General features: G+C 39.7%; 3 protein-coding genes across 8 annotated transcripts; 2 read left to right on the forward strand and 1 right to left on the reverse strand.

Moving 5' to 3' along the window:
• Positions 1-670: 670 nt before the first annotated feature.
• Positions 671-142,135, reverse strand: EPS8 (EGFR pathway substrate 8, signaling adaptor). Of its 6 annotated transcripts, XM_074826291.1 has the most exons (23): positions 140,269-140,496; positions 105,950-106,094; positions 63,098-63,337; positions 56,270-56,360; positions 55,124-55,197; positions 45,026-45,093; positions 42,895-43,056; positions 42,543-42,692; positions 40,232-40,314; positions 38,075-38,211; positions 36,184-36,257; positions 35,020-35,146; positions 34,572-34,660; positions 30,940-31,014; positions 30,197-30,345; positions 27,694-27,877; positions 23,765-23,898; positions 19,869-19,980; positions 18,846-18,989; positions 11,043-11,280; positions 7,336-7,516; positions 6,777-6,906; positions 671-2,101 (listed from the first exon to the last, which is right to left on the reverse strand). In XM_074826291.1, the coding sequence occupies exons 4-23, from the start codon at positions 56,329-56,331 to the stop codon at positions 1,988-1,990; spliced, it is 2,487 nt and encodes an 828-aa protein (XP_074682392.1). In that variant the 5' UTR covers positions 56,332-56,360; positions 63,098-63,337; positions 105,950-106,094; positions 140,269-140,496; the 3' UTR covers positions 671-1,987. The 6 variants fall into 6 exon arrangements, with proteins under 6 accessions (XP_074682392.1, XP_074682390.1, XP_074682391.1 ...); XM_074826289.1 differs by lacking the exons at positions 63,098-63,337; positions 140,269-140,496 and adding an exon at positions 141,387-142,135; XM_074826290.1 differs by lacking the exons at positions 63,098-63,337; positions 140,269-140,496 and adding an exon at positions 140,849-141,144.
• A 36,730-nt stretch (positions 142,136-178,865) lies between these two features.
• STRAP (serine/threonine kinase receptor associated protein) lies at positions 178,866-188,387 on the forward strand. Its single transcript, XM_074826294.1, has 10 exons — positions 178,866-179,127; positions 180,254-180,389; positions 181,123-181,204; positions 181,467-181,539; positions 183,181-183,277; positions 184,707-184,844; positions 185,414-185,550; positions 186,334-186,483; positions 187,050-187,115; positions 187,453-188,387. The coding sequence occupies exons 1-10, from the start codon at positions 179,016-179,018 to the stop codon at positions 187,512-187,514; spliced, it is 1,053 nt and encodes a 350-aa protein (XP_074682395.1). The 5' UTR covers positions 178,866-179,015; the 3' UTR covers positions 187,515-188,387.
• A 968-nt stretch (positions 188,388-189,355) lies between these two features.
• On the forward strand, positions 189,356-245,879 carry DERA (deoxyribose-phosphate aldolase). Its single transcript, XM_074826295.1, has 9 exons — positions 189,356-189,395; positions 198,634-198,731; positions 202,248-202,395; positions 204,159-204,254; positions 205,559-205,693; positions 213,490-213,618; positions 237,849-237,961; positions 241,666-241,815; positions 243,552-245,879. The coding sequence occupies exons 1-9, from the start codon at positions 189,365-189,367 to the stop codon at positions 243,606-243,608; spliced, it is 957 nt and encodes a 318-aa protein (XP_074682396.1). The 5' UTR covers positions 189,356-189,364; the 3' UTR covers positions 243,609-245,879.
• Positions 245,880-288,358: the final 42,479 nt, after the last annotated feature.

A 288,358-nucleotide genomic window follows, 5' to 3' on the forward strand; every position in this document is an offset into this window, starting at 1 on the left:
TGCCTTTTATGGAACCAGACATACTTTCCATGAGAGAAGACAGCAGTATTTTTAAATATGAGTTTCAAAGACCTTTTAAAAAGTTTCCTGCTACTGTACTTACAAGTAACAAAGCATCTTTGTAAGAGTAGCTTCAGATCTTCCTTTATTTTCTTAGTCATTCACCACCCAGTGTAGGAGACTGCTATACAGTGAATACTCTTCAGGCTAGATATGGATGCTTACTAGAGAGTGTGGGGAAGAGGAAATTTTAAATGTGAATCAGAGAATACATCAAGCCTTTGGAGGTTTGGGCTTGACCTTTAATGATAGGCAGGCAGTGAGACAGACAATTTTGCCCCCTAAAGCTATGTCTATAGGTTGAATGGATACAGTTATGATGCAGGTGTGCTGGTTCGAATGTTTCCTATAGGGAGAAAGCATTCGAGAATCATTGTTTCTTTCACTGGGTAAGACAAGAATCCATTTCTTAGTAATTGCTATGGCAGTTGGAGTCTTCAGCTGGGATTTGTCACTTCTTGACCCATTTCTGGATATGACTACATTTAAATGACAGGTGTAGAACCTACATACTTTTCACAAGCATAAAGAATATATATTAAATGTAAAAATATACATAGACACATAACCAACACACAGAAGAAGTATTTGTAAGGACATTTACAATAAATGGCACTAAAACACCTTTATTAAGATTTTTAATTTTTCTTTTATGAAAAATGAATAGGATTCTTTGTTCCCTTGTATGCAGAGGAAGAGCAAACTAATGGCAAAAATCAAGAACACTTTCTTATTTCAATACCATCTCTGTAGCCGCAAAGATACAACTATTTAACAGACAAGAAATACTATTTATTGCAGACTTTAAGCTGATTCATGTGAAAAAGGCACTATGATACTTAATCAAACTAGATGATTAAATTTGTCTAAATTAAGTGATATTATATATTATATATAATACATATATTATATATAAAATCACATGACCATGTGAAATAACAGAACGTTTTGTGACAAAAATCATTGCATCTTCAAAAATAGTATTTGCTGGAAAGGATATTTCCTTTTCCCTCCCTTTTGCCTCCAGGAATCCACTTTTCCAAAAGATTACTTTTATAAAGGTACAATAGCTTTTTACATAAGGAAAAACTGACATCTGGGATCAACACACAGAGAAGTCTAGATTATACACTGTTCTTCTGATGAGTTAAGTTACAGACAAAAAAATGCAAGTATATTAAAAAAAAAAAATGTACTGCGAATTGTTTCATGGCTACCTACAGCATATCTGATCACCTCTTTGAGCTGAGTTGTGTTACTATTTTCTAGTTATTCCTTCTTGTGCAATACTATAGTTCAGCACGAGTGAAGTATTGGTAAAATCAATTTACAGAGTATTATTTTGCTATAAACAGCATCATTAGTAATAAAACACTTTGGGAGTGATGCAAGAAAGATTCAGTCTAAGTTGGGCTGCTGTTCATTCTCTAAACATTTCCTCTCCAATTGCTGGCATCAATGACTTAAGTATACATCCTGCAGCCAAATGCATGACAAGAAAGACTTGAGCCAAAAAGACATAATTGCACACTACAGCAAGAGATGGGATTCAGAATCTTATTATTACTGAAGAGGGGTTCAAATGCTTTTTTATTGCTGGCTCAGCTTCCCTTGGATGAATCACAAACACAGACATGTTCCAGTTTATGTCATGTTAATTCCATAAAGCCAAGTCTCATCTTTGGGTGTAAATAAGTCATGTGCCAATATTTTCATCTGTCAGGAACTTCCACTGAATTTCTCATCTGTTCATTTTTAATGATGAGAAGCCAGCAGCAGGTACTTCTGCGGAGGCTACTGTAAATTTTCTTTATGGTGGCTAGTTATGTTTACAATATAGTAAGACATTCCCCTTCACTGCTTTCTAAAGCAAAGCTGGATGGTATAATGCTATGGACCATGGAATTAAAGAAAAGAGGAAACACATTTAGTGGCTGCTTCCTTCATCAAAGGACTCCACACCTGAATCTGTGGCAGCTGCACTGATTTTTTCTTGTCGTCTTCTCATAATTTCTTGCAGTTCTGAACTACCACTGTTAGCCTATAAACAAATAAAAAAGAAAGAGTTTACTAGTGGTTTTGACATGTGATGAAGTTCCTCTGCCAGCATTTTATTAAGATAGATGTTTGAACAAATTAAACTTACCTTGCAGCTCCAGAACTAAAAATATGCTAAGAATCTGGTTAAATAATGTTTGAAGTAGGAAAGTATTTATGTTATCTTTAGATATGGACCAGAAAAGAACCTGCAGACTATTAAAAGTGTCAGCCTGACTTTCAGCACTGCTGAGCATCTTTAATTCTCACACAAGCCCCTGGAAGTGTTGGATATTTATGGGGTGAAATACGACTTCAGTGAAAGCAGGGTTAAAGCTCAGCAATTTTGTTAGGATTCCACCCTTTAGTACTTAAAAATCAGGGCGATTCTATTTAGAACTTAAAGCACATAAACCCTTGGTGGGTTTAGATCTATGTAAACACAAAATTCATGTAAGCATGTGGGTTTGCAGAGCCAAGGCCTAAGTAAGGATTCAATCTTAGTATCTCACTTTCACAATACACCAAATGCACTTGCTGTTCAGAGACACAGGTTTCAAGCTTAGAGCACAGTAATAAGAATTGAATCATATTACTATATTAGCAACAGCAAAGTATTGTGCGGACAAGGCTTTATTTCACCTTTTAGGGTGAAAAACAGGGCTGCTCAGCTAGCTGCAAACAGATTGTTTTGACAACATAAATGAAGTTATTAGCAAGGCCAGGACATATATCCACTAGAGCAGAACTTTCCAAAGTATGCATGACTTTGAATAAAACTAGAGGATTATAAAGCAAGAGCCATATCCACTACTGTGTTATTTGTCTATGACATGACCTTCCAAGCTTCAAAACTAGCTTTCAAAATAGCTTCTGGATAAGAAAGCAGAAACTGTTTCTGAAATTTTTAAAACAAATTTAAGGACTGTTAAGAGGAAAATCCTTCAACTGATTCTGAACTTTGAAATTTTATCCCATTACATAAAATTTAATTTAGATTTATCCTATTATATCCATTACAATGCATTATCTGATGCCATTACCTGGCAGACAGGTTAGATGTCCACAGGGAGGGAGACTAGGATGCTTCTCCTAGGTAAATTATCATTGCTCTCTTCTCCCAGAGTGGAAGGGCAAAGCAGGGGGCTTATAATTGACTCTCTGAAGGTGAGGGAGCAGTTTTATTTGTCTTAATTCGTCTTGTCCTTGCCCACTCGGTTTCAGATACAGAGCAAGTGCAACAGTCAACCGTTACTGAAGTCATGCATAAAAAACGTCAGCAGATACCCAACGATGTGCTTTATCAGAGGTCATGTAGAAATATTTTTCTGAAATTGACTAAGCAGTCCAGGCTGAAACAGTTTACTTTCCTGATAACATCAACAACAAAATGACTGATGAGCTTGAAATGCTGCTCAACTAAACCAGCTGCAACACATCATGTGGCACAGCACAACAGGCCCATCCTACTCAGAGGTGGGGTACAGCGTAGCTAAGTAGCCTAGGGCTGTTCTTAGAAATACAGTTTTTGAAACAGACTGCTAGACCTTGACCTTAGTCATTTACCCAGCTTAGTCTCTAACCAGATCATGAGGTATCAGTAAACTCCACCCTTTGATCCCACTTCTGTGGCTGAGTCGTTCCTTTCACTGAGGTGTCAAAGAGAATAAGCTATTCTTCCAGGCAATTTGATACATAAACTAGACAGAAACCATTTTCAGATTTAAAGCGATGTGTACCCATGCTTCCCATTGATGGAGAAGGAAGAAAATGAGAATGTGGACCTGAAGTGTTCCCTTCTGGAGATGACAAAGGTTCTGTTCAGAATATTGTGTCTCTACACTTATCTTCTGTAGCACTTTTCAACACCAGAGCTTGAAATGCTCAACAAAAGTGAAGGAAACAGACACATAAAAACTGATAATCATGGAGACTATTCATATTTTCACTTTCCAATGAAAAAGTAAATCCATATATATGACCAGCCAAACTGCTGTAATGCACTGCACTTGGCATACACGGTGAACTTCAACTCTCTGGAGCAGGCCCAGAAAACAGCTCCAGAGAGGGATACTCTGATCAGTACAAAGGCTGTGGTGCATTCTGCCTCCTCCTGAGACACCGCTGCTTGCCACCACCATTTCCTCTGGCAGAAAGGAGGTGTTTGACCCTGGCTGTGGCCAGCTCTCTGCTGTCTTGACACACTGGTCTTGCACAGAGTTATCCTCCTGCTTTTGCCTGGCCAGGCACAGAAAACTGTTCAACCCCAAACACCTTCCCCGCACTTTCAGTCTTACTTGGTATTCTTTATACAGGGGCCACAAAACTCTATTGGGAGTCTTGCTTCCTTGGATGTTTTAAACTCTGGTATTACTCAGGGCTGAATGGAGTTACCATGACAATAAAGTGTGGTACCTATTCATTTTTTCCTTGTAAGGGCAAAATTACTAAATTCCAACAACAATTGGAATTCCAATTACAAAATACTGGATTCCTCTGCCTGAGGTGAAAGAACACTAAAAAGAAAATTGCAGCTGCATAAAGGTGAAGATCTGGTTGTCTGTATTTGGGAATTCAGCCACAAATCTGAGAGGTAGGCCTTTCACTGGCTTGCAAAAATGGTATGAATCCAGAAACACTTGTGGAAGATCCCAAGTAGAATTAACAAATAAACACGAGGCATGGAGTTCTGTTAATCTAGAGAGCGCATGGGCTTGCTCCATCTCTGGCTATTATTGCTATTTGTACTTAACACACAGGTCATTTACTGCAATATGACACCACAAGTACTACCTAAAGGATGCCAGAGAACTTCATGAAAATTTGTCACTGTTTAATCATGTAGGACAATTATGGTAGTCAAGCCCATAACCCAGTAACTGCTTATAAAAATCATTCAATTGTAAAACAGGTACAAGTACGTGTGTGCTTAAATGCTTCTGTTATTAAAAGCTTTTCTAGTTTAAGCAGTAAGAACACAGTCCTGTTTGGAACAGGCAAGCTCATCTTTGCTAGGTCACATGTAGACATTGTGGCTGTGATACTCATTCCTACAGCTTCTCTTAAACAAGGACAGACTTCCTGAACACTGCAACTTGAAGTATTATAGGGACAGAAAGGAAGATGTGTCTTAATGTTTTGGGTAATTCAGAAAACAACATGCTAAAGCAATCAGGAATTGCATAAATTCTGAAATTCATCAGTTAAACCTCAAATAACTGAGGCAGAAATAAATACTTCAATTACCTTTACACTAACAAAATCCAATGACCTTGTTAAACTCTCAGCACCTCTTTATGAACACTTGTAGAGCATTTATTAGACAAGTTCTGATTGCTCATTTTCCTGCAGAGCAAGACCTAGCTGAGGCAAGGAGAATAACAGCATGGACAAAAAAAGGACAGACTTCTATAATCCAGTGCATCTCTGCTTTTCAAACCAACTTTCACCACAAAGGCACTTCCATCTCAGTACACAGAAGGCTTATGAAACTGAAATAAGATTGTTGACATTCCAGAAAAGTTGAATACACATATATTTTCACTAGGAAATGATGGGATTGCTCTGGACTGTAGTGACATGTATTCCTAAAAGCAAAATATTTCTCCCTTCCTCTCACAGGGAAAAACAGGGCTTGAAGAAGGGAATAAAGCAATTTTAACAGAAGTGAATAAAGCAAAGCTCTCTGATCCACACTGACAGGTAAATTGTAAAATGTGTATCATCATAAACTTTTCTTTAAGAACATGACTGTTAGTTAAAGCTTAAAATCATTTAAGCATGACAGTCCCAGCTTCATGAGGGGATAGAAACTCACTTTAAACTTCTTCAAGATTTTCTTTTAAACAGGATGTGAAGAATATACCTTCTTGTTAGGGTTAGTCTCACCTCTAGACGGTATTGAGTCCATTTCTCCACTTGCCACAGCAAGTTTTAAAAAAGGAAGTAGTTGCATCTGCAATTCTCCTGGTTTAAAATTGGTAAGCATTCTCCCTAGCACAACTCCATATATAAGCTTTTAAGGTGTTTAAGGAACAATACTGCTGTAATTAAAGGAAACTGGCAAAGACCAATGAATACAGAGATACAATACTGTTATACTTAGCTCAGTAATTCTGCTAGCATAGTGTCAAATGTGTCTTCCCCCAGTTAGGAACCCACCAATACAGATGCCCCAGCATTTGATCTGAAAGGCCTCCGGATTCAACAGTGAGCTCACTCCACCACTTTATCATGCCTAATAAACAAATCCCCTCTACAAAGATAAAGCAAAACTAACTCATCACCACCAAAAGTATCAGGAGCACCTGTTTGTCCAAGTACCAGGCAGAGCAAGAGGCAAGAAAATGGGCATTTTATCCTCTCCTATTGTTTTGCCTAAAGCCCTTTTTGGCTCATTTTGTTTTCTTGCAGCCTGATTACATCACACATTGTCTTAAACTTGAGTACTACCATGCACTTTTTCTAACGCTTTGTGGACCCTTTTAGAAGTGGGGAGAGATCCCACCTGAAGTTTTGATGGATGCTGTTTCAATGGATTAATACCAAATAACTCAGGTACAAATAATGCCTATCAGCATGATAGGAACTGAGAAAAAAAACAGCTGCCTTGCAGGAAGAGCTATTTACTTCTATAGGTTCAAAGGTGGCATTAGGTTAGTAAGAAGGATTATACATACCTCCAAGGCAGACTTCTGTACCGTAATTTGGCTGTAGACTCTAGACCCTTCTGGGCAAACAGTCCTCAGTTCCTCTTTATTGAGGGAGAAAAGCTGAGCACCCGTCAGCACGCCAAGGCTATTGACAGTCCTGGGGTCACACCAAGAGAACAAACAAGAAATAAAAAAAATACAGTAGCCAAGGGAGAGAAGCAGATTGGCTTCATTCCACATTGTCTCAGATAGGACTACTAAATCAAGACAACTGGATGCAACATGACTCTTGAAGTCAATTTGGTATCTGTTACAACACATACCTTTTGGTGGAGGCTAACATATATACATTTTTTTTCCTAAATACATTTATATTTCTATAGATCTATAACCATACTGATATATATGGATATATATTATATATACACACACATATATGTAACAACAAATTATTTTTTCCAAAAGTGCAACTGATGTGTCTTGATTTTCAGAAGGCTGCTGATTTTAAAAAGTGGGCAGACCACATCCTAATTACTGACAGGAAGATAATTTTAAGAGGTTTTCTTACATTTGCCCTCAAACTTACACAGGATTGAATCCTTTGGACTGCAACCACGCTTTCACATCCTCAGGTGAAGAGTCATAAGTGATGTTCACTACCGGGATGTTTGGTCGTGGCACGTGGAACTTCCTCTGGGCAGCGCTCCGGCCGATGGTGAGGCGATGAACAAGTTCATCCTGCACCTCCTCCATCTGCGATTTCCTGCCTAGGGAGAGAGATACCCCACAGGAGTTATTCTCAAGGGTGCTTTATCAAAGCCAGATAATTTCTTATACTCCACTTTAAACTTTTTTTTTCCCTTTAAAGATACATTCACTAGATCTGACTGAATTATTATTATTCTCCCCTTTCCCTTGGGAAGATTTCAATATTCCCACTCCTCTCTTTGCAAAACAAAACAAAAACCCAAAAATTCAGCTGAGATCCTAGAATGAGGAGATGAGTTTGATGCTGCAGAGGCACAGATCAGTCTGACAGCACCCAAGCTGTAGAAGAAAATGGTTATTCAGTTGTCATAGTCTGCATATCTTCAAATAGAATTACGATGTTTTAAAAACAAAAACAAAAAAGATGAGGAAGAATATAAAATTGCTTACACTGTGGGAAGGCAGCACTTTTCACAAATATTTTTAAATTGAAAGCTCAATTTTTTAGTGCAAATCAATGTAGGCAAAAAAATTTCCCTGCTGCTGACACATATCACCTTACATCTAATAAGCTATTATAGTAATAACTATTTTTAAGGGGTTTTAAGATATTTGAATTCACTCCAAGCCTGGAGTGACTGGTTAGCTGAAACAATGTCACACTTTTCATTAAAAAAAGAAGAAAAGAAAAAAGTAGTTGCTCTCAGAGACACAGGAATTGGGCAAGGGGTTTTTTTGGTTGTTTTTGTGTTTGTTTTTTTCCTTAAACAAAACTGTACAAATTCGCTATCCCACAGAACCCATTTGTCTGAAGCATTTACTTCAGTGGCTGGTCATCAGCCGGCAACAAACTTAAATGCTTTTCATGCATTTCAACAAAATCAATTATAATGGCACTGAAAATTGTTTAAAATGCATATAAGAACTTTTACAGATAATTTCACAAATATACATATAAATCCAAAAGGGTGTAAATATCTTTTTGGGCACTGAGAAGAATCTGATTTAGCACAGTTAAACTCTCCATGCAGTAAGTCTGGAATAACTTTAAAAATCCCTTGTCACACAACTTTAAATGATCTCAAAAACTCTCAGGGTTTCCTATTTTTAGTTATCTTTATTCAATCTTCTCACTTTGATACACAAACAGTAACCACAGCACCTTCTCTGATGCACTCAGATGGCAAAAGCTATTAATTTTCTCACATTATACTGATAGCAACAGAAGAAAAGACAGAACTTCAATATGAAAAAGCTGTAAGCTAGGAAAAATGTTTCTTTTTCTACTTTCCTTTTATATTGTCCCAAAACCTCTCCAAGGATCAACATCTCTAGCCAGTTAGACAAATAAAAACAAGCTTTACATAAGCTTTTAGGATTATTTTTTTTTTAATTACCACAACAAAAAAATAAAAGTCCTTGGTTCAGCCATTTTCTTTTTTCTTTTACAAAATAGCCCCAGGTTGAAAGTAGACAAAATATCTCTAGTAAAATATTTGAGGTATTCAGGCCCTTTTGTGTTGGGTTCCCCCCCCCAGAATGTGAATCAGAAGCCAAAATGACATGTGCTCAGCGATATGTGAAGGTCTGAGATGGGATATACGAGTAAAGACTTTAGGCAATGTTACTGCTGCATGCACCAGTTATTTTCCCAAACAGGAAGAGAGCAAGAAAATTGCTATCTTCCTTCTATTTACACAGATTTCAAAAGGCTTACATTTTATCTTAACCAAGATTATATCAAAAGATAAATATTTAGCTGTTAGGTAACAGATTCTTACTGTTGTTAGACACATTATCGTAACTAAACAAGATACTCTTGGTGTAAAGGCAGGTACTACACCACGTGCTCTCTGCAGGGTTCAGGTGGGTACCTGGGCAGCAGGTGTACAGGCAGGGTTGCCCACTACCTTTGCAGAGGTAGCTAATTTTGTGAGGACTGTGAGGTACCTGAAGCCCATTAACTGGGCTTGAGCAACAGCTCCCAGGAGCTCTTGTGAGTGGCCCAGGGCCTCAGCGGAGGCTGAGAGGATAAGAGATGTCTTGTAATGACTTAATCTACAGCAACCCTTCACACCTTGCACCATGTACGTGAAGGCAGCATGGTCTTCACATTTTCCATCTGTAATGGATAGAGAAGGCCATCATGGATTCAAGGAAACACGCTTGCTACAGCATGCAGAGTCCTCCTTGTACAGAAATAAAATGATCGTTTTTATGCATGTGTTTGTGTGTGAAATTCACACTTGCTTTCCACATCTTTTATAACTGCTCAGGTTTCTGTTTTTATTTAAGTAATAAAAACTGCACAAAATAAGACAAAGGCAGAAGCTGGCCCTACTGTTTGTTTGGGAAATGGCAATGAAGCCTGTTCCTCCTGCCAGGCTGTTCTCCATTTATGATTTCACATAACAGACTGGTTGGCTGGAAAATATTAAAAAGGTCCCAGAGCCTTCCTGAGTTCAGAGCTTAGGCAAGAGCTTGTCTACCATCAGACTACTTCAAAGCAGGCTCCATCAACTGAGTATGGTTATCCAAGCAGGCATGCTTCCCATCCACTGGGGACAGGTGGAAAAGCAGCCCTTCTGCAGAAAGGATTACATTCGGTGCCAGTTTCTACCTCAGGTGGAAGTGGGATTTTCTGATAAGGCAGGTAGGGAAAGGATGGGAAAAGCTGTCAACTCTTGAACTGCAGAAAGGTCATTATTTTAACAGGTTTTACGTTAAAAGTTATAGCAAATGCTTGCCTACAAGTTTCAGTTATTTTCAAGCCAAGCAATCATGCTGCTGAAAGTGCATTTAGGACAGAAATTAGTGACTAAAGTTCTCCTAACAACTTGCTTTTCAGTCGATACAGAGTAGAAGCCTCAGCATCAGTCAGGCTTTATATTTACAAGGTGGTCTTAACTTTTGATGACTGCCACACGCTGCTGGATGCAGGTTACCATGTTTTTCCAGCTAAAGGGCTATGGAGTACATTCTCTTGTCCTCCTAAGACAAGGACACGAAGGCTTACTCAGTGGCCTGCAGTTGCTGTTGCTTTGACCAAACTAAGGGGACCTGATTATAAGACGAGTCTCCTACAATGCTATTAAACATGGTTCCAATGCATCAGTAAGTCCTGTAAATCTCCTTGCAAGCCTTGGACACATGTTTTAGAATGGTGCAAAACCCCTAGAAATATGGATGACCATGGATAGAAGTGTAAAAACAGCCTAACTTATTTTAAAAGCAATTTAGATTTTTAAATGCGGCAGTAAGTTCAGATGGAAAACGTATATTAGCCAGAATACCAGCATGGGCATTTACAGTGTTGAAAACCACTGACTGAAGATCCCAGACAGTCATAAAAGGAGAGGACTTAAGACTGGGACAAGTGCACAAGTATTTTGTTCCTACTTACCATCATGATTAGTGAGATTCATAACACACATACATAGAAAATGTGTATTTTAAACATAGCGTTAAAGCTAAATATTTCATAAACATTTATCTGAAACACAAGGTTTTAAGGAATTTAAGGATTAAGCAAAACAAACAGAAATGGGAGAAATACTTTTCTTTTTGCTTCTCAGACAAACTTACGATCCACAGGAACTTGCTTCTGCCTCTGGGTGTCTCGTGCAACACTACCACCACTGTCGCTAGAGGTGCTGCTTTGGCGGCTGATGGTTGCTGGTGCTTTCGGCACAGGAACCGGTATAGGTGCTGGTGCACTAGGCGGGAGGGGGACAGCCACGGGGACAGGAGCAGGTGCTGGAGGTGGCGAAGGAGTAGCAGGAACTGTATCCGTTTGTTTTGCAACATAGTCCGTCCTTTGTTTCTGAAAAGATGCAGAGACACTCAGTTCGACAACAAAACTTGGACAAGACATCAGACAAACTCAGTTTTCTGCAGAAAATGCTGGGATGCTTTGCAGCAACTGATTGCATTTATTACACACAGACATCTTATTTGCCAGATATAGTTCCAAAATTTGCCAAAACTTGATTTGGCATCCATTTTCTTCTCTGTCAGACACAAAATTCACAGCAATGGCATAATCTGAAACCTGTTTCTTTCTTTCAAACAAATGGATTCTATAAATGAAACTGTTTTTAAATGCCAGACTTCTATTAGCTGGCATTTTTTAACAGCTTCCAAAATTTTTGAATTGTTAGACTTCATCAGTGTAAAAATGTGTATTTTAGAGATGTGATGTAAAAAATAGTGAAAAATGAATGTATCCAGCCACACCTAAGTTTGACTAATGGTTTAACTTACAGATGTCACAGAGGTTGGGATAATACATTGTTTCTTGAACTGCAGACACCATTTAAGAGGTTCCTGCTCCTCCTACCCAATCAGTTGTGCCTTTTCAGCTATTTGTGTGGTCACTAAGTGCCACCTCAATGCAATAATCCAATTAAAAAAAACCAAACTCCAAACTCCACAATTCTTGGAAGAGTGCTGTTGCTTCTTTTCCTCCACTTTATGCAGTGTTCTAACAACATGCTAATTATCTTGCTGCTAATAACTAACTAGCAGGTTTCTCAAGAATAATTTTAGGGAATAATTTCTTTTCTCCTTCTTTGCCTTTAGAATGGCACTAGTTACAGGAAGACGCATGCATTTTCCCAAAGCAATCCCAAAGACAGATAAGCCCAGAAGCTCATAAGCAACCTATACTACCCTTTTCTTTCAAACAGTTCAAACTCCACATCTCCCTGTTCTAACAGTGTTTCCTCTCTGCAGTTTTGGACTAACACAGTTTGAACGTTTAATATTAAAGTCTGTTTGCTTAATAGGGATGCCTCATTTCTTGGTTATGAAAAGTCTGCTTCCTTTGATATGAAAATAGATGAATACATTCTCCAGATTCATTGCTCCTTCCTGAAATACCTTTCCCTATTTCCTTGGAGGCAGAGGGTTTATGGCAGATCAAGTAGGGAAATATTTGTAGGAGCCATATGTTAGAGTCTGAGCAGCAGATCACTGCCCTGACAACAATCAAACTTTCATTAAATTCAGTTCAGCAACTGCCGTTATACAGGAATCCCCAACTCAGTAAGTCTAACTGATGGACAAGGTATTTTGTAGTGAATGCAAACTGGAACCATTACAGCTAAGTTATGCTGAGTTACACCAGCAGATTCAATTAAGCCTAGAAAAAAAAGTCGTTTGTTTCCCTTGGATAATTTTTCATTTAAATTGTAGTAGTCAGCTACTGAAGCAAACATACAGTCTCACAATATATTCCCCATTAAACCTTTTTGGGTTTTTTTTCCTTAGCATTTAGTTGTTCAAGCGCATTCATCTCAATTATTTTGTGTTCACCTTGTGCAGTGCATTGTGGGGAGGTTAAAAAAAACTATCAGATGATGGACTTTTCTGTATTCTACTATTTCAGTGTTAAGACAATAAATGCTTTTTAAAATGTCAAATGCCTAGAAAAGTGAAATGCATATTATAAAATAGAACAAGCAGAATAATGTGTATTTAAGAAGCCTGTCCTTTGGTGGAAAGGGTGCCCTACTAGGTGTATAGTAAATATATCATAATTTATGATATATAGGTGTACTATGGTATATCCAAAATCTTGTTAATGAATTTTAAAATTTCAGATATTAAAATGTTCTAATGATATTCAGATGGTTTTTTTTAATCTTTTTCACAGATTCCAGTTGTTAGACTGTTTACTCCCACAATGTACCCTCATGCATGCCCCAACCTTCTTAAACAACATGCAAGGAAAAAGCAGGGCTTTTTTTATGGGAGAGAGGATTCATTATAAACCAAGGCATCAACTGCACATCACCACAATCATAATCCAGAAAAAGTGATAGCTAAACACTACATGTAGCTCTCAATGGATGCTACTGATATAGTTTCAAAAACATGTACTGCAATCACAAGCCTCACCAAAATGACTTGCTGGACTGAAAATAAAAATTAAACTGGAAGCATCACTCAAATTCTAAATTTACATATGAAACCACATTGAAATACATTTTGTTCACATTTTGTTGAACAGTGCCCAAAAGCCAATTATACATTTCAATCACATTTAACTTTTTTTTTTTCCCCCCCACTTCTTTTTTTAACTACAGATCTTTTGAGGACATCCACACATTCATCCCATCACTGTTCATTGCTACAAACAAAACAAGCATGCAGTATGGAATCTGGTGACTACATAGTCCAAAAGAGCAATTTTTGAGGTTCAGTATCAGAAGAGTAATTTTGTTACCTCTGAAAGCTCTCCCAGCAATTGCTGTGAGGAAAATGGAGTAAATCACATAAAATAGTATTGTTAGAAAGGTAAAAAGTAACTGCCTCACACATCACTCCTTAAATTTCATACACATTAGCATTTTAAAACAAAGAAACATCAGTGCTAATAATTACCTCTTCTTATTCACTAAGCAACTCACATGATGAGTTATTCTCATCTTCTTTTTTTGAATAATGAACAGAGTGTTGGCTACAAAACACACATATGCGAAACCATATAAACAATGAGCTCTTTTCAAAGCACCTACCCAGACAGAAACTTAGAAAGAGGTTTAATAAAAAACAAAACCCAAACAAAAATCTGACAATGGATTGAAGATCATAGGGTGAATGTAGAGAACACTTGCAACTGTAGAACAATAAGAATTAAATCATGGCACGTATTAAAAAAGGAACTTATTTATTTTAGCTTAAGAAATGTTGACTAGCTTAGAAAATGAGGTTAAGGTCACTGCTGACAGACATGTACTCATTACTTTGCTGACAGTCATAAGAACAACAAATAATTCTGGGTTTTGTTTTTCCTCTTTCCTCATATTTTTTTTAAGAACAAACTTGCAATTCTGAACTCATGTAAACTGGAACAAATCCTTTAAGTTACTTGGAACAGTGAGGACACACACTCACTAAAAATCTGGATATATCATAAAACCTTGCTGGGACTAGATTTTTTTTTTCTTATTTTTTGCCAGAAAATATTTTGTTTTTACAGGAAAAAAATATAGGTCCTAAAGCTCTTTTTCAATACACTACAGGCTGCATCTTGTCAAAAATCAAGATACAGTATGATTTGATCTATTTTTAATGTAAGCAGAATAGTAAGTTTGAGTAAAAGTGCTAACAGTATCAACCCTAATTCTTGATCAGTGTAAAAAAAATGGGAGCAGCATACATTTTGGCATCAAAAAAAGGGAATATTTGTATTCAAACTATGGCAAATACAGACTTAGCATTAAAGGGGCACTGGATACAACCATAACTAGCATTAGTGTTAGGAAATGCTCTCATTAAGTTAACACAGACATGGAGATTCCCGTTTACTCTCTTTCCAAACGTTTTAGTGCCACATTCCTGTTTGCACAGTGACAGGAGTTCAAGAGGGCTGCAGGCATTCAGCCTCAGTTCTGTAACAGCACTGTGGTTTGGATGTTTTCTTGAGATGCATTTTAAGAGAGAAGAGAGAACCAACTACTTCTCTTCACCCAAAAGGGACAATGAGGTACCCAAGACTGGAAGAGCAAATTTCAAGCGAGGTCTTTTGCCAGTTTCCTTTGGTGGGCTCAGCTGTTACGCAGAATCAAACAGCTGCCTATTAAAATCCCATTACTGTCTAACCCATCTAACTAGCTCTTTGCGGGGTGTAAAGAATTTATGTTTTCATTGGATTTACAAACCCACCTTGCTAGAATCTTGCCAGAAAGCAAGAAGTACATTAGGATGGAACAGGAAGAAATTTAGACAGAACTTTCATATTCCAATTGGTTTTAACTGGGATTAGTCCCATTTTTTAAAAATAAAAAAATAAATTATAGGCAAACTGAGGACTTTTAATTCCTATCATTAATTCTTTCAACAACTATCCAGTACATTTTTGTATAATAAGTGGCATCCCATAATTTGGGATTGGATGAATGTTGAATTGGACAGGAAATAACTTTTTTTAAAGCCGTCAAAAGGTCTTGGTCTGATGGCAGCTTTAAAGAGCATTTGGTATGAAATGAGGTAAAAGAGATACTGCTCTTCGTCAAAAATTATGATATCTCTTTGGCCACTGCAAAACAAACACCTGGCAACTGCATCTCTTCATTATCAAACACTTCATGATCTGCAGGAAAGATACCAGTTGGCAAAAGATGAGTATGATGCTATGACACTAACTTGGAGCACAAATGCTGTGCTTGAGGGGAAACAACTTCCCACAGAGATATTTTAAGTGAGCTGCTAAACAAAGAGAATTGAAAGAAAGGTTTTGATGGTAGATCACCAAGAAACGCAAACAACACTTGTTCCAAGTGAGGTGGAGACTTTTATCTTGGTGTTTACATACCATAAACATGCCTCTTACATATACTGTCACACTTCTGTGGACAGCCGTGTTTTTTTAAAAATAAGCCTACAGGACTGCATTTGGTTTAACATTTACTCTCTGTGCCTCGCGATTTCATACAGATCACTGATAATATAACTGTCTCACCTCACAAAGGGTGTCATGAGATTAATTAACCTGCCCACCAAGATACACACCTCTACCCCAATTGTGTTCCTCAAATTTCTTCTTCAAGAGCATTAAAAAAAGTTAATAAAATGCACAGTAAATAGGAAATATAATGATTAATTATTTTCTGGGTTCACCAGCAATATTTGTACAAAAGAAGAAATCAGAGTGCTTGGGAAACTGTTCATACATATGTTCATACATAATAGGATGGTGAAGTACCACTTTTGGTTCACAATAAAAAGGCAGAATAAACAATCAACACCACAGTAAACTGATAAACAGTAATCAGCATTAGTGGAAAACATAAACAATCAGCAAAATGCTCTCCTAAATGTACAAAGGTACCAAACAGGCAAAAATATAATTTTCCTGGAACTAATTCAACTGACCAGAAGACAGACAATGTTACAGTCCCTAACTCACAGAGATGATGAAATAAGTAGGATATTGCTTGCAATGTATCATCTTAGACAATTCAGTACTTTCAAGTAACTCTCTGGGACTTGGATGCTGAAGGGAACTGAGAGGAAAATCAGGATCTAATCTAGTGTGTGGACTCAGATGTCACTAGGAGAGGGAACAGAGCAAGAGTAAAATAAACTTTGCAGCTCTGAGAATCATTGTGATAATGAGGCATCCATCTCTTGGAGAACAGGTGTCCATCTGTAGAACAACTGAATGAAAAAATTATCTCTTTCAGTGGAATCCTTAATCCTTCCCAATAACCTCGAAACACCCTTTGGTCAGTTATGCTTCGAAAGCCATTAGTCTGTAAAGAAATACGCTAACCTTGTACATAACACCTATCTGTGGCTCACTGCAGCAGACAGACTACTTTGAAAGCAGTCCTTCAAAAACCAAAGATGACTTGGGAGACCGGCAAAAGCTGCACAGCACCAGGTGCTGAGCCTGTTCATGTTAAGGGTCTGGCAAAGGCACTGATAGGAACTGCTTCAATTTCCGGCTCTAACCACAAGTTCTCCTGTTTGACCTTGGGCAAGGCAGTCATCCCTTCAATGCCTCATTTCTCTCTGAAATAGCAGCAATGTCTCATAGCGCTGTTATGAAAATAAATAGGGTTATGCAAACAGATCCCAAATGAACCATGTATCTATCACAGGGGAAGAGACAAATGAGTACACTCAGGAGTGCTAGAATTATAATAATCACCATAAAGTTAAGAACAACATTACTGACATGTCTTGGTAAAGACTCCATTTATCCTCTGTAATTCGTTATATTCCTAAATAATTTCACAGTATTTCAGGCTCACATTTGAATATGATAAAGCTGTAGGGAACAACCTGCCAGAGGGCAAAGAAACAAAACTATCTTATATGTTGTTCTCTGACGCTAATACGCATAGGTCCATAGAGAATGCTTTGTGAAAATTATTATTTTATTATTTCCCATGTCATGTCATTATTTCAAACAGAAAACTTGAAAACCTGCAGTGCATTACAAAGAACAGTGTAAGAACTTCTACTCAAAACTGTGCTCAAGTCTACTCAGGATTTCTTTGCAAATCCAAACACACAGAACGACATGCACCCGAAGGAAAAAAAAAAGTCAGATCTTTTAATCAGGATTTGGAAAGCACTCTAGATGCATGCTTCATTTCACAGACAGGCAAAAACCATAATCAATTTAGAATGAGCTTATATGTTATAGGCAAACAATTAGGGATAGGAAAAACTCAGAAATGGTCTGATTCAAGCCCACCAAGCTCAAGATAGATCTACCATATTATTGTGCCAGAAACAGCATAGGACCTGTTTCTCAAGAGATTTTTGATATTCATGGCAAAACTGGAAAGCTGCAAAAGCTGCAGCTTCCATGATAGCTGCGCACACAGAATCCATCACAGTGACACCATCAACTGGGACTTCTAGATGAGTCTGTAGCAGAGACAGTAAATAGTTACATTACGGCATTTCTCGTTTTTCAGTCATCATCTGGAGTGTGTAGGCACAAGGAATGAATATTATATCAAATTAAATTTAACTTCAAGTTTCAAGAGAAGTTTGGTTTACATTTGGACTGAAAACCTCTGATTCAGAGGCAGGCCTGGAATTTCTGCTTAATCCAAATTTGTTTGCCTAACCTTTCAAAATCATTAGAAATAAAAGGGAAGAAATGGGTCTTAGAAAACACAACCTCTTATTTTATGAGCCTTCAGCCCACTTAAATGTTGTCTAAAAATACACATTACAACTTTATCCTGTATATCCTTACTCAGGTGGACAATTGCACTAAGATTTTTTTTTTTTAATTTTACACTCTAATTCTGTTCAACATATAAAAGAAACAACAACAATGAAAAAAAACCCCAAAACTAGGTCAAGAGAATAGAGTGCTATCGATACACAGGCATAGTAATTGAAAAATACGTGCTTTGTGAATTCAAAAGCAAAGATGCTTATTTTTTTATGACTCCAAAATTACAATAATTAAATAAATTCAAGACTAAGATAGAGACACACAAAGACAGAAAATAAAAAGAAAAGCTGGTGTTCACTCTCCTTGGAGAAACAAAGATGACCCTACCTTAAATAATTCAAACTCCTTCTTTGGCATCAACAGCTATCAATCCACAAAGGATATTTGCAATTAAAATAAATGCATACACATCCATTAGGATCGAAATTACCACCACCAAGCAAATAAGCAGAAAAAAACCCTAAAAGAATAACATTTTGCTGGATCTCTATCAACTTCATTCTCACGTTAGACTCTATGCAATACAGAAATCAGCCTCAGCCTGTACAAAAAATACAAATCTTTTGACTATCGGTGGGACATACAGATATTTTAGCCTTGCTGTGAATCTCCTCGTCCTCCACACACACACATGCACACTTCAAAGGAAAGTTTTGCTCCCAAGGAGCGGGCAATACCTGGATGGTGCGGGTATATGCAGGCTCTGACCATCCTAGACCACCTTCTTGATTCCTCAGAGGGTCCAAAATGTTGTTTGGCACAAAGCCTGTGCTGCCACTTTTATTCTGAACCTTCCACCACTGCTTTCTGTCATCCAGAATCTGAAATAATTTGGTAAATTAATTACATATTTTCTTCTGACCTTCCTCCTGCCAGTACGCAGACTGTGCTTCATTTCAAATCAAAACCATTGCCAGGTTCTGCAATTGCCAACAAATCTTACACAGATGTCCCTAAGGAAACCCTTGAAGGCTTCCTTGATTATCACCATCATTAATTCTACATGGTCGTACTGCACTTTTCAAAATGTGGCCCTCAAGAAAGGATATGGAAGAAAAGTGTGTAATGAACCTCTGTAAACTCAGACATGCTGGACAAGACAGCAGAATGAAAATCAAATACTCGTGCAGAGAGGCTGGCATCTCTACAACCCATATGCTGTTGACAAAAGGAGTAAGTAACTACTAATAACCCAAGGAAAAGTGCATCATTCTAGGAGAGCACAAATTTGGAGAGAAAGCACTTCTGAGTAAACAGGGAACTGGTGCAGGATGGCGAGAAGAAGTCTGAAATCTGACTATCTGCCATGCAATCTCATACACAACATTTTCCCTCTTTATTGCTCCCTCCCTTCCAAATGTGTCTAGCTTTCAGGGTACCAACTCTTCCAGTGTTTGCCAGAGCCAGTTATTTAAATACTACTAAATAAGGCTTTTAAAAGCAACACCAGAGAGGACAAAACACACACAGAAATATATTTCTAGCATGGATCTCTACAGCTCAATTCATAAGTCAGTGCAGAATCTCTATTTATCTTGTCTACGACGCAAAACAAATTAATTGAACTTTCCATATTAAGGGAGATAAGTCACACACATTGAAGTAATCATTAAGGACAGTCACATTATCCACAGGAAAGGTACCCTCAGCTTTAAGTAGTACCAGAAATTTGTGTTTTTTCTTTGGAAAAAAAAAATTACCTCTACAATCTCTTCTTTCATGACAGAAAGCTCACTGTTGTTTCTTGCCATAAAGTCATACTTGCATTTGGCATATTTCTTGGTCTGTGCTTTACTGTGTGCTTCATAGTTTCTGCAAAGCAAAGATCAGACTATTGTTCAGTGGGACGTTCAAGCAAATAAAAACCACAAATGCCCTCTTCCAACAACCTGAAAAACATTTAAGCACAAAAACCCACCCCACCATAACATGATGCTGCTGTAGAACTACCTATTTATAACACATTGATTTAAGTGCCAAAAAAAAAAAAAAAAAAACCAACCAAAAACCAAACATAGAAACAAAAGAATGAGGTAGTTGAGCTACATAGACCTCAAGTACTGGAGTACTGGTAATCTTTATCAGCTCACTGCTTGCAAGATATATGATAACAACTTAGATTAGTAGGTGCTATTGTTCTAAAATAAACATGTGCACTATATTTAGTCTATTTTCCTACAGTACGTTAATCAGTCATTTGCCATATAAACAAATGACTATACTTAGTATATAATTGATATATTGTGCTTTGTACAAAACCGTATTTCTAGTGTTCATCATACATTGTTTCAAATACACAACAGAAGAATAAATTTTTGTCATCAACACCAATGGAATTAAACTCTAAAAAATGCTCATCTACTGTAGATCAGTTTTCTTAATTAACCATAGGATACCATCAATTCTAACAACCTCAAGTTATTGTATCAATTAAAAATGAAAAATAATTTCTTGGCAGTTACAAACAGGGTTTATTGTAGAACAAAGCATACCACAGTTTAACACTTTCTGCTTCCGTGAGGAAAGACCTGTTCAGAATGCCTTTGGGTGAGAATCTACTAGTTTCTTTGATGCAGTATCCTTCCAAGTTGAGAAGCCCCCCATCCCCCTCAAAACAGGTCCAGAAGAAACAGTAACATTATTCACTTATTGCAAATTACACCCAACAACCTAAGTCCATACCAGGTAGTAAAGTTAAAAAAAAAAATCCAAACAGATAATGAAAACATGAAGCAATCAATGGCTTGAAATGTTGCATGCAACATCACGGCACAGGGATATGAATGCAGATGGTTGCTGATGTTGGTGCTATGCAACCATGGGTCCCAGGTGTGCCTGAGCAATCCAGTAGTTACCTAGCTATTGCATGGCTGTGGAGAACTGTCTCACTTGATTTGAAGAGCAGAACAAAGGAAGAGTCACATTTAGATTGAAAGATCATTTTGAAACACACAACATTGAAATTGTTTAAGGAGAGAGTGAAAAACATGGGATGAACCCCAGCCTGCAGAATAGCTGTTACGAGGCTGAAAGATGTGTGAGTAATCCTAATTTTTTCTGTCACCCACCCAAATTCATATAATTTTTGAACTCCTTTCTTACTATCTCAGGGATATGACTAATGTACCTCTGAAGGTACTTTTACATTTAGGCTGCCTTTCCAAACTCATTTCACTAACTGTGTCTTCCTACCTTGTCCACACCTAACTATTCTGATCCCTTCAAAAAACGTAACTCAGGAAGATTTTTTAAAAATACTTGTGTTTCAGTTTTACTCCATTCTGTTGCAATCAACAGCCACATCCCCAGAACATGGGCCAGGCAATGGCTGTATGCTTCTGAAGAGACCATAATTCTTTAAGCCCAGCTTGATGAGCCAAGCAGTTTACTCAGGGCACAAATATACTCAACACTTCCCTCCATCCATCTGCCACTGTGTTTTATTACTGCCTATCAGATATACTGTAACTGCAGCCCTCTGCTCTCCAGTGTACGCTGCTCAAGAACCTAGTGGATTGCACAGACTTTCAGGGTGCTTTTCTTCAAATGGCAGCATAAAAATCAAGCTACACAGCATACTACTTTGAAACACCACACAACTTGCTGAAAAGCTATTCAGTACTCTTTCAGCATCAGAGAGAGTCCCCAATATACCTAATATCACACTGAAAGTTTAAGATTCTGACACTTAGGAAAGCACACCTTACTGGAGGTCCTGGCATGTTGGAATAAGGCTCACTGAAGTTCCCTGTGATTAAAATTTCCCTGGACAAGGTGTAACCTACCTGTCCCTCAGAAGACAGTGGGGTGGCTTGGTCACTGCCTTCAGACCACTCATTAAGAATGCCAGATTTGAACAAGGACTACGCAAACGATGACTGAAAGGGTCAGCTTGAATTTCTCACTCCCTCCCCCAAACCCACTCCTCCATCTGCTTCTTCACAGATGCTTTAAAATTTACCTTTAAATGGAAGTTACTTGAGGTAATACATATTAACAACTTTCGCCCAATAATGAGTTCCTACCAGGCACGTATTATGTGTCTCAAGAGCCAATTAACAAATGGAAGTTTGTGTCGTGTTGAACAGACTGGAAGATAGGGGCACACTGCGGATGTTCACATCAGTACCAGCCATCTAGACTCCCTCCTACAGTCAGTGGTGAGAAACGGGCACCACTACAGCATGTCACATTTCATACCTTTCAAAAGACGAATTTCACCTTACATGAACTGCTTCTTAAAAACACCCATTTCTCTTTACCCACCACAAAGGAGGCTTGGATGACTCAGTTGCAGCCAGATACACTGATATCATCAATAGTTCAATGCAGTAAGACTCATTCTCTAAACCTGAAATGCCGGCAACAACATTTGCATGGAATACTCTTACTCTGCGTGGACAAAACAGGTCTTATCACATTACAGATAACAGAGAAAGGAATTCAGAGTACAGATCATCTAGATTTCAAGCTGACTGGTCCTGAGACAAGAACTCAAGAAGTAACCAAGTTTGAGAAAATTATTAAGAGATGACTGCTACTACTATTGTTGTTGTTATGAAGAATAAACCCAAGGTTGGGGAAAAGAATCAAGTTTTCAACCTGCACACCACATGGGAATTTGTTTGCATGCAGATTAATAAAAGGATCTTTTAGCACATAGCTCCAAACTAGGGATTATGCAAAGGTTTTCATCAAAAGAATTATATCAGTGCTGATACAATTTAATAATTATAATATTTAATAATATTAACCAGCAGTCTGATCCCAAAAATTTAGCTTAACCATCTTCCATGGCTCATAAGCCAAAATACCATTCATATGGTGTATATGGAATATGGTTTGGCATGGCGGAGCAATTCCAACACTTCTTTACCAATTTACTTCCACAGCTTGTGTTGGTATAAATGCTCCCTGGAGACAAGGCTGAGACTCCAAGGATCACTGCATTTGATCTTGTCAAGGTATTTGGATTTAGGCTAAAATGAAGGGGATGAAAGAGGATGTGCAAAAAGACACTGGCTGCTATGCAAATATTTCAGAGCATTTTCTGTAACATTTGAAAGAGAATGGAAGAAACAAGGAGTTACTATTCTTAAAATGGATATTTATGCACCAGCCCAGAAAAGAAAAAGCAGGAGACTACAGAGCACTAAGCGAGCAGCTAAACAAAACAAACGATCGTTCAAAACAAGAAAAGGTGAATCTCAGAGCAGACTTGTCATTCTTTGTAGTTCTGAAAAGAGCAAAGAGTATATTTAAAAACATGAAACAAAGCAGAAATAAAATTTGAACCCAAATAGGAGGACTCTGTGTTCTCAGTTGGGTTGGAATTCCACTATATCATTTTTAACAAAAGCATTGATTTAACAGCATATATAAACAGTGTAGCTTCATAGAAATTATACTAAAAGAGTTCTAATGAAGTTTTAGAGAAGCAAAAGCAGAATACCCACTGCTAACCAGAATTGCTTCCTCATAGAAATAACGATCTGCTCCAGACACAACCAGAGGTAATTACAGGCACCACCACCCCAATAGCAATAAGTCGGGACAGTTATCCACAGCACCACATACGCCGTTGATTCAGTGTTACCTATCTACATGACGGCTAACAGTTTGCTTAAAGGCAGCAACAGCTGCCCCCTGGTCCAGCAGAGGCCCTCTTTTGTAAACCGTGTTACTGAATGCATACCCATCGGAAGGAGGGTAGTCGGGAACACTGGGAGGCTGGAAGACAAAATAGAAACAAAGCCACAAAGTGGATTAGTGTTATCAGCAGCACTGCCTGGTTCACTTAATCCACCACCCCTAGGGTCCCTGTCAGCATTCACACATCCTCAGGTGCTCATGTTTCTGCTATGAAAAGTTAATAACTTCTGCATTTCAAATACATAAACAGAGAGATCAAAAGAATAAGAATAAAAGAATTTCTATCCTAAGTCATCCCAATGCATTAATATTGCAGTGGGTATTCTTTAGAAAAACAGTTCTCTGGGGCAAGGTCCATGCCATCTCTCAGATATCACTACAGCAACACAACTTATAAACAATGGCTGAATAGCTTTAAAATAAACTGCACTGAGAAACTGCTTTGAGCTTTTGTTCTAGATGTACACTTAAAGCCAGAAACCTCTAGCTAGCTAATAGTAAGCCTGTATAAGAAATAAAACCTCCCAAGTAAAATTATTATGCTATTGCAGGATCATAGTATGAAGAGCCTCATTTATGTCACCCCCTCTCACTGAACATGACTAGTCAAAGAATAAATGCAAAAAGGAATGTGATAGTTGGTATAATTAAGGATTTTAACTAAGGAAAATAATCACAATTTATCACAAGCACATATATAACAATATTCAAGGCTTTAGGAAGTTCTTTTTAAACAGCAGTCCTCTAAAGAAAATCCCACCTTAAATCCAGCAATGACACTCTGCTTCTAAGTAAGAATTATTTTAACCATCATTCCCCAAAACAAAAACAAGCTAAGCAGTTCATTTCTGGAGATTAAGATATTGAAATTGCTCATTCTAGATCTTTTCCAGTTGCACAAGTTAGAACAGCTAAGATTCATCAGAAATTGCCAAATCTCTAAGCCTGGTTTGTTGGCTTTTTTGATGTTTGGTTTTTTGTTGGTGGTTTTTTTCTCTGTCTGTGTGGCTACAGAAAAGCCACTCACCTAATCTCTACCTCCAAGTATGTGACCTGGCAGCCAGAGACACTTGCCTAGGGGGCTGAGGGTTTATGAAAAGAAATTAAAACCACACAAAACCCCCCATACATGTAGAATGTTCTTTAAAACTGTATTATTAAAACCTCTTTGAAAAAAAAAAAAATCTCAGGTGTCACCTGGCTTATACTTTACATTACAAGACATCCAGGAAGCAAGAATTTATTTTACTTCACACACAAATTATTTGCATCACCTTAGCCTCACTGGACTCTCTACCACCAGTTCCCCGTTGTTTCACTGCCAAGTCCTCATTGCTGAACTGACTCCACTGTGAAACCCCTCCAGTGAGAGCTGCATGTGTGGCTACATCCATTCAGGAATGGAAACTTAAAAAATTAAAAAGCGTTCTCATGAGCGGGAACCTCCAATGCACTTTGTCAGATGCCAGAGCAGTCCCGCAGGGAGGGCAGCTGCACACACCCCTTCTCCACTCCCAGGGCAGCACAGCTTTCAACATGCAGCCTTGGTCCTTGGGAGAGCAATCCATGCATGAGGCCAATTAGCAGCAAGAGATGAACACTTCAATTCTCATCTTATTTTTCCAGCACTCTTTGTTAAAGGAGCTGTTACACAGACTTATGAAAGAATAATTATTCTGGTATCACCCACTCCAGGGTGGTCCTTTTGCTGCAGACAAATAGAATTTTGCATTCATGCAGCTTTTTCCAGCTGAGCACCTGCAACGTTTCACAGCTATTAAGCAGCTCAACCCTCTTCCCCCTAGGGATGTTCTGAGGAGGCACCAGTGCAGGCAGACAAGGTACCAAGACTGCCCAAGACTGCACAGGACTCAGCAAGTCATGAAACTAAGGCCTGACATCCCAGGTGCCAGGCACACAAACACCTTCAGTGAAATGGGATATATATTTATTTTTGTCTTTTGAAGATTAAAAGGCTAAATTGGCACAAACAATTACCAATCCAACCAACATTACCACCATGAAAAAGAATAAATCAACTCCCTGAAACACGAGCAACCAAAATACCTCAAATGTATTCTCCCCCTCCAAATTTGTTTTAACTTATTATATATCTAAATCATAAATTTCTTTCAATCATCAGAAGATAAAAATTAATGCTCCTCTTTTTTCCATACTATTTTGTCTCTGGTTGGTTGGCTGTTTTTTGGGGTTTTTATTATTATTTGGAGGAGCACAATGTAAACAAAAAAACCTGTACAGAAACATAGAGCAGCAGTGAAACACTGAGACAATGTTTGATGAGACATTTTGGGGAGATGACTAGTGAAGGGGGTGACAGCAACGGCAACAGCTACATTTCACATTATTGTGCCCATTAACTTTACTAAATGCTTTTTTTCTCACAATGAATCGCTGGCAATAACTTAGGTTTTGGCACATTTATTCTTGTATATCTTGTTAGGCATAAAGCCAAACAGTGTTTTAAGTAATCAAATATGTACTATGTTATCCTCCTTTGCTTGGCAGACTTTTTACCCAATTTGTTTGTCTCTGTAGTTGAGTAGACTTTTTTTTTGTTTTACTAATGGAAATTTTCATTAAAACAAGGTTTTATTGTGACAAGCTTTCCATGGGCAGTTTTGATAAACTTTTGCTGGGGAGGCTTTGTAGTCTCCAATAAAAGAATTGCTCTGCAAGGGAACACCATCCCATAACAGACAATAATTCTTCCCTTGAATCTTGTTCCATATGTGCATTTTTTTCACTAAGATAAAAATGTTATATATATATATATACACACATATTATAAAATATTATAAAATTAAGATAAAATCTGACATCATTGTGTTAAGATGCACTCCAAATATAGTACCGGTGTAGATTGCTCAAGGAAGACAGGAAAGACTATGGACTGAACCTAGGAAATTCTTAGGTGCACTTCCATATCACAGCTGCTAACAGGGGACATAACTAACTAGCTAGCTAACACTTGATTTAAACTAAAACTGGAATAGAAAAATAAGTTAAAATTTTAAATTAAAGTTTATGTCCTCCCAACAACAAAAAGCTTCCATAATGAAAACTTTCGTATGTTTATAAAAGGTAATAATTTTTTTGTGAATAAAAAGCAACAAAATCCACATATATTCTTAACATTTTCACAAAAATCAAAGTACATTTTCTGACCAACTCTACTGAAAAAGTAGGGGGTAGAATCTTTGTAGAGAAACAAAGGATTTCTTAGGAGAAAAGAATGGGGAATTGTTCCCATACAGTAATTTGTCTAATTGGCAGCTGTTTTTCAGATGTAGGCCTAAATTACCTGACATGGCATTACTCTGATAGCACCTCTGAGTGCTTTCTTGCAATACAGTGAGAGTATCAAGAAATTAATGAAAAGGATATTAAATTCCACATTTGTGAAGAAGCAGCTTAAATCCCAAATTCCCTAAAAAGTGGCGGTTTTTTATTTTTGCCCAGGTACCTGTGCAAGGATGCACATTTGAGAACACTTTGGTTCAAATTCTGCCTGAAGTATATGTGATCAAAATCAACGGGATCTGAAAGCACAAGGTGAAGAATCAAACTGAACCTTAGGGGCTTGGACTGTCCTCTAAATGGAGGTGGGAAAGTGCACCAACTTCAAGGAGAGCAGTAGGCAAAAACCTTGCATTTTTCCTAATCGTATTTTTGGTAGCTGAACAGGTATTTGGTTTCACATAACTTTAATATAAGTATACTGAACTTGCACTGATGTAGCAGATGTCAGAGCATAGTTACTCCAACAGTGCCACAGAATATTGTCTTTATGAAGGAAGCAGTTGGTGCTGCCTTCAGTTAATTTATGAAACGCTGTCACAGATAACCTACCTCAGTTGACAGTCTTTTCATTTCCTGCTTCCGCTGTTGCTCTGCAACGTTTGCCACTGACTCGGCCAAATGATTGAGTTCTTGCTCCTTTGGAGCTCCCATGAAGTTCAGCAAAGGAGGCTCCCAACCGTTTCGGAAACGGGGGACATACGGTGGAATAAAATGGTCTTTGGGCCAGTCCGCTCTGCATGAAAAGTAAATTAGAGATCTGTGTCAAGGGCCATACAAATATTGGTTTAATAGGTTTCCTAAAAATTGAAATGCTTTAATTACTGTAGAGGAGAGGATGGGATTACAGTACAGGGAGAATTGTGCTAGAACACAGAAAATTGGCAGAACACATTTATTGACCACAACTGTGCTCCCTGCTCTGCTATGCAGAAAGAAACCGCTCCTGCTGTAAGGACATGTCTGTGGTAAAACACAACAAATTTCTGTTTTGTAGCAAAGGATGAGTAATAGAAGAATCAATCACAAACAAATCTAGGATTTGTTTTAACTGTTAGATGGGGAAAAATATTGCAATGCTCTATTTGCATAAAAGCACCAGACAAAAGACTTCAAAGAAACAGCCTGTTTTATAAGAAAGTCTGAAAGTGGGTATGAAGCATGGAAGCTTGGGGGGCCTAGCTACATCTAAACCAAAAAGCTAAACCATCACTTTTACTAACAAAAACCCCCAATTCTACATGCTCCAAGACACAAGAATTATCATCACATTTGCTGGTTTGTAGTCCAGATTGATCTTTTTAAAATACTCTATTACTTTTCAGAGCTCCATTAGCATTCCCTACTGTAATACAAAACTAAATTAACGCTTTCCTGCTCTGCCTTTGCACTATACATAACACACTATCCCACAATATAAATCTTCACAGTGGAAGTAGAAATGGGTATGTACATTACAGTCTTGTTGTTGACACTGCTGAAAATTAAGGGACAAATGCTTTGAGTCATACAAGTTGCAAGACCAGTCAGTAATTATTAGCCCATTAGCAGGCCTGAGCTAGGTCAAGTAACCCTTGAGTTTTATCATTCACCTCTCCTGCTACACCACACCACAGTGTACCTCTGGATACTGAGATCAATTAGACCATCATTTCTAATCTGCACAGGTCAGCCAACTATATTCTAAGTGTTTCATTCTTCACTGCGCATCATGAGCTACTTCTCTTTCCATTATAACTCTTTTCAGGATGGACTAAACGAATGATGATTGTAGTTCCCAAGACAAGGAGCCCACTATTTTACCCAGTGATCCATTTTCCTTGCACAGGGCTCCAATGCTATGAGGCAATTTCCACTGCCAGTCCCACTGCAAGCTGCTATGAAGCCAGCAGAGCCTGAAGCAAGTAAAGGCAAGCGAATGGTGCTTTGCTGGGGTAAGCTCTCTGGCAGTCACAAGCAGCTGCAACTCCTGTTTCCAGCTCATTTTGTAGTAGCAGACTGAACATGGGCCCAAAGGATGAATTTGGACATTCTTGGTCCTGCAGCAGAGTGAGACCAAGGAAGGGTAATACCTGTACATCACTCTCCCTACTTTGAGAATGTTTGTCCCTTTTTTTTTTTTAATCTTGTCTGTTTGTCACTCTAGGACTTTCTATGCAGCCTCCCTTACCAGCAAAACATTCAAATACTTTTTAATCAATCAATTAATTAATCAAAGAAAATCACTTGGTAGATGTTTATGTTCCAGTCTGAAATCTAAGAGCAAGGATGAATAAACACAAAATACATTATGCATTTCCAGCCCAAGTGATTGCTTACTTAATCATCATCAAATGTACTTATCTACCACAGATTACAGAGTTAAAATGCACTGTTAATTTAATCTTCTTCTTTTGCATGTTCTATTTACCTAAGTAATTTCAAAGCATATACTTACCTCAAAAAAACAAATGTGTAAACCAGTGAATTTTTAGCTAAGCCTAACCATAGTAATGAATCCATTAAATGCGATATGTAGGGTATGCAATTATAAAATTATAAAATTATAAGCATTTTCTTTATAGCATTATGATGCTTTTGAATAAGTAAAGACATTGTAACTCTTTAGTTTTGATCATTATTGGAAATTGATAATAGAAATCTGTATTCTGTTCTTCGATATTTTGTCACTTTTTATTGCAGCTTCTTCAAATTGATTTTTAATGAAGTCCAGATAGATGGTTTGGAAAAATAATGGTGAAAAACAACTGGAAACATGCAAGGGACAGTTCATAAAAAATTACTGCAAGAGGTTATGTCAAGAAGTTCTCGATACTATGGACAAAACAAAAATTTCTGCATTTTCTCCCTCTTTGAGATCCCTAAAATCAAACCACTCCCAAATCCCACTGAAGCTAAAGAGTTCCTTTCCAAAAACTTCACAGTTCTGAAGAGTCCAAAGCCTAACAAATTAATACTGAGTTTTTACTGGGGGGTGGATAACCTGCTTAAAAGATTGTGTCAATGAACTTGAGTTTAGACATCATCTTTAAAGTATGCAAACACTTTTTCTCACCTGGCTTTAGTCCATGTATCACCCAAAGACATCCATAACTGTCCTTCCTCACTGGTGACAGTATATCGTAGGAAGTCTATAGTATCTTTTGTTAAGAGGGGACTTAGTACTGTACCAGCAAGTTCTGGACCTCCTGTTGTCTGTACCACCTAAATGCAAGTATTAAAATAATACAAAGAACAGACACGTTGTCAGTAAGGAAGTTACTGTGAATGTTAGTTACCTACAGTGCTGATAGGAAACATTTATTGCTCACAAAAAACCACACCCTACCCCGAAAACTCTGAGAAGCTAATAATGTGTCTTAATGTCCTACAGATTAACTAAACAATTTAGTGCAGAACTCCTGTTCTAGTGACCAACCATCTTATACTTAGACCCACTTTTGGCAATACTATTTTTGCTCTACTGAACAAAACTACACATACTTCCATTAAATAGACATATGGTATGCTTTCAACCCTCCTGCATTATGTAAAGTATCTCAATTTTTTACTGCTAATTAAAAATTATAATGGCAAACTGTAACACACAAAGCTAAAGATATATTTAATAGATGGGACTATACTCAGAAAAGGATATAAATTATTTTCTAAAGAGAACCTCGTTCTGAGATACACACATTTCTCCTTAGTTATTGTCCAGAGACAAAACATTTCAATATTGCTAACCTTGAAAAGGTTACAGAGAATATAAATACAAGAGTTCTGAAGAAAAACACCGAAAAAATTATAAAACCTTACCATATGTAGTGGGGTAAAGAGAAAATGAACCAGTTCGGCTGCACTAGGATTCTGGATATGGAACTTTAATTTGGCCTGAAGGAATGGGAAAGTGATACATTTTAAGAAACATTTAACTTTTATGACAATAAATACTTCACATAGGAATGGCCATCCCTGGTCAGGCCACAGGTCCACCTAAGTCCAGTGTTTTGTCTGCAACATCTGCTAAGTGCACGTGCTCATTCATCCAATTGCTTTTGAATCCATGTATATCTTTATCACCTATCATGCAAAACAAGAAGTTCTGCAACTGAATTATATGCTTTGTAAAGAAACATCTCCTTTGGAAAATTGCCATCTCTTAGTTTCATTAGTATTCTGTAGTTCTTCTCCAAATGCAAACTGAGCAATCCTCTACTTGTTTTTTCCAGTGATGCTCATAACCATTTACAGATTTATTACATTCTTCCTCTGTTTGGTCTTTTCCAAGCTAAAGTAATTCCTTCAAGCATTCTTGTCCTCCCTTGTACCTTCTTCAATTTTGCTACACTGCGAACAAAATAAGGCCAGGAAACATAACAGCATATTGATCCTCTTTATTTGTTAATTTTCTTTTTTCTGCCCTAATGGTTCTTAACATTTACTTGGTTGATCACCATTGAACATGGATGATATTCTCACAGGAATCTGTACTACATCAACATTTTGTTCTGATTTGTTTTACATATGAGATGTTTCCCCCACCTATCCATGACACTATCATATCTATCAATATTGAATTTCATCTGTCACTTTATCTGCTATCATGAGATACTTCTACATTTGTAGACTCTACACTCCCCACTTGCCAGAACACCTGTAAATATGTTGGGACAGCAAAGGCCTCTGCAGAGGCATGTATGGGACTTCCCTGCTGAATTTACTGCACTTTGAGAACCAGCATTTTAGTCCTATATTTTGTTATCTATTTCACCAAACAAGAATTTAAGAAACTAAATTCAACCTCACAGTAACTCAAGTTTCTTTAAGAACTTCAGGTTGTGCAACCTTGCGGGATGTGTTTTGGAAATCCAAAGCAACAAAATCAAAGAATTGATGGATTTGTAGACATTGTTTTGTTCTGCAAGATACATGTTTGCTTCTTCCTCAATTTAATATACCTGCTTACAAGCTGCATCCCATGTGTGGGTACCTCAGGGGTACCTGGTTGTCTCAGATCCTTGGAATGACTTTAAAGATTATCATAATTACCTTAACCACTTCTCTCCCCCTGGAAGAAAGGCAGTTTGAGAGAGGTTACACACCATACTGTGTGGTTTGCTGACTTAGTTTTTGGAATAGATGGATGAACAGTGCCCATTCAAACAGGGCTTCTATTCATCTGCCTGTAACTTGCCATTTTGATTTGCTGTTCTTTAACCCATTACCAGTTCTCCAATTTGAAACAGATAATATCTTGCGCTCCCCATAAAAAAAATGTTCCTCATTAACTCATTGTCCACTATCAAGTTTTTCCAAGTATATGCATTTAAAAAAACCATATACTTTCTCTTGTACAGCTTCTTGGAGAATTTCTTTTATTTACTGATCACCCATTGGCCCTGCAAGCTCTAGAAGAAGCATGCCAGAACGTATTTTTAAAAGTTATAGTAGTTTTTATTGCATCTTGCTGTCTGTTCCTCAAACGGTTTCTGGCTATCAGTATTCTACTTTTACATCTAGCCTTCCAGAGTATGCCTCCAAATGAAGAAAGGAAGAGGATGTGTTTTTACTTCTAGTAACTTCCTATACATTGTTATTCAGTCATAACAACTTACTTCTGGTCTTTCTAAAGTTTTTTTGACAGATGGTAGGCATTTTCTAGAAGCTTCCAGCATGGTGTTTTAAAACAGTTTCCATTCTACTGGCAAAGATTTTATTCTCCTAGCTACTCCTTTTATTTTTAAACTAGATTCTTCATTTTATACAGTTCTCCATGTCTGGCATAAAGCACCAGGAAGTGATATTTCAGGCTTTTGTAGCTCCTGCCATGATGCTGAACTAAAGCACTGTTACAGCACAACTCTTCAAGAGCAACAATAGAAACCAGGTCCTAGATGCTGCTGAGGACCAAAACAAGAACTGCTTCTTCTCCTGCACAGAAGATAAAGACTCAAAGATGGACACATTATCCTTGGGTGAAAAAATAATTTAAATGCGTAACGTGGTAAGAAGTAAGAATGGAAAAAAAAAATCGACATTACAAGCACTATTACTGAGAAGATCAGCATGTTCTAAGACAACTGTCCCCCACAAAACAGCAGTCCTTTAGTATCAGAATCACAGCATTTAATATAGGGTTTAAAAAAAATTAGACATTAACATTTCTAAATATCTCCCACAGCCCTGCAATCAGAATTCATTCCCAAGAGGAAGAAAAAAGCTGATTTGACTCAGTGAATGTAAGAACAATTTTCTCTGTTGGCATAGCTTCCCCAGCAATTGGAAGGGACAGTCAGTATCTGAAAGTAAATGCTTTGAAAGTGTCCCACTTGCTGCCTTCTTTTAATAGCACTTGCAGAAGAGGAGATGCCAGGAGAAGTCTCTTGAATTAGCATCTCTGCTTGTTGAGAACCTATAAAGCGACAGCAATTTGTCGATGGAGTGTTCTGAGGCCAGAAAGGTCCTACATAATGATGGCAACAAGCACAGAGACTCTGATGGGCATAGCTGAATAAAACTAAATTAAGGCCACAGCTGGTGATGCTGGCAAGCATGCAACAGAGCTGTCATCCCCACAGACATTCCTAGAAATTCTTTTATGACTTGAACTCAAATTTCCCAAGTAAAAGGCTTTGAAGAACCAGGAAAAGAAGAAATAACAATGCTGAAAAAGAAATATGCTCATCTAGTCACTGTGTAGAGAACTTGAGGAGCAGCATCCCAAAGCTCAAGGGCCAACCCTTGGGCAGAGGTGGCCAGCCCTGCTCTTGCCTCAGTTCAACCTTGGATGGAGAATGAAAAGGTGAAAGTCCAAGACCAGTCAAGTATCAGCTGAGCTATCTTCTTGTGTGTCAGCCAAGGACCAAACAAGATTACATTTTCAGGTATTTCAGCATTCTTGAAGAGGATACTTGTGGCTTTGCTCCTTCTGAAAGAGCAGTGGAGACCCAGACAACACAGACTTAGGCTCACAATTCCCTGGATGGTGTTACCACCTCTGCACAGCTGGCAGCAGTAGGGCATTTAAGACCCGCAAGGTTTCTCTACATGGACAAGGCACCAGGAAAGTTAAGCAGAAGGCAGAAAACTTCATTAATGCATTCCCGAAGACAAGATGACCTTCTGCAGCTCCCTCAGGGTGTCAACAATAAAGCATCCACACCTCCCAGAATAGCCAGAACCTCCAGAAAAACCCAAGTTAAAAATAACTACGAAGCAAATATATCATGTTACTGATTCCTCCTTCTCCTCTTCATCTTCCACCATAATTTTAGTTCTTCATTTCATACTAGTCGAATAAGACATAGAAAAACCAATGCAGGAAAACTGACACCCAAATTAATGTAGTGGTATGGAAAACAAAGATTTCTTATACTTAACATCAGTTATCCCAGGAAAAAACTGTTATCACATGCCTCACACCACCAGATCCATTAGCAGTCACTTACCAGAAGATTGAAGCCATGCTTGAATTTTTGGAAGCAGTCAACAAATTCATCTGGAGGTGGTGGTTTTGCACGGAGAGTAAGAACCCCCTCTGGTGAACAAAATGAGATTTTTATATATCCCTTTATATGGTATATAACTTCTATAAATACTACAGAAATAGTAAACACATAAATACATAATAAATTTACCAACTTACAGAAACTTGTAAATATAGAACCATGACAGTGAGCATAATCTGCGGTCAACATCTCTAATCAGTCACTCCCCACTGACTTCAAGCAAATAATTTTCATAGCTTTCCCTCTAAGAATATACTGCATAGGATTTTTTGTGTTCAAAGTGAAAGAAAATTACTACATTCATGAAAAAACAACACAAAAAGACACTCTTGCTAGCTACTTCAGTGATCCTTAGAGAAACAGAATTGTATGCAGTAAGAACTCCTACCTCCAGGTCCTTTCTTTTTACTTTTCTTAGTTTTCTTCCTCTTTGAAAGTTCAGCAAAAGCTTCAGCAGCTTTTTGAAGTTTGGTAACAAAATACTCAATGTCATCCAAAATATGGTTCAGAATTTGCTATGGGAGAAAAGTAATAGTTTCTCTACAGAATCTATAGCAGAAATACTATGGAAATCAAAATGACCACACTCTCAGACATCAACAGCTTCCTTGGAACAAAGTTCATGCTAGAACATTCCATATTTAGATTCATTATGTTCTTTACACACCTGCAAATTATTTTAAATCCTAGGTTTAAAAAAATTTGGGTCCCTGGAAGTTTTTAAAATATGATCACCAAGATTATTAAATTCAGATTACAATTACACAATTTGTTCAGACATTACATTTTCTCTCACAGCACATGAAAAAAATTATTTCAATGGACAGCATTTTCCTAAAGAGAATAACTTCATAATCTCCTTTAGTACAAAGCATTAAGCTATTTGTTGAATGTCAGAATGTAGTTTTGTAGAGAAGTGCTCTTTGAAGAATTGTTTTTAAAGAGCAAGTGGAGGAGAATGTATGAGCTTCTGGGGAAAAAAACATATACACCAATGCAGCAAGCCCCAACATGCTTTCCTCAAGACCCTCTGATGTTGCTGAGGGCAACAGGAGAGTAATAAATCAGAAAGTTAAAACTGACAAATGGGGCAATACTTGATATCACACACATTATAGAACCTGCCCAAAGTTGTTGCTTATAGGCAAGAAAAGTTTACATTGTACATATACATGGTCCACCTGTCTTCAGAAACGACCCTATGTTTATTTTCCAGATACTGCACATATCTAAGTCCCACTAAATCAATAGAATTTTTTATCCTTACATAGTTTGCTGAATTTGGTCTACCACACAAAATAATGATTTATATTTCTAGCTCTTCACAGCAGAAAACTTTACATCAACATTCAGCCCCCTTTTTTTTAAAAAAAAAAAAAAAATAAGAAAAAGAACTACCACCTATTCACTTTTAGGTCTACCACACAAACATAATCTGCCTGGAAAGTTTTCCTCCAAAAATTAATTTCCCATGTGGAAAAAGTCTTCCCACAAAGAAGAGCTGCAAAATTTCACAGACTTTAAGCAATACTGCTTCTAGTTTCTCACTTACAACATCTCTGTCAATCCTGGCTGCCATTATCTCTGCTGTTTCTTCATGATCGTGGTATTGTCTATGTTTTTCAACTGCAGGAAAGGGAAGAAGAGAATAAGACATCCATATATGCAGAATTAGTAACCAACACTCCCTATACAGCTTATGCTTTAAACCATACTCCTGTAAGAAAAAGATGGATAAAACTGTTTGTACCGTTTGCTTTGCAAGGACTCCACACAACCTGAAAATCTTACGCCCTAATGTCTGATCCTGCCAAGTGTCACCAGAAACCTGAGGTGTATGCTTTCAGTCAACTTAACTGCATAAATGAAGTTAACCACAGAAGGGTGGTATCAGGGTCTAAATCAAAAAATTACAGCAGAAAGTGGCAGATTATAAAATACAACATAATGAGAAACCATCCCATTTTGCAAAATATGCTGAAAGCTACTCCAGCAAAATAAGCAAGAAAGAGTGTAGCCATGACTTTTAAGACAATTTTGATGTAAAAGGTAATTAGCAAAAAGGGATGCCAAGTCTGGCAACATAGAAATGGGAGGTAATGATGTGACAGAACTGGTATTTCCAAATAACAATAGACAGAGTCGGTGACTTTTATTTGAGAACAACAAGGGTTAATATTTTGTGAAAGTAGAAGTTTTGCATTTTTAAGTCACACTAAGTACTACACTATACATTAATTACACTGTACATTAACTCCATTAACAGGTGGGATTTTAGTAAATACATTTTAGAAAAGATCCACGAGTGGCATAAAAGGAACCGCAAGAACTCAGATCCACAAGTGGTCTGGCAAGGCACTTGACCAGCTAATGAAAATTTTCTGAAGTGAGAAATCAAGCAGAAGAACAAACTAGGCTTTACTCAAGACAGATGTAATACTGTAGATTAGTAGGTGAAACATTCTTAACATTAGAGATTTCTCTGAACATTTTTAGTTGCTTTCTTTGCATAATTGTGTACTTTGTTGAGTGATATAGTTTAATAAACCAAAAATAATAAAGACTCCATGGTTAATGACTTCTAATTCTAAAATTTTAGTATCTATTATTAAAAAAACAAACCAAAAAAGGCCTCACCTTAACCTTAATACAGTCTGTTTTACAGAAGGAGCTTTATTGTCTAAAGAACATTTTTTTTCAAAGAAATCTGATCAAAATAAAAATTTTTCCATTAGAGATTTACAAAAAAAAAAAAAAAACCAACCCAACAGACACCAAAGAAAAAAATCCAAATCCATTAGAAAAGCTACAGCATTCCTTGGTTAAGGCTTTTAGAAAACAAACACACACACAGACCAAAAAAACCCCCCAGAACTAGTTTAGCCATACAAGCCATTATAAAGATAAAAATAAATAAATCATGCTGATCTCTAGTCACCTTTTAATCCACGATTATATTTTTTAATTGTCCGATGGCCTATGCTCTCCCTATTACTGGAGAGCATCATTAAATTACTAGAGTTATGACAGTACTGGTTACTGTAAATGTTACCGTGTTCACAAAAAAGCCCAGGTTAAAATTGGTAGCCCACACCCCCACCCAGCTAAACACAAGTAAAAGCAGCTCTGAACAGAAAGTCAGAAAACGGGTACGTGCAAGTAAATGACAAGTCAGATTATGACAGTCAGGTCTTATTCCCCAGATCAGGCAACAGTGGCTTGGGGCATTTCAAACTACACTGGTAGAATAATCCCGTCTGCTCTCAGTGAGGACATAGGGGTGACCTTGTAAAGCCATTCCTGTATCTGGATTCAATTACTGTAATCTTTATGAAAGTGCTCTTTCCAATTATTTTTGTTATACCGAGCATCATAAAAACCTACTGCCCTGAACAACTGTTTGCCACCATGCTGTGTGGCAGCGAGCTCCCAGAAATACTCACACTCCCCCTGCTCAGCAGCCCACGCGGACCACGCCGCCACACGGCTTCTCACATCCACCTGGGTGATAGTCCCCGGTGGCACAGGGGCAGGTGCCCTTGGCGGTGGCGGGATAGCGCTGTCAGCTTTGGATATCATTCTAGAGGAAGAGAAAAAAGTCCAGAAGTGACACTTGAAGGAAAAACGTTCTATTTTCTAGTGCTTAATCAGAGAAGACAAGGAGGCTTCACAAAGACTCTCCTACTGTTGAACATACTATAGCCTTGCCAAGGAAGCAGTACTCAAAGACCATGATGTGTAAATATGTTAAACACAGTAGGAAACCCTACGCTCCATGATGGGGTTAGCAAATCCTTGTCACCTGGCCACACAGGAAATCCCCAAGCAGTACCACAGACCTGCCAGTTTACACAGGTAAACTCAGTGGCTTCAGTTTAGTAGGTGGCATTTTTACTGCCACATGCAGTTCAATGGCTGGACTTCCATTTTGTGTGAAAGTCTTCATTAGAAGTTACCTTTCAGTCACCACAATTGAGTATCTATTCCCTAAATTTGACAGGTTGTCAACCACTTGTTTCTTAAAACCCTACCAACAAAACCAATTAAATTTACAGGCTGGTTTTCCCTTTTATATCAGTGGTCAGTTCATCCCGTTTTGATACAAACACATCAGTGTTCCCACCTGCAATTTTTTTCTGTTTTCCAGTTCTTAATCTAGTTTTAAATACCATAAGGAAAGAGGTCTTTGAAGTCATTCTGCAACTTGATACCAACTGATAAGAAATCCCAACAACTTCTGTCATAGACTCATCCCACCCTTTCCCCACACCCCTATTTAAAAGCAAGATCTTCACCTTGAATTAATCTCTTTATAATCCCATCTCGTTCATGGCATTCAACAACACCACAAAATGTTAAGTGTTATTTGGCTTTGAACAAAAACCCATTTCCTTCACCCTTCCTTCCTCCAGTCTCCTGGGCACTCTTTTCCAGATGTCCCACACTTCTACTTGTCAATAACCTTGCAGCAGCTTGATAATGCAATGTGAGGCAGCAGGGTCTCTCCCCATGACCCAATGCCAGCATGTACATGATATGACTGAGTAACCAGCACTAAGATGTCACACTCATGATCTCTTGGCCTCATAGCCCTTAGAGACTGATATCTTGGATTATTTTTCCCACTAGATGTACTGACCTACATCCTTTTCCCAATCAAATCTCATTAGTTTCCCAGCACATCCAATATGTTTGAGTCCTTCTAGACTGCTTCTTTGTGCTTACAGCTGTTAGTTACAGTCCCACAAACTGTAGTCTACTTATTTAATTTTAAACCTGCAGATAAAGTTAGACACAGTTCAGTTTTTTTTTTATAGGAGTGTCCATTACTCTAGGAAAACTTCATAAATTGCACATCAGAATTTAACAGGTAGCTAAGACTGTTATAAACTCATTCATATAATGTCAACGTTTTTACTTAGATCTTTGTCCAGCAGAGACTTCTCTATCTGATCCACAAAACTAAATGTTATTGAGAGATACTATGAAAACGCAGTTACATACTAACTTTTCAACAAACTACCACCATTACCATACAGTATCTAATATTTTTGTGCTCTAGTTTCTGCACCTCTGTTGGCTACCTCTCATTTCTTTATTAATCTTCTCTGAACCAAACAGACTGTTTTCCACCACATTTTCCAACTGACAGAGAAGCTTTCGCTACCAGGGAAACAAGGAGTCTTCAGCATCATTAAACAGGCAGGCAGGATACTATTCAATCAAACTTAACATCTTTAGATCCCAAAACTTTTTATCATAATCTTATTTACTTAGAGTTATGGGGCATTTCTGTTTTTAATTTAAATTCTGAACTACTTGAACCACATGCAGAACTCACGACATGCAATGCTATTCTCTGGCAAGTCACCATGATGTCAGCCGTTCCTGTCACTAAGGTGGAATCAGGAAAGTTAAAAGTGATGCTATAAATTGAGACAACATGAGATAATTATTAAAGCAAGGCTTCTACATGTGGTCTTGGATGTATATTATCAACTAGCAAAAAAGAACAAAGGCAGCAGGCAGACTTGGAGAGCTTCTGAATGCTGTAACACTATTTGATGATCTTATATACTGCCAAGAAGTTAGATTTTTACCTCAGTGTTTCAAGCCTCTTCTTTTGTTTCCCACTTTTGCTGTCACTGATTGCACTTTCAATATCTTCATGAATAAAGCTAGCCTAAAGAGACAGAAGCAGAAACCATCAGTCATCAGCTAGACTATCCAGATATATGAAATAAATACCTCCTCATGCACATTTTTAGGGCATCTTTAGGTTCCAGAATACCTTATCAAATCCCATTTATTTAAAAGTTCTAGCATAAATTATTTTACACATAAACAGACAAAGAAACACACAATGCTGTTGTCTGGGAGTTGATATTTTTGTCACTGTTCCAATCTGAAGCATTATCATTGAGTATGCCATCTAGATACCAAATTTGTCCGAACAGCTGTAATTATCTCAAGTCAACCATTATTGCATAGGCTATTTTTTCCCTCTGCGTACATCATTTTGTTTTTCTCAAGTATGTTAGGGGAAAAACATAGTAGCAGCATAAAGGATCACAAAAGTAACCTGTAGTGATACAGTTTCCTTTAAGAAATAACAATAGCCTCCAATTTCTCTTGGATGTAACAGAAGATTAATTTTTCAGAACATTTCCTAATCTGTAGGTTCCTGCCTCTCTGTAAGCGTGGTCTGCCTCCACCAGTGTCCCACAAGTGAAATTTTGATGCACGTCTAAGGCGTTATTTTAATAGATCTTGTGTTAAATAGGTCACAGCTTCTCATAAGATTTAGAATGCTCTGACAAATTAATTTCCTACACAGGTTGTCAAAGCCCAAATCGGTCAGTGTCTGGCTCACTCTAAAAGGTCCACATCTGTCTTAGCACCCTCATCATGGAGAAGTATGTAACCTTTTGTGAGGAATATGTAACTTCTGCTCGACCACAAGTCTTTGTTGAATTTAGGACCCAAGGTGATAAAGGGACTTCTCAAGCTATAATGAATTGCACAACAGAATATGGATGAGGGATAAATTAGTGTTAAAGAATTAATAGAAAAAACTTAAGGAGATATGGGGAACTTAAACCCAGAAGATTTCCATTAATCATACTCTTGATATTTATTATTTAACAATTTTCTGTTTAAAAAATATTGAATGTCCCAAACATTATTGATTTTGACTAATTTTTTATTGCAGAGGGTCCTGAGGTTCATGGTAACTTCTAATCAAAAGCATGAAAAAGACAAGGGAGAAAGACCTAACCTTTCAAAAACAGCCAAGTCTCATGGGTAAAGAACAAAACCTCGGGTATGGTCACAAAAATACCTCAGAAGAAAAGTGGCATCCTGAATTCAAGTCATGCTCATGTGCTCTGCATTTTTATTTGTACACAGAGGAAAGTCTGAAGAAAAGAGACCATCTCTATACTTTGGGAAGCTGGGTCCAACCAGACCTCAAAAAGGATCCCTGAATTATTTAACATAATGCCATCTGAACTCCTCACAGGATCCCAATTTCCACCGAAACAGCAAATTCTGTTCAATGAATCACAGAATTAGACAGTCATCTTCACATCACTCTCATTATACCAATTTTCAAACAGTTGCACACTGTGATTAGCAGTCTTATTTTAAGACAGTTATATGAACTACTACAAAGGAATTAAAAAATCCCCATGAAATTATCAATTGGAATTTAAAGAAATACCAATTATATAGAGTAACTGACAGAAATTAAAATATATAACCATGGAAATAAGAAGTATTGCAAAATACATTAAAAAAAATCTATGCTTGAAGGAAATATTCAAATCGGAGACAAACAATTTCTTTCCTTGTTTTGCCCCTCCTGCAAGTAATATTTTGGTTTTTGTTATCTCTCCAGCACAGCAGAGATGCAGAGAGGTGAGAATGTACAGAAGGTTTAATTGTTTGGTAACAAAAAGAGCAGGAGAAGGGGAAAGACTAGGTAAGACTCAGGGCTCGGATGACTTCTTTGCAGATTATAAGATAAATTTGAAATAAACTATTTTACAACACTTCAGAAGCGTGAATGCAAACTCTATACATATTCCAGTGCTTTACTCATTTGCAAACCTAAATGAACAGCTACAGAGGCCAAGAATCAATATTTACAGTAACAACATATTTGAACATACACTAAGGATTCAGGTTACATACTGGACTACTCTCTTGCAAGACATACTACACTACATTTTACTAACATACTGTAAGTAGTGTCCATATCATAAGGGCATAAAAGTTAAAGCATACTTATAAGTAAGAACAGAATTATTTTCTGTGAATCAGATCATTTGATTTTATCCACTGTACTTGCAAATTCATAACATTTCCCCTATTCAAATAAGTCACAGCAGATCTCCATTACTATCTTACCTTAATCTCATCACATTGGAAAAGATGCAAATCAGGCTTGTTTTGGGTTGGTTCTTTACATACTAATGCAAGAATTGAATTGTAATTGCATGCATTCATCACAGCTTGGCAATGTTGAATTGTGCATAAAGGAAAATTCTCCAGTTCATTCTGCCGGAAGAGAAAAGAAAAACAAACACAAAACACCACCTTAGTATACAGTGTCCTGATCTCAGAAAAGCTGCATGAGTTAAAAAGCGTAAGTGATAATAAGCTAATTAAAACACTGAATCTCACATACATCATTTTTCTGCCCGTTCCCCTTTTTTCTCTCTCTCTCTCTGAAAATTAGACTGCCACTCACAGATCTTACCTTTGATTCCAAGTCCACCAAACTGACAGCTTTGTCATCCACTTGAAGAATCATATCTTGAGTCCACACTTTGCCTTTGGCATCCAGCAATTTTAGCTTCCTTATTCCATCATCTACTGTAATCATTGCCTCTTTTCGGTCCAGAACAAAGGTGGTCAAGTGCTAGTAAGTGGGACGTACATTTAAAAAAAAAAAAAAAAAAATAAATAAATAAAAAAAAAAATTGTATTTTTCCCTATTGCTCAGCAGTGTCAGTATTCAAATTGCCAGGAAACAGCAATACAAATTATTCACGAATAAGTGTACCTTTGCCTATGACAGCTCCCACCAATAAGCCATAAGAGACGTTGTTTAGTCCATAATGTCATTTTAAGTCAACCGATTTTTGTAAGTCACTGTTTTTCACCCTGTGTCATTTCCTCACTACAGTAAGTGGTTAGACTTGAAGGAATATTCTGACATCTTCCAGGTATCAAAGCTAGAATTAAACCCTGAGTATTTAATTAGCTTTCTTGAGGAGTGAAAACCTGTCTCTCTTGGCAAGCTGAATCCAGGAAGCATCAGCAGAAGCTTCCCAGAAACACCCTGCCAATGTACCACCACCACCACCCTGACCTGGAGTGTCCTCACCTCTTCTAGAGCTGGCAGCTAGTATGCTGATGGCAACGGGCTTAAATCTGACTGGGATACCTTATGGACAGGCCAGTCACTTCTTTTATGCAGATCACGGTACAAATGTAGTATACTAACTATTTTTGCTTACCATCAACTTAGAATGTTCTCCAGAATCACAGACATTACCTCAACTAGCTTCCCTGTGATTATGGTTTTGAGAATTTCTCCTTCAACATGCCAACCATGCAAGAAAACCCATAAAATTATTTCATTTTATCCAGGCATAAATTCAGCTTCACATTCTTATTGAAGACCTGGTTACATTCATTCAAGCTGAACCAATTTTAATATACTCCTGCACATCTATCTTCTAAATAACTTTAAAAAAACCCCCCAAAACCAAAAAACCAATTAAGTGTGCTTTCTTCTATTACAGGGTAACAGCACTGTAATAGTAATGATAGACAAGAGAGTAGATATAAGTTGCACATAATCAAAGTATTTAAAAGAAGTGAAACAAACCCTCTACCAGCTGCTCGCACGGGAATGCTTAGACTCCAAATACAAGTACTAATTTTTAAGTCAGTACAGTATCAAAACCATTATGAAGAATCCAAAGAGAGATAGACAGACAACTAGAAGCAACACAAGTATTCATTTGCAAGCTGATCATATGATAAAAGCACTTGAAATTAAGACTTTTCTACATACAATCTCACAATTTACAGCTAATTTAAAACCCAGCAAAAAGGAGCTGAGAATCTATGGTATTTGGAAGACTTGGCTTAACCCATGACAGTGGTCTGATGTCAGTGGGAGAAAGTTTGTGCCAAAGTAAGAGAACAGAATGAGGCATTGCATCCAAAAGTGCTTAACAGGCTACATATGGGCACCCAGGCTTACTTTGCTGAATAATTTAAATATATCTAGCCCAGGATAAAATATGACAGCACATGCAGTAATTCTGCAAAGCGGCTTAAGACAGGAAATAACATACTTTGCATTTCACACTGGGGAAGAATCTGTGCAGCCAGAATATATTTGTTTAACTACTACATAGTAGACTAACTGGGGCTTTTAGGGGTTAATGCTCAGCTCTTTCTGAATATTCTGTCACCTCTGCTGATTATAACTGATCAAAGTATTCATTTTAAATATCATCCAGTGTGCCTCACTAACAGCACAAGGTTTTTTAGCTCTGTCTCATCCTTGCAACAAGCCAGGTTCAGAGACAGGGCAGCATAACACGTTGAATTGATATCCCACTGGGAAATCCTGTCCATTTGCCAAACTACACACAACTTTGCTTACATTCTTCTACATCAAAATTTCAGCTAGTTATGGCAAAGCTATAGAATTTGAGACATTTCAGTGTAATCTATTCTGAAGTGACCTTGGGCTGGCAGGATGTTTTGGAAGATGTATATGCCTTCAAGTGTATGTATCCTCAGAAATCCTGTAGGCAAAAATAACTGCATGTAACTGAAAGCCGTAATTGGTTTATCACTCATCTCACCTCTACGTGATACTGTGAAGTTTCGGATATGCTGCTGGCACTGTCTCGTGCATAATTCTTTCTTTGTTCTAGAGTTGGGAGGAAAAGAAAGAATAATTATTCATTCAACTTCTTATCCTGCTGTTTTGAATGCTTCTCAGAGATACTTGAGACTAGTTGTATATATGAAAACAGAAGATGAGCTTTTGTTAACTTCTGTACTTCAACAGAAAAAACCTTCACCCCCAGGCAGCCCAGCACAAGGATCATACTTACCTCAACGATGTTAACAAAGAGCCAGTGGGTGCAAACAAAAGACAGCTATCTAGTCACAGTGAGTCGAGACACCAAGGGGGAGCAGTGTTCTGACTGAAAATGCTTCACGGGGAATCCCGATTATTAAAAATCACTGGCTTGCCACTTTGGTAGCAACATGATAACTAGCATCAGGCTTACTGTATTTGTGTGAATGCACTTGGAAGCAAAAGTATTTTCTGATATACATTTAATTCTCACGTTAAATCCGCCAAACAAGAAAGCCACACACAAAACAGACCTGATTCATCCTTTATTTCTTCCTAAAGAATTCAATCTGATGAATTACTAATGTGGAAATATGCATGGAAAGGAGTTTAAAAAAGAGAGAAATACACACCAAATATCTCTAAACAGAAATATTTTTCAGCTAACAAAACACAATGCAGCAAAATCAGAAACATCATGCCTTTTACTCTATACAATAGATTAATATTAAACCAGGAGAGGGAAGGGTAAAAGCAAGATGAAGACACAACACACACCCCCACCACAAAATAATGAATTTAGATCAAAGAAAATGTTTCAACTTCAGTGGAAAAAAAATGGAAGCATCATTTGGAAGGGTCTTCTCTTTTTTTACTATAACTACTGAAGTGCCTAATGTGGAACACCAGGAGCTTTGTCTAAGGAAGAAAGTCACTAGGTGACGTGGCTGACAGGTGCAAGTAGACAATTCTTTTCTGTCCATTTCATTAAATAACTTGATTTCTGATCTTCAAGTAAAATAGGTGGCTTGATTTTGTTCGGAAGGAAGGTACCTGATGTATATACAAAATACATCAATTTCATCATACTTGGAGGTAAAATAGAAGTGTGTGATTCTGTTGATGGGAAAGTTAAGTTACTTTTTGAAAAATAAAAAATTGCTAACTACTACCAAGCACATGATCTGTGACATAGAGAGATCTGAAGTGAAGACAACATAAAAGCCACACCGTAAAAATCTCTTCTGTGCCCAGGGTTCCTTCATACAGGAATTTCAGGTGCTGACAAAGACAGCAGTGCCCTCATTTTCAGGTGTCACTTTTAAAAGTATTTGTTACCTTTTATAACTACACCATTATCTCCCCAGTTCTCAGTGACTTTAATGAAGGACAATACAGTTTCTGAAATCCCTCACTGGCATGAAGCCCCCCTCCCATGATGACAAACATCACTCATGCAACAGAGCCATGCTGCTCCTGTACAGCAGCTACTCAGCTTGCTTTAGCAAGAGAAGTGTGCAGTGCAATCAGCCAAATTAAAAATTCTGATAATCCATGGTGTTTTTGAACTAGGTGCATGAATATTGCAAAATAGATGTCTTTCATTATCAAGCATTCTGAAATCCCTGGGTAGAGGATCTGCATTGATCCCAACTCTAACTACTATTTCTGCTTTTGCAGCATGTTAAAGTATTTTTTTGGTTGATTTTCTTTTTAACCACAATAGACACACATACGTGCACACTCCAACAAAACAGTCAGTAAAGCAGTACTGTCTGATTTGCTACCTTTCTTTTTTTGTTTGGATGATGATCTGAAGAAGTAAAGTCCATCTGTTCCTAACAAAACAAGGGAATTAAAAAGCAGTATCTAGTTTAACCCCACAGAATTATTTGCACCTCCAAGGGGATCAGCTAATAGTCTTCTGTTATGGACTGTAAATGATAGTTAAATGCTGTCCAGTAAGAAAGAATATATGCTTTAAAAAAAAAAAAAAGTCACTTGTTTCAATTAACAATGCATCAAACATTCAGTTTTGATTGTTATTATCTTCTTTTAGGTGAACAAAAATATTACTTTTAATGATATCAAATTAAAGAAGGATAAGAAATTTTACATCCACTGTAAGATTTACAAATCCTGCAAGCAATAACAGTTGGAGGTTTTTTTAAATAAACAAAGAAATCCTGCCATGTGTAGAGGCTCCAAAGGAATTAAAAAGCAGAGAGTAAGTTTTGCAAGAGATTTGTTGCTCTGTTTCACAGAGTTTTTGTCCTGTGTTAAGACAGGGTATCTAAAACCATCCATAGCACTGATTGACGCATCCTCTTCCACAGAGCAGCACAACACTCACAATAGACATGACGGAAGGTTTTCAACACACTGTCATGCTGAGAACAACAGTGTTTATAAAAGAGAGAGCGCTTTCTGAATGCTAATAAAAATCTTTGCTTGCCTATGCTTGAGAGCCAAGCAGAGCCCCTCCAGTTCTGTATTTTTAATTACAAAGAATAGTAACAAGAACTTCAATAAAATTTCCAGTTAGCAAGTGTCAATCCATGTTTGTGTTAATAAACAAAAAGTATGGTCACCACAACAACTGACAGTCCATACTGAGTTCAGCAACAATTCCTAATTAACTATTTCTTACTGCAGCTAGAATGATTATTAGAACCTGCTAGAGATCCAAGTTATCATTTAGAATAGAATATTTCAGTAGGAAGGTACATACAACTATCATCTAGTCCAACTGCTTGACCACTTACTTCAGTGTTGACCAAAAGTTAAAGCATGTTATTAAGGACATTGTCCAAATGCCTCTTAAACACTGACAGGCTTGGGGCACTGACCACTGTTTCTTGTTATCTTATAGGCCATTCTACCAAAAAACACCGTGTAATGTACGTCACTTATGCAGACTTGAAGACTCCTTTTACTGGGAGTCCAAGAAAGCAATGCAATCCAAACTCTGCAGTGAAGCATGCCAACTAAAACTGGGGAAACTTCCCAAATCTTTCTGCAATTACAGACCAAACCAAAAAAAGGAAGAGAGCATACCTCACAGGCTCTTAATTACTGCTCAGTGCTGCAACTTTTATGGGTTTTGGATGAGCAAAGTAGCAGCCTATAGCAGTTGTCAACACTGCTGTAAAGGAGCTGGAAGTAGATACTATGGCTCCATCCTGAAATTATTCACCCTTCAAAATACATCTTCTAATAAGTACCCTAGCATCAGGCAAAATTCTTCCATTGCTTCTGGAAGGATTTTTCCTCAAGCTTTGTTTTTCAACCTTTTTACAATTCAATAGTTAGAAAGTGGTTCTCCTTTCCCATACAGGGTCAACCCAGCTGCTAATCACCCAGGCTCCCTGAGAGATGGTTTTCTTGGCTGCCTGGCATAAACTGCACTGAAGGAAGAATGAATAAAGTCCCCCCATGATAACATGAACATAACACACACAGGGGAAAAAAAAAAAAAAAAGCAACATAGAATGCATCCACTTTCCCATTTTTGCCAGTAGCTCAAAACTATATTTCAGCCTTTACTTTCTCCTTGTGCCTGGTTCATGTCCCACATTCTACCTACAAACCTCCACAAGTTCTCACCTTGCCCTTAGAAAGGACACAAACCCTTTTACATGCCCTTCTGCTGAGGTGCTCGACTGCCTTGAACTTCTAGCAAAATTGATGTAAGCCTGTTCTGTATCCTTCTCTACCCAGATGACACAAAAGTCTGCTGCCTCTTCCTACAACACTTCCAGGTTTCCATTTCCAAGTCAGAAATATCTGAGCATATGACTCTCATGGTCTTTTTCATCTATATACAGCTCCTTATTTTTCTTCTTTTTCTAGAGCTGCCCATTGCCATTCTTCCGGAAATGCAGCTTTCATCTCCTGAACTCTTTCACGTATCAAAGTGACTGATTATTATTCATCAATATTAATCTAACTGCATTTACAAAAACCCTGAAAATTCCATTTGATTGCTTATATGATCTCTAAATGCAAATAACTCACACCCTACTATTGAAAACAAGCAACAGAATTTGCTGGATTACTGAATGTACTGGGTCTGGCTGGGATGGAGTTAATTTTCTTCACATCAGCCTGTAATGTGCTGTGTTTTGGATTTGTGACCAAAACAGTGTTGATAACATAGGAATGTTTTAGCAGTTGCTGAACAGTGCCAAGGCCTTCTCTATTTCTCACTCTGCTGCCCCAGCGAGTAGGCTGGGGTGCACAAGAGGTTGGGAGGAGACACAGTGGTGACAGACAGCTGACTCCAGCTGACCAAAGGGATATTCCATACTGTATAATGTCATGCTCAGCAATACAACTGGCAGGTAGTCTTTCCAAAGTAGCCCTTGCTCAGACACTGTCTGGGCATTGGTCTGCTGTGGGAGATGGTGAGTGATTGCCTTTGCATTACTCAGGTTTTTTTCCTCCCTACTCTTTCCTTCTCTTATTAAGCTGTCTCTATCTTGATCCATCATTTTCTTCTTTCTTTTGCTCTTTGAATTCTCTCCCCTATCCCACTGCAGGGAGGAGACAGGGGGAATGAGCATGCAACTGGGGAGGTCCTTAGTTCCTGGTTGGGGTTAACTCCCAACACTTTAAAAAAAAAAAAAAAAAAAAAAAAAAAAAGAGAGTGTTTTGTATGCTCTATTTCACTGTCCTAATCCTCCCAATCAATCTTAACCTCTCACGGGTCCCGTCATGCATGAAGAGAGTTATTGAAGCTAAAGTGAAATTCTGCAACAGAGACTTCCAGATAGGATGTATAAAACTATCAAAGGATGAATAAAACTATCAAAACTATTGAGTTTTTTCTATTTACTCTAATTACTGCACCTCTTACATCCCACATGTAAAACACACTTCAGTCTTAATGCCGCAATTAGCTCAAACCTTGCTGATATTCTCTACACAATTTACCTGAATTATTTTCCCTCTGATAAAGGAAAAAAATAAAAATAAAAAAGGATCATGGCAGAAGACACTAAACTTAAATACTTAATCACAATCTACAGCAAACGCAACCCAGAGGCAGAAACATTGATCCACAGAAACTAATACTCTTCCCGTTGTCTGATGTGGACAGATGCTACTGCTATTCACGTCTTTGTGAACATACTGAATTCACCAATCATCAGGAATGGATCGTGTTTCTGGTTTCAAAATGTGTTAAAAGGTATTGATTTCGTACCAGTTTTGGAAGCATCCAAAACACCAGAAAACAGAAAACCACCTCTTGACAAGAGAGTTTTAGTCAAGTCAAAAATACTACTAGACAGTACATGACACAGACAAACAGGACTCAAGATTGCCATTGCTCATTCTTTTCATTGCCCTCACTGCACTAAGAACTCTGTGCTCTCCCAATTACTTCTCTGAAAGACTTTGGAAAGGTAACTATTCCACAGTTTCAGAGACCAAGATCCACTGAGGCAGAGCTACAAACAGAACCTGACATAGTCAGGTCTCACCCATTTTCCAACTGGAAGAGGGCGCAGCAATACCGCGAATTGGAAAGCTGCTTAATAAACTCTACCATAGCCTGGCTCTGTGCCACTGTCCAGAATACCACACAGAGAAATGTATCACAGCAAGAGAAATCTAATTCTTTATCTAGGTAGGGAAGATTCTTACCAGAAGCACAAGATCTCGGGCTGGGTCTTAACAGATGACCTGAAGCACAGAAGGTGCTGGTTAGGGCTATGATTCCTTTAGACACAACAAATTTTCAGTTCCTAAAAGCCTAAAACAGGGATGAAGAATCCTAATGCCTAGACTTCCAGCAATGTCTTACAAATAATTGCCCAGAACAGGTGTAATAAATTGTATCAATGCTATGGTCATGATAACACAAAGAAGGGTAATGGTGGATCCCATCTTCCTCTTCCATAGCCAAACTGGAAAATGTCTGTACAGTGTACAAAGAGACAAAGCTCTGAAATCTGATGGCAATCCATGTGGACATGGATTAAGAGTCTCCCTGACAAGTTGTCCCAAGAATCCTGGAGTGACAGTATAAATTATTACTACACATCATCAAGCAGAAAAGCCCAATACTTCATTTACTACCATGCATTTATGGTTTGCATTGGACTGACTGCTGACACCCCTTTAAGAATGTATTGCAGCAGCTGGAAAAACTCAACTTGAGACTGAGAGCAAAGTGCAGGAGACATGACCTATGCATCCGAGGAGAAAGGTCAAAACAAATACCATTTTCAGAGAAGCAAACACTATCACTTCCGAGATTTATTCCACAAGCTTCCCCTGATGGCTATGCGGAACTAGCTATCAAAGAAAGTGTACTGTTTAGGAGTCAATTGACAATTTAATTCATTTGAGTATCAAATAATATAAGCATGTTACATGGATGGTTTCTCTTAATGGACTCGTTTACCTAGTTTATGATCTGCTTGTGATTTCCTTGAATTTATTACACTACAGTTGTTGCTCTGAATGAGGTATTTGAGCAGTGCAAAAACACATATGCAATTTCACTGCTAGCACCTAATCACAGCCATGAAAAGTATAAACACAAGGTATAAAACACTTAGTCTTTTCTAGTGTCGTATGTGAAGGCGTGAAGTATGTGCGGTGTGAAGACAATTTTAGTAACATCTTTCAATTCTGTGTCATATAATAATCTACCAATTTGGAGCAAACCACTAGTCACTCTTCCTGGGAAATGGGGCTGCTCCACACTGTGTCAATTGCTGGCAAACACCCAGCACAGCCCTGGCTATTGGCGCTGACTGACACTGTACGTCTCCCCGCGAGCAGAGCTGCAGAAGCCAGATGGAGAAGCTAATGCTAGAACAACAGATGATGGTGTGAGCCAAAACCCATTTCAGATGGAATGATCAAGAAGTAAATGATGAAATAAACCCCATAAGAATGCACAGAGGGCATCTTCCCTCCCAGCTCAGTGAGAGATTTATCATGCAAATAGAAAACAGTTAATTTCAGGAAGAAAAGGAGTGAAAACAAAGTGATTATTTGACACAGAAAAAAAAAGGTAGTTGCAAGGAAGTTTTTGCTATCACCACATCAGAGATAGTGATGGCTCCAGTCTAGTTTTTAACTGAACTGTCTGTAACACCAATAAAGTTCCAGTCTCCTTTCCCACTGCCGCTGTGGCCAACCTTCTGCCTGATGACCGAAGGACTGAAAGATTATGAATCACCTCAGCACTGGGACTCAAGAGATAAACTTCATGCCATGACATATACATGCGTGTGTGTAGACACACACACACACACTCACATATATACACATTATTATTAAAAATAATTTTTCAGTCTTTGCTAAACTTGGAAGAAATTGAGTACCTTCTTCACTTGTTGATACCCATGGATAGGTGCTTTAGTCCAAATGGCATTTAAAAGTCTTCCAAGAAAAGGAAGTTTGTCATGGACAAAGTTTGCTGCTAACATTATGTGGTCACATTTTATCAAAACAAAAAAACATGGTCCATTTTACTTTTACAGTAAAATTTTATGTATATTATAAATGAATCTATTAAATACATGAGCTATATGTATTTACATAAATAAAATATGTACACTTAATATACATGTACATAATATCAAATATAAAAAGAAAGCTAAGACACCTCCAATCTGCTTTGTAGGCTTTCACTCTCACGGATCTCAAATAAAATACTTTAGTTATTAATTACAAATCAATTATAAAAAATATTTTATAATAAGTATATTTAACAGATTTTAACAATTCCAGTAGTATCAATTGCTTTAACAATTCCAGCAGTATGAACTGCTTCCCACCCCTACTAGGGCATCATGCACAAAAATCCCTAACATCACAAAGGAAGAAGAGACACACGTGGGACGCAACAGCATGGTAAGATGGTTGCTAAAATAAAAAAAAACATAATTACCCTGAATTTGAGAAAGGTTTTAGGTGTCTTCCTTGTTTTCTCCAGTTCATACATTTGGTGATACTGACAGCCTAGTACCTCATGCATACAAAACAGAGAAGAAGCAGTAAAATGTGCAAACTCCTCTCTAAAAGCTGAGCCAATAGATCTTCACTCGGAGCTCCAGGATAATTGAGTCTTCTAATTCATTCAGTTCCTGGCAACTGCAGCTACAGTTTTGTGATATATCTACCAGCAATGGAAGCAAACCAAGATCAACAATTCATTTTACAGGAGTCACCACACAGCAGTTATGGTAAGCATTTTCTATTAGTACCTGAATTCAATTAAGTATTTTTTAAGTAAAAGGCTGTTTACTATTACATTACTTCAAATTTACTCACTTGTCTCCATCTTCTACTGACATATGACTATCCCATCACATGTTTGATATGAAAAAGCTCAGAGAGGTATTATTTTAAAAGACCACAAAGTTTAAAGGACATGGTTAAGACACTGATACTGCCACTCTGTTCAAACCATGTACTCTTGAACTATTATGATGATGATGATATAAAATGAAAGAGAAAAGCGCAATGCTCTCATAATGTCTCATAAAAAAAGAATCTGCTATTTTTTTTGAAATGTCTCTTCCTGGTTTTTGTTACCACCTACATACAATCAGTTTGTTGAGTTAACCCATACAGGACGCAGAAATCACTGTTTAAAATGATCACTTCTGAATTTTCCTCAGTTGCAGTTCCTGCCTTTAATACTATGTCAAATGACTGACTTTTGTAGAATACCACCAAAAAAGATAAATTTAAACTTAGAATGATTCACATCCAATAGGATTTTTAAATGACAAACGTTTCAACTGGTTTCTACTTCTGTCTTTGCTGATTTTTCTAGAAGCAGACCTTCACACTAATATAGTACAGTGCCTTCAGCCACCAAACCATGTCAGCTTTTTCACACCACTTCTCTTTTTAGAGGATACAAAGCTAGGAGACCTCCAATCTCCTTTGTGGGCTTTCAGCCTCATGAATTTCAAAGCAGTTTGAAAGTCAACACGGCGACCAATAGAACAAAGTTCTTATGTGCTCACGGGTGAGTACCCAAACTCAAGGACAGTAACCTTCAAGGGCAACGCTAATGCCACTCGAATGCCACAAAGCATCCTGTCATTGCTCCCCTAACCTCCAAGGCCACTCCCAGCCATCACCCCACAGAAAATAGTAGGGAGAAAAGATTAGTTACTACTAGGGATGTTGCAGTTATTGGCCACTGCTCTTTGATCTTTCCAGTTTGTTAACCTGCAACAAGGAAGAGCAGGCTGAGGTGTGAGGAGTCTGGCACAGGACTGGCTTCTTGCTGCAAACCTCGTTCTTCCAGTTTCATCAATTGTACTGACTTTCCAAAGAGCATTTAACAACAGACACAGATTTACACAGCAGAACGTCTCTCAGTCTCATTGCTGCCTGTATTTCAATTATCAGCACAGCTATCAGCAGGATGTATTCACAGTGGAGGTGGACGACCAGGAAACAGTGCAGTTTGGCTGGCAAGGAACATGACTACATTCTGCTTTCACAATGATTTGGCCATGGGCTACAGTGTAGCCTTTACAGCCAAGACAAATACTAGAATTTGTAGTTAGCAAGTGCAACAACGTTTAGATATTTGTAAGTAACAGCACATTCGACAGTCACAAAGCCTGTTGAAAATAGCAGACCAAATAGGACTCCAAATCCGTTACATCAAATCTAATTTCCATGAAATCCTTGTGTCAAGCAAGAATCATACTGCAAATTCCTTTTCTGCTAGCAGGGAATAAAATTGGGGAGGCAGGGGGAGACACAGGTCATGAATCAAACCCATAGCTCAGCTAGACCCCTGAATGCCTTCTTCCTGGTGCATACCTTAGCTATAGGATCACTCTTAGTTTTGTGATAAATGCTTTATACATTGCTGCCTTAAAAATTAGCAGGTGGGAGTTCTCTGCTTAGTAAACCATAAAAACATTTTCTAGATAACCTAGTTCATTTTAGTAGGAATAAAATCACTTTGTTAGTTAATTTTGTTGACATACACACCCATGTATATGTATATACACTTTCAGATTTATATGCATAAAATAGTTTCACCATGACATCACTATCGATATTTAAACAACATAAAACTTTAGAGACTGTTCCGTCTTACCATAAAGAGCTTTTGCACTTGTTCTTGAATTCTGCTCCTTCTCTGCTTGAGCAAATGTTGGGGAACCATAGCCACTAGAAGAAAACATTTCTGCTTAGCTTCTGTATAGATGTATTTGACACACAGAAATGGGCATTGGAAAAAACCCTCCCCTTATGTAGGACTACACTACCTACATTACTAACAGAGGTAATGATACTGGGTATTTGTTCCGCACCATGAATATAATGAAGCATGTTTCACTTAGGCTGGAAGCCCTTCTGAGCTCTTTTTTCTTGTGTTAATACAACACCATGCACAATGGAGTTGTGGTATACACATAGAATTTACCATAATGTAAGTAATCAAAATCACTTAATAATAATCATCACCATCATCTTAATTACTATGCCAAAGACTTGGTAGGATTTGGGTTTTTTTCCTGCATACACAAGTGTTAATTCTTATTAACAATTTTAACTGCTTTTCATAAAAGAATTAAAAGGACTATCATTGCCTACAACAAATGAAGAGGCAAGCCAACTTCCTTCTAGTGTAACAAAACAAGAATGAGCCATATACAAACTCACTTTAAAGGGACAACAATATGAGAAGCAGATGACAGCACAGATGCCCTGCTCCATACAGGTTCTTTGGCATCGGATTAGGTCAATTCTCATTAGTGCTGCGAATGAACCTAGTGCCATGCTCCTGATACAGGGAGCATCCTCTTATCTCAGGCAAAGTAACACTTTCAGGTAACAGTTGCTCAGCTCTGTTTATTGGGAAACAGTATTTTCTCACAGATGGAAAGGGCAGCCTCATCATTTATGCATAAAAATACATTCACTCAGAACTAACTTTAAACATCTCAGACATATGAAGACCTCTCTGAGTAATATAATGTATGTTATGGCTACAGCAATTTATTTTTCTGTTACAGTTGATTCCATTCAGTAATACAGCTTTAACCTTACATTAACACAAAAATCAGTCCGATTATATCTGTCAGTTTGGTTACATGGTTTTGAAACTGCATATTCTTTTACAGAAACTGCCTTTGTATTATTCCAGTGAGATCTAATAATCATTGCTCTATCTGAAACAAAAGCGTAAAGAAGAAAATACAACACTATTTTTTGTCCATAAAAGGAAAATTAACCTTACTTCATTTGAGGAAAATAACTTCCATATCCACCAGGAGTGGTGTTTGATATATGTCCATTCATTCTTATCGTCACTTACTGAGGGAAATGATCTGGGAAAAGAAACAACAGCATATGAATTGAAGTCTCTTAAAAGATGAATTTAATACAGATGTAATACAAACCTTATGAGAAAATTACAGTTGAAATGGGAAAGAAATTGCATCAACAAGCTGAATTGTTGTTATTTGCATCGCGGTGATGCCTTAAACACCTGTTATGGAACTTTTCCCAATTGCAATCTGATGGTTATTGCTTCAAATAATTTATAATTTAGTGAATAAAGCTATTATTATTGATACAATGGTCTTTAGGAATAGCTTTAGAAATAAAAGGCTGACTAAACAAAGAACAACATATACTACAGAAGTGAACAAGATGTTCTAAGTGGCAACTTCAATAGTCAAACATGCTTTATTTTAATCCTCAGTTTATTTCTCTCAAATAGAAATTTTGAAACGACCTTTTGATACATATTCTATGAAACATCAGCTGAATTGTTAGAAAGATTCATTATCAAAACAAAACACAATTGTTAGCACAAAAGAAAACCTGGTTAGCTATTCTGGGACTAAAAAAAGCTTCTTTTTTTTTAAAGCCCGATTTAACATCCCAAAAGTTTGGCATGCCAAATGAAACCCCTCCTATAACAGCGATACTAAAAAAGCTATGATGAAACAGTTAAAAGAATGCCTTTTCCCTTTAATAACATGCCTATTGAAGTTAAAATTGACTCTGGAAAGTGACTTTCATAAGCCTGTAAACAATTAACAAACCTCTATTCAAATTTACCACGGGCAAATATTCTTTCATTAATACATACAGGAATAATATAGTATTTGAATATTTCTCTACATCTCAGTCATTAAATAGAAATAAGATTTCTTTTAACTCTGCAAAATAGTCAAAAGTATGTCAAATAAAATTTGTACCTAACCAAAGCTCCAAAGTAAGCACAACTTGTTTTGTTGTACTAGAGCCACCTTATAATCAGCTTATCTTCTGGATCACTAAGTCAACTTACAGCCTCACTTTAACTGTTCTCTTCCTGTTTTACAAAGAAGCAGCAGCCGATTGACCTACAGTACATACTGTATTTTGTATCCACGTATGTTCTGCTACTTTCCCCTTTCATGAAAAACACAATCAAAATCAAATTCTGTTCTCAGCTCTAAAGACTTCTGTCAATTCAAGAGATGTGTGAGCTGCTTTTGATCTTCTGTACTGAGAACAGTCATTGTTACACCTTTCTGAGGAATGCCTGCCATCTACCTGAGATGCAGTTAGCAAAGCTAACTAGAACCAAGCTGTATTGATTATGTGTCAAATGTAATCGTGTGGAAGTGTATTGCCTTTAGTGAGCACATACTTGGTAATTTTGCTGAGCATCTCTTTTTAAAAAAATTTCTTTTAAACCTTTGATTGTTCCTTGCAAAACGTCTTTACTGACATACCCACATTTTACTTCCATTTCTCCTGCACATCCCCACAAATACATCATGTATCCAACTTGGTAGTGTGTTTGGCTGCTCTAAGCCACTTTTTATGGAGTGCAGTACTTAGCAGCTCTCTCCAATAAATTACTATCTGTGCTGAGTGCTGCTCAATTCATTAGCAATTACAACCCTTGGGAAGCATCCTGAAATTGTCCCATGACTTGAAAGAAAAAAAAAATATTCATTTTCTCAGCAGAATTTGCCAGGTCACTGTGCACTCCTCCTTCCGTTTCACTGACTGCGTGCGTGGACCAGAGCTACTCAGAGTGCAGAGCTCACACTGCCGTTAAGCTCTTCAACACTTCCTATAAGCTATTAATTCTTATTGTCTGCAACCATTGCTCAATTATGCTACCCTGCTTAACAGTTTATCCTGTGATTAGCTTTCTAAGAGTGACCAGATCCAAAAAACTCACACAAATTATGTCCACTGCTTTTCAGTATCCTCCCACTTCCTTTACTTTCCATAAACACTTTTGTAAAGATAACACTTTTTAAATAATTCTATTTGGCATGCCCTTTTATCATTTGTGATTTTTTTTCATAGCCCTAGTTATGACAAATTCCACAACTATCTGCTTTAAAGTGAGATCTGGAAAAAAACTTGGGTTTAGACTCCCTCAAAATTATTTTACTCCTCTGACATCTTAATCTGACAATACTTGTTATTTGTACTCCACTTTTATGAAAGTGGTGAAACAGATATTTTAAGTAGAAGGAAGGTTATATATTAGAACTTAAAGCTTCAGTCTTTGAAGTTAACATAACACAGTAAGTATTAAAGTAGCAATGAAGCTGAACAACAGATCTTCACTTTAGGGGAAGAAAACATGTCTCATAACTAAATACTTGCCCACAGTAAGGCATAACACCACTTCGAGTAAATATAAAAAGCTTTAAAATTATATTTTGAATCAAGTGATAATGAAAATCTGAAGTCAGAAATTTTGTCTGTTTTTCAAAGAAAACCAAGAACCACCCAGCTTGTTCTGCTAAGTAAGCACAAAAGTTTTAGTGAGTTTTAGGTGATATGCAAACAGACCACTTGCTATTTGATAGTTGAGTAAAGCTAAATATATTTCCTGCTCCTTATGCAATTTTCCACTGTTAAAAAAAATTTAAAAATCAAATGTTTTTGAAATGCCAAGACAACTACTTTGACATGATAATTTCAAGAAGCTGTGCAATGTTTCTATTCCTTGGTTCAAGAAAGCTCCTGAATATAAATACAAACAAACCTTTTACAGTCATTATTTATAATTAGGCCAAATATTTATAACAGCATCAAAAAGCTACTCCTAATTCCCCAAAATTATCAGGCAATTTAATCTCTTTCAACTTAAATGTTTCTGAAAAAAAAAATTTAGGAAAACACTTTAAAATTTTAATTAACTGCATGACAGAGAGAAGGAAATAAACATAAAAGGATAACAGAATGTCTAGTGCTTCGTTTATTATTCACTTATATAGCTTTCTCTGCTGTATTTCTTGTCTCAGGTGCTCTTTCATCTCTTACAACCAGTCCCATAGCAAAAGTCAACATGTGCACACTGTGAAGCCATTGTCATCTAGGAGTCTATTAATAAACTCCACTTCCTCTTTAATCTTCCCTTTCACCTCAGCCCAGCAGTTCACAGCAACATACGCTGATGTCCTAGACTTTAAGATAAACATCCTTCAAAATTAACTGCATTATCCCTCTTTAATAGGTCCTGCAGTATCAACAATTTACTTGTGAATATACCCAAGAATGGTCATGTCTTTCTGAGAATCTTGAAAAGACATCATGCCTACTCTGAACAAGAAATATGTAAAACCAGGAAAACAGTAAGAATTTAAGAAGAAAATAATAAGAAAGTAGCTAAAATAATAAGAAATAATAAGATAAATATTAAGATATTTATCTTTAAATATATTAATATATTATTAAAAACAGCAAGAAAATAGTTATAAACAGGAAATACCTGAAAAACAAATAAATACTACATTGTCTTCCCACAGTATGAGACTGAACAAAAAGAAATCCAGCTAGGACTTCACTGCTGCCATCAGCTTTGTTTTTGAAGGGACTCTAATATATTGATAATAAGCAGCAATATAAATGACAAGGGTCCAGCCTTTAATAACAGACAAATCATTTCTGAGACAGATATACTTTGGTTCTTTAGTAGTCAACAGTTGCAGGTTGTCTAATCCAAAACATGGGGAATATTATACCAGTATACAACATAATTACATCAGTCATAAATACTGATTATAGAAAATGCACAAATGCTACAATACTCTTTACCTTCCCCACCTTGTAGCATGGCAGCCTAATGAAAGCAATACAATCTGTGTGCAACAACAAGCTGACACACTGGCAGCTTACATGCCCTGCCATTTAATTTCCTAGTAGGAGTTTGAAGATAACAAAATCCCTTGATTTATTTAAAAAAAAAAATCCTTTTTCCAGAAGGGCAGAGCTATCTTGTGAAAGAAAATGAGATACTCCAGAGACTGATGCTCTTTTCCACTCATCCTGAATCAATCGTTCCCACTCTGCAACAGATCACAATATCAGATAGAAAAAAAGAAGAACATCTTAATGCCATGAGTATTTTAGAAATTATGCCGGCGCACGGAGGAGGAAGGGTTAAGGAGAGGAAGATGTAGGGGAAGGAAAAAGAAAGCCAAGAATGGCTGGAACAATAATTATCTACTGATTAAGTAAATGTTATTAGTAACAAGCCATTGTTTTATCCCATGCCCCAAAAACCCCCAGGAATTCTTCCTCAGATAGATAGCAGGCACAAGCTGTAACTCCAGCCTAAACAAAAACAAGTGGACTATTACATGGTAACACCTATCTGTAGCGGATCTGACAGTGTAGCAATGTCAGAAAAAGACACACTTTCTCCACCCTTTTCCTTTTTAAAATATTACGAAACAACAAAACCAACAAAATCACATGTATCCATGTTACACTGTAACTCACTACGCATTCAATAAAAACGCCTCTTATTGCTATTCCACAGCATTTAGTACTGCTGTTCTACAGAATGTAGAAAAACTATTTAACTTGCTGCGTGACTTACTACTTTTCATTTGTTTCTTCTTGAACCTCACTGTGTTCACCCTCACACACTTTCTTTCCTTATGCTAAATTTCTGCATAGTTATTACTTTTAACCCCCTTGTTTCTCCATGCCAAGGTAATTTCTTTAGTTATTCCTCATGTTCTTGTATTGTGGTGTCTTCTCCTCTTGTGTCTACCTTGTTGTTTCTGACCCAACACTCTCCAACTTGTGTCTTCACTCCAGCCACAGATTTTACAAATGGGAATCTCCAGATAGAAATACGTCCCATGGAGTCAGACGAAATGTTGCTGCTGCCCTCTGCTTTGGGACTTGCTTCAGACAACAACCAAGAGCAAACACGATTTCTGCTGGCTGTTCAACATCTTGCCTCAAGATAAACACCAAGATGCACATGCATGCATAAGTAAGTATTACTTCGGAAATGATCACTGGGGATTTTCCATCCTTGGTACATTGATAACAGAATTTCTCTGAGACAAACTACTACCGGTTGGGCTGGCAGCAGCTTTGTACTGTAATGTTTTCCATCTTCTATTAAGGGGATTGGAGCATCCAAAGGCTGATCAAAAAGACGACAGCAAAAATCACACAAAAAATTAAAAGCCAGACCCTACAAGTGATGCAGTTTCAAGACAAAACATTTGGACTTCATTCACCATTGCTCTGGCTGTTGTCCCCTTTGCCTCTTTCAAGTCATTCTTTGTTAATGATGGGGGGGGGCCAAAGCTTTCTGAGAAAGGAATGGGTACTCCAGTATACACTCCTGTGTCCAAGCATCAGGACTTCAAGCAAATGTGTTAATACAATAGCCACAATAAAATAATTTTGAAAATGCTGTTAATTTCAGTTCTTCTCTGAATTCAGAGCAGTTTTCCAGCATGGTCATTAGCGCTAATTACACTGCATCTTGGTTTATACAAATCTGCACTGACTTGCATCCTGTGTTTATATTTTAGTGCACCCCAAACAACCCTTCTGCTGGATACAGCATTAGCTAAGTGGGGTTCCTGCTAAAGAAACCTGGGGATGGGGAGGAAAGGACTGGATGCAGCCCCTCTCCCCCCTGAACTTCACTCCTTCTAGAATGCTGAACTCAAACTCAGAATATTATTTACTTGTCTGTCTAAGGGTGCAGAGGGGTAGGAGCATTTCAACAAACTCATGGCTGTGACAGACAAACGAATACAGCTCTGGCCAGGAAAAGGGATTTGTAAGTGTATTCACCTCCATTTCCACAGAGCAGTGCAGCAGATGAGCTCAATCAACACTGCTTTTTTGGGTTTCAAATGTGTTTTGATTTTTCATTGACACTTTCTGAAATCCAATATTTTTCCTCAGTCTTCAGTAGTAGTAGTATGCTAAATTCATTAGCAGTATTCCTTTCAGCAGGAGGGATAGGATAAATTTATTAAGAAAAATTGGTAACATAATTATCAGAGTAGGAGACTCGATATATTAAGACTGGTCTCCAGAGCAAGAATTGTTAGCTAAAAGAGAAGCATTCTGTTGGGAAAACTAACACAGTAAAAAATGCCCTTTAAATCTTTTTCCTACTATGGTATTTTCCAGTGGTTCACTGTTAAGGCAATATTCTAACATTACCATTAAGATAGGTATCTTTTATTTTGAGAAAGGGGAGAAATACAAAGACCAACAGGAAGAACTGAATGAATAAACTTCAGATAGATCCTGTTCATAGATTTAGGTCTTATTATTGCCACACCAAAAAAAAACCCTATTTGAAAACAGGTTCTTATTCTGGCATGGCAACCTATTTCCATTCATTTCACTCAGGTCTGGACCATGATTTATAATTAACCATATTGAAAGAAAATAAAACAGCTTTACAGATACAAAAGCTTCAAAGACTTAAAATCCCTATTGCAACAGAAGAATGTTAATAAATATGCCAAGCACTAAAGCCACCACTCACTGCTATTTTTACTTAGAGAATTAACCACCTCACCTAAAGCAAGATGAGTATTAATTACCATGATCAGGGTAATTACGCAGACCTTGCAGAAACTATCACCACAGCTCGGAGACCAGTATCTTGTATAAAAGAAAGAAAAAAAAAAAGAAAGAAAAAAAACCAACCAGAAAAACCCAAACAAAAACCCCTCCACACATACAGAAGAACAGTCTAACAAGGAAGGTGTCTATGGCACAGAAAGGAATTTGTAGAAGGAGCTAGAAAAAGGGAATTAAAACATACCATAAAAATTGGTGTCTCTGGCAAGTCTACTTCAAGTATTTGAAGTGGATCAAAGAAGAAACTCTTCCAATGGATTTAGAGAGCCATGGCACCAGAGTTGACTTTGGCACCTCATCTGCAGCACCCAGGAATCCCTGTGCACCCACGCGGGACTTGCACAAAGGACACTGGGAGAACATTTCCCATGGAACAAGCCCCAGCACCATCACTAACTTCTCCCTTCCAGTGTTCAAGGAACAGCTATAAGTTACAAGAGAGAAAGCTAAGAATTAAAATTCTATTTGAGTTTAATATTTACTGAAAATCAGAGCGGTGGTTCTCAGTTTGTATTTGATTTTGAAGGCTACTGCTTTTATTTCAGCCTCAAGGAAGGGCCCAGGTGCCTGGAAAGTGTCTATTCCACCACCCCCACCACCCCCCCCCCCCCAAGTACAGTAGTGAGCTAGCAAAGGATACAATTTTTACTCTCAAATCCTAATCCCAACATGGCTGCAACAGTGCACTCAATATCTCCACCTGAAGAGAGATGTACAATAATTTGTTCTGGTTTGGGTTTTTGGTGGTTTTGTTGTTCACTTTTTTAAAAGAACAAAAACAAAACAAAAACTGACTTGGAACCACTGACTAGCAAATACAGATGACCTAGCACTGATACCACAGTTTTATTTCTCTTCTTCACACTCTCTGATTTCATTACTTCCTTTTATTTCTTGTTACATCATACTTCAAACGAGATCATTAGATTTCAAAAGAGGGCACTCCAGACACTGATTTGAAAGTCAGCTTGCAGTGTACAACCAACAAGCCATCAATATGACTTCAGAAATAACAACTTATAAATGATATTATAATACTAGCATGCATTTTTAAATGGGCCAGCAGAAAACTCAGCAAGAAGTAGTGTGCAAAGGGTGCTTCTTTACAGATGCCATGAGTATGCTTCCCATCACCCTGAAGACACCACACGTCAAAAAGGTCATGAAATTTGGACATACTTTTCACGCTGAAAAACGGCTGTGAGCACAGCTGATGAAATATTTCTGAGCAGTTTCCTGCACTGAAGTGCTTGTGAAAATGTTAAGAAATGATGAGACTTACTGTAGTGGTATATAAGTTATAATTAAGTATATAAAAATGAACAAGACAATGTCTTCAGGTGTTGTCTGGTGTTGTAGATAAAGTTTTCCTCTCAGTTTGGCCAAAAAAAATGAGTGAACTCTCAACATAGTTAAAATACTGCTTGCTGCTGCAAGTTGACCAAATGAAACCAGCTTAACCATCTATCCACATCTACTCGCAAGCTTAATGGCTGAGTCATGACACACTGACATTATTAAGATTGGCATGGTAGAGTCCATAACAAAAGCTGAACTGAAACTATATAATGACATACTTCAATCGGACCACTAAAATTAACATGGAGGAGGAAGAGGAAAAAGGACAGGAAGACTCATCAATGCCTCTCTAATTTAGTTTAATAGAACTGAGACAAGATCTAATTCTTGTTTTCACACATATACCTTCTTCAATTTGGTGAAGCTGCTGTATTAGCTTTTATCCTGCAGACCTTGTAGCCAGACACCAACACTGCAGTTATCATGTTCTCAGACATGGCGATAGACAACTCCCATTATAAGGCTTTCTTATTGCTCCCTATTTAAATTTCACTCTAGGCCTATTAAAAAAAAAAAAAAAGCCAAACACAAAAACCCCACACAGCTGTTATCTATTCGTATTTGTTCTTACACAGCAGCACACAGAATAAATCAGGACAAAGGCCCATTTCCATTAAAATCCATCAGCTCGTTACTTAGAAGAACCAATTTCTAGGTGAGTAGTTGGTTACAATCTTGAATTAAACAAGACAAAAAAAGTTGAGTAGGAGCAACATCCACTGGTTTTCTGATTATCTTCAACACCCAAGCTCCAACTATTGGGGACCACACTCTGATGGTATCCTTTGATAGTACGGACCCAGCATCATTTATGAAATCTTAATCTCCTTCACCAATAAAGTGCTCCAAATGCCAATCCACAAAAGTCTGAAAAGCCTCAAACCTTACCATGCGAAAGGTTCATACTGTATATCTGTTCATACTGTATGTGTAAGATTTACATTTTCTATAAGGTGCAAAGAAAAAAAAGGCAGTTTCCACACAGTTCAGTGAAAACAGAGAAGGCTATGTTTAATGAAGGTGAGCAAATATGTAAGATTTAAAAGTGATTGATCAGACCACAGCAGATTTGCAATGCTGAGCTGAAAGGTAAGCTCACAGTGGAGCTCAATAGCAAAACTAAAAATTTTCTTTTAAAGCTTAAAAGACCATATGCTATTCTAATAATGCTGATTAACTCTTCAAACTTCCCTGTTAAGAAAGGCCTAAATCAAATAATGTGCAAACAAGGCAGCAAATGAAACTTCAAAAGGCTGACACGTAAAAGCTCATTACTTTAGATATGATTTAAAACAAACACCACCATCACTAGAAAAGTTAGTAGAGTTTCTCAGAAACAACTTAAAATATTCCCAAAATATTTTTCAATGCACTTGTAACATCATATATACATGGAATATTAAATTAGCACGTGATACCTGGAAAGTATTTTAATTAATTCCAAATCTAATCAGCACGTCTCCTGAAAGGGACCAGGTTTTCACTTGTCATGCACACATAAAAAACATAAGAAGCAGAATTTGTCCTCAAAACTATGTAGTTACGAAGCCACAGTGTATAGCAGCAACATTGCCAATATGTGCAAGTTAAAACTCTGTGCCCTACCTTGGCACGGAGATTTGACTCTGAAGCTGGTTTATAGACACTAACAACAGAAAACTGTGTTTATCTTTAAAACTTACCCTGTGTTACAGGAATCCTATTTCTTTCAAACTCAGGGCCTAAGCAAATTACTTTGTCTTTAACCTATGAGGGAAAATGCTGCTCCTGAAAGTTGGTATCTAAGTTGCCATCCAGTCACTCAACTGATCACTACCTCTTGTATTTTCATTAACAGTAGGAGACATCGCAAGAAGGGGCCTAGACACACAGTGTCCATATAGGAAGGTAAGAACAAAAACAAAACCACAGGGACTCTGAGTATAAGGCAGAAGAGAGAAAAAGCAGAAGAAAACAAAATTAATTTTTAAAGAGAATTGGAGAATAAGTTGCACTATGAAGTATTTTAAGACCTACCACCAGCAGTCACTGACTTTTACAAACACTGTTCAGTTTTCCTACCTATGAAAGAAAGAACCCTTATTACCATCACTCATGGGTGCTAAGTGAACCAATTGAGATATTCAATTTAATACTGTCAAAAAGACAATGATTTTGCTGTCACTGGGAAATATGCACTAGAAAAAAGTATTTTTTTCAAGGGACCACTACTTTTTCTTTTTTTCCTTCTACTTGAAATACCTGCTTGACAGCAATCAGGTAATCTAAAATCATTCCCCACCCCACAGCAGACTGGAGTAATGTAGAGCTATGACAAGAGCCGTGTGACTTGTTTGCTTGTACAGCACTGTTAAGTCAAACGGCCAGTCCCTCTATACCACACAGCATTTCCCTGATGTTTTTCCTTCCGAATCATGAATTTGAAACAATAAATTTCAAGAACAACTTCTCACCTAGGGTTAAAAACAGGCATATGACTCTGCAGTAAGATGCATGACCTTGAACACAGCCTACGCAGTTCTCAGCACTTTCAGACCCACAATAACTCACCCGCATCCAAACATCAGCTGGAGATGTTTGTTTGGGTCACCAAAAATCTTAATCTTCAGTTTTTGTTCACATTAATGCACACAAAACCCAAAGAGACTATACTGCAATTCAGCAAGTAAAGAAAAGGCACTATCTTAAACATCTAAGTGTAACTGATCAGCCCACACTGGGGCTACAATTATTCAGCACAAAGCGATTCAAGTGTAAAAGAACTTATGGAACTGAGGTCACAGATGAATGCACACCCCACCATGGTATTAACAGTGCACTTCTGTAACTCAGCATTTGTTTCATGGAAGAAAACGGACTGAACAATAACAGATTCCACAATTTGTGGGAAGAAAATTAATTTAAACTTTTTATGGTTTATGTCTATGATTTTCTACTTTCAACTGTTTATGTTTCTCTGTACAGATACAATTTTCTCCTCCATTGATCTGGGCCAAGCTCTTCCTCTACATGCATTACAATAATGAAACCATATATTCAACTAATGTCAAATTTTTGAGGTTTGTTTTGTTTTAAATTACCTGATCAAATGCAGAAACTTGAATTTTTCCCAAATCAATTAACAAATTCACATTTCCAAAAGCAGTCTCTGATGTAAATGCCCAGGCTTAGCAAGTTACAGGCTTGACTTCTAGAAGTAAAAGTATATACTTTTTTAAATGTCAATGCCCTTATAATGACTTACTAGGTTTCCAGCAAACATCCAGTGATTAAAGATGACAAAATTAAATACCTTTATAAAAGAAAAATTATAATCAGTGCAAAATGGTTTTGGCTCCAATTTCCTCTAATTGTGGAGTTTGAATTTTCACATATCACATGAAAATTTTGTCCAGAAATTTGTCATTGCTGGTTACCATGTCAAATTTAACATGCTGTCACTAAAAAGGGATTCTGAAATACTGTAACCAGGTATTTTATTGCCATTTGCTCATTCATTGAATTGAAAACATTTTACTGAGGTACTTCCAATGTCAATTTTTTTTTAAACTGATGTCAGATAGGTTCCCAATGGAAACCTCAGTCTGGGAGAGGAGTCCAACATACCCTGATCTCAGGAAACCTCAGAGGAGCTCTATTTTTCAGAAAGCTCCCACAGATTTTGAAGGAAGATAATTTTTAAATATCTTCCAGAATATGGATTTACTGTTCTCCACTCAGTTCTTTTATTAGAAATAAGCGTGTGTGAAATAAGCGTGGGTGGGAAGGTGGAAGGGAGAAAGGGAAGGAGCTAAAAAAGCCATATGCAGTATCACTTTTTGATCTTTTTCTGCTTGGAGGGGTGACAGATGAGGTTGCAGAAATCTGAGTGCACTCAGTTGGGAAAATCATTCATTCCCATGCACTTCAAGAATTGTTCTAGACCTAAATCTAGTAATCTTAACATGATGTAAGAAATTAAAATATTTTTTCAAAAGATATGGTTACCATCCTACAAAGCTAAGACAGAATTAAATAATATCTTTACCGTCCCAGATGAGTCACTACTTTATGGGGATCTTGCACAAATGATAGTCATTGGGGATACTATAGGTTGGTTGGAGTTTTCTTTATCATCTTTCTTTGTTCCCCCCACTCCCCGAAAAGCATATTGGACTACTCTGTATCTCTTTGGTACTTCTAATACATGATACTGAACAGAACTGTCAGACTTCACAGGCTGCTTGACTTTCAATACCAACGATACTACCACAAAATGAGTTATACCTTCAGTTGGAATAAGAAGGCTGGAGACGGTCCTTAAAGCAATGAATGTTATCTTATCCATAAGGCCCTTATCCTCCTGATTACACCCACGTGGCTAGAAAACACATAGAGCCCTGCAAAAGATGCTAAAGCGAAGACATTCACAGAAAATTTTTGAAGGATGAAGGTGTATATAAATAGGGCTTTCTTCCACATAGGAGGCAACTAAGAAGCCCTGTTTATTATAAAGCTTCACTAGCTTCTCACCAATGATTAAATTTTGTTTATAGAGATTCAAGTTGCTTATACTGTTACACATTTTCTATTTGATGACATTGAGAAGGATATTTCTTCCTATTTCGAAGGTACACTGGATAAACTTTAAACTCGTACTCACTTTCAAAGGAAAAATATTTGTCCTACACAAAGCCTCCATTCAGAGTCGCTGTTTTTACTACAGTAAGAAAAATAGCTGTGCCCTGGATAACTTGTTCATGTATGCCAATAAAAGCACATTGGATTAAAGCCAGCACTCCTAGCAATCCTATGGAAAGCAGAACTCTTTTTTTCTCTGCTTATCCTTTTTTTATTCATCATTCCCAGTACTTACTATTTGTTTTCATTATATATCTTTATATTACTGTAAGATGCAACTAGAAGAGGAAAATAAGACTAAAGAATAAAAGCAAAACTTTTAAAGTAGCTCTTTTATGAAAAAAAGCTTTCAGATATCTTTAGAGTACGTTTAAAATGTTAAGCATGTACCCTTTTGAACTCCACTCTAATTAAAACTCACAGGAAAGACTAAAGTATATTCATGTTTTAGAAGTATAAAGAATTAAGAAACAGAATCACAGAATCATCTAGGTTGGAAAAGACCCTGAAGATCATCTAGTCCAACAATCAACCTAACACTAACCCTTCTCAACTACACCATATCCCTCAGCGCTATGTCAACTCGACTCTTAAACACCTCCAGGGATGGGGACTCCACCACTGCCCTGGGCAGCCCATTCCAATGCCTAACAACCCATTCTGGAAAGAAATACTTCCTAATGTCTAGTTTAAACCTTCCCTGGCAAACCTTGAGGCCATTACCTCTTGTCCTATCACTTGTTACTTGGTTAAAGAGACTCATCCCCAGCTCTGTGCCACCTCCTTTCAGGTAGCTGTAGAGGGCGATGAGGTCTCCCCTCAGCCTCCTCCTCTCCAGACTAAACAACCCCAGTTCCCTCAGCCGCTCCTCGTACGACATGTGCTCCAGACCCTTCACCAGCTTCGTTGCCCTTCTCTGGACACGCTCGAGTCATTCAATGTCCTTTTTGTAGTGAGGGGCCCAAAACTGAACCCAGTAGTTGAGGTGTGGCCTCACCAGTGCCGAGTACAGGGGCAAGATCACTTCCCTCTCCCTGCTGGCCACGCTATTTCTGATACAAGCCAGGATACCATTGTCCTTCTCGGCCACCTGGGCACACTGCTGGCTCATGTTCAGCCGGCTGTCAATCAACACCCCCAGGTCCCTCTCTGACTGGCAGCTCTCCAGCCACTCCTCCCCAAGCCTGTAGCACTGCTGGGGGTTGTTGTGGCCCAAGTGCAGCACCCGGCATTTGGCCTTATTGAAACTCCTACAGTTGGCCTTAGCCCATCTCTCCAGCCTGTCCAGATCTCTCTGCAGAGCCTCCCTACCCTCGAGCCGATCAACACTCCCACCCAACTTGGTGTTGTCTGCAAACTTACTGAGGGTGCACTCGATCCCCTCGTCTAGATCATCAATAAAGATGTTAAACAGGACTGGCCCCAAAACCGAGCCCTGGGGGACACCACTCATGACCGGTTGCCAACCAGATTTAACTCATCCAATAAGCAGGTCGCCCTGTCATAGAAGATCAGGTTTGTCAAGCAGGACCTGCCTTTCATAAACCCGTGCTGACTGGGCCTGATCATCTGGTTGTCCCACATGTGTTGTGTGATGGTACTCAGGATGAGCTGCTCCATCAGCTTCCCGGGCACCAAAGTCAAGCTGACAGGCCTGGAATTTCCCGGATCATCCTTCTGACCCTTCCTATAGATGGGCGTCACACTGGCCAATTTCCAATCTGTCAGGACCTCCCCGGTCAGCCAGGACTGCTGGTAAATGATGGAAAGCAGCTTGGTGAGCACCCCAGCCAGCTCCTTCAGCACCCTTGGGTGTATCCCATCAGGTCCCATAGACTTGTGTGTGTCTATGTGATGCAGTAGGTCACTGACTGTCTCCTCCTGGATTGTGGGGGGGTTGTTCTCCCAGTCTCTGTCTTCTGGCTGAGGAGGCTGGATTCCCTCAATACAGCTAGTCTTGTTATTAAAGACTGAGGCAAAGAAGGCATTAAGCACCTCAGACTTTTCCTCGTCACTCATTGCCATGTTTCTTCCTGTGTCTAAGCAGGGGATGGAGGCTCTCCCTGGTCTTTCTTTTGCTGTTGATGTACTTATAGAAACATTTCTTGTTATCCTTGACTGCTGAAGCCAGATTAATTTCTAGCTGGGCTTTAGACCTCCTGATTTCCGCCCTGCATAGCCTCACAGCATCTTTGTAATCACTGTGAGTCGCTAGCCCCTTCTTCCAAAGGCTGTAAACTTTCCTTTTCTCCCTGAGTTCCAGCCAAAGCTCCCTGTTTAGGCAGGGTGGTCTTCTCTGCTGCCAGCTTCTCTTACAGCACCTGGGGACAGCCTGCTCCTGTGCCATTAAGACTTCCTTCTTAAAGAGTGTCCAGCCTTCCTGGATCCCTATACCCTTCAGGATCATCTCCCAAGGTATCCTTTCAAGCAGTTGCCTAAACAAGACAAAGTCAGCCCTTTGGAAGTCCAGGATGTCAGTTCTGCTGTGCCCTCTCCTGGCTTCTCTAAGAATAGAGAACTCTATTATTTCATGATCTCTGTGCCCTAGTCAGCCTACAACCACCACATCATCCACCAGTCCTTCTCTGTTCACAAAGAGGAGATCCAGCAGGGCACCTTCTGTAGTCAGTTCACTCACCAGCTGTGTCATGAAGTTACCTTCCACACATTCCAGGAATCTCCAGGACCGGCCCCGCTCTGCTGTGTTGTATTTCCAGCAGATGTCTGGGAAGTTGAAGTCTCCCACAAGAACAAGGGCAAACGATTATGAGATTTCTCCTAAGTGCCTATAGAATATTTCATCCACCTCTCCGTCCTGGGTGGGTGGCCTATAATAGACTCCCACTATGACATCTGCCCTGTTGGCCTTCCCCCTGATTCTAACACAAAGACACTCCACCCTGTCTTCACTACACTTGTACTCAAAGCAATCATAACAGTCCCTAACATACAGCGCCACCCCACCACCTCTCCTTCCTTGCCTGTCCCTCCTAAAGAGCTTGTAGCCATCAACTGGTGCACTCCAGTCATGGGAGACATCCCACCATGTTTCTGTAATAGCCACGACATCATAATTTTCCTGTTTCATCATGGTTTCAAGCTCCTCCTGTTTGTTACCCATGCTGTGTGCATTGGTATACATGCACTTCAGATGGGCTGATGTCCCCAGCACCTTTTTGCATTTAGAGGTCCTAATTCCAGCCTGACCTTTCACAGGTGTTACCATACTGATGTAGTTACTCAGGTACCTGTGCTTTCATGCAGGACTCTAATCAAGATGCTTGCTGCTTTAACCTAGGGCAGGTCTGTGGCAGAGCCAGGGTATAAGAGAACCTGGAGACAATTCTTAGGAAGTTATTCATATCATAGTGGGATTTACCATGCATATATGCTTCCCCAAAACCCCAATGTCTTTCTAAACATTTTCCCAAACAATCACAGAAAATGAGGCTGAAAAGGAAAGAAGTCATCTCCCATTCTTAAAGCAGGAGGAACTGTGCCAAGGTACTTCTCAAAAGGTAGCCCTTCCCAACCTCTTCCTTGGGCCACTACTCAGATAAGCTGAAAACCAAGCCTGGGGAAACCCAGGGGTTCATTAGCTTACTGTGAAAAAGTTTTCTCAATGAATAATCTAAATCCTTGTTACAACTTAAATTCACTTGATACTGTTTCTATCCACAGCATACCCAAGAAATACATTAGGTTCTTAATTTTAGAAGAAAAAAAAAAAAAAAAAGGTAACAACAACATGCATCCAATCAATGTTAAAATGGGCTTATAAAAATATCCCGTTCCTCAGTCTTGTTTGATAAAGATAGTTGGCTGATAGTTGGCTCTCTCTTTTATAACTTAGTACTCATATCAGCACTGCAATAGGCCTACAAAGGTGTCATCTCATGCGTATCGTCTTGTATGTTTTTCCAGCTAAGCAATCCAAAGTAAGCAGATGTCAACTTCTATTTTCCCACAGGAGTGCACAAGGCAAGTTTCAGGGGAAATAATATTACAATTACTTCATCTATATATTATCTTTCATTATCTCAGTGTTTTTCTAAACCATATCCCCTTGCTTCTTCAACTTTGTATAACCTCTTCTCTTTCCTCATAATGTTTAATTCAGCCTTATGCTTTTCTTCATTTTTTCCTTTTGTCATGCACATCTACACCAGACTTTCTGAAACAAAGTAATTCAAGAAAAAATAATCCAACTGCAGCCTCAAAAATAGTTCCTGATGTTGTCCAAAGACTTTAAGACAGGGACTCTGCTTGCCATCTGCATTGTGACTGTCCTTCATCTCCTGAGGTGGATTACCACTGAGATAATTTAACACTGACAGTTGTAAATATTGTCTTTTCCAACTGAGGTATCAAAAGCATTAGAGGTAGGTTTTTTTGTGAATGGATGTGGTAATTTATGTTTCCCAGCCATTGCATTAAGCTTTCTGAAAACTCAGAGTCATTCACAGATAGATTTAGGTGAAATGGCAGAAGCAATTACTGCTCTAATTGCCTATGCCTTCTTTTTGCCTTTACAAGAATGCAAAAACGTGACATAAAAATCTCAAGTTCCTTCTGGGAGACAGGGTTTGAAATCCAGTGCACAAGATCAAGCTGCATCTTGCAGGGGTTGAGGTTACGGCCTGAATAAGATTTAGCACAGGGATAAGGCAGTTTACTGGGACAGCAGGAAGGCCTGTCAGATGCCCCATCTTTTTTCATCCAGAAACAGCTTAGATAGTCCCCAGGCTACCCACATTTGGGTCACATTCTAAAAATTTCCACCACAAACCAAGGAGGTAGCTCTTAAGAGACTCCCTACCCCGAATTGGTACTTTGCAAAAAGCCTGCTGAACAGGGGCCTCCTCTCATGTTCCTCAGCCACGTTCTTACACTCAATGAAACAGACCTAAATGGATTTTTAAATTTGTTCTCTCCAGGCTTGTCTTTACCCCAACACCAGCTATCCTTACATTACTTCACCAATATGGTAACCCAGTTTTATTGCAAAAAAGAGGCCACAACATGATAGGAAACCTCCAGAGTGCAGTCAGCAGGGCAGACCAGTGGGGATTTTGCATCAGACACACCACATCTCCTGCTGCTGTGGTCTGCAGCTGGACACTGTCTGCCAGGTGGCAACACAGCAACAGTGCCTGGTGTTACTGAATCTCCTCTGGCCTGGTCTGAAATGCCATGTTTTGTTCCCAGTTTCTACAAGCAAGTCAAGAGAGATGCTGCCTACTGCTCCAGTAAGGTGAGCCTTGCTGGTGCATGTGCCACCCCAGAGAAAAATGGCCCCAGGGCTTCAGCTGCTCAGGACAGCAAGGAGTTGGGCGAAGGCAGACTCTCAGTCACACCTCAAGCCGGTATTTCAGCAGCAACCTGCCCTGTATTGCACTCAGCACTGTTCAGCCCTACAAAGATGTTTTTGTAAATACCCAAGTAACACCTGGTGATGGTCTGTGAAAACCTCTCCCAGGGTAGAGCTGCCCCACCACTCAGCACTATGCTGCTTTTCCCCTGACCTCCCTTGGCAGCCACCCTGGCATGGGCCTGGCTCCGCATCCTACTGAGTCACCTCCTCCAGAAATGACCTGCGGGCCACCCACCTCACCCACTCCAGGGATATGGTAGCTGTTTCCCTCAACTGCACAGGAGGGCCAGTGGGAGCAAAGCCATTAATTGGGATGTTGCGTTGCATGGCGGGAACTGAGAGGTCACCAAATCATTCACCGCCCATGCATAACAAGGTCAATACTCCTAGCCAAAGGCATTGGCACAATTAATACCTAGCCAAGCTGTCAAACCCAACTACCTTCATGCCCTTTGGCAAAGGGAATACAGCATGGCTCAACTCCAGAGCACTGAAGGTGACATTTAGGCAAAATACCTATCAAAAAAAATTTGCTTCCTTTGCCATTATTCAGCTTTGTGACTCAGTTCTTCCAAGCATACGTAAATCTCAGCCAGTGCAAGCCTCTCAGGTGATATTAACAGGAGATATACACACCCATTTTCTCTAAATGAAGTTAGAAAAATGTAATGAGATTGCTGCTCTAATCAGATTGGGGAGGTCAAGGATTACAGAAATTAGAAAGTGAGAAGGCCACTGGATTCAGCCCTCTTTCTGCTACAAGAGCACTCTCCTGGGCACAAGCTTTCCAGCTGTACTGTTGCAGCAGCACCTCTTGAAAATCTTACACCCAAAGGAAAAAAAAAGCAGATGAGACAAGAGAGTCCTTCTGCCAGCAGAAGCGTAGTACTGAGAGCACAACTGTGCTGCCCTTCCCCTCCTGCCCATGCACCCCTGCCACGCTTGCACAGTGCTCCTTTCACCCAGGAGTTTCTCTTGTATGTTAGGCCCTCAGTTTGGATTCTTACACCTGGCTAAAGAAAAGGCACACTGGGTTTCAGCTGGCAGCCTTGAGACTTGCTAAAAACCACACTCATTTGGAGAAAATACTGAGAACTCATCCAGGGATAGGGAAAATGCTCACACTCTTCTAGGCTCAAATAAGGGCACTTGGGGCCAATAGTCTCAAAACCCCTTATGGCTTCTGAAAGATTAAGCCCTGTTGTCCCCATCTTCCTCATTACCTCTTTTCCCAGCGAAAAGCATGTATAGCTCAGTTTAGAAAAAGTCTCCAGAATATTTGTATGCTTCTGCAAGCAACATATTAGAAAATTGCAGATTTGGGGGGTGGGAGGGGTTCTATTATTCTACAAACAGGGAAATCCCAACAGATGCCCTGACATCTTTTCCTGCTGCCCAGATCAATTGATGAGCACCACAGGCTTCTGCATAGTTCACTCCTGCCAAGTTTTAGTATTGCTTAGCAGATGGCTACTTCTCACCATGCACAGGGCTTTCCCCTCCCCAGCACTGAACGGTTTCACATCAGCTAGAAGCTGAAGCACCAGTTTTCCAGGCTTTGCAACCAGCTCCCTTTACACCTGCACCATCAACAGCGTGGCCCTACTCTCTTGCTCAGGTGATCTGGAAGCTCAAGAGATGCTAAACATCCACCTTCCTTTTAATCATGAGCAGAAGTGGCAGCGCAGGCCTTACGCAGATGGCTCTGGCATGTGATGAGAAGGACAAAGTGCTCTGGTAACACAAAATCAGCAGCAGCGATGGCTCTCCTTCAAAATTTTGGGCATACGTTGCACAGCATCTTCATTCCTGGTAATGAAGTGTAACACACTGAACTACAGAAGATGACACTTGCTTTGAATGGTTAACAAACAAGTCTTGAACCACTGTAAATTGTCCTTAGTACAGAAGACAGTAAGGCAGCTCTAATGAGGGAGGAGATGATACTCTCTCAGGCTTGCTCTTGAAATGGAAATATGTAAAATGTGATGTCATGTAACTTGCAATTCCCTGATAATAAGCTGTTATCTAATGTTCCTCTCCTTCTCAGGTTTTAGTGCACTCCAAGGGGATATTATCCAAGAGGATAATACACATGATGCAGAAAACTAGCCACATGCAATATAAAAACTAATGCCAAACTGACCACAAATGCTTTTCCAGAGTTGACGTCCAAAACTGTCCAAGCGGAGGCAAGGAACGGAAGAAATCTCTCATTTCTGACTCACGCTGTTGGCCTGAACATGAGATGGTCCATTACTCAGAAATGGCATTTGGACACCCCCTCTTCCCAGGAGTGGAGTGCTGCAGAGGGGGGGAGGAAGCATCCACATCTCCATATTTGTGGAAGAGAGAGGATTGCACAAAACTTGAGGAATCTTGGATACATTTCAAGCCACAAAAGTAACAACGGAAATTATAAGCAGCATAATGATTTTTTTTGAATTATCTAAAGAGAACTGTATCTCCGCAATATATTTTGCCTACTGTCCCCATCCCACAGAGCTCAAGCCGAGTCAGCTTTGTTGCTCTCTCCCAAGCCTACAAATAGGGCCAGGGGGAAAACCTTGATTCCACTTTATTTTTCATTCATTTTTTTTAACTCCTGTTAAACTTTAATCCCCGTCTTGTTGCACACAGAAAACAGATACTTGAAAGGCAACTGCTAATATAAGAAATATTTGGCTCAACAGTTCAATACTTACAATCAAATTACAAAAGCAGAAAAAAGAAGTCTATGGGGTTTGCAAGAATAACAGAACCCTGTTAGAAGACGGAGATGACATTTAAAAACTATTAAGAATCAGGATGCAAGGGATAAAAGCACAACAGTGTACTGAGTACAAGACTGCCTGGACACTGAAATAGTTATTCAGCACAGATAGTCATCACAAGTCAACTATGAGATAGGCTGATAGTATGAAATAGAAGTGAAAGAAAACTCTAAAAGAAACAGAGCATCATGAGATGCAAACCAGTCTCTCTCCAAATGAAAGCTACAGTTTTCCTTTCTTTTTTTTCCCTTCCAGAGACTTTTAGGAGAAGGGAGTGAAGGAACCATAGAGCAGTCAATTGCCCAGCTTCCATTAGTCTCCTCTTAATACCAATTTTGAAAAATATTCCAATTTCATAAGAATCAAGGCACTTGCATGCACCAAGATGATTCTCAGAATTAAAAACATGGCATGAGTAATATTTGTGTGCGTGGTAGTGCAGTCAGTTGGACATTTTTGTCATCTTTAACACTCACTTTAAATGCCTCAGGAAATAATTTATTTCATCACAATATGCTCCCAGGATTAAAAACACACACTGTGTAAATTGAGCATTGCTGTTCACGGATCAGTCTTCTCAGAACGCCCAAAATATAATTAGCCTTGCCCAACTGAAAACCTAAACCAGGATAGACAATTGGCATTCTTTGAATCCCCCAAACTTAAAAAGACCCAAACACACAACTTCGAAAGGATATTTAAACTTTACAATTCTCCACTTCATCAGCTATTCTTGAAAAATTGTACCCTCCCATGTTTCCTCCACACCCCCTTTTCTTTGGATATGAAGGAAAAAAAATCTCTCAATTGCCAATATCAGGTTGGTCAAGAACAACACTCAATATGCCCAAACTTTAGTTTTGATAGATTTCAGAATAAAACAGAGAATCAATGAGCTTCAGTCTTCTCCTATTTTAAACTGCTAGGCCAAGTTAGAACTAATGCATGGCTGTTCTGCAGTTATATCAGCTTTTGTTTTGTTTGACTGTGCACAGCACTTACTGTATTGTGTACATACAAAAAGGTGTGTGCATAGCGTTTAATTTTTACTTGTTTGTTTTGACCACCTCACATAACCACAATCTCCAGGAAGGGAATTAGTTAGATGTTAACTGTTATAAGAATACAGAAACAGTCTGGTTTGCATGAGGGTTCCACAAAGGTAAAGCTTAATTATTTACAGTTAAGTTCGTGAGAGACTAGGTCCCAAGGTCATTTATTACCAAGAATGAATATAAATCACTGGTTTCTATTTTTGTAGTGCAATCATCTGCACTCAGTAAGAGCTATAAGGTGAGTAGGAGGAAATATCCACCCTTAAATAACATCATGGGACAGACTTTTATGAGCGAGAAAAATGACAGAGCATAAATGTATCTGCTTCAAAAGGGGAGACACGTTCCAAAACAAGAACTGACATAAGTTGTCAGTCTCTTTACTGAATCTTCAAATGAGAGAAGTTATTCAGAATGTGCCAGCAGTTTTGCAAGCAAACCACGAAAGCTCTCTGGAGCAGCAGGACCTGACGCTCCAGCCTGTGCTGGGGAAGTTGGAGCCCCTCTGCTTAACCCCTGCGCCCACAGAACACGCCGCACACTGGCATCGGGAAGCCTGCCAACCCTGCCTGGATCGCATCATCACACGGATGACTCTGGCTGTGAACCCATGTAGTCAACCCCACCTATGCAGCTGTCCTCCACTGCAGGATCCTCTCCTGAAGCACCAGCACGGATGCCTTTTGCTGGCATAAGTGCCGGGGAGACACGGGTCAGCTACAGAGGCAGGAGCAGCACAAGCACCAGGCATGGGCTCCCTCCTCTGTGCAGGCGCACACTGGGGAGAAACAGGAAAAGCACACACCCCGTGAGCCAAGTAAATACAAAGGTTTCAAAAACAATACACCTGAGAGCAGGCACAGCAGAATTGGCTGGTGTCAGCTTGTAAAAAAAACAGAACAATCCCCAGGAATGGCAGGGTTCTTGGCTGCAGCCAGAGGGTGTGCCCAGTAGTGCCAAAGGCTATGTACCACAAACCCAGAGTGACGAGGGAATCTGAAACTGATGGTTATACTTCTATGGCTTGGACTAGAGGTCATCCCAGCTACCTCTGTATTTGTATCTTTATTGCAGCAACCATCATGGCCCTAAAGGTATCTCCCACTGCAGACAGGATTATTTCCCCCCACTTTGCTGTGATCAGCATGAAGAAAAAAAAAAAAAAAAGAAAAGAAAAAAGAAAGGAAAGAGGATTGTCCTAAGAACAATGATGAACATAGTACAAATTAAGGCATAGTTCAGGGCAATATCTGGACTTTCCATGGCATGTCTTACATGAACAGCCCACATCACTTGGGCCAGCACTCGCACAAGCTCCCCACAGTGATTGTGGCTTAGATAACTTGCAAAGAGGATCCAGAAAAAAATCCAGGTGACAGAGGGGAGGGTGCAACTTTGTAACAGTGGTATTAATCATACAAGCCAAAAGAGCATAATTTTCAGTACCTGCCTTCTGTAAATAAAGACAGTTTTAGGTAACTAAGATCAAATATCACAAGGTATAAAACATGCAATAAGCCTATATTGATTTGACTTCTAAGCAGGTATTTGTACCATTTCTGATTTGTATTTATTGTTCAAGTTCCAAAAGTATATGATTCTTCTTCAAGGAAAAAAATGTTATGTTATACACTAGTAGTTAATGTACACTGAACCACAAATCACCATTTGTAGAAGAAACATATTAGGAGTGCACAGATCATTATAGCCAAGCAATGGTGTTTATATTTTGTGATGATAGAAATAGCAAAACAAACACTTGGTTATACAAGGAATGAAAGTTCAATGATTCAATAACATAACAAGTCAACTGCAAAATGAATATACACAAATGTATCACTAAGACAATATATTATTGTAGAAAGTTTTATTCTGGTGAGTAAGTGTTGTTGCTGAGTTGCTTTTAAATGGGCATAAAGGAATAGAAGTGTGTTAATGCCCTATCAGAGGTGACAAAAAGCTACAAGTTAATGCTCTTTTTATATACCGATTCCCCTGACACACATATAATCTGTGCAGCCTCAGTAGTAAACATTTTGAGGCTAGCTCTCTTTTAAGGAGAACTAACAATAAGAATTTTAAACAAAATTCATAAATATATACACAGACCTTTATTTCTGAGCTATCAATTAGTTAGTGGCTTATCAAGACCCTTTGAATACAAAAAAATATGCAAATATATTGAGTTGCAAGAGAGAGATACACTCTAAGCTCCCCTCTATCTTTCAGCCTGTGAATCACCGATTGTATCCCAATTCTGTGCCATACTCACCAGTACTTTTGCTTGTAGCATTTACTCCTTAACTGTACTATGCTAAAGTCATGCTATAAATTGCAGAATAAATCAGGTTGGGAGTGATCTCTGGAGGTCATCTAGTCCCAACCTGCTGATAAAAACTAGGCTAACTTTGAAGTTAGACAAAGATATGATCTGTATCTTGTGTACAATAAACACAATGACTCCTCAAGCCACCAGAAATTCAGCACGTGACTGCCAAATAGCTCCCGACCACCAGTAAAATAAACTCTCCCATTTAGGTCCCATGCTTACAGCCTGTTACATCTGAATGGGATCAAGAACAGAAGTAATGGTCTTGACAAGACCACAGCTACCGACCTGTGATTCAAATACAGTTCAACAGCATATTAGGAAACGTGGTGTCGGGATAACTAGGCTGGAGGAGAAGGCAGCATAGCAAGGACAGACTGCTGCAGGAACTCAGAGGAGGAAGGTGGACAGCGTGGTGGGGGAGGACTATGTGTGAAAGTCAACAGAGCATTTCTCTGGAGGACAGCAGCACAGCTCAGCTGGTTAACATGTGGAAAGGTTCCTGCAAACCCATTTAGTACGGCTTGCATGATCCCTGGTGCCCCAGAGATTCCACTCCATGAAGACATCTGTATTTGCAACAGCCTTGCTGCAGCTGTTTATATATTTCCCTTAACTGAGGCCTCACTCTGGGGCCACGGGGAGGAGAGTGATTGAATTACAAGTTCTGTCCTCTAGTGTAGAGCAGAGAATGAACATTTACTATCTAGCACAGACAATTTGTCAGGCTGTAAATTGATATCATTTGGGATTAACATCATTCATATACATATACACACACATATATAAGAACTGTAGCACCTCAATATGCCTTGACATGCTTTGCCTCTTTGGACTTGGCATATACATTGAAGCTACAATAAGGAGCTATGCCAAGTGCAACAGGCTGTACATTATTTAATGGTTCAATCATCCTACACTACAGTTTGCCATGATTCCCACATGCAGAGACAAACCCTCTTAAACTAACAAGCTTGAAAATGGTCACTCAGGATAGTGTTGAAAGCAGTCTGCGTTAGAAGGTGTGTCCAAAAGATAGGAACAAATTTTGTTGTTCACACTTGGACCATACCAGAAAATTGAATAACGCTTCTCCACCAGCAACAACAAGAATGTTCTGAGCAAATTCCAGGTACTTTAACAAATCACAGTGCTTAAAACAACCCACTGCTCAGAGTCCCCAGTGGTTGTAGCAGTTCCTGGCAAACTGAAAACATTCTTCCTTCCACACTTCCTCTCTGCAGTACAGCTGAATGACCTTGCTGGTGGGAGAAGGTCAGTGTAGATGAGAAAATAGTCTTTAAAACTATTTGATTTCCACCACTTGATTTTAAGAAGTAAATTTGCATTTTGGAGACAAAGCCAACTTCATTAAAAACATTTAAGTCTTGCAACTTAAAAAAAGAGGCAAGAGTTCCAAGAACAAGTATTTGAGCACCCCGCAACAATCCCTTCCTGCAAGTCAAGGGAGCAATAGCATGAACAATCTCAAAAACAAACTGCTAAAAGAAAAACAAATGAAAAAAAGCAGCAAAAAACCCAACCAACAGACAAAACGAAGGGGGGGTGGGGCATCTCATTTCTAACCTCACAAATCTCTCACTTTGCCTCGTACATTGCAAACTGACACAAGTCACTTCACTCGTTTTGCAGGTCAGTTTTCAGGTTTGGTTTATTTGTATTTTTGCCCTTTCCCAGCCCCTTATGGTCTCCTGTCCTCCATGAATAAACAAAAACGATAGTTCAGAAGTGAGTTCAGACAGCTTCTCAGTATCCTACAGTAGTGACTTCCAAACTTTTGGATAGTCAGGTCTAAGCTTTTTCTTTTTTTTTTTAACAGACAGGCATCTTTACCTTTATATTGATTGCTCTACCCTTAAAAGAAATAAATTAACTTAAGCAAAAATTTACTGCATGTCACATGTGCCGTCTAGACCCAGGGTATGTCTCAAAATCAAGATAAGAAGCTGGGCCAGGAGCCACAGAGTATATGTTAAATAACATAAAGGAACAGTTGCCCTAGAGACTGCAATCCCAGTACCCAGCATGGCTGCAGCAGCCTCCCAGGAATCTCTGCACCAATCCATGCCCAGCTCAGCTCACCTAATTACTCTTGAACTTATTTCACTCTCTCTCTCTGCCCCCACACCTATCCTCATGTTAAAAAAATGATATATTTAGAAACCAGTAACAATTATTCTTTTCGACAATTAACATCAAATCCCAAACCTCTTATAGTACCCAGACAAAATATTACTCTAATACAGTTAATTCCCTGTATTCCCTCTTTCCCTCATAACTCATTGCTCATTTACAGCTAAGCTGCATCTTCTTATGTCCTTGCAAACAGTACCAGCATTCTTGTAGTTCTGGCCACAGACAAAATGATAAAAATAAAGTCAATAAAATTTGCATGTACAAACGATAAATAGCAAAGCTAGGAATAAATGAAGTATCTGAAAACCCTGTGCCGGTCTTGTGCTACACTCTAGCTTGCTTCACTTCTATGCAGGCTGACAGGTATTTTATCAACAGCTCTAGGGTGGCATACAGATGACTTAGAAAGTTTCTTTGAATCTATGTGATAAATATTTAAGTAATGGAGAAAATAAATGAAGTAACTTCTAAAAGCACGTTTGAAGCACTTTTTCTGAGTACTGTTTCTCCTCAAATGGGTTTATACTTTTCTTCTGCAAGAGTACTAATCTCCAAAATAAATAAAATAAATGCTTTGAGAGTAAAAGCAGCCATTCTGGTCTGATAAATAACAACACAAAATTAGCCCATTTGCACTCAGCAGATCTGCCTCCGGTGTGCAGTCAGGAGTGATTGCTGCTGACTAGTGAGATAAGTACTACTTTCATGCTTGTTTGAAACACGGTATCAATGCTATTGTGCAGCAAAGTGAATAGTACTGTCTTCTATATAAAGTTAATTCTTCATTAATTTTCAATTACACATCTGGACAGTTCTTGCTGCATCACTCAATAACAGGTAACAGGATATAGAGACAGTGTCAGAGCATGCTTCGGTCTGCACAAACTTTATGATGTGAAAATGCTCAGGAAAGGAGATCCGTCTACCACATTGGGAAATGTTTAATCCAGAGCCAAATAGAAACTCCAGCCTCGTAAAGCTACTTTTAAACAAGCACTTTCCAGATTCAAGGGCACTGCAGTTTTTCTTCGTAAAATGCTACAGATGCAAGCAGTTCTAAAGGGGGAAAACTAGAGCAACAAATCAGTAAGCAAGTGCATTGGTATAAAAGATTTAACAAGCGGTTTCCTCTGCCACAGTTCAATGTCGCGTGTGTAGGCTGCAGGTATAGTACATAGAATAAAATACAACATACACATATTACACATAAATACCAGCTCATCATTTCAATCAAGAATATAGATCAGAAAAACTATTTTTATTTATGATACTACCAGAATATGACTAAATTTTATTCCACAGGTTAGTAAATGACTGAAGTTCTCAACATCCAAACTTGCAAGCTACCACTTTTTAGAAACCATTACGAAACACTGGGAGAGGAAACATCTGCTTGAAAGTGAGGTTTTTAAGTATTTTGGAGTATATTTTGACTACTTAGAGTAAGTAACTAGTAACAGTGCCTGTTTTTTGGAACTTTGAAGTCAAAGAGGTAAGGAAGCCTCTGAAAGAAGAAACAAAAATAACCCAAGACCTGCTTCCAGAGCTTCCAATGACTCACAACAAAATAATGGTGATGTATTTTGTCTGCCATTATCTGACTTGAAGCTCCTGAGAGCTAACCATTTTTCTTAAATCAAATATAGCACATACTGTTTTTCCATCTGGAAGTACCTGCATCTTAATATCTCAGTCAAAAATCAGTGTTGCTATTGTGTCACACTGCCATTCAGAAACCCAGCCAAAAATAATTTTATCAAGCCTGAAATTTCTTATAAAGAAGCCAAATAGTATTTTACTCTTTTAGCTAAGAAGTTCTGCCACATTGGTTTTATCTTCCATATTTTTTTCTTTAAAAAAAAAAAAAAAAGCCTCAATGAAGTAGTAAAGACTTCAATAAACTGCTCACCTTAATGAACAGACACAGAGACTGAATTAGTAGGCATTATCTCTTCTAAAAAAGCATTGCTAAACCACTTAATTTGTGCTGGTAACAATGTACGTGCTTGTAATATGTCATTTCATGTCACAAAGAACAAGTCAAAAACTTAGGGCAAAGAACAGAAACAGATCCACTAAAAGATCCATGTCATTACTGATAGATCTTTCCATTCCTTCCATATTTCGGATTTAAGAGGATGGTTGACATCAACAAAATATTTTCCTTACATTGAAAGAGTCTTAAGATGGTGCCAAAGAAGATTAGAGGAACTTGCTCTCTTTTCTTTTGCATCTTTAAATAGAGTTTTTGGCACACAATAAAATAAACTAAATCAACTTCTCTCAAATTCATGGCTTTTTATGACTCAAGCTTCCAAGCCTTTTAGTTATGCCAAGCTTCTGTAAGAATTAAATGCTGTTCAACTTAACCTGGCATAAAAGGCTGGGTCCTTATCAGATGAACATCAGCACAGCTATCATGAGTTCAGTAGCTCCACAGCCATTGCACCCTGGGGCTCAGAAAAGCTCTCTCTGGTCCAGGACCGAAACCTGACAGTGCTCACTGGCAAGCTGAGGTAGCTCTGGGGAGAAGAGGGAAGGCTTCTCCCACTGGTTCACCTTCCTGCACTTATTTATTACTATTGCTACATCCTTCTTCACCCTGATAATAAAGGCAGATGTTGGAGCTGCTCAGAGATGTGCAATGTGAGGATGTATCTCAGGAAAGGTACTAAGAGGCAGGTGGTATGACTGCAGGCTTGCAGTCATCTTGATGCAATCACAGGCCTAGGACACATCATTTTGGTACAGGAGAAATTCTGTTTTTTAACACTTCTCTGTTAATACATAGGGGTACCACCTGTGCAACATACGCTCACATACGCATATGCTCCAAACATTTGCACCTCAGAAACATTTATAGCAACTTATTTTCATTATATTCATATGATGACATTTGGTTTAAAATAAACGGATACTTTAGTGAGAAACTGCCATGGCAGCAAAATGTATCGCCATTTCACTGTTTCAAAGTGCAAGAAAACCACTTCTACTATCCCTGCCAGGACAGGTTTGGGATTATCCCTGGTCATCTGAGGCCTCACACCAACTGCAGCTTCATTAGCCTGGGCTGCCATATTCCACCTCTCTGAAACATTTTACAACTGGCTTCTTTTACACCTCCTGAATCACGGAGTGCAGAACATCTTCTATCACAGGACATAGACGATTTCTCTCCATGCTTTACTTTCTCTCACAAGACTTTGCAAGCACGTGCTCTCAGTCAGCAGGCAAGTGTCAGGCTGGTATTGGAAAAATGTCCTTTTACAACCCTGACAATCTAGTAGTAGCATATGGTGCTCTCTTGTTTCACAAGGAATCAGCAAGAAGTATTTTTTTTTACCAGTTCTTACGACTCAAGTGGAAGACTGAAGTAAACTTTCAGAGTCTATCAGCAGATGTTCCCTTAAATTCATTACTCGTTTCCTTGTTTGGGCTTGGTAAGTATAACCTGGCAAGCGCTGACATTTCTCTACCTGCTAAACCAACCTACTGTACAATTGGGTTTTGTGTTTGTGCATGGCCTCAGCTTGGATCACATGCATACGGTACAATGAAAAAAAAACATTAAACACCTCTCACATGAGTCCATCCATCCACAAGCAGCACACTGACATTTTTTGGTCCAACCCTAAAAGTAGCAATGCCTGGGCATCACTGTACCAACACTGCTATGTTGTTGCTGCTTGTGCTGGCTAGGCATCTTAACCTGTAGCTACACATGCTGTTTCGGGAAATGCAACAGTAAATGCAGCTGGTAAACGCAGCTTTTCCTGAAGTTCCACTAACCCATTCTCGGGAATCACATTAGGGACCAGTCTCTCAAATGCCTCCTCCCGAGCAGGCACAGCATCCCTGCAAGGGGCAGGGAGAAGACGACACACAGACTGTATGGCTGACGTGCAAACTGCAAGAGCTGCTGCTAGCAGGCATCAAAGCTAAAGCTTCCTCTGTACCCCCTGGAGAAAAAAAAAACCAAAAACCCAACAAAAAAACCACAACATGCTCTTGGCTGTTTAAAGGTTTCATGTAAGCATTTTCAGTCTTGAAACAGGAAAACTTCAGCAAATGTAATTCTTTCATGCCAAAGTGACTGGTTTGGAGAAGTGATTGCTGAATGTTTACAGGCCCCCTCACCCCACATCACTGGGAACAGACTCTCAAAAGAGCTTCAGCTCTGGATGGGCAGTTTCTCCATTTAACAAATCCACTGATCTGCTACCATGTTCTCATTTTGTATTTCTGTTTAAAAAGTTAAAAAACTATGTGTCCTAATTCATAAGCAGTGTGATAGTTCTGGATTTTTCAAGCAGTTGTTAGTACAAACAGAATTAAAATACATTTAAGCTCAGCTGCAAACAGAGATTTTAGTAGATGTTAACAACTCAGGCAAAATAAATAACAATATTTTTCCTAGGCTAACCCTGATGTTTGGACAGGTGTCTGGGATTTATATGACATGATTGTTACTAAAGTATTCACATCTGTGCATTAAAGCTGTCACCAATTTATAATACTTTTTCCTCCCTCCTGATTTGGATAAAAACAGAAACAAAACTCTGAGAATTGCGAGTGGGTGTTATCTCCCTGACTGATTACAGAAGTGAATAACCGGACTGATTTTTTTTTTTCTTCTAATTCAAAATGCATAAGTGATTAACAGCCCCCTACACTTCGATACTGTGCTGAAAGGAGGTCTCTCCTTCTGAAGACAGATCTTCTGTTTCTTTTTACAAGCAAAGAGAAGAAAAAAAAAAAAAAAAAAAAGAGATAAAAAAGAGGAAGCTCTCTGAGGAGAAAGGGTGCTTTTAGTTTTGTTTCTCCATGCCTCTTTCATCGCAACTAAAATTTGCATACCCTGTTTTTCCTGAGAAGAGAATGGGTGACTGGAAAACCAGTACACTGATATATATTTTAAAAAGCATTTAAAACAAGAAACCCATTAAGGTTGAAAACTTATTCATAAGACACTCAATCCTACTCCTGGAGAGGCTGCTGCAAGTCAGATTTCCTCAGTGCTCTTCATTTTGCCTGTAGTCCTGCACTTTCATTGACAGTTTCCACTAGCCTTGCTCTCCTTAAATTGTGAATAGAACTGACAAACTGAAGGACACCAAAGGGGAGATCTATGAGCACTGAAGAGTCCAACCTGGCCCCAGCTGGGAGCGTTAGCTCACAGGGAAGAGGCAAAGCCCCGTTTCATTGCTTCGCATCCCTCATTCATCCCTCCTCTATTTCAGTACAAACCAACTCTGCTAAGCCAGAACATAATCAGGGCCCATCATGAAAGATTTGTCTCTAAGCTCAAATAATTAGCCAGTGTAATCACCAAATGTCTCCCTTACCATTGGTTTTCTCTTTTTATATCAACTTGTAGCTTAAGACTCCAGCCAATGCTATGTACTCTCGATATTTTGTGTTGTGAGTTACTAACTACATGGATTTAGATACAGGCAAGCCACCTGAAAAAACTCAGGCAGGTAGAAATTGATTATGGCAGAGCTGAAACTGCTCATACCTTTGACAGAGCAGATTTTTTAAGGACTAAGCGGGAGCAGATGGATGGCAGCATCAGCTTAAAATGTACTATAATCACTCAGTTTTAGAGGGCTGTTAAACCAATGAATCTGTACAAAAATCCATGCAGGATACTGTAAAATAATCTCTGTAAATACTGTGTAAATTTATAAAGTATTATATTTAAATAAAATCAGAAACTATAGTACAGTGAGATACTTTGGAATAAAAGTAAACGAATGTCAATTACAGCCCTTTTATTAAAACAAGCACTTAACTAGTAGTGACAGAAGATAGGTAACTATAAAGATGCACTAAAATGCTAAAATGGTACCTGATTTGTTCTTGGTGAGTATCTAAACACTGACACTTATTCTGGTGCATCCTAGTGCCTTGTACATTTTGATAGTAGGAGTGCTTTTGTAATCCTTATAAACAAAATGGTTTGAAACAAAAATGCTTGTAAGGAGGAAGCAAAATAGGGACTAGCATCCCTATTGTATACCCACTCCAAAGCATCTTCAGGAGCATATTAAACTCTCACAGACTCATAACTGCTATTATCCAATAACTTCCTTCCTCTGTGTTTTGTGATTGAAAAACATAAAAATAGATCAAATTGTTAAATCCTACCTTTTTCGGCTTCACTCTAATTACTTATTGAAAGGAATTAAAACTTCATGAGTTTGAAGCAAGCATTCTTCAAATGCCATATACCAATGTAAATCCCAGAACACAAAGCATAGTAACAAGAAGGAAAAAAGTCATTTTTCAGAAAGAGGGGAAAAAAAAAAAAAAAAAAGAGTGTCACTTTTCCACATGTTCAGTTCCCCAATTATGATTTAGCTACTTGAAAGCATCCCCTTAGCTCATGTTCACAGCTTGTCTTTGGAAGCTCAGTAAGAGCTTTAGCGGTGAACAGTAAATAAATACACACACTAAAATAAACCAAAGTTCTCTTTCTAAAGCAAAGTAATTAAAAACACTGCTGTAAAAAGTAACTTTGTTTTAGTTAAGTCTGATGAACTCTAGCATGCCTCCTTTGCACTAAAGGAAAATATATAGTATTTTAAAAATAGAGAGCTGACATTGACTTTTTCAGGAAAGGAGGAGGGAGAGGTTGCATGCTGTGGAGAAGGGAATTGAGGGATAGAATAAATCCAGAAATAGGAGAGCCATCAGTGTTGCATCTGAAGCAGTCACCACCGCTCACCAAGCTGCTGTAGTCTATGCATAACTAGTACTCTGAATTCATGTCGAAAGGCACTCAGACACAGGGGGGCTGCAACTGGGAATCCTTTAATGTGATTCAATATGCACAGCACATAGCTGTTACACATTCAAGGCATTTTAAATATACATTGACAATTTCTAAAAACCCTCTCAAGAATATCAAGTAGGGTTGTTTACAATTTAATAGATTTCCTGATATGTTAAAATATTAATACTCTTTTAAACTATGAACACAAATATTGTAAGATAAAATATTAAAGCATCAATATTAACATACTGAACTGTGCAAGATAAACCAAAAGTACCAACATCAGGGTAAGATGACTAAGCAGTTTTTTCCCCCCAATTCTGGAGGACATTCAGGCCAATTTACAAATTTTAAGAAAAAAATAAGGTTATAATAAACTACAGTAGGATTCAACCTAAAGTGCAAAACACAATTTGTATCTTTAAAACATTTCCTATTAATATAAACTTCACTACTTCTATTAAAACCTCAAACTTCAGTATCACTGGGTTTTTAATTCAGATTTCAAACTTTAATAATGTTCTCCAAATACCAATACAGGATCTACTGAGACACATCATTCTACAACAGTATCTTCTGAAATGTCACATCAACTATTAAAAAATAATGCATCATGAAAAGCAGACTGTGAAACAAAGGGGGGAGGTTTTCAAGTCTCTCCTGTGTAGTTTGAACAAGTTTTTGAGTATAAGGAGTTTGAGCAAAAAGCCACTTACGCTGAATCACAGTGTTCATTCCTGGGGCTGGCTGAACATGAGAGAGGAAAAAAGTTGCATCTGCTTCTGCAAGCGCTAGGACTTCAAGCAGTCTGTACTTAGCATCATTAGTATTCACAAAGTTATTTCTTACCAATTTGGTCAAACACAGACTACGTGGTGAACCCACCCATTAATTAGATTACTAACTCTGAAGGTCAAACACTAATATCCACCAACACACTGACACCCAAAGGATGAAATGACTGCTTCTAGAAAATGAACTGAGACGCCAAACTGGTCGAAATGCAGGATTTTGTGCTTTGGGGAAAAAAACTAAGAAAAAAAAATAAAGTGCAATTAAAAGGGCTAATACCAAAACAGTGGAGTAATACTGCAGTTCAGTTCGGTGTGGCTCCACTGATTTTTCACGGGTTGATTCCAGATGGTGAGCGGTTTCTGCCCTATTTGCCACCTCCCCTCCTAGGAAAAGGGGAGCGGGTACTTGGGAGCATCCCTCTCTGTCTCACTGCCCTACAGTCCTCCTTTCCGAGCAAACAGCCTAGCACTGGGACTCAACTTCCTCCTCTCTTCATCCCCAGCAGGACCAAAGATGGTGACAACATAGGTGTGGTCCAACATTTACATTGGTGAGTCACTGTCCTGTGATGCCAACCACAGAGCACAAAGGGACTCTGCAAAACTCAACCTCTGAACTGCCCAGTCATACAGCTACCAAACTGAACCTAACCTACCACTGCTCAAAACTCCAGTATGATTTTTCTCCCATCCTGTGGCACCCTTTTTTCCCGTCCTCTCTGGCAAATCAGTTGTGTGAGAAAAAAGCAATAGTTGGTAGCTTTATCAAATTAACACCCATGTTTCCTCCACTGCAAACAGTAAAGGATACACTACACGAAACAGTCCTAAAAAGTTCAGGTCAGCAAGAGAATATAAAAAAAAAAAAATCAAAACCAAACCCACCATGATTTTCAGCTTTCTCGCTATGAAAATGACGGAGCCAAAGATACCATAATTATAGATAGGCGGACCAGCCATAACCCTGTCTCTGCAGTTCACAAGATCAGAGTACAGTGTTTCATACATTCTGGAAAAAGTTTTTATTGTTGGAATACAGCAAGATATAGGTTGAACAAGGTGTCATAAGTTATCTTGGACTTAGGCCTTTCATATTGCTCAAGAATGTATTGATAAGTACCTTAATTCAACCATTTCCAGTTAGGAAATAAGAAAAGAGGCAAAGCTTACAACATAAACAATAAAGAGAAAATTAAGAGCAAATGTACCTGGATCCACTGAAATGTATTTCTTGCTCTAGGACCACAAGCCCCTCCTTGTCTCTATGGGATGCGTAGCTGCTCTCTTCCTAGTTTTAAGTTCTTGTTCTTCTTCCCAAATGATATCATTAAGAGCCAGGAACAGGCAATAGGCAGAAACAACCAGCTGAGCCCTGGGCATTGGCGGGCCACCCCGAATCACCACCCTCGTGCCCACCCAGTTGCCTGTGGGAGATTTAGGAAGCCTGGGTAGGTGCAAAACTCTCTGCATCACCAGTGTTATACATAATAGCGTGAGAGAAATAGTTGGGTTTTTATCTCAGCTCAAATTAAAAATGTAGATAGCAGCTGGCAAAAGGTTTTTTCCAAGTACTGCCATAGGGATGGGTGAAAGGCAGTCATGGGTAGAAGTCAACAGGACCTTTAATTAAGCTGCCAAGAAATTCCTGATCTCAAAGTCATCTTTATCATTTCCATGGACACAGCAAAATGAAAACCAATACAGAGCTCCCTAGGCATTATCCGCATGGGTCACAGCTGTTTACCAATATCCACTGAAACAGAAGGGAAGAGTGAAAACTACTTGGGGTTTTGGGTTGAGAGACCAGACCCCATATCGGACATGTGACGCCTGTGCCCCCACACACCTCTCCTGCTCCCCCTGTTCTGGGGAGAGGGGCTGCATTTGGAGTATATTGCTCCTTTTCCTTTTTCTACAGGAAAAAGTTCTACCACACTATCTCCCAACTCCTTATGTAGGATTTGCATTCTGCCATGAGTGCAGTAACACCCACAGACAGTAACGAGAGGGAACCAACGACTGCATACAGAAAGCCACTGTAGGGACTTGCAGGCACTGCACAAGGGACAGGGTCTGATCCGGTCCCACAGTCATCCAAACTGACATTATGCTCCTTTCCAAATGGCGTGTTGTCTTACCTCCATCCTTCCCCAGTCCCAGTAGGGCCATGGAACATAGCTCCATATAACCTCTTAAAAAGAGCTCCTCTTCCCTCCTCCCAAATTCACAACTATCTTCAGTATTTACTGACAGACTAAAGTTCTACTTAAAGGTTACAGCTGAAACCAGTGACTGCACTAAGTCAATGGGAAAACATTTGAATAATCTGTTAGGCTAACAGAAAAGCCCTCAGAGAAAAGGCGCTGCACGTTCCTCCTTCCTGCTTGGTACCGCTGATACTTGATTTGCTCTAAACTGAAAGAGAAGCTGCTCCTGCAACAGCAGCAAGCATCATACATGCTGTGGGCACAGCTCAACAAATTGCAGGCATCACTTCAGGACTTCTCCTAGACCAGAGCCAACACTACAACTCCTTGCCACCTTGGAGGTCTGCCAGTCCCACTTGCACGCATCATCCCTAAAACACGTTATCTTCTGTAAAGAAAATAATGTCTCAAGAAAGATACGTCTCATTCTTGCCTTTAGCTGGATTCACTGTGGACCCTCACTAATGACTCCTTTTCCCAACCTCTAAAACCAGGAATGTTCTTGCCTCTCACCACAGGCTGGCATTGGAGCTCCTCTCAATGGTTATGACAATTCAGGGTGAAATTTAGTTTGGAAACATTATTTTATTTTAGTACAGCACTCAAACCAAATGATTCTTCACTATTCAAAAAAAATTTCAGTTTGATTACAAATAATATATCCATCAGTAAAACAAACAAACAAAAAAATCCAGATCAGATTTAAGCCAAGTTCTTTCCTTCAATACAAAACTCAAAAATGTAAGTCTTCTACCGCAGCATCTGCTTGCAAGTCCACACATTGCCTCTAAGCCTTAACTATATGCTGAAAGTTGTTAGAAGCAACATGCTTCATAACTTTTGGGACAAAATCCTAACCCTTAGAAAGGAAATTCTTAGGATTAGGACTGTGTACATACAGCTAAAAATCAACCTGGACACTACTTTATCAACAAAATAAAACAAAAGTGTGCAAACCTTGTAGTTTGCTGTTGGGAAAATAACTTCAGATGAAGACTAAGATTGCTGTGATAATCATACTTTTATCATCTCAGAGGAATCAGATTCTGAAGGTCTAACAAAGTATAGGTGATATTAATGCTTTAAATTCTCACAAAAATCTTCTTTTACAAGACACTTCACTGCTGATAAGCTATAAATGCTCAAAGTGTCAACAGTCTAAGATTTCTCAATGTTGTACAGCACACACTAACTTTGTTATATATTTTAACAAATGACAATCGAAATTATTAAAATCCTCAAATAGCAAATAACACATTCTTTCATAGTTAATAATACATTCTTTCAAAGCTCCACCTCAAAAAAAATATTTTGAGCCACAGTCAGGCAGTACTGACACTCAAGGTGCCTCTTTACTTCTTCCCTAAATGATAGATAACTTTGCATATAGACAAAGATACGTCATCTTCTTTATGAGTTAAGTTTTGAATGAAGTTCCTCATTGAGTTTTCCAAGGGCGTTAACCAAGAATTCTTTTCTTTATTAAGTAAATAGTGAGCATGTTTCTGTGCAACATCTATCCATTGCATTACAATTTTACAACGGTGAATATCATTGTAAAAGGGAAGAAAAAGATGAAAGTATGGCTACTCATAGTAGTTCAACCAAAGGAATCATGAATTTACTACCAACAAAACACTAGATCGCTGCATATCAGTGCAAAGAAGGCAGCTTTACAAGGTAAACATCTAGACAATTATTACAAACCTTTTCAGAGCCCCTAGGACCAAGGTCAATTTTATTATGTTGTGATATCACAAACAATAAGGACTCTTAAGAGGTACACTTGCTTACTTACTGCCATATTTTAAGCATTCAACTTCAAAGAATAAAGAAAAAAAATAATCAAAGTTTACAAAGCAGAACAGAGAGCAGCGAGAATTCCTACTGACATTAATGCTACTTGCAGGATTACGTTTTCCAGCCTACTCTGAAAAATCTCAATGCATATATTTTGGAACACCATTAATAATGAAAATCAAGCACATAAAATCACTAATGTATTATGCCAGAACCTCATAACATTTCAACTGCGTCTATTCAATCCCTATCAAACTTGTCAAAGGGGTTTTCTACAGAGATTTTTGTGAGCATTAGGAGCAGTATATAATTCAATACCATTCTTACAGGTTCCTGTGTACACCCCAAAGTTCATCTCACATCTTCTATTGATGGCACACTGTCATGCTCTTAGTCCAACAACATAACACCTGACCACAGAACAATTCAGAACAAGCAACAGGCATATATCCTTGATGCAACAGAAAGTCAGACAGGACACACACACCCCCAAAGCTTTGTTTCGCCAGGCCACCCAGGTCTCAGGTACTAAGTCAGGAGACTAAAGGGCTGGTTAAAAACACCTGGGAAGTGAGCTCAACTGCGTAATTTTGAGGAAAAGCCCAGAGCAGTCAGCAGCTGTTCAAACCAAAACTGGAGCATCAGAATAGCAACAGATTTCAGCAACTCCTCCCATTTACAATCACCTATGGGAGCAAACCTAATCTCTAAAATAAGTTATAAACAGCACCTGAAAAATTTTTCTGGTTCAATAACGGGAGTTTCTTTGCCAGCAAAGAATGGAAGTAAGCCCAGTGAAGAGAGAGCAGAGAAAGTGATCCCTCACACACATGCAGATGGAGCACTGAGAAATACAGAAAGGTGGAACTAACGGGGGGAAGGGAGTAGGGAAAGGGCACTGTAGCTTACAGCTGCTTGACTGACCATATTTTCCATATAGATAATGAATTTAAAAAGCATGTTTGTTTAAGTGATGGGAAAAAAAAAATACATCCTTGTGAATGACAATGAGCAGTATCACACTAACCACCTTCAGTGACAGCACAGAGGAAGATTTTTCAATTTTTTTTTTTTCCAAATAATACAATCCATTAAGCAATGAACTAGTTTAAAATGAGACACTGCTTTTCTGAATGGTCTCATGGAGGGAAGCCTTTTTTCCCCACTTTATTGTGTTTTTAAGACAACAAGTAACAATAATAAATAAAGAGTTCTGGTCTGAATTTCTTTGGACCTTCTCTTCTCCAAACAAGAAGCATGAGAAACAAACAGCTGTAGAAGAAATTTATTTTTTTTTTAAGCATACAGAAAAGATTTGTAAGAACGATAAGAAAAATTAATTTACACAAGAAGGAAAAATCAACACCTTTATTTAAATGAGAAAAGCAATGGGACAAGAAGTAAGAAAAAGCGAGCCCATCTTTGCAATATAGAACCATAATGACTTATGTGTTTGATCCATTTCCTTTAATATTTCATATCTGTTAGAAGCCAATGCCCCATGGTTGACCACAACATAAAGCAGGTGATCTTTGTGACCTTCACTAAGATTTTTAGACAGACAAAGTTCCTTCCTCACTCCGCAGAGGAATCGGCATGAAAACTGAAGAATGATACCTTTCCTCTTTAAAAACTGAAACCTTCAACTGCTGCTTGCAGTTCAATGCTATAAAACTGTACAGGTGTATCAACGTCTTGCCAGTCTGCTGAACTTTACGCTTCCTTTTGACAGAAGGAATTTGCATTTCCTTATTTGCTATACAGAGCATATTTTTCTGCACTTCACCTCTATCATAGGAATTATTAGTTGCAACTAATTGCACCTTCCTCCAAACAGGCAGGTGCCAAAGTTCACAGGTTCCTGAAGCTCCCAGGGGAGCACATAACCCTACTCAACCCATTTTGATAGGAACATAATACTGTGTAAGCTGTCAGCTGAATCAGATCCCTATTTATCAGCAATCAAGTCTACCAAGAAAGTAGCACAGCAGTCTCCTCTTTGCCTGAAATGCTATTTAGCCACAGAAGACAACATAGATTGCAGCCCTGTATGTTACACAAGGCATGTGTTGCCTGACCTTCGTCAGAGCTATGGTATGCTAGCAAGGGCTCTTGATTAAGCTGCAGAAAGGACACTGACAGATATGAAAGCAGATGGATATTAGGAGCTTGATAATAAGTACGATGCCTTACCACATACCCAGCTTCAAACAAGCAGCCTGTGCCACAAAAGCCAGCATGGCAGTTCTGCCTTGACCTAACTGTAGAGCAATTGAGGAGTGAAATGTAAATTATGCCAGCAGGAAAGCGGCTATTCCTTGAAATTGCAGAGTAGGATTCAGCCACCCATGCCCTCTCTTATTGACTAGTACATGCATTTGAGTGAGCAACTGCAAAGAGGAAACCAACAGCAAGCAGCACAACACTATGACAAGCGTGCGTTCCTCTCCTTAAAAGAAAACAACAGATAATTCCTAAGGCAGCAACCTAGTTACTCAACACGTACTGCCCACAAATACAAGAAAACAGATGGTAGGTATAGAGGACATAGACACAGTTCTGGGTCTCTTTAATAATCACATACACATTATCAGAAGCACGAACAGCTACAGCTAGATATTTAGGTGGCTGTTGAGAATTTCAGTGAAGTGGCAATCTGCAGTGGCTATTCTGCACACCCAAAGCAGGCATGCCACCAAAACAGTAAATGTCACATGGCCCAGTGAAATTTCACACAGTACAACTTTATCACAGTAACGTTTGGCTATGAAGGAGATGAAAGCAAATTGGCTCCAGTTAAATAAATTTGGTAATTAAGTACATTTTGGATACTTACATTTGGAATCAAATGTAGCCTTTAGCTCATTGCTACTACATGACTGATCTATTTGGTTACATAGCCTACTACTACATAGTTCTTTTAGGGAATACTGTCTATGAGTAAATAGCACAGAGCAGCCTTTTACCTTTCCCTCTAAACAAATCTTCCCAGAAGCAGTAGGAGACAGTAAGAAATTCTGCATGGCTTACAGCAGGCTGTATTCCACCTCACTCACTGAAAGGAATTTCAAAAAAAGTAAACTCTCCTGTTTATAACCTAGGCTGCATTAAGAAGAAGTCTTGTAGGTAAAAGTGTTCACAACAATATATTATAGTAAACATTTTCATAGTTTTACATTTTCTATACATGAACAGATGTATCATGTAGAATTTCTAAATAAGTAAATAAAATGGAAGAAATTTCCATCTCCAAATGATAGCAAAGAGTATTTCAGCTTCTGCTATAATAGCTACAATATAAACTGAGGAACTGCAATAATGCCAACATGGGATTACCTACTAAAATACACTACGTGACAACTGGGCTGCTAGCAATTTCAAAATGTTTTGCTATCACATACTTATTGGCTCAATCATTACAGTTTCAAACCCTCATCAAGAATTGCAGTGAATAACAGAGATTACAAAACTCTTCAGTCAGCGCTGTCTGTTCCTTACCCTGTTCTGCATTTCCAGGAACAAGATATCTGTGCACACCTCATAAAAATTAAACCAGATACTAGAATGTTACTCACAACTACTCATGAAAATACAAATCAGAAAAAATTTAAAATTTTACACAGCACTAATCATACTGCTCATGCTACGAATTTATCTCGGTGATATAAACATTAAACCTGTATTCAGTCACAGATATTCACAAAATACATTATTCATTTAGTTTCAAGTCAGAAACTAAAGATACAAAGTACCCAAACACCAATCAGCTTTTCTACTTAAAGCACACCATAGTGACAAAAAGCTGATTTTTAAAAACAGTTGTAAAAGCCAAAGAACCTAGTTTTAAAAATTAATCATTTCATCCTTAATGATCAGTACAGTCTAGACAAGGTATTGAGAATTTAATTCATAATCCTCTTAGATATTGATGTTGCCTCTTCAAAAACCCATGCAGCAGTGGGCTTGGCATACACCCTGTCTGTTCACACTGATCTTGGAGAAGGATGTGGGAGCTGAGCGGGCTGATGCCGTGCACAGACACCCCCCGAGCTTCTTCACAGAGATGTCGCACCACACGGCTCCTCCTGAGGTGGGAAGCTTGTCCCTTTCAGTGTGCTTTCCACGTTGGCCTCCATTTCTCTATGCAGGAAGGGAAAGAAGAGTTTTTCTTTTACCTCTCCTGCCAAATCCCTCCGTTCAGGCCCAACTTGTGAAATTTGCAAACTTGAAATCAGAATCCAGCAGTTTTCAGAGGTCTGAGCGCTCCCAGCAAGGAGGGACACATTTGTCTATGGGTTTGCAGAACAAGGCGTTTCACATGCTCACTGGTACGCAGCTTTTACTGCTTGTTAGGTTAATCGGTGAAGGACCAAATACTTTGTGTCTGCAGCTAATTTACAGATACTGCATGTTTATAATCCAAAGTCCCAAGTGGGCATTCAAATGAGTGCCAGATCTTAATAACTGTATTTTAACGCTATTAAGTATTTTAAAGGAAGATAAAAAGATACTGTCAGCTATTAAGCAATGGCATTCCCCTGCTAAGTCCCCTGATTAAACACGTGCAGGAAAAACAATGCACTCTAGGGAAAAAAAGAGTGCGTATTGATTCCTTCTGTCAGCCATATTTTCTTAACGCAAGCCAACATCAATCAATCTCTTCACTAGATGTGCAATTCTCACCATCTCCATGCGGAAAACATTAATGAGTGTCCATTAAAAATACAGGTACACAGCAATAACAGGCTCTGGTATACACAGTGCTGCTTTCTATATGTTAAAGAAAAGCTAAGAGGTTCTTCTTTTACTATATGACAACGGATGCTTCATTTCAAAGACACTGTACTAGCTTCAACTGACACATAAGACAAGCTCAGAAAGCCAGTCTGTGTGTTCTGTTTTGTTGGGGGTTTTTCCCCTTCTCTATGCTTCTGCCAGCACTGAATTTAGAGTCAATTAAAGTTCTGGCTTGGCACTGCACTAGGAATGCAGCAGCAATGCAGCTGCACTGTTGAGCAGTGATACTTGCAGATTGCAACAGCAAAAGTGAGTGGAACACAGACGGATTTCACCCACTGTGTGAGGTCTTCTGCTGTCTCAGGCTGCCAAAACATTTATCTGACCACAGACAAAGGGTAGTCTCTGCAGTTGGAGACCATGATGGAGCCTAGAAATAAAATATGGCCCTCCTACTACAAAAATAAGAGTTTTGCAGTGGCAAAGGAGGCTGTACCATTGCTCTGTTTCTCCAAGGAATGTTTTCTTTCCTAAAGTGAAATGATATAATGAAAATTGCATACTTAGGTAAACATGCAGTACTCTAGTGAATAAGATTCTGCTGGTAAGAAATGCTTTTCCATAGAGCTATACACACATTCCAGCACAAGCTCAGTCCTCCCCACAAAAGTCTTGGTGAGGAACAAACTGGGGAGAAGGAAAACATGAGAAGTTACCTGTGGATAAGACCAATGGACTGCAGGCCATGAATCAGCTGGTTTCCACATCCAGCATGTAATTTACAGAGCACATTACAGAATGAAGCTTTCAGATAAAATTATGCGAACAATTAACACAGTCAGCAAATGACCATTTGTTGTTCTCAAATGTTGTCTTAAATGCAGTTTGCAAAACAGCCTCAGCAGACACATTTCATCCTCCTCTAGTTACAAATGAAAATAAGAAATTATGCATGTGTACTGAGGAAAAAAAAGCAGTGTTGTCTTCTTTTGCTGATTTGAATAAGCCACATCTTTTCCTCTTCAGCTCATCCTCTGAAGAACATTAATTTGCTCCAATGCTACAACCAAAAAATGTAAAAGAGCTGGTGATGAGATTCATCCAAGGGTCAGATTAAAAAAACAAGCAGTAAGCACTGCATATGGTTTCTACAAAACCTACTGCAGGTCACCTCCTAATTTCAGCCTATATCTGAATGCCTATGTGCATGTCAGTGCAAAAGTACTGCTTGTAGCCACTTTGCTTTCCTCTCAGCAGGCTAAATCACAGCTCTACAGATGAAACTGCAAGGGTATCCCAGAGCCCATCCAAGCACACTTCATTTTTATTTTTTCTTTTCTTTTTGGCAAACAGCACCCAGACACTGTTCTGGTGTCATCAGGTCTCCTGACAACGTGAAACTCACACTTTAAAGAGCCCACTGACAGATGGATTAAATTTAAAGCATGACTATGAACAGCTGCTGGTGATCACTGGCTTGTAAAGTGAACTCATTCATCACAAAATATTTCAAAAGACTGAACTGAAACAGAACAAATGAATTTGAAGAAGTATAGGAGGTGCGGTGTTAACCTTGGAGAAAAAGTGTCAGATGTGAAAAGCACAGCTACGGTACTGCTATTAATTTATTCCTGCAAATGCTGGCTCCACTCTATTAGCAGCATTCTCTAGATTCTCAAAAATCCAGGGGGGAAGCCTGAATAAGGTATTAGAAGACATAATTAAATACTCCTTACTGAAAGTGATTTTAACTAAGTGAGCCACTGAAAGGAGCTGACAGAATGTTTAAATTGTGCTGGGGAAAACTTCAAGATGACAAGCCTCAAAAACTGCTGGAGGGAGAGGAGGTTATTTCCCCAACTGCTCTGACTCTGCAAGAAATCCCATCGATCGTACAAGGGGGCCATGCACTCTGCCTTTGCCACCTTCACTTTAAATACTGCGAGCGGCCTTACTGCTTTTAAAATGTTTTCATCTTCCTCTTTGATCCTTCAGTATGGCTGCAGTCAAGAACAAGACAACCTTCAAAGTACATAGCCTCACAAATGAAACCACCAATTATGATGGTCTCTGCAGAGATGGGGAGCTGACACAGAACTGAGTAATTCACACCTTTTTTTTTTTCCAGGAATTATGCAGCAAAAGTCGACATTTTAAACTTCACTGTATTTGTCACGGCCACTGGATTATCTCCAAGTGACTTAGTTTTTCCCAGAGTACTTCCTACAAGTTACATATGGGGCAGCTTCACAAACATTAGGAACAAGGGTAATATGCAGGGAAGAATATTTTCCCTGAGCTGCCTCAGGTGGCAATTCATTCTTGTCAACCCCTGCTAGGGTTTTCTATAGCAGGGGAGAAACAAATAAAGTTCCCAAGACTTTCTTGAAGGCAATTCTTTACCTAGAAGTGATATAACTTCTTCAGACAACTGTACCATCGAACTATACTTGTACCAGTACTACTTCACAAGGAAAGCACGTAAGCCTCACGTGGAATATTCATACACATATTCTAATTTTCACAGATTTTTGTATCAATATGCAGTTGTTATATCAGATTTTTGTATGTTAGTATGAAAAACATACTCATCTATTTCAAGCTGCAGTAAATTTAATAATAATTTGTTCTAATATTTATTGATAAATGTAGAGTAAAAAGAAACAATACTAACCCACAGACAGGTCCCCAGGTTTTTTCCTCAGTACAGAAAATGCAATCTTTGCAATGGTAAGGAAAAAAAAAAAAAAAGAAAGCCCTCTCAGATAATAGCATTTCCCTCTTTCTTCTACAGACTACCTTTGTCAGTCTATTTCTCTACCTACTATCCTTCCTTAAGCCCAGGTAACAAGACAAAGCTCAGGTGTCATAAGCTTGTGCAAATAAGGCGTATCAGCTACCCTGCAACTCCCCTTCCATGCAATGGAAAAAAGCTACTGCTTTGCCATCACGCAGTCTCCAGCTACCTGGTATGAAAGCAATGTGAGGAAGTGATCAGTAGATTAATACCACCTCAATAACTAGCTCTAAGACAACAGTTTTGTTATTTAACTCATTTTCTCATTTTGGGGAGCAGCCAAACATTGCCAGGATATGCTCTGATGTGGGGGTGAAAAGCCATGAGCTCAGCAGCATTGTTTTATATGCAGGACCAAGGCACATGCGCACTCTTGCTCACACACCCTCCGCAAAGATTATTCATCACCACAGCAACCTCTCAAAACAAAGGTGGAAGCCAATTCAAACAGCCCTGTTCCTCTGATGACAGAGGATGAAGGGTGCTCTCTGCCTGCACCCTACAGAGGGCTTGTTTGATCGGGTTTGTTTTTATGTCATTGGATCCCATTTACTAATTTAATTTTCAGCAGCCCTGCATGCATGCCCAGAGAAGAGAATGGCCATACTTACGCATTAAACAAAAAAAATTCTATAGCCCCAGTTAAAAGGACAGAGAAGAACTCATTGATGTACAATTCCTTCCTGCCACATGGCTGAGCAAATGCTATACTCTCTTACACAAACCCACCATCACCCCACCTTTCCCGCACCCTTCCCTACGTACCAGGAATAGCTGCGCTAAAATAAACACCCTACCTAAAACCAAGAAAAACCCCAGCCTGTTTAACTACCACTTCTTCCTTCCTCTCCCCTCACTGCTCCTTTTTCTTCACACCCTCTTTCACTCTGTGGGAGCTTAACGATTTTGGATATGTTAAGAAAAATCCAACCGAGACAGTAAAATAATTGTAAACTCAGCACAAACGAAAAGCAGTGTCTCTTCACTCCCTGAATATGGAAAGAACAAACCCCAATGCTTCCTCAAGTCACCTGAGAAAAGAGATTATGATCATTTCAAAACCTTTGCAACTACAAGCCAGGAGGAAAAAACACTGTCTGTAATGACAAGCTGTCAACACTCAGCAAGCAACGCGGCTCTTATTCATGACACTGATCCTTCGCCTGCAGAGCGGGGCACGTGGGCATCAGCAGCCACACCACATGCAATGGCAGTACTCAAAATGCACAGATTTCTCTATTTTTTTTAAAAGAAAATCTCCCATCTGAGCAGCCAGGTCTTGATATGAGAATGCCCTACATATCTTCAGGATTTAAAAGACAGGGTAACCACGCATTCTGAAGTGCAGGATTGAAAGAACCCAATGGTTCCAAGGAATTTTATTTTTTAAATGGAAAACACAGGTGACTGGAGCAGATAACACAAAGTCTCAAAGGTTAAGACCCATTTACTCTCATCAAGAAGTAAATTAAACTAAATTTTGCTGCGGTGAAACCACCAGAAACACCCATTTAGCTTCAGTGATTCCATGGATCTAAGCAAAACATATGCTAACAAAGTAGTGGTTTGTTTATATCAACTGTTTAAGCTAACATTTTTCTTAAGTTTCAAAATAATCATTGATAGCTGACCATTAATCATTTGAAGGCTTATGATGGTTTGCAACTTCTGTGTTTCAGCATCCCAGCAATGTAAACATCTGGGGCAGGAGGTTCATTTACCTGATTCTACAATAGTTGTATTAGCCAGTCACTTTGGTGAAATACTGATCTGACACCAAAAGATGCCTATAATTAAGAAGAGCTAGAAATGCAAAAAAAGAAAAGGATCGATTAAAAAAAAGTGTGATAAAATTCAGGTTACAGATAAAGATTCAAACTGCAGTTTCAGAAGAGCACACTGCATTTGCAGGTAGCAAAAAGCAATAGAGCAGGATTGAAAGCAAAGTACCAAACGTCATCTAACCATAAGAGTAGGACACTCCACATATCCTGTGCTTGAAGCTCTATGTTCTATTACTACAGCACTCTCAGAAATAGATAAAAACCCTATATTTGAGCTCACACATGTTTCTTAAGTGCAGCCATAGGCAAACCCATCAAATTGGATGTATAGCACAAGGTGATTTACGTCATGGTGTAATCACTACTTGACATGATAAGCAGGTGTTGGCTGACTCAATCTTTATTTGTGCAGTGAATTTTCAATGTACTTTCCTGATGATCTTGGGTTTCAAAAGAAGTCTCTCCACATGGAGATGCTTTCCCACCCATGCTACAGGGGAGCAAAGGTTTTTGCCTTCTTCCCCACGCTGGCATTCAAGCTTGTGAGCCAGACTGGGACCAAAGATATGACAGACAGCAACTAGTCTTAAATTTGGGACCATCCTGACCAAGGTACAGACATGCTGCCACTGCAAGAGAGTAATTTTATCTACACAAGATTATTAGGCTTCTAGAAAATCTGTGGTCTCTAACTTCTAATAGTTGAAAATGCTAACTGGTGAAAAAAAGTGCAGCTACCAAAGCAATAACGATTTTAAATAAAAAAACACCACTTCAATTACTACCTTGCTTTCTGTTTCTAAGCACCTAGAAAATCAATTGCAACAATTTTAAAACCTTTCTCCTCCGAAGCTGCTGGAGTTAGCACTAAAGTTGTTCTATTATTTAAGCGCTGGGGTTCAGAGTTCTTGAGCAGGATAAAGAAACTGGGTCTATCTTCAGCAGTTCTCAAGACAACAGCTGTTACACTTGAACTGAAGTGGGAAGAGCAGCAGTAATGTGAATGAGGAGAACTTAAGGACAGGTATCTTCCAACTTGCAAAAAAACAATGGATACTTCATAATAGCACCAAATTTGTTTTCCCAAAATTTCCCTTAATTAAAACCTACTTAGTTTAGCCTGGTTTAAGAGACTACTGGACCTTCAAATAATGTACTGTTCTGCCTTTGCCTCCTCCAGCATAGAGCCAGAATTATCCTCGTAATTTTTCAGGCCAGAGTAATTTTACAACTCCATTGCTAATCAAGTTAGCACGTACAGCTCAGTATGGCACTGACCTCCAGGTTTTTGTCCAAATATTACAACAAGCACTCTTAACAACATGGTAAAGACCTGGAAGAGTCAGACAAGAGCCCGGGATATTCAGTATCTGACGCTGAGCTGTACCATACCAATGTTTTAATGGGACTATGTCCATGTACAGAGAGGCTACTTTCCCCAAATTTCACAGAGATGTTTGAATGACTAGCAATAGCTAAGGGCACATGTGTTGTTTTTAATAGTGAACGTGTGCTTTGCAGACCAGGCTGCATCTCATCAATAATTCCTTGGTGCAACACTCCTGGGAAGACAGCAATCAGCCCAGCATGACAGAGCCTTAAATAAAACAGGGTGTTACAAGGTGCAAGGCAGCACTCCACACATTTGCTGTCAAAGAATCACAGCATTTCAGCTGTTGGAAGAAGCAGATTGCCATTGTTTTATCAAGGAAAATCACAGATGGGAGAAACTGACTGGAAACTACCTTCCCCTCAAAAAAAAAAAAAATTGCTAGCTATTATCTTTTGCAGAGAGGGTGTCTAGTATTGAACTGAAGACAGGATCACACTTCGGAGGTCAAAACAAGCACGCTCTTTTCTTTACAAAGTATTTTCAAAAGGAAGCTGTGGATGAAGTTTTTCTGCACACAGCCACACAGAGACTTAAACAGGAAAAAAACCCAAACCCATGCACTTACATAAAAGGCTTCAGGGAGTTTCATTTTCTATTCAGCTGGAAAGGGAGTGAACAAGCACACGCACACACAGGCATATGCATTTTTAATCATCCTCATGCTGACAGCAGTCAGTCACTACTTCTGTTATCAGAGCCCCACAGATTGTATTCCCAGGCTATGAAGCGCTAAGGCAGAGGGTATGAAACCTCCTCTGATAAGAAAGGCATGCTGATGCCTCTAGTACAACACACCAACTGCTACAGATTTGAAGTTTGGCCTCACCAGGATGTTACTCATTCAGAGGGAACGAAAAAAATAATCCATAAACATACAAACAAATAGTAAGGATTTCTAAGATTAGCTGGTAACCTGGATCACTCATTTTCTCTAAACTCATCAGTCACCCCCTGGGAAAAACATGTAAGACAGGTGAGTCTTTGCACCAAGAAACTTACAGTTTGCAAAAAGGTGCCAGCTGTTAAAGAGAGAGAGAGAAAGAGAGAGAGAGAGGAGCTGCATTTACATAAAACTCACCAGTGACCACTTCTGCTAATGCCACGTGCCTAGGATTAAAACTTCAGACCTGGTAGCTGCTGTCCCTGCCACTGCTTGATTCAGCTCAAGTGGCTGGCATGTCTCCAGGGTCACTCAGAAGCCAGTTGCCCAACAGGACAAATCACTGAAAAATAGAAGAGAAACAGGTTCAGCTTTGCAATTCCACTGTGCATTACACAATCAGTTAGACTTGCTAAGTACTGACTTCCTAAAATGTGATTCCCTTTATTGCATGAGAAAGAAAAGTACATTTCTGACTGAAGTTCATCCCCTACTGTCAAATGTGAACTTTCTAGATACCAGTAATATCAAAAAGAACTCCTCTGTACAGCTAATGAGAACCTCATAGTCAGGATACCTAGGCAACCTCCATCCTAAACCCTGCTTTCAAGTACAGTTTGGGGCTGGATCCCTCTTCAAGGGTGGATGAGGAGTTTACAGAGCCATGGACCTGACAGTCTCAGCAGAGCTGAGAAGGCTGCAAACCCAAAGGGAACAAGCGTGCAACATGTTCGTAAACACACTTTGTAAAAGCCTGGTCAAGCGTAAGAATGGAGGTATTGGTGAGAGCAGAGCCCCTTCCTCACCTCGCACCCCTGCCCCTGTCAGGAAGCAACTTTGCCCATGCAGCCCCTGCACTCCCAGCACTTGGCCATGGCCAAGAGGCAAGCAGCCCAGGGTTGAGCTCACAAGGCAGCCACGTGGCCCAAATGGGAAAGAGATGGGAAAAAACGTGTTTGTATTGAGAGAAACTGGGGACAGCTCAAAAAACTCCCCACAAACTAGTGGGGGCTGGAGCCCATGGGGTGCTTGGGGAAGGAGGATGCAGGAAAGGAAGAATAAGGTGAAAACTAAGACAAGAGGCAGAAGAAAGAGACAATTATGGTGTTCTCCCATTTTCTCCTCAAATTTTTGCCACCCCTCAATTTTGTATCCGAAATTCAAGAGTTTGGACAAGCTTAGTTCTTTTCTATTTAATTTCTTCAGTCACATTCAACACTTTGTTCTAACCTGGTTGCACATATAAGTCGCTTCCAGCTTCATAGCTGCACCATCCCAGGCACTGACCAGTCCTTCAAATTTTGCCAAACCTGCCCTGTTTACAGTTGAATTTTCTGAGGAGCTACTCTCTTTGGGACATCATTTTGACATTATCCCAATTCTGTGACTTCTACGAGAGGTTCCATTCCCCCTCCCTTACAGGTCAGCCCTGCAGTGATCTTTTCCATTTTATGATAAATCCAATTAAAAATAATTAAAAAATGCAGATCAACTTGAACAAAATTAGAATTAGGAAGAAGCAGTAACAAGTCAATCCAGTAACAGGGCAAGTAGCAATAGCTCAATTTGGTCAATCTGAATTGATCCAGTAGTTGCATATTAATATAGGAAGTAGTATATTGAGCTAGTTTATATACTGAGCTGTATCAAGTTGCTTACTATATGACCGGATTATAGTGGTGGTTTATCTGTTAATCTAATTCTGTCAAAAACTTAACATTCTAATATTTTATGGGGAGATAGGCAATTAATAATTTGCTGACCAGGAAACCCGCATTAAAGAAAGGATAACACATGGACACAGCACATTAATGCAGCACAGCCTGCCTTCCATCCATACCTCATTTCCCAGCTATGAGTCTCAGCCTTTCCCAGCTCACTTGCCTTAGGCAAGACCCTCTACCCCTCCATGCCCATTTTCTCCCTTCCAAAACAGGATAAAGGTGACAGTCTTCTTGATAAAATACAAGTGCGGGTGATGAGGAGCACTCTAAAAGCCAGGTATGGTTAGTAGCACATCCAATGCTTGCCAATACTCTGGGTCACTGTGAGAGGGATGCCACTGATTTCACAGAGGAACCAAGGTTAAACGTTGAAAAAGCAACAGACCAAAAAGCCTTCAGGAGCAACCACAGCAAGACCTTTGTGTGTAAGTCTTTCTCTCTCAAAAGGGCAGGGAGGCCAACACAGCCACGTGAAGAAAGAGGAAAAAAGGACATGCTCAAAAGTTACCTCTAAATAAAACAGGGTCATCTATAAAGACAGGGGAATAGGCTTGACTGCATGTGTACATATATGCACACATATATATGTATATGTATGTATGTAAAAAAAGAGGGCAGACTACACCTCTTTTCTTTTCCAATAGTAACTTGTGATCTCAGTAGCTTCTTACACAGAATTTAGTTTTTCTCAGTAGTATGGAAGAACTAAAGAATTCTGACACGAGAAAAAAGTACCAAACACTAGCACATTCATTGTTTCCAAGCTCCTCATCTCCAAAATTTGTGACAGGTTTGGGGATTCTTATCGGAAAGCCAGTGTAAAACTGAAAAGGAAAAAACAGGTTCCACTGATGAGTCTCTGAGCTCCTCCTTGCTAATGTGATTTTACTGTTTGCAGCCCTGGACATGAATACAGTTAATGAAAAATGACTGTGCAAACAAAATATCAGATAATGATGGGAGGGGGAGGGAAGGGTGAAATAATTGTGTGGGTGGCTTCGATTGGATTTGGCATCAATTAGACAAATTGATGCCCTCTTAATTATAGGAAAAGGTCTTTGGTAGAAAGATAAGAGACATGACAATCAAAACACCTTAGTCTTTGGATTTAAATGGATTGAAATGCAAAGTTCACAAGGTTGGGGTTTTTTGTGTGTTTTTATAATAAAAAAAAAACTTAGCTCTTTCTCAAAAATTGCATCTGAATATGTGTGTAAACCTTTAGCTCACTTCAAAGCTGTTACAGCAGAGATTTGTTCTGCTTTTAACACTCCCTGGGAATACTGCTTACTACAAGTAGGACTGCCTCCTACAAGGTACAAGATTTCTTTCATCTCCCTTCTAGTAAGAGCCCAAATCAGTAGGAGTTACAGCCACTTGAAGAATCAGTCCAATAACCTATCAACATTACTTAAGATCCTCCCCTAATTGGTTCCACTGAATATATTATCTAAAGAGGGCACTAGAGATTGCTCCCTGTTTGATTAAGGTTGCACAGCACACATTTGTTTCCCTGCTCTTATTTGCTATTCCAGCAGCTCATGCCAGATTCTCACATTAGGAGAAATGCCTAATATAAGCACATGAAATGCACTGTCCTCACTATTCTTTTAGAGTAGCTTAATAATATCCTTAAAAAAAAAAAAAAAAAAAAGCGCAAAAGGGAAAAGAACATCTCTCTATAAAACTCACAGACAATTCCTCAACTATCAATAAAAAGAGTCCCTCACAGTTCTGGATGTTTTACTACTACTCCGTACTTCTACAGCCTTTTTTAAGTAACACCACAATCATACAACCCATATTTACACCATCATTTCTACAATGAGATATAACCACTTCTGAATAAATGCTACTTGATAAACAGCATCTACTATCCTACAATTTATAATCACCATTTCTATTACTATTTATCATCAACAGATCTCAAATAGAGTTTAAAAGATTTAATTATACTGCCCAACTACCTCTGCAGATGTGACTTACAAAGTGAAAGCACAATTCAAGGCAGAATTTATTCAGGAAATAGGAACTGCGATACTTAATCTTGCAAAATAACAGAGGGATAATTTAAAGTAAGGTATCTACAAAGAATAGCGTCTGTGCCAAGAGATTGTTTGTATTGGTTTTGCAAAGAAGGGACAGAATGTTCTCATCCAAAAAGCCACAAAATAAACTTCCTGAACCAATGTGAGTTTTATTTTTGCTTCTATTTAATCCAAGTAAGTGCGGCCCAGCGAGACTTACTTAGTAAGAAAAAAATACCAAAACCTTCAATTAATTTGGCATAGCCTTGTCTTGAAAAAGCACAGTCACACCTTTCAAAGTGAGTGGAACTGGCCACCTGAACAGATCTAGAACCACTGCTGCTCTGTGAAATTAGTAATAATAGACTGGAAGGTGGTTCTTTGGACCATGTTTTTACAATCATTTTTTTTTCCCCACAGAATTCTAAGCAGCTGTAATCAACTCTTTTTTTTTTTTTTTTTTTTTTTAATGCTAGTCTCTTGATGCATACCAGCAGGGTTTGAGAATGTGGAGATAAGAGATGCAGGACCTTGAGGTCGTCAAGAAGCACAGAGAAAAGAACCTGAAGTCATCAAATACCAGTTTATCAAACATAATATTTTGTTCCTAAATCAGTCATATACGTCTTCTAGGAAAAAAACAAACTAAACACAACCCACTATCACAAAAAAAAAAAACCAAAAACCCACAAACCAACAAACACCCAAACAACTTCAGCTTGGCTTTTATTTCCTTTTGCATTTCAGGAGTTGATGGTTAATTCCATAGGGAAAAGCTTCTTTGCAAGGCAAAGAGAAAAGCATTAGTGGCGAGGTCAAAAGAGACAACATATCGTTTAGTGTGATGTTTTTATAAACCCTGTTTAGAAATAGTAATGGATTTAAAATAAATACAATTATATACACCCTCTACCCTACGTGAGGACACTGAGCCCCAAAAAAACCCCATTTATGTCTAACTATGACAGTCCAGTTTACACGTACATTTGTGAAAGTTTCTTGACTAACAGAAATCCTCATTTAACAAAACATACAATGCAAAACTACTTCCAGAACCACTAGAAGCACAGTTTTTCCTATCAATGTTCCATAGGCATATTTGTCCTATTTGCCACACAAATGCCCATCTCTTTTCACAGTCTCATGGGCGAGATGCCGCCTCACTTTGCCTGAAATGGGCAGAATGCCGAGACAGAAACGTCCACACAAATCATATACAAGTCAGACACTTCTTAAAAGATTGTATTTAACAATATAATTTCAATATGCTGCACTACAAACTCACTGTAGAAGAGTCATTCTAAACAGACTGATAAAATACCCTCCAGAACTGGGAAGGATATCAAAAAAGACAGAAACCTACTGGAAAGACAATAAAACTGCAAAATATATTTCATGTTACTTATACTGATACAAAGTTTCCTAAATCTGAGTCAGATGTTGAAAAGTTGTCCATCCTCATTGTCACAGAAGTTCAAAACTGCTATCAGGTTTTTTTTTCCTATTATTACTGCCCTTTGAATGTTTATACCTTCCTTGGTTCTGTACATTAATGTCCGACTTGGTTTTTTAACAGCTGTTAGATCAGTGGCTATTTACTTGTCACTGTTTCCTTGTTTACATTTGCCTTTTTCCTGGCTTCAACTTCTTGCAGGGTGAACAATGAAATCTGTTTTAGATTCCTCCTGCCACGATGTTTAGGTTTCAAGCTCTGCAAGGATCAGGTTTATTCATTTGAAAACCTATCGGTACCATTTTAATTTTGTTTTATTTTGAAATAGGAAACAAATTATATTAGTCTCAGTTTTTATAAAAGTTGTTTTCATATATTCAACTTGGATTCACTTCTAAACTTGAGCGCATAAAAGTTATACTGGCAAATATATTCATATATAAACCCTTAGACTCCCTGTCAGAGGCATACCTTGGTAGCATTCCTAGAAGTATTCTTTTTTAAATTGAAGTAAAGAGAGATTATTAAAAAAGACTCACATGGTTAAGTTTCTGCCTTTCTGAAGTCAAAAGATGGTTGGTCTTACATTTCAACAGACTTGGGATTTCTTGTTAGGGCTACAGAGGACAGATCCCTCTCTTCAGATACATGCATGTGGTAAGCAAACAAAACCGAGAGCAGCATATTATTCAGGAAGATTAGATTACTGTATTCAAATACTGTTATAGACTTTACAAGGATGTGCATAGAGGGTATCGCTGTGGGGAACAGACACATGGATGTTAGTGGCTCAACCATAAATTCCCCGTCTGCTCCCACGAAAGGAGATTGTGAGATCGTGAGCACTCTTGAAAACTACATTGACTCTCAGACCTTTGACAAGGACTGATGTAGCTTTAAAGATGTGTGGGAAGCATGACATATGGTATCGGAAAAAGCAGTAAGAAAAACAATTTGTTTTTTGGAAAGAAGCAGGGGGCATGAGAAGGGGAAGGTGTCTTTCCAGTCGCTCTGAAGGGAGTTCTATGTGACTTGAAGAGCATTTTAAATTCCAGATACTACCTTGTGGTAAAAACAGCCATCGTATCCCTGTTCACCATGCAGATAGTTTGCATTCCCTCTGCACCACCCAAAGACATTTCATTTATTTCATTTTCTTTCATCCTACTGCTGGCTTAGAAGGGGATGTTGTTTGCCACAGATGCTCAGAGCAGCAGAAACTAGACTGTGAGAAGTAACTGTGCTAGTTCTTCTAGCTGACCATTTTTGCTCAATTTTCCTGTTCAGCAAAGGGAAAAAAAAAAAAAACAGATGACATTCCACTCAAACAGGAAAACAAAGAGGATATGCACGGACTGTGGTAAAACAACATCCATCCTTTGCATACCTCAGTACTAGAACCTACCAAAACGTCCACTGTCCTCAGTAGTGAAGAAAATGAACTTTTCCAGCTGCTTGCTATCAACTCCTTCCTTCTCTAGCCCTCTTGTAAAATGAGAGCTGTAATAATCCAAGCAACTGTCCCACTGTAGCCTGAAAAGTCAGGTTCCTCTTATTTTTTCAGAAAGGCAAACTGCACTATACAAAATGTCCAATTTTAATACTGAAATTTAACAAATAAAGAAACTTGTTTAGAAAATTTGCTAATCTTGCCTTCTGTAAAATTATTATAGCCCATATGTCTTATGAGACTTCTAGTGATGTGGAGGAAGGAAGCTGGAAAAAAGGGAACCCCTTCACAAGGACAAGGATGGGGAAGCAGCACAAAGGAGCAGTAATTAGATAGTTAAGAAGACGACTCATGGCCAAAAAGTGAATGACTGAACATTTCTCTCAGACCAGTATAAATTTAAAACTGAGCAGTTATTAGCCCTTCCTGAACCTGACTCTTCCTAATTCTGCTACAACACTGCAAAACTCTGTCATCAGAAAGATCGTGATTCTTTTCTGTTTATCAAGGAAAGCACAAAAATCAGGCAGCCTTTTGAAATCACTTCTACAAAGAAGAGCACAGAGGTTTCAACATCAATACACCTACAGAATTTCACCACACTATGGCCACTACGGTAATAAAAGTTATTTTAAGCACAGCCTATAGTAATAAATCAGTTTTAGTGCCAATAACTTTCTGTTTGTAGCTGAGGAGCATGGGGAGATTCCCCATCATGACGTAACCAGAAGTTACTTCCAACCTATATCAAAACTTGGATTCATGAAATTTTTATCTCAAAAGAAGACAGAGCACACCACAGACATGGCCTCTGAAACACCTAAAACTTGTATCAAGCTCATATAATTTTTTCCACACTCAAGCACATCAAGTCACATAGTTCATACTCAATAATAGACCCAGATACTCTTCATCAGTACATACTATCCTTTCCCCGGGAATCACAAATAGGTGCAGTATCGAGACAAGTGGATACCACAATTTTCAGTTCATCTCCTCATTTTCCTCAAACACCATTTCTTACCCATGCCTTTAAATTTATCCTAATTAGAATCACTCATGTTAAGAGTTCATCTAGTTCACTGGGTTCAAAGCATTGCACTGTAAGTGATGTTTTCCAGTCTCTTGAACTTGCCCATCACGGTAATAAAGCTTCTGCTCACCTCAGCACCTAATAACCTTTTTTCTTCTACTCCATCATTGGTACTGACCACAGTCTTTGAACTTATTGTTATTTTCTGTATGACCTCTACTTCATGAATTTATCAGAATTTAATGTGCTTCATTGTATCACGTTCCAAGTTAAATCATCCTAAAAATCAATGCAATTATGAAAAGCAAGGTTTGTAATAGCTTTCATTAGTCTACTAACGCAGCTGGGGGAAAAAAAAGAAGCAAACCTGTTTTCAGGCCAACTATCAAGTCTGACGAAAAAAGCAGTATGTTATTTTGTCAAAAAAAAAAATCAGGAACCTAATAGTCTGCCTACTCTGTAACAATGACAACATGGCAATTTGCATGGGGTCACTCTATTCCTTCAAAAGAATCTGCAATGCTCCAAATAGAGCATAACTACTAATTCCTATAAAAACCAGATTCAAACAACAAAACATATTTTTATACTACTTATCACTACCACTTTACTACTTCTATTGCTAGTTCCTACTGCACTAACACACATTACGAGGAGCAATCCAGTCTGGAGCAGGACTCTGGCCAGGACAGAGGCTCATGACACTCTGAAAGGCAAGGATTTCTAGAGACCTTGAGCTAAATATCCTCCTCAGATCCTACATAAGAATAACAAACATTACAGTTCCTTTGCTGTAGGACAATGTCCCCTAGCTCCATTTCCTGTAGGTGCTGATGACTGGTACCAATGATGACCAAGCATGCACAGGGAGCCCTAAAATGGACAACTATAAATTAATATTCCTTTAATCAATTTCTACCCAGCTACTCCCAAGCCTGAGCTAGGAATCAGCTTTCTAAAAGGTCACACTTCTTAAAAAGAACAACAAATCCCACCACTTACCTCTATGAAGGCTTTCTTGATAATGTTTCTTTTATTGAAGCCTATTAAAAGTGAATGTTTTCAGTAACATCTTGAAGTAATGCCCTTCTACAAGTTAAGGGTATACAAAAAGGAAATCCTCATGTTTAAAAACCTTCCAACTTCTCTTAGCACTCTCCTCCTCTGTTTTATAATTTTGGAATAAGAGTGTTAGTCCTTGATCTGATCCCAGTTTCTTTTTGACTTTCTTAAATCATGTCATCTGTGTTTTTATTTGTCTTGCTGGTAAGGAGCTGCTTCTGCAGTGTGGCACATAAGTAAAAAAGTCAAATTAACATTCATTTTAGACCAAGAGTAAGATTTACACCACAAACAAAAAAAGCCTAATACTGTGCTAACTGATCATACATAAAAACAAACAGGCAAAAAGCTCAACCTTCCTGCAAACTGAAAAAAGCAGCCCAAAACACCATGGTTACATGGACACTTTTCCCTGGCTCTATATTAACCTGTCTGCGTACCCCTTGTATTTTTGCCTGGCAGTTATGACCAAAACACAAAAACCTAAAGCAACACGGCTAGTCAAATTTGAAGCCACACAGCCAGAATAAGGACATTAAAGATCAAATGACCAAAAGGGACTTTTGTGCATCCCATCCAGAAGCAAAAAACATGAAAGCTAGAGGAAAGCCAGCCCATTAATGCCTAACATTTTGCCTTGCCAATATCAACAAAGTTTTTTAATTGTGTTTGGTTTTGTTCGCTGCAAAGTCATGTATTATCATTACCAATGCTTAACACACTCAGACATAAAATCCTGCTGAACAAACAATTCCTAATCCAATGTTTCATCATTTTAATCTTACCCCCAGAATTCTACTGGGTAAAATAGATAAATAAAAGCAGAAATCTGCTCTTATAATTTAAAATAATGTTCATCACCTTGTTATTTTATGCATTCAAAGCTACTTTTAGACTTGCAATTGTGGCCATAAAATATCACATTTATGGTGCTGAACCAAAAAAACAAAACAAAACCCCAAATTGGTAAACAAATTCAAGAAAAATGTGTCTAAAATACTGTTTACTGTAGGCTGAAAGAGGTTATGCCACATCTTTGCATGCAGCAATAAACTCAGGGCCAAAATAGAAAAGATAGGATGTTGTAATGGAAAAGTTGACAACGCAGGTACCACAAAACACATTTTACACGTGTATTACCAAGCTTGGAACAAAAGGAAACAGCTTTTGCTGTGTTCAAAGAAGGTTTAGTGCAAATCCATGAAGCTCCTAAACACACTTTTCATTTCTTCTCTTCCTTGGCATCTCTCTCCTTCCACAGAGCAGAAACCTGGCAACATATCCCATGGAGTAGGACAATTCTGCAGCCTCAAGATCTGCAGAGGACAACAAACATATCCCAAACTGAAGCTTCCTGTTTGGCAGTAAGGAAACCAGATTCTTCTGCTAGTAGAAGCAAGAACACAGCCCAGTTGAAGTGGGTGAAACTGTGACCAAGCCAGCAAGGGCCCAGTCTCAAACTCTCACTAAATACAAAGGTTTGCCTGCAAATACAGAATGGCTGTGTATGTTGGGATTTTAATTAAATGTTAATATCTGTATCATTGCAATTTATTAGATAATCTAATAAACCACAGCATAAGTTATTCACAGAATTGTACTCAGTGACCTGCTCAGAAGTCTACCAAAAGCAAGGAGAGCAGCTGGGTACTCAGCAAACCTCTCAACCTCTATCACAGCAAAACACATTAAAGCAAAGAGGAAAATTTTATTAAATTTCCCAGGAAGTGTCATTTCTTTGGAACATTACAAAAACCAGAGAAGAGAGACACCCCTTTTTAAGCCTAATGGAGAAAGTAACAGTTACCAGCCTAACTGGCAGCTGACCTTTACCAATTGTTTGCAGGAGATGATGAGGTGAGAAACTCGAGAAGCCTCTCCAGTATGTCAGGTAACCCACTGCATTATTTACATAGCCCAAGCAGTGTTGTTTGTCTTTAACTTCAAAACAATTTGTGCACCCTTATTAGAGTTTAATAATAAATCCACGGTTTCCCTCTGTTTGCCAGGATGAAACAAACACTGCTAAAATAAAGAAAGGATGCACATGGGAGATGCACAGGGAAAAGAAGACAGAGAAACCTTTTGAAGCATCAAGATCATACTCCACAGGAAACAGTTTCATCTCCCAGGAGGCTCAAACACTGCTGTCAATGTCATGCCATGCCAAAAAAAAAAACCCCAAACATAAACCACATACTTCAGGTTCCCCACTTAGGACACAAACCTATGAAATACATAAATTATGTCAGTGGTTTACACCAAGAACACCCTGTGTGCAAAAACTTCCTGCAAACTTGTAGGAATTGTTTTAAAACTAGATGAAGAAACGGGCCAAGGAGAAGTAAGTGACAGCTTTTCACTAGGGTGTTTGTAGAAGAAAGACCAAAGCTAACAGTGTCTTTCACAGCTCTGGAGCACTGAAATCTAATGTAATGAAAAAAAAAAAAAAAAACAACCAAAACACTCAACAAACAACAAACCAAACCAAAAAACCTCTGGTGATGTCTATTTGAGCACAAATTTTCTTACAAGACATAAAAAGAAGAGATATGAAAGAACACTAAATATGCCCTTCAGAACCTAAAGTGGAGGGATGCCTTGTTGTTTTGAAAGAGGGCAATATTGGCCTGATGAAGACAAGTATTTTTAAAAAGTTTCTATTGGATTTAAATCAAAAGAGCAATTTTCCTCAGAAACAATCAATAGACCTGGAGATGCAAAACTGATGTATTTTTTGTTAAAATGCAGACATCCTCAGGACATTCAGTAATTCTGAATGGTCTCACACGTTTAATGATTCCTAGCCCAGGATTTAAATGGAATATTAAGAATACATACAAAAACCACACATATAAGTGACTACCATCTTTACCACTTTTAGTTTTGCCCCCTTCTAGCGTATGGAAACATTCACTATAGGAATTTTGTTTCTAAATATTAATACTACTATTACATTTTCAAATTTGATCAAAACAATATACAGGCTTAGCATGACAAGACAGGCTTGTCAAATGAGCTTTCAACCTACTGGTCTGAAAAATACTCTTCCCATGAAGACAAAAGGACAGTAGTCAGCATATTAATGAAAGTCTAACTTGAGTCTGAAAATGATTAAGTTCAACTGTATTTATAGAAATGTGAGTTTAAAATGTATTTACATTTTAACCAGAAAAACCAATGGTCTACTTGTCTAATGATCCTTTCAAGCTTTAAACTCTACAATATTACAATTTTCTTTTTTTTTTTTTTTGCCACTCCTATTACATGCTTAAATTTTATTAAGATTAATTTGATTTACTGGCCCTCTAGGAATTGAACAAACATAACTAATATATTAAGCTGAGAATTCAATCTTTGATTAACAGGCTTCAGGCAACCCTATGGGGACCCTCAAGTCCTTAAAAGAGCTAATCCTCATGTAAGTGTTCTAGCTTCAAACTCTGGGCTCTTCAGTGAGAACATGCTAAACTCTTTCCTCACCTAAAGGAAAACAAAGATATGGCAATTCTCCACAAAGAATTAACAGAATAATAGCTGGATGTACAGTGAAAAGGTTCTTTGTCTTGAAAGGCATAAATGCATCTTTCTGTATAAGAGATGACTGTGTTAACTGGAGCACTGCTTATTCTGTTACACTAAACGTTGCCTCAGGACCTCAACCAACCATGAGATGGCAAGGCTACATGCCTATTTATTAATTTACTTCAGAAGAATGATGCTCAGGCCAGGATTTTGAAGTTCTAAATACTTTCTTATAGGAAATTAAAGTAGATGCATGATGACTTCAAGTACAGCAGCAGAACAAAGATAAAGTACTTTGTGTGCATTATCTTCTTCTATGGGAGACTCAGGTAGCTGTTGCACTGAGACATGACATGTTCCACCTACAGTGTAAAAACACCTAAGCACTTGTCTGTAATAGCTTTATCGTGTATAATATTCATAAATTAACCAGGCAAATATTTGCTTAGTAGAGATGCTGGGCCAGTGACTTCACAAGATCCCACAATTTATCCTTGTGAAAGTAGTGAGATTAATATACTCCACAGTCTGTAGAGCAAACAACATCAGAACAAATTCTCTTGGGAAAACGAGGCAGGAAGATGCTATATTTATAGAAATGGGAGTTTAAGTCACTTGGTTCATTTTTTAAAGACTCATTATTTATACCAATACTGGCAATGGTGGAATGGCCGCTGAGGAGACCAAGAAAGAAAAGTTTTGACCACAGTGTTGTCAACACACAGATGGGAATTAAAATACCTCCTCTCTGGTCTTGCAGTGAGTAGCAATAGTACGGCGAGGCTTTGTCCCCAAAATGCTACTGATTTACATGAAACTGCCAGAAGTGAAGACTGCTTCCAGCGGGCAAAACCAAACACAGTGGGTACAGATAGATTAAAAAAAAAAAGTAAATGCTTATTACTGAGCTGCAAAAATACTGCAGCAACAGGAAAATGAGAATATTATGTTTAATCACCTGCCTTCCTGAGGGAATTAAAAATGTTTTGCATACAAGACTTACTCAAAGACATAACAATTTACAGAATTAAAAACATGACATTTTTCAGTCTAATTCTTTTCTAGGTACTTGAAGCGCATTTTTGTTTGCGCTACAACCACACAATGCTGATACAACAAAGAGCCTGTCAGCCCTGTAATCATATTTTTAAGTTCCAGTGAGACATGATTATGTGTTCTTCCAGTTACATGTGGATTCTTCTTGACAGTGTGAAAGCTGGCAGTCCTCTAGCCAGACACAAAAGTAGTAATTTCCCCATGTATCAATCCTTAGACAGTTCCTAAAAATCTAACTTTAGCTTGGTATATTGTTTTTAAGAAATCTGCAAATCCTTTGTGATTTGACTGTTTCCAGTATTATTTTTCACTGTGAATTTCCTTGCAAAACCAGGACTGGGGAAAAAAAAAAAAAAAAAAAAATCAAAAAAATCACATTCCTCTGTCACAGCCCAACAGAGAACTTCACATCCGAGCCATGAAGCCCAGCTGAGCACTTCCCAGCATAAGCACTAGGAGACAGCAGCAGATGCAGGAGCTCTCTGCTTAGCTTGTACCCAGCAAGGAAGAAAAGATTAATATTAAAGAGCCTGTACTACTTATTCTTCCCCTTTGTAAGCTGTTACAAACCCCACGTTTCAGTCCTTTATGTTCCAGGTTAAGCAAGACTGCTGAACAAGGAGGGGGCTGGGCAAATGCTTCCCTCTAAATTTGCATGATGAAGGGGAAATATCTATGCCTTATACAGTTATTCTCAATCAGTGTCCTGGGGGTATAAATTGTACCTGTTCTACCCAGCTGAATTGTCTTTTGCGTTCAAGTCAGGACTGAGATGCAAAGCATCAACAACAGACTTCTAATTACAACTACGTAAAATATCACCCCATTCCCAACTATCAAAGATCATAAAAGAGAAGAAAAAAGAACTGCGGACATGCACAATAACACCCTCTCCTCTGCCCCCAGTAAAGGCAGAAAGCTGACTGTGAGCTTCGTTTTTTGGAATACTTTCCATTTGCCTCCTCTTCAGGGACACTTACAGAGAAAACAAATTACCTATGGCTTCCAAGTTAGTAAAAGAGCTGCTCTGAAAACATGTCTCAGCATAAGGCCCAGGTCACCACCCTAAACTTCTTTGTATCTCTAGCCTTGAGCAAGTTCAACTTGTTCAGTAAAACTGGCTCAAAAGAAAAAACAACCCACAATAAAACAAAACAAAAATAACCTCCAAAATTTGTAGAGGAATATGCTCCAAGGGCAAAGAGGAATTGGCAGTATTAGTTGAGAACTAGATTACTGCCTGTGCTTCTGGGAGGAAAAAAAAAGAAAAAGGGGGGGAAAAAGAGAAAAGGGGGGGAAAAAGAGAAAAGGGGGGGAAAAAGAGAAAAGGGGGGGAAAAAGAGAAAAGGGGGGGAAAAAGAGAAAAGGGGGGGAAAAAGAGAAAAGGGGGGGAAAAAGAGAAAAGGGGGGGAAAAAGAGAAAAGGGGGGGAAAAAGAGAAAAGGGGGGGAAAAAGAGAAAAGGGGGGGAAAAAGAGAAAAGGGGGGGAAAAAGAGAAAAGGGGGGGAAAAAGAGAAAAGGGGGGGAAAAAGAGAAAAGGGGGGGAAAAAGAGAAAAGGGGGGGAAAAAGAGAAAAGGGGGGGAAAAAGAGAAAAGGGGGGGAAAAAGAGAAAAGGGGGGGAAAAGAGAAAAGGGGGGGAAAAAGAGAAAAGGGGGGGAAAAAGAGAAAAGGGGGGGAAAAAGAGAAAAGGGGGGGAAAAAGAGAAAAGGGGGGGAAAAAGAGAAAAGGGGGGGAAAAAGAGAAAAGGGGGGGAAAAAGAGAAAAGGGGGGGAAAAAGAGAAAAGGGGGGGAAAAAGAGAAAAGGGGGGGAAAAAGAGAAAAGGGGGGGAAAAAGAGAAAAGGGGGGGAAAAAGAGAAAAGGGGGGGAAAAAGAGAAAAGGGGGGGAAAAAGAGAAAAGGGGGGGAAAAGAGAAAAGGGGGGGAAAAAGAGAAAAGGGGGGGAAAAAGAGAAAAGGGGGGGAAAAAAGGAAAAAAAGAAAAAAAGGAAAAAAGAAAAAAAGGAAAAAAAGAAAAAAAAAAAGAAAAAAAAAAGAATCACCTCACAATATCCTGGCAAATGGAAGCTGTGGAGTTTTCCACCTCCTGAATTAGGAAAATGGCCTCTTATCGTCACATCACAAAGTCACGTGAAACCCCACCACAAGCAAGGCCCAAAGGCAGTTTGGGCTCAAGAAAGATCCATCTGTTCTTTATTTTTTACCCCATAGGCGCCACAGCCATCATTCAATGCTGCAAATAAACTGATGATGAGAAGCAGACAAAAGGAAGCTATCAGCTGGAACTGAATAAATATTTACAGATGTCCCAACATACCTAACAAAAAGCCTACAAAAGTTGAATGTAGCAAGCTAGCAGGATCTGACCATGGTGAGAAAGACTCTTACAAAGAATTTTTGGCATTATCAATTAGTCTGGGCACATCTTGACCAAATGTGCGTGCGAAGTACACCTACAACCAGCAATGGGGTTGCTATACCTCCTAGCCTCTCTTCTCTCTCACCCAAATGTACTCTAGAACGTGAGACCCACTGCTGTCTACACACAGCTCACAGATGGTGCTAAACCCCACAGCTAGACTGTAAAGAAGCCCAAACCCAACACCACAACTCAATCCAGCTGCAAGCTCAGAGAGGCACCCAGCCCATCATCTGTGATCCAGCCTGTGCTCTGCTCTGTTGAGTGCTTGGGGGCACCCACATGGTTGGCCCACAGCCCTACCACAGAATGAGTGGTAAAACATCACTCAGAATAAGAGAGAACATCTTACACTGAAGAAGAAAGGGAGCAGCTCTCACATTCTTGTATGTGGGAGATGCCTGCATCTTAAAAAGCAAGCCTCTTTTGATTAGAGCTTGGAAAAAAGGCATAAAAATCAAAGAGGAGGGAATTATTCTTACTAGATAATGTAAAAACATTTACACAGTGGTTCCTAACAATTCATCCCCATCAAGATTTCCTCCTCTCCTTTTAGTGCATATGCAGCCCCTTTTACTTCTGTTATCGTCTTAGGAAAGGGGTGATGAAAAGGAACTGCTTGAACCACCCTGGAAGGTCCAGCCTCCAGGGCACTAACTCGGAAGGCGAGCTCTTACCTGTGCAGTGCTTCAGAAAGAAGCAACACCTTGTCAGGATACAGGACACCAGCTGCCAGTCACCAGAGTTTATGTCTGCCTGTTTTTAAAGCACAGGGAAGTGAAAGTGATTTTCAGGAGCAGAAACCCAGCAGTGCAGATAGTGCCCATCCAGCCCCTGCACCTGATCAGCTGAGTGTCTATGGGTCGTGCTCAGCTCCTGCGGTGTCCCCTTCCCACAGCCACTGTGCTGATGGAGAGCGAGCCATACTACCCGAGACCACCAGCTTGGGGAGCCCCTCCATCGCTGCCCATCAGCACCTGGGAAGCTCCAGAGCAGTATCTCCAGTTGCTTACCCAACAAAGAGTGAGAAAGAAGGCACAGACAAACAGGATGGGGCAAAGGGAGGCAGAGACAGAGTGAGGGATTACTTCTTCTTAGTACACCAGAGATGATGTTTTATTGGAGTTCACTGACTTAACACATTTCAAGAGGCCTACTAGAAAGTGAAATGAAGCGTGCACACCTAATTCTGGTCCCAAATGGGATATACAACACAGTTACCATAGCAACTTTCCTTTCAAGGTCCAGGACAAACCAGATTTCTGATACTCTATACTAATGCAATTGCAAGAACAAAATGGACAAGATAACTATTGATATATTGTTATTTTAAGTGCCTGAAAAAACAAAGCAAAATAAATAAAAACATTTCACTTAAGATCATAACACCACCTTTTTTTTTTTTTCCAGGAGGTCAAGAAAAAACCCTATGCACAACAGATATTCAAAAGCAAGAGCTCAGTGAGTTGGGGGGGGCGAATAATAAAAATTGAGGAGAACAGGATGGTCCCCATAAGCTGAAAATTTGACATATAGCACACCTCCATTAGATGAAAGCAAATCCTTTTAAAACGTTATTTAGCATAAGAGTTGTAAAAGTGTGCAATGCCTAGTGCAATATCTCAAAGGCTGATCAGGTTAAGACCTTTCTTTAAGATCAGGTCATTACTTCATACAGGAAACAAGACTTCACTTGAATGAAAGATCTCTTCCACTAATTAGCATTAGTGCTTTAGTAAAGCAGTACTTCAATTTTAATCTGAGACAAAATTTCACCACTCTGTTAGAGAAATTAATTTTGTTACTTGAAGCAGCATTCTCTTCCAAATCAGTGAGCTACAGACTACTTGCTACAATGGAAATGGCTTTCCTTTATCACCATTTCTGCAAATGTCCAGCTTGGTTATTTATACTATGTCTTTTAGAAATTCCTCATGCATTTTTTTCAACTGATTCATCATTTCCTTTTATTCAATGTTCAAACCTGATGTGAAGGGATTCTATTAATTGTTCAGAAGCATCCTCATTTTACCGATGGATGAAATTTTATATATTTCCTTATAATATGATCGCAATGCTGAAGTGTAGCACCAGCAAAAAACCTGGCAAAGTTTGCCTTCCTTTGCGATAAATGGGAAAAAAAACTATATCTTGTTATCATCACAGAGAAAAAAAGCTGGTGTTCCTGTAAAATATGACTCATTGAATTTTTTGGGTTTGTTTTTCATTTATTTTTAAAGGAATCTTAACAGCCTTTTTTTTCTTCAGGAAGTTTAAGGGTTGCAAAACTTCCTTTTCCTCTCGATATTATTATCTGTCAAGAGAAGGAAGAGCCTCCAAGCTGCTGCATCAAGAGGTTGGCAGAACTGTAAGCTTACCTTAGAAAGGCCAGTATTTAAAACAACAAGTCACAACTCTTAGTTTGTTACAGAGAAATAAATGGGTTATTGAGAGGTAGTATGGAAGTCTGTCCTAACCATTCCCATCACTTTCAAAGTCACCTTTGCACTCTATCAGCCATCAGCTTCAGACAAGATCATTGCATTACTGTTGCACTTGGAACTCTATTTAGGGAAGAAGAAAAAGGTTAAAACAAGATTCCTTTATAACTGTATCACTTAAGTTCTGTTTACCAACTGACTAGGTAAGCATTTCAGAGTGTATGTTCTCTGTAAGTTGCAGAAATGTTAACCAGTGACATAACTGCATGACAGCATCAGAATTAAGACACATCTACAACTTGCTGAGAGAAAGGAAGAGAGGGGGAAGAAAAAAAGAAAAAATTGAAAAAAAAAAATCACACTTTTTCAGGTCAGTTTTACGGTTTCTGAATGCCAGTTGTTCATTTTAGCACATCACTAGTCTCAAATGGTGAAGATACTGTCAATCAAAATACTCCCATTACAAGCAAGCTTCAGGCTTGTATTTAGGCACAGGAGTGAGAGAAAAGGATATATTTAGATATAATAAAGTGGAAGAATAATGAAGAAATTAAAATATACAGGTTCAGACACTACAGCCTTTTAAGAAGAGCAGTGGCAGTGTTATGTTAAGGGCCAGTTCAGCTCAAGTCACCCAGGGACTCCTTTTGCCTCTTTCTGCTCTTTTGGTTGTCAGCCCTTTTAGACGAGAAAGGTGACCATGTGCCAGCAGTGCTCATGTGTCCTGAGTGCTTCAGGTCCTTTAAAAGATAGGTGGAGAGTCGTGGCCTTCATTCTCTGGGTCTGTATTTTTAAGAATCATTTTGCATACCTTCAGTGTATGTGTGGGCTCTCAAGAGCCATTACACAGGCTTCGCTTTCAGTCAGAGCTTTGCATCTGCCCTTGTGTTAAGTCTAATTTCTCCAATGCTCATCCCCTTTCCCCAAAATGAGTAATCCCAACTTAGGTTCCTCTTGAGAGCAAATTTTAGTGTCTTTCATGGTATAATCTTCAGCTAAAGCACTTCTACTAAACTTTTATCTTAAAACACAGTATTTTCTTGAATTGTCCAAAAATGCCACAGCCTGCTTTTATTGATGTATAGGCAAAGCACCCAATACCTCTTTGAGCTACAATGCAGCTCTCACCCCTAATTGTCCAAGCTCTCATGACTACAGCCATCTCTTCCTTTACTCTTGGGAACAACATTTGAATTTGAATGCTGGTGCCTCATGTTTCATCCCTCTTAGATGAACCAGCATATCCATTTCCAGCACTAATAAGTTTAAATGAGTAATGACAGTTTCCAGTCATGCAGAAACATAGGCAGACTCAGATGTCATTCTCAAAATGGTAAATGATTCGAGAGAGAGCATCACAGCCAAATTGACAAAATAGGTATCTGTTTTTAAATGACTCATTAAAATCCAGGGCAGATCAAAGGACCTGATAGTAAAAGGATTATTAGAAAAAAAACAAACAAACATATTTAATGTGTTAGCTAACATGTTAGAATCCCCAAGAAGATAAAACAATTTTAGTTTCAAACAAAAGTACTTGTCTTTATGAGAAAAGACAACTTACTATTAATTCAAGATAAAATCATGGTAGTGGAGGTGAGCCCATTTATTGTTTTCACAAGACACAGCAGACTGAACTTAACGGAAGCATCCCAGGGCTTTGCAAAAGAGGGATAAAAGCTACAAGTTCTAGTTCCCCGAGTGGCAGCACTGACATTCCCCACTACAGACCTCTGCTGCTGCTGCTGTCACAGACCCACCTGATATGGCTGGGGATTTAATTTTCTAGGGTCATTGGGGCAGTCATTTTGGCTTTCACTGTTTAGTTGTTAGCAACACAGGTCTGCAGCCAGTGCAAAAGATCTGGAGACTTCTTTTGCTCCATCCATGCAGCAGATGCTATGGAAAACACAAAGTTGATAAGCAAGAAAATTAGTGATGTACATCCCATTTAACTGTTAGCCTTTACAGGGGTAAGTCTAGATAAAGAAAGAACTGAGTGAAAACAAATTTAATCGCCTCATCGCAGGGGACACTGGAGGCTCTCCTGACTCTCAACAGTCACATACTGAAGTTTTTAATGGAGGGGAAATGAGTCCCCACACATTACCATTCCACTCATTCCCCAGTCAACAGCCCCCACTTCCTCATCTTCACATCACTTACCACTGCCCGTACACCCACCTCTACAATGCCAATGCTGAAATATGACAGCTGATTCTTCAGCCTAGCAAGCAACTGGAAATTGTGATGGATTTCAATAGAGAAGAGCTTAGACAAGTTTACAGTAAAACTTGCTTAGCTTTGTTTGAGGCAATACTGAGTAGTAAAATTGAGGATGAGCTGCCATATTTCATTCATTAGCTTCAGAAATCCTAAATAGCCAACCTTGTACGCAAGAGATCTCAGCTACTTATAAAATGAACCACCCCAAACCAAAAATGTTAATCCTCATGTTTACTTCACAAGGGGGCAGGAAGCACCCAAAAGATATTATCTGTCATTAAGCACTCACATCAATCTCTGAATTTCCACCTCTCATCTGAAACCTACAGCTGAACAGAGTAAAATCAGAATCAACTTACATGAAACAATGTATTGCCCTTTCAGCCTCTCTTCACTATATAGTCTAAAGACCATAGCATTTTAAGATTTCTTTGTAGTTCATAACCCAGTGGCATACCAATGAGATATAGTTTTGCAGTCCTCAGGAATTACTCTAAGGAACATTAAAGAGAGATAAGGGAGACCATTAGGTAGTTTTAGATCCTCTCTCTTTTTCTTTAAAAACGTCCTCTCATCTCAGATAAACAGAGGGTTTTTCTTGGTTTATTTGCTTTTATGTCTGGAGTTAGACATTGCCCAGCAGAGTTTTCATGAAAACATAACACTCATTTAAAATACACACTTCAGACAGAAATGTGTCTCACAGTAAGATGAGGACACAAAAAAATAACAATAGCGACAAATTCTTTTAAACTGTTTCCAAATAATCTAAGTTTCTATTAATAAAACAAGCATCTGAATTTTCTCAGGGTTTGTTTTTGGTTTTTTTGTTGTTTTTTTTTTTAATTTGAGATTTTGGGCCTCAATCTCACAAGTGTTTAAGTTAAACAACAGGCAGACAGACAAGTTGTCCCATTAATATCAATTACATTAATATCAATAACAATTAAGTATTTACAGATCAAAATTTTGATCCTGAATCAACCCTCTTCTCCAGAGACAAGGGCAACTCCTTCACGAACACTACTACCAATCTTTATCAGTGAACATTTCCAACAGGGCTGAAGAATACCTTCAAACTTGTCTGGGTAGGTCTTAGGCAGTTCTTGGCAAGTTTTGAAACAGAAAATTTCAGTTCACCACCTCCAAGAAAAGGGGAGAAGACTTTTTGCTAAACCACAAACATTTGAGTACTACTGTGCACCAGAGTCTATGCTCCATCAGATTCACAGTACATGAACTGTGTCTTTGTCTGAAACGTATCAACTGCTGAAGACAGCAGTATGTACATTACATACAATATGTACATTACCAGATGTGGTTTTCCTAGGAAAGACACTAAATCTAGATAAAAACAAAATGCATAGCTGTAGTAAAACTGGAAAGAAACTAAAAAACTATCTGTGTAGAATACACACACATACTGTCTTAAAAACACAAATGAGGAAAAAGAAAGAGGGCAAAAGCCCTGCCTTTTTTTTCTGCCAGAGCAATGACTCAGTGCATTTCTAGAAGTTCTAGGGGGAATGCTAATCACATATAGTTTCTAATCAGTGAGTGCAACATCACCATTCCAATGCCTACGAAAAAAAATTTCTGTACAACAAAAATGACCCCAAGCTCCAGATCTGCATCATTTTTAAGGTCAGTTGATCCCTGAAGGCACACGTCTATCACAGGGTAAAAACACGGGAATAACTGGAAGTCTCTATTATTTTATGTCATCATGGCAACAACACTGCCTTGGAACATTTCCTCGTTACTGAAAGCAAAAGTCTCATGCAGGGGAGGCATGCAGGGAGCACATAAAGAGCAAGGTCATCTGTAAAATTACCATGCACTTTTCTTTACATCCTAAAGAAGTCACTGCACAAAATCTTTGTGAGGGAGGTTTTATGACCAAGGAGGACTTGCATCACTTGTGACATTCCCACACAGTCTTTATAGATTCAATCTACTAAACTGCCTGAAATGACATCTGTGAATCTTGTTCAGTAGCTAGCAGCCATAAGGGAGACATGACCATGAAGAAAAAGTGTTATGGCTGGCACTATTGGGAGTACTAGCACAGCATGCATCTGGACATCCCAGTCACTACAAAACACTATCTCCGTGGTCTAGCAGGTAGGAAGGCCCTGAGGCTCTCAAATGTCAAGGTGAACCCATACAAGAACCTTCCCAACACTTCGATGGACTTATCCCAGAGGGTAATATAGCCTTTAACTCTTAGAAACTGTTTTGCAACCAAGTGTCTCAGTTTCCCATGTGAGCAAAAAATGATTATGCAAAGAAGTATATACTGGTTCAGAAAGTGATCTGAGTTTATACAACTTGTACAGTGAAGCATGAAAGAAAGACGTACAGAATCCAGGATCATCTGCCTTTGGCCTATAAGGTTTTGGGGGAAAAGATCTATAGGTAGAGGAGGAAATTTGAATTGCATCTGCTATGTGCCAAAAAAAACCGTACATAATAAATACAAACAGCATCTAGAGGGTAGCACCGCGTACTGGCGTTCACACAACTCAGACACAGATCCACTAAAAATTCACTAATGTACTTAGTGAAAAATGCCAATGTTTGCCAGAGGCAGGTAGTTTAAATTATTGTGTCCATCATCCTTAGAGAGGAAGGACAAGACATCTTGTTTTATGTATTTCTACCAGAAATAGAAGGGCAGAAACTCTCCTCCTTCGTACACTTTGGAGGTCAAACTAGATGACGTAATGATGCCTCGTGGCTTTAAACAGGTTTTTATAGATCATCTGACTTAAAAATAGACACAATGTTTAAATAATAAAATTATCTTGAAATTGAGAGCCTAGTACAACAAGCCTCCAGTCGCTGGCTAAGATCTGGAGGAGCTATGACCATACTAATATTTGTAATAAACCAAAGGGAAAATCTTAGGTAGATATTCTGAAACTGAAATTTTCTCCCACTGAGTCTATCTGCCTGAAAAGCAAACGATATGTACTATCTTCTATATAGTCTGCTTTAGCTATGTGCAGATCTCCAGAAAAGCATGCGGACAGAGGATGTGTCTACAGTGCAGACACCATACCTAGGCTTGGGTACTGGTCCCAGCCTAGCCATGGCAGCAAGGACCTCTGTCCTCAGGCAAGAGGCATGGAGTCCACTGTGTCCCACGCAGCTGAAGTCTGCTTCTGGTATTGGGAGAGTACAATTAAAATTGGCTTGGATACGCCTGCACAGTCCTGACATCTCTGCTGTAGGCTCCTCTGAATAACTTAATTCAAAGCCTGTTACTATACAATAATCGCCAGAGGTCATGTCGTCATGGTTCAGATGAGGACCTGAATTCCTTAAGTGAACCAAGACATACGTTGCCTTTTTATTCCCTTTTCAAGTACAAGGCCAAAGGAGGAAGTACAGGAGACATGTGTTGTCATCTCATCAATTGAGTTGCTTCTTGTCAGCTACACCATTGTTTAACTTGTCACAAGCACAAGCAAAACAATACAACACAGCAAACCTCACCAACTTGTATGAACAGCCTGGAAGTCCAGTGGAAATCACTTAACTTTGCAAGCCAGTGAGCACACGAACAATAGGAATCAGATTACTTTGCTCATATGTTTTGACAACAGCAATCTCATTTCATTTATTATTATAATTCATAAAGCACCATCAAATACAGCATAGAATCTCTTATAAAAATAATTACAGTCTAGTAATACAAGATCTCACTGAAGCACACCATTAATTCCTTGACAGTTAGGGAATGAGCCAGATACTTTGTGCAAATCAAGGATTAGCAAAGTTTCAACACACACATTTCCTTGCACTTAAAATGTGCAAGGAGCAGACCCTATTAAAACAGCATTTCACATTATACTTTAAAATGATGGCCACTTAGGCAGATTTCTGTACTTCAAAAGACAGCTATCTATTACAGTCTAGGATAACTGAAAAAGAAATTCCTATCAAATTGCTGTACTGCTGTATGCAGGGAGCATAAAATAGTTGCTCTTTCTTATAGCCCTCAAGAAAACCCACACTTTTATTCAAAATGAGGTGTCACCAGTCTCGCACAATAAAAACAGCTTTACTACAACACTGAATTGTCTTCCACTTTGCTACTGAAAATATTTTGCACAGCTAAAGCAACATTTTCTGAACCTACCACCTAGCATTTGGGACATCTCCATATGGGCCTCAGGGTTATATTACCTACCTCTGTGTGTTTAAACTGCTTCTGTTTCTACGCAGGACGACTTTGTGGCTGGTTTTAAAATAGGATTTCCCTAAAACTAAAAAAAAAATAAAAAAGGCTGGTGCCTTTTCTTCTTGCTGTTTAATGATGTTCAAAGTTGTCTGAAACTTTACTTACACATAACCATAAAGGACTGAATCAGTTTCCTGCTTTGCATCATTCCTGGTTTAGAAGTCCTTGCACTGCAGCCACCATGAAATCATGCTGCCCATGATCCAGATTTGTGCAATCTCTCTAATGTGTTAACTGAGTAGGTCTTCATAACATCCCTAGCAATTTAAATAAGCATTATACTAGATACTAAGATACAATTAGAACAGATCCCTTGTTATAGGCAGTTTGACAGTCCAACTTAGTAAACTAGAACCTCCTAAAAATCACCAGAAATACTTAATAACAATATTCACATCAAGCTTTCATAACGAGCAATTAAGACTGCTGAAAGAACTCACAGAAGGTGTTGCATTTTTCCAAACTTTTCCATCTTATCTCAGATGTTTACAGTAAAAAGAACAGAGAAGTTTTCTTCAAAGCACAATTATTATCAGTCCTCTCCAACATTGCAACAGCATAATATTCTTCTTATAATGCAATGAGTAACCCCCTCAGATCCTCAGGAGATCTTAGCAAAATAATTGTTCCCCCTCACTGTTCCTTTGTTATTTATTTTTTTTTCTTACCCTTATTACTTCAGGCAGAAATGACTTGGAGATACTATCATCAATTTACCAAAACAGAATTCCCCTACATTTATTTTCTCTTAGGTTAAAGTTTTACAATAAATTGTACATTAGACCTAAATCAAATGATTTTCTACCTTGCTAAAACTGACTGGCCCACTACGTCTTCAGTTTAATTTTCCCCCCAATCTCATTTTACTACCTAGAAGAGAAATTAATCTACCTTCAAGCCTGTTGGAATCAATCTTCTTTTCTCTTTCTCACAATTTATAAGTCAGAGGCTTAAAAAGTATTCACATCCTCTTTTAACAAGCTGGTTATGTGAGATAAGCACAAGAACATAATAAAAATAGCTCAGCATTAAGGTCATGGATGTTTTACAAAAGTAGACCCAAAAAAAAAATCCTAAAGGCTAATTGTGATTTATACCACATCTCTTTTCCTATACTACCAATTATTAATCATCTCTAAAAGATCCCTTCTTTTACATGTCAGTGTCACAAATGCAACTGCTGTCCACTCACTCCTCATCCACTGCACAGCACAGACCACCTCTCAGCTAGCCCTGCAACTTGTAAATGCTAGCATACTGCAGAAAAGGTTTTATTCTTTTCCAGTTATGGACTTTCACTTTTTTTTAAAAAACTTTTTTTTTCTTTAAAAAGAAGTCCTTCACAAAGACTTCATAGTTGAAAGCACAGCTTCTCTCATCTCAGCTCTCCCACACACTGTACCTTGGTATGGTCTGCACCACCAACCTCACCATCTCCAGCATTCATGAAACCTTTATCTAGAACAACAATAATACAACCACCAGTACTGAAGCTTTTATTACTGCAATTACAACAAAGCAGCTGGTGGCAATAATAATACTACTTAGCATTTATATGGTGCTTTATATCTTCAAAAGGCTGTATAAACACTTGCTAATTAAGCCTCACAGAATTCCTGAGAGACAGATATATTTTTTGTTTATAAATAGGAAAACTGAGGCAAAGAGACAAAACAGCTGTCTCCAAAATCAAAATCTTTAGGTGATTTTAAAAACGGGAATGGAGATCTCTCTGGACAGTAAGAACTTTCAGAGTTATAAAAGTACAGCTTAAAATACTCAAAGAATCCAATGGGACATAAACTCTCATGCTCTGCGCATCCTCCCCCTCCAAAAAAGTCAGCAAACACCTTCCCCAGGAAGACACGGTTCACTGGTGCCAGCTGCTCTAAGCTACTCTCTGCTGTGGAGCACAGAACACTGGACTGTACAGGCCAGCAGGACCATCTCATCTGCCAAACCCCCAACCTGGAAGTCCGAGCCACTCTGAAGAAGTCAAACTGTTGATAAGCTGCACAAAACTGTGACTTCAATCGGTCACAACCAAGACTGGGCCTCAGCAGCAACTTGTCTCTCCTCCAGGGCTGTATTCTGCTCTGTCACTATTTAAGAAGCATATGAACAGTTCTTCTTCTTGCATGTCAACATTTACCTTTAATATAAAAAGTGAGAAAAACTGTAAATTCTAAGTAGAAAAGAACAAATGTCACCACGTATTGAAGGCACTTCTGAGAATATCTTACATTCATATTCAGTAAGACATTGACTCAACAGACTTTTTTTATGTGCTCGAGACACCTCATTCACATAGGGAAAACAAATGCCTACATGATCTAACACCTTTTATTCAGGTCCTGAGCTCTAGAAGTGCTTGAAGTGAGCTTAAAATTATTGCCTAGGCAAAATATATAGCGTTAAACCTTTAGAGAAGGCATTACTTTTAAAACCCTACCCCACAAGGACTTCACTACCAATGTAATTTCACATACAATATGTCCCACTGAGATCAAGAGATCTGAAATGCATTTCAGAAGACACTGGAATAAAGACTAATGACACAAAAGGGCAAAAAGAGTTGGTTTGTGAGCAAGAAAAAGCTTTACTGCAAGAAGTGTGTAAAGTGCATTCTGTGAAACTGGACATGGAGCACTGTCTGCAACCAAAGAGTGAAGTAAAACAAAAAGGGTAGGGAAAACTTAGCAGATAAATAAAGAAACAGAAAGAAAAAAAACCAGGAGACTAAACTTATATCAAGGCTCAAGAGCAGGACAGACCAGAATACAGAAGATGGTGGAGAAACATGGCTCAGGCAAGTGGAGAAGGAAGGAAGACACTAAGAGCTCACCCAGAGGCCAGGTTGAGCAGGGAGAAGAACAGACACCAAGGCTGAAGGTAAGGCTCAAAGTACAGCAGTGCTTTTAGTACAGAAGCAGCCATGAGAAGGGAAACAGTGACTGAGATGGAGAAGCTATGTTTGTTTCTTGGCAGTGGTAGGACATTTGTCACACAGGGGTGATTTACCTCATGGACACTAAGGTACAAAGTCCAGATTCCTCACTCTGTCCTGCCCTCTGTACATGAGATAGTACTAACAGGCTAATTACCAGTATGCGTGGATTTGTTAGCCATAACAAAGTTTGCAGCTAAATAGGAACAGACTCCACCCTCTTACCTTCCAGACCTCTGCCCTCACCCCTGAACAATTCTTTATCCTTAAATACAGGAAGAAAAGGAAACAGAAGAGATGAAACATTACACCAAGGTTGTGAGAGCACAGGAAGAATTGCAAAGCAATAAATAATGCTAAAAGTAGAGAAGAGAATAAGTAATTCCACTTTGGGAAAAGTGAGGCCGAGACAACACCAAAGTGAAAGAAGAAGAAAAATGTGTATTTAAATACACAGCTTGACACCCAATTCTGAATGTGAAACATAGATGTACATCTTCAACTGAAGGCAGTATAATGCACTCACTGGCTTCTCAAGACACGTGCAAAACCGAAAATTACTTTAAAGGCACATCTATAAATGTCTGACTTTTCCATGCCATTTTTAAAATGGCATGGAAGGTCATCAAGCTGAATTTTATTACAACTTGATATCACAAACTCCTCATGATGTAACTCAATTTCATTGCATAGTCCTTGCTGTATCGTCATATGCACTCAGTTAAAGAACTCAACATGCGAGATGAATGTCTCCCTCTTTGTACAAAGGTCTCACAGTCACATGCTCTAAGACCTGCACATTCAAAATATTTTTGTGATGTACACTGGGATTCTCACAGGCACCGAGCTCTTAAGGAATCCCTGCATCAACCAGATACCTAACTTCCTGAAACACCGAGTGTTACATCCCTTATGGATTAGAAAAAGAAAGCTTTCTCAAGGCTAATTACTCCAAATCATATTTTACACTGGAAACAAAGAGACCTTTGACTCAGGAAATAGAGAAGACAACACCTCAGACACACTGTGGAAGCAAGCAAAAAGAGAAATGGCATCTATACTGGGTCTGGCTGAGCCGGAATTGGTTTTCCCCTGTAGCAGCCCCCATGGTGCTGTGTTTTATGTTGGGAGCTGGCAGGGTGTCGATAGCACACTGGTGTTGTGGCTACTGCTGAGTCGTGCTTACACAGCACCAAGGCTCTTTCCCACATTTTCCCCCCCACAGTGGGACGGGGTGGGCAAGATCTTGGGAGGGGACACAACCAGGACAGCTGACCCAAACTGACCAAAGGGATATTCCATACCATATGACGTCTGCTCAGTGTAAAGCTGGGAGAAAGGAGGAAGGGGGTGGGGTCACCCTTGGTCCTCCGAGGCAACCACTACACGTATTGGAGCCCTGCTTCCTGAGAAGGCCTGACATCGCCTGTTCATGGGAAGTAGAGAATAAATCTGTTTTCTTTTTTTTTTGCTTCCGCGCGTGGACCTTTGCTTCGCTTTGCTTATATTAAAACTGCTTTTGTTTTACCCACAAGGGCTGGCTATCTTATATTCGTTCCCCTCTTTGCCCTGTTGAGAAAAAAAGGGGAAGGGGGGGGAAGTGATAGAGCGACTTGGTGGGTACCAAGAGCAGAGTCCTCAGTCTTCATGAAAGGAGCATTCAGAGGGCTGACTTAACATTAAGCCCTCTCAACAACCCCAGAATGAAAGTGCTCATTAACCAAAGTTCATGCTTCAGGTGAAAGACAAATCACTAGGAGCATTAAGCAAACAAATCTCAGCAATGTCAAATTCTACCTAAAGTTAAAACATTGATAAAATTGTGACAATCTTGTATCTCACCAGGCAACTGCAAGTACTGAAGAGCAAATGGATTTCTCTGATCTCATGTATTTCAGATCAAGTTTTATACAGCTGATTTGGAGGGTATGTTAAATATCGCTTCGCTTTCCTAATGGGTCTGGACCTATAGTAATGAACAGCAAAAGGGTACTACTAACATCTCACTTTCAGCTTCTCTTTGCACATGAGCCAATTTCTGGAAGGCGAGGGCGAAGAGAGGGGAGTACTGATGGGAGAAGCAGCAAGCCCAGTGTCTGCTTTTCTACTTGGTCAAACTTTAAAAATGCTTTTACATGCAGGAGCAGAAATCAAAGTAATACACACAAATCCCCATGAGTCATCCCTTTATTTTCCAGTTACAAACATTCCTGATCTACAGATATTAAGGCTAAGAGTGATACTCTTGCAGTAGGTTAAGTCTGAAGCATCCAGCAGCTACAGCAAATTCCAGCTCCCTGCCCCAAGAACCAGCTATGGCAGCTTCACAATTAAGTCAGCTGAATACAGCTCCTCTAGGCTCATGGAAAGCTTGAAAGCAGTCAAGCTTTCCCTTAGCTGCAGTAGTAATCTATAAAATCCATTGGATTATTAAAAGATAAATCCTTTATCTCATGTAAAACCAATGCATTCTTGAAAAGTAAAAAAAATTAAAAACCAAGTTCTCTGCACAAAACCTACTTTCAGTTACTGAACGTCCGTAACACCTACCCTCACTCAACATATACCATTCTTAAAATGTTGAGTTTTTTCTAAATATTCTGTTGAAATACTCAAAGGTTTCACAGTATTACAGAACAAGGGGTCCATCATTTCACAACCCAGATTTTTATACAGGTTTGGTTTGTGGAATTTTTTTCTCTATATTTTTATAGGGAGCATAGCAATTTCCATGGCTGGTCAAAATGCCAACTTGAGTGAAGCTTTAAGAACAAATGCAAATAGAATCCCCTGTCACACCATCAGTAATGAAGATGGCTGTTACGCTTCAGAAAACTACACAACAGAAAACCGCACAGAAATGTATAATTTAAGGAGAGATGTGCAAATTCCACGGAAAATACTAACCCTGCACCTGTGAAGCTAGAGACATCTGCTAACTTTGTCTATCCAGAATGCATAAGGCTGCTGAAGTCTATTCAGAAAAAGACAAAGGTAATAAAGACAAAGAAAGTAATTTGTAATTTGCTATTTCCACTTTAGCTCTTAACCCTGTGGAGATTCACAGCATGAGTAACTTTAATTACTGAGACAGTGGCATAGAGAGGGAAGGGAAGAAAGAACTGGAAGCATTCAACTAGTAGCATTCAAGGACCCAAGTTGGCTAATATTTAAAAATTTTATTAAAACTGACAGTACAGAATAAAATCAAAGGCACGTGTTAGTGATTGTGGGCTCAGGGTCACAGCTCAAAATGAAAACAGTCCTCAAAAGCTAATGCTAACAATGTTTCCATTTGTAACTGATTCATTTTTTATCCCCCCAGTGTCCATGACACACCATTAAAAACAAAAAACAAACAAAAAAATCCCTCCCCACAAAACAGATGCGAAGGTTGCTTCTTCCCACATCATCATAGTCTTTCCAAGAAGGCTGTGACTAACCTCACCAGGCAACAAGCAGAATTATTAGGATCTCTGAGTATCAAATGCTGTAAAAGACACTTTGTCTTACCTTTCCATTTCAGCAAATGAAGAGATCTGTTTTGTAAACAGTTATGCAAATGTTTTTCTACACACACACCCCAAACAGTCTCACTGACTTAGATGAAACTTTAAATGACTTTATACCCAAGTTCATCTATGGGCACAACAGAGAGAAACCCAGCAGTCACTCAGGACTGCAGTAACAGCTGAAGTTCCCGGCAAAATGTGAAATTCAGATGACAGCAATCATCTATCTTGAGATCTAGGATGAGAAACTGAAATTCCTAGGTATCAGGGTTAAATCAAGATTTGTACGAAACTATGAGAAATTTAGTGTGTTGGATGAATCAGAGTCTAACTCAGGAGTTGAGATAAAATGGCAGCAGTTACAGCCCTCCCTGAAAGCAGGGATTCTAGTTCTGGTAATGCAAATCGTTTAATATTGGAAAAACTAGAGAACTAACACTCAAAAGAAGAAATTCGCTTCTTAGTACTTTTTTTTTTTTCGTTCGATGTGAAAATTCAATATATAACTGCACTGTTAGTTTAGTTACCACTGGTATTTTTAGTGAGTTACAGTTTTAGTGGGTATTGTGTAAATATGGTCCTACTATGAGGAAAAAGGGTATTTCAGGCATCATGCTGCACTCTGTACCACAAAACGAATACTGAGGCTTCAAAAATCAGTTAAAAGCCATCCAATCACAAGCAGTTGATTAGCCTCCTTGGGAACCCAGCTCAGGACTAGAATGATAAAAACTCTGAATCCATAGGGACAAAGGGGACACAGGGACACAGAACCAGATGCTGTTAAGTGAGAAAACAAGAATAAATCCTGTTTGCAAAGGAAATGTGAGAAACAGACCTATCCACATGCAGAACATACACACCTTTCCAATTCTCTTTGAATGAAGATATTAGGATCAGGCCACGGGTGCTGTACTGTAAGTGACACAGCTCTGAGGTGTTAAATGTCTTTTCTTTCTGGCCACCAGCCCCGCAGCAGAGAGAGGAGTCTGGAGGGGTTACAAACCACAGGACTCCATTTTTCTGTCTGGCACAGCTGAAAGCTGTGTCTTCAAGAAAATCTCGTACCTTTGACCAGTCATTCACCTTTCAGGAAGACAGAGTGATGCAGGAATTGTAATTAGAAGAGCAACAAGTGCTAGACACTGAAATCAAAGTTAGCAAGCACTTTATTAGTGCAGTCTTCATTGTGTGGACTTGAAGTCTTCTGTTATCTCACTGTAGTAGCTGAAAAGTTCTTATATATTCAATCTACTTTGACCCTCAGGGCAATTATTCAACTTCAGATGTTTAGATTTTAATAAGCTTTCACCCACAGGGGAAAAAAATGCAGCAGTTAACATGACTGACTTGCCATTTATAGCTAGACTATGGACAGAAAAAAATCAATTGTATTTCACAAATTTAGTTATCACCAAGTGCAAAGCTTCTGTATTTTTTCCGTCTGTGCAGTCACAGCAGAAGGAAGTATCTTTAGATCAATCTTGCCCTCTCTATCATCACTATATATAACCCAGCACCTAATCACCATTGGGTGTTGTGGGAAGTTACCGCCTTCCAATTAAATCTAATGGGATGCTTTGGCTGCTTTCAAAATTACACGCAATCAGAAACATTCATTTGGAGCTATGAGAAGGCATAACTCAATACTGCAGCCATTTTGGGTATGTGACAATACAAGCCAGTTGTACTATTAAAGTCCAAATCCACTGCTACTTCCACAGCCTCCCCCAGTAAATGCAAGCAGCAGCCCCAACCTGCTTCCTTGGAGCCTTGACGATACCTGTATGCTAATAATGCTACACTCACAGTGAACTGTGAATCAAGATGAGATCTGCTGTGTCTCCCTTACACCCTGGAAACCCTGTAAGCTCTTTGCAGTCCCCACTGCTCACTGAGAGGAAACAACCAACCCATTTCAAGCCCGGCCTTGGAGAGGACCACTTCTCCAAGGGCAAGGGTTGCAGCATTGCCATGGGTACTCCATGGAGAGGTCACACAATGCTGACTCAGTATTTCCAGTTACTAACAACAAAACCAGTCATTTTTATGTTCTCCCACGTAAGCAACTTTTGTAGCTGACATATAGATGTTGCACCATCACAAACAAGACGACAGACAGTCAGTTGGAAGGGAGGAGGACCACATTTTTGATCATGAAGGAGAAGCCCGATTAAAACATGATCTACACTGCAAAGGCACACGAGATCTATCATTTGGTTAATATTTCAACAGACACAGCACAGAGCAGTAATACTTTTATCTTCAGTACTTCACTGAAGTAAACAAAGCTGACTCCACCAAAGGTCATACTGCTGCATGTCTATAACTCTGAGGCGTACAAGACCCACGAGCCAAGGCAAAGCACAGTTTCTGAGTGGGAGGATTGGTTCACAAACAACATCCTTCAGAAAAACTTGTACCACCCTTCTCTTGCCTGCTACTAGCTGGCTTGAAACTAAGGTTTAGTAGAAGCTGCAGTGCTTTTCACAGACACAGCGCAGACCTACCGAGGTAACGGGGGGGTTGGAGCACCCTAGACCATGCCACAAAATGCCATAAAGCTGTTTTCCACTGTGTGCCCAGATCATCCTTCGTGTGCTTGGCACGATGTGTAAGGGAGCACATGTCACGGCGATGAGAGGGGCAGAAAGGGGAAGAACGCCAAGAAAAGTTAGCAGATAGAGGGAAAGGGCTGAACAGTGGAGAAGGAAGACAGCAGGGCAGAGCACCGAAGAGACAAGGGCATGCAACAGGATTATCCCACCTGAAAGCTGCCCTTCGCCATCTACCAGCAATACATGCCAGTTTTGGAAAAGCCAGCTTAACCGCCGGAGAAAAAATACCAGAATAAGGACAGAAAGCCAAGTCACCTCGTAGAAGGTGAGGCAGGAGGAGGAAGAAGGGGAGGAAGAGGAGGGCACAGGCGCGGACGTTGCCGTTCCTGGGCAGCGCCGGGGCTCCTCACCCCGCCGCCCGCCGGCGGGAGCCCGGAGGGCAAGATGCGAGCAGGTGCGGCGGCGGCTCGCGTTACCGCGAGGGGGGAGAAAGATACACGCACGTACACCGATACACACACACACACACCGGCAGAGCCCGTGTGCGAAGCCTCGGGGGCAGGGAAAGGCTGCAGCAGGGAGCGCCGTCCCCGGCCGCCGCCGCAGAGCCGGGCTCAGCCCGGGGGCCCGGCAGGGAGTTTCTCCAGGTCCCCTGCCCGAGCGGAGGGCGGCGGCGGCGCCCGCCCAGCCTGCGCCAGCGGGACCCAGGGGGAGCCTGGGGTAATGCCCCGCAGTTCGCCATGTTACGAAGCCGGGCGGTTGCCCGGGCGGCTTTTAGGGTCGCGGAACAAAAGCGGCGCTCAGCGCCCGGGGGAGATCCCGCCCCGCCAGCCCCTTACCTTCCCGGGCGTCCTCCTCCTCCTCCTCCTGCGGGTGCGCCGCTCAGCTTCCGCGCCGGGGGGGCGGAGGCGGCCGCCGGGCTCCGCGCCGGGCGGCCGGGGCTCCCCCCCCACCCCACTGCACCGCTGGGCTCCGGGCAGGGGTGGGCGCGGGGTCTCCGCTCCCTCCGCGCCGCCAACAAAGTGCCGGAGCGGCGCGGGGTGGGCGCCGGTCACCGGGATCAGCGGCGGAGCGGAGCTCCCTCTGCCGGCCCGCCGCCCCGGCCCGGCCCCGCCGCCCCGGCCCCAGCCCCAGCCCCAGCCCGCGGCCGGGGAGGGCCCGCGGCGGGGCAGCACGGAGCCCCGCGGAGCCCCCCGCGGCGGCGGTGCTGCCGCCCAGCACCATGCGGGCTCGGGGCGCTGCTCGGGGTGCGGGGCCGCCGCTCCGCTCCTCCCGCTCCCTGCTGCGGGTTACAGGGCGCTCACGAAATGCAGAGGTACCGACGGAGAGCTGCTCCCCGGAGCTGGACTGACAGGCGGGAGTTGGTTAAAGTGATCGTAAGCGTTCACCAAAAGAAAAAAAGCCACACACACAACCTACCACGGCTCCAAAGCAAAATCCTTCCCCAAAGAAGTAGGTGTATGTAAACCACCTTTGGAACGAGTGGGCTGCGAGAACAAAAGTCTCCCATCCTCACTCGAAATCCCGGATGAAATCTCCCAGCTGTTTATGTTGTTTCCATCTGGCACCACATTCCTCCTGATCCTGACAACTTACACGTGGCTTTCACTCAGCACAGGGGAATAGTCCCATGCACAGATACTATTGGCATGCTTACAGGTAGCCAAAGTCCTCACACTATGCTGTTGCCACGGTCGTGATTTCTATAATGAGCCACTTCCACTCCTAAAATCGGGCTGTTGCCTGAGAATCTGTTTTCACTGATTTCACTTTCAAATAAGTTTTTGTCTTTTGTGACTCCAGAGAAAAGCTAGAAAACATAAATCTTTCAACAGCATCGGAAAGATGAAAATAACCCCCCTTCAGGTAGTATATATAGGAGAGCTAATCTGATTTTTGAGGTTCCGTTCCTGATTTTTGATAGGATTGAATTGCCAATCCTGAAAGATTTACAAACCTGCTCAAGTATGTTCCCGAGTTTCCTTCCAGGCTTCACTGAGATTCCTCACGAAGATCAAAATCAGATCTAGACCAAACACAAAGACGTTTCCAGGACTGAGCCACAGTTATCCACACATAGCAACAGGTCCTCTATGCTACAAAGTTTCTGTGATTCCAGGCCCCCTTCAAGAAACCCGAGGAGGAAAAGTATAAACTAATGAAAGAGCAGCTGCTTGCTGAAATTTCCACTCAGCTCCAAGAAATGAGACTTGGCAGGTCCTTGCTTTTCATAACACTCCGTGACTCATTTGCAGAGGCAGGTGAAGTCAGAGCCATCACTGCCAGAGTCGTGCCCCTGACAGCTTCTCCAGGAAGGACATGAATTTTCCCAAACACTTTTTAAAAATGAAGAAAGGAAGATATTGCTCAGCTACTGTTTGCAGCGGTTCGGTTGCTGAATCTTCTCAAGTGGTGCTAGTCGATCCTTGACCTGGTGTTTTCCAGCAAATCTTTCTAAGAATAAGGTCTGAGGTCTGCAAATTGGGTTATTTTTCCAGGCTCCCTGGCAGGTTCAGAGCTGAAGGCAGTGGGCAGCAGGCAGGCATGAGGCTCGCTGCCGGCTCCCAGGAACCAGACAGGAGAGAGTAACCCGACCTTGCAGATCAAGCTGGGAGAGGTGGGGCCTCACTCCACAATCCCTTAGGAGTTCACCTTAACCCTGCTTCAAAAAAAAAAAAAAACAAACACCTGAGAGAAAAAGAAAAGCAGTTCAGCCAACTTCCCCTTCCTGGCTCTGAGCTGGCAAAGCCCCTTGTCACACTGCATCTTCTAATGGTTCTGTCTCTGCTACTTTTTCTGTTCCAGAGAGTCCTCCATGAAACAGGAAAGCGCAAAAAAATCTTGTGAAATAATGGGGGGGACGGGAGTGTTGAGTCCACTTTTATGTACCTAAACGAGCAAAGAAATGCGCAGATAACGTACACTTTCTTGTTAACAGGAAGTTTGTTTCCAACAAACCTTCAAACCTTAAAGAATCAGATTATGGAGAGGTCACCTAGGTCATTCATGTGAATGAACGCTTGCAGAAACACTGACATCTAAACTGACATTTCCAAACTTCGTGCCAGTCACCATACACATGCCCCCTAGGTAAATAATAACAGTAATTTATACATCAAAGTGCTTACCCCATGAGAGGTGAAAAGGAATATGATAGATGCTGTTAAAGAAAAGCTTGGGGACTGCTTCAGTCCTTGGCAGGGATAAACAGTGCCTCTATTCCCTCTTCTTTCCAGGACAGCAGCCCAAGACTACCCCCTGCTCCAATTCCCTCTAACAAAGGACAGAAGACAAATGCAGAAGACCACTACGGGCTGATATTTCTGTTTGTTTTTATTGGGGAAGAAAATATTTAAAAGGAACAGAGATGATAAAGAGGAACAATGGAAAGAAAGTGGGACGTGAGGATGAGAAAAAGGAAACCAGAAGAATAAATGGGAGAGAGAAAGATTTGGGGAAGAATAAATTCTGTTTCTGTGCTTTACCAAATTTTCTTCAGGATGTGTACAGTAGGTATGGACATCTATAAAATTATTTTATATGATTACGGAGCTAATATCGCTGCAGATAGGAAAACGTTGTAACAGAGGTGATGAAGAAGACATTTCATCAATGTTTTTCTGTTTGGGGAAAAGACAAAATATGCCAAAGAATTTTCATCTGTTGTAGAATAGCCTAAATATACTTTCCGTGCTGGGAACCTGCAGAATGACTTACACACAACGAACGATTTACACATACAGCCGTCTGGCAGACCCAGCAGTCTGTTTGCTGACAGCCACCCCCTTCCTGTGTGGAAATCGGCCAAACGCCGCGCGCGGCCCCAGCCAGTTGTAATCTCCTTTGCAGGTGTACACGCGATGGAAGGCACGGTGCAGGGAGCAAACTTGCAGATTCATGGGGAGCGCCATTGTTCAGGCTGTATTTAAAATAGATGGGCAAGTGTTCAATTTGTACAGTATTGGCTGCAGCAAGCCTGGGGATTTAAGATTAACTGCTTGATACTGGAATTTCCACTCTCATTGAAAACAGACACTACCGTATCCATAGAGTTTTCAGGAGAAAAATACACAAAGCAAGCCTGATTCTCCTCTCGATTTTAAGGCACATGCAACTACAGTGAGAAACTGCAGAATTGTTCCTGATTTAAGATCATAAAAATGTGAGGTTAATCCAAAGGAATCCACAGCAAATGAGAGAAAAAAAGAGACTGGCTATCAGTCCAGGTTCCTCCATTCTTTACACTATGAAAAAGAAAAAAGAAATCCCAAATATGGATAGTATTTATTTGCTGCTTAGGTGAAATTATAGAAAGCTTTTTGCATAAAGTCCTATCTAGAAAAGATGTAGGTCAGAGGATGTGAGGAATAAGCATAGCGATTCTTCTAGTCCCAAAGTAATTTGTAGTCTGATTGGGAGTTTCTTTGGGGTGTGACTGTTTTTAAAATATTCTACTTAAATGTGTCAATCTTCACACTATAAATATATATATATTTTAGATCATTTTCGGTAAAAACTAAGTGAATGTAATTGTTCTAAACTCAGATTTATTATTTGAGTAGTAAATTGAGTACTCATTTAACCTACATGCATCTAATTAATGGAGAAAGCAACATCAACAAAAAGGGGATCTCAGATTACGAGAGAAGAAGGGGAAAAAAAAGCACATGCCCAGGAATACCAGTGCACATCAATTTCACTCACTCCCACTGAAACTAACAAGAGCTCCAGGGAGGAGAGTAACAGGATCAGTGGATTGTATATCCCACTAAATTACACATCTTTGTCTCCTTTCCCATTCAACAACATTCCCACCACGCTGTACCCCCTCTAAGATGTTTTACTATTTGAGTAGTAAATCTATGAATAACATAATGGCCTCAGAACTGGTGAGAAAGATTTGGTCTAAACATGTTGAGGACATTCTATAAAGTTCTAAATTAATTAGGAACTGAGGGTCTGCTATCCAAAAATTAGCTTTGGGCAAACCCTCTAATGTTTTTGGTTTTCTTTTTTGTTCCCCCCTCCCCAAAAATGTAACATATAAAAAAAATATTAAAAGACCTTCTCTGTCCCAATAGGCTTTGGAACATTAAGAAGTAGTTAGTCAATTCCTTTACTGAAGATCTTGTGCTTAGTTGATTAATACGAAATTACAGAAGCTACTTGGATTTTCTTTAATAACCTTTCTAGGGAAGGTTGATTCAGGCAAACAAAGTAAAGCAGACAAGAGAGCTACCCCTGATCTAATAGTGAAAAGGAAGGAGGAACCCAGAGTGTCCGTAACACTCTTCTTGCAGAAACTGAACTCCAGCCTCACTTCTGAACCAGAGGGAAAATGTCTGGACTGCTCCTGGTTGACTCACACCCTTTATCCCAGGTATGGAGCCAAAGCAGTGCAAATGATTCCCAAAAGCCTCATTTCCACCCAAGAAGTGATTCTTCTGAAGAGCTTGAGGATACGGCAGAGAAATACATAAGGCAAGAAGGAGGTGTCTGTCAGAGTGCAGTCACGGCACTGAACTCCATTGAGACTCCAGCAACTGTGATAGATAAGATTGCTTCAAAAAGCCATTGTGAATCACTTCGCCCAAGTTATATGAGGGACCACTCTGTGTACTGTAGAAAAGCTTGGCATCTTAAAAAACAGAAAAGGCACAATCATTTGCTCATGGTCCTTGTGGTGCCTGCATCCCCAAATCAGAGAACATGGAGTTACACCTCCTGGATTTTTTGGTCTCTGTTTTGCTTAATTTGGAGCTTGCATCAGTGTAGGAGTCGACTTGTAACTCCCCAGAACAAAGACTGAGAGAAGCAGCCTGAGGGAAGCATAAACAATGGTGAGAGGTGAAACTTGGTAAAGATAAGGGATGGGGGGCTGGAGGTTCTCCAAGGCTTTCCAAGGAATGTCTCAAACACTTGCAAGTACCGTAAAACAAGACTATAGTCATGGGGTGGATAATGTGGAGTCTGGATAATGCAAGTTATGTGCTCAATGAGCTGATAAGGCTGCCTGGATAGCACAGGATGCAGGTGGAGGGGGGAGCCCTGTGAAGACAGGACTGTCTGTTCTCGTGCATCTTGTAAAGTTGCAGGGCCATCTGTCCAGTGAATGACCTTTGCTTCATTATCTGCAAAATGCATATTAAAATTGACAGTCCTGCATATGCTAATGAATATTAACAATATCATGCTAGTTGCAACATCCCATGAAGCACCTTAGTCCTCCCCATACCTATGATACATCGATATGTGATATGTACGTCAACCTAGGGGTGGGACTCAAGGAAAGTGTGTATAATTGAGGAGGGGCAAGGATAACAGTAGTGAAGAAGACAGATGCATCCTTGAACCCTCATTAGCAGGACCAACACAGGAACCCAGACCAGTGACCACTATCCCCATTTCTAGCTCTATCCCTTTTCTCTTTTCCCCCCTTTCCTTGCTAGTATTAAGTAATGCAAGGCATATCATATCGCTTGCCATAATTAGTTACATGCCTTGTCAGTTATTGCGTATCCAATGAATACACTGTGGGAAATTAATAAATGTTTATGTATGGACTTTGAGACTTGTCTCACCATTGTCCACTCCGTTAGGGATTTACGAATCTAAGTCACTTGTTTCCCTCTTCTGAGTGGGATGTGACAATCAGTAACTATACACCTTCCCTGTTTGTCCCTTAGTCTAGCTGCCAGGGGTTATTAGATTTTTATTCCTTGTTCCTAATTATTGTTACATCCATGAGGGAGGTTGAGTGAGCTGACTAGGATAAATGAACCACCTGTTTATCCTGAGCCCAAAACTCTTCAGCCTGAAGCTGCCACCACTTACAAACTTCCCATCCAACCATTCCAGTTACTAATTCATCAATTACAAGCCATGTACATTTATGGCTAGGAATAAAGTTGAATGCGTGATGATAAAAAGCCTTCCAGAACCTGGCGGTTCTTTCTGCACAATCTTATGTGGATCGCAATCAACTAGTGAAGTAATGATGCAGGGGACCTTTCTCCCACTGAAGCTATAGGGAGTGTTGCCATTTATTTCGGAAGGAATAGAATCAGACCCAAATCCTTAATTTGTGTGTTACTCAATCTCTGCACTGAGAGCTGGTTGGCCTACACTTGGATTTGGAAGTCAAGGACCCTGTCCTGAAATCTGAGGCATAAGAAAAGCCATATAGGAACCACTGACACCATGTGAGCAAAGCTCAGCATGTTTGTGATTACTAGATTTTGATCTGTCCCCTCTCAAGAGCTACATTGTGTTTGATGGATGAGGCTCTAACTGAATTTAAGCAAATAAATTGCAGGTTACAAAGCAAACTCAAACGTTGCTATGCATTTTGATGCCTCCATATTCCTATCTTATGAAGACAAAAATGAAATAAGACACAGACAATCAATCTTTTTATATCTACACTCTGCTCTTTATAGGGAAGTATGACAGATGTTTTTTATTACAATTGTATGTTTATTGGGAGAGAGGTAGAGCATTAAACCTCAGATATTTCACTTTCCTTATATCTCATATTCATGAGAAAAGAAAGAGGGCAGGCAGAAAGAAAAATATATAACTGCAAAAAAAAATTTTTCATCTGTTTTGCCAGAATTTATAGAAGTTTCTGGTTTTTCTTTTTTCTTCTAGGGTTTTGAACTATACTTCTCTGGTGGAGGAGGGGGAACAATCTTAACCATATGGCTTCTCCCAAGCCTTCAGAATTCTTGAGTCAAGCATCTAAAATCAAGACATTTCTTTAATAATCATAAAGTGTTGATAAAAAAGATGCTGACATTTTTATTTGGGTTTAGGGTCTGTAGATTTCATGTTTCCTAGCAGAAATGTCCGAGGGAGAGGCTTTTTTCTTCTAACTAATGACGGATTTGGTGCATTCAAAAGACTATAGCCAATTAAGCTTTTAAGGAATATATCAAATATCATTACCACAATACTAAAATTACTAGATTGACCAGAATTATTTTATAAACTGTATTTTTATTGTTAATTCTGATGAATTTTAATTTTAAAAATATTAGTCCCAGTTCCTGTTTTTAAGGACAGAAGGGCCCGGTTCAGCTGTCTGACCTGTTTAGAGAGTGTGTAGGTCATCTGAAATTCTGCATTTGTGTATCTGGGAAAAAATCCCCATCATTTCAGCACATACTTGCTTAGATCTGATTGCATAATTATTTCATTAGCTGAGGGAAGTAATTAATAATGCTGATGACAATTTTTGGTTACACAGATCTTGCCACAGACCTCAAGATTTTCTACCAGCATTAATGAACCTGGAGAGACAAGCTTCACTGTACAGAAGGAGCAGCCAAAGCTCAGCTGATACTGAAAAACCTCACAGTTATATCCTGAAACTTGGATAAGTTGTGTTTCTATTAAAACCTAAAATCATAGAATTTAAAAGATGGTACCATCTGACCCTGGGAGATCAGAAATGAAAATAACAATAGATGCTTATAAAATAACTATGTGTGTGTGTGTAAATATATAGTTTTAAACACATTTTACATGAATCTCATGAGTTTTGGGTGGAAGAACATGACTCACTATTTCTGCTCACACCATACTGGCAAAGCTGAAGAGGCCTAGTCACATTGGGAAGTTGAACCCAGTGCCCATGGAAGTAGGGCTACAGTGGGACCCAGGAATCCAAGTTCCCAGCGTGGTGCTCTGACCATTACAGTGCCTTGTAGAGAAATGGAACAGTATCTCTGAATTTGATTTCACAGAGAGTCATGGTGTGGTCCTGGGAGTTACGACTGAGACAGTTATGGCACGATTGAAAGCCTGTGTATACAGTCATGAACGCAGCTAAACTGAATAAGCTTTTTCTTTCCTAAGGAAGGTGCCCATGGGATAGTTTCATTTCCATTCAGTTTTCAGATAAACATGTGTAATGTCCAAGTTCATAATTGCTTAAGTCAATGACAGATGTGGCAGTTCTACAGCTGCATTACTTGAAGCTAGAGTTTTGCCTCAAGGCACTCCAAACCCTGGGGTAATATCAGCATCCTACCAAACCAAAGAGGACCTTCCCTGAACTTGTAACAAGTACAGTCAAGAAAGGTTAATAATAATTAAAAGGTAGACTAAATCCTACCTTTATTATGATCTTTAGTCAGCCAGTGGTGGATTTAATACCGAGGTGGTCACAACTGTTTGCTCAGATATGCTGGTGCAAGGAGAAGCCACCTACCACAGCAGACCTTATGCAGCCTTCCTGGAGTGCACAGAAATATAGTTGAGTGCCCTCTGATGAAGTCTGACACTGAGCAAGCAGTCTAAGGGCTGCTGTCGGATACTGAATAAAAACCTGCCTAGAAAAAGCAATTAACCCCACAAAGCTCATCAGGTGGAGTCTAATGGCTTCTTAGCAGTTTGCTAGAACACTACACAATAGTATAAGGCAAAGTGAGAACATAAATACAACCAAAAAACCCCATGCCTTAGAAAGGCAGGGTTCAACTGCTTGGGTTGAATTTTGCCCAATCTCTATGCACACTACAGAAGTCACTGCAGAGCAATAGATGAGATATGGAGAGAACAGAATATAAATGGTGTGCCAGTCAGCACACACTTTTAAAGCAATTTTGGAACCTTTATTATTATCAACTCTTGGGATAATATTATATTTTAATTGCCTCATACATTATGTCCCACTCCTGATTTCATCACATTTGTTTAGGATCTTGCCTCAAAGACCTATGAACCTCTTGTGAGATGTTTCTTCTTCTCAGACAGCTTTAAGTAAATTGAAGGAGTTGAGGACAACGGCTCCACACTCTAACTCACCAAAATATTCCAAACACTATAGGACATATTGCATATATAACTGCAAAGTGAAAAGCATCTTGTACAGTTTACAGCATATCGATGTTCTTGTGTGCCATTCTCCTTCCTCCACCATGTGAGGAGTTTTTAATTTAAAATTGATTCTTCTAAATACTATTTTGCATCACTAGCTTATTAAAATCTCTTAGGGTTACTCACCTTGGAAGTTCACTGCAGATGTATGTATTCAGAAACAAATATTTTCCCCTCTTACTAAATAAATAAGCAAAGCTTTAGTGTGTGGTTTTCAGACAGTACTGATGGATGTCCTTCCAGAGGTCTGAAAGAGCTTTTGTACTCCAAAATAATCCTGTCTGGTAAAGAGGGGATGAGAGATTTTAGAGGACATCCACCATATGCATATTATTCCAGGGAGAAACAGTTCAAAGATGTGTTTTTTAACCCAAGGGCTTATGAAAGTTCACAGTGTTTGGAACCCTCTCTCTCACTGATGCAGCAATTAGGAGATTGCCTGCTCAGCTGTGTGACACACATCTTGGGAAGATATTGGAACAGAAATGGCAGGGGCATGGAAAAGGTACTCAGGAAAACTCCTGGCTGGAGGTCACTGCCTCTCCCGTGACTTGGATGGCGGAGGGGTCTTTGAGAGTACACCCTGTAACAGCCATCCTACCATCAGCTTGTTCATTTTTTTTCCGCTGTAACTGAAGAAGCGACACCGGGACAGAGAAGATCCCACAGCATGCTCCACCCCTGTGTCTCTTGGGCATCAGGTTGCCTTCAGGCAGGTGATGTTTTTCTTTCACTGGGTGGCTGTTTTCCAAACCTCCCTTCTCGCTCCACTCCCCCAGAGGTGTCCCTCCCTCCTCCCCAGCCCTGTGCACCCAACTGTAGCCTCCTAGCCTGGGAAGCATGGTGCTGCCATGGCTGTGGATGGTCCACAGGATTTGTACTAACCTGGCAACACCCCAGGACATGTCAGGCTTTGTCTGGACTTGTTTTGGCCCTCCTGGAGCGGTGTTTTATCTTGCTTAGCTGTACTATCAATTTTCTAATGTCCAGGTGGCTATTGCCTAATTTACTTAACTTTTGATTAGCTCTAGAGCTGAGCAAAATCATATGGCAGAATCATATGGTATAACCATATGGCATAATAATTTTTATACAGATAATAGTAACGAGCTATTAGTCTGTGTATTATGACATATTTATAACCCTAGTATAATGATGTAGGAGGACAGCAGAAGCCTCCAAAGTGGGGACACAGGATGCAGCCCAGAGAAGTACAGGCACAGGATGATACTGGAGACTTCAGGGTGATAAACCATTCATCCATGGTGAACAAACTGGGGTCAGACACAGCCCCAGGATAGCCAGGCAGGGCCATGGGGGTGAGGATGCATCAGGTTTTAGGCCTGTGTGTGGGCCTGGCTCTGGGGACCCATGGCTGGGCAGGGCAAGGCTGTGGGGAGCTGGAGACCAGCCCTGCTCTTCCAGACCTTCCTCTGGAACAGGGACCCTGAGGAGGCTGAAATGGGGTCCCGGGCTGTAGGCTGGGCAGGGGCAGCAAGGGCTGGTGGTGCTCCCAGGGGCATGACAATGGGACACTGATGCCTTCTTGCAAATCCACCACTTGCTTTGTTTGTCAGGAAGACTCGTGCCATTGCCCCCGGAACACAGAGAGGCAGTGGAAAGAAGAGTAACACCAAAGAATGAGGAGTAGATTTATGAGGTTGGTTTCCTTGTATAGCAATTTTTAACCATTTCATTAATAGGATTTATTTTATATTAATCAGATCATTTGGACTGTGAATATTTTGTATTGTAACTGTACTACTACTAATTAACTGTGTGTTTTATATTAGGTAGCATGCTAGGATTATAAACAGACAAAAGTTTCTTGGCTTCTGTCTTCCCACTTTGCCAATAGCAAGATTTTGCACATAAAACCCTCTCCATCAGTCCTCCCCTTCTTCCCTGTTCTTCCTTTCATTTTTATGGTGATGCTCCAACACCCATCAACTCATCAACACCCACTGACACAGTGATGGGCCAAAAGCATTTTTGCCCTTTCTAGTGGCAGTAAGATGCCAGGCATTTGACCCCTCTGGTGCCAGACATCCAAAAACCAGAGGTGTTCTTCAAGACTGACAGACCCTGACCTCGATATGCCCATCACTGGCATGCCATGATCGTGAGAGTTGCAGAGCTGACTCCCCCACATCTCACTATGAAGCCAGGCAGCACCAGGGCCTCTCCCTCCCTCCATGACCCTATACAAGAGACACAGGGGGGTGATGAGGGGAAGGGGCACAGAGTGAGGAAAAGCCATCATGCCAGGCACATCAGCAGAAAGGCTCCCATGCAGCAGCTTAGTATCATGGTCCATCCCCACCTCCACACCCAGCCACCAAGGAAAGCGGGAGAAACCTGAGCTGCCTTCCCTCCTGACCCTTCACAGGGGTGCTTTTCAATGAGCTGAAGGAAGAAATTGAGCTTACACACAATGATAATCACCCTGTTTGTTTACAGAAACATTTTCCCCACATCCTTTGTGGTTTCAGTTTTTAAGAGGGTAAGATTTTCAAGGCTGGGACTTGTCCTCATATATATGTGTATACAGTGCCTAGCACAGCCAGGGGTCTGTGCTGAGAAAAGTCTTTGTATCCTACCAAACCAGGCAAAATAGTAAGAAAAATAATGTCAGTCCTTTCTCTTTACACAAGCCTATGTTAAAAGAATGAGCAAGTACTTGGCCAAGAGAAGAATTTCTTCTTCCTCTGGAGTGGTGTCAGCCAGCAGAATTCACCACTCCAAAGGGCAGAGACACCCGGACTACTGTTGAATATAAAAAAGGGGGGTTGAATGGTCTCGATCAGGCGATGCTTGTGGCTGGTGCAGCTGTATGGAGACAAAAGGAAAAGCTGGGAGGGATTGAAACTCTTATAATGTGACACGGATGACTGAACCCCTAGAATGAACAAAGGATTGGGAACACACTCGTGATACAGATATTTCTGGACTATAAGAAAAAAGAGGAGGAGAAGGAATTGAGTTAATCCCAAAGTAAAATAAACAAACAAACAGTTACTGGAAATAACTGAACAGATAATCTGCAAAACTCCCTGGGGGGACTGTAAGAGCTTTCAGATTCACAACCATAAGACAGCAGTGCATGCCAGAAAAGTACACAGCAAGGCATTGCTAACCTACCTGGTCTAACAGAAACCTACTTTGAGGATTTGTAACCCACAAAGTATTTGTGGATTTGTGGGATCTGAAAAAAATATTGCAGGTTTACAACTGTTTTTTCCTTACATTTAAAACTTGTGGGGTGTATATTTTTTTGATGGAGGTAAGGAAAGTGAACCCTGGATGTCTGGAACATCCCTCCTTCTCAGGCTGAGAACAAAAGCAAAGCCAACACAAATGAGATGGTCAATGGGATTTCCACCCTAAAACCCCAAATCTCTTTTGAAAATACAAATGTTTAAAACATTAAAAATGCTTTAAACTTCAGGTCCTTTTCTCTTTGTCTTTATTGCAAAGTTAAGCATTCCTAATTTGTTTTGATAACAGTTGTACAAATTATTTTGCTCCCTTCTTTTTAAGCATTGTACAAGCTGCAGGAAATGGCAATAATTTTGTTGGAACACTGCTCCTACTATTCCTTCAAAATAGAGGCTCCATGACACTTTAAAATCATGCTGTATCTACATTAAAAAATAAGCTCTCTTTCTAAGGTGTATTATATGCATGCCATAGCCAAATGGAATAAGGCTAAGAATAAGCATGTCTCAGATTTCTTTTTGTTTTAAATCAACACAGACTTTTACAGTCTTAAAAGAAAGTGCAGGTCCGTCACAAGGTAGGGGGAGTAGGCAGGCTCTGGTTTTGTACATGTACCCACGGGAGAGGCTGCCCTCCCCTAGCAAGGCACTGTGGCCAGCTTTGCATTTCTCTCTTGTTCTCTGCCTCCAAATTCTACCCTGCCCTCTGGAGAAAGTGAATTGCGATATGGAGGAGAGTGAGACACAGTGAAGATTTATTCAGGTGTAATTACAAAACACTCTGAGATCCCGAGATGAGAATTGTGATAAAACTGAATCCAAAGTCCACTGAACCCAAAAGGATTTTTTCAATTTATGGGACATTGCAGCAGGCCCATACATACTGCAGAATTACTACTGAACTTTACAGAGTAAATGACTGTTGCAACAGATAAATCAGGATGCACCTAGTACTATGAAACTAGAATTAATTTTCCTTTCATGTGACTTTGCTCTGTATTATTCCAAAGAGATATTCTTGTTATCCTCATCTAAGTTATAGGCTGTTAAATTTTCAGCACAGAGACTGCAACAAATGAAAACAAATCAGGAACAATGGCTTGAGCTTCCCTGTCTGTAAGAACAGGGCAAATAGCAAAGACTGCTTTTCAGTGCTGAGTTGAACATAACATATATAACATATGACAGCAGCCCCAATCAAATCACTATAGCACAGAGAGACAATACTCCCCCAGTGTCAAGCTCTGTGTGCTGAGAGCAATTTTCAATTAACTTTCCTCATTTAAAGGTAGATGCTAGAGCAGTTTTGAAGAAATCCAAAAGCTTAGTGGTAAATGAAAAATTCTCTTGCGCGTTTTTCCCAGGAAGAGCAGGGAGAGACAGTCTGATAGCTTATTTCTTTAGTGGAGAGACAAACAGACATGTTATGTTGCCCAGTCTTGTCAGCACTCTCCATTCACTCGCAATCGAACACAAACAACCAATTAGGTTGTCCTAACAGGGACACGGGGGTTTTCATGCAACTTCCCCTGCAGTTCCCTTGAGGAGCTACTGGTCAAGAAAGTGGAAGGTTTTAAAGAAAAGTTAGTGTTTATGGGTGAATATTCTCAATATGGGGTTAACTCCTGTTGGACACTGACATGACCAGCACTGGCCTATACTCCAGCATGTGGGCTGAGTGAATTTTCCCATTTCAAGCAGATATGAACTTCTCCAGTCAAGGCTGTGGGCTGTTTTCTCCGAACAGCAATTTGTCCAGCTCAGTGACTCTAGCTAATGGCCACTCATGGCCGAATCTAAGATTTCATGGACCTGATTCTTGTTTGCTTTACTACAGCAGTATAGTTTAACCATTTCATTTACTTACACGCATTATTTATTTATTTATTTACACTTGAAACCCCTGTAGAACTGCAAGAATGTAAAAGAGGCTTTAATATAAATGAGAACCAGAAAATTACAGGTTGAGATAATAATTCAGTTTGGAAGGGACCTCTAAAGGTCACCTAGTACAACCTACTGCTCAAAGCAAGGCTAACTTCTAAGTTAGCTCAGGTTGCTCAGGGACTCATACAGTTGAGTTTTGAGTATCTCCAATAAATGAAAATTCCACAACCTATCTGTGTCTATGTCCCAACTTCATGGTGACTTTTTTTCCTTTCATCCACTGGGAATTTCCCATGTTCCAACCTTTGCCCATCACTTCTCATCTTTCCCTTGTGCACATCTGAGCCATGTCTGACCCTGTCTTCTCCACACACTTTTGTTAGGTAGTTACAGACAGCAATAAGATCTCCCCTAAACTTTCTTTTCTTAAGGCGGAAGAAACCCAGCTTTCTCAGACTCTCTTTGTACATCATATAAACCCAAATAAACCATCTAAATGACCTTCCACTAGATTCACTTCTGTTTGTCCATATTGCTCTTGTATTCAGGGGCCCAAAACCAGACACACTGCTCTAGACATGGCTTCACAAGTACTACTGGAGAAGCAGAATCACTTCTTGTGATCTGCAGCTACCTTCTTATTGTTACTGTCTAGTATGTGCTCAGCCTCCATTTCCCTGAGGCACATTGCTGATACATGCTCAAACCTGGCTGTCTACCAGGACCCCCAAATCCTTTATGGCAAAGCTGCTCTCTGGCCCAGTCAGTCCCCATCTTTGTCCCCTGTTCTATAGCCCTATTTCATGTTTGGTCATATTTTTCAAGCATTTGTACGTTAAATTCAGCTTGTACTGAATGTACATTTGTACATTAAATTCAGCTGTTGTTTTGCATTTTGCATTTGATTTTAAGCATCCTGGAGTGGGGTCGACATGTGTCCATTGCTTCAGTCTAGCTGCTGCGTAACCCTGGTTTGAATGCTTTTAAGCACTTCCGTTCTACAAAATAATAACAGTAATGTCTGCAAGATCTGGGAGTGAGTAAAAGAAAAATTAAAAAAAAGACAATACATGATATACTGTTGTTAATAATACATTATGATTATTTCTTATATGGGCTATTATTATTATAGTAACCCTATAATCCTAATAAAGAACCCAACAGTGTAACAAACCAGTTCATAAAAATCTTCAGGACCTAAAAGGATTCATATCAATGTAAGCTGTTTTGGACTTGGGTTTCACAGACTATTGCATCCATTTAACTGTAACCCTTCCAGCTCTCCTATCTTCTTTACTTAAAATACACATCCAAGACATAGTTAACATATTGATGTAAAATGCAGATATGGTGAATTCACTTCCATGTCCAACCTTTCTCTCCCTCATCCGTAAGCTCCTTTTTAAGACCACCATACTGATTTGAGGGGCCTTCTTCCTGAACATTCCCACCAGACTTCTCTCTCTTCAGATGCCAATAGCTTTATGACCCAAACTTTCTTTTGCAGTTCAAAAATAAATCCCAAAGCTTGAAATCTCTTTTCTTTTTCAAATCACCAGATTTCTGAACTCTGATGGCTATGAAATCTGGCTTACTATACATCCCTGTTCAACACAAAAGTTTATGTTGACAAGTTAGGGTATGTTGCTGGACTGCATAATTGTAATGTAGGACTTCTGTGCAGAGGCATGGTAGTGTTACTGTCTTTTTACGGAATATGAAGGAATTAAATGCATAGCTTGATTCTTTGGGTATGAATAAAATTCTTTTGCTGTCTGACATAGGAACAGAGTATTGTTCAAAGCATGTTTATCCTAGCGAAAATATGTTCATTTTTCTGAGTAACAGCTACAACAGAATGAAGGTCTCCTTAGTAATAGGTATGTTTTTCAACAGGAAGGCTTTTCTTTTACCAACATCTTTTCATGAAGTTTTATTTTCATTTTAGGAAGATTTCATTGCTGCTATTAAGACTTTATGGGCTAAGGTTGGAGTAAAGTGAGAGAATTCAGTTAATTAGTGGCAAGATTGAAGTTTTTGGCTGTGGATGTCACAATACATTGGAAATAAAGCTCACGGTCCCCCATCATCATTTGGCAGCAAGTGATTTGTTACATTTTTTATCTTCGTTGATATATTTAATTGAGTTTACAATGTTATATTGACCTTATCCTTGTTCTAGTCATCAATTTCTATCCTTAAGATATTAAGGATATTAAATCCTTAGAGTGATTGCAGTAGACCTTTCTCTTCAGTGGATTTATTATTTTATACTAGAAGAATGTGATTTGTAATGACCTGCATTTTAAATTATTTCTCTCTTGTAGGCAGTTTTGACCATATAGTAATACAAATGAGGTACAGGTCTTCTTCTGGGTCCCAGGAGGAGAGCAATAAACTTTAACAGGTAACTACTTATAGGATTACTGTTTACATTAACTTAAATTGTGGGAATATGCCAGAGAAATTGCACTTGATTTCTCATTAAGTTGCCTAAATTTTAGTATGCTTTATTTCACCTTGTTGGGGCTCATTCTTGGGTTTGGGTTTGTTTTGTTTTGTTTGGAGCCCTGTATTGATATTTGGAAACAGAAAAAGTTGGCTGTTGGGTGTTTTTATATGTCATGACGGGGTAATTTAGAATTGCCTTTTCTACCACTGAGTCATCTTTTAGACTTATATGAAGATCCGCAGATACCTTCTTCTTTCTACCAACAGCCAACACTTCATTTGCCCAAGGGTTGTTTTAGCATCCTGTGGATTCCAGGCCTGTGTTGTCACAGCTGCACTTATTACAACAGGAAGTTTGTCATAACGTTAGAGATATAAAACAGAAAAGAATTTATTCAGCTTACAAAGTTATAAAGCCAGAAAGTATTGAGCTTCTAAACTGAAATATTGTCTGTACTTCTAGGGCATTAAAAGCACACAGCAGTGCAGTGTCGAGGAATTTGGACATTGAGCAGTCCAGAAGATACTCTCATATACAGAAGCTTAGCTGTTTTTCATTTGTCAAAGCCACGTTCTTCCCTTCCAATATTATATAGATACTGTATAGTTGCTCGTATGGCCACTATACTGAGGCTTGTGTGGTTGCCTGTCATATCTATGTATGTTAGCGTTACAGCTCCTGGACAGGGAGATTTCTCTTCCAGTCTCTTTAAGTGCTTTTTGGGCATCTTTAAACAAGTGGATCAGAGTGAGAGCAGTACCTCTGCAGCAGAGTCCTTTCAGCATCAGAAAGTTTTCCTGACTGCTTACACACTACCCTGTGCAGCAGGGAGCCCTGATAATATGATACAGAAGCAAGAAACACCGACATTAGTATTATGCACTCACAAATCAAGATTTACTTTTCCATTTTAGAAATGATGGGCATATTTCAGTGATAGTGCTCTTTCCAGTTGGTTCTTTATGGAACTTTATATGCACAGAAGGGACATTCATATTAGCTATCAGTGGGTATCAGTATATAGATATTGCTCACTAGATCAGTTTCTCAAAGATATGAACACTTAAACTCAAGCTCACTCAAGACCACAGCCCAGACCATAACCCTCACAGCACTGAGGATGAAGTAGCCAAAACAGTGAAGACTTAACTAGTGAGTTTAGAACCTTTGCGTTTTGCAGTTGTCTGGTACATTGGAATTTCCCAGTTAATTTTGAAAACCTCCTAATGTATATTCAATATTTGAGTCCTACACAAGACAGGGAAAAAAAATTCTGTAGCTGCAAAAGGACAGACAAGACACTGTAGGTCCAGAACAAACCAAAACCCAGCACTCTCCTACAACTGCCACCACCATCTTCTACCCAATTCTGGAACCACATGGCTGTTCAGAGGAACAAATCTTTATGCATCCTTGACCTTAGTCATTACCACTTTGGGCTCTGTAATAGTTCCTCCTTATCAATTTAGTACAGCTTAACCCCTGTGTCCCCAGACAGACCTTCAGCTCTTGCTGAGTACAGCAGTTAGGCAGCTGGAGAATAGGCAGCTTAACGATGGGATGGGGTGAGGGGGTGGGGGCACCTTCCTAGGGTTTGAACAGTTGTAAGGGTTAAAAAGAAGGCAGAGAAATAAACAGAAGACATGAACATTTGATGTTGCAGAAGAGCCTAGTTGTTTTTAATACACCAGAGAAATAGCTGAATCACCGAACAGCCATGTGAAAAATATGAAGTTAGCTTGCAGAGCTGACCTTGGCAACAAAGCAACAGACGCCTGAGACATGATATCAGTTTTGCATCCAATTTCTGTGAGATTGAAACCAAAAACAAAACAATGTTAGAAGAAAGCTGTCCTTTTCCCTTTCATTTGCAAGGATTTGAAACAGACCCCTGTTGACATAAAACATATATCCTTATCAACATTAGAATCTTCACACATTTTTGCAACAGGATCTATTATCCTCGACCATGTTGCATGTGAACTAGAACAGTCTCCAAAATAAAATCACAATTCCAATCTAGAGATATCTTAGACCATATTATTTAAATCGAATTGTTCAAGTCAAAAATAAGGATCTCACCAAGAATATTAAAACTTCATTTAGACACATTTTGAAACAAGAAAAGATGTTTCAAAATACCAAAAATAGCTTATATAGGTAAGGTATAGCTGTGTTCTCTTGGCTAGACAAAAATCAAATTGATTTGCAACAAATGTAGGTTAAAAAAAATTTAAAAAAATTAAACCAAACCTATTTTGTTCTCATATAATACCTTACAGTGCCTTAGAAATATCATTTAACTACATTTAAAACTTAATGAGACAGCAATTATCTGCCCCACTCCATTGTGAGAAATAGAAAGACAGATAACACACATCCCTTAAATATTTATTCCCTCTATAAAAATAAATGAAAAGACCATATGCAAAATTCATATCTGGTCTGGTGTCTATATTTCAGGTACTTACTATGACAAATTTTGGGGTTAAATTCTACTATTAACTTGTAACAGTATGAATATCAATAACACAGTATGAATATCAATATATATTGTCACATTTTCCTAGTAGTTTCTCTTTCAACACAGGACAGCCATTCATGAGACATAGTAAGAACTTAACCCAATGTAGCACAAGCTGGTGGTTCCCAAACAGTGTGTGATCTATCAGAAACAGGCAAAGGCATTTGATACGAAATTCCAAAGAGATAACATTGAAACAGAAGCTTATACATAAGAACAGTACTTTTAGTTGCAGAATAGGAAGTTGGAGGTTCAAAGTGACCTTGCAGCATGCTGTGATGCTGTGGCATGGGCGGCACGCTTCACCAGAACATCTCACAGCAGGTGGACCAAACACACCGAGCTCAGGGCGGAGGAGGTACAGAAGGACAGACATTTGTAGGCATGCTGATACTGCCTTCATAGTTCTTTTCAAATGTTATTTATTTTACAATATCAGTTTAGTATGGGATGTTCCAAGAAACTGATGTCCTTAATTTAACCACAAAATAGAAAAAGAATGGACACAGAGTCTGCCTGAAGTGAGGGAAATGTGTCAAAGGAATAGAGATTTCTCCTTCTATATGCACTGAATTGCTGAGAAACTACCAGATAGTATGCTAATCATGCATTATTTGGAATTTGCACACTGGATAAGCATCCACACCATTTGAAAGGTTTACCACTTTATTAATAACTTTATTCCTTATATGAAGATAAATGAATACATCTACAGGCTTCAAAATCAGGCTCCCCTTCTGATAAACACTCAATATACATTCTCACTCCTATTATTTTCCTTTGTGAAGTGTTCTGCTACAAGAGAAAAGATGACAGAATCTGTCCCACTGTAAGAATCTGTTTATAATCAAATAGAAGAAAACCTAAAGAATCCAATTTTGCAGATGCTCTATGAGGCAGAGAGAGAATGCGATTTGACAAATTACACAGAAAACACAAGAAAAAGGTGAAAATAAACTGCAATTCTGCTGACATCTAGTTGAGTCTATGCAGCCTTCCACAGCTGATGACAGCCAGGTTTATATTGGTAGCAGGTAACAAAAGCTGCTGCCCACTAAGAAATTATCAGAAGTTGTGAGTTTCTATCTTATCATAAATTCAGAATGGATAATGCGTTTGTTATTATTAATGTTATTTGTGTCATCATGGCTCTCAGAGAATAAAAATCCCATGACACTGAGATCATGGGAAAGATTGAAAATAACTGCCTTCACAAGTGAATCACAAAACTGGAATCTTTGAAATGTCTTTGAGGGTAGACCATTTTTATATTTAAATTATAAAAAGTTATCTCAGAAAAATAGAACAGAATCTTTGGCAAAATCGCTAGTTATAAACATCGCAAATTATGCAGTCTAGCTGTGAAACACTAAATGAAGATATTTTAGTTTCCCTGTAACTTTTCGATCGTAAGGTGCACTTGGGTTCATATTTTATTTTTATTCTCTGTGAGGCCTAATAACTTTATAAAAGTGAAGTTTGAGCTTCTTCAGGATTTGAAGTATCAAGCAAAAACATGAAATCCTGAAAGTCTGAAAATAAAGTTGCAACTATCAGTAGTGTTATTTCACTGTTGCTAGCTAAATAGGAGGGTGGGTGTGAAAGCAAGCACCATTGGAAAACAAAGGCAGTCTTTGCTTCCTCTGTTAAACTATCATACAAATATCAACAGGCAGAGTTCTCTTGTTGGCCTACTACAAGGCAGAAAAGTAAATACAAAATAAACGCAACAAGAGTTGTGAGGTTGGTTGTCGGTTGGTTTTGCTTAACACTTCCCCTTTTTTTCCTCCTACTTACTAAAAAAATGCAGCAAACTGTAGGCTGCCATATAGAACAGGTGATCTTCAAGATGGTACCTGATTCCTAGCACTGCCTCACCACCTTGAACGCAGCTGATTGCTTATAAAGAAAAGATAAACCTAGTTTTCTGCAAGAGTCTCTTCACACAATTGTAGGTGCTCTATTGCAAATGTAAATCTTGCATCAAACCTTGCTTGAGCAATCTCAGCATGAATCAGCAGCTGCAGGGGACTATCTCCATCAGAGTACCTGGAAAGGCAGAAGAGGCTACTTCTGAAAAGAGTTGAATATGTAACATAAATCCTTCTCTGTTAGGAAAGATTTACTTTATAATTTGAATCAACTCAGTTCTAGTGGAAAAAAGTCTTTGGCAAGAAAGGTCTGGAGGTTTATCTAAAATTGTTCAAATCTAGGAACTAACAGCATCTCTTTCCAAATGGTAAACTCCAAAGTCAGAGTCCAGGATGTCACAAGGATCCCAAAATGAGCAGCACAAATTTTTTTTTAATTTTTGTGCAAGAACTTTCCAATGATCGTAGGTTTGTTCTGTCTAGATTGTAAATAAATCTCATTAATCTTAGTGTACAGTTCCACGTTTCTCATACAAAATAAATGATTTTGTACCATAAAGATGAGGGGAATGTTCTACAGGGAAGACAGGTAACTTTGGAAGGGATATGAGGAGTGGTTTTATAGTTTGGGACTGCTGATTGTGTGACCTCCTTGAGGAGTTTATTCAGTAGTGAAGACCCTTTGCCAAACCTATCTGTCTTCGCCCCTAGTGTACTTTGTTCTGGACTCTCTGAGGTGCTTTTCTGAGAAGGATGCAGCTCTGTAGCTGTAGTGCAGATAGCCATGCCCTGCCAATACAAATAGATTAAAACTCGGTGATGCCTTTGAAGATTAGGATCTGACCGTCAAATTGGCAGCCAGAGTAGACCTGAAGCTAACAAAGATCAGTGCAGAGGAACGATATAGAATAGCAGCAGCTCTTAATCCCCCTGAAAATTAGACAGTTGCATTCTTCAGCAGCAAAAGCCCAGGTGTTGTCTTTACCTTTGGCCAACCTCTGTAACTGATGGGCTACTGTAGTCAGGATGTTTTCTGACAGGACACGGGGAAATGGGATCAAGCTTAAGGATGAGTTTTTACCATGCTGCCTATGAGCTAATGAATAGGTTGATATTCCTGATCACATTAACATCTGGATGGAAGAAAATATATTCTAACTATGTAGGTCAGCTCTGAGAAGCAGCTACTGTTATTTTGGCATGGCACACTGTTAATCTAAGTAACTGGTTCCTCATTCAAGCATTAAATACTGTGGATTTTGATGCTGAATTGTTCTGTGGAAAACTATATATCCAAACAATTATACCTGATGTATGGTTGATATCACTCCATTTTCCCAAGTGGTATCATATATCTACTGAAGCAGGATGTCTGTCCAGGACAACTTGGCAGAAAAGGACTTCTTGGTTCTTACTGATCTCACAATGCTTTTGATAGGCAATGACTGACTCCCGTGTAGTACTGAGTGGCCAAACTGTACATTTTTCTTGTTCCACTTTGTGATGTAAACAGGTTTTCTGCATTGATGGTCAGACATGCCATCAAAATGCCATCAAAAGACTGAATATTCACACACAGTTTCTATCCAGTGCCACAAGAAAGTCTTGCCCTTTCTTTGCATCATTGCTAATCTCTCTGTTTCTTGCTAATATCTAGTTAATCCAGCAGCAGGAACATTTGCAAGCCTTACTGTCTTTTGACAATGTTTTTTGTCTAAAAGTAGGAGGATGAAATAGTGCAATAAACTGGGAGGCTTCCAGTGTCCATTGCCATCCTGATGCTCCTATTGCTTTCATGAAATTCATGGTGGTCTTGTTTCTGTGAAGGAAGCTCATAATTTCCACTAATAAATATACGCTTCTTCAGCAGTCAGAAGACATGCCAAGCTAGTTTTGTAGGTTGTCACATTTTGGAACCCAAATGCGAGAGGTTCATGTATGTATAAAACTAACTCAGAGAGGTGGGAATCCTCTTTCCCCTGGGACTGCCACTCCTACTTGGCTGATATTGCCTGTGAAATAGGATAGATAGTCATCCCAGATATCACTGCTGTGCTCGGATTACATGGTTAGTAGAACAGGATAAAAAGCTAAGAGATCTGCTGAAATTTGAAGTGGCACTAGGTGATCTAGCTTTGCAAAAATTGTTACTTGAAATAGGGACGCTGTGTGTCTTCCATTTCTTCTAACAAAAGAAAAAAGCTGGACACAAACTGAAAATTCACTCCATGGTGGTATAAATCTACTATAACTTCTTATCATAGAACCACAGAATCGTAGAATGGTTTGGGTTGAAAGTGACCTTTAAAGGTCATCTAGTCCAACCCCCCTGCAACGAGCAGGGACATCTTCAGCTAGGTCAGGTTGCTCAGAGCCCCGTTCAACCTGGCCTTGCATTTTTCCAAGGATGAAGCATCGACCACCTCTCTGGGCAACCTGTTCCAATGTTTCACCACCCTCATCGTAAAACATTTCTTCCATATATCTAGTCTGAGACTACCCTCTTTAAGTTTAAAACCATTACCCCTTGTCCTATCACAACAGGCCCTACTAAAATGCCTGTACCCAATTCTTCAATTGATTAATGCTGTTTGCATCAACTATTGATTCAACTACCATACATCTTCTCTTTAGTGTGTCACTGTGCTGCTCTGTAATTATTTCCATATGTATACATTTACCAGATGAGCTTCTCAGGCTTCTGGAAGAAAAGATCTCTAGTTTCTGCAAAAAAGGGTCTGTAGAGGGGATGGTATATATTCTGATGGTGACTTCTTGCAACTGCAAAAGAAAACAAAACCAAAAATAAAAACAAATTTCACGTATATTTAGATGGGGAGTCTTCTTACATCTTTAAGCAAAACGATAAATCAGTAAGTTTGTTTTCTGCTTTTAATGTACCATATTTTCTTCAATTAATTAAGTTTTACATTTACATTAAGTTTACATCAATTAATTTAAGTTTACCTAAGAAAGATTGTGGAAAAAGAATTAAGTGCCCAATCTACTTTCACTAAAGTCATTGTACAAACACCCACTGGCTTGACTGGAAACAAGTTTCGGTTATCACTAGAAATTCAAAGGCTTCATTTTTTGGTCACTGGTTCCATAACCATATCCATCCTTATTGAAAAAGACCCATATTTCTTTTACAAGTTGTTTAAAAATCTGGAATATCAAACATTTTCCAAATTATTTTGAATTATTTTAATTCAGGGGCTAGAAAACACAACTGTCAGGATCAGCTACATGCCTTTTGGGAAGAATCTAACGCACATGGAATTTCTGTAGAGGGGATAATAGTGGAGAAACTTCCTTCAATCCTGAACTGAATATAGTACAATATAAGCCCTTTGCTGAACTGAATATAGTATAATATAAGCCCATTGATGTGGATCAATGCATTTGTGATGAAATGACAAATATTACTGTCATCTCTCCACTCATAGAAGGTATGAGAGCAGCAAAAGCAGTGACTGCAGGACTCCACATTCCCTGCAGTGCCCTAGCAATGACTTTGGTTCTGGTCCTTTGCCTTCATGTCTTAACTCTCAGATGAGACTGCCCACAAAGCACCTAGCTAAAATTACTTTTAATCAGCAGACATCTTAGGGAGGTGGCTAAAAACCCCTGGCTGACTCACTAAATAAATGTCACCCAATTGTCAAATGGTAAGGTGTAATCTCTACTAACTGCCCATTCTTCTAGGTCCTCCTAGGCCATGGTATATACTAGGTTGACAACAAAGAATGAAGTTAACAAGCCCATTTGCTTACTACTTGAAGTTGATGAAAGATGCTTCTGGCAGGTTTTTGGAGGGTGCTTTAGAACCCCTAGCTTACAGATGCCTTTCTTAATTTCCAACAGTCTAATGCAAGATACATGACAGCATGTGAAATTCAAAACAAATAGCAGAGAAGAAAGGACTTGACAGAAGACAAAATTTGCAGCATGACTCTTCTGGTTAACTCTCTTTGGGAGTGTGCCTATATTGATAGTTCAGGTAAAGCTGTTTTATAAGTAAGAGATTAAGTGGGTAATAAACACACTACTGGGAAAGATGCTGAATTACATCACTGAATGAAGTTTTTTGTATGATAATTCAGAAATTATGAAGAAAAGTAGGCAAACAACATTTGTTTTAAACGGTGCTTTGAGACTACACTGTATATGAAAATATCAAAGGAACATCACAAATGTCATTGAAGACATCATTATATTGCATGATTTGTAATACAGAAGCTGATCTCATCCTCCAAAGAAGATGACTTTTATTGACTCCTACTGACTATAGTAATAGTTGGATACTGAGCAGTGGTGCAAATCTGACCTAGGTCATGGTGTAAGGCAAAACCAAGAGAAAATAGCATTCACATCTCTAGTCTTAACTACAGTGTTATTCTTCTTGCAGAGTACTAAATAAGGAGTCTGCAAACTTTTCTTCAGCAGTACTAACAGTGGCTGCCAATGGCAGTGCCAGCTCTCATTTCATTTTGCATTCCTGTACCACAAATGCATGTCCCACACTTCAGGAACTTCCACACTATACTTGCAGCAAAACATGGGCTGAAATTCACTTTCCCCATCTTGCCCATAATAGTTAGAAAAACCTGCTGTTTGACCACAGAAAATTTTCCACTGCTGATTGATTCCTAGGTCTGTTTGGCTGATTATAATTCCCCAACCTACCCTTATATGATTCACACCCATACATCTGTTCTAGCTTCAGCATATAATTGTTATTGCATACAGACAGCCCAGTATTTATTCAAACAAGGGTGTTCTTGTGTATTTCTTCTTTTTTATCTTCTCTTTAAAGAAGTAAATTGGTTACAATACATTACACTGTATGTGCGTGTTTGTGTGTGAGAATAAAAACTAGTTTTATTGTCCTCTCAAAGGCAGCAGCTGATTACTCAGACAGAATAAATAAAAGAAGTATGTTAAATGGAGCACTGTACATTTACATTAGCGACAGGGCATTCCAGCATTCTCTAAAATACTGTGTCTAGTTAAAACAGATGATGATTTCTGTTATTTTGCAACATTGTTTTACATATTGTAAAACAAATAGTTACTCTCCTGCAGATCTGTTGCTACAGTACAAAAAATCTAGGCTGTGACTCTATGATGCTGCAACTTTGACTCCCATGTTATCATTTTGTCCTGGGAGAAGCAGAAAAGATGCTTGTGGAATGAGCAAGTTGGTACTGCTTGGATTATCTTCATAAAAGAAGCTGAAATGAGTTTAAAAACATTTGTGCTCTGCCAGAGTCAGCTGATTTGGTTCTCAGGAGTTTGTGTGAACTGTTGTTTCAAGGGGTTTTTTGGCTCATGCATGTGTTAGGACTTTGGGAGAGTTCAATGAACCCAGATCTCAAAGCAAAAATATTTTATCTACATTTTCTAGTGAAGACATTTTTTAAAAGCTAAATTTAGTTTTCTGGAAAATATTTTAAAAGTAATTTTAGAATAATTTAACTTGTTTTGTGAAAATGATCCATATATAGACTTGAAAGTCTAGGGTTGGCAGTTTGGCTTTTGGTTTTAGGCATTATACAAGTAGGGATCTACTTGTAAAAAATTTTGTAACTACAAGTTTACTGCCAAGTCATGTCATATCTGGATGTGGAATCTGAGCTATTTTCAGTAACATCTATTGAGATAAAGCATAGCATTTTTTTTTTCCTACAAGTATAAAGATTCTCATCAAAGGAATTAATATAGGTTTTAATCCTGAAACCTTTGTGCTTCCTATCACTGTTTTCCATGGTACTTGCAGTCAGATCAAGAGCTTATGAAAGCGGTATGTTTGTTTTTATCTACTCATTCACACTATAGCTCTGAACAAACATCCGGTAACTATGTTTCCCCTCAAACTCACATCCCTTCAAGTACTTCAGTTCTGAGTTTCTCAAATGGAATCAATCCAGCAGCTGGCACTCCTGAGACCAAGAGCCTCATACACAGTGAATTGAAAGCTTGCACAGAAAGCCACAAAAGCAGCTTTCATCTGGACTCTTCTGCATTGTCATCAAGTTCTGTGGTGGAAAACAGGTGAAGGGAATACATAAATTTATTTAGCAAAACATTTGTAAAGCAATAAAGATAAGAATGTCCAGCAAACTAGCTGTGGCTTTGATGGAGAAGCTGATAAGAGGCAGAAGAGACAGGTAACAGAAAAAGCAGAGGTATCAAAGCCTGGTTAGGAGACAGGTCAAAAGCCTGAAGGCCTTCAGGAGGTTAGGGTTTACTTCAGTTATCACAGCGAACAAAATATTTAATTTCCAGGCAACCAATTCACACTCAGCTACAGTCAGCAGTGCCTATAAGTGCTGGTGATCTGGCAGAGAAGATGCTGATCTGACAGTTATTTAATGGAGTATGTAGAATAAATCAATTTTTCAGTGGAATAAAATGAATGTACTAATACATAACTTAATACTTTTCCACCAATGTATTCTAACTCTCACAGGAATAAGGAAGGTTGTTCAGATGGTAGGATTAAACTGTCTGGCCTCTCAAGTGATGCTGTCAACAAGAGGCCTTTCTGATACTTTTGATTTTTTTTTTTTTTTTAAGATGACAAGCTAACTGATAGCATGTTTTGGTCTTTCAAGTTGGCACAGATTTGATTAATGATCCACAGGTGGAAATCTCTGTAGCTCTTGCCAACTGTAGTAACAGTGCATTCCCAGATGCTGGGCAGATTTGTAATACTTTTTTTTTGGCTGATACACTACAATGTAACATGATAAGTTAAATTACTCATATCATTCCTGCAGGTTACCATATTAGCTTCCAAATTCTGCTCCCATTTCTTACTTCACATATGGTTATTTGTTCCGTGCCTTGAATAGGTGAGATACTAGATGCATATTATTGGTTATAATACTATATTTACATTAATTATTTTTAGTGTTGTTTTATTATTAATGTAAATAGACTAGCTGAAGTCCCCAGATATGCTAGTGTTATATGGGGTTTTGTCTGTAATCTGTCTGCAGCTGCCAATCCTTAAGTGGTCACAATGTTCAAGGGATTTGCAGGAGCTGTAGTGTTACTAGTTCTGTAAAATGACAATTTTGTCTGCCAGAAAAATTCTTTCCCGAAAAGTCTGCACTTGATAATATTCCTACAGTGGTCCTCTGTATGTTAGTAAGCCAAGAGTGCCCCAACTGTCTCAGGGAATGTCTCTGAAATGCCTGAATACACTGCTTCCTTTGGATTTATTGCCCCCACAAAGATCGGGCAATCCAAGTCTTTAAAACGCAAGGACAAAAACTGAAGTAAAGGATTAGGCATAAAACCAGGGTGGGGAAATGACAAATAGAACAACTAGAGAATGCAATTCTAGCTGACACATAAATGGATACCTCTGTTTGCTCCAGTACTCTTACAATGAGTTCCTATGATACCCTCTGGTGTTCAGAGCCAAGTACTCAGTTTCCATAGAAATAGAGTACTTTCCAGATAAAGCCTAAGGTTAACTACTTAATGATTTTTCCTTATATGGTCATATACTTATGCCCTTAGAGTTCGGCTCTTTTGTTAAACTTCAAAGGCTCTTGATGGGTGTGAAGGGATATAGCTATCTTGGGAACTTGCAATTTCTTCCTGGTTCACGCCCAGTCAGATGATGAAACTGTAACTGTATAAACAGAGATGATGTTTTCACCTGGAATCAAGTGGTACAGGTGTCTAAAGATTATTTCTTCTTCTATTTTTAGCCAGTTTGACAGCCAGACACTTCTAGCCTAAATAAACTGCTCTTTCATATAAAGCTATTCATATATCCACATTAAATGTTATATAAAACCTGGGTCACACCAACATTCACATGCAAATAAGATTCTTGGGTTTAGTATCCTGTAGTGATTACCCATGATCCGTTGCTAGTACAGGCTAGCTTGGACATGACTGTGAGATGAACTAATGCCTCCCTCTAGCTTGTCAAGCTGTTCCTGTATGACCATCAAGAAACAAAAAGAAAGAAACAATAATTACACTTTCTGGAGTCCTAGTATTTTGCATGGCACAATTACATGATGTGCAGCACCAAATGTGCAAATCTCACAGAAACCCAATCAGCAAGTATCTTCATTGGACTAATGAATTTCCAAATATTTCTATAAGCCTCACAAGCAAAGTTCTAATCACAATTAATGATGGTACTTCCTATCTTTTTGACTCACTCCACAGTTACATATTTTCAGTTTCTTGGAGTTATATAATTGTTATGCATTTTGGGACAATAATCTTTGTTTCCTAAAATCTCAATAAAATGGAAACCTTTGCAAATCTCCCTGTCATGTCTCATACTTGTAAAAGCACGGTCGCTGTCTTCTACCATGAGTGCTATTAATTTCTTTCAAAGTTTTATCCTGGCAAAAAACCAAAACCCCGCAACTGTAGTTACTCCAAGCATAATACCATGTGCCAAATTAATCCATGAGCTAATACTGATGACATTAGTGGATTCAGTCCAGAGACAAATGTAACCTAAAGTTGTTTTGAAATGGAACATACTCTCAAATCTCAGAAAAGCAATGGTATTTGTTTAAAAGTTGGGGCGGTTTATGCCCTTAGGGTGGAGATAATCATATGAATTGCTGCCTGTGCAAAGAAATTGTATCTAGTAACTTTTCTAAATAACACAAATATATGTCGCATATGAGTAGTCTCTCTTACCTTTTTCTTCCTATCCTCTCTTTTCAAGTTCACCTATTTTTCTGGTGTATCCTAAAAGGGAAAGACAGTCTATTACATAGTGCTTTCCATTAAAAAAAAAAAAAAAAAGTTTCTACTTTAAAAAATCTGTTTTATTGTACAAGTAGTAGCAGAACAACATTGCTGTGTTCTAGTTCTCTGCAATGCACAACTTGCTCTGATAAACCAGCAAATGTCATTTTGCCTGGTGAAGAGAGGCTTACAGTCAAGTCACAAACTAAGCTTGATTTATCAGAAATTGGAGCATTTTACATCCTGGCCCTGCACCACTGATATTAATGGTATAACAACTGGAGTTGCAAGTGACTGCTAAAAAACAGAATCTGAAGAAAATCTGCATGGTTGTTCAAAAAGTGATTATAAAAGGCTTATCAACAAGCCTGACTGATATTACCCAGTTTAGCTTCTTTTTTTTCCAAATTGTTGAATTCAGCAAAGCTTATACCTCTGAAAACAAGGAAAAAAAAATATAGTGCATGCTGACATAAATTTAATTCTGTATCTGCTGCCCTGTAGAGATCTTGATAGCTGCCATGGATTACATAAATAAATTCCACTGTGTTCTTAGAATTTGGTGTAGCTCTTTTCATTGCTGGAAGCATTTGCTGTGCTAGCTTGGCATTACTGCAATATAAGGAAGTCACTTAAGGAGTATCACTGATCTTCTCCCTGCCATGTCTGGTTGTGTGACTAAAGGAAGCAGATGTATGAGTCTTTTGAATGATCTAATTTGATACTGAGTTATAGCAATCCTGCATCAGTCAGCATTGTATCTCTGATATATAGACTCAATAATGCATAGGAAGCATATGTTGGATGACATCCTGTGCATGAAGGTGAAGGACTTGTAAAATTTAGCAGTGGAGCAGGATGTACTTCTTAGGAATCAGGTCAATGCTTATATAAATTACGTATAGGTGACTTCTGTCAGTCCTTTAAGACATAATGTTTTGCCTTAAACAAGATGACAATTTTAGAAGCTATTCTGACTCATCTTCAAAGGCTGAGAGCAAATAGGTGCAGTGAAGGCATAAGAAATCATCATTCAAAGGAAACAGGAAAGGAAATAAAATCACATAGGCTGAAATAAAACTCCAGAGTTAGCCTCATCCAACCTCTATTCAAAGGAAGTACAATGTAGGTCAGGTTGCTCAGGGACTTGTACGGTCCAGTTCTAAGTATCTCCAAGACAGGAGGTTCCACCAAATCTCCGGGCATCTCTTCCAGCATTTGAGCACTGTTGTGGTGATTTTTTTTTTTTTTCTTATGTTTACTTGGAATTTCCCATATTCCAGCTTGTGTCCATTGCTTCTCATCCTTCCTCTGTACACCTCTGAGAATAGTCTACCTCTGTCTTCTTTACATCCTTTTATAGGTAGCTTTACATAACAATGAGGTCCTCCACCTTTTTTAATCTTCATTATGCCTGAATGAACACAGTACCTGAAGTGCAGAACTTCGCACTTGCCTTTGCTGAACTTCGTGAGGTTCCCTTCAGCCCATTTCTCCAGCCTTCAACAGCCCTGCTCTTCCCCTTGGGATCCCTCATGTGGGACCATTTGCAAACTCGCTGAAAGTGCACTCTAACCCATCATCCAGACTGTTAACAAAGACAGTACGTGTTACTGGCCACAGCAATGATTATTGAGGAATGACACTGGTAACCAGTTGCCAGCTTGACTTGTACCACCGACCACAATCCCTTGATCACAACACTCCAGCTGGTTTTCCACCCTCCTGTCCACTTACTCAGTTTTTATAATTTTGACTCTAAGGATACTATAAGAGGCCATATCAAAAGCCTTGCTAAAGTCAAGATACATAACATCCATCGCTCTCCCCTCATCCACACAGCCAGCTATCTCATTATAGGAGGCAATATGGCTGGTCAGGCATAATTTATCATAGGTCTAGAAATGGTTCTACAACCTTCCCAGGAACACAGATGAGGCTGACTGGCCTGCAATTCCCTGGATCCTTCTCTTGCTGTTCTTGAAGATGGGTGTGTTTCCCTTTTTCCAGTTATGAAGAACCTACCCCAATCCCCATGACTTCTAAAGGTGATAGAGAGCAGCCTTGCAATGACACTGACTTGCTCCCTTGGCACTTGGAAGGGTTCTGTCTGGTCCCATGGACTTGTATATGTCCAATCAGCTTAAGGACGCGTAGGATAGTAGGACTAAGTCTGTCTGCTATGATTGATTTTCAGAGGCTGATGTTTGAATTACTTTAGCCTTTTAGAATGGTAAATATAAACATCTTGCACTGGAAGAATATCTTCCAAGTGAAAACATCAAAGCAGCCTACAATTATGAATTAACTTAGCTAAAGCTCATTCCTGAAAATTTGCATTACTGTTTCTTACAGCACAGTAAGCTCAGAGAGAGGTATTACTGATGTGATGATAATTAGAGAATAAGACTTTAGCTAAACTGTTTCCTGGAAAGCAAGTGAACTGCCAGGCAGTTTTAATTCTCCTTTAGCAAAGCTTTTACAACTGGATTAATTTTTATTATGAATTGAAATTCTTTTTGCAGAGATAAATACTTATTTAGCTAGCCTGAATTATCTAGTGGTTCCAGTGTAAGGCTTGAAAAGAGGTAGGACTAGAATATTATGTTACTCCTATGTCTCCTCCTTTACAGTGCAGTCATGATTTGAATGGTCTAGGGACCAAAGCTGCTGACTGAAAAAGAAAATACAAAAATGGCTTATTTCAGCTAGAAATTAGCACCCATAATACCTGTAAGTTAGTTGTTTCACTTTGTCTTGGTTATAAGAACTCTAAGCATGGGAACAGCCTCGTGTATCTCTCTTTCTCTCCATTTCCCCTTCCCATCTTCCCTATTAACAGTACAAGATCACCTATCCCAAGTCTTGTGTGAGCTTCTATAATGCTGTGCACTGACCTTTGTTCCTTCTATTAAATGCATATCATATGCATTGGCTTACTGCAGCATTCTATACTGTTAAATGGATTGACTGAGCACAGTCCTAGTACAGGATTTTGGAACACATGCACGCTATATTTTCCTCTCTAGGTGAGTTCCCTATATTGACACTGTCTGGGCTTCCCCAACTATGTCTTTACATCTTTCAGCCTAAATCCTGAATATGTATATATTTATTTACATTCCTTTATTTCCTGAGGGTTAACTTTAGCAACAGTGTATTCTGAGAACATTTGGGTAGAAATTGGGGAAGCATTTCCTTTTCTTGGATTTGTTTTTAATTATTTCTTCAATCGTTGTCCCTTTGGTTTTGCAGTGGCTCAGCTTGTCAGTGAAAACACTGGCTACTTAAAGTTTAAACACTGGCTACTTAAAGTTTGTACTTTCTTTTTCTTCTCCCTCTCCTCTCTGTCTGGCCAGCACTACCCACTTTTTTCCTTTCAAAAGACAGAATGGGACCTGTAGATTGAGGAACAGAGAAGCTGTTACACCAAAGATAAAAGAATTAATATTCCTTATTGGTTTCATTACTCTGGTGCATGCTCTGAATGTGCCCTCCAGATACATGGAAAGGCTGATGGTCTAACTTGGATGCAGACAACGTTAGGAACACTAATCTTCTCAGAAGAGTAAATCCTTTCGAGATACTAAGATGGTGATTAAAGAAGTGATCTTACATCTGACCTCACCTGAAAAGACAGGAAAAAAGGTGCAAATCCCACTGAGACACACAGTTGGACTCTGAGGTAAAAGTCTCCTATTTGCCTGCCTATACAGCTTCCATGTGTTAGATTTCTCCTGCTAAACTACTTCTCTTCCTTGCTGCTGTCTCAAACTCCTCTTCACACTCTTCCTTACTCCTCTACAGCCTATTTCTCCCCTTGGCCTCTACTCACACACACAAACTATACATCCATGCACACTCAACATAAAAGTGTCTGTGATCCAGCACTCACATTCCCTAGATCTATGTTACAAGAGTTGCATGAAACTAGAAAAAATATGGTGCTGTAAAAGGCTGATCTAGAAAGGACTCATTGACTTGAGGCACACTGTTCTATTATTTGTGAAATACCATTACATCTGCCTTTTATCTTACATCTTGTTACTCAGTGATAATTGGCTGCTCGAGGCTGGCACTCAGTTGTAATTATTCCCCTGGTGAAAACACAGCAACATGCTCTGCAATTGCTCTCACATATCTGCACGCAGCATCTGTAAAGCATCAGCCTTCAGCAAACAGCTATTCCTTTTTTTTTGCACCCACACCCCCACCCCACCCCCCACCCCCAATTAGCTGTACAGATTAGTAGGGGACATTTCTCCAAAGAACTTAAGAGGTAGAGAGCATTAGTGTGCCTACAGATTACATTGAATGTTTCACAATACATTAAATAACTCATATTCAAGGTCTGCTAACAAAGGGGCTGCTCTGATGCTGTCTCTTGTGGTGCCTGGAGACTTCCATTTACCTATTTAGACAATTCATTTTAGAGAATTAAGACTCTAGCAACTTTTTGAGTGCTATGTCCACAGAGCTGCCAGGTACAAAATGAAATAACCATCAGTAAGTCACCTCACAGTAAAACCTCTCTGCTAGATCGTTAATGTACTAATAAATATGTAAAGAGCTCCACTCAGTGGCAAGAGAATGTATTTCCAACTATGATATAACACGAGAAGAAAGGAGTCTTTGGAAATGTAAATATGTATACTAAACACCCTCTACTTAATTCAATCTCTGCATGATTTATTTTAATCAAAGCACTAGAATTATGACCTTTCACTAGGATAGCTTTATTCATCGTCAGCATCGTTTCTGAGAAAATTCAATCACTGGCTGTAAAAAGATGTTGTTTAATCAAGCACATACTCTGAATTATAAATGTTAAGTAAAAAAGAGTCTTGCCCAGATGCTTTATAACCTATGATTGGCATACTTGGTATTCCGTGCAGTAATGAGGTGAATTACTCTGTATGATTACACAGCCCTGATTACTTCCTGACAAGTTGTGGTTGACAAATATTTATTTAACACTACAAGACAGTTATTTGGACAATAAATAGACAAATATGAAACTCTGAATAAGAAGTTTTTAATGACATTTCTTTATAATATTATTGGAATCTGATACCTAATCCCCTTGGCTAAAATAATAAAACTCAGTATTAACCCAGTATTTTTATTTTAAGTTTGCTAGGCTTTCATCTGTAACTACTTTTTCCATCTTTCCTTCTTTTTCTTTTACCTTTTCTAAACTTTCTTGAAAACATGAGGCCTGTTTCACAGATCCTAGCTTCTCAAACAATCTCTGTATTAAAAGTAGTCTGAGGGCACAGAATTAGTGTATTTCTAAATCAAATATTCTCATACTGTGGGGAATAAACATATTGAAATGGAGATGCTACTAGGAAGCTAAAAGGAGGGCAATGGTGGGGAAAATGCCAGAGGAGTGGCAGCAAGGGCCAAAGGCTGTCAGGCTCCAACAGAGGGAAAAAACCAACTCTGAACACAAGCAGCGGAAGCACATCTAATAGAAATGGCCACATCAGCATGTTGCTCCTCAGCAAGAGCTCGCTGACAATGACGGATCAGCTTAGCATCTCCTTTTGTGCCTGCTCTCTGTGTATTTGGCCCCTTCCCTTCTCATCTTTGCTCTTGCTTGTTTGAAACACCTCCTCCTGAACACTTCTCATTCCACTTGCAGTGGCTCCACAACAAAGTGCTTCTCTCTCCCCAGCTGCAAGTGTGCTTCATGATAGTGTTTCCCCTCCCCATGCTCTGTTTAAGAAATGCTGCATTAGAAATTTATAGTTGGAGTTGGGCTAGAGATGCTGAATGTACCCTGGAATGTAGAAGGAAAAAAGTCTGAGACCACTGCTAAACAAACTGGCTGACTGAATTAAGAATGATATATCCTGAGTTAGACCTAGGACAAACTTCAGAGACTTTCAATTACTATGTTCTGTCTTAGTATTAAAGATTCAAGAAAAAGTGTAGATAGCTTTATTTTCAGTATTATTTCAGTATGTCATAGTTCCCCAAACCAATGAAGGTCCCCCCTGCTTTGTAAAATTGCAATTTGAGAAGTCATATCCTTCTGTATCACTGTTAAATCTAGACTCTAAGGGTCTGATTCCTATACTTATCCAGCCATGTGGCTGTACTATTACTGTACATAGGAATGGAAACACCTTCAGTGCAGATGGCAAAAATCAGTTTCTGGAAGCCACTGCCTGGTACAGAGTAGGGCAGTGAAGAGGGTGAGAAATGAGGCCAGAGAGGCCATTTCTGGGGCCAGTGGGGAAGTGTCAGGCTCTAACTGGGAATCAATCAAGTACCTACTGCTGGAAGGAGATACTGGCACTGTGTGGGATGAGTGCTCATGTAATCATCTACATGCTTGTACTAAATCCATCTACCAGCAGATTTATAACTTTTATAAAACTGGGCAGTAGCTGATAACAATCAACACACAGGTTTCTACCTAGTATAATTATTTTCCTCAGGCTGAAACACAGCAGTTAGCATGATGCCTAAAGTCTGCCTAGGTCCCATAGTACGTATCAAAGACCTTTTTTAAGGATCTGGCTTCAGTGACACCCATCATGTTCCTTACTAGAATCTTCATGTTCCTGCAGCATATGAAAAACTTAATTCATAATACTACTCTATAGTTTTGCTGGGTCCAGTGGGATTTTTAATATGTCTAGATTTTATAGGTTTCACATCTCCATGATTTTTCTCCTTTTCTGCTTTTCAGCTACTTACTTACTGGCAAATTGGAAATATTTTTGCCTTTTTCTGCCTGTTATAGATTTTGTGTCTTCCTAAGTAGATGTCATATTGTTGCTTTGTGCCAGTGGAAAATCACACTCTAATTTAACAGAAGACAAAAACAATCAAAACTATGAAATCATCAAAAATAAACTTCCCTAAACACAATCTTCCCTTTCTTTCCCTTCCTCAATACTGAATTTTAAGCAGGTAATTTAAATTTAATACCGAGTTTTTATCTTTACTGATCCTTAGGGTTTTTTTTTCCACTGAAAAAGTTGATAACATCAGTTACCAGAACAGTTTTTAAAAATGTAAACCCAAGCAGCATTTCTAACTAGGAGACACAATCCTAAATTTAGATTAGCTTTTGAAAACTGTAAATGTAAATGTAATAAATCTTTTGTTTAGTGCTGTTTTAAATATAAGCTTAGATAAGGGATCTCCATCTATCTTTCCCCCTAGTTTCTGCCTCATTCCTATAAATGTACTTTTTTGGTGTGCAACGGCTGTACTGAGAATCAAAACAGATATACAGTTAGGAACGAAGAAAAAAATGGCAAGGAATAGGACAAAGAGAGAACATACACAAGGTTTAGAAGACTAAGACTGATATACCATGACATTTTGGAAACACTGCTATAATACAGAGTGTAATAAAATTGCATTTGACTTTTGCACTCTGAAGTTTTAGCGACTCTATTGAATAAAAATATTTTATGCATTAAGCTCTTAAAGTATTCCTAAGGATGGGATAAAATACAGAAAATTCCTCAGTCACAAATAGTTTTATCAAGAGAAACACACGTTTTGGAGATTCTGTTTAAATATGAATTTTAATGTTAAGAGCTTTCAGAGATCCATTTGAATTCCCCATGATTACAATCTGTAGTCTAGGAGTTGATAGACTCAGCTATAGGCCTGTGTCAAAGCACGGTGAGAGATTGGTATCACTATTAGGATAAAATCCAGAAAATCTCAAAAATGCTGAAAAGGTCTATGTGGTATTCTGTGGCTGTGCGTGGAAGAACTGGAAATGTCAGTTACAGCAGTAGTATGCATGAAAATGGGTCATGAAATTACACCATCATTAGGAGTTATTTTTGAGAACTCTGAAATGATAAAGAAATACCAGGTCAGAAACTGAAATATAGCACCCATCCTTCAAAAAGAATCTGTGGAAGACTCAAGTTGTCTTAAACTTCAATTATCTGTTAATGATTTCAATGCTTTTCCTAGTTGAAAAAGGAGGTGGCAATCAATCGTTCTGATTTCTTAGCCTGTTGAATGAAGAGAAACACCACCTCCCTGTTGACACATCTTCAAGTATCATCTTTAGGATGCTTCTGAGGGCAAGTCTATACACTACCACTGGCTTGGCTCCCTTGTCTTTTATGCAAACCCAGGTGGGTGCTACTATGTATCCTGACATCCCTACATCCCCTCCAGTCTCTCTTCCAACCGCCTCCCGGATGGACTGGTTTATTGGCTCCTGCAGTGACCGTGAGGGGAACTAGTCCGACAGAAAAAACTATGCTTCCTTTTGGTAGGCTTAATTTGCTGCTGGTTTAGGAGCCCGAAGAGATCACAGGAACACCCCAGGGGCACAAAGAACTAACTGGGAAGGAGCTGGGCACGGGGGCCTGAGGAAGGCCATGCCAGCACGGGCATTCATGAAACCCCAACTACTGAAAAACAAGTACAAGGCTGGGGCCTGCTGGGAACTGCTGTAGAAGAGCTCCTAATCAAAATAAAGAAGCCTTGAGGAGCCTCGGACCCTCGGACCCTGGCGCCAATAAATTATAATTCCTTCAGAACTGGGACGAGGGAAGAGAGCCGGTTGTCCCATTCGCGGGGAGCGCCGCGGCGGCAGAGGCCGTTACGGCTGACGAGCAGTTCGGCACGGCCGGCGGGCGGGAGCGCTGCGGGCGCAGGGCGGGCCGGCTGCCCCGCCACAACCCGCCGGACGCAACACGGGCACACCCAGCTCCGGGGGGACGAGGGGGGCACCGCCGCTGCCACCCCCCGATGACCGGCCCGGCTCCCTCGGCCGCAGGCCGCGCGGTGCCGCCCGCCCTGCGCCTGCGCTCCCCACCACTTCCGGCTGCGCGCCCCCGGCGGACGCAGCTTCCGGCCCGTCATTTCCTCCCCCGCCACCGTGATCGCCGCTTCCTGCCCGGCCGGAGGGGACTCGTGTCCCTTCCCTGGCTCCGTGCCCGCCGCCCCGCCGCCGCCCCGCGCCCCTTTTCTCCCGCGCCCCTTTTCCCCCGCTGCCGGGGCCGCCGCTGCCGCCATGGCTATGAGGCAGACCCCGCTGACGTGCTCCGGGCACACGCGGCCCGTGGTGGATCTGGCCTTTAGCGGCGTCACCCCCTACGGCTATTTCCTCATCAGCGCCTGCAAGGGTGAGTGGGGGCCGGCCCCTTTGTTTCAGTCGGCCCGGCAGGGATGCCCTCGTCCCCGGGCTGTGTGTGTGGGGAGCGGGGCCGGGTGGGCCGCGCCTCCGCCCCGCCGCTCGTAGGCCGCGCGTCGCCTTGCTGAGGGGTGTATTGCTGGGGCGGGCGGGAAGGGCCGAGCGGCCGGTGCTCGCCGGGCCAGTTGTGCCGGGGTGCCCTGCTCGTCCAGTGAAACGCTGGTACTCGTAGGGTAATACCAGCTTAACGTGTTGCCGAGTGAAAAGGGGAGCTGACTTTTGTGGTGCTTAGTTACCGGGTTAGCCTGGGGGGTATGGAAGCCCGCATTCGCCCAGTTTGGATCCAGACTGTTGTGGGAGGGAAAACGTCCAAAAGATTTGTTTCGAAAACTGCCTAGTTCTACCGTCTGAGGACATAGGCTGTAGGTTTTAAAGTGAGCTCCAGTTTAACCAGAGCATCTTCCTGGGTAAATTGATGAAATGATGATGTCTGCCTCCTTTCCCGTGAAAGCTCTTCTGATTACGTGAATAGCATTTCTCCATACGTGTATACGTTAATCTTATTCCTGTACTCATAAATTGGAAAGGATATTCCTTTCTGCCTTGGAGTGCTTCCAGTTCAGGTCTACATCTTCTTGTGTGAACAACTTGTTAATAGTCTCCCAGAAAAAATAATCCCAAGAAAGGCATTCTGTTTCATTTTTACAGCATCTCTGTATGTGTTTTAAACTTATCTGATTACAAAGACAAGACATTTCTGAGTACTGTTAGTCTGAAAATACTGTTCCAAAGTAAAAAAAAAAAAACAACAAACAACTGTCCTGCCTGAAGAAAACTTGAGTAAAAATAAAACCTAAACAAAGTGCTCCTTTCTACCTCCCTTCTACCTTAACACAAACATAAAGAAAACTTTTGTCTCATTTGGAGTAGTATTTTAATGTCTACACAGTTTTAGATGCATGCAGCTAGTACAGCTGCATAGCTAAACTCTTTTACAAAGAATAGCTTCATAAAGTATGTGGTATTTCCACATGCTGGTGCAAGGGAATCTTTTTGTAAAACAGCTTCCTTTTTTTTTTTTACCATGTTACCTGAATATTGGTTTTGTTTTTGTGAAGATGGTAAGCCTATGCTGCGTCAGGGCGACACAGGAGACTGGATTGGCACATTTCTGGGTCATAAAGGTGCTGTTTGGGGTGCCACTTTGAACACGGATGCCACTAAAGCAGCTACAGCAGCAGCAGATTTTACAGCGTAAGTGATTAACTGTCTTTGAAGTCTGCATTTTGATTGCAGTGTTCTTTCATGACATATAATTGTAGTAAATTACTGATTAATTTGTTTTCCTTTAGTAATTGTTCACTTATTGATGGCTAGCCAAATTAAAACTTAGCTTCTTTTAGGTTCTTGAAAGCAGCTACAGTTAATTCTGTCATGATGAACTACTATGATTGCTTCTTGATATATATATACTTAATTACCATACCAGTTTGCTAGAATAACGTTTCTGTGTGGCTCTGATCTCTGGACTGCAGTTATAGCAGAGTTGAAAGAGTGATTTTTATTTTGCTTCTACCAGTTAGCCTCTTTCTATTACAAAAAAACTCTGTGAAAATTTTAGTAAATTATTTCTTTGTTTTTCATTATTTGTTTTTGCTGTTTGAGGCATACGTTAGTATTTGGCAAGTTGAATCCTGTTAGTAGAGGGCAATCTCTATTAATAAAGTTGCAGAGAACTGCCTTTGGCTTAAAACTAAAATGCTAATTAGCCTGCATTATCCTGAAGAAGAGGATAAAGGAAAATGGTGGGATAGTGCAGAAAAAGCTTTAGTAAAAACATATAAAGTATTCTCATTGGCTGGGTTATGACTTATAAGAATGTAGCATTTATGATAAAATGTTATGATGGTGTCACAAAAGATTGCTTACAAACTAATCTGACTGTCCTGGTTCTACTAAAATATAAATGTTTTCTCTTGCTGTCTAGCAAAGTGTGGGATGCTGTGTCAGGTGATGAACTAATCACATTGGCTCACAAACACATTGTCAAAAGTGTGGATTTTACACAGGTATGAAAAACCTTTATATCTTATTCACCAGAGAAATAAGCTCTTGAGTACGTTTTGTTATTAGTTACTTTTCTACCTTTTATGCGTGTATCTTAACAAGCAAATACTCTAGCATACCACTTCTAGTTTTTAAGATTGTAGTTTAAATGTAATAATTGTGTTAGAGGCTGTCTGAGAGAAAGAACTGTTATTTTAAGACTCTTAGATGAAGGCTGGTATTTTGATTCAAAATAGAGTTGACCCTTTATAACTTCTGTTTCAGGATAGCAATTATCTGTTAACAGGTGGACAAGATAAACTGTTGCGTATCTATGACTTGAGCAAGCCAGAAGCAGGTGAGTCTGCTCTTAGAACTGATTCTCGTTTTTTGGAGTTAAATAAGAGTTCTGAAATTAAGAGCTACTTTCTATTATGAATCATGAAAGACAAAGTTGAGGATTGTTTTACAAATGTAGTGTCTATAGCCTTGCTATAGTAAGATAATCTGTATGTTTTAAGTTTATGCTTTTACAAGTGAATTAGAGTTTATTTATAATGGACTTAAAGGATAGCATGTTTCAGTTCAACGCATACTCATTAGAATTTTTTTTTTTTGCCAGTTAAAAAAACTGGCTGGATGGCCGGGCCCAAAGAGTTGTGGTGAACGGAGTTAAATCCAGTTGGCGGCCGCTCATGAGTGGTGTCCCCCAGGGCTCGGTTTTGGGGCCACTCCTGTTTAACATCTTTATTGATGATCTGGACAGAGGGGATCGAGTGCACCCTCAGTAAGTTTGCAGATGACACCAAGTTGGGTGGGAGTGTTGATCTGCTCGAGGGTAGGGAGGCTCTGCAGAGAGATCTGGACAGGCTGGAGAGATGGGCTAAGGCCAACTGTAGGAGTTTCAGTAAGGCCAAATGCCAGGTTAGGCCACAACAACCCCCAGCAGCGCTACAGGCTTGGGGAGGAGTGGCTGGAGAGCTGCCAGTCAGAGAGGGACCTGGGGGTGTTGATTGACAGCCGGCTGAACATGAGCCAGCAGTGTGCCCAGGTGGCCAAGAAGGCCAATGGCATCCTGGCTTGTATCAGAAATAGCGTGGCCAGCAGGGACAGGGAAGTGATCTTACCCCTGTACTCGGCACTGGTGAGGCCGCACCTCGGTTCCTGTGTTCAGTTTTGGGCCCCTCACTACAAAAAGGACATTGAATTACTCGAGCGTGTCCAGAGAAGGGCAACAAAGCTGGTGAAGGGTCTGGAGCACATGTCGTACGAGGAGCGGCTGAGGGAACTGGGGTTGTTTAGTCTGGAGAAGAGGAGGCTGAGGGGAGACCTCATCGCCCTCTACAGCTGTCTGAAAGGAGGTTGCAGAGAGCTGGGGATGAGTCTCTTTAACCAAGTAACAAGTGATAGGACAAGAGGGAATGGCCTCAAGCTGCGCCAGGGAAGGTTTAGACTGGATATTAGGAAGCATTTCTTTCCAGAATGGGTTGTTAGGTGTTGGAATGGGCTGCCCAGGGCAGTGGTGGAGTCCCCATCCCTGGAGGGGTTTAAGAGTTGGGTTGACATAGCAGTTAGGGATATGGTGTAGTTGAGAACAGTCAGGTTAATGGTTGGCCTAGATGATCTTCAAGGTCTTTTCCAACCTTGTGAGTCTGTGAAATAAGTCTAATTAATTAAAATTTAGTCATGTGAAAGAAAAAAGACTCCGCATATCTAAGTGTGTTCAAATTCATGTTGATACTGAACTAATGATGATTAATATGAAGTAGAGAACCTTGATGTTAAACTAATGAAGCTTTTTTAAATTTAGGCAATCATGTACCCAGTTTACATTTATTATGTTTCTGGAATAAGATCTACAAATAAAGTCATAAGTGCTTGAAGTAATTTTATAGTTTCTAGTAAATGGAAATCCATATAGCTTAAGAAAGCTCCCAAACTGCTGCATGACATTATTTCATTTTTTGATATGTATTAAAATATTTGGCGTTATTTTAAGAACCTGATGTTGTCAGCGGACATACTTCTGGCATTAAAAAGGCTTTATGGAGCAGTGATGACAAACAGATTCTTTCAGCTGATGATAAAACTGTCCGGTAAGAAAAAGTAACTTTCAGTTTTCTAAGAATCTCACTTTTATTTATTGTCATAATCTCTGTGAGCAGATAGTTAGGCTTTTTGGTAAAAGATATAAGTAACACAGGTTATTTGATCCTAGATTATTATAGCTGCATGCCTAATACATCTTTTCTGCTGTTAGAGATAAAACTGTTGTAATAATTCTTATTTACCCCATAAACATATCCTCCCTGATAAGAGTAGATTGTCTTTGAGATCTGCATAGTAGAATAAATTATGCCTTTCATAATCCTAGAGAAGATGAATTTATAGATGAGGTCTTGTGCATATGCATTGTGCTGAGGTATTGCTGCCTTGTCTCCAGCAATCCAGCCTTGAAAGACACACAAGGTGTGGACTAGCCAGGCACTGGGATAAAAGACTGGGAAGACTATCTGGAAACACTGCTGTGTTGATAGACCTAGCCTTCTTGCTCTGCCATGCTGATAAGTAGGCTTTAGTGGTTTTATGCCATGCTGATAAGTAGGCTTTAGTGTTTTTATAAGATGGCTCATCCAGTCACGGTTAAGTGTTTTACTTTATGCCCAATTGGTAGGAGATGTGCTGAAACCTAGACAAACCTGGCTGATGGGGAGATGAATTGACAAAGACCCTTCCTCAAACTATGCTGAAACTAACTTCCTCAAACAGAAGACTGCTTCCTCAGCTTTCTGGCTGATATGACCAGTGTCACCTCCTGCCTAGCTGACTCACCACTCTTTCATTTATGGCACAAAGGACAGAGAAATAGAACAGTCTTTTCTGCTTTGTGGAAAGAAGGATGTGAGGGTGAAGTCACTGGTGCAGTTTCCCTGTAGTCTGCTTCCTAGCTCCAGTTCTTTTCAGTTTCCTGGTGTTCAAGATAGGCAGGAGCCTAGTCTTGTTTATTTTCTCTGAATTGTAGAAATAGAAATACAGCAGTCAGCCAGTGAACAAAGACTCTTACTTATAACAGAACAATGTCATTTCTTTTCTGTTTAGATAGCTCTTGTACCGCTAGATAGAAAACTATTATCGTAAATGAATTTCTGTATCTTTGTGAGGTAAAAAGGCAGAATAGAATCGTCAAGCCTTGTTTCTTGAAAGCTCTATTGCTCAGGAGACTTAAACCAAGATTTTTAATCTCTAAGACAATCCTTGAATAGTTAAATGGTATGTGTTCCATTTAATGTGGTTGCATTAGGCTTCAAAAGCAGCAGTATTTTAAAGTAAGCATGTCTTAAAACTTTGCCTAGGTGAGAATGAACATAAGGATGCCACTGAACATCCAAAGTACCTGTGGAGTCAAATCACATTCTTTGTTAGGTGGCTTTTTTGATCCAAATCTTGCCATGGATGGGAGCTGAAAAATTGTTTGATTTGCTGAAGTAATCTGAGAATCTTGTTTCCTTTTTGTTTCCTCTTAAGCCTCTGGGACCGGAGTACCATGACCGAAGTGAAGGCACTAAATGTTGCAATGTCAGTGAGCAGCATGGAGTATGTTCCAGAAGGACAGATACTTGTGATAACCTATGGGAAGACTATTGCTTTTCATAGTGCAGAAACGTGAGTCCAAAACACAGAATTTTCATAGGTTGAGTAATGGGCTTGGTTGTGGGTGAAAACTGACTGTACAAGCCCAAAATCACCAAGTTGTCAGAACTGGTATTAGTGGACATCTTTGCTTGCTTGCTATCTTGTCAGAGGCAGAATGTGAAGCAACTACCCTCTTCTAAAATAGTGAACCCTAACTGTCTGTAAGATGCTAGACTGTAAAGGTCCGGTGCCATTTTTGTATTTCACGCTAAGTATAATTGTGGTTAAATAAGTTTCAGCTGGAGTTCAGTGCTTTTCAGAGAACTATTTATATATCTTTATGTTGTCTTAAGAAGGCAAGTTACATGCTTAAACATATTCCAGAAGGTAGTTCTGAAAGTGTGAACTTTTGTTTTGCTTATTCTGAACTTGTTTCTAACTTGATGAGTGTGATTTGCAAGTATTAAATCTTGTTTTAGAAACTGTGTGTGAGTGTATTCTATTTTTCTTAAAAGCAGTTGTGATTAGTAGAATCACAGTTTCTTTGCTCTTAGGATCTTATTTTTGATGAGCTTTGTTAACAAACTTTTCTCCCTCAGCCTAGAACAGATTAAATCATTTGAAGCACCTGCTACAATCAATTCTGCATCACTTCACCCTGCAAAAGAATGTTTGGTTGCAGGTGGTGAAGATTTTAAACTCTATAAATATGACTATAATACAGGAGAAGAATTAGGTATGTTTGTCTTCTGTAATCAAAAATGAGTTCTGAAATGGGTATTAGATTAATGAATTAATGACTAATAAATGAAACTGTTGTACTCACTTAAGGCCTTAGCATAGCATGCTTTGCAAGAGGATGAAAAGGTGTATTATCAGTGAAGCATTTTTTCCTATCTCAGTATACCTAATGTTATTCTTCTAGAATTAATTAAAGCCTCCATTAAAGAGCTTTTTGCACCTATTTAAAAAAAAACCTTGTCATTCTGTATTGCTGCAATAGCAAGTTGTATGTTGTGTCGTACTGTAGCATTCGTTAGATATGTCTAATGAGTTGCAACTACTTGCATCTATGAAAAATGTGGGGTGTGTATGTTCTTGTTAATGTTGGCCAAATATATTTTAAAAAAAAGTGTATTTCTAAGTTTGTTTGATCCTGTCCTCATTTAAAATTGTACATGTGGAGTGAGTGGTTGAAGGAAGAGAGCATGTGTACTCTGTGCTACTGGCTTGTGTTGTAGTTTTGCCTAGAATAAATAAGCACCTGTTTTCTTGCAGTTAATAAAACATTAATATGTTACCTAAATTGAGATCACTGAGATAACAGTCAAAAGAAGCTTTGTTTTGCATCAGAAGTTTAAATACTGAGAAAGTGTGTGTGTGTGTCTGTCAGTGTCTGTCATGTCTGTGTGTCGTTGTCATGTCCCGTCCGTCCCCGTCCCCCCCCCGCGTTTTTACTTACTAATTTCAGTTGTTTGTTGAAATTTGAAATTAATGGTTTTGATATGTTTTCTTACAGAATCTTACAAAGGACACTTTGGTCCAATTCACTGTGTGAGATTTAGCCCTGATGGAGAGTTATATGCAAGTGGCTCTGAGGATGGTACACTAAGGCTGTGGCAGACAACAGTAGGGAAAACCTATGGTCTTTGGAAGTGTGTAGTCCCTGGTAAGTGTGTGCTTGTTCCTGGTGAAACTTGCCTTCTCCATGTGCACTTTTAAACTAATATATAAGTGGTAAATATAAGCTGAATTTCATACAGTAACTGGACTGTCTTCTGAGGGTCTCTATATGCACTCAAGTCTGTTAGATTTAAGGATTTACTTTTTGTAACTGTCATTTAAGTAATTAACTTCAAACCCGTAAGATTATTGAATATAGACATTTTGTGGATAGTTAAGCAGATAGTCTGATGTATTTTTGTGTTAAAGAGCAAGAAATATGAAATACCTCTTTTATAAGTCATAAAGAGATAATCTCTAGAAAGAAGTGTGGATGATAGTTTTTATGTTGTACTTCGGTGCTCTAAGCTTTGGGGGTGGGTGAGGAAGCAATGTCTAGAAGACTGTGAGTATTCATTAATGGAATTGCTTACCCAATTATTTATCCACAACACAAAATTAAGTGGAAATATTTTTTGTGTGTGTGATTAAGCGGGGGGGGGGGGGGGGGGGGGGGAGCTGAAGGTATTGACTGGTTTGGTTGTTTTTTTTTTTCTTCCCTCCTCTCTACAGAAGAGGAGAATGCAGAAGCAGCAAAAGCAAGGACCACCCTTCCAGGAACTGCAGAGGAGGAAATAGGTAATTCACTGAACTGCCAGGTTCAACTCAGCTGAGTGTTAAAAGATCAGTTGAGATGGTAGCATTCTTTAGTATGGAAGAAGTAGTTTTCCCCAAGTACCTTCTGGGATTTTTCACTCTTCTCAAAAGATCTCTGAATACATTTTCCTGAAAATGACCATGTGGTGAGTGTCAGACTAGTGACTAGAGCTGTGCAGACTGAACAGATGGGGTAGAATAACTGGATCAGGTTAAATGGGAAAGCAAACTGAACTGATCTTTAAGCAATCCCTGCAGCATTTCTTTGGTTTATAGATCTATGGTGAAGTTAAATAATATCCTTTTTATTTAATTGCAGAAGATCTTCCCTCTGAAAACTCTGATTCGGTGTACAGCTCAACTCCTGAAGTTAAGGCCTGATTATTGCAACTGTTACGCAACATATGGACGTATGAGACTAAATCAAGTGAACAGTGATAAACAGCAGCCTTCCAGAGCGTGTTCTCTACATAAGGCAAAGATGGGCAGTAATTGATGAGAATGTGGTGGAACTGGCTAGGTGTTGTCTGTAAGAGAACTGAGTATCCAAAAAAAGACAACGAGTAGTAGAGTTTTGCTATCTTTTTAGCATAACTGCCTACTGTCTTTTCAAAGAAGTGTGCAAGACAAGATCCAGTCTCTCCAATTTCAATTAGACTCATTGTAGTGTGTTTTCTTTATTATGGAGAAGAGATACAATGACTTTTACCCATTTCTTTTTCTTGAAAGTTGGAACATTTGGCTTTAGTTTAAAAGAAGGGATTATGTACTTAAAGTATTTGTTTCGGGTTTTGTTTCGTTGTACGCTGCTTCTGAACATTTAACTGTTTTCAGTTGTCTAAATAAAATGCCTCTCAAAACTTGTATGTTACAGTTGAGCCTTGAGTTCATGGAATGGAAAAGCAGCCAAGTTAATTACGTAATCCTTTCTAGCATCTTAGTTTTGTACTATATAGAAGGAAAGCAAGAAGAATGTTTTAGTCTTTGGTATAGAGGGTGGCAAGTTCTTTGATCTGTAAGCTTTGTGTCTTTTTATTCTTTTAAAGTTTGAATGTAAACATGAGTCCCTAAAATCTAAAACCAGTGAAAACTTCTAAATTAAACATGCTGCCTGAAATATTTGGTTGTACGTGAAAGTCTCAGAGGTTGGCTATGAATCTGTATAAAGCTTCGGTTTAGTCCTCCAGACTGGATAAAAATACTCTTTCAAGGTTAAAAATCATATTTTCTTCATTAAAGAAAATATTGCCGTTCTTCCACTTGTCATTTCCTTTAATGTTATGCTGAAAGGTTTACATAATGCTTTCTGTATGGAAAGGAGAAAAGTTATACAGAGGTATATTTATTCATACACCTTTTTTTTTTTTTTTTTCTTCATACTTGCCCCTACTGTTCTTTTGGATTTTTCCTAAGAGTACAGTAATGCTATCATCTTAGAAAACTGAAACTTAAGGTTTGAAAACTGGGGCATAGATTGTAAGATGGGCAATTCTGTCTGAACATAAGAAAATATTTCATGCCATGTTTCAAGAGTTTCATAGAGATGTCTGGAACAGCAGCTTTAAGATTTCCGAGCTGTGACCCTTTGCTGCTTGGCATCATGATGTTGTGAGTTTTTGGTTTCTTTGCTAGCGCTGAGCAAGTAGGGCTAAAGTTGCAAGATGCTTCATCTAAATGAGAATATTAACAATGTTTAATACTTTTTTCATGTGAGTTTGTGTCATTACAACTCTGGAAAAAAGTGAGGGCTGTGGAGGTGTTGGTGGCTTTGTTACGAGACTTTGATTTTGCAGGTGTTAATAGAAAGCTTTACAAGGTCAGTGAGTTTATAGAGCTCCCCGTGTATGTGTAACACTAGTTTCTACTTGGAGATTTAACTCGAAGAAAGTGGAAGTTGCCTGGACTTGTTATCATTAAGACAGCAAATTAGGTGTTACCACTAAGGGAACAGACCCTCTTAGAAATTCCGCCCCCAGAGTGGTCTCTCACCCAGTGGAGGTTGAGGGGTGGGGTAGGCCATGGAGACCTCTGCAACCAAGGTTACCGACCGCTCCGGTGTGCTGGGCTCGGTGCTACCGCGGGCGGCGGGGGAAGGCCGTGCCCCGGGGCTGGGGCTGGGGCTGGGGCCGGGCCCGCGCGCCGCCGCCTCCTGCCCGCGCGGGGCGGGACCGGCGAGGCCGAAGTCTGCCCACCCCGCCCGCGGGGGCGGAGAGCCGCCGGCAGCGCGGGTCATGGCGGGCCGAAACGCGGGCACCGAGCTGGGTAAGGGACGGCGGCCTGCGGGGAGGGCCGGGGCACCCGCCCGCTGCGGCTCCTCCCCCGCCACGGGGGCCGTGGAGGCGGGAGCCGGGAGCTGCGGAGCCGTGGCGTGCGGGGTTCCCGAGGCGGCAAACCGGGGAGCGCCGCTCGGGCAGGGCCGCCCGCCCTGGGAACGGGCGGAAACGTGCCGGGGAGTGCCCGGCTGCGGGGCGGCCTCCTGGGCGCGCCTCTCCCCGCCGCCTCGCCGCTGCGCGTGTGAGCCGGGCTGCTGCGAAACCTTCTTTTTCTGAGAAGCCAAAGGAGAAATAGACTTACGGCTCCTTTAGATCCTTTAACGTATACTCGTGAGGTATAACCGGGAGGCCTGGGGGAGGCTTGTTTTCCCTTCTGTGCTCCAGGTGAAACAGAAGTTGGGGCTTGCCGGTCACGTGTGGCCTGGGCTGGAGAGGCTCCGGGTTGTAGGAGGGCGGGTACTGCGGGACTCGGCAGTCTCAGGCCTGTCACAAAGCTGGGCCCGGTCCCCTCTTGTGCACCTTTCTGGTTCTCACTGAATAAACCTCTCCCCCCTTTCTCCCCAAGAGGTTCAAAACAGTTTCTATTAGTTGGATTCTGACTTACAAACTCGGGACTTTACTTATCTTTCTCCTTATTGCTTGCTCTCTGAAGACCAGTGAGGATTTTGCAGGTGGTCTCCAGGCCCAGAAGGTGGCTGTGCCTCAAGGGAAGGCAGAGAGCAGCCAAGAAAGGGTTTCTCTGACATTGCCTGGCTGCAGCACCTCTTCCGCTGATGGCTGGGGGTGGGGAAGGAGAAAGGTCTACTACAGCTTACTGACTTCACCCAGCTAAACCCAGCTGCAGTGGTGGAATGAATTAAGGTGGTCAGCCTTCCTACATTCTGCTTTTAAGGTATGATAATTTGGTCAATATGAGTAGGTGGACAGTTAGGTGGAGGAGACACAGGGGTGGCATCATGGAAGATGGGAAGCAAAGAACAGCTGGTGTGGAACAGGGAGATCTCAAAGTTAGCATGAGCAGAGTTCTGGAGGCCATGTTACATGGTGTCAGTGGCTATGCTCCTGTCTCTAGCACAAGCAGGGGCATTTTTACAGAGCTAATATGCAGGTTAAATGATTAGCCTGTGGACAACTGAGAGTTGACTGTTTTCATTCACCAAAATTGTTGATATAACTCCTAAAAGTGAGCTGTCAAATTGCTCTCTGATACACTTATTTGTGGGCTGCTTGCAGGGACAACTGAGTTTCAACTGTAGCTGTCTGAACAGCATTGTTTTGCTGACACAAACATAATAATGTAGTGGCAAAACTTCAGTGGCTGTTAGGAAAAAAGCTAGCACGGAAGTTTGCAAATGCACTCCAGTTACTTTAAACTAGGTGTGTGTTGTGCTTTTTCTTACTGTAATTTTATTCTTACAATTTATTGTTGATATGCGTGGGGAGTCCAGAAACTTGAATGTGAAATCAGTTCAGTTCTTATCAAACAGTCAACCTCTGCCGGATAGGCATACATGTAAGGAAGGCTGTGCTGCCAAGTGGGAAATTATTGGAAGAGACAGGTGACCTGATTAACATTTGGCCAGATCTTGATGTACAGCTGTAGTCAAGGGAAAAGTATTCAATGTGCAGCTGACCAGCACAACATAATCATTGGTTTTCTGCACCCACTAAAACAAGTATTCCAAATCTTTCCAAATATTTACTATAACTCTTTCTTCTCCTGTAAGTAGCCCTCCCCTGCCCAAGAGGCAGGGTCAACTAATGCTCAAGATTATTAATGGCGAGCACACAGGGATGAATGTCTTCAGGGCTGCACCATGTGGCCTCTTCCAGCTGTAGCTGATTTACCTGGAAAGGCCACCGCCCTCAGCTTATCCACAGGTACTTGCCATCGCTTCACAGTGATCTTTGTTTAAATTAGTTGCACTCAAAATGCTTTGGGTTAGATGTGCAGGGCAGGCATAGTAGGTGAATGGTGTGGCCATAACTGCGTTTGTATTAAGTGGCAGCATACCTGCTGTGGCTGTTTCTAACTGCTGGCTGCTTTAAAGGGAGAGCTGACTTTCCCTGCCATTTGCTCTCTCATTAAATACACATCTGACATACGTTAAAGACTATATTTAAGTAAGTTGCTGTATCGTAGTGCTGTATCTTAGCTGGTAGCAGTACTCCAGGACATGTTAAACTCTTGCCTTTATCTTTCATGATCTCCAGCAATACACACATCTTCTGTGGCATAGGCACTTTGACTTCTGAAGGTTTTGACAGCTTGTGCCAGCAGCTTTAACCGTAGTTCAAGTTATTTGCCCTGTATTTCACAGAGCATTCTGTAGGATTATAGTTTTCTAACAGGGCCGCCTAGTGATAAAGTATCTTTTACTTAAAAGTGTATTATTTGAGTCCTTTTCTCTGTGTCTGCTATTTATGTGCTTGCTACCTGATGTCATTATTTAAGCAAATTTCTGATGCTGCCATTAGAGAGCATCTATCTGTTTATCAATGACAAGCCAAACTCTTACCAAATCATGGTGTATAATGTTTTCCCATGTGATTTTTTTTTTTTTTGTACAATAAATACATTTTTGTAAAAGCCCTTAATTAAACTTTTTTGTCTGACTGTCTGTCTTCTTATCACTGTTCCTTAGTAGAAGAACAAGGTGTTTACTTGGAATAAAGAACAGGTACATGTAACACAAATAAAAAGACACTGATTTACATGAACTAGTCAGAGGGTCACTAGTCTAATACAGTGATACATTTGCCATCTGACAGTTGTGTAAAGAAGGAGGTTAAAGAATTTTACAAGTTTGTCATTCCACAGGGACTGTTTGCGGCGCCATTCTTGGGTACTTGGGTTCACCATGATGCCTGCAGGGGCTGAAAGGAGTCTGCCTCTCCTGCTCTGCTCCTGAGGACAATGGAGTATAATGGACCAGATGCTTTATATTTTGTTATGTTTCAGAAAAGCATCAGATGCAACTTTTTAATGTGACTTCACAACAAAATAGTGAAACACATCAATGAGCATCTGCTTTGTAGTGTAAGCTAGTAGCATACTCCTTTGGTTTAACTGAGGGGATGCAGATATCTGCTACAGGGGTTTTGTGTTCCCTTCAGATGGAATTTTGATGCAACAGCTTCAGAAGTTGTGGAGAAAGACAGACATTCAGTAACCTTTGGTAGAGGTAGAAAATGGCACGTAGGATAACACAGCTTGTTTGTGTGGAGCATGAACTTGTGCCTAGACACAAGTCTTTCTTCAGGCCACTCAGTAGAGAGATTGGAGGGGGGAATGGCCTGAATTATAACACAAGGTCACATGGCAAAACAACAGCGCAGTTGATTGCCAGTCATATAGTTTTATCATTTATTGTATTGGTAAAAGAGTCAATCATGCCTGGCCAACCTAATTGCCTTCATAGTAAAATGACTGGATATATTGACAAGGGGAGAGCAGTGGATGTAATTTACTTCAACTTTAGCAAGGCTTTTGACAGTCTTTTGGAATATTTTGTGTCCAAGTTGGGACATTTGGATGGGTGGATGCCAAAATGGTTAAAAACCTGATTGGATGGTTGGGCTGAGAAGGTGATGGTCAATAGGTCATACTCTACTTTGAGACTGGTACTGAGTAGGATAATGCAGGGGTCTAGCATGGGACCCATCCCATTTAACATTTTTTTCAGTGACCTTGCAAGAAGTGATGGACTGCTTGCTCATAGAGTTTGCAAATGAGATTAAATTAGCCAGATCATTCAGAGGGACCCAAACTGACCAGGGACATGGGTCAACAGGAGCCCAGTGACACTGAGCAGGGCTGAAGGCGGAGCCCTGCCCTAGGGAGGACGGCCCCCGCAGCCACACAGGCTGGGGGCTGCCTGCCTGGAGAGCAGCTCTGCCCAAAGGCCCCGGGGGCTGGTGGACATCAAGCTGGGCACGAGCCAGCAGCAGAGGTGGCCAGTGGCCTCCCAGACCATGCCAACAGGGACACAGACAGGAGCTTGTGGGCAAGGAGGGATCATCCACTCTGCTCAGCACTTGCTAGGCCATATCTGGAAGATTGTGACCAGTTTTGTTGCCTCCCAACAGAAGAAAGAGATTGATAAACTGTCACAAGTTCAGCAGAGGGCCACCAAGATGGTCAGGGGCTGGAGCACCTGCCCTGGGAGGGAGGACAGGCTGTGGGAGCTGGGCTGGGGAAGCAATGGCTTCAGAGGTCATAACAGCAGCCTGCTTATCCCTATGGGGAGTGTACCAAGAAAGAAGAGCCAGGCTTTTCATAACATTGCATGATGTGATGAAGTGAGACAGCAGGCTTGTCTTGAGACAGAGAAGTTCATACTGGATATAAGGAAAAGCTTCTTCATGCAGGACAGTCAGATTGTGTGGCAGGTTGCCCAGAGAGGCTGTGCAGACTCCATCCTTGGGGCCTCTCAAAACCCAACTGAATAAAGCCCTCAGCAGCCTGGTCTGAACTCAGAACTGACCCCGCTTTGCACAGGAGGTTGGACAGATGACCTTCAGAGATCTTCCAATCCAAATTCTTCTATGATTATATGTTTTTTTACCTCTGTGTGTGTGTCTTGTGTGTGTGTGTGTGTATATATATACATATGTATTCTGAGTAATGAATAATTAGTTACAGTTGTTTTGCAAAGTATGTTCTTGGATTCTAAAAAAAAAATATCCGTGGTGCTCAGCCCTTCTAGTTGAAGGGCCAGAAATACATTCATTATATTTCAATTGATATTTTTAATTATAGTTGGTATTTCTGAGCCATTTACATGTGAGAGCTAGCCTGTTGGTAAGTGGCATTTAGATAATGAAGTCTTGCATCTCTTTTCAAGATAGCGTAATTTTGTTCTAATATATTAATAGCTGGTTTTAGCCTGTATTGTGGCTCTGTTTTTAAAGTGTTCCTTTCTAACACCTTTTGAATCTGCTGGACAATTTTAATCAAATTTGGAGAACAGATAGATGTCTCAGAAATAAGTAAGTCACTGGGTGAAGTGACTGAATTAATCCCTCTGTTGAGGGAAAGGCAGACACAGCTCATCAATTACAAGACTTCTGATTACATCTTTTTTTGAGGGCTTTATGCAATTAACAATGTCCTGTTTTACTCCATAGCTGTAAGGACCATAACAGGACAGCTGGGTTATTGGGGTGAGGAGAGGTCTCTGGAGCCAGGGGAGAGAGGAACAGCAGAGGACTTGGACCTTCAGGAAATCAAGCTCCCATTGTTCTGCTGCTTGCTTTCTGAGGAGAAGCTTGTCAGCGGTTTTCAAAGTGCTTTGGAGGATACCGTGATCCATTTCATGTGATCAACATGAACATTGTGTGATTTCACTAATGTCACGAGATAGTAGAGCTGATTTCTAGTTCAGGACTCATGCCTTGGTGTCATGGTTTGAGTGTCTGAATGCTGATGACTTGGAGATGGAACTTGTCTCATATAAGGAGGAGCCATCTGAAAATAAAATAGGTTCATAGCAAGAATCACTGTGAAAAAATAACTACAGCTTCTGTCTTGGAGAAACTGAATAATCAAACCTCTAAACAGCTTACGTGGTAGATAGCTGTAACGAGACCTGATCCTGAAGCCTTTTCTCTCTTTTCAGTGGCTTTGCTTGGCTGTGTATGGCCAGCTGGGGTCAGCCTGTGTCCAGCTGAACACCTGATTTCTCCACTAAAGGTTCAGGACGCAGTTTCACTGCTTCTCCAGAAATAACAGCTTTCATCACTTCCCTTACCCATTTTATCATGTGTTCATGGTAAGAGCAGGAGCACACATGCTGTTTCTGGCACAGAGCAGGAAATAACCTGTTAAGGGGACAGCTTCTTTTGGGGACAGTGCTGCCTTAAAATGCTTGTGAAACTACAGCCTCAGGCATTCTTGAGCTTTCTGTTTCACCATCTGAAGGGATGCCATCTACACTTTTTTTTTTTAAAGCTTCTGGAAAGCCTAGTCTGTTTTATGAGGGATGTGTTAGGTATCTTAGATATTTATGTAATTATACTAATGAAGCGGTTTTATTTATTGTTATATGAGGAAATGCTTGGTATTTTTGGATTCATGGTCTTCAGAGAGGAGCTGAATTTCCTGTTAAGGTTTTGAATAGGATTTTTTCAGATGTCTTCAGAGAAAAAAGTAAACTTGAAGAGTGATTACAGAATATTGGCTAATTAGCTGTAGTGTAACTGCTTTAATTACTTTTATCCCTGAAGCCACATGACTGTGCAGATGACTAGCAGATGACTTATTTAAAAAAAAAAAAAAAAAGACGTGTTCACACTGCAAGGTTAATGAGCCTAATTAAATATAGTTTTCCTTAGCCAGATACTAAATCATAAAGCTTGGAGGAGGGGGAGAATCCAAAAGCAGTCAGTTCTATTTCAAATAATGGTTTTATTCTGATTTTTAATGAAAAAAAAAAGCTAGAATTGTGAGTGATTTTTCTGAATAGAGACATTTACATTTAAAGATTTGGTGAGACCTCACATGGCAAACTTTGAAAGTCTATTTAGAGACAATTACGCTGAGACATATTTGTTTTCACTTGCCCACTGCTTTAATTAATGGAGAAGTGGGCTTGAATAAAAGGTCTGTGTTAGATAGAAGTCTCCATCTGCTGCTGCGTATTACCAGAACCTTTGTCCTTCCTCGCTGTGTGTTTTTTTATTACACCATTTTATTTCCTTTAGTAAGCTGCATAATGTTTCACATTAAGTTGTACAGCCAGGATGGAGTTCTGAATTTTTTAAAAAATATTTTAATTTTTTTTAAAGTTTTCTGCCTGTGCTGTGCACAATGGATTGATAGTCCACATTCAAAAAAATACTTGGAGTTCCAAATTCTATGGTCATTCAAGGAAACTTGCATCTCAGGCACAAAAATTAGATATTACACGTTACCAAATTGCCATGTGTCAGCTACCTCCGTGACTAGTCTTGAGTTATTTAAAACAGAAGGTAAAATGTGTTACACAGTGAAAAGGACTTAAGCCAGTGAATTTCAGCATATTTTCAAAGAACATGCAATCAGCTATTGCTGATCAGCTGATATATGGTAACTTTCACAGGTGACTTTGCGCAAAGCAAAAGTAGTAGCTTATTTCACTTCCACTGTTCTTCCTCATCTTTCCCTGTGGACTTTGTCAAATATTGCCTATAGTGGCCCCATGGGAACTGATTTATGATCATGTTGGAGCCTCAACCTTTTAGCAACTGCAGCGGATGTAGAGGTCTCACTAGCTTGTATTTCAACTGTCTGTGTTTCTATGGTTTGCATTTATTCATATTCAAAACCAAGGAAAGTTGTAGCCATCGGTTTTGTTGCAATACCTTTTCTCACCTTCTTTCTATGTGTTAGCTGAGCTTCTTGCTGTTGGGGCAGAGCAGATAAGCCTGTGGCTTTGAAAGTGGAGGGAAGTGATGAGGCTTTGTTGTTCAGTTTGCAACTTTGCAAGCTCCTCCTTTTCTTTGTTGCCATACAGTGAGACTGATGCTAAATTCTTAAAGAAATGCTTAAATTCCTTAGGATTCCTTTGAAATGCCTTCTTTTGATTTACTTTTTCTGATTTTGGCCAACATTTTGACCTTATAGGTACTGCTCATTAAATTACTTGTATGATATAATAGGAAAGTGGTAGCAAGGTGGCTTACTATGCTCAGAACAAGATCTCGTTTAGCTGTGTTTCATGCCTTTGTCCTGCATTTCCAGAGTCATCTTTACCCTAAATTGGTTTCTCCAGAGCTTTTTGTAAGTCTAATTGCGAAAACAACTTGTATTTACACATACTTTAGCCACTATACTAGTTCTGCACTTTCTTTGGCTATTAAAACTATAAAGTAGGAAGAAAAAAATTTGAGGATAAGATTTCTGTACAAAATTAGTGATTCTGTTGATTTTTTTTTAAAGTTTTAAACCTTTTTCAATCAGTGTGCTCGAGGGAAATGCAAGTTTAATACAGTACTGAAGAAGACTCACAGAGATGATACGATAATTTAAGTTACCCAGAATTATTATCTTAGTATCTAAGCCCATGTCCATATACTGACCTTAACTGATGGTGATATTTGATGGTCGATGGTGATGACTTGATGATGATTGGTGATTAATGATTGTTGATGCTGTTCTCAGAGCATTTTCATGGATTGTTATATGATTAGAAGAATTATATATGTTTTGGGATATGAGAGATTTTAAAGATATTCTGATTTCTTTTTCCTCTGTAGGTCTGCGAGAAGTTTGTGTTTATTAACATTCAGAATTACACTTTTGGTTTATCATACTAAGCAGAAATTTCAAGATTCAAGAGCCTGGACCCTCAGTTCTTTATCTGTCAGTTACCCTTCTTTAAGCAGTGTCCAATTTTTGGTGCTTCTGTTTTTAGACAGTTTCATTATTTTAGTATACATTGAGCATCTGCTTCTCCTTGGGTCTGGTTATTGTTTGTAGATACTGAAACTCATTGAAATTGTGAGCTAGGCTGTCTTCAGTGGTCATCTGAAGGAATTCACATGTTGAACATGTTGCCCCCGAGTCTTCTGGGGTGCTTGGCAAGGTGAGCACTTCTCAGGCAGGCATGCATCTCAACAGCTTCCAGGCAGGGATGTTGCCCAGGAATTCAGTGCTTTTGGAAACTTGTAGTTAGTCAGGCCCTAGTAGCAAATTCAGTAGACAATAACAACCCAAATGCTTTGTTATGAAAGTGTCTGTGCAGAGGTTTTGGTGACTGTGTGGGGTACAGTTCCTGTAAATAAAGGGTCATGCACACAAAAATGCTGTTGTATCCTGGGTGCCAGCAGGCAAGCAAAGGACTGAATAAATGTTACCATATTTTGAAATCAAGAAGTAAATCAGCAAGCAATGGCAGAAGGCTGTTTTGTGGTTTTTTTTTTAATATACTGCATGTATAATAAACTTAATAGTCCAGGACTGGCAACATAGTGTCGCTCAGCAGCAGTAAGTTAATTCAGTTGTAATGGCAAACAAAACACTCTGTGTGAAACATGCAGTTCACAGATCATACCCTAACAGAAGTTAATGCTATTATGATATTTTGGACCGGTGTTAAGTATGCAAGCCCTTAAAAGGACGTAAAAGCACAACATGCTCTTCAGAGGTCCCAAACCAAGCTACAACTTTCTTCTGAAGTCCCACACCATATATTAAAAGAACACAGAAATAGATGAGACTTTTTCTTCTTTTTTTCCCACCCCAGAACTTGGCTGGATGTCGAAAGTGCATGTGAATCGACCTGCAGTTGTGAGGTATGCAGAACGGATTAAAAAATGGAGAACTGTGAAAGGTAATTGGCAAGTAAGTGCTCTTTTTATGCATTCTGTTCCTGTATTTTTAAAGCAGTCACTCTCCCTCTCCAGGCTGCAGTATTGAATTTTTTTTCAAGATGCATGTAAACTTAAAAGATGTGCTTGTCTGTGTCTTATTTTAATAATTTGTATTTGATGATGATGGGATGGAATAAGGTGACGTATTTATCCAAACAAGTTAAAAACCTTATAACTCATGAGTGGCAAAACCGCAAATGAATTTAAGTCATCTTTATTCATGAGTGGATTAAATTGTATATTACTATCCCACCACATTTATTCTGTTTCCCAGACAGACTTCTCTGCACGCTGCGTTCTTATTTTTTAATTTTAAAGCTGTAAGATATAATCGTGGTCCCTGTCAAGTTTGACCTACCTGGATGATTTTTCTTTACTTAAACATCCCCAATATGTGTGATTTCTTTGCTTAACTACTTCTTACCTAAAGCTTAAAAATTCTGACTGGCTATGGCATTGGAGGGGAGAAAGGAAAAAGAAAGAAAGAGAAAGAGAGAAAGAGAGAAAGAGAGAGAGAAAGAGAGAGAGAAAGAGAGAAAGAAAGAGAAAGAAAGAAAGAAAAGAAAGAAAAAGAAAGAAACTAATGTTAAGGAGACTGACTTTTCAACTCTTGGGGATAATGTAAATGATCAGTTATTGTCCATCTTAGTATCAAATAGGTTCAGGTAAGCCACCACTAAATCTGGTGCTGCAAATGAACTTTTCTTCAAAGCTATCTTGTATTCATTGAACACATACATTTAATGTCTCAACTGTTACTGTCAGCCTTTGCTGTTATTGACCCCGTGGCAGAGCTGGCAGATACTAGCCCAGTATGCATTTTGGTTTCTCTAGTTTGTATGTGAGAATGGTAATGCAAAGCCATCAGGTCAGCAGTGTAGGCTAATACCTTCTGCAAAGCAAAGCAGGTGAGGCATGGCTGCATGGTGGTTCAGCAGCAGGAGAGGAAGCACTGAGAGGGGAACGGCAGGCAGAGCTGGCTGCAGGATGCTATAAGTGCTTTGGCAGCATTCAGCCAAGGGCAAGGTCTGGGAAATGCTGTGGAGCAGACCTGGAACTCCCAGTGAGCTCTCAGCCGTGGGGTTGTAACTGGTGTCCAAAGACAAGTTGATTCTTCATTCATAAAACAGCTGTTCTGCAAGGAAATGTGTGTGATTCCTTCCCTCTGCATGCTAAACAAGTTGTTTACTTCCAACAGTAGCTGTTAATGTGGAAGCAGGAGGAAGGAAACACTCAAGGATCAATCTTAACAGTCCAACATAGTATAATAAAGCAAGAATCATTTAATTATACTTAATTCTTAAAAGAGCTGTTCAGAATCATTGGTATCCTCAGCTTAGCATGTCGGGCAGCCATTCTGTGGTGGCTGAAGCTGTGTTCATAATGAGTACAGATCTTGCAGATGACATTTTGGGGATAATTTGATGTAGCTATAAGATCCTACTGGAAGGTGATAGAAAAAGGCTTACTTCCTGTTACATGAACCTGAAAGTTTGTGCTTTGAATGTTATGATTAAATAAAAAATGGACATAAACTGAGGAAGGTTAGACATCAGCTCAGCGTTTCTCAAGAGTTTCTTATGCATAAAAAGTCACTTGATACCAAGTTTGGCAGTCCAGTGACTCTGGGTTGGGAAATAGCGCCAGTGAGAAAATCCAGAGGGTATTCCATAACATCGGCCATCTTCAGATACATCAGGAATGAAGAAGTTTTCTGATTTGGCCGAAGTTGCTATAGAAAGAACAAAGAAATAGAGAACCACAGGCTTTGATTACGAAGAATAATTGGGAAGAAAAGGATTTAGTATCACTCCCTCAACATGGCTGTAGTTCAAATGTTTAATTATTAGTAACAGTTCTCCACTCTCCTGTGTAGTAACACTGGTACTGAGCTACTCGAGTAAGGTTTTATTTTGAAGAATGCCAGAAGCATCTCTCCTGTATTTGAACACTGTCATTGGAGGATAGTCATGTGCTGTTCATTTCACAGGAGATGATTTTGAACCTTTACATGTTTGAATCTAAGTAGCACCACACACTCAAATTTTGAAGCCCATTCCCCAAAATACACATTTGAAAAACCCTTTTAAAAAAATGTTCATACCAGTTCTTGGAACTCTCTGACTACATCTGTCTTGATGACTTTATGATTCATGTCATAAGAGATGAGACAAAAACTCCCTCAAATGAAGGATAAAATACTCCAAGTAAAAGAAACTTAAAACCATTTAAAGTGAAAAACCCTTCTGAAGTATTATAGGATGAAAGTTAGAAACAAGCAGTCAAGCTTAGACTAACAGAGGCCAGTAATGGTTTATTACTCTGTTCAATCACCCCAAAGCAGCTTTCAGTGTAACATTTACTGAAGATTCAGAAAGACGACTCCTATCAGTGAAGTATGAAGGGTTTGTAGGCTGCCAGCCACTTAAGATTTGCAGAGTAATACCTCCATGCAGAAGCAACAAGTTTTGCTGCCTATACTGACCAATCGTGTCACAGAGCAGAGAAGTCAAGAGAGGAACTTTATGGTCTCAAATGGACTTTGCCATTGCAAACTCTCCCCTTGTTGAACAAATGCCCACTAAGAGATGTCAGCTTTTAGTGAAGCCATTGCTGTAAATGAGAATTTGCTGGAAGACCTTCAACAAATATTTCAAAATAATGTCTTAAGGTCAATTCTTGTTCATCAGAAAAACTCCAAAAATTTTTAGTTGTGTTTCTGTTCCATTCTCTGATTAATAAGTCTTTTAAAATTCTGTAGCGTTTTCATCTAAAGAGTGCTTTAGCCTTGTCACTTAGTTCTTGCTTTTATTTTTTGCACCAAATAATTACAGATGCTTTTTATTCCTGATTCACACAAAAGCAGCTGGAAACATCTGGAGTCTAGACCCTAAGTTTTAAGAAGTCTGGTTCTTACCCCCACTGATTCCATGTTTCGCTCTCACAGCAGGAGAAGCATGCAAACGTGCAAGTGTGCAAATTGCTGATGTGTAGATTCATTTGCTTACTGACAATTGCAAACCTGTGCTCCTCTGGAAGGGTGTGTGTAATTTCTCGTGCATACAAGCCTTAAAGATACAGACATACTGTATAGAATGGCACATAACAGTGGGGTTCTTCACGTAGGTGATGTTTTTATCTTTGTCTTACAGAATTAAATTTAAAACAAGATACTTTTTGTCCAGGTGAAAATGTTTGTCTGATTCTTACAGAGTCCCATTCGGTAGTTAGCTTTTGCACCAAAAATTGGAATTTCATCCTTTGATTCTGAGAGAGTGGATTTACTGTGCCAATACTGCTCAAGACATGAACAACTGTCAACCCTGTCTGTCATAAACCACTCTTTGCATATCCTCCACGTTTTATCTCCTGTGTTTCCTCATTCTTAGAGTGAGAGCCAGGCTTCTGATTCCTGCATCTTCTAAGTCAGTTTGGCTTTGGAAGTATAAACTGAAATACTGTATTCCTTGCTTCACTCCCTTTGTAGGCTGCTTGGTTTCTGAAAGCTGTCACCTGTATAGACCTTACCACTCTTTCAGGCGATGATACTCCTTCAAATGTTTACAGACTGTGTTTTAAAGCAAAGCATCCCATCAGAGAGGATCTGCTGAAAGCCTTGGACATGCATGATAAAGGTATGATAGTTTTTGTTGTATGTATTTTGCAGAGAAAATGTCTACATTTCCTCATTATTTTTTCATGCATGATAAAGGTATGATAGTTTTTGTTGTATGTATTTTGTAGAGAATATGTCTACATTTCCTCACTATTTTTTCAATTTTCAGAAAGCTGTAAAAATGGCCTCCTTCTTCCTATAATGGAATCAGTTATGGTAGGCAGTGCTGCAGAACTAATAGTTCTGAGAGAACAAACTAGGTCCTATATGGTCTTATTCAAAGCAACTGTCTTAAGTTCTAAGTGCAAAATACCTATTCCTTTGAGTTAATACAGGAATACAAGGAGAAAAAAAAACATTTTCAGTTTGGCAGCCAAAGTGAAGCATGGACTCAGGGCAACACTGTAAGTTATGATACCTAATGAGCAAATTTGATGTGGAAGCCAGAAGTGCATAACCTCAGTGTATGTCTTTTAATAACAGTGCACTAAGGTGAAACTAATTGAGCATTATGTTAATCTGCTTATGTCCTTAGTAAATTGGAGAAGGGGGGAGTGTTCATGTAACTCCTTTGGATTTCATGCTTAGCTGCTGTTCTGTTTGTAGCTACTGAGCCTGCCATTTTGCCTGTCAGAAAAAATGCATTCCACAGTCCTAAGCATGTAATTTTTCCTTCAGAAAACATAATCTATTACCTGCTTGTTTCAGTAGTTAAGACAGGAGACATCTTTTCAGCCCATTCTCCTTTAAGGAATCAGTCCTGTAGTAAGTGTATGCGGTTGTTTGCATATCCATGTATACACACACACACACAAGAGTTCCCAGCTAAGTCAACAGAGTTGAAGGGGCGGAAGACAGCCCTTAAGAACTGGTGGTAAAACTTTCATTGACATTACTCAGGTAGGCTCCATCTGAAGTCCCAGTGTTACACCTAAGACTGAACACAGTAAAACTTCAGAACAAATTGAGACTGTCAATATAACTATCAATAAAACTTCTTTATATCTGACCAGCATTTCTGAATTTTTCTAGATGTAATCACTGATGTGTCAGTGAATACCATTTGACTTTTGTCCTGTCATGTTGGCCTTATGATGATTTACAAAAAGAAGATCCCAGCGACATTTGGGGCATGCTTTTACTATTGAAATATTTCAGTTTTACACAGGCATTGGTCCACTGATTGAAGTCATATGATGTAGAACCAAAGGGGGATCAGGCCTCTGGTTTTAAGCCATACACATAAAATATCAAAGATTAGTCTTTTTTTAAAACTTGGATTTATGAAGTCTTCAGACAGTTGAATTATTAAATATGAGGTCAATTATCTGAGACTTTGAGAGAATACCATTTTAACTAGAAATGCAGTAGGACTACATTAACATAAAGACTGCTCAGTTGCTGCTGGGCTCAGTCTGGCTCAACAAGTAATGACAGAGCTCGGCAGTGCGGTTTCTCTCACATTAGGTTGCTGACTAAGCATGTCTTTACTGTATGTGTTGGCTTTAAACAGTGAATCTGTCAATAAAAATCTTGGCGTTTTAACTCCTGCTAATGCAAACTTGGTCCCTGGATCAGGTTAAGGAACATGAGGGAGGGAACAATATGGACAATAACCTGAACCGTTTGAGCAATATAACAGATGTCCCTAGTGTAGGTGCTTTAGATCCTTGTGAGAATGCAGAAGTGGGAGGTGAGAACAATGCGCGCATCCTCATAACATGGATTGCAGTTGAGAAGGTGGAAATCTATATGTGAAAAAGTGAACTGTGGCTTTTGCAGGTATTACTGTCGGAGCGGTTTGTGTATATCCTGCAAGAGTCACCGATGCTGTTAATGCCCTAAAGGCTGCTGGTTGTAACATTCCAGTAGCTTCAGGTAAGCTTTATTCAAAAATATCCAATTAAATATTTTTATGCTTTAAAATATGTAGAAAAATCCAGAAGTTTGGACTTGCTTTTGTTTCAGAGAGTAAGGTGAAAAAATATCAGGTGGAAGGAAGGGAATGGATGAGAGGATTTGCTTCTGGTATAATCTTTTGTTTTCTTTCAACTTCAAGCTTATCAGGAATGCCAAGTCTATTTTGCTGGAAGCTCTTCAAAGAGGTCCTTAAGATATATCAGTGTTTTCCTCACCCGAATAGAAGAAATTGAGGTAGTATGCTGGACAGAGTATCAGTAGACACTAAGTAGATGATAATAATAATCAGAACAACAATAATAATATTGCAATATGAGCTTTAGGAGTTCTAATACAAGGGGTTTTTTTCCCTATCAGTTTTTTGGCTTTTAAGTATAATCCTACAAGCTGGATTCAGTGAAGCTGTGTGCAGAGGCAAGGGTTATTGTCTGCTGAGCAGCACACGGGTTCAGGACTTGTACTTACAAATCTAATAGTGCCAGGTCTTCCTCCAGTCACCATACACGAGAGAAAAGTCCTGAATCTACAATAAGCAAGAATTAGAATCAAAGAATTATGTAGGTTGGAAGGGAACTCTGGATGTCATCTGGTCCAACCTCCTGCTCAATGCAAGGGCTAATTTTGAAGTTAAATCAGGTGTTTAATGCTAAGATCCATGTTTTCTGGTGAGTTTTTTTGTTGTTGTTTCACTGTTGTGTAGGGGAAAAAATACGTACTAAATGCATTTATATGTCAGAGAGAAAAATGATTATTTTTTCCATTTCCGAAGTTACCTTTGGGTTTTGTACTTAAACATCATAAATGTAATCTTAAGTAGACATCATCGAAAGCAATTTTTGCGATATTGTGATTTAGCTGTTAAACTTATTACTAGGATTTAACTTGAAATACTACTTACAAGAATTGAGGAGAATTAATGTATTGCTTCATGTATGAGTTCAGTCCTTGTTTGCTCTGTTCTGCTGGAAGCAATAGATATTGTGCTTTCTTATGTAGGCTGCTTTGGAAAAATTTAAGGCATGTGAAAGAGACCTTTTCACAAGATGCATTTAGTGTCTTGCTGGACATTGGTTCTTGAGGGAAGAGCTAATGCTTCTGGATGAAGAGAGGGTAGGGTGAGGTGCCTTTAGATTTTTTTGAATCATGATAGGGATAAAAAAAGAATAGCTTTCAAACTCTTTGGTGTATTAGAGGTATATACAATTTTATGGTCAATTTATAAAACATTTTCTTGCCTCTGCCTGCATCCCCTTTCTTGCTAGTGGCTGCTGGTTTTCCATCTGGGCAAACTCCTCTGGAAACCAAACTGGCTGAAATAAAACTAGCTGTGGAATATGGTGCCAGAGAGATTGACATTGTCATTAGCAGGAGTCTGGTGCTGACTGGCCAGTGGGAAGGTAAGTACCCATGCTTTGGCAAGGAACCTAAACCTCTGTGTACATACACATGCAAGTTATGTCTTTGTCTCTTCCCCATCTCCACACCAGTCCTTGAAGAATTGGTCCCTCCCCTAAGAGTAAACTGAACTAAATAAAAGCTATTTAATTTATGATGAATGGTTGCATTTTTTGAAAAGAATGCTGTTACAAGTCCTGTCAGGCTGGGCATGTGGAATGACTTTGTATTTTGAAAATTCAGGTCTATTCCTTCTATGCCTTTAGAGGATTTTGTGTACAGGATAAAAAAAATAGCAAGTGAAGTGGAAGCGAATGCCTAATTATTTGAACAGTTTTGTTAAAACCCCGAAGGGGTTGCTAACGTGGATGATACCTTGTTAAATATACATGTTTCAACTCTTGACAAAAATATGTATTCTAGTTGTTTTCTTTTTCCTGAAAGTTGAGGGTACAAATTGACTGTTCATATTATTATTGATGTTCTTGTGTCTGTAGACTACTACTAATTAGTAAGAACAATAATGCTGAAGATGGTTTTTGCTCTAATTGCCTCCTTAATGTACTGTGAATGGTTTGCCTTAAGTGCTGACAGTGCTCCTATAACTAATCTCCATGTGAAGGTAAACACCTCATTGTCTTGGAATGAATTTTCCGTTTAGTTGTATAATGCAGGGCCGTAATAGTCTCTTTCTTGGAAGACTTTGTAAAGGACCCCCAGTACCTGAGTTTGGTTAAGGAAATACAATTATCATGGTTACAGATCATATTTTCTGATTTTGGTTTTCTTTCAATTAGCAGGTAGAATTGAACCAAAAACGCCACATGTTTCTGCACCTGTGTCTTCAGGACTGATATCCCGGTTTCACTTGCTGTAACATCTTGACCTCTTTTGTAGTATTTACCATCTCCATCCTTTTTTCTCTTAAATATATGCAGCTTTACAAATGTTTGATTTCTTGAGTATGGGCATCGTTGCAGACATCTGTTTCTTTCAGAGTGGCTATCTTAAGTTCAGGTATGGCCTCAAAAATTGCTGGAATATGGAGACTGGTTGAGTAGTTTTAAGTAAGACAGCATGATGGATCAAGTTCTGTACCAGCTGGCAGCAAGACTATACGCACATCTTCCTACACTGTATCTTTGTTAGTGTCTACACTACACTACACTACTCTACACTGGAGGGTACCCCCTCCAGGAGCTGCATTCAGCTGTGAACGCGTATTGGACTTGGATACAAAGTGAGCTGAGTCAGTGATCTGTCACTAAGACTGAAAAAAGACCACTAAACTGGACTTAAGCAGCAACTTGCAATTATGTCTGAAAAAGTCTGTCTTGTAGCAGTTTCTGACATAACTGCGGTTGCCATGCTTCAGACTTCATGGTACAAACCGCTGTTAAGTGCAGGTTGCATGGAGCAGAGATCAGAAAGTCAGTGCGTGTAGGCAATTGCAAATGCAGGCTTGAGGTTATATTGCCTGGATTATGTGAAGGAGAACTCAGAGGAGAAATACAGGGCTGGATTTAGAGAGAAAGTTTGTATCAGTGATTGAAATCAACTGGACATACATTGTTAAGGTTTTCTGTATCAGAAATGAATTGGGTTTTGTGATCACAGATTACAGGGGAGGAGTACACAGACATAGCAATGATGGATGTGGTATAAAGCTGTTTACTAAATGAGTAAATCAAGGGGTGACTTTTGATTTGGTATGCATATTCTTTTATCCAGACCTGAAGTCATGACAAGGTTGAAAGCCATCCGTTTTTTTGGCAATGGTTAGTTTACATTTTTTTTACTGAGGGCAGAATTGAAATTATTTCCAAATGTTTTCTGAAAGTTTATTCATGAACATCAGTCTGTGTGTGGCACATATTTACATGGTCTTGAAAAAAGCTTCCTCATGAACAGAATTTACTTGCCATCCAGATAATAATGCTACAGGGTGAAAAATTATAGTATTTAACTTGCCCATCAAAAAAATTACTTCAGTGGGTGATCCAAATATTTTGGTGGAAATCTAGTGTTCTGACTTCCTGTTTAGCTTTCAACAGATGTAATGTTACCTGTGTGAACATGCAGCTTTCCACCTCTATCTAGTGGTTAGATATGATACACAACAATGTATAAGGTATGTTTAAGGAAGCTAGAAGAAGGGATGAAGAAGGTTTTTTTTAGGATGGATCCCTGTATTACATAAAATTAAAGAGTCTAGGGCAGTACCTATGCCAGTGTTCAAAGTGCTTCATTAACTGGAGCTGCCTTGCAGTTTTGACAGAACCTCTGCTTATGCTTAAAATGCTAATATATTTTTACTACTATTTTCTCATGCTGCCTGTCTTCACAACTTCAGGAGTTATTGACAAAAATATGTATGTGGTAGAGTGCTTCATCTTACTGTTCATATATTTTTACCTTTTCTTCTAGCCTGTGCAATAATTGGGGTCATCGTGATAGAATAGTGTTGCTTTGTGATTTGTTTCAAAGGCTTGTTTGGTTATTAAATATTTTAGTGTATGTCCAATTATGTCAAGTTATTTTAAAGCATTTCTTAAATATTGTTGGAGCTCTTTATGACACTTAGAATATATTTTCTAGATCTTTATGAAGTAATTGTTAAGATCTTTTTAATAGTGCTGCACATGAAAGCAGCTTTATTGAACAGTTAATTTACATTGGAAAATAACATTAAATGAGATTTAAGTTTATGAACTCATATACCTTTTACAACTTACTAGCTTTTAAAGCAATACTACTTTACAATAGTTTACTCAACCATTGTCTTGTATCACTTGACAATGTATGGGTTAAGCTTAAAAATCACAATTTAGATAGTCTTTAGGCACAGAATGTGGAGCCTGTATGTAAAGAATGATGAAGTTGACTAAAAAATTGCTGAAAAAAACAATTTTTTTCTTTTTCTCTCTTTTTTTTTCTTGTTATCAATGAATATGGTAGGGTTGCTGTACCTTCTGAAGCTGTCTGGGGTGCTGTAATGTTACTTCTGGTTCCACAGCTTTTAGCAAACACCTGGACATACCACACTGTAGGTGGCTTCAGAGGTATTGTTAACCCATTGTTTGTTTTATGTCAGTTGAATTTTCCTACAAGAAAAGGGTAAAAAACCAAGTACATTCTAAGCAGTTTGAACATGGTTGCATGCATGAAATACATTAGATAGAACCTCATTATGAAAGCTGCCATCTAATTCTGTTAATATGTATTCAACTGTGAGTTTAGAGGCTTTGTTCAGGGATTGGGGCCCCCTTTTGTGCTACATACTTTACAAAGAATGCAGAGGAAATACACTTCCCCCTCCAGAAACTTGGATAAGACTCCACATGTTGTTCAGAAATATTATAGTTGGATTTACAGTTTTCTAGATGTGCAAGCTGACTTCGAATCTTGAAGTCTAGTTGCACAATTTCTGTCTTACATTGTTAGCAGCAGCTCAGACTCCTGAAACCAAGCTCTATTTTCAGTTATGTGAATCACTGGAGCCTGGAGTTGCACATATGTGGCTGAGAGCAGAACTGAAAGAGTCGTGTTGTGCTGATAGCCTTGTGCTTGTCATTTTGTTAACAAACCTGCCATTAACGTGCAAGACAGAAGGGACTCCAGCTCTTTTTCCAGTTTCCCATCATGATTACCTTGATCTTTTGGTCTAACAGAAATCAAAACATCTTCCCTCCTCATCACAGTTTCTACCCTTAACATCAGTCAATGTGACTGACTAGATAAAAAAATAAAAAAAGTATTTTTATCACCACATTTTTGGAGAAGGGTTGTTTCATAAAAATTTAAGCTGTGATTTTTTTCCCCTTAATATTTTAATTTCCTGTGTAGGAGATACGAATTATCCCCTTTATTCTGTGATTTTTAGGACAATATTAGACCAAAGCAAGAGACCATCTAGACAATCTGGGGCAGATTATAGCCAGCAGTAATTGTCAGGGATGTTTGCTTGAGAAATGTGTAGGAGGAAGAACATTTTCTTTGGTGTATTTAATAGCTGCTAAAAATCAATATAACGTACTGAATAGTTAGAATTTAGGAAAACTACAAAAATGACACCTTCCAACACTTATCTTTTATAACAGTGAAATTAAAACCACAGCTATTAAAGTGGTTTTTTTCCTATAAAATCTGAATTTTTCTGACTTCTATAAATGCATTCAATGAAGCAGATCTAAAGTTCATGAAAGCAGTAAGATATCTTAAGTAAGTGGGTGCAAAGTAGAAGGATTCTTCATCCATTTTAACAGCTAAATCAGTGGAGCTACTACAGACTACATCAAGTGAGCATCTGGCTCCAAATATATTCTATATAGGTTGCCTTGCTTTGGGAACTTTTTTGGTGGTTTTTAATTTTTTTTTTCCCCTGCTTAAGACTTAGACTTCTTTTAGAATGGATAGTGTTGGTACTGTGTTCAAGATGCTACACAGTACTGGCCATTTGCTTTGAGAGCTCTTGATTTTCTTTTCCTTGCTTTTAGCAGTCAGAAGGAGAGTCTCTTGTAACCTTTTCATCGCAGTCTTAGCTCACAGTTGAAAATATGCCTGCAGGGTTTTCTGTGATAGAGGTTTTTCCTAAGATCTCTGTGCCACTGCTGCTAACCAGAGAAACTCCATCTGCTGTGTCAGTTACTGGTGTTCTGCACAGGTCGCAGATATTCCCAGAACTGCAGTGTCCAGCTCTGCTCCAGCGTCCAGCTCTGCTCCTGCTCCTGTTTGACTTGACAGAACTGAGTAAAGTGATGGACTTTTGGCAGCACAGACTGTCCCAGAAGCAGTCCAGGACCCATTGAAACACTGAGGGTGTTTCCACCCCTACTTTGCCAGGAAGTTTCAGGATAATCAAGTTATTTGTGCCTTGATTTAAATCTGACTGAGTACTGAAACTTCTTTTTTACTTTTGAAAGGAGTAAGAGTTTTTGCACTTGTTCTGTATCAAAGCAGTTCCTGCTTGTACTGGGACTGGGGTGCTCTGGTTAATTTTCTCTGTCCTAGAGGTAGCTGCATTTCTATTTGTGCTTTTACTGTAAGGTTGAGAATGTCCTATGAATGCCAGCTATTGTCTGCAATAATTGATCTCTGAATAAGGAGCAGTATTTATTACCTACACACCTGCCCCATTAAAGTATGCCCACTTTTCCACCACCTCAGCTGACCTGATAAACACGGATGATTGAAGATCCTTAGTTGTTCTTGTCCATGGGTTGATGTGTGCTGTCAGATAGCGGGACTGTTCAAATGATCATGGCACTAATGGCATATAAAAGTACCTTCCAACAATAGGGAGGATGCCATAGCTGCGGTATTAACTTGAGTGAACAGCAGCTATGAGTATACAATTTCTTTTCATGGAATCCAACCTAAATGTACATTTTGTTGATTTTCTTTTGACATTTTTGGTGGCATATCTTAAAGGTAGAGAAAACTCTGGTCTTTTCTTTTTGTTACCAAAACTAGAAGAACATGAAAGCTGCTTTCTCTGGCTTTCCAAAATCTTCAGGAAAGAGTTACTCCATGAAAAGAGAATGCATTTGGATCTAACATGAGCAGTGTAATCAAATGCACAAGAAAATAGCACAGGTTCTTTGTATTTCCTTTTTGAGTCTCGATTTGATGTAGGTTTTTGGAGTATGATCAATTGATCAATAAAACATGTTAGACTGCATGCTAGTACTGATTAATTCACACCTTTGGTACACAGTAAGAAACAAGGTGAAGCCTGGAGTCTATAAAGGGACTTGCTAAGTGCATTAGCCAGTTGTCTACTAATGCGTGTAGTATGTCTCAGAGGACCACCCCAGCAATTGCAGCCCCAGCCGCCTGGTGTGCTGATGGCATCAATAGAATGCGGCAGCATCACGGGTGCAGGGGATGTCCAGCCATACAGCAGCTGACAAACCCTACTGTATGTTTCCAGGTCTCGCTTGAGGACTGAGGGGAAAATAAAACTAGTATTGCTGAAAAAATTTAGTCTTCATAGCCATATCCTGGACTTTTTTAGCAAGAAAGATTTATTAAAAGCTGTATTTTAGCCTTCCATAAAATAACTTTTTGATTATATGTTTGAAGATTGAGTATGATTTGTGAAAAGGACTCTCGTGCAAAGGATCCTGTTTGCTTATTTTGCATCTTTTTTTTTTTTTTTTAATTCAAATTCCAGAAACGGTGGCTGTACACTGTAAGAGCTGCTTTTCTCTCCACACTGGAGGAGTCTCAAACATCACCAAGTGGTCAGCTTCTAACAGCTGTTTTGATAATATCTAGCTCTTTTAGTCTCCCTATGTTTAACATTTTGTGGGAGCACTGCTGAATTTTACCAAAAAGGGTGGGAGGGTTTTTCTGTGCTCCCCGTGTTGTGTTACCTGACCAGGTCCACAAGGTTTACCCTTCTTACAGTCCGTTATGTCCAATTTTATTCAATTCTTACTGAATCTGTGAAAACGCAAAACTGTTAGAAAGTTAAGCATGCCTCTGGCCATGACACTTCATAAATCCAAAAGCAGGAGTTTGTGAGGGGGTGGTCTGCTCTAGACAATGTCTGTGAGCAGCCAACTGCTCCAACTGACTGCTTGGAGATGAGAGCTAAGGGAGAGCTGTAGGTCAGAAGACAGACTGATAGCAAGAGGCCTTCCAAAGGCGGTGGAGCTCTTTGTGGGGAGCAACTCCAGGGCAGGGTTTGCTTTTTGTTTTCCAAGTAGTGTGAAGATACAGAGATAATGGTTTGCTTCATCTCTGATCTAGAAGGCTTTATATGTCAGTCCTGCTGTCTGTGTCAGTGGGTGGCAATGCTTGTATGTTTAACAGTCGCTCATGACAAACCTCCTTCTGGAACTCCAGCTGGCTTCCTCAGCGAGCATGGGCATCAGAAGCGAGGGTCCAGCTCTGCCCTTGGAGCTGTAGCTCCACAGCGTGCTAGACAGATGTTGTCATGCTGGCCCTCCTGCTGCAGTGCTGGCACCATCTGAGGTCACAGCACAGGATGGTCCAAGTCCTTGGTAGCCTTGTGGGCAAAGCAACTACTTGAGGTGGTTTGTAAACACAGATCCATGTGGATTTGATCCTTGTGGTGTGATCCCAGGCCTTGGTCTCTCCTCATCAGGGATGTTAGAATTTTTTCAGGAAATTCTTATTTTCAAGAAGCTTAAAGTAGAATTCAGATGCCTAAACACAGACATCAAACTCCGTAATAGAACTTCCAGAGGTGGTCCCATGGCACTAGGCGGCAGGATAAGAAACCAGGGGGAGATGTGGAGCCTCCAGGAGTGGCAGCTGGAAGCCAAGGATGATATGTCATGGCAACTCAGGTGGCACTAATGTTTGTAATTAGACAACTTGGTCACAACTTTGGTGTCTTAGGCTGAGCCCTTTGGCAAATGTGGCTGAAGGGGATAAGAGGGTGATGATGTGATGTGGACAGGAAAACGTAACTGTCCCTGAGTACTGATTCAATGTACTACCATATTTATTGCTGAAAAAGCTGTTTTAAAATAAATCTTCACTATCCTAGCATTTTTTACTCCTGATGTATTCATGAGTGTTTGGCATACTGTGCACATTCTTAGTTTTGAGAGAACTGATATTAATAGCTATTAAGTCAAGTCTGAAACTGTGTGGCATTGTTAATTACCTCCAGTCTTGTAATTTATTGAACTTACAAAACTTAAGTTCTTGAGTGCTATGACTAATTATAAGATTGGAAATTAATCCAGAAGTGGAAATTACAGCCATACTTGAAAATGTCTCTCAGGCAACTTTGATCATTTTCACATGCTTTTATCCACAGGTCTCTACGAGGAGATCCGTCAGTGCCGTGAGGCCTGTGGAGAAGCTCACATGAAAACAATCTTGGCAACAGGTGAACTGGGGTCCCTTACTAATGTCTACAAAGCCAGTATGATAGCTATGATGGCAGGTAAATATATGTGGTTTTCTTTTTAAGCTAAGATTGTCTTTGCTGTATTATTTATGAAGCTTAAAAAATTCTAGTCGTGAAAGTTTAGTTTTGCCGATAGTAGAAAAAACTATTATGCAGCAATTACTGAAGTTGCAGGTATAGTAATGGAGTGTCACTTGTTTTGTGTAACCTACAAAAACTGCATGAAATGTTAAATAATGCTTAAAACTGCTAAATGACAAAATTTGAAGGAACAAGTAATATTTGTTGTCAAATGTCTGATCCTTGCTATGTTTAATAAGGAGACGTACATTTGGGGCAGATACACATATTATCCAGGCAGTTGTGGTGAGCTACGAATGTGGTGTAAGTAGATGCCTTGTAAGCTTATTTTAAATGCAGGGGGAACTTCCCTGTGAAGATTCATGCTGACAGCTCTCATTTCTGGTTTGCAATCACTTCTAACCACCTCTATGAGAGTGCAGTTCGACAGACCAACTGTAGTGGAAATGCAGTGAGGGGAAGAAAACCGTGTGCTCCAGCAGGATGGGCGAGGTTATAACTGGTTTTAACTGGCACACAAAAGAAGTGGCACTCACTACCAGCAATTAATTGGCACTTCAAAAGGTGTTCAGTCTTCCCCTGTCTTTGAAAACTCGATTACATCTGACCTGATGTTTAGGATACTGTCTTGTCTTTTATACTGAACCTTTCAGCTGAGAAACACATTTCCATGAGCAGGATAGAGTTTTAGGGGCTACGTATAGTTTGTAGGTATTACTTTTTTGCATAGCTTTAGCCATTGCAGACTGAATGTAGCAAAGCACCCATTTGAACCCGGATTTACAACGGTATATTCTCTCTTCAGCTTTGGGTCTGCACTGGTACAATTTTCCCTAGTTTAACCAGGATTTAAGGTTGTGTTTTAATGCCATCTTTAAGATGCAAAATTGGCAATTGGCTGATAAGTCTGTGTTCTTCAAACTCTGTTCTAGACACCTGCTTCTTCCACTGTGCTTGAAAGAGGGCTTTTCAAGTATGCTGATAGGGAGAAGTGTAAAGATATACTAAGAACCAGTTGGGTTAGTCTGTCTTCTAAACTTTCCCTCATTTTTGTGTTGATTTTTTTTTTTCTACTGTAAGCTCTTCAGACCTGGAATTTCTTCTTATTTTAGAGCAAGAAAAAAATCATCCAAGTGTCTTGACAGTATTTAAATACATATTCAACTTGCTGCTGACCTCATTGTTTCCTTACACAACACTATGCTTATCTACTTCAAATGGAATGGGAAGCATTTCAGGCTTTTTGCTTGCTCAGCTATAATGTCAGTTAGTATCATTACATACAGAGGATCAGTTTTATGCCAGTAAATACTGCTTTTCATTAGAAGAGGTGTAAGAAATACACATTTCCTGTCATTTAAACTGATCTACTAATCATTATGATCATTTTTTGTAACATGGAGTAGTGAAAAATTCAGGTTGTAAAGCGGTTTAACATTTTCAGATATTTTGCTGGTGTAGTTTTTTTGAAATACAGCAGATGGCTCTATTGTTAATGATTTTCCTTGCATAGTTACTCATTTTACAAGCTACTTATCCATCTGAATATGTGCAGTTATTTCCTTATTTCAGTCTCTTGCTTTTTCTTTGTGGGTAGGTGTAAAAATAAGAATTTATTGGTGCCCTATGTACATGTATTGAGGGCCAGATTTTCAGACTCTGATTTGTCAGAACTGGTGAGAACCTCAAATTCCAGTTGAATTTTGTTTGATTTGGGTATTTGTAGCATTTTGGGGAGAAAGTAATTTTGCACAGTAGTTTTAAGTTCTAGCTTTAGTATCCATATATTTTTTTTCAACTGGTGCCATGATATAAAAGAAAGAAAAAAAGAAAGGAAAAAAGGAGATGATCTTGTGGATATGGCAGGCCCTGGCAACTCTTCTGAAGATAAAAAAGAAACAACTCTGATAAACTTGACCCTAGTAATTAGTTTTATATGGGGAAATTAGTTACACAGTATAGTGGATTCAACTGCAAAACTGGCTTTAGAAGTTTTTGCTGCCTCTGGCTAATTGCTCCTGCCCTTTACACCAAAATTGGCTGCTCCTTCAGCTGTGCTGTTAGAAGTGCTCGTCCTGCTGCATTGTAAGCTGAGTTTGAAAATTACATTTTAAGCTGACTTAAAAATTACTCCAGAAAAGGGTTAACTAGTTTGCTGTGTGTTTTTTGTGATTGGTTGTCAGTGGGGTTTTTTTAATGGTCACAGCCTCAATAATCTGGTTTACAGCCTTGCCTTGCACACGATTGTATCAGTGCAACTGGGGACATGGTATGCAGTCCTTAAACTGTTTTCACTTTACTATGCGTAATGTAAGCCTATCATGTAGGGAGCGCAAAATCCTAGATATACAGATGTTTACATTGCCCTTGCTGAGCATGCACACATTCACCTACGTCCTGAAGCACAAAGTCACTAGATGTGGTGCAACATGTATATACTATATATGTATTTCCCACGTGTCTCATTTGTGAGACTCAGAAGACTGAGAGAGTAACACAGTGCTGATTCATTAGTAGCTCTGTGGTTAAAAAGCTTGCCTGTGATGTCTGGGACTTGATCTCTCTGACTGAGGTTCTTCACCCACACAGAGATCAATTTTACAGTGTATTTGCTGTTAAGGATCTCAGTCCCTCCCGATAAAGTCGCTCTGCTTCACACAAAGCAATTAACCAAGCAGGCAATACAGCCCAGATGTCTCCTCTCCCAAATAACTTTCAAAAATTTGTATACAGTCTTCCTCGTGCTGGCTAGAGGAATTATTGGTGTATGCTGGGAACCAGCATGTTGCATCTGGTTTGACTTAGCTAGCAGGTGGAGGTTCGGCCACGGGACGCAAGGCCAGCTGCACAGATCACTGACTTGAAAAGGGATGGTAAAAGGTCAAAAAATGTGCACCCCCGCATTGGTTAGGATTTTACAAGTATGCTAAGAGCTGTGCTCAGGGTGGGGTGGTGTACCCGTGCACTTTTATATTCAAAGCAGATTGCATAGGCCACTTCTGTAGGCAAACAGCTGTACTCTGAATCACAGCCCTTGCAGGTCTCAGCAGAAGCCATTCACTGCACGCCAGTGAGTGAGGCTGAGCCCAGTGAGACATACAGATCCCGGCAGTGCACTGGAGGTGGAGGCCAGTTGAAGAAACAGTGCTTTGCACAACATGCCTGTGTACAAGATGTTAATGCTTCCACCTGCAAGAACTTGGGAAGAAGTGTTGCTTCACAGTGAGGTATGAGAATAATTTTCCTCTATTTGAAGCAGTGGCTCTTGGCTCCTCCTGTGTCTGGTATCTCCAAAGTACCATGACTACTTTTTCTTCCTTCTCTACCACATAAGGAGAAAGACATCAGAATGGGAGCAGGCACCCAGTTCTCTTAAATTCTTTTAACCATACCTTTACAGACTTGACTGACATGCAATAAATTCTGGAATATTTAAGAACCTATTTCTGAGTGAAGGAGGCTGACAGCCCTCTAAGGACAGTGACTCACCTGGCAAGAATAATCCTTGCAGTGCTAAGGAGGACATAATAGGTAGGATTGCACATGAGAGGCTCTGTGTCACTACCAAAGGAGCACATTTTTTTCAGAAAGCTGACCAAGAGAAAATCTCAGCATTGAATCAGGGCATTTTTGGTCATTGGTTTATAATGCCCACCGCCATTTCTTGAGCTTCTTGAAGTTCTTGGTGGTAGTTTGAGTACATTAGCTTCTTAAGGGAAACTGACTGCATCTTCAACTCTACCAGACAGCTTCCAGAGAATGAGTAGAGCAAACTAATCAGTGGTTTTCACTGTCTGGTTGTCACGGTCCACTCGGTGGACTCGTGATGGTTCGTTTGCTACGATCTCGAAAGTGCAAAATTAAGGTGACCAACACCAAAGGGGATAGCAATAATCAAACAGTGAAACTTTATTGGGTTGCCTGTGAAGAGGCACGCGATAGTTAGAGATGGGTGAAAGAAAGGAGAAAAGTAAAGTTAAGTTTAGAGAGAAGAGGGAGAGAGGTTATAGCTACCACCGCTGATCTCACGACGTCCTAACGGTCCCGGGTTCAGCTGATGCTGCGTCGTCGATCGTCGTGGTCCTTGGTGGGGAAGCTTCCAATTTTCGTTGTCCAGAAGTCATCTTTTATGCTTAGTAACACACGTTGCTCCACCTCTGCCTCAGGGGTCTCCGCCCTTCTCAGAATTCAATTATCATATCTCCACCCTTCTCGAGCAAGGCCATTGCGCGTGCGCAGGGGGGAGTGTCCGAGGTGTGGTCAGTCTCAGAGGCGGGTAACCTTCAACCAGGAGGTGTGTTTTGGTATTATAATGAAGCAAAGTTCATCTGAGGTTCATGATTTCTTCATCGATGTTATGGCAACAGTCGCGATCCATCTTTTTTGACAATGGCTATGCAATTATCACTAACCGCTCTGGCTAGGCCCAGGTACCGAACAATAGCACAACACTCTTTGTACTACACGGCTCAGGCACCAAAGAACAGCACTGCACTGCCTGCACCACACGGTTCAGTACTCAGGAGAACAGCACAGCACTGGCTGTGCCACACTGCATTCTGCATTCAGGAGCCTTTGCACCACATTCCATTTCAGGGGTCGGCAACTGGGCTCCAAACAGGCCATTGTCGGGTACCTCACTGTCCATGTCCCTGATGACAATGTTGAGACAATGCTGATCTTCTGACCGACTCTTACACTGGTGTATACTTGTGTGAGTCACATCCATTTCTACAGGAGACACTCAAATCTGTGTCTTCATAGCCTCTTGGATTAAACAATCGATCTAAGGAACACAGATGGGAGTGCCTGACTCCCCCATACCAGTGGTAACTATTCTATGTTTTTTCATCATGGTGTCTTTAAAAAAAAATGGGTCTTGTACAGACTTCACTTATGAGAGCGAGGCCATTTTTTAACTTTTGATTTTTGACACAAACATCATAAACTGCCAAGGAAGCCAGGCAAGGAAGGGAAAGATGGTGAACTTGCAGTGAGAAAGGAATACTTCACTAAAGGTGTGGATGACTTAATTGCATATTTCAGTCACATATAAGGGTTTTATTTTGGAAAATCACATTTTAACCATATTACCTAATTACAAAATCTTTATTGTTTTGTGTAACAATTCATATTAATTAAGATATACAAACTGGAGGGGAGAGGTGGAGAAAGTGATTAAGTAAATGTAGTGTACTTTAAAAGTGAAAACTTCATCTGTGTCATTTTGACTGTGAAAGCTGGTCTTGATAGTACAGCTTCTTTTATGTTACTCTTTGGGAAGCTAAACGAAACACAGCAGTGACATGCGAAAGATATTTGTTTTCATTATGTATATCTAAACAAGTACCTGTGGAAAGGTCAAGAAGGAGTGATATATGTTCTGCAACTCCTCTAAATGTATAGGTTTAAAACAATTTTTTCATAGGTCATTAAGCTGTTAGTCAAATAAATTGTAAGTTGAGATACTGACTAATGTAAAAATTGAATTTAGAAAGGGAATGAGTTAGTGCTAAAACAAACTAACTTCTAAAGTCTCTAGAACAAAAAACCCTACAAAAAGTGGCAAAAGATGGCTGAGGCAATAAAGTCTCTGATGCTGATAGTCTAGAAGGAGAAAATTAGAACACATTAAATGTGTGATCAGAAGTTTTTTAAGATGCTTTGATACTGTTCATTCCAAAGTGAACAGAAATAATATAGTCAAACAGTGAGGAAAAACTGTGTCTTGCAGTTCTGAGGAGAGCCCACTATCAATCCTTCTAGGATTCATCCTGCTTTACATGAGTGGTTCCAGTTAATACACACTTATCATTTTCACAGCAAACCTCACCAAAACTTAAAGGCACAAGTATGCTGGCCTTGTGCTAGATCCAGAGAGAGACTGGCTGAGGCCTGTAGTATCCAGTCTTTGTCTCTAAAAGCAGAGAGTAGTGCCACAAGGTTCTCCCAAAGCAAACTCAGGACACAGCAGTACTGCATGAAGAGGTTTTCCTCAGAAATCCTCAAGATCAGAACATCCTACTGCACAAAAGCCTAGCTCTGAATTAAGAAAACGTAACAGTTTAATGATTATAAGAAGAGAGATCAGAGAAATATGGTTTGGAACATCACAACTTAATGCCTAGCTACATAAAGCTTTACCTCAGCTCTAAATAAGGTTTTTATACTGTATTTAATATTGGTACAGATCCATTTTTAGTATGAATGATGGGAAGACAAATTCTGTGGTACCAGTAGCTGTTGTTTTGAGCAGTGTCTTGCAAAGATTTGTTTTGAGCAGGGTTAGGTGGTGTGGCTGTAAACATCCTAGCAGCCATCTGAGTGCGAGGGATGACTTACTTTCTGCTGGATGTGGACTGCCATGATCCAAAACTTCTACCAAGCAAATTTTTCATGAAAAATGAAAGAAACCAAACTAGCAAAATCTGACTAAAGAGCTAGGCATGCTTTGTGCAAATGTGACTAATGTAGGAAACAAGACTACTGAATAAGTAATAACACTTGGCACTTAGATAGCACTTTACGTCTTCAAAGCACATACTGACATTAGCAGAATAAATCTTAACAATCGCCCTATGAAGTATGAGACAAAGATAATAACAGACAAGTCAAAAGTCAAGTTAAGATCAGTTGTGAGTTCCTGGCTTTAAATCCCACGCTCAAATCAGAAGTCAAGGGTCCCTCAATAGCATGTGAGTTGTATTATGTATTGATTTACTTATGTGTCTACAACTTCATCTGTAATTTGGTACTAAGTCAGTTATTAGAGCCCAAATGAAAGGCAAACCAAGGGAGGAGGCTTGGTAACACAGGTAAAGCAAGATTTCAGTTTGTGTCTGGTTTTACATGTCTGAAATAGAACTAACTGTACTGAGTATACAGTGTATCTGTAAAGGGTACACTTTACCCTGTAAAAGGTCCATCAGAAATCAGGGGCAATGCATTGCTGTCGCCTGCTAAAGGCAGACTGGGTCAAAATTGGCAGCTCCTTTCTACAGATGTGAACTGTCTCTGAGTGCTTTTTAGGTTAACAGATGATGTTAAGCTCTGTTCTGGAGGTCCAATATAAGGCTGGGGACAAACTAGTAAATCCTTACTCTTCTGAAGGTGTGGGAGGAGGACTTACTGCCTGACTGGTGACAAAGGCTTTCTTGGTCACAGTCTGGTGGCCGTTTCCTCTCTCTCTCCAACCGAGCAGGAGTCGGAGTGAGTCCAAGGTGTGATGGGGATTGCTTGCTATTCTAGCTTGGCTGAGCTGCGCTCATGGGCTGAGGAAGGTGGATGTGAAATGCAGCATATTCTTGCATTTGACTGCTTGTCTTCAGAGAACAAAGCACAGTGCAGAGGGAGTTCTCCCACCTGCTTTGTCAAATGGTAGAGAATAATCCCAATTTTCTTTGGCTGTGATCTAGCAGTACAGATTAGATCTAGCGTGGGCATGAGCATATTTCTGAATTTCTGTCAATTTACTGAGAGCACATAAAATGATGTTTATGTCAGCTCTCTTCTGTCTGCATGTATGCAGACAATACCTCATTTGTCCAAAGATCTGCCCATTCCTTCAGAATTTTTAGATAAATTTGAACTTGCAGAGTTTGTACTACTTCAGCACTTTGCATCACGCAGATGCAGTGTTGTGTGTTGTTTTAGGAACATAGCCTTGGTTACTGTCTTGAATATGTAGAAGTGGTTGCAGTTGGCTGCTGTAAGAGGCTCATCAGGACAGTAATTAACACTATGGAATTATATTAGTAGTTTATAACTTTCCTGTCTGTTTGCTGCAGCAGATGTCCTGCATTCTGTATAGCCTGTGGTTGTTCTGCATGTTCAGAGCTCTGGTTAACATCGCTGAAAGTTTAGTGCAAGGATCGAACATGAAACATGCTGTAGAAAACTAAGATACAGAGCAGGTCAGAGCGAGACAGTCTGCCTCAAAATTTTGAATGATATTATGGACTAAAAAAGTTTTAAAATTAGGAGTTAGATCAAAAAGTGGATGGTCTTTAAATACAAGCAGTCTAAAGGAGATTTCTACAGGAAAAAGTGACTTCATTTATTCTGGTACAGAGTGGGGGGAAATAAATAAGCCAGTAGGATAAAAATGCAGATAGCTCTATGTTCAGTAGGCAGTACAAGGCTGCTCCCTTAAATGATGTAATTGCCTACAAGCTTAACAGTGATATTGCAGCTAATCACTAGAAATAATGTAGGCATGACAGAGAAGCTTGGAGTGGAAAGCTTCTAACAGTGCAATTGCAATATCCTCAGGTTTGAATTACTGATGAGGGTCCATACAAAGAACAGTAACACAAAAAACAAATAATGTTGGGCTTGGGTAAAGCAGACCTTGAAGGAATGAGAGCTAAGACTTAAAAATCTGTCTGAAACTCAATAATGTATATATAGGGTATCAGAAGTGAAGGAGCAGAAGGTGGTTGAGAAACACTAGGGCAGGCTCTAGTGAAAGGTCTTTCAGTAGAGTCAAAAGAGCAGCAGAACCCTGTATGGGTAAGTAGAGGACAGAAGTAATACCTGAGAGAAACAGATGTTGCAGGAAAAAAAGATACAAAGAATCTGTGAAGGGAGAACAGAGTTAGAGTGTATACAGTAAAACCTCATTTGTTTGCAGTTTGTTAAGCTAGAAACCCAGATGTGCATGCAATGCCACATTTTGTTATGCATTTATTTGTGTGCTTACTGAACTATGCATTAGACTATACAGCCATATTTGAGGGGAGATAGTTATCTGGGGATGATCATATTTGTCATACCAGGATGCCTGGCAACTCAGTTTGCTAATTTTGTGAAAGGTCTATTCTATTAATAGTAATCTACCGTAATCAGAAAATAGCAATATGCACCCTCTACTGAAGTCAAAGAAGAAACACCAGTGTAAAACAGCTCTGTAAAACAGTGTTGTCAGCACTGTACCTGTTTGATTTTGTGTTATCCACAACACCACTTGACTTTCTTCCTGCACCATCTTCATTTACAAATAGAAACAGTGCTATTTCCAAGCACTTCTCACCAGAAGAATATCAAGTTAAGTCAGAAGATGGGTAGGATTGTTTGAGGTAGCAGAATGACTCCTAACTTATCATCACTTTCGACAACTCTGTTAGCTTCCTGTTTCTCCATATGTAAAATTAACATTGCACATTTTATAGGACCTCTGTGAGGTCTAGTAAATTAAGATATAAGCAGAAATATGTTCCTTTTATTAGAAGGCAGAAATTTTCCATGCCAGTGCATGAAGATGGAATGCCCTTTGTCACAATTGAAATTGGGAAATGGAACAAGAGAAAGCCTGGAAATTTGCTGGTGGGAGCTGCTGACTCTGATTTGTTAGTACAGCCAACCCCAGGAGTGACAGTGGAGGTGGGAGGTGGCACAACTTGCTGTGGTACTGTAGGGTGATGGTATTGTGCGCAGCATGATTGACTGGCACTGCCCATAGCAACAGGGAGGTTACATTCCTTCAGCTGTTTTCATAGCACTCCACTCAAAATGTTCTTTTAAATTAAAGAGTTTTGCCATGCCTCCTGTACGCCTGTTTTGCTGTGGTTTGGTGTTCCCCCTGCACTGAGCAAAATGGAATGAGCAGTAGGGACCTACAAGAAATCATAGAGGAGCAGGAGCATGATAAATCCCCAGAAATCCCAGGACCTGTCACTGGATCTCAGAGAAGGGTTTGAACCCTGATCTGCAGATTTCTGCTTCTTGACCTGTAAGAAAGTGGCTATTCTTTATGCTTCAACCTTTGAAACTGGTTGTGAAATAGTAGTTCACAGTGAGTAGTAATGTACTGACAGTATAACATACTGTTGAGAGGTGTCAACCTCTATTAACAAACTGTCCTAAATGCCTGAATAGCATTTTTCTTTTGCTGATATTCAGGATTTTTGCAAAGCATGTTAATTAAGGAATATCTAAATGGTATATTTTCAATTTATAACAACTGATGCAGAGAGGTGAGAAAGCACCCCTGTTGCGTTAATTTTCCCCATGAATGAAACCTTGTTTCTATGTTAAATAATTTGTTAGAATTTGACTTAAAACTTCTGAAGTTTCATATCACCTCAGACTCAGAAATCGTTGCACAGTGAATAGTTCTAGTCAAATATGCCATCAAAATAACACGGCTCCCTAGCAAAAAACTTTGCATCTCTGAAGCTCTGGTATAGAAGGTAATGGTTTGGGAGAATGCAATTTCAAAACATGGAAATATTATGTAAAATCAATAGATGTATGGGGTACTATTTATTTCTCTGATACTTCAGGTTGTTTTTTTTATTCTGTCAGCAGCAGGTGTTAACTTCTACTAAACCAGTGAAAAATAGAAATAAATATTTAATTTATTGTATCTATCAATTATACAAAATTGACTTATGAAATATTAAAGTATCTTTTAAGAGATTGCAAGTAGAAACACTACTTAGAAAATCCAATCCCTTAAGAGAAAGTTAATATAGATGTGGAAATAAACTAAGCATGATTTTAGCGTTGCAGGTCCTGGGATTTTTTGTGGCTTTTTAAGGTGGCAAGGCCTAATGATCATGTCTATCTAATTTGAAGGTATACGCTCATGGCAGCAGAAATGTGAAATCAGGCTTCTAAAGAGAAAGAGGTTGAATGGAAAAATACACTAGGAGTATGTGATCTTGGAACATCAATAGGTTATTTTAAAACACTATGGACACTCATTTGAATATACCCATTTAATTGTAAGGGACAGGAATACAGTGGAAAACAAAGCAGCATAACAAGAGATAGACAGAAACATAAGTGAAATACATATTGAGACATAAAAGTGGGATAAAAATTAGTCACATGAAACAAGAAATTTGCCACAAGGTTATTGATAGTTTCCTTACCGATAAACTGGATGTTAAAACACAGTGAGATCAATATAAAGACATCCACTAACTTTTAACAGATCATGTCCTAATGGTGTTGATGATGTCAACAGTGTTCAAAGAGTTACATCATTAAGTGCAGAGATAGAGGCTGCATACCCAAGCTGACTGCCGGGTTGCATGATGCTACAAACACGTTCCTCACTGAGCTAATCAGGACTGCCTATTCAAATGCAAACATTTATGCTTGTGTTTAACATTTTCTCTTCCTTATAAATGTTAGTTTTTAACTGGAATTTAAAAGGTCTTCTTAATAGACTTTATCGGTCTTTTCTCAAAGGAAAATATTTCTGTCAGAATATGACCATAGGATATAGCAATATTCTTCAGGAACGTGCTCATTTCAGTGGTGTTCAGAAAGAGAGGTCCATGGCTTTTTCCAGCTTGCCTCTGTGGTTGCTTGCAGTATTTTTGGTGAGTTGCACAAGGTACTTGAACTTCCTTGATAGGTACCTAGGTTACTTGGAACTTGTGTCCCAGGATTTCTGCACTCCTTTGATTCATGTTGCCAAAGTGCAAACCGTGTTGGGAAGGTGTTGAAAAGAATGGAAGATATTCCCTTCTTTGATACTATACTTTGGAATTTCATCCCCTGGGAAATGTTCCTGATTGATGTTTTTGTAATTCCTTTTCTGAAATGGTAGTTTTTAATTTCATCATCTCTGAGATAAGACAATTTCTAGTTTCTGACTACGCTTACTTTATAGTTACCAGAGACAATAGCTTTGCCAGAGCTGTCTGTAATAGTCCCTCTTTTGAGATAATTTTTTCAAAGACAAAGATGACAGCAAAGTCCATAGTCTTCATGGCAAGTCAACAGGGATCTGACATCTGATTGTCATTTGCACCTTTGATGTTTCTTCCTCTCTAGTGTTTGTGCTATAAAGTGATTTCCCTGCAGTATACAACTGCAACTGATTTCTCAGGTTGAGTTCTCCCTAACTCTAAGATGTAGAAAAGATTCCTCCTTGATGATGCCAGGACTTTTTCTTAAGCAAAAAGTCTTCTTTCCATCACCTTCACAGTTACACTGCCAATCCAGTGTCCAATTTACCATCCCAGACATTGCAGAGGTGAAGGCTTGTAGTTTATCAAGATTTGTTAGTTCATCTCTTAATGGACCAAAAAGGAAACAGATGATGATGTTCCATATTCTGTGCAGCACACTGAACTTAAATTATGCAATACAAAATTATGAATCATATATCTTCAAAAGCCTCCTTCCCACTGGTCCTGGAAAATGGATGTGTAGTGAGCTCAAAGGAAACACAAAGCCTTATGCATAAATGGAGGTTTGAAATGAACCTGAGCCCCAGGATGAGAAAGCAGCTTGGTGGGGTGTGATGGAAGGGGGTGCCATGTTTCTCATGACTTCTAGTGCCCAGTAAGAGGAGGGGTAGCATTTTCAGGTGTTGCTCTGATAACAAGACACCATAACTTTTGATAACATAAATGTAACATGCTGGTTACATTTATGTTGTAATCACATACTGTGTTTGCAGCTACTCTGGATGTAAGCAAATTTAGCTTCACAGCAGTTTGCTTGGTTGCCAGTTGCAGCGCAGTTGCGGCTTTGAGGCAGGCTCCTCTGGGAACTTCAGCTGAATGGACCCTGTGCTATTGTAATTATGCCATTTTCAGTGATTTTCAGCGCCTGGGTTAGAATTACAGCTCACTTAGCTTTAAACTAACTCTCTCTAGAGTGTACTGCAGAAATGCTGGTTTGGTACTTGGAAGTAAAACAAAAAAATCCTAGTAAAATAAACAGAGCTACTCCATGCTTTTGAAAAACTTCTTGGCAAGTTCATTTGCAGGGACTTGCTTGTATTAGGGACTAAGAACTGAAGGCAGGAGAGAAGCCTAGGAAGAAAGTAATGTATTTTTCTGCTGAAATGTTCAAGAGATAAAGTTTAAAAAAAAATTGTTAGTGAGCGGTAAAGAGAAGCCTTTAGGTTTGAAAGGTTCCTGTGCCTTTTTTTCTGTCTTAAGGACACAACTTTGGAGTGAAACACAGGAACATGCAGAGCACTTTGCAAATCTATCTGTGAAAATGCTACAGACGAGAACAAATAATTATTAATTAGTAACATTGCTGCATTTTGTTACTCAGAAATAATTCAGAGAAGGGTTCTGCCAGTGAGGTTATTGTCTAATGTCTAGTCCATGAAAGATAGAAGCAGGAGAGGATCTGAGATGATTTGAGTGGAAGTTTTAAATGGCAGAAGGCAAAGGGAAGGTAAGAACAGAATCCGATCAAGTTGGAAGGAGGCAACTAAATCGGCATTTGAGGTATCAGCCATTCACAGCCATGAGTTCTGTATGGCTTGTAGGTTTTCTACATTTTCATTTGCTAAATTAGGTGGGACATCACATAAATAGTAAAGTAGTCAGTGAAACGTAGAAAGGTTTAGATCATCATGACCATGCAAAGCTTGCAGATGCCTTTCCACAAAATGTGAGTTGCTACAGCACTGATTTTTATGTTAATTTACTAGTGAATAATTTAAAAAGACCTGTTTATTTTTTAATAAAAAGGAAAGATATAAATTGGCTGAGTGTTCCTAATGTTACTTACAGCTGCCATTGAGCAGATGTTCGGGATTCTTAGTGGTGTGCTAGACCAAAATAAGTTTTATGAATAAACAAACAATTTCTTTTTGGTACCAACTCTTTCAGGCTGATTCTCTCCCAAATTCACAATAAATAGCTTTTTTAAGTCTCCTCATAAATAATTACCTTTCTTGTGCCGCTTTTTTCTAGGCACTTGGATTTTAATTACAGTGATGAACTGTTTTAATAAGTTGTTAAATAATTTTATCTTTTTTAAGGCTGAAACCATTTTCCATTTCTCTTTGACTTCATTGATTCCTGGGATTTTAATCCTTTTAATTTTTGCTAACTCACTTGATGTTGCACTTTCACTCCCCTTTATAAATTCACATTGGAGAAACAAACAGCATGCAGCAGCATCTTTTTCTTCTGAACTCTATGCACATACACCCACCTTAGCTTGCTGGTTAACCATGGTCTCCTGTTATAGTAACCATTTTGTTTAACTTAGTCATTTTGATCACAGTAAGTTTGAAAAGATAGGTAATTAAATGGAGACAATGCGGTTTTGCTTTGGGCTAATGTCTGGGGGCCTTAAAGCACTATACAGAAGATGTTTAGCAGAGTGAATACTGTGCTTAGTTGATAGGTAAGGGATATGCAACACTGTTATACTCCACTTCAGACTAGTGTTTTCCAGTGTAAATACTTATTAGATGCCTTTGTATGTGATTTGATGTACAGAAACGCTGAACACATAATTCCTTATAACTTCAGCTGTGATTCAGTATCTGTGAAAAACAGCTGCTTTATTGAAATGTATGCATTGCTATTGGGATGGGGGAGAGAAGAACCAAGTGACACATTTTTCAACTTCCTGATTTTTAGTCTCATGGCATGATCAAGATTTACTTAATTAAAAATGACTGCTATTAAAGACAAAAACTCCACAGATTGTGTTTAAACTTCTATAGTTTTCTTACAGATTATGTATGAAACAGAAAAAGTAGTAGTACGTCTCATGATCCCACTCCTGACACTGAATAATTGGAATCACTACAGAAAATACTACCAATTTAGATTTTAGAAGTCATAGTTTAAAGTGTGGATCTTGCAAGGCTTTACTTTTATCAGGTTAAGGTCTGTCTGTTCACATCAAATATCTGTTTCTTTGGGGTGCAGCCTTGAGTAGCTTTGCTTGCTGTTATGCTCTGTATGACCTAAACAGAGCATGCTTAGGACCAAGCTCAAATGGAGTGACAGTACTGCAACTTTTAGCTCTTTATGTCAGAAATTTAGGATTACAGAGGGAAAAGTATAGACCAGGTGGTCATGCTTCCTGGTGTGATGGTGACGCCATCACTACCTCTGCAGTTTGGGAAGTGAAAGTTCGGTAAAACACAGGTAATGTCTTGCTTGACTGCTTCTGTTTCTGAATGTCTGAGTGTGGGTGAAGAAGCCATTGATACCAAAGTGAGTCTCTGAAATACTGCCATGCAAAGCTACAAACTTTAGACAGAATTTTTTTCTTTCTGTAAGAAAGACATGAAATGTACTGTCTCAATGAATAGTGACATTTAATAACTTGCCACTAAATACCTATGAGGATATATATACATCTAACACAAAGAGAGTTTGATACTCAATTTCTTTCATTCACAGTATTGCAGTAAAACAAGTGGAATGCCAAAGTACAAAATGATAATATATATTTAGTGTAGTTTTTTTAAAAATGTAAAGCCTATATATAAAATGTAGATTTGGAGATTGAAATATCATCTTCATTTTGCCAGTGGACTAATGAAATGTGTATTCTGTATCAGTTTCAATTATTTTTAACCAAAACCCAGGCAGTTTAATCAGATTGTTGGTACTTCTGATTTGAGATGCTCGCCATGATTGCAGTCCGTGGCCAGATCAGCACATATGCTGTTGACAAATGGAGGTGGAGAAACAATGCCCCAGCATATTAAATACCTTTTTATGAGTTGCTGCCTATTTCTGACAGCGCTTAAGGGTCTTTTTGATTTCCTTCATTTTTTAGAGTAGTGCTCAGTAGATTATTATGGCAGAAGAGTCTGACTGAATTTATCAGCAACATGCCTTCATAAAGCATCCCTTTGAAATAAAATTATTAGTTTTGCCATGTAAGCATCATTAATAATACAGTGGGAGGAAAAAAGTTTTCTTAAAAAAACAGAAGTGTGTCTTTCCCTGACCCCCAGCAGAGAGGTGCCTCCTGCTTGGAGTGTGGCTGCACAGTCAGGGGTTTTGGTTGTTTTTTTATTGAAGGGGACTGGCAGGCTTTTTGACATTCAGGCTACCTGAAGAGCTAGAAACCTTGTAAAACACCCTACTGAAAGTGGTGAAAACATCTGTCAGTACCTGGAAGTTCTCACCCACATTGCAGCCTACACACATGGGCTTTTGCAGTTTTGCCATATGACAAATTATAGGAAGGTGGGGAGAGAAGAAAGAAACACTCTGAGGGGCAAAAACTTCTGGGAAGCAGGAGCTGTGAGTAAGATTGGTACCTTTTAAAAACAACCATAGCTTGCCATTTTACTGTGCTGCCTCACGTGTAGGTAAGACCTTCCAGGGTGTTACCCTTTGGGTATTTGTTGCATCAGGACAATGCCCAACACCTGCACCCCAGAAGTCTGTGATAGAATCTACGTATTTGTAAGTTGATTGTATTGAAGACTTTCAAGTGTCATAAAAATTAAAACTGGAAGTGCCTAACATTTTCCTAGTAATCATATGATTACTGGAAGTGGAATATTCAGCCCTCTGTGCAAGCCCCTATGTAACCTATTCTACCTGATTTGTAAAAGCCAGGAGGAAACAAAGACGTCACAGATGAGTCTAGTGAGATCTGGCACCTTATATTTTTTTTTTTCAGGGAAAGCCAAAAGCTTGACATTGGCCACAAAGTGCTCTTGGGAAATGCCTTTGATACTGGAAATCCCCCCAGTGCTGAAGCCTCCACCTGTGCCAGCTGCCTTTTTATGTGTAGGGAACAGTGTGGAAGAGGGGCTGATGCTGACTGTTTGTCCTCTACATGACAAAGAGGCTGGATGCTGGACAGAATCTGACTGTGGCATTAAGATATGACTTTTAAATCTCAAAAATCAATCCTGCCTTTCTCTGGGTTAGAGTCAGAATCTTAAACTACTTTTATCATGAAGTGTTGAAAAACACTCAAAATGACGTTGAAGTGTCATGATTTTGACTGTATTATATAATTATTTTTTTAAAAATCTTTACATTTCATAGCATCTTCTTGATAAAGTGGACTAATTTTCTATTTGCATTGTTCAGTGTGGAGTATTTCCAAATGGGTTTTAAACAGCTATTTCTTCAATTCGAGTAAATTTGTTACAAGCCAATAGACAATACGTGAGCACACCTGAGTTTTAATGTTAACATATTTGTTTCAGAGTTGCTATCAACATTAAAAAGCACAAAGCTAAATGTGGTTGCTAAAACATGGTATGCAATATGCCATGTAGTGCTGTGATTCTAAGCAGTCATGCATATTTATTACTTTCTTCCAAATTGCAGTGCTATTACTGGTAGAAGTATCAGGGTTTTAGCCTCAGTCTGTAATATGTCATCTTCTGGACAACATTTTGAGAGACTGAAATATATTGATCCAAACCCAACACTACCAAGAGGGAAAAAGCCTGACCTAGATCAGTGCTGTTATAATTACATCACAGTTTAGGATAGTTTATCGTTGTTTAGATTAGTTTAAGTGTGAACAAGTAAATGATGCAGTGCAATTCAGTGTTTGTGAAGAAAGCTTAATGGGTGAGATTTTCAAATCAAGTCTAGTTTCTCCCACAGTATTTTGCTTTTCACCCAGCCCAGCAGGAGCATGTGGCTCAGTACTGAGAACCTGAGTGCCTGCATCTAACCTGAAAGGAGAGGCCAGCCTTTATGTTGCTCCTTTATGAAGCTGCTGTTCTAGCAGCAACCTGTGTGTTACTGGTAAAGTGATGAGAATGAATGTTGTGGTTCCTTCTCAAACACCCAGCATGCCTTTAGCTGCTGTATGTGCAACACTAACACTCTGCCCAAGCAGGACAAGTCACCATCCCCCTCCTGGCCACATCCATATCCTTGTACAGAGACGATGTGTTATTTTATAACCTTTAGCTTTTTTTATGCAAATGATGACTTTTGAACATTAGGGCAATCAGCAGAATTCAGCCATCGCTATCTTTGCAGCAAAGAGTGGGAACAAGGTGTTAAAAGATGTGACTGCCTTTTTTGTAGGTAGCTGCTGTGTAATTGTGCAGATGATGGTGGTGGTGGCAATGAGAGGAAGCAGGTCTGCTGCTCTGTCTCTCCATGCATGCTGTGGAGCATTTTCACTAGATTTTATGCAAGTGCTGTGGCTACTCTCACCACTAGCATGCTATCCCTGCTTTTTCAGTTGTTTGTGGTTCTTCTACTCCTTTCCCTCTTACTCCTCAGGTATTTTGGTAGCTGATGGAACAGTCACATCTTAAAGCTAATGGCAACCGACATGCTTCTATCTCCACGTACCACTTCTGCTACTTCTTTGACCCTGTTCACTCCTCTCTCCACTGGATAAAATGCACCACGGCTGCCTGCTTCTGTTTTGTCATGGGTATAGTGCTGGAGAAAGCCATGGGTTTGGGCATCTGGGGCCAGAGCTGTGCCACCAGCATTGCCTCCTGCTCTGGGTGCGCTGGGATGCTCTCTCAAGCTGAGCCTGTGCTAGAGTAGAGAGGAGATTTGCAGTGATGTCTCTCATATTTTATGTCTTGCTCAAAGTCAGAAGGGGTGTGGCAAAAAATAGCCCATGGAGGAGTCTGTAAAGGAGAACAGCATTGTGAGTGGATAAGCTGAGAGGAAAGGTGTATTTTTTCTCAGTGATTATAGTAAGGATAGGATTAGGTGTTGGGATGCATTGATTTATCTTATTTCTACCTTTGGCTTGTCATGTGTCATTAGGCAAACTGCTTAACCAGTTCCAGTAATGTCATCTGCAGAATGAAATAAGGTTAATATAGGTCGTACACTGTAAATCCCTTGAGTGTAATACATGGTACACACTTCTAAAGAAGAAAAATGAGATCTCAGCAAAGAAACATGAAATTTAACAAGCAGATAACAATACAGGTATTCGTTAAGCTTCCTTGTGGTCCCACTAGTCACTCTTGGGAGGATATCCTGCTGCTTCCTCTTCGGAGAGGAAGAGGAATGGCTGCTCCAGCAGTACGTATTTGCCTGAACTGCTCCTGCACCCTCACATGTCCCAACACTGCTTCTGCCTGGCAACACAGGATGGGACTGGGAGCATGTTTCCTCCTGCGCTTTAGTGTGGTTTGAAGCCTAAAGCCAAATGACAGGGATTCCAGCTGTGGCCTTTGAGCCTGAAGCACGTGTCAATTATTTATCTTCTCTTTCACCAAACCAAATAAGGCTTGGATTGGAAAGAATTCTCTAAAAATAGCAAGAGCCCATGCTATATGGCCAAGCAACAAAAGGTGGTATGGATCTTTTTGTTGAACCTTCTAAAGAAACACATTTTAAATGAAAACACAAGAAACTAATACTAATTAAGTAACAATATTCTATGGAGACCTATGGTAGACCCTATAATAGTGCATTAGCGAGCTGTGTATAATTCAGGAATGCTGAATTCTTTCAGACATCATCTACAGGGTATTTTGCATAAGTATGGTCTTAATAATTTGTCCCTTCATGTACCTGCATAAGTGTCCCTAGGGGCATCATTTGGCCTGCAGATTGCCTGTTACCAGAGGTGGTGTGCAAGAGAGGAAGCATCCATTCCGAGTCTTGAACACCAAGCTGAGATAGTAGGAAAGGTTGTCTTGTAAACAGACATTAAACATGGAGCCCTGTGATGTGATTTATTTTCCCTGCTCTGTGCAGAAACTTTTCCAAAAAGAATTCCAAAAAATAGGCAGTTCAGAAAAGACCAAGTTATAAGCTAGCATTTTTCAAAATGGTAGCTTAGATACAGGTGTGTGAAAACACACATAAGCACCTAACCAAGTGGTCTGTCAGTGTAGACATGTGTGACGGAGTTAAAGCTACTTCGTGAGCTACTGCTAAAGTGAGTTGTCAGAGCTTCCTATTCTCTTCTCCTCCTCAATGGCAAAGTTAAGCTAGCAGGGAATGTATTTTATCTTGCCACTGGAGTAGGAGAAGGACATGTAAGTGGACAATTACTATGACTCAACTGACAAGAATTAGCTACTACATTAGCCTTTTATATCTTGCCCTGCCTCTTATTTTCAGACGGGTGATAACCTGGTCACCCCTAGTCAGGCTAATTGCGTGCGAATCTTAAGACCATTATTTTAGGTACTCATAAGATAGAAAGATGACTTGCTAATGAGACTTTATGCACATTTGATAATGTACTATTTTGTCATTGCTACCTTGTCAGCACAAACAGCAGGGGCTTTTGCAGGTCCCTCAGCAGCATGCCTCTTTTTGCCATCAGTCCTAGAAATCTTGGAAGGGTATGTGTTCACCCTATGTCGCTGCGTACTGTTATATCTGAGTTGCAGCAACCAAGATATATTTGTGCTTATTGCAAGTACTTACAAAGTAGCATGGCATAATTGTCCCTCTGCAAGCATCTCTCTCTAAACTATTGTTTAAAACTGCCAGACGCATCTTTGTTCTTTATTAAGAGTAAGACAACAACACAGAGTCTAGTTATCAGGAGATAATCATTCCCCAAGGGCATTTTAAGCACTTGACAACCAAAAGGTTGTGATTACTCCACGATTGCTATACTGCTTATTATTCCTTATTGCTTAATTATGGAACCAGAGTGTGTTTCCTGGATGCTGTCATCTACATAAGATTCTTCAGTTCTCATGCTCTGCTACAATGTTACATGGACTGGGAAGCTTTGTAGCGTTTCTAGATGATGTAGGGGGTAGCAGTAGGGCAGGCCAGTCATGGTAGCTCTTCTGGCCTTTGGGAGACCAGGGCATCCAATCCTTGCCCGGCCAAATGCTTGCTGAGAGGCCTTGGGCAAGTCATGCAGCTTCTGTATACCTGAGCTCTGCACCTCTGTTCAGGTGCTACCATAAATAAGGCTGTGGCAGTATCTAGAATAGAAATAATATAATGGACTTCATCTTGATCTATAGGTACAGTCTGAGGCAACACGCTATGAAGACATGGATTTTCTTTTTAGCGTGTGCACATTCACCTGGCTTATTCTGTGTGGTCTTTGGTGGAGTGCAGTGGCTGAGGGTCTTGTGTGCATGGGGGCTGAGATCGCATGGGAAGAGGGGATTTAATCTCTTAAAATACTCTACCTGATTTCCCAAGATGCGTGACTGCAGCCCAAGTGGTCTGGCTCCCAGTGGCGCTGACAGTTTGGTTGCTCGTGACCAGAATGAGCCTCCCCAACAGAGGCTGTGGCACTGTTCATATTTCTTAAGGTTTATTCAGATTTCCATCTCTGGTTAAAGTAAGCCAACGCAATTTCTGCTTGTGAGGCTGTGGTGCTGTAATGTATCACACCCAGGTGGGTTAGTAGTTTGGCAGCAAGCCCACCTGAAACAGCGTGTAATGCTGCTGTGTTTCAAAAAGACTTTGATGTCTCCACTCCCTACTGGTTCAGTGAGTCTTACGTGACTCACTGCCCTGAAAGGCAATGTGCTGTTGTGGTTACACATTGGAAAAGAGTAGAATGTGTGGCCTTTTCCAGGCTCACTGGGCCTAGAAATCTACCCTGAAGAACTAATTTTTTGAAGTCTTTGATTTAATATTTCACTGAATCATGTAACCTACTCTAAGGAAGGGGAAAGCCATCCAGCATGTATTTTAACATTAGCCTTGATTTTTTGAGTGTATACATTAATGGGAAGATGAGAAGATGGGTGACAAAATTAAGTTTCTAAATCATCACCTAAATTTCCAGATGAAACTCCTGCTGAACTTCATTCCTTAGACTTGTTTTTGAAAACTTGAATAAGAAATAGACTTGATGAAATTCTCTTATTATTACAAGGTCGGCATAAAGTCTACTTAATGAGGGGCTTTTTACAGCAGTGGTTGATTTTTAAATCCCCCTTTTCATTCCTGAAATCTAAACATTAATAGCACTTTCCATTGTGGCTCTCCCTGCTAGTGTGCATCTTCTGTCTTCTGCAAGACGCTGCATGCAATCCTGCTAGCAAGCTCTTGTGTCATAAATAGAATTTGTTCAGGAAATAAAAATGTATTGTTTTCATTGTTAGAGGATGCTACTAAATTGGCTGTATGTTTGTCTAATAATCACATCTAAAGCTGATTATTCTGGTAATAGCCTTAAGATATTATTTAAAAATAAATATATAAATGCACTACTTTTGTACTAATACTAGTTTTTAATCTCTTCTTGTTTCTATGAAGTCTGAATGAGATTTTCAAAATTGAATAATAATTTGATCCGTTAATCTTTTGAAGCTAGTAATTTTATTTTCCCCTCTTTGCAGTCTCTGAGGCTCGCAAATGAATAGAGCTTCATTACTGGAGTCTGCATTTAATAACCATTATCCATTATCTTGTAATTAAGACTCCCTGTAACGAATCATGAGGACAATGCAAAAATACATAGTACATTTCTTTAATGAACTGGAAAATGTTCATCTTGTTCTATTTAGTAATGAGTTGCTGAATAGTCGTTAAATCCACTGGAGAATAGAGCTAGATGGATTTTGAAGACTATCTTGAGTTTGTGGTTAATCTATTAGAATTAAAATTTCATCTTCTATTTTTATCAACAGCTGATTAGAAGTCATTCTGTTTGACCAAATTGATTAGAAGACCATATACAAGGGCAGCTGTTGTTTAATGAAAGTTTTTAATGAAACTGTACCATAGAGACTTGTAATTATAAGACTTATAAAAGCTTTGACTTACCTTACAGTAGAAAAAATGAAAAGTATTATTCTGAAGGACTTTATGTGCTACATTTTGAAAGGGAAATTAAAAATATAATTTGGCAATGTTGAAGTTTCACTTCCACTGTTACTTGTTTTAATGTGACTATCAGATGTCCATAGTGTCTTTTCTGGAAGGAGTAGATCTGAAATACGTAACTCGGTTGTCTCTCTTATGTACTTCATTCTTTGCAAAGCTCAATCAACTATTAATTGGCTCTTTTGCACATTTCATTTTCTCTGGAGTTAGAACTTCTTTTGCAAATAACTGTTTTTCTTTAGAATGGAAATTGTCATTGGAGAGTGCAATTTAATCACCAGTGGGCTGAGTTAGTGCCTAGACAGGAAACCTACAGAGAAAACTGTGGTCTTACCAGGCACAATGTTAGTGATATCATTTGATTATGTTTAGAGCACAGGACACAGAAACGTGCTCGCCTTTGTCTTAACTCCCCGTCAGGCTGAAACCTAGCTGTGTGCCAGTCAGCTGTGTCTTCAGGAAGACGGGTCTCTGGAGTGTGCCACAGCACACTGTCAGAATGTAGTCTAGGCAACTCTTTAGTTTGAGCAAGTAGTGAAACTTTTGTCGCTTACTCTAGGGGATGTTGTAGAGGCATCATCATTCAAATAAGAGACAAAATGGACCCTAAGCCAATTTTGAAGTGGAAGCAGATGCAGTTCCAATTGACTTAAGTGGATGATGCACTTCTACACAATGTTTGAATTATCCTTCTTCTCCCGATTACTTTTGATAATTAATGATCCCACAGTACACCTTTTCTGAGAAGTAGGTTCCCAGGGATGAAGTGTACCCTAATGCAATTAAAGAAGTTTTGTCATTGTATTGTGTCAGTGCAGGAGCACACACTGCAAGGCAAATTTTTTGGTTAGTTTCTTAGCTTTTTGTTATAATGTGCTGCAGGATTCGTTTTAAGCCAACACAGAATGGCAAGAATGCACAAGGACACTACACAAGTGTTCAGGACAAGCAGTGGAGAATATTGTTCACAAGTGAGAAACTAGAAAAAAATAAGCCAAGGCTAACTCTCCTTCTTTAAATAACACAGATGTTTTGACCTTGTTACAGCATTATATCAGACCATGCCTTTAAGTACAGTAATTTGCAATGTTACAATTGCAAAATGCATAAGAAGGGAGTTTCCCCCCTGTTTATAGTATTACACAGCTGGTTTTGTAAGTACACCTGGGATTTCTTTCCTTTTGCTTTAAAAAGCAGTGGGAAATACAATACTAGACTGTCAAATGTGAGACTAAATAGGTGCAAAGTTAAATTAAAAAAAACTGATGAAAATTGTTTCTATTCAGAAAGATCCTTGTGGAAATACTAAAATTTTTTTTATATGCAAAATTTGTTCAGATGAAATAATTTCCGTTGTTGTGGTTAGTTAGACACATTCCTATTAATGTAGATATACACATATATTGAGTGTCCATACAGGAACATATATTACATTGAACTGTCCTGAAGAGATTGTTGGTCTGATAGCTAGAGCAAAGAATTAAGAGCTGGGATGTTTATTTAGCCACTGGGATGTCTGACTTGCTCTGAAACTGGATGGGTATCATCCTCCTGCTCTAGCCTCGACCAGAGCAAGGTTAGCACTGATGCTACAGGGATGTACGTGTAAAGAAATGCTTCATAATTGCTGTGAAGCGTGAGGACATCTTTGGAGGGTGTGAACTACGTATGTGCAGAGTGGCTCTTGTTCTAAAACTACCATAAAGCTTTATACATCTTTTTCAGGTTCTGATTTTATAAAGACCTCTACAGGAAAGGAGGTGGAAAACGCGACCTTTCCAGTTGGAGTAGTCATGATGCGAGCCATTAGAGAATTCTACTGGAAAACTGGCAACAAGGTAATTCTCACTACTTTTATAAAAACTAACCAAACAGGCTCACTCAGAAGGAAATAAGACTGTAAGTTTCAAAACGCAGAACGTAAATCCACATACATTAGCTTCCATGGCTATGTGAGCAATAGGTAATGGGATTTCTCTCTTGTAGTCCTCATTTGATTTGCTAATATTTGTATACATAAAAAAAAAAAAAAAGGTGTCACTTTTGGCTTTCCTCCCTTGAATAACTATCACTTAATTCCCTAAAAGCTCATGCAATCTTGATGCATCCCCTGCTGCATTTGGGGTTGAGCTTTGTTTCACAATTTAGTATATTTAAATGGTCACCTCCGTTAATAAAAGGGCAAATCTCAAGCTGACAGGGATTGCCATACTCCTCAGTGCAGCTATACAAATTTGTAGCCATTGAGAGCCTGTCCAGTGTACACAGCTGTATTTTCTGACTTTGTTCGGGCAACCCAAGGGATAAATTCTGCTCTTTCCTCTCTTGCCAAAGAGAGGGGCTTTCCAAGGGGACAAGAAAGCAGATCCAGTTGTATCCTGCTGTCTGGGACGGAGGGAGGCAGGCACAGGGTCCAGAAGAACATTATGTCCTGGTGCACAACATCTATCTGTTAGGTCACTGTCAAGTGAAGTCAGTGGAGGCAAGGAGCAGGGGGGAGTGTATGGCAGAGCCATTGATGAACTATCCATGCATCCATCCTTGCGCTGAAGCAGTGAGAAACGAGGAGGTTATCCTCTCACCTCCTTTAGCCACCTCTCACCTCCTTTACCCACAGGCAAGTGGGGGCTGCCAGTTAGATCTGGTGCTGGTGTTCAGCAGTGGACTTTGTCCTCACCTGCAGCCTCAGGGAAGGGAACCATATGTGTAGCTAAAACCCCCTCCCCATTTCTGGGTCACCCTTTGGTTCTCTCCAGCTTACCCTTCTGTCCTGTCTGCAGGTGGCCTGTCAAGGTATGATGTTAGGACAAGGGATGAGCAGTGGGATAGGGGCTGAGGTGGCTTCAAGGGACTGTCGGAGCTTGAGGAGAACGTGACAGCAGGTTAGGCATGTGTCCATCTGCTCTCTGTAGTCGTCTAGATGAGGCCAGTGCGGATCCCTGGGCTGTCCTCACTCCTCCCTTCCCCAGCCTGCATCTCTCTCTGCCACGCCAGCAGCTTGAGCAGCTCTGATAGTCTTGCTTCTGCAGGAGCATTTTCACTGCTGCCAACCTGAGGCAGATCCCTGTGCTGCTTACATGAGCTGTGTGCCAGAGGTTGGGCTCTTTTGCATTAACACAGCTTTGTACCTATAATTGGATATAAATGTTGAATTCACCTTTTGCTTTAAAAAGATACATTCACGGTATAAAATGTGTTATTAAGAATGAGTGCTTATGTCTGTGTGCATGTGTGTGTCAGTGAATTAGATGTAAACTGACTTTATGTGCTTTTATTAACTGAAGACAATATTATCAGTGACAAGAGATTTCTAAATGGTTTCTTTAACAAACTAATTTTGCTGCTGTAGGGATGCTTTCTAGCAAGGCGTTGGCTGGGAAAAACAGGTTAATATAGAAATTAAACTTCTTCGAGGAAAGGAACAAGTTGCAGGGTAACATTTATTGAATGATAAGCTGTGGTGGTGATATGAAAAGTGTGCAATATAATGGGAAATAATCTTTTCCTGTCATTATTGAAGGACATACATAAATTGGTTTTTCTGTTGGGAAAACCCCCAATCCAGAAAAACTTATTACTTTTAATAATATAAGGTGAAGAGAAAATTCTTGAGGAGATGAACTTATTAAGCAAAATAATGAAATGCTGTGAAACAGCAGGAAAGTGGTAGCTGGACTTTGTACTGCTCTTGAATTAAATTCAAACCCCCCTTCCTTTTTGCGTTTTTATGGCAGTCAGATGTGCTGTTTGGAAAGCTGCTAAATGGAAGAGAGAACAGGCTTGCCCTTGTCAGCTTTTTTGCAAAGAAAAGAGCTTTCAGAATTTGCTAAAAGAGGAAGGAATTCTGCATGGTGTTTTTAATTCTCTTATTAACTCTGTTTTACTTGTTTTCACCACAGATTATCTCAAAGAGCTGTAATGTTTCTAGGAAGAAATCTAAATTTTAATTTCATTAGAATTTCTTTTCCTGAGGGAAAACACATTCCCACTATTTTAATTTATTGTCTAGAAGATGCTTTTCCAGTTGCTGTGGTTCAAATTCCTTTTGGAAATCTAATGTTAACAGATGTATGCATACACTCACACATCCATCCATCCATCCATCCATCCATCCATCCATCCATCCACAAAACCACATGGATAAATCCATGTTTTGGGTTTATCAAGCTTTTCCTGTTATTTTTCTTTATAATCTTATTGAAAATATGCTGTTATCACAATGCTTCAATGTGAGAAAAGGATTTATTCTGTGTTTATTTGTCCTGAAATCACTATAAAAAAAATTACCAAACACATTTAAAAACAGATACATTTTGATTCCACCATTATATCCATAAAGTACAAAGAAATCCTCAGTGCAGTGAGATTGCAGGAACGTATATACAGAAATCAGAACAATAATTCTTGCAGAAGGAGGCTGTTGGGAAGGGGTACCCAAGGTAAAGGTTTGTGGTAGAGGGAAATGTAGAAAGAATCACTGTGTGCTACTCTACAGATTGTTCAGATTTAAATTTTTTTTTTTTTTGTGCAGAGACACTTTTTCCTAATTCTCCTTGTTTTTCAAGAGTTCAGTAAGCTGCTGCAGGCCAACATTTTGGCTAAGGCAGGTGACAAAATTTTTGATGAGAGATTTGATAGCTGTGTCTCACAAGCTCTGACTCGGAATGAGATATGTTTAAATGGCATGTAACCAAAAGACTGGCATTAGGGGTGCATGCCAAGTCACCTCAGTGCTGGCTCTATACAACAGGTTGATCATGGAATTTAAGACATGCTTTACTTCAAAGATAGGCTTTTCTTGGCGTGTGTGCCTCTACATACATGCCCCCTGACCAAATATGGCACGTGTCTCACATCAAGTGACTGAAAGCATATCCAGCACGTGTTGGGAGAGAAGTTTTTCAGTTCCTGTGAAGCATGAAAGTTTCAATTTTTGGTAAAGACAGATATAATATAATTCCCATTTGGAAAATTTTAGTGGAAATTAAACCTCTGATAATTTGAATGTACAGCCCAATCATGTATAACTGTGGTGCACAGGCTTTTTATAAAGTACAGTCATCTCTCACTGCTCTCCACATGAGTCAGCTGCCTCACGTGCTTTATTTCAGCATCTTTAGTGTTATGTCTTTGCATGTATATTTGCTTTTATATATTTGGAATTAGATTGTGACATGGGCAGTAGGTGATATGCAGCTATCCCAGGTCCTGCCTAAATCCCTTGGCCTAATATGTGTTATGGGCAAAGTACTCCCATTAGACCTCAAACCCAGCTCCTGAGAAACTGCACTGGTGTCAAAAGTATTACTCCCTCGGTTGCTGTCCCTTGGGATGAAAATGTTATCTTTTGCAGTGATGGCTGAGGCTTGATAGCTCTCAACACTAGTCCAGAGCTTATACTGTTTGCAGTCAGGTACTTCCTGAGTAGAGTTGTTAGATACACCACAGGCACTTTGAGACTGCAGGTGTACGAATGCTGATTGCTCTTCTAGGGTTGCTGATGAATGAAAATGTGTATTGCACTTCTTTTTTCTATATAAAGGTTGGATTTAAGCCTGCTGGGAGCATTCGGACGGCAAAAGAAGCTATTACTTGGCTTATGTTGGTGAAGGAGGAACTGGGAGTGGAATGGCTAACACCAGAGCTCTTTCGCCTGGGTGCCAGTAGTTTGCTGGAAGACATTGAGAAACAGGTTAGTTGTTAATGGTTTCCAGCTTGGTGGAGAGAAAAAGCAATCTTTCTAAATGTGCTAGCTTACTGTTTTTGCGGAATGTGCTTTTGGTGCTGTTTAAAAGATAATACAACATATATCTAATTCATTATTAATAACAGGTTCACTTCCAGCTCAATATTTCTTTAAATTTGGCCTGCCATTACAGACATCTGGGACTCTTGATATTCCAGCAGCTGGCAATTGCCTGGGCCAGGTTTGGATTGCAGTGAGCAAAGACGCTGAATTTATACATATATGGTCTTTTGGAAATGCATGGTAGTGCACTCCCCTGCACTTCTAGCTGTTGCCAGTTCAGCTGACCTTCAGAATATCTCATAGACCCTTTGTGTCACTGTCCCACAACTGTTCACAGCATATTTCCATGCTGTGGAGAAAGTCACGCCTCATCCTACATATGGTACTACTGATAGAGAAATTTTTACATATTGATTATTTCCTGGGGATGCAAAGCAATTGCCTCCTACAAAGCCTCATTTTTCTGATTGCTTTATTTTTGTGTAGGCTGGTCACTGTGTTTCCTGGCAGACAGTGTATGAGGTGCAGGGGCAATGTGTAGTTCCTGGTGGAAAGAAAGGTTCTGACCTGTGTACCCATGACCTACCTCACTTGTGCAGGGTATCAACACTAAAGGATACAGCATAGTTGAGAACAGTGTGTAGTGTCAGAGGAACTACTAAACCATTAGGGCTGCTGTACTTCTCTCCCATGTTCATTAAACCCAAGAGATGAGGTGATACTAGCTTTAGCCAAGCAAAAAGTTTGAGAGTCCTTGTGCTGTTGCTGCTGGTGGGAGAACATGAGGTGTAGGGGATTCAGGGGAGAAAAAAAGTGTCTGTTCTCTTTCCCCACCTTTCCTAGCAACTGAAATACTGACATGTCTTAAGAAATATAGAACAGCTGAGAGATGTGAGGTGACTGTTGAAAACCCCTGGCTCACTCTTGTAATGAGAGTAATATTGGCTTGCTTCATTGCCGGACTGCCTCTGCCTCACTCTTGACCTAAAATCATGTCCCTAGTTATGACAAAGCAACGTGAGCTTTGTTGTTGCCACTGCCATTGCTGCAGAGTCTTACAACACAGCCAGTGATTGTGTGGCACAATTTGTTCTGATTTCTTAAGGGTGTCATCCTTTTATCTGCCAGGGATTGCACAAATGCCTCAGTCATGACCAAAGCTCTGCTATACTGTGCCATCTAAAAACATGTAAGATAAATGTCCCGATCATTATATTCAATAAAACAAACAGGTATTTTAAAACCCAAACAAACATAGAAAATGGGGAAAACACTACCCCACCCCCAAGACAGTACAGTTAAAAGAATAGTTTGAAATGAGCCATATAAAAGCATAAACAATTCTGGATACTTTGAATATAACAAAATAATACTGAAATAGTCAAAATCAGATTACAGTGAGAGTAAAGCATTGTCTTCTACCTGTCTCTTTTTGAAAGTTTAGTTAAAAGCAACAAGAGTCTTTGCTTTCTTCTTTTTTTCCAAGCAAAGAAGCAAAAGCCCTTAGTTCAGATCCCATAAACAAATATATAAAGGTATATTACATCATATTTTATGCACACACACACAAACAAATATCCATCATCTTCATCTGGCATGCCTTTAATTTGTTACTTCCTTGACACTTTCAGATTTATAGTTGTATATAATTCCATCATAAATTTTCTTTTTTCTTGCAGATTTTCTATCATGTGACTGGCTCTTACGCACTTCAGCATGACCTGGCAATGGCTTAGACACAAAATCAGCAAACAGCATTCAGAAGTCTTCTGACAACCAAGTGCATATGATAGAATTAAAGGCCTAATTCTCTCTTCCTCATATTTTATAGTATTTAAAAATATGCTCAAGTCTGCTGGTTGTACTTGATCCAAAAGCAGAATAAATGGTAATTCTGAAATAGTTAATACTTACAGATTTGCAAAGTTAATTTTGCAAAGTCTTCGTCAGACTAGCCTGAAAAGCTTATTAATGGCAACACTGAAATACTATGAAAAAGATTTAGGTGGCCTGGTAACACTTTGCAGTCGCAGAATATGAAATATCTATGGAATGTTTCAGATTGCTAATTAAGAGCTACAGATTTTGGAATAGCTTTCCATTCACCTCCGACAAGATCTTCTGCCACAGATGTGTTGCACTATTAATTGTTATGTTGATTCAGTTTCAAGCATTGTAATGTGAGAAAATGAAACTTGACTATTACTTTCTTTTATAAAATGTCTCTGTAGCAAAAAGACCTTTTTTTTTTTTTGTATTTTTTCCCCCAAACTTGGGCACAGACATCCATATTTAGACCCTTGAATAAAGGTGGCTTGATTTCTAGAACAGCTGAGTATCCACAGTTGCTCCTGAAGTTAATGGGAGCTCTGGGTGATCAGAACAACTGAAAATCAAGCAGCCTCTATATAGGTGCCTAACTATGCATTCAGGGGCCTATTTTTAGGCATTTCACTCTTAAAATTTTAGTCTAACTTGCTTAGAAGCTCCCATTCCTGTCTCCTGTCGTTTTAAAATGCATTCATGCAAATCTTTCCATTTTAATGTAGGGGGGTTTGACTGTCAGTTTGCAGGTGTCACTGCTATACTGGCTGAACTTCAACTTTGCCATTCTAAAAGCAATTCTTTAATTTAAAAGGTGATTTGAATTGTGTCCTATACAGGGTTTACAGCTTTAATGTAAAAAGTGCTTTTCTCAGGGCACATTAAGAATAAAACTGAAATCATCAACACCTTTTGAATATCAGGCTGGAGCTAGTAGATTCATTATTTCAGAACTGCATTCTGTTCACTAACCAGAGTTGTACTAAAAACTTAATTATCTTATCATCATGACTAGTCTCACTGACTTAAGTAGGTCTCTTCAGGGAAGTAAGAGGAGGAGGATTTTGCTGTAAATCAAGCTACAAGGTACATTTATTACAAAGAGATCTGTGCTTCATAAAGATAATACCTCCTGAATCACTAGTGCTCTACAAAACACCTTGAACAGATAGGAAAGCTGAATAGGGGAAAAAAATATCAGAGAAACAACATATGCAGAAAACAAAACCCTATATGCAGTGCTCAGTACTAAAAATAGGCTTTAATTTCCCGGGAAGTAGTTCATTCAAGGCTCTCAGCCTTTTTCTGGTTTAGGTCTCAACACAGAAAATGATGCTAAGCTGTGACTGTATTTTCACACATTTGTTTTCCTGGAAACTGGCCTTTTTTTGCCATAGGTTTTCCTTCTGATTTCACTGCCAGTTTCTTGAAGGAAAAACTGACTGCCTGTTTGCATATTTAGAGGAAAATTGGGCTGTTGAGCTTTCAGAAATACAGAGCCTGTTATACAAAGTCAGCTCCCACCAGGTGCTTGCCAGGTTGACCCTTTGCCCTTCCCTCCCAGCAACCACACACTGGATCTTGCTGCTGTTTAGCTCTAACCGTATAAATGTTAGAATGTATGTCTGTACTTTCATAATGGAAAGATTCACCTCACTTGCAAAGTACACTTTTTTGTTGTTGGCTGTCTTTTGTACACTTAGGGTGAAGATAGAAGCTATTTTTTGAAGATGCTTTAGTTTCTAGGTGAAGGACTCTGTGTAGTTCCTTAAAATTAATGAAGGTCCAACTTTGCCACCTAACTTTAACATGAGTACCTCCAAGAACAACCTCACTGTTTCTATGAGAGCTGCATGTCGATTAATAAGCTTGCCAGGAGGAATTGTTTATATTTCTGTTGATGGCCTCCCCTTTGTTTTGATGTGCACGTGGGCTTCTGCTGGTTACTTGGCTTCAGAGGGATTAGGCTCCATTTGCGGAGGGAGAGGTTCAGCTTTATGAAAAGTCAAACATAGCCAGCTTCCCTTTTCCACGAACATTACAAACACACCAATGTGACATACTATTCAACTCCAAGCCAAGCAGTGTTTTGGGAGAACCTGCATTGGAAAGTAATTTAAACATTTTTTCTGTTGAAACCTGTAATTTTTTGGGGAAAAAGAAGAAAAGAAAAAGATGTAAAAGCAACAGAATCTGTGAATGCATTCAAATAAAGATGATCCTGGTTTTGGGGTGGGGTTGTTTCAAGGAATAAGCAGAAGGCTCAGTGTTAGAGAGTGACTGGCTGTCTTTGTTAACTTCTCTGTGACTCAAGTGAATTGTATTCACATGGTCTGTGGTTGTGGACTCCCAGCATAATCCAGAGCCTCGTCTTTCACTCCTCCTACAGAAGCTACTGGTACCAGCCAGGTGTTGGTCTGTTGACAGTCCTAGGCAATGCGAGGGGATGAACCTGGGCCAGGGATGCCATGCAGCAGGGGACTGGGTTGGAGGCATACAACAAGGCATGTCCAGGCGGCCCATCCAGGAGACAGCTACCAACAGCGCAGCTCCGAGGTCCATCCCAGAGGCAGAGGTAGGGCTGAAGACTGGCACTCCTGCAGCGTAGCTCAGGGAGGTGCTGAGGGCCATAGTCTGAGCTGAACTGGGGCTCCTGTACTCCTGCTGGAGGTGGAGGGAGGCTGGACAGAGGCAGAAGCATACTGGGCATATTCCAGTACTAAGCATCTGAGAGAACCAAACACAGGGGATACAGGTACTAACGTGTTTTGAGCTCAGATCAGAGGCTGGCAGGGCAGGACCTGCACCTCCACCCATGGGGAACTGGAAGCGCTCGCAGTGTGGTCTCCTCGGCTTGCTACCCTTCAACTTGACCAGCACTTCCACTGCCTTCTCTTCTGTCTTTCCCATTGCTGATGGACGTTTGCTGCTATTTAGTTCCCGTGGTCAGAGGGCAGTTGAGATTTATTGAGGCTGTTGTGGCTAGTTGTTGCTCCTGCAGACAGCAAGCGTGTGAAAGGCGATAGATGGGGACCTGAACTCAGTTGGGAACCAGAGAGGGGGCGGTGCTCCGCCGCTGCATAGACTTTGCGAAAAGTTCAGATTTAGCGCTGTGCTTCAGGCCATTAGGAAAGGAACAGGCAATTATGTACTCCCATCTAAATGTATTTCAGAGTATAACATATGTTTTGTGCAAGTCAGTCTTGTATACTAATTTATTATTTTTATAACACTTATTCATTTAGATTTTTAAATAGCTTCATTTTGTAGACCACATTACTTTGCAAAGAAGAGAATAAATTCAAGAAGAAAGTCAAGTAGAAACTGCAAACCTAGAAGATTCTGAATCAGCTTATTTATAAGAAGAGGGAATTGGGAGAGAAGGTAAGCTTTTTTTCTGGTTTGTAGGAAACAAAGATATTAAATAGTAATTATATGTGAAATGTACATATCAGCTGGGGCAAGTAATACTTTGATATCTTTATTTCATCATTTGTATAAATTCATTCTTTCATTTCCTTTGTGAAGCAGGGAACATACATACCATAGCACGTGCTACTAGGACAGAAAAAAATTATCTACTTTTATTTTGCTCAGTTGGAACTTTGGCTTCCTGCCTCCCCTGGGGAGAAAAAACACAAAACAGCAACAGCAAGTTTTATCCAAATCTTGGTGAGCTTTTGCTGAAATTACCAGTGCTGGCATCTGGATGATATGTATAGTGTGCAGTAGGAGAAGAAGGAAGGAACTGCTTTTAATTAGATGTAACCTGCCCAGGAGAGAAAGACAGAGAATTGTCCATCTGGTCAGTCCTTATTTAATAGGCAACCAAGGATAAGAGTATTCTTAATATGCAAGGACACCATAAGTAAAATTACTAATTGACCATTTTTATTAAAATCCCAGAAAGCTGGAACTGTGCTAAATTAAGAGGTGGTAAGACTTAGAAAGAAGCATCAAGAAAGGTTGCAGTCCTTGCACTCTCTAAAAGTACAAGTAAGCAAGTGATGTGTGACTATCAGGTCCCAAACAGCTGTACTGTAGATACCTTTCTTCTGTTCTGGACAATTTGCAGGTCGTTCCCCTTCTGTGAGGACCTACAGTAACCACTTACCAAGAGAAAGTGTGACAAGGTTTTTTTTAATATCCTTGAATGAAATTTAGCATTGATACAATGAAGGAGTGCCAACAAGACTCTCTAGCCATTCCTAATGAGTCTAGTGATTTTAAGTGGCTCTGTTTTGAGCACTGGGGACATCTTGTGGATTGCTAATTCTTGGAAATTGCAGAAAATTTGCTCTTCTGAAAGCAAAGCTTTCTTGAAGCATAACAGTTTCAGATCTCCGAGATCACAGGTGGTGTTTGAAAACACTGAATTGTAAAAACATCAATTTAGAATTGCTTCCTTAGCTGAGATGAAAACAAAGGATTTTTTAAACAATGTTAACAGCGAAAGCCATACTGGAATTGACTACACTTGTTTTTTCAAGTCTTGCTTACTCTATGGGAGGAGTAGAGGAAGGAGCTTTGTGAGCTCAGCTGGTGGAGATTAGCATTGCAGCTATACAGTACAGTATTTTGTAAAACAGAACTGTAGGTTTGCCTGTGCAAATCTCATGACGTTCAGCAAGGCCAAGTGCAAGGTCCTGCACATGGGTCGGGGCAAACCCAAGCACAAATACAGTCTGGGCAATGGGTGGATTTAGAGTAGGCCAGCAGAGAAGGACTCAGGGATGTTGGTGGATGGAAAACTGAATATGAGCCAGCAATGTGCACTCACAGCCCAGAAAGCCAACTGTACCCTGGGCTGCATCAAAAGAAGTGTGGCCAGCAGGTCGAGGGAGGGGATTCTCCCCCTCTACTCTGCTCTCATGAAACCCCACCTGCAGTGCTGTGTCCAGCTCTGGGACCCCAACATAAGAAGGACATGGACCTGCTCAAGTGGGTCCAGAGGAGGCCACGAAGATGATCAGGGTGCTGAAGAACCTCCTTATGAGGACAGGCTGAGAGAGTTAGGGTTGTTCAGCCTGGAGAAGAGAAGGCTCCGGGGAGACCTTAGAGCGGCCTTCCAGTACCTAAAGGGGGCTACAGGAAAGATGGGGAGGGACTCTATCAGGCAGTGTAGGGATAGGATGAATTTAGGATAGGATGAATTTAGGATAGGATGAATTTAGGATAGGGTAGGATAGGTTAGGTTTTAAACTGAAACAGGGTAGATCTAGATTGGATATACAGAAGAAATTCTTCACTGTGAGGGTGATGAGACACTGGAACAGGTTGCCCAGAGCAGCTGTGGCTGCCCCCTCCCTGGAAGTGTTCAAGGCCAGGTTGGACGGGGCTTTGAGCAACCTGATCTAGTGGAAGGTGTCCCTGCCCATGGCAGGGGGGTTGGAACTAGATGATCTTTAAGGTCGCTTCCAACCCAAACCATTCTATGATTCTGTGAAAACCAAAGCCCAAAATGGATGATGGTTTGCCCACAAAAACAAGGGAAAGCTTTATAAGCTGATTTTTCTGTTTCAGTAATATCACAAGCTCTGTTTTCATTCAAAGACTTCCATGAGTTCTCACCTATGTACTAGTCATAACAAACAAGCAAACAAGTAAACCAGCCAACCAGTTCACTTCCTGCATCTGGGCCAGGCTGGTTTGGTAATCCCATGGGTTAGGGGTCCCCACCACTGTTGCAACCTGGAGAGCAAGCGGGTTGATGGAGGAGCCTGCCAAGGCTTACCATCATGTCTGCTGGCTGCACAAACCAGCCCGTGTTCTTACTGCCTGGGAGGTTGCCCTGGGGGTGGAAGGTGCTAAAACTGTCTGTTGTGATTACTGGTCCATTGAGAACTATTTTTTTTTCTGCCCTAATGCTCAGACCTCAGCAACCAACTTCTGAGGAGAAGCTGGAGAATGCGTATTCTCCATGATTTAATTTAATTACATGTAAGTAGATTAAGGATGTTATCTTCATTTCCAGGGGAAATAAAACATTCAGCCAGCATCATGTCAGAAGTCTGGCTGAAGGCTGGCACGTCTCAGCATTGGCTGCTTTCTGCTGCCTTCAGCAGAGTCTTGGTCTTTCTTCAAAGTACAGGCACTGGCTGACCCAGAGCGTGATTTCTTGCTCTTATTTGAAGTCATGAATTGAACCAGAGCAAAGAATGACTATTGAGGCTCTGAACAAGAAGCGCTTTGTGTTCTAGTTAACACCGATATGTCCAATTCCAAAAAAAAACCATGAATGCCATCACCCCATCTGATAGCGACTGTAATGAGGCCTCTGGGAGGGCAGTGACAGAAAGCTGTAGATAAAGGAAAAACAGAGGGGTAAAAAGAGAAGTGAGAAGTAAGAGGGATCATCGCCACTGCTGTTTTTGCTTCACAGAAGTGTAATCTTTTGTGATGTCTTTGGAACAGGAGGTAAATAATAAAACACAAGGGAGGGAAAAAATTAAAATAAATGTAGTTTGTGAGTGCATGTTAAAGTAGATGTCAGATTAAAAATAACTGAAAAGGAAATTCTACTGTAGGGGAAAAACTGCTTTTTCCTTCAACATTTTATATTCTACCTTCATTAGGCGGAAAGTGAAAGCGCTGTAAAGGAAAAGGGAAACTTTTGTTGTTTCCCTCTGAACGTTAAGAGAAGTCTAATGCGAGCACAGGAGGGATGCTCTGTGGTGCGTGGTGCTGGAGCAATTCTCAGGGTGAAGCCCAGAAGCAGCAAGGATGTTAAACAGATGCGCTGTGTGCGCTGAGCCCTGGGACTTGGAGCTTTAAACCTGCAGTGCTGCACATCCAGGTGGTTTCATCCTCTTAGTCCCTTCAGGGTTGATGAGTCCTCTAATGTAAAAAAATAAACCCTGCTCTCTGGTAGGATCACATCATCCACTAATGCCCCTCTAACTATAGATCTAGGCACCAGGGACTTCATTCTAGTTTCTTCAGCACTTTTAAATGGGCTATTTCCGTGCTTGATGACAACGAAGTGTGGAACATCTACACAAACACGTATTTTTCCCCACATGGCAGACAGACCACACCCATCCTTGGAGATGGCAAGTACTCACAAAAATACTGGTGCCACTCTGTAAAACAGTATCATCCCGGGTATCTTCTGCTAAATGTGCTTCAGAATGGCTCCTGAAAATTCATGGTCTGAAAAGTGACCTGCCCTGCACCTGTTTAAATAAGTCTTTAAATAAATACCTTGAAGACATGCTGAGGCTGGACTGGGAACCACTACAATTCTTTGAGAGCTAGCATGGGTCCTTTGGCTTGTTCAGATTAGCTAATGAGATGAGAATAATCTTGACATGGTTTCCTCCTTTATTCCTGGGTGTGGGATGCAGGTTTTAAAAAAAAAGGCACAACTCTGTGACTAATACCACATCTTACAGGAAGAGTCAGAAATGACAGATATTTTTGGCTATTGTTACAGTGTGAATGGCCAACATACTCAAACAACTGGATGGGATCCAGAGTGGGTATATTCCTACAGTGTTTGAGAAAAATATCTTTACTTTTCCCTACCGTTGTCTTGAGTGAATTCCCACAACTCCTATTTCTTAAAGACACTTAAACTAAGAAGAAGGTGGCTGAGACAGAAGTAAAAAGCATCCTAAAAGGTATCCCCAGCAGACTGAAGGCAAAGCTGTTTCACAATTTCTGAAACTTTTCTTAAGCTTGTCCTGAAAATGCCAGGTAAGGTCCCTGTGCAGAGTCCTCCTAACAAGAACTGCTGATGGGCAGGAGCATCTTGGCATTACGCTGGTTTAGTATTTGCCAGAGAGGAAGGAGCAGATGTAGCCTGAACCTACTCCCCACAGCCAGTAAGGGTGAAATAGGTTTGTTAACAACATGGGAGAGTACACTGCTTGTTAATTGTATTGTGTTAGACCACAGTCAAATGAGGCAGTAGTAGCAAGGTGTAACATTTTCAGGGAGGATTGCTAGGTATTAATGGCCGTGCTCAGTGGACACACACCACCTCTGCCCACAGACTGTCTCTCGGAGACACAGCAGAGAAGCAGGGACATCCCCAGTAGCAATGACTTCCCCAGTGATAGTGGGGAGGCTCAGGTCTCCAAGGAGGTTTCAGCTGCGCTCTTCCCACTTATTTAATTTCATTCACCCCCCACCCCTGCTTCTCACTAAAAATAAAATTCATGACCTTCTGCTCTGAATAAACAAATAAATGTATAAATAGAGGTCACTTCAACTGCAGGAGAACATGTGTCCACTCTTAATTGAGTATGTGTTTTCAGAGCTGCTTCCTCCAGGGGAAATTTCTTTGTTAAGTGTTAATTCCATTTCATTTTACTGAACCTGTCTGCCATTTTCTCCATTAGAGGGCTGCAGAGCAGTGTGTTACAGTGTTTTAGAAACGGACTTAAACCTGTATATGTACTTTGGGCCTAATTTCCTGCTGAATAGCTCTCCTGAACTCAATGGGGTGTAAAACTGGTGCAACACATGGAGAGGGAAAAAAAAAAGTGCAGCCCCTCAGAATACATCAGTGCTTTGGGTTTTGCTGACAAGATTAAGAAACGCGAAGATGCTAAGACAGAATTTTAAATACACGTGTGACAGGTGAGGCAGATGAGTAAGCTAATTGCTGCTTGTGTGTTTGAACACAGCATAATTGGTCAATAGGGTATGTTTCCAGAGAAGACTAGTGAAGTGCATGAGCAAAGCACAAGTAGAGCTTTAAATCCTTCCTTAGAAACTGTGCTTATTCTAGGCAGAAGTTAGAATCTCTATCACTTATAAGACTCATAAACATTATATTCTCCATTATGCTCCAATTGTGGCGTTGGCGAGCTAATTGCTTGGGCTGAAATTTTCTAGGTAGATGTCTTCCTCAGCTGAACTTTCTTCTAAAAAGGAGTCAGAAAATAAAGCTGAATAAAAATACAGAGTGGGCTGGGGGTTTTCAGCCCACACCTAGAAACTTTGGCAGTTGAGCTCTGTGAAATTCCCACATTTCAGAGCATGAACCTGCAGCAAGGGGGAGAATGGTCCTGATCCTTGGCACCTGCCTTTTGTGGTGGTAATACAGTGTGTGGTGCCAGCAAGAGGAGTGTAATTCCACCAGCAGGCAAAAGCTAGACTAGAGGGAAAGACACTGGCACAAGTGAGAGAAATAAAGGAAACGGGGAGTGCCAGTGTGAGCAGGGAAAGCAGAAGGAAAGGCGTGGGGCGGAGATGCCTCAGAAGACCAGAATCAGGAACTGGCAGCTGCACAGCAAGAATGAGGTAATCTGAGCAAGAAGAGTGAAAGTGAACCTGCCAGAAACATGGTGCCTCATCACAAGAGGAGGAATACCGAGACCAAAAGAAAATGGTTCACAGATCTAATCTCCCATCCATGAATTTAATTTTGGGAATGGCTGGAAGAGAGACAGACAGACGGACCAGGGAACAACATTGTCACTGAAAGCGACATTTACAAAGGTTGAGATATGGTGGCTCGGGCAACCTTAGTACTTAGTGTTTTGTAACTGGAATGTTTCGCCCTCCAGACCTCAGTGTTTATTCTTTGTTTCTTGTCTTGTGTGTTGTAAATATAATTCATCGGAGCAATTGACTCATTGAGGCAAGGATTGATTTTTTTTGTTCTGTTTTCACACAGCACTTACTGCGATGTGTTGTGGTTCCTGGCTAGTGCCCCTACATGTCACTAATGCAAACAGGCAATAGCACGTTGATGGAGGTAAATGTGAATTCCAGCAATGGAGGAGAATGGTTTGATACAAAATACTGGGTTTATATCAGGTGCACCAGGCAAAAATTACAAGTGGAAAATTTAGGGTGAGTACCAACAAGTCTTTCTGTGAGTAGTTAGGCGAGGCTGTTTGGCAGCCCACTGGGGAAGCAGCAGAAGCCCCTCAGCTGGGACCCGACCAAATATGAGACAGCTACAGTCAGAAAGTGCAAGCCTGTGCAGGGAGGCGGAAGGGCTGGATGGTCTAATGGGTCCACTCTGTCTTTAACTTCTCTGATTCTGCACAGCCTTCCCCAAAAGCAGTCACAAAGGAGTGTCAAAAGACACAATACATATTCATATGTACATTTCTGGAGCTGCAAACTGAAAAGAAATCAAGTTGTTCTCATCCATGGACTGAACTTGAGAGTACACTCTAATCCAAAAGGATACCAGCTCGCCGAGTGGTGTATGAAAATCTTATAAAGCTCTGCAGCACTCCATAAATAATTTTCAAACAAGAAGCTTTTTGTTTCAGTGATGGCAATACTAAAAAGGAAGAATGGCAAATAGCCGTCAAAAAATGGCTGAAACAGCCTGCACTCTGTACCAGTGTTAACTTTAATCACTGCAAGAGTTACACACAGAGTTATCAGTCATTTATTAGAAACTGCAGATGATCATTGCAGACGTTTAGATTAACGCGGCCCGGAGCCTGATACCTTGCCAATGGGGCATCACGTGATGGGCAGCCCATGGAATAAACACACGTCAGCGTGCTATAAATCCTCCAAATGAATGAAATTAAAGAGCCAGGAGCAATTTTAAAAATTATTTATGATTGGAGGTGCACTTAGGAATGCTGTTATTGTCACAGCAACATCTCTTCACATCCTTAAGGTGACAGACCCACTCCGCTTCCCTCCAGATTTCTTGGGCTACCCTGTGACTGTGCATGGTGCGGAGGGAAGCACCACGGGACTGTGCTGGGTGGGTGGGTACATACAGGCACTTTAGCAGCACCCCCTCTATTGTGAGGGTTAGTTTTTCATGGCCCAAGGGTGAGAAAACTGCAAATCTGTTCTGACATTTTAAGTATGTGAAAAGACACCAGTTGTGGGGTGATTTTTTTTCTTTTATAGCTATGCTATAACCATGCTCCTAAGTGCACGTATAAACATTTTATAACATGAATTTGGAATAACACTTGAAAAATAGGAATAGTTCCTAAGCAGAAGGTATTCTTATCAAAATAGCAGTCTATTGCAAGTCAACCCTTTGCTCCATACGTAAAAAGATGCAGCACTATCTGTTAGTGTACTTCTAGTGTAAATATTACTGTTTCACTAAAATGCAATTTTAGTACTAATATAGATATGTTTTCTTAAACAAAAAGTGCTTTCACTATAAACTGAAAGGCAAAAGATTGTGGTTTGCAGGCAGAGTATTCTGATGCCTATCTAAAGAATAGCAGCGATGATGTGAGTGAAAGCCTGGATATACCGTATATTCAAGGTATGGGCACGACAATTAATCCTGCCCCAAGCCAGTGATACCCTGGGCCATGGGCACATACCTATCTGAAGCATTGCTGCCTTACTGGTTTCTACTTTGGGCATGCCTTCAGGAGCTTGGCCTTGTGCCTCTTGTTCTTCTGGGCTGTCCCACACAGGGTGCCATGCACATGTACCCAGCAGGGCCAGCTGGTGTGGATACATTTGGATTAGCAAGCCTGTCTGATCATTGCTGCTTCTGTCCACAGCTGGAACAAAATTTTAAAAAACATAGTCTGCATGGGTGATTATTTCAGTTAAAGGCTTACACATCTCCCAGTGTTGCCTATGTTCTTTAGGTGATTGTGGATGCCCGTATCCATCTAAAAATATTTCCTCCACATATTCCCACAGATGATTTCTTAGAAAGGGTTAATTTTGCATCTATCTACTGATCCTTCTGATGTTCCCATCCTAGGGCAGTGCAGCAAAACAACTTTTGTAACTTGGTTGGAGGTCGGCTCTTCAAAGCCAGCAGCTGTCTTATAAAACTCTGCATGTGTTTGCCAAACATGACTTTTCCTTCGCTGGGCTTTTAAACTCCTTCAAGGTTCTTTCACCCTTTTGTAGGGCCAAGACTCACTGAGACCCACTCACATCCCCACCTCTACCAAATCTAAGAGGTGCCTCCTTCCTGGGGACACCATGAGTGGACTGATGGAGCTGGTGGGCATATGTGACCTTGTGGGGTCCCTCCTCACCCTCACGTGGAGTGGATGTGGTGGGAGGGCATGGGACTAAAACTTCATGGGGTTACTTATGGAAAGCCTTTCTTGAATTTACAAGTGTTTATTTACATTTTGTAAACATCTTGTATTGTGGTTTATCTGTTGTGCTGCTGATATTGACCCTGGATGTATAGTTCCCTGATTGCCAGTTAATTACATGTCATTAATAAATCAATAACCTGCTTTGATCCTGATTTGCTTTAAAGCATATTAATTGAGCAGCTTTTCCCTACAACAACACTAATCTTTCTCTGTCCATTTCTCAGAAATAAACCAATGAAGTTGTAAAGCAGACCCCCCCCACACCGAATGCAGATATCTCTTTGCATGTACCATACCCTGTCCACCATGCTGAACAAAAGGGGCAGAATGAGACAAAAAGGAGCTGTACACTAAGAGAGAAATTCCCCATGGAACTGGAAATAAAGGGTACACCTAAGTGTTTTCCAGGGTAACAATAACTCTGGGTGGGAGAGAAGACCAACGAGCTCTCGCAGCACAGGGAGAGTACTGTAAGTTGTACAAATTGTGCTAAGGGAAACTGGAGGGACTGGAGTTGTCTCAAATCGAGTGAGTGCAAAGAGGCCGTTAAGCCATTCAAGCTTCCTCCCTGCGAAGCCTCAGCTGAGGCACTGCAGACTTGTAGCTCCGTAGCTTCCCCACCTCTGTACAGGTGTTTGCTCTGTGCATCTAGTCTGGTCCTGATCTCTCTTCCCATTTTACTGACAAGGCTGCTGAGCAGTGGCTGCTATGACAGTAATAGGCACTTGTGGGTCCCTATTTAATAAGAAATAACCTGAAAGAAATTCTCCATCTGCATAGTATGTTAATGTTTCTCCTTTTTTTTCCTAATATGGATTGATTTAGAAATGCTAAGCCATAATTTTAACAAGGCAGATGCTGCTAGAAATGGAAGATGCAACAAAAAGTGATTTAGTCATTTTAGCATGTATCATCAGCTCCATAACAAGTTCTCCACCCTAAGTAGAGAGGCATGTCTGAAACGGTTGCCTGGGAGCCAGCCATGTTCCTCACTGAACTGAGGGGCTGTGATCCCACTGCACAACCCTATGCATCCTGTTTGGTATTTCAGCATTAGAATCTGAACTGCTCATGTAAGAAGTATCTGTGGTTTTGTTAGTGCCTGTCCCTCCCCGTCCCGTGAAATCTGCATCAAATCTCCCAGCGGACAGACTGATCTCCATTCTCAGAGAGAGATATCACTTTCACAGTTTGTAAGGATGTATGCCTGGTCTCACGGGGCCTTTTCCTCCCGCTCTCTCTCACCCACCCCATCAACACTCCAGCATGAAAACGGGATGCCATCAGGCGCAGTTATTAATACACAATAGAAGTGCCATGTGTGATTGTCTGTGAATGCTCCAGTGTTTTATGTAATGCAGATTTAGAGATTTCATTGTAAAGTCATTTTAAACTCTGAACTAATGGGTAGTTTGGCAACAGCTTCTAAGTATGAAATCATTATTAATTCCTTTAGTACCATAATAACATTGATTTAGATGAACTCTTATAACATAGAAATTGTACAGTATTTAGCTGTAACTAACGTCCCCTAATTAGGAAGTGTTGCCAAGTAGTTTTCTCTGCTGGCTCTGTTGTACTTAAGTGCAGCTGGATGAAAATTAACCACAAAGGGAACAGCTTGTGTTTTATGTGAAGTTTGCCTTTGATTGATTAAAAAAATATTCCTTGGTACTTTATTTTATTATCAAAAATGGTGCACTGGATTATCAATGTTACAGAGAGCCACAAAGTCCACATGCTGTAAACTATACACACATTTGTATAGTATATAAGCCCAATGACTTACTTAGCTACACATTCAGAAAATTCACAGATTTATTTTCTCTCAATACCACAAGTTACCATAATAAAAATGAATTGATTTTAATGTGGCTGTCATTAATAAAGTCTGTAGAAACTTAAGCAGAATTAGCATAATTTAATGTCCACTCAGAGGAAGGAGTCATGCACTGCAAGCTGAGAGGCATTTGTTGATGTGAAAAATGCTGACATTTTTGGAAATTCAAATTATAAATGAAATACTGCTGTCAGTTTACTGTGCATCTTCGTAGCATATGGTGCTTCTGCTGGTGGGTGTTATTTCAAAGTTTGCAAATCACACTATGAGAGTGTCCCTCTGGTGAGCTTTTGCAACGCTTAGCAACTGTGAATCAAAAGTGACAGTACATAGGAAGAGGGACTAAAAAAATTTATCTCTCTAAGTCAGTAGAACAAAGTACATGATAAGTTAATACATTTTTACAGAGGGGAAAAAGGAGGCCTACAATGATAAAGCTAAAAGAGATCCAGTGCCTTCATTCTTGAAGAATAATGCAGAAAGTCTTCTAAATTGTTAAAATAAAAATATGGTTTCTCTCTCCCAGTCTCTTTGACTTTGGTGTGACAAGAGAATTAAAACTGCTGACAGATGATTCACTTTCAAAATTAGGAAAATTTCTTCAAGATATAATGCAACCTCAGAAGGTCCAGATGTTTCTTTTACCCATCTCTCTGAAAAAACTTCCTACGACCAAAAAATATCGTTCCCCATTTGAAAAGTATTGTCTACCCAAGGCTGTCAACAGAGAGGAAAAAAGCCAGAAAAAAATTGCCCAACAATGTTGATTCCAACTAATCTGGTAGAAAACACTGATAAGGTAACTTAAGTAACTGAAATACTACAACACTCTACACAATGGTTTTCAAGAATCTGCCACCCCGTGACCCCTTTAAAATGCATATACACTATCAAGAAGTGAACATAAAATTTTAATTCCTTGTGATTTGATCTGACCGTGGTTGATGCTCATTGTTCTGCTCCAGGTAGTGATTTTTGGTACCAAGATGGAACCGTGGCTGCGCGGTACAGACCTCATCAATTTGCCAATCAAGCTGGCTGAGAATAGAAAGTGATGGAGCTGTCAGTAGCAGTTCAACCATAAGCAATTCTAAACTAAGCAATTTGGAAATTTAAATAGTTATAATGACCAAGATTCTCTATGTTGGCCCTTAATTACTGGAATGTCAATTCAGCTGAAAATTGCCTTTCCCAGGTAATGAAAATTCTTAGAAAAGTCTTTGCTTATACACCCACCCATAGCACTCATTAAGTCAAGCTTCTTCCTTTTGTCTGAAGAGCTGTCAATTTTATGTGACATCACCAATCATCTGCCATCTAAAAATCTCTAGGCTGTCTTGCTGAAGGCAGGCTTACTCACTTTTAGCTGTAGCACATTGCATGGCAGCACAGCCTGCTGTTACAAGCAACGTTGCACCAAATGAGTGTAATGAGTTGCCCAGTCTTGGCACCACTATAACGATGAGCCACTCAAATTTGGTTATTGGCATCTCAGGTGAAACCTAGGGTCCGTGAAATAGCAGTACAAGTTTTATGTGTGAAGGGAAGCTCCACTACCCAGCCCTTTGCAGCACTCAGCACTGGAAGAGAAGGTTGACATCCCCTCCATCACTTCTTCTGGAAAGGAAAGGGAGAGGGAAAGTTGCTGGATTTGCTGTATCACAGGGCTACCCCTGACATGGGTATAAGGGATAGAGATGGGTGGATGAACCTGTGGTGCATCCCTATATATTCCATATATCCTATTTCTTACATTTCTTTCGCAGCAGTCTGCTATTTCCAATTCAGAATGATCGCATTGCAACTGTCCATGTCAGTCTACATTAGTGGACATCACTAACTGTCTTATTTTTGAGAGAAAAAGCATGAGAAAGAAGCAAAACCATCTCCATGACCAGAATGTGTATATCAACAATCCATTGGTACTGTAACCCATGTTAGTAATATTATTTATTTTCCACAGAAGGCCAACAACACCCTGCAGTTGTGGGTAGAAAACAGCTATGCTTTATTCCCCTCTTCCAGTCGAACTGGAGCAGACTTTGCTTTCTGACTGCATATGACTAATATGGAAATCCAGGGAAACCAAGAAAAAGTAAGAGCACAATCGCACCCACTAGAAAAGTCTGTCACAGAGGGAACATGCGTCTAAATTCAGAGTAGTTCAAATCATTCACTGCCTCATCCTGGCAATGTGTTGTGTGCCCTAAGGCAGTATATATACCTCTCTGGACACCGTGGCCAATATGTGGCATTGTTTTACACAAAAAAAAAAGAGAAAACGAACTCCATTATTGGTTTGAAAAGGGGAGAGGGTTTCTTCCATGCTTCCTTCTTGACCACAACGCCTTCCTTCACCGGCCCTACATGCTGAACGTGCCATTCTCCCACATCTGTAACAGCTGTATAAGGGTTGCAATCATATTGTCTCAGTCAGAACTGTTTCTTGCTAGTTCGGATGCAACTTTCTCACTCTCCCTCCTTGCTCCTGATTCTTGGCTTGCACACAATGAAATGGTAGGAGCCTTAGGCACTTTAAAAAAAAAAAAAAAAAAAAAAAAAAGAAACAGCCCTCAATAAATCCCCTTAAGGGCCCATTTTAATTCTGCTTATGCTCTTGATGTGCAAGTTCTTACCCTGCTATCCCCCTAGAAGCAGTTTATTTCTGTCTGTCAGCACTGCCAAAGTGACAAAATCTCCTTTCCCACCCACCATGTAATTGCTCTGTTGTTGCCCTTCCCACACATGCCTGTAGAAAGAAAGCTTTCGCTTTATTTGTACTGACGAAGTGAATAGCATCTCTTTCCTCCTTCCATGTGGCTTTCAAGTAGTCACACTATCATTAGCTATTTCTATTCTGGAGGAGTTCCCCATCTGAGAAAGGAGCATATTCCATAGGAAGCAGAGCCTGATCTGACAGCTCTCATGTGCCCCCAAATCCTAGAGCTGAGGAATTTGGGGGCTGTAAGGAATGAAGAAGCCAGCATTACAAATAAAGGACATTCAGAGAAGGTAGTAAAATAAGAAGATCGAAGGACTTGGCTGCATTTTTTATTGGATTTTTCTCATTGCAAAGGCTATGGGGCAAGTAGTTCCCTTTGTTCTGTGCTTGCACAGTGCCATGTTGCTAATTTTAATCTATGACAGGAAAACCATCTATTGAAATCTGGTTATTTTTACTTTTCTGGTTTGTGTATGTGTCTCTCTTCATTTAAACTTCCATTGTTGGCAGAAAAAAAAAAAAAAGGCAGTTCTAGAATCAGTCTAAAGTTGTGGTTTTCTTTTCATTTCTTTGGGGTTTATTTATCCATTTGTTTTAAAGGTGCACCACAGATTAATTTCCCCACCTCATTCTAGGTGCTAGGTGTATGATTACAAGAAGACCACACCGCCGCTACTAACTAAACCATCAGAAATAATTTCTTCAACTTGACAAAGGAAACTGACCCCAAACTTGTGTTAAAACTTAAAAATTCACTAAAGCATGGTTACATGGAAGCAAGAGTAAAGTTTCAGAACCACTCACCTCTAAGGTAAACAATGCACAATAGACTTATTTCTTAAAAAAATTTTAAAATAACAGCCTCAGATAGAACAAATTTTTGTTATAGACAGGCTAAGTTTTTCATGTAGTTTTGCTCTGTGTTTTTGCAGCCTAGAATTGGTAAACAGCCATAGTTATGTTGTTAAATAATAAGAGAGCATGACTGTAACATATTTTGCAGTCAGCATCCTATTATATGCAACTTCACAATTTTGCAATGTGACAACTCTGTGAAAAAAAGCCCCTAACAGTGGTCTAAATCACACATTTGCTCTTCCTTCAAGCACCGGTGGTTGTCAAAACCTGTTGCACTCTAGTAGGGGAGCCTTTTAGACATATTCCAGGGCTGGCTCCATGCAGATAAAATGCATTAGAGGCCACTCAAATACCACATCTAAACAATCACACAAACTGGCTTATGCCCACTTCATCCATGAGCAGTCCTGTAAACCACACGCAGGTAAACATCCTCCTCTGCAGTGTGGAGCACTGCCAGGCACAGAAAATATCAAGGTCTGGTAGAAATTAATCTATATTACTTCCCAAGAATGTATTTAGGATATCAGAGGAGGTGTTATCAAAAACGATGCAAAAGCTGAAGATAGGAAAAAATGGGAAGAATCTAATTTTAGTAAGAGCATAATGGACTAATCTTAAACCTGTCCCTCTCTGGATGCCCAGACTTCTCTCTGTGCTACTGTTCTTCTCCAGCACTCCCCCTCAGTCCTAGTTACTTCCTCTTTAAGCAGTATATTTTTATTTAAACTTCCGTTCATTTAGAATTAATGAATTAATTTTTGAAGCAGCCAATATGTATCTGTGAAGGAGCTGTATTATGGTACCATTCATTTCCTGGGCTCACCCAAAGAAATGTATACTGAGACCCTTATTACGCTACTAATGATGACATTCTTCTGACAGTGCTGCTATGCTGGACACTGGCTGTGCACTTTTATATTTGGTTTCCAGTCCTTCACTCTGCTTTTTTACCCCTGACAGGACCTTCTCTCTCCAGTTCATGTATTATGAAGTCTTCATAGCTGTGTCTGATTTCAACATTTTATAATCAGCTCTAAAATTTTCCATTTAAACCACAACAGCATGGATTTGTTAATGGCAGCCTGGAAATAACAGCCTTTGTCTTAAAGCCCTACATTAAAATTTTATCTTTATGGAAATATTTACATTTGGTTTTGGATAAACAGAAACCAGTTACACCATGAGTACAGATCAGTGCTCATGCTGTAAAAATCAAGGGGATGAAAAACATGAATGAAGAGAGGACTCTGGAGTATGCTCCTCAATGATCTGCAGCACCCCGCCGAACCCTGTTATTTATTCCTAGCTAGTGATTCCTAAGCTGAAATAAAAAACATGTTCCTCAAGGTAATTTTTGATTGGTTATTCTCAGCAGTCCCAGTGATCCAGTCCTCCTGAGAAATCATACCCCTGCTCTGAGCCCCCCAAACCTGTGGAAATTGAGAAAAGAGACCCAGATGGCCTTGTGAAACTGCAAAGCCTTGGCCCCTATGTAGCCTCTAATTTCTGTTGGTATTACCAAAGGAAGTGTCAGATAGCATGAATAATTTCTGTAATGTCAGCCAGAGCCAATAAACAGCCCCTTGATTACAACAGCTCCTCACCTGGCTTGGACAAGCAGCTGAGCTTTGTCTTCCCAGTCCCGGGTGTCCGCGTGACCACTGGAGCCCTGCTGGCCATCCCGGCTCCCGGCACGGAGCATCCCAAAGGGCTTCTGCGGAGGGCACACAAGGAGAACCTGAATGATGTTCGCTCTCTTCAAATTGTGTTGGCACTGCAGTGCTAAGTGGAGTACAAACATGAAGGGTTATTTTTCAACACTCATTTCAGCAGGTGAGACCTTACTTACACAGAATAAATCAGCTATGTAAGGCAGTGACAGTCCTGTGTTAAGAATTTAAGGTTCATATGCAAAATTGGATTTAAGCAAAACAGGACTCATTTCCCTGGCTTGCGTGGCTACTGTGGGAGCAAGAAGCTGCACACAGCATCTCGCGGGCTGTGTAACTCAGATTCCCAGCTGCCTGACACTTACATGTCTGTCCTTCCTGTAAGGTGACCAGGAGAGTGACAGGTACTGAAGTACCATCCACAAAAACCCAGCTGCACCCTAGATGAACAGCTAACCAAGAGCTAGGTGACAGAGGGTCAGCAATACGAGGGGGCACTGTCCTCCACACAGTGCACAGCTGATCTCTGCTAACTCTGCTTCAGGCCTCAGAGTGGCAAGCAGGGCTTATACTTGCTTGCCCCCACCACCTGTGGGGTTTGCAGCATTACAGCACTTAAGTGAGATCCAGCACATCTAGATCCAGCACATCTAGGTGTGAGTCTTTTCTCAGTGTAAGGGGATTCAGATCTGAGCAACAGCCTAATAATGACACCGTGCCTATACAGGTGTGTGGGTGCATGCCTGCGTGCCGTAACGCAGCTAGGAGTGAAGGCAGGAGCCTGCACTTGAGTCCTCTTCTGAAAAGCCAAAGAGCTTCAGTTCTAATTGGGCTGGGGAGAGAGGAGAAAGAGTGTACCTAAGCAAGAGGGACCATGACTCTTCCAATTAATATTGCAAGCTTTCCTCTGAGAGTGAGTCCTTGGTCCCAGTGCATGCTCCTAGAAAGTGATTTATTTTACATTACATGGATTTTACACAGATAAGTACAGAAAAAACTGGGACTGGAACCCGGGACTTCCTCTTTTAAATTAAGTGCCATAAGCACACAGCTGGTTATGGTCTCCCTCCCCCCTCTCTGGCCCACATCATTGTTGAGTCTCTCCTGCACCACAGCAGAGCTCCCACAGGGAGGCTGGAAAATACAGCCCCCACCCTGGCAGTATGGGCACACACAGAGAGATGAGAGGAAGGGGACGTAACTGACAGCGGACTCCTCCTTTCTGGCCAAACTTCCTAACAATGAGCCACAGTAGAGGATCAGAAAAGCTCCAGTTTAAGACAGAACTTAAATGAAAGCAGAGGCTTCTACCATGTTTCACCCAATCTGGTAGGCATTCCCAACATTTTCAGACTTCTCTGGGAGAAATAAATGTACAAATTTATGCCTAAGCCTGATCAACATCTTCAGACAATAAAGATAGGCGACAAGCTGTTCAGCCATTTTGAGACTAGGAAGCAGCTCTCTCTGCATTAAAGTAAATTGTGAGGTGTTTGGAAAGCCTATAAGGAGAAAACTGCCTCAACAGGCTGAGGGGTCCAAATAAATGATGCTTCGTAGAATTGCAGCTTAGGATATACTTGACTACATTTAATGGAAGTACCACTTAGGCATCCTGGTTCTTTTTCTATCTTCCCTTTTAGAGGCTGATACACCTCCCTGAGCAGTCCTGAAACCTTGTTCAACTGACAAGGTCACAAAGTTTCGGCACCATATCTCCGCTAGCTTCAATTCCCTCCTATTTTAAGCAACTGTACATGGAATGAAAGACAAGCACATATTTCTTAGGCAATCAGAGGCATTTAACTTTTGGCTGTGTGACACAGGATGAGAGACATAACCAACCTCCCAACTTCTCGCCTGAACTCACGCTTCTTTCATGGCTGACATTTCTCCTTCTGCCAAGTCAAATCAAACCCCTATTTTACAACTATCCTGAAAACTGCATTTACAACCAGTCCAAGGCTGCCTAGCTGGTGCCAGCTCTTTGCACGCGTCAGAGTGTTTGGTAGGAAGGAGTACAGCCGTATGAAGCACACCTGCTTTGGTTTACTGGACAAGAGCCTATTCTCATTTACGAGTCAGGCATAACACTTGTGAAGACAGGGGAATTATTCACACGTACACTAACTCCAAGAGCAAAATACATCCCCCTCTATTCATGAAAAATGTAAAACCTTTCTTTTGCCTTTAGGATAATCTACCACCAGCTCCAAACTTGCACTGTCCGTTGATTTAAATCACAATTCTGTAGGGTAAAATTTGGCTCATGATGCCCTGTACTAATTTAGGAGGAAAAGAGGGGACTTGCTGATGAAATATTTCAGGTATAATCAGGAAATTGTGGTTACAGATGCAATGCAGGAGCATTTTGGGTTGGTAACCAAGGCAACACTTCTTGCTTCAAGACACACTTTTCTGTTGATAATCTATTGTAATGCCAGTAATTGCAGCTGACAAGGCTCTGTTTGTTGTGAGAGATAATTAGCACTTGAAATAAAGTAACAGTTTTAAATAAATTGGGGGGAACTGAGTGGTGTGACCTGATTGCTTTAGAAACAAACAAGAGCTTTGGGGGCCTACACACTGTGTGATGTTAGTGGTGGCCTCCACCACGACTGAACAATACCAACATTTATTAGGCGTTGTTTAATTGGGAATTACAGTTGCTTTTGTGATGAAAATATTTTTTCTCTTTCTCATCCAGGTTATATTTACATTATAAAACCTGCTTTAAAAAAACCACAACACAAACCCCCTCCACTTACCTTACCAAAGAAAACTACTGATGTTTTCATGTGCTTTTTCTTTTCCTAGAATTTGATTTGTTTAAAAGATGATATTTTAAAATATGTGTTTTGGACAATCACTCAGTTTAAAGAACCCAGGATGAGTCCGCTAAAGGGTGTGGAGGGAGCCTTATTTATTCAGCACATATCAGGTGTGTTCCTAGGGTCAGCTTCAGGTCACTGTCGGTTTATTCAAGCCCTGGTTTCACGGCTTGAGTTGTTGACATGGCTCCTCCGTTGATGTTTGTGTTTTTGTTAGGTGGTGGTGTGTCTAGAGCTAGACAGGCAAACCAGGGCTGCTGCCTGGTGTAACGCAGGATCCCATATTCTGCAGAAGGACAATTAGCTGGAGGGGAAAGGTGGGGTCAGAAGCCACAGAAATTCCATTAGGCTCCACTAATAAAGCCAGACTTGATGTTATTTTTTTCTTTCTGTAATTGTGAGACACAACTGCCTGGCTCAGTGGATCGCGAGAAGAGGAATACAATCCTACTAAACTCTTGTGCCGTGGAGAATAGAAGTATTTTATATAAACTTGTAGCTGTTGAAATGAGGATGCTTCTGGGATGGAGTGACACAACCATGTGGCTGCATGCAGCCAAAACTAACCTAGTTAAGTGATCCCCTTTTCCACAGTGCCTGAGCATGGCTTTCACAGTTAAAGAGAAAATGAGATTTCCTAAGTATATGACATCAGCTTGTTTACAAGAGAGGAATGACGGCTCAGGCTACACAGCTTTGTGCAGGCTCACAGGCAAACACATGACAGATCAGTGAACTGAGCCCATGTTGCACAAGGTCAGCGGTAGCAGCCCAAACCACAGACCACATTTCTCTTCTGAAAGCCAGGCTGTTTTGGGATGGAGTGGTTCAGCTCCTTCACAGAATCTCACCAAACCTGTGAAACCTCCTGGCCAGGACATGATATTATATCCAGTGTCAAGGCAAAGACTGTCATATAAATGCATTAATCGTGGGGCTGTCCAGAAGGCAAAATCAGTACCCTCTCAAGATTTGCTTGTAAGACATTAAATGACTAACTGTGGCCAGTAATACTGTTTCCTTCTTTAATACTTCATCAAAAAGACATGATCTCTGTTATCCTCAAGATAGCAGCCACATTATTTCTCCAGCAAACATTAATTGACAGTTCACATCAGAGTCGTACATTCATTATACATTATTATTCACAGCCCAGGTAAGGCTGAATAGCCATATTCTCAGGAGTCCAAAATTGCATTATTGCTTTCCTTCTGCAAGTGAGTTCAGTGGTTAAAGATACCAGAATTGAATTGCCTGCTGTTTGCTAACCTCTACAGAAGTTACAAAGGTGGCTAGCAAAGGAGACCAGACTGAAGCCCAAGGGGATTCATGTTTCCAAGGCCAATGGTCAGGCGTTCCTCTGCCAGCTCCCATATGCCCTGTTCTCCATACAAGTTCTCCAGAAGCAAAGAAAGGTGGTGCATTAAAACTACAAGCTCAGCACACGGATTTCAGTTGTCTTCTTTCTCTAGTAATCAGCAATTTAGTTCCACCAGGCAATGTTTCTGCTTTCTAAATGCTTTGAAACACACAAAAATGTTCCATTTATAAGTTATTTAAAAAACAACAACAAATAATGATCTGCAATAGTTCCCCAGGAATTAAAAATTGCTTACAATTTGTAGTGTATGTAGGATCTTATCACAAATCCTATCCCAGCCCCAGTTCTAAGTAGCTCATAAAAATGGCCTGTTTATTTTCTAAAACGATCTGCATAAAAAGATTAAGCTTATTTATTGTAAAAATTAACATCTTGCTGAAACAGTAATGACTATATCATCAAGGAATGTTCTTCCCCTGAATGCCTCCCTCGGCAGTGCTGTGCAAGGAGACCTGCATTTATAGTCTCCTAGAATAAAGTTAATGCTCATAAGACTCTGCTCTTGTACGCCTACAGCTAAATCATGGTATCTAGCAGATGGTCTATGTGTGTTTCCTAATGCAATGTCTTGTATGTGTATAGTTGTCATAATTAAATAATAACTCCCTACACCATCTCATGTAACAGGAGAGCCACAGCCATATTTCCCATCAGAACGAAGCTGACAAACCCAGTTTGTAGGTAGATGAAGTAGGCTATAAGGAAACTAATACACAAAGCACCCCTTTACTTTCTCTTAAAAATAAAACAAGTTCCTCTGTATGCAGCTAATCCTTTTTAAAAAGTAAATAAAAACATCTCTGCCCCAAAACTGTCAGATACCAGGGTCCCAACACATCTCTGAGGTTAAGTAATCTATTATCATCCCTGAGGTTAAGTAATCTACTCTTTTGTGAAAGGAGTCTGGCCCTATAAGTTTGGGATTTTCCCTGCTTTTCATGGTCATCGTCATGACAGAGGAATTATGGACATCTGCAGGAGAAGTGCCTGTGAGATGAGGCAATTTACAGCTATCATCTTAAGATAAATGCAACAGCTGCTTTTTATATTCCTTTATGGATAGAAGACAGAATGATAGGTCTCTGCAGATATTCATTCTTTCCTTGGCTTAGGGAGAGAATTAAGTTATTGATTATGCCCAGCAAGAAACAACTCTGTTCAAACTGAGGACAAATGTAACTTATTTTAAGGGATACGAGTTTAACAATTCCAATATTATCCTTCACTTTGCAGTAAAAAAATCCTTTTGCTAAGGATACTATAAATGCCTCAAACCAATGAAAGGCATTTAGCCTTTATTTCATACTAAAAAATTATCATGTGAAATCAAGAAAAGCATCTTTCAAATTTGAGTGCACAAGTTAAACAGGAGGTAGTGGGAGCTATTTACCTCTTTTGTGTGAAAAAATACAAGGAAGCTTTAGCTCCTGCTCTCCTTTGGCCAGGTAGCTCTCTGCCCAGGATCAGTTTCCCCCTCCTCCTGCCCCAGCAGGTTGCACCTCCCAGTTACCTTGTTAGTTCTTGGGAGTGGGGAAGCAGTAAGCAACACCTCCATGCAGCTTCTGTAAGGTGGCACAGCAATAGTTGATCATTTTTCACCCCACTCTCCTTCAGCTTCAGAGAACTGAAAATTAAAACCAGGAGTCAGTGCTAAACTTTGCAAAAGGCCTCAACCTCTTAGCAAACAAATCACTCTTCCTCTATCTTCAGGATGCTAATATACTTTTTTTGGCTTGAAAAATGGAAGACATTATTGTCTAGAACATATGAATGACTAAGTCCATATTTTTATTTCATACTATGATCATTTTGCTTCACATGTGTGAGAAAAAAGAAAAATTCCACGTTTAAACTTCACATCATAAACTCTAATTAAAAGTCAAGGTGAGCTATTGCCACAGGAAGCTCATAAAGACAACAAACTCACTTTTAAATTTTTTTTCCCAAAGTTTACATGATAATAAATATTCATGCCATACTCCCTCACAGTGTAACTGCTAGAGAACACACTGTAATCTGTTTAAGAAGAACATGAATCAGACTGATAAAAATAATTGGTTGGATTTTTCTTTTAATTTTTTTTAATGTTTTAAATAAAGCTGTCAAAGGTTCCTGTGGTAATGAAGAGCTTTGTTGTTATGACAACTGCTTATTCCTTTTCCTTTGAAGAAGTCTGCAATTTGATAGGCAAAAACATCAGGAATAATTAAAACAAATGGTAAGTGAAGAAAAACATCTGCTAGGAAAAATCCCCACCCGAAATCTTAACAATCATCTCACTTGTGAAGTGACAAACTTCAGATGGAGAGTCTTCATGTCAGCTAGCACAGGGGTGTTCAGCAGCTGCTGGGAGTTTGGGTAACCCCATCTCAGAAAGCCCATCTCTTCGTAAGGGGCACATATTTGTTATTCATATGACTCTCTTCCTCTCCAAAGTATATTGTTATTGAAGAAGGGTCCTTTCAGAAGTTAATCCTGCTTCTTCTAATAATTTATTCTGCTCCTCCATTTTAAAAGCAGTGACAGTTTAAAACCTGGCCTCCAGGCATTTGGTAAACCACGCCAGTGTCTGCTGCAACGCATCCCCCTCTCACTGCAGGATGGGGACTAGGGAATGGTGATCTCTGGGCAAACTGGTATGCATTAATAGGTTTTGGCAGGAAGCAGGGCTTCCCTTTAGCAGTGAAGGTGGACACTGCCAAAGAATCCTCTAGCGAAGATGGAACAATCCTCAGAGCGCTGTCCGGGGCTGTACCAAGGGTCTTCATGGCTTTGATGAACCGTCGTATGAGCAGTCAGGGCTGTCCACAGCTGAGAGCATAAGCAGACAGCTTTGGTGTCAACAGCTGCACTCACACAATGGATCCTGAGATGCATCAATCACAAGCATTTCTGCTGTCTGGGACTAATGGTAGACACTGGGTGGTAGTGCACCATAGACAACTACCAAAAATTTGGGAAAGTTTTCCCCAAAGCAATTTTTTCCCTCATTGTTATCTCATGGGCTGTCCTTCCCAGGAGACATGGGACTGTCAGACTTTAGTCAATTCTTATGTATGATAATTAGTCTGCTCCACTTTACAAACTGCAAGACTTAACCCCATAGATGTAATATGACAGAAGGGATACAAATGCATGCTCCTGGCTCTATAATGCTAATAAACTTGGCAATAAACTATCATGATACATGCCGCTCAGAGACTGGTATCAGGAGTGCCAATATTCCTGCTGTGTGTCTGACTTCATGAGAAATAGGACACTTTGCAATACTTTCTGTAGCTTTACACGCCAGCTCATACTTACAGGCACACCACGGTCTCATTTTGCCATTCTTTGTGGCACACTCTGCTCTTCATTGCGCCACCCTCTTGGAAATAATCCAGCACTCTTAAGCTGTCTTGTCTTGCTACTGACATTTAAGAACCTGCATTTTTCTTGAAGTCTCTTCTTGATACCTCTGTGTTCCTCAGTCACTCAGCCATGATACTCCTAACAAAAGTGAGGAATTCAACATTCCTAGCAAGAAAGCGTGGTCCCTGCTTGCTACCCTTTTCTCTGCAGAAAGATTTCAGACATCCAAGAGAAGACAATCTTGCTAAGAAGATGGCAGGATCTGGAAATAAAAGCAGTATTTCAGATCTTGCAACTGTATATTTTGCTGCCTGTATTCTCATGTTAACGACATCTGAATTGCCATGTTGGACACTAGATGGTGCTAGGACAGTGGTTTGTCAGGAAATCTAATAGGAAAATTCTGAGTGGAAGAGCGCAGTAGGTTATAAATGGTTACTTGCCAATAAAACATTTGCTCTGGTAGAGCTAACACATTACTATCTGTCTTTGTTAGACTCACCCACATGACTGGACACCATTAGCTGGCATCAGGAACATCTAATGTTGGCTTTTGCCAGCCTTGTTTCCCATACATCTATAAGCTGTCAGAGGTATAATCTCCTTTTGCCAATCTGTCACTCTTCCCATCCCCTCCCAGGAGGACACCAGCCTAGCTGCCCCCCGAACACAGAGAGAAAGGTGCTCGAGAAGTTTTCCTGAGCTAGCCCTGCAGCTTGTGCAGGAGGGAGGCAAGCGAGCAGGGCTGCTACGTGGTCACTCTGCACTTGTAATAGTGGTTTCTGTGGTTGGGCAGCTGGTCAAGCCAGGGAGCTGATTTGGTTTTAAAACAACCCTATCCCACCCTGTCCCAAAGCTGTTTTTCAGCCAGATTGGGTCCCTTCCCCACTGCATTGCCCACATGAGACATAGCAGGCTAGCGCAGGGTGCGGGGCTGGCCCTGCTCGCTGTGACAGCAGCGGTGCTGCCACTGACCAGGAACGCGCAGCCCTGTTGTGGTGGCCGGCTGTCCTAGCAGTGAAGGTACCAGAAGGGGTAAGCTTTGGCAGAGGGCTGCCTGCTGGGAGCTGACAGGAGGACCCAGCTTGGCTCCCGGCTCTCCTGAGCAGCCCCCCGCTGCAAGGGTGCAAAGCTCCGCATCCCCCGAGCCACCCGCTCCCCCAGGAGCCTCGGTTCCCTCGCAGACATGGCATGCACCCTCCTGCAACTGCACTAAGGGTCTACGGTGCTCCAAAGGTTACGACAGCTGCCACACACTGCAGACCATGACATTGTGCGGAGAAACACGATGAAGCCATATTCAGGAGCGCTGCAGCGCTCTGTGCTCCCAGAGGTGTGAGTGAATCTGGTGACAGGAGGAATGAATAACGCTTAGAAACCAATTAGTGGAAAAGGCTTGCTTTCTCTGATCTGATTTTGACACCTAGCTAAAGTGTTTCTCCTCACTTTTGGGGTGCTATTCGAGTGAGAGCCCTCTCATCACACCGTCTGCTCGCCCCTCTCCCCCAGTCTTCAGGCAAACTGCACCCCCACATTTACAGACAGAAAATTAGATTAATTCCCTGGTGTCAATCAGGTGCAAACTGGATGTAGCTTGGCCTTTTAATAAATACATTCAGAGAAAAAAAAATAGTTTGAAAGAATAAATTGTGTAGTCTTATGATGTGGTATACCTAAAAGATTGGCTGAAACTGAGAAATTCAGGGGCCAATTCGTTTTTCATGCATACAGTTACTTCCTAACTACAACAATTAAGTTGTCTCTGCTTCAGCCTAAATCCTTTTACCCAAACATTAGGAATAATGAAGTAAAAGGGCCCCAAAGATCCTGTACTTGATGCTTTCTATTGTCAGAGAGCACTATTTTGAAATTCAGGACCAGTTTAAGGCAAATTTAAAAAAATAACCAAACAAACCACCAAACAAACAAAACAAACCTTAAAGAATAAAATTCAATTTCAGAATAATTAACAGCATACAGCAAGTAAACAAGCATTCCTGTGAGAGGTGCACTGAACCTAGAGATGATACCTGACTTAACAGCGTACAAGGCCTGTTCCCAGAAACAAGAAATTCATTACAATATACAATACACAATACAAAGAGTTGGTTTTTAGTTGTGGTTTTTGTTTTGTTTTGTTTTTTTAATTGACAAAGCACTGCTTCATGGCAACCAGAAAAGTCTGTGTAAGAATGCTCCAATTTCTATATTTTTCTGGAATGAATATCTAGTCTGGAGCAGGCAAACAAAGATTTGAAACAGCACTTCTAGGTAAGTGTCCAAGGGGTGTAAACACAAGACTGTTCTGGACACACTTTTGAGTCCAAGTTTTTCCTCAAAACATTTTCCCAGTCCCTGGCAGATGTCTTGGCACATCTGCCAGAGACATGGCTCTTGAAGAGATCTGAACCTCAGTACTGCAGAGAAAGAATAAATATGCTCTCATGCAGGAAAGGTACATGATAAATTTAGTGTTTTGACCTTTGGGTGCTTGTGTTATGCACAACATGGCACCCATCACATCCTCATTCATCAGTCACCTGTGACAAGACAAATATCCTTCAGCAGATAGAGCAGAAACTGGGATGTAGTGGCAAGCTGCATCCATCCTGTCCCAGTTAACCAGTAACTGAGTAAATGGTGGGTATTTGTAATGTCTCCCTCAGATGCAGAAACTATTGAGATCCAGGTGTGCTGTCCCCAGCCAGCACCCTGTATGGAGAAAGACTTTGATCACATGGAAGCAAAGCCTAGGAAGTTGTGAAGAACATGCAGAAGATTCAGATAACCAAACAGATTGACTCTCCCCGCAAACCACACAGTGTCCTCTGCATGGGTGCTTGCAGTGTGAAAGAGGTTCTTCAATTTTTCTCATATTTAGATTAAACTAAGTAGGAATGTATTCTTAATAGTGAAGATGACCATTTGTACATGGGAAAATTCAAACTAGCTACCATGATTTATGTCTGTGTCTTTGTCAGCCAAATTAGCTTTCATGGATAGACAAGCCTGTGATGGAGCCAAGGATAGTATCCCATCAAATAGTTTTACAAAGTCATTAATTAATAAAGGTCAGAACAATATTACATAAATCTTAAAGTGTCCTTTAATGGAATACCCTCTGTTTTGCCTATTACAGCCAGACTGTGAGCAGCTTTCTATGGATTTCTTGCCTTTCCCTACTCCACATGTGCTATCTATTCAGGGATCTTTCAAGACAACAGTTAATACACATTAAAGAAGAATTTTTTTAAAAAAAAAGCAACAGTAACTTGGTGGCTATTTTGTTATCTAAATGAGTAGTCCCAGATGACCATCTTGTTAATGCATGCTATAAAATATATTGTCCCTGCTTGGTGGATGTAAAACAAAGATTTGTGGGTTCTGGCAGTTGATGCTTACTCAGTAATGCTTGTGCATCTTGTCACAAATATAAAGTGAAGATTTTTTAAAATATATAAATATTTCCAACTTGGCAAAGTGATTAAAGACAGAGGAGATCCATCTTCAATTATCCAAAGGTATAAAAACGAAAAAAGGAAACTATTAGCAATAATTCACAAAGAGATGGGTCAGAAGACCCAGACATGATTACGGTTTTTAGCCTGTGAAAAAAAGATGTGGTTAGCCCAACAAGAACTGGTCACCCGTGACTGCAGGAACACGTATTAAGGACCCTGTCCTCTTCTGGCAGTGAACCCCCCTCACAGCTGCAGGACGCGAGGATGGCCATGACCCCCGGAGCAGGCTGTGCTGCCCTACCGCACAGCCTGGTCCCTCCGACTGCGGCGCTCTGTACTGCAGCGTGGCAAAGCAGGACTCACGAGACCATTACTTGCTGCACAGACATACCGATTCAGAGAGCTGGTAAAAATCCCAAAGTGCAGCAGAAGTGGTAGGGCCCAGGATGGCTCTCTATACCCTCCAGGATGCTATGCTGCAGGACTCACCAAGCCACTGGCGCCTGATGGAGGAGGGTGAGCAACCCACACATGCTGGGGGGAAACAAAACACACACACAGGAGCTGGCTGCTGCTTCAGGCTGGGTGAAAGGGCTGCTGTGAGGTGTGTACCACTGTATACCCCCTTAAATTAGTCCTAGAGAGAGAACAAAGATAATTACACAAAGCATTAATAAGATTTTAAGTTGGTTTGGTAATAACCAGTGAAATCAATGTAACCACAGCTGACACGAGCATCAGTGCAGTGTCGCTGAGCAGAACTTCAGGGCATGAGGCATGGATCCTCAGACACAAAATGAGTCACTGAAAACTGACTCGCTGACAATACCCAGCCTGCTGCATGCATTTGTTGCAACGCGTGTGCTTGCAGCAGGTGAGTCTGGCATTGGCAGGGGTTTGGAAATAGTAGCCATGAACAACTCCTTACAGAGTTGCTCTTAAAGGCCTGCGATCGCTGCTTATTCTATTGCTTTCCTTTCAGTGAATGAGTGTAACTGCGCTGTCATTCTGTGCTCCCCAGGGATATTTATTAGACAACGGCCAGCAAATCACCTTCATAATAGCAACCAAATGCAAAGCTTCGCACAATGCAAAGATCCTTCAAGTTTACCAGCAGCGCTTCCAGAGAAAGAGAGTGTGAATTTAGTTTTGTACTTTGTGTCTTGTCATCCCTCAACATCCAAGGGCTTCAGTTTGCTGCAGCCGGACTGTTGAGGACCCCCACGGATTAACACGAAGCCAGAAGACAGTAAGAGATGATCAGACGGCAATCACAGAAGCAGACGCTTAAAGAATCTTTTCATTTCACCAGGTGATGGACCTGATATGCTAATTGAAACAATATCTGTGTCTGCTCATGTGATTTCAAAGCACTAAAGCTCTGTTTTTGACACAGGCACTGTGAAAATAAAGTCCTCTTCAAAACAGTAGTAGTGACCTCATTCAGACACGTTCATTTTCATGAAAGGTAAATATGGCAGACAAAGTAGTGATGTTAGCAGTTTGTTCCTGGGAAGTAAGGCAGGGGGGAAGAAAAATCATCACATAATTTGTCTTTCCACCAGGCTGATTTCCTTTAGCAGCCTGAATAAGCAATTGGCTACTAGCCAGCTGCAGTGAATTTGTCCTATGTTTGCAAGATCAGTCAGTGAGCAAAGCTGTTTTCAGTTAATAAATATTTGATTTACAAGGTACAGTAAGTAATAAAAAGGGAAGGGAGTTTAGCTGCTGGGAGATTTGTTTAGCACTTTAGTGGGGATAACTAACAACCAGCTTTGGTTGTTTTTCCTCCTTCGCATGGCCAGTGGGCAACCAACTTTATCAGTTGTGCTGCATTACACCTTGTAGTGAGCAGAACTAACACACTGAGAAAAACAGAGGTGGACTGGGACATACACTGTGCCTTGACAGAAACACAGCTGAAGGGAATACTCTTAGATTCTCCTTTCTTCGTCTCTGTGAGTAACCTGTGATAAATATTGCATTTCTCTGTATCATTGGGAAAAATCAAAACTGTTTGATCCTTTCCATATGATATAGGTAGCTCTATATGAGAGGGGGAAGGATATAAAGTAGCAGGTACAGAACAGCCAGCAGCATTCTATCAAAGGAGAAAAGACCCCAGAAGACACTAATCAGCTGACTACACAGTCCTGGGTATTTTGGATAGAGCTGGAAAACAAAGTGGGCATACACACACACAGAAAAAATTTTTTAAAAGGATCATGTTTAACCCCAAACTAGCTATGATAAGAAAGGTAGCATTATTTTTTTTATTTTTTTCACATTTTGATTTCTTCCTAGAGTACTGAGCCTCTAGGTGGGGATGTGGTAGTGTGGGCAAAGCAGATAACAGAGCATCAGGAGGCCTGAAGTGAGATGCTAAGCACAGGTGAGTGCGCTCTGCATGCTGAGGGAGCTGACACTTCCCTTCTCAGTCTCTGGTGCACAACAGACCTCCTGTGTGACCATGGCCACATCACCTAGTCTTTCATATCTCCAGTTCTCCTACTTGTAAACAGATTGACTATCCTACCCCCTGCTCAGGCACATCAGGTTGTTTCATGTAGGCTCTGTAAATGAGTTTTAAGTTGTGTAGCAGGTACTAAAAAAGTACAGAATATTGTTAGAGTTGTGGCTGTTCATTGCAGATCAAGGACTTCACCAGAAGAGTAATAGCCTCTTCCTAGAGGCTCAGAACAGCAGTAAGGATGTCCATACAGCCTCACTAGAAATACTGTGCATACACAGTTATTGATTACTACGATGGTGTCAGTAGTTGCTTCCCAGTAACTACCAGTAGGACAGAACAAAGTGTTTTCCCTGTCAAGTACTAATTCTTCTGTGTTCTAGCTCTTCAGTCTATACAGCTTTGTATTTGTCCCCGAAGTTATTTCAGGCTTTGTGCTCTCACTAGGCAAATACAAACCCTGGACAGCCTGCAGGTGAGGGACAGACCAAAGGGCTCACAAAGCAGACTCTGAAAAATTGGTCCTTTCCCCACTCCACGTAGAGAGGTCTCAGATGGCAGCACCTGGAGAGGAGAGCGAAAGGCAACCTGGATAACACTGCACCTACAACAGTGTGGCAGCACTGCAGCCTCAGTTAGGCTGGCCCAGACAGAGCTCTGCTCTGAAGGGCCATATCTGGGCCTTGATGGCCAGTTTTGCTGCTGGGGCCAGCAACAAGCACTTGTAAGAGTGGCTTTTGGATCGCTGGTGTCTACTGAGGGCTCTGCAGCCAGAAGCCAGCCTTGTACAGCACTTGCTGAAGAGGATGCAGCAGTTCCAGCAGCAGATGAATGGCCCAGCCAGGTGACCCAAGCCCCACACAGTGATAGAGGAAGGTCCATATTCACTTTTCTATCTGCACAGAAATTCTGTCTTCGAATTCTGTTCCAGACTTCAGGAAAACTTCATTGCAGGAGTTTCATCAAAGCATATGCTTCTGCAAAAGAGCTTTAATGAATCAATGTTTCCTGACAAAATAGTTCTTGCCCAAAATATTATCCAGCTCCCATATTCAGTTACCTATCTCTAAAGACTGCAGTCCTCCATCTTCAAAACAAGGATAAGAATTTTACTTTCTTTTTATGAAGCACATTAGGATCTATGGGCGAACAGCTCACAAAATAAAGAGCTATTAGAAACTGGTGCTTTCACAAATGGGTCTGACAGCTGCCACACTAATATTGGACAGTAGTTTTCAAGCAGGCCAGACAAAGTAGTAATTTTGGCATGAATGATCCCACAGTATTTTAAGATATCCAGTCATTCCCCTGAAATTAGAGTCCAAGGGTGATGCCAAGTGCTTTGGGGAAAGGAGGGAGCTTTGCTTTTTAGTAGCTATTGGGATATTTGTTAAACCAAACTGCAATAGTTAGACCACAAATGTTTATTATAACAACAGCAACATTATAAAACTGATCAGCCCCATCCTTCAGAAACAGGCTGTGCCTCTGTTTGTTCTCCTGTTGAGGAGGGACCAGAGGATCTCCCTTTGGGAACCCCTGTCTCAGCACAAAATGAGTAACACGATTTATGTAGACACTGGCAGCTTCTTTCCCTTCTCAGACAGAAAATGGCTTTATCTAGTCAGGTAATGTCACAATAAAGTAGTACAGTAGAAATGTCGTCACTGAGTGGTCTAAAAAAAAAAAAAAAAAAGACAGATCACCCTATCTATATTTTCACAGGCTTTTTATACAATGTGCTATGTTCTAACGGTGTCAAGCAGTAAAGAGAGGGGGAGAAAGAACCCAACCAACCACAAAACCAAACAACTGATGTTCCACCACAGATTTTAAGCCAAATATTTTCATAAGGGACTGACAATAGCATTATCAAAAGTTGGACAAACAGGGAGGGGACAATGCAATGTGCTGATCAGATTTAGTGAACCTATTAGACTTCTGGTGAAATTTTCAAAACAACTCTTGATTTATCTTCTGTTTAACTGGGTAGGATTTGAGGGCAGAGCTCTGACAGGGCTGACAAACCCCTGCTAACAACGTTCAATATAATGCTTACACCTCCCCAGCACATCTGCACCCGTCCTGCCTTTCCTCTTCTGCCCTCACCCCTGCTGCTGGGTCAGGCCAGGGCTGTGTCCGACTGTGCTTGCACATGCATAGATGGGCATTATTAAAAGCTAATTTTTAAAGAAAGGGGGAAATGCAGTAAATGTTTCTTTTGCTATGCTATTTCAACTTCTTGCTCTAATCACATTTATCCTGAATCAGAGTCTGGTGGTGGGTAAGAAGCTCTCTGCCCAGGTAATGTGGTACATTACAGCAGGGCTAGCACCAGTAATGCCTAACTGCATGGTTTGCACTGTCAGTCTGAACATAGGCAAAACTGTATTTCTCATACTCCCTTCATATTTCTGTTTTCATCTAAAAAAAAAAAAAAAAGGAAAAAAAGAAGGAAGCCTTAGGAAATGTCATAGGAAGTTTTGTAGGAAAATTTGGGATACAAATGAGGGGGATTTGGAACAGAAAATGTTCAGCAGTGTCACTACTACTCACCACTTGCATCTAACTTGGCTGCATGACCTCTCTCAGCTGCACGACTAAATAAAATACTACTGTGTCATTTTGATGTTTTGTTTTTTGAATACCTGATCACAAAGCCTTAAAAAACAACCAACAGCCACACTAGGTACATAACACTGCTGTCACGTTAGTGTCCAGAAGCCCCACTCATGGTTTCAGCATAACAAGGTTTTTCAGTCTACAAAAAGCCTCAGTGGATGTTGTTTTAAGAACACCACATACAAAGCAGTTGGTTTGAGCCACTTTTGCTCTGTCAAAGAAAGACCAATTAGTGTCTCAGAAAATAAGTTCCTTCCAAAAAATCCAGACTTTTCTTGCAACTCATATTGGTAACTCTGTACCACACCACCAGCACCAAAGAGGAATGGGAATGCAGGAATTGGTGGTGGGATTTAGTAAATGAAGAGAAAGGAGGTGTGTCACCACCTACAGAGATTTTTACTTATTTTTAAAGGTGCAAGTGTTTACAAGCTCCCTTCTCTCAAAAGTAAAAGCAGATCTAAAGCAAAACTATGTAAGTTACTACTGTCTCAACTGATTTAGGCAGCTGTTGTTGCTGATGGTATCTTTGCTTCTCGACATTCATGAATAAATTCCTTCATCTTAAACCTTATAAACATATAACCCACATGGCTCCTTTTATTTTTAGGAGATTGAATAAAATATTTATATCTCTCCAGGTCCAAATATCAATTACTTCCTTCACCAAAAAAGTCCATATGCAATGTGATTACAAATTTACCCTACTAAAAACCAATATACAATTAACTCATACATTTCCAACTTTCCTTGTCAGACATATATGGTATACATCCACATCCATCCCTTTTAATCCATGCACACCATCAGTAGATCCTTTCAAATTTGACAGGTAAGTAAAAAATACAGCTATTATCAGACAACGCATCCACATGATCTCCTGACAGCTACAAGCACACACAGCAGTACCACTGAAAGAAGTCAGCATTTACTAATGCGTGTCTGATTTTCCTAGATTATAAGATTCCTAAAGTACTTGGGCTTCAGAATTAATTTTTAGAGAAAATTTAGACAAACACAGATTCTAACCATTTTCAGCATAACCTACAAAGTTCTATTTTAACTTTTTTTTCTTTTTTTAAATTCTATATAACTATATTTGCATCTATTTTCTTCTTTCCCATGACAATCTCCCCCTCCCAAGAAGGAATATCCAGTGAAAACCCTTAAAACTTTATCCCAGTAAAACTTTTAATTTTTTTGTTTCTTCTGGAATAGAGAACATGAAACTTAATAGCAGCATTTAATTTCACCACTGTGTTTTACACGGGAGATATGAGGAATTTAAAATTTTACTTAGAAATAAGAGAATTTTTAAATGCCTAGACAAATACGTCCTCTGCAGTAGTTTTGCAATAACATAGCCATGAAAATCAGTGGTGTTAAAAAAAAAAAAATCACAATAAATTACCTAGTTGAAAAAAAAAATTTAAAAGAAATAATCAACAAATCCAACCAGGAAATCAACGCTCACAAACAGAAGCAGCACTGCAAAGCTGTGGTTTGGGTTTTTTTTTTTTAACCCTACATCATCCTTAGAATGTTTCTTTTTAAAATGTCTCCTGAATCTCTCTAAAAATTCACTTTAGTGATATGCTAATATTTAGACTGCAGGAGCAGAGAAAGACTGAGACAACAATACATGAAATATGTAGTGAAATGCTGTTTATTAATGCCAGATCCTATAGCAAAATACAACAGTTAACCAAAATTTGTTTTCTAGTACAGAAAGTTAAAAAATAATTGAAAAGCACCCCTTAAAATCAAATAGCTATGATACAATCAAACATCAACTGCTCATAGTTAAATTGGCATAAACTAATGTAGATTTCCTTCCAATCTGCAAAACCCTCTATACGAGCAGAATTTATATCTATACCTATGAGAAAAGGGATCCTACTGCTTTAATATCAGCCATGTTGGAAGAGATACATGTTTTGGATTAAAAAAACCCCTTCAAGTTCATAAAAGTAAAGTTTTTTTGCAGATACTTAGTGACACCACCTCCCTAAGCATGGCCTTTAGGAAAGCCCCCATACTGCTTCTGTTGCTTCTGCTGCCCTCTCAGATTTAATTTCTGCAGTAGGTAAGGGCTCAGACCAACCTAAGAGAAACCACATGGTTCTCAAGCAGAGGAAATCAGAAAGAATGAGGGGAAAGGAGGAAAGCACTTTTGAGAAAGAGACTCCTCCAAATCCGTCTGTCTATCTGCATTCCTACAACCACACACACAAACAGTGTGTCATTTCTCAGTTGTGGATCTGAGGTGGCCGTCATTTCCAAGATGAGAGGAGGGCAACTGCCTGATACATTGTATACTCCCCCCTATGATGAAGAAAATAAACATTAAAAAGTTTTGTGGATCAGGGACAAGGCTCACAGTAGTATGACTACAGACATCTGAGCTCCTTCTGAAGTCTGGCAGAATTAAAACTTCTCCAGTGCTCATGTGAGGTTGATCACATGCCTCTTGTATTCAGTTTTGGAAGATTGCAGGGTTGTCTCCATTTCCCTATTTCCGGCTTCCTACAGCCTCTACTAATATAAAATAGAAGGACTTCCCATCTGAATGGGTCTTCTGACAAGCAATACAGCATACAACTTGATGATTTCCGGCAGGAATACAGAAGAATGCACAGTCAAAAAATGTGTCTTTGAATTCATAATTTTTGAACTTATTTTCATTCTCATTTTATGAAAAATTCATTTGTGCTATTAAAAATTGTTGTGGCGGAAACCCAAAAATCCAAGCCAATTTCATAATGGAAGGCAATTAAGTTGATTGCTGAATGATAAACACCACATATTTCTTCAATGGTGATACTGTTCTTGAGTAGGCAAACTGTTTTTCTGTTCATGAATTTAAAAGAATACATCATAAATCTCTTTCAAAAGTTCAATGGAAAGCAAACATTCATTACCAAGTTCTTCTTGAAAGTCTCAGCCATTTAAAGAACTTATATACTAATAATGGGGGCAGAAAAAAAGCAAACTGACTCTTATGCAAAAATATTAGGATTAGAAAAACTACCTCTACAAATCCTGACCTATATTTTTTGCTTTCCAGCTGTTTATTCATTTTCAGGAATGAACATCTTACTCTGGAATCTGTAGGTTGATTTAAGACTGGAATAAGAGAGTCACTATGAAAGAGACAGTTATTGCCCTGCATGTAGTTAAATGACAGAATTTATTTCTTAAATAAGACAAGAAAAAACATGCAACAGAAGCTTATTGATTTATTCTCTTGGTCCAGGCTACGTGAACTATATAGGTTAAGATCCTTTATTCCGAAAACCAAATCAAAACAAAACAACCCCATCAAGAATTGACTGTACCAGTCTAGGAATTCATATTGAACACAGATAAAGAAATTGAATGCTAGACAAACCTTGAAAAGGCTTTAAGTAGGAGAAAAAAACCATGGTTAAATCTGCAGTAGAGCTCGGTTTGGAAAGTAAAGTCAGGTAAGAGTCTGGGGCAATAATTATAATTAGCAGATTCCTGGACTTTAGTATTTTTCTGCAGCAGTAAAGACATGAATGGCAAAATACCACACCTTACTATGATCATCAAAATCTAAATGTAGTTCTTAGCTTCTGTAAACCATATACATTACAGATAAAATGTAGGAAATGTAAAAAAAGCCCCATCAATAACAACAATAAACAAAATCCTTATGGCAATTTTAGGACTTTATGGTTGAAAAATCCCATAGGTCATGCCACACATTCATGCAAACATACTGGGCACACTCAGACTCTCACAAAAGACAAGCCAAGCAGCAAAATGAAACCAGGTATTAAACCCTGACCAAGAGTACCTGCAGTCATGATTCTCATAATATAGAATTGATACTATTCACCAACAGCTGAGATGAAAATCAAACCACATGAAATGATGCCATCAAAAGGCATTAGCTGAAGAAAAATTTTAATTGCTTGGAATACATGATATTTCTCTCTTGTTTCTCAGTATTCTTTTCTTCATTGTTTCAAAAGTCACCAACAAGTTCCTGGGGTTAGAGACACTCCATCTGTTGTATTTGAACAATACACAGAGAAGTGAAACCCCAAGAATATAATCTGAATCTTTAGATACACTAAGGAAATTAACAATGACACTAAAAAAAGTGAATATTCTCAGCAAGCTGCTCCTACCTTCAACTGTTTTCTGTACAGGTCAAGATAAGATTTGACTAAAGATATTACAGTATTTTTAAAAATAATTAAAAAAAATGATTTCATATTTTCAGTGGGAAAATCCAATATTTTTGATGCCTTGTAGTGTCAAGCAGCAGGAGAAGCTCTTTGAATTTGTATCTTTAGAAAGAGACTAAATAAGAAATATTTTGTATAGCCATAAATGTGGAATGGAATGGTTATGTGGAAAGTAGTGAATAGTGCAAGCTACAGTAGCCACTATCAGAAAGGCTGTAGTGTGCAGAAATCCTGGAAGATTAGGCACAGCAGATTTCTAGGAAGGTACTCTAACTCAGGAGCCCCAAAGCCAACTTGATGATATGATCACTTTTCATGGCAAACAATCTCAAAAAGTTTTGCAGACTTGTAGTCTGACAAATGGGATCTGGGTGCTCAAGATGATATTTCACCCAGACTTGATTTTCACAGAGTGCTCATGACTCTTGTAGATCATACCCCTTAAAGGGCAGCCAAAATGGGCCTTTAGACTGGAAGGTACTGCTGAAGTCATAGAGACGACCTGTCCCCATCTTTGCTTCTTTAGTCAACTGGCTGCAGTGCATTTGTGGAAGATCAGCACCAGTTCTGCACACAACTCGGTCTTCAAGATCTCCCATTCAAGAGACATGCTTCCGTGGTATTTATTATAGCCACCTAGAATCCCCTGCAAGCTATAGCTCCCTCACCAGGTTTTTATTTGAGCAGAGACTAGGTTAAGAGCTTCCCAAATCGCTGAAGACATGCACACTGGCAGATAATAAAAAAAAAAAAAAAAAAAAAAAAAAAAATTAATGTGGCTGCCTGGCATGACTCATCAGTCAAATATTTTCATTCAGAGATATTCAGCATTAAAATTCAAACAGACTCAGGTGTCATTAGCTATTTATGAGGGAAAGAATCTCAATTAAGTATTCTTGATTTGTTAACAATTCAAGTTACAATGGAGCTTCTATTTCCTTTTAATTGTAAGCAAACAATATTATTGCTACTCAAGACAGACAAAACAGCAGTGTTATCATTATTCATTTACCATTATTCATATTACCATTAAAAAGTACAAGAAAAAGCAACAAAACCACCCAAACTCAATCTCTTCCTCCACCCCTCAAGATATCCTTTCTAATCCTATAAAAGCATCTGTCTTTGATTTCAAGTGGAGTACCTGCTGTGCAGGATGCAATGCCAATCCAATTTGTGTGCAGCAAAACAAAATGGGTTGAAATGAACTCTGCATTTTAAAGATGTTTTTGTTTAATCATTACCGTCACTCCTCTTTAATGAATGCATTAATCAAGCAAAACTTCAAGCAAAAACGGAAAGGCTCATCTCAAGAAATGAAAAAACAAACAAAAAACCCTCCCCTATCTTCACAATATCTGCTACTGTTACACTTTCCTTTGGCAGAACTTCAAGTGCATATTACTGTAGGTTGTTTGGAGACGTTAAGTAGAAGCAGCAGCTCCCTCCAGAAAGAACTGGAGGAGCAAACAGGTGAGCTGCTGTGTAGTCTCAGCTCTGCTATTGATCTGATTAATGACCTGCTACACAGGATGTACAGCCCTGAGTTTTTCTGAGCACACCCTCAAATGGCCTAGAATGTCATTTTTATTTTAATGAAATAACAAAAAATGGTTAATACTGCATTGTCAGCAATATGTAAAAAACATGTACATAACATTTATACAGCCCATCAAAACTAGTTTGCTTCAAAGCTTGGTACCAGTAAGAACAGGTCAATATTCAGAAGATTTCCACCAGACAGTAAAAGACACAGGACTGGCCTAGAGAGAAACTTGTTTTTAGAAATCCAGGTATGTATATGGTCACTCATGACATAAATTCAGTCACAGCCATTATTTACCTTATGATGCTTATCCAAATTTTGAAGCAGGGATTGAAGATGAATTTGCAAGGGAAAATACCAAAGAAGAACAGAACATGGGAGAACACCACAGATTTTCCAGTCTGGAATTTCCACCATATCAATCACCCAGGCAAAATTAAGGATTTGTTGAAATTTAACCATCATGATCCACTGGAAAAAGCCTGTTATTTCACAAATAAAGTGGAGATAATTTGATATAACTTGCTTACATGACAAATGCATTTTATATAAATGTTTTTCCTTTATAAGAATTTTTCCTGTTGAAATTGTCATACTCTTTCATCAAGGTAATGTTTAAAATCCATTACTTCTCTCTTGCTTCATTTGTACATCATAATTTTTTCCAAATGTTTAAGGCATTTTTGCTGGTCGCTGCCACTAAGGTACCACAGGCATACCTGGGGAAAAGAATTGCTGAGAGCTACGCCAAAGTTGCAACAGTCCTTTGAAAGGCTTTATTACAGACCTAGATCCTGTCCAGGAGGAATTATCCAACAGCACCCCATTAAACAATCATAAAAATTTTAAAGATATTTCATGATTAGGCCAGTGACCTTTGCTAGAATTTCTCCCATGGCTTCCACAAATTTTATCTCAATGTGGAAAAAAACAGCAGAGGAACAATCATATTGTTTAAATTAACTCATAGTTTGATAACAAAAAGGGCAGTTTTTTCAGTATCGGATGACTAAGAGGAATACAGTAATATGACATAAAATGATCATAAACTAATTTTTTCTAAAGAAAAAAAAAGAAATTAAGTTAGATTTTTATGTGCTCTCTTGATCCCTGGAGGGTTCATATTCTTTTTTCATATTTCTGAACAAAACTAGGGAGCAAAGTTGGCTATACTGATGCACGGTGGATAATCATTTTGCTGTTCTGATGTTATTAACTAGAAGATCAGCTAGTGTCATTTCTGGAGTTACTAAGTGGGCAAAGGACAGTCGACTCCTCTGCACGATCATACAACATGCAGTCATTAGGGCAGGGCAAGAAACATGTTCCATCCTCTGATGTAAAGGTCTGGAATTCATTGATTTTGTTATTCTATATTATGACAACCACAGAACAGGTCTTTTTTATTCATCTATTTTAAACTGTATCCCGTTCAGAATTATTCCAGAAAAGCCTACTCAGTCAGAAAAATGGGAGAGTCTGCTCCCCTGATGAGCAGTGACTGAGTGTGATCACTGCCAGATTCAGAAAAGGGAAGGAGATGGCTCCTCTCAGTCTCATTACAGACTCCAGATGAACCAAGGTACACATGAATTATGCATGAGGTAATTTGAAAAAGTTGTATAAAAGTTGTGATTATTTGTCATCAATTTAAAAAAAATAAATCTGTCACTTGCAGCAATAACAGTGAAGTAACTAGTAAATAAATGTATGCATTCAAAATAGTACATATTTCCCTTACTCTTGTTTTTCAAATGGAGAATTTGGAAGAAATTAAAAGATATCTCCAGATATTCTTCAGAGAGAGACCCAATTTCCTGAGTTCAGTTGTTGATAGATATGAAGCAACATCACATAGGGGGGAAGAAAAAGAAAAAGACGAGAGAAAGAAGGCATTCCAACCTTCTGTCAGGCACTTTACTGCATAATGAGCTATGATGAAAAACAAGTCAAACACTGAGAAAAGAAGAAAGCTTGGAAATTTGATCTTACTGACGGGATTGGGAGTAATTAATTATAACCCATGTGACCACTGGATGTCCCCACTGTTCCTCAAATGCAGCAGAGACACCATCTACGAGCAGATCTGACAAAGAGCGGGGAGTGTGCAAGGACACAAGTAGCGATGATTCCCACAGTGATCAAATCCCCGATGCACGCTCACACACACACACACACACCCGCATGTGTGGGAGCAAACCGGAGAGCAGGGGAACAGCAGATCACACACGTCGAGATAGAAACACTCTTTGAATACAGTTTCCAGCAAGTTCGCTTGGTGTCTACTTGATGCTTAATAATGCAACACTGAGCGAGGCTAGGTGACAGATCCTCAGGGGGAGCCAGGAAAGCAGAATTACTTCTGAGGAGATGTGCAGGAAGCCTGGACGAGAGCGTGGCTTGCAATGAGGCAAATGGAAAAGACCCTTGTGCCATAACAGGTGAGAGGAAAGGTGAGCAGGAGCAGGGATGCCAGCATAAGATCACTGAGCAGCTGCCAGTCAAAAGTATCCAAAAGAGCTGAAATAACAAGAGAACATCTGTAATGCCATGGGGTGCTCTTCATATCAAAGCTTTGAGGACACTGGTGGGATGAAAGCTGGAGAAGGCAAAGGAAAACAAAAACAAACCCCAAAATATACCAGGAAGACTACTTCTACACATCCTTCTTTTGAGGTCAGGTCATATGAGAGGTTTAAGTTCACATGAAGGTGTAGGAAGCCAAGGTGTTAACACCAACTCATTTTTATTTACTTTGTCACGTGACAAAAAGCCAGACCCAATTCTGCCATCAAGGAATGACCAAGTGCCTTGCCTACTATGATAAAAAGGAAAGAGATAATCCTATTTTTTAATGGAAGGAATTTCCTACTAATAGATTCAAAAGCAAATTGAAAATCAACCATGTGTCTATTTTGTGGACTTAGAAAGCTAAAGCTCTGATAGCTCATGACTTATTTTGTACTTGTAATGAGAAGTTACACCACAAAAAGCACCAGATCCCTCCTCTGTCCCCACCTCATATTGTCAGCACAGCTCACTGATGTTAAGCGTTGAACTACAAAGCTATGGGAAGGGCAGCAGTTGCTCATACAAAGTAAGAGTGGAAGATTTTGCACCTCTGTGAAGGTGATTTGTGAGTTTATTCTCCCTCCTCCATCTTTTCTCCCCTTCCTACCACTTATGATCAGTGAAGGGTCTGGGCCATGACTGACTTCACCTTGGACCTCAAAAAGCAAGGCATAAAACCCTTAAGAGCACAAGCACTAGCAAAGAGATACTGAAACAAATATAAACCGAAAACAAGTACCTAAATCACACATTTCACTAGAACATGCTAAACCAGCAGTTAGTATTATGTTCAGTTATTAATGGTATTCTGATTAGTTACATAGACTACTGGGACAAAGAGAAACACAGAACTAAGGATAACTCCTTCAGCCTGGATGCCTGGAAGGGTTTACCAGAGGGGTTTTGTGTTTTGTTCTGTATTTTTTCCCCCTCACACACCATTAGAAGGATGACTGGTCAGAGAGAGTGGATATTCTTTTGTTCAGATTTCAGATGTTCACAAAAAGGCACTGAAAAGGCAGCTTTTTTAGGGGGAGAGCCCTAGGGGAGGGAAGTGCATGAATACATTTGAATAATAAATTGAGAATTTCAT

This window comes from Strix aluco, chromosome 5 (assembly GCF_031877795.1).
Source record: "Strix aluco isolate bStrAlu1 chromosome 5, bStrAlu1.hap1, whole genome shotgun sequence".
NCBI lineage: Eukaryota > Metazoa > Chordata > Aves > Strigiformes > Strigidae > Strix > Strix aluco.

Coding starts and splice junctions, on each gene's coding strand:
- DERA (XM_074826295.1), top strand. CDS start 189,365: ATGGCGGGCCGAAACGCGGGCACCGAGCTGG. Junction 205,694..213,489: donor GCTGACTGGCCAGTGGGAAG/GTAAGTACCCAT, acceptor TTTTATCCACAG/GTCTCTACGAGGAGATCCGT. Junction 241,816..243,551: donor TGGAAGACATTGAGAAACAG/GTTAGTTGTTAA, acceptor TTTTTCTTGCAG/ATTTTCTATCATGTGACTGG.
- EPS8 (XM_074826289.1), bottom strand. CDS start 56,331: ATGAATGGACATATATCAAACACCACTCCTGGTGGATATGGAAGTTAT. Junction 45,094..55,123: donor AAGTGCAAAAGCTCTTTATG/GTAAGACGGAAC, acceptor TCCCAACTCTAG/AACAAAGAAAGAATTATGCA. Junction 6,907..7,335: donor TCCAAAGGATTCAATCCTGT/GTAAGTTTGAGG, acceptor GTGTGACCCCAG/GACTGTCAATAGCCTTGGCG.
- STRAP (XM_074826294.1), top strand. CDS start 179,016: ATGGCTATGAGGCAGACCCCGCTGACGTGCTCCGGGCACACGCGGCCC. Junction 179,128..180,253: donor CCTCATCAGCGCCTGCAAGG/GTGAGTGGGGGC, acceptor GTTTTTGTGAAG/ATGGTAAGCCTATGCTGCGT. Junction 187,116..187,452: donor AACTGCAGAGGAGGAAATAG/GTAATTCACTGA, acceptor ATTTAATTGCAG/AAGATCTTCCCTCTGAAAAC.